Here is a 274,321-nt window from a genome sequence, read left to right on the forward strand (position 1 = left end):
TAGATGAGAGTGGAAAAGAAGCAGTAAGTGTGGAGGACATATTATATGTGTATGTAGAAGAGCAAAAAAGCTTCCACTCGTGAGCAATATTCTAAATTTGCAGTTATCTTTTAAACTGTTTTTACTGAAAAATAGTTGATTTACAATGTTGTGTTAGTTTATGTACAGCAAAGTGATTCAGTTATATATACATAAATTTGCAGATATCTAATAATATAGCCTCAAAATATATAGAGCAGAAATGGACAGATCTACAAGAAGAAAATGACAAATCTTATTATCATAGGAAGAATTATTTTTGCACCTTTGTATTGAAATATGTACAGTGCAATGAATAGATCTTAAATGTGTAGTTGGATGCCTTTTGACAAGTGCATATACTCGTAAATCATATTAAGATACAGAACATTTCAGTCATTCCAGGAAGTTCCTTTGTGCTCCTTCCCTGAATGGTCACCATTTCACATTTCCTTGACTGTTCTAGAACTTCATATAAATGGAATCATACTGCATATAGTCCTTTTTCTCTTAACTTCTTTTTATCAACATACTGGTTTTTAGGGTGTATACAACATTCGTCCATGTTGTATATAGGGGTGGTCTGTTCCTTTTTAATTGCTGAATAGTATTCTTTGCTAAGATAATAGTTTTCCAATACTAGAAGAATTTTCCTCTTTATTTTGTGCTATTCATAATGTAACAGTTACAGACAAGACATACTCTTACATTTAATCAGCACCATTGTGCTGTACTCAGTCACTTCAGTTGTGTCCAACTCTTTGCCACCCCGTGGACTGTAGCCTACCAGGCTCCTCTGTCCATGGGATTCTCCAGGCAAAAATACTGGAGTGGGTAGCCATGCCCTCCTCCTGGGGATCTTTCCCACCCAGGAACTGAACCCTTAACTCCTGCATCTCCCGCATTGCAGGCGAATTCTTTACTGCTGAGCCACAAAGGAATCCCAATCTGCACCAATAACATTGTCTGTATCACTTTCTTAAGTTTATTCACTTGCCTGTTGTTTCCATTTATTTACTATTTGTTTGCTGTCAGTTTGGATCCTTCAGGAAGATGACACGAAGGAGGAGTTAAAAGTGAAAGAGAGTTATTGGGGGAAGTTTCTGTGAAAGATAAAAGGAGAGGAATAGGAATGTTTTCAGGACAAGATATATTCTGACACCTTAGATAAGAGAGAGGGAAAGGAGAATAATTGTGTAGGAGGAGGCTGAAACTACAGTGAAGGCCTGAAAAAGTCTCAGACTGGTTAAAAAGAGAACTCCAACACAAAGATTGCACATAGAGCAGACATGGCCTAACACTACCAGTCCTGCAGTCTCATCATTGGCTAGCACTCTCTTTGAAAAGCAAGGTCTCAGATGGTATACTTGGGAAAACCCTAAAGTGCTGTGGTTGCAGCCTGTTTGTTAGCCAGTGGCATGCTGGTAAATGGTTGATGACAGTCTCTCTGGGAGAAAATGTGTGTGTGATTATGTTTGTAAATTTTAGTAATATAAGGAATTGTAGCACACAAGTTATAAATAATACATACTTCTTACTGTAAATCCCCTACAATTGATTCTTCAAGAATACTTTCACTGCTTTTTGCTGAACTCTTGTATCTATAGCCAACTTATGGTTACAACTGATTGATAAATGCTGGTTGATATTTTTGTTTGTATTAATGACTAAAATGAAAGTGAAACAACCACAATGTACATTAGAATTTCACTTGTTTCCCAATGTTGTGAGCAACTTCCTTGCTAGAATACTTTTCTAACACTAGAATAATTTTTCTTAAATTTTTGTGCTATTCACAATGTGACAGCTTTAGATACTACACACTAAGTTTTTTCGGCATTACCAACATTTTCTTTATTGCTTTAAGTTTTAAAGTCCAACTTGTAGCACAGGCTGATTTCCATGGTGTCCCCCCCACTACAAGGGCCAATTTCAAGTTACCAGTGTCACATCACTAAACATGAACTTCGGAAAAGATGCCCAATAGGACACCATTACACAGTTTTTCCACCACAAAGATAAAGAGTAACAGTCTCGAGAGCATAGGTATAAGAAAATGTAATAGAAGAAGAAGTGAAGAGTTTTGAGAAATTATCTTTGTTTTGAATGTAATTTATTTAAATATAATTTAGCAAAACAATTTTGAAGAATGGCTGTGTTTAACAACCAGTTTGAAAATATCCTGAAATTTTTACAATCAGCTCTCTCAAGGCAGTACTGACAGGGTCTTGTACACTGCAGTGTCAACTGACTGCAGTCCTCACAGCAGAGCATGTCTTTAAGGGAGATCTAAGCAACTAAGTCAGATGGCTGCCACATGTGCCACTGTGAATAAGGCAGCTATGAATACTCCTGGATATGTCTTTGATACAGTTATGTACATATGGAGGGGTGTAGATGATTTGAAGAGCACAATTACATACAGAGAACACAGGTCTATGTGAAAGTGAAAGTCACTCCACCCTGTCTGATTCTTTGCGACCCCATGAATTGCAGCACGCCAGGCCTCCCTGTCCATCACCAACTCCTGGAGTTCACTCAGACTCAACGTCCATCAACTCGGTGATACGATCCAGGCATCTCATCCTTGGTCGTCCCCTTCTCCTCCTTCCCCCAATCCCTCCCAGCATCAGAGTCTTTTCCAATAAGTCAACTCTTCGCATGAGGTGGCCAAAATACTGGAGTTTCAGCTTTAGCATCATTCCCTCCAAAGAACACCCAGGGCCGATCTCCTTCAGAATGGACTGGTTGGAACTCCTTGCAATCCAAGGGACTCTCAGGAGTCTTCTCCAACACCACACTTCAAAAGCATCAATTCTTCGGCGCTCAGCCTTCTTCACAGTCCAACTCTCACATCCATACATGACCACAGGAAAAACCAGAGCCTTGACTAGACGGACCTTTGTTGGCAAAGTAATGTCTCTACTTTTCAATATGCTATCTAGGTTGGTCATAACTTTTCTTCCAAGGAGTAAGCATCTTTTAATTCATGGCTGTAGTCACCATCTGCAGTGATTTTGGAGCCCAAAAAAATAAAGTCTGACACTGTTTCCACTGTTTCCCCATCTATTTGCCATGAAGTGATGGGACCAGATGCCATGATCTTCGTTTTCTGAATGTTGAGCTTTAAGCCAACTTTGTCGCTCTCCTCTTTCACTTTCATCAAGAGGCTTTTTAGTTCCTCTTCACTTTCTGCCATAAGGGTGGTGTCATCTGCATATCTGAGGTTATAGGTATTTCTCCTGGCAATCTTGATTCCAGCTTGTGTTTCTTCCAGTCCAGCGTTTCTCATGATGTACTCTGCATAGAAGTTAAATAAGCAGGGTGACAATATACAGCCTTGATGTACTCCTTTTCCTATATGGAACCAGTCTGTTGTTCCATGCCCAGTTCTAACTGTTGCTTCCTGACCTGCATATAGGTTTCTCAAGAGGCAGGTCAGGTGGTCTGGTATTCCCATCTCTTTCAGAATTTTCCACAGTTTATTGTGATCCACACAGTCAAAGGCTTTGGCATAGTTAGTAAAGCAGAAATATATGTTTTTCTGGAACTCTCTTGCTTTTTCCATGATCCAGTGGATGTTGGCAATTTGATCTCTGGTTCCTCTGCCTTTTCTAAAACCAGCTTGAACATCTGGAAGTTCACGGTTCACATATTGTTGAAGCCTGGCTTGGAGAATTTTGAGAATTACTTTACTAGCGTGTGAGATGAGTGCAATTGTGCAGTAGTTTGAGCATTCTTTGGCATTGCCTTTAGCCCAGGTAAATAACAGGGAGGGATCTCACATGATCCCAGAGATCAACCCTGGGATTTCTTTTGAAGGAATGATGCTAAAGCTGAAGCTCCAGTACTATAGCCACCTCATGCGAAGAGTTGACTCATTGGAAAAGACTCTGATGCTGGGAGGGATTGGGGGCAGGGAGGAGAAGGGGACGACCGAGGATGAGATGGCTGGATGGCATCACAGACTCGATGGACGTGAGTCTGAGTGAACTCCAGGAGTTGGTGATGGACAGGGAGGCCTGGCGTGCTGAGATTCATGGGGTCGCAAAGAGTTGGTCACGACTGAGTGACTGAACTGAACTGAACTGAACTGAACACATCCCCAGCCATCAACAGAAAATTGGATTAAAGATTTACTGAACATGGCTCCGCCTAGCAGAGCAGGACCCAATTTCCTCAGTCAGTCTCTCCCATCAGGAAGCTTCCATAAGCCTTTTACCCTTCCTCATCAGAGGGCAGACAGATTGAAAACCACAATCACAGGAAACTAACCAATCTGATCACATGGACCACAGCCTTGTCAGACTCAATGAAACTATGAGCCATGCCGTGCAGGGTCACCCAAGAAGTCTGGGTCACGGTGGAGAGTTCTGACAGAATGTGGTCCACTTGAAAGGGAATGGCAAACCACTTCAGTATTCTTGCCTTGAGAACCCCATGAACAGTATGAAAAGGCAAAAAGATAAGGCACTGAAAGATAAACTCCCCAGGTCAGTAGGTGCCCAATATGCTATTGGAGATCAGTGGAGAGAGAACTCCAGAAAGAATGAAGAGATGGAGCCAAAGCAGAAACAACACCCAGGTGTGGATGTGACTGGTGATGGAAGTAAAGTCTGATGTTGTAAAGAGCAGTATTGCATACGAACCTGGAATGTTAGTTCCATGAATCAAGGCAAATTGGAAGTGGTCAAATAGGAGATGGCAAGAGTAAACATCGATATTTTAGTAATCAGCAAACTAAAATGGACTGGAATGGGTGATTTTAACTCAATGATCTTTATGTCTACTACTGTGGGCAAGAATCCCTTAGAAGAAATGGAAGAGCCATCATAGTCAACAAAAGAGTCCGAAATGCAGTACTTGAATGCAATCTCAAAAACGACAGAATGATCTGTGTTTGTTTCCAAGGCAAACATTTCAATATCAAGTAATCCAAGTCTATGCCCCAACAAGTAATACTGAAGAAACTGAAGTTGAATGGTTCTATGAAGACCTACAAGACCTTCTGGAACTAACTGCCAAAAAAGATGTCCTTTTCATTATAGGGGACTGGAATGCAAAGGTAGGGAGTCAAGAAATACCTGGAGTAACAGGCAAATTTGGCCTTGGAATATGGAATGAAGCAGGGCAAAGGCTAATAAGAGTGTTGCCAAGAGGACACACTGGTCACAGCAAACACCCTCTTCCAACAACACAAGAGAAGACTCTGCACACGGACATCACCAGATGGTCAATACTGAAATCAGATTGATTATATTCTTTGCAGCCAAAGATGGAGAAGCTCTATACAGTCAGCAAAAACAAGGCTGGAAGCTGACTGTGGCTCAGTCATGAGCTCATTATTGCCAAATTCAGACTGAAATGGAAGAAAGTAGGGAAAACCACTAGACTATCCAGGTATGACTGAATCAAACCCCTTATGATTATACAGTGGAAGTGCGAAATAGATTCAAGGGACTAGAACTTATAGACAGAGTATCTGATGGTCTATGGACAGAGGTTCATGACATTGTACAGGAGACAGGGAACAAGAACATCCCCAAAGAAAAGAAATGCAAAAAAGCAAAATGGTTGTCTGAGGAGGTCTTACAAATAGCTTTGAATAGAAGAGAAGTGGAAGGCAAAGGGGAAAAGGAAAAATATACCCATTTGAATGCAGAGTTCCAAAGAATAGCATGGAGAGATAAGAAAGACTTCCTTAGCAATCAATGCAAAGAAATAGAGGGAAATAATAGAACGGGAAAGTCTAGAGATCTCTTCAAGAATATTAGAGATACCAACGGAACATGTCATGCAAAGATGGGCACAATAAAGGACAGAAATGGTATAGACCTAAAAGAAGCAGAAGATATAAAGAAGAGGTGGCAAGAATACAAAGAAGAACTATACATTAAAGATCTTCATGACCCAGATAATCAAGATGTTGTGATCACCAACCTAGAGCCAGACATCCTGGAATGTGAAGTCAAGTGGGCCTTAGGAAGCATCACTATGAACAAAGCTAGTGGAAGTGATGGAATTCCAGTTGAGCTATTTCAAATCCTAAAAGATGATGCTGTGAAAGTGTTGCACTCAATATGTCAGCAAATTGGGAACTCTCAGCAGTGGCCACAGGACTGAAAGGTGATTTTTCATTCTAATCCCAAAGAAAGGCAATGCTAAAGAATGCTCAAACTACCACACAATTGCACTCATATCACACGCTAGAAGTAATGCTCAAAGTTCTCCAAGCCAGGCTTCAACAGTACATGAACCATGAACTTTCAGGTGTTCACGCTGGATTTAGAAAAGGCAGATGAACCAGAGTTCAAATTGCCAACATCCTTTGGATCATGAAAAAGCAAGAGAGTTCCAGAAAAACATCTACTTCTGCTTTATTGACTGCGACAAAGCCTTTGACTCTGTGGACCACAATAAACTGTGGACAATTCTTAAAGAGATGGGATTACCAGACCACCTGATCTGCCTTTTGAGAAATCTGTATGCAGGTCAGGAAGGAATGGTTAGAACTGGACATGGAAAAACAGATTGGTTCCAAATCGGGAAAGGAGTACGTCAGGGCTGTATATTGTCACCCTGCTTATTTAACTTATATGCAGATACATCATGAAAAATGCTGAGCTGGATGAAACACAAGCTGGAATTGAGATTGCTGGGAGAAATATCAATATTTCAATATCAAATATCAATAACCTCAGATATGCAGATGACACCAGCCTTATGGCACAAAGTGAAGAAGAACTAAAGAGCCTCTTGATGAAAGTAAAAAATGGGAATGAAAAAGCTGGCTTAAAACTCAGCATTCAGAAAACTAAGATCATGGTATCCGGTCCCATCACTTCATGGCAAATAGATGGGGCAACATTGGAAACAGTGACAGACTATTTTGGGGGGCTCCAAAATCACTGCAGATGGTGACTGCAGTCATGAAATTAAAAGACACTTGCTCCTTGGAAGAAAAGTTATGACCAACCTAGACAGCATATTAAAAAGCAGAGTGAGTGAGTGAGTGAAGTCACTCAGTCGTGTCTGACTCTTTGCGATCCTGTGGACTGTAGCCCACCAGGCTCCTCCATCCACGGGATTCTCCAGGCAAGAATACTGAAGAGGGTTGCTATTTCCTTCTCCAGGGGATCTTTCCAACCCAGGGATCGAGCCCAGGTCTCCTGCATTGCAGGCAGACGCTTTAACCTCTGAGCCACCAGGGAAACCCAAAAAGCAGAGACATGACTTTACCAACAAAGGTCCATCTAGTCAAAGCTATGTTTTATCCAGTAGTCATGTATGGATGTGAGAGTGGACTATAAGGAAAGCTGAGTGCCGAAATATTGATGCTTTTGAACAGTGGTATTGGAGAAGACTCTTGAGAGTCCCTCAAACTGCAAGGAGATCCAACCAGTCCATCCTAAAGGAAATCAGTCCTGAATATTCTTTGGAAGGACTGATGCTGAAGCTGAAACTCCAATACTTGGCCATCTGATGTGAAGAACTAACTCATTTGAAAAGACCATGATGCTGGGAAAGATTGAAGGCAGGAGGAGAAGGGGATGACAGAGGATCAGATGGTTGGATGGCTTCACCAACTCAATGGAGATGAGTTTGAATAAACTCTGGGAGTTGGCAATGGACAGGGAGGCCTGGTGTGCTGCAGTTCATGGGTTTGCAAAGAGTCAGACACGACTGAGTGACTGAACTGAACTGAACATACACATTTAGTAATATACATATTTTAGAAAATATGTATATAAATATATTTTATATATTTTAAAGGGCTTCCCAGGTGCAGCTAGTGGTAAAGAATCTTCCTGCCAGTGCAGCCAGGAGATGTGAGTTCAATCCCCAGATTGGGAAGATCCCCTGGAGGAGGGCATGGCAACCCACTCCAATATTCTTGCCTGGAAATTGCCGTGGACAGAGGAGCCTGGGAGCTACAGTTCATGGGGCTGCAAAGATTCAGACACAACTGAATGACTGAGCACATATATTATAAAATAATAGAAATAAATTTACATAAATATGTATATAGAACCATTGGAGAGTATGTATTATTTTAGGAACACATGGAAGTTTGTAAAAAGAAACCATAGCACTAAGCCATAAAGCTAGCCACAAGACACGTCAAAGGATTAATATTGCACAGTCAACAATCTCTGATCAGTTAGTGCAATCAAGTTAGAAAATAACATTTTTAAAAAGCTAGAAAAAGCCTTTCAGTTTATTGACTCTGGGCTTCCCTGGTGGGTCAGATGGTAAAGAATTCACTTGCAATGCAGGAGACCTGGCCTCCATCCCTGAGTTAGGAAGGTCCCCCGGAGAGGGAAATGGCTACCCACTGCAGTATTCTGGCCTAGAGAATTTCATAGACAGAGGAGCATAGCAGGCTACATAGTCCATGGGGTGGCAGAATTGGACACGACTGAGAGACTTTCACTTTCACTTTGCAGACTCTATTTCTAAAAAACAACTCATGGTTACAGAAGAATTCATGACAGAATTTCATATATAACTTAAATATATATGAAATAAATATATTACAGTTACTTTGAAACCACTTAAATGTATGTTAAATAAAATCATATATTAATTGTTTATATATCAAAACATAAAGTATACTAATATATAATTATATATTAATATGATAGTGCATTAATGTATTTAATAACTTGTTTTTAAGCTGTGTGAAGTAATTTTTTTTAGCCATGCCACATGGCTTGCGGGATCACAGAATCTTAGTTCCCCAATGAAGGACTGAACCTGTGACCCCTGCAGTGGAAGTGTGGAGCACTAACTGCTGGACTGCCAGGTAATTCCTGTTGTTTTGTTTTCTGATAGCAGCCATCTGAAAGGGTTCATTTCAGTTCAGTTCAGTCGCTCAGTCGTGTCCGACTCTTTGCGACCCCATGAATTGCAGCACGCCAGGCCTCCCTGTCCATCACCAACTCCCGGAGTTCACTCAGACTCACGTCCATCGAGTCTGTGATGCCATCCAGCCATCTCCTCCTCTGTCATCCCCTTTTCCTCCTGCCCCCAATCCCTCCCAGCATCAGAGTCTTTTCCAATGAGTCAACTCTTCTCATGAGGTGGCCAGAGTACTGGAGTTTCAGCTTGAGCATCATTCCTTCCAAAGAAATCCCAGGGTTGATCTCCTTCAGAATGGACTGGTTGGATCTCATTTCAGTCCAAGGGACTCTCAAGACTCTTCTCCAACACTGCAGTTCAAAAGCATCAATTCTTCGGCGCTCAGCCTTCTTCACAGTCCAACTCTCACATCCATACATGACCACTGGAAAAACCATAGCCTTGACTAGACGGACCTTAGTCGGCAAAGTAATGTCTCTGCTTTTGAATATAATATTTAGGTTGGTCATAACTTTTCTTCCAAGGAGTAAGCGTCTTTTAATTTCATGGCTGCAGTCACCATCTGCAGTGATTTTGGAGCCCAAAAAAATGAAGTCTGACACAGTGTCCACTGTTTCCCCATTTATTTCCCACGAAGTGATGGGACCAGATCCCATGATCTTCGTTTTCTGAATGTTGAGCTTTAAGCCAACTTTTTCAGTCTCCTCTTTCACTTTCATCAAGAGGCTTTTTAGTTCCTCTTCACTTTCTGCCATAAGGGTGGTGTCATCTGCATATCTGAGGTTATCGATATTTCTCCCGGCAATCTTGATTCCAACGTGTGTTTCTTCCAGTCCAGCGTTTCTCATGATGTACTCTGCATAGAAGTTAAATAAGCAGGGTGACAATATACAGTCTTGACGTACTCCTTTTCCTATTTGGAACCAGTCTGTTGTTCCATGTCCAGTTCTAACTGTTGCTTCCTGACCTGCATACAGATTTCTCAAGAGACAGGTCAGGTAGTCTGGTATTCCCATCTTTTTCAGAATTTTCCACAGTTTATTGTGATCCGCACAGTCAAAGGCTTTGGTATAGTCAAGGGTAGGAGGTGTTATCTTGTAGTTTTGATCTGCATTTCCCTAATGATTAGTGCTGTTGAGCATCTTTTCATGTGCTTATTGGACATTTACATATCTTCTTAGGAGAAATGTCTATTCAAGTTCTTTGCACATTTTTAAATTGTGTTGCTTTGTTGAGTTTTGGTAGTTCTTTCTAGACATTCTAGGTGAAAAAATTGAAAAAGTGAAGGTGTTAGCCACTCAGTGGTGTCTGACTTATATTCTAGGTAGTAACCCCTTATCAGATATGGGATTTGTAGATATTTTCTCCCTTTCTGTGGGTTGCTTTTTACTCTGTTGATAGTGTCTTTGATGCACAGAATTTTAAACTATCATGAAGCCCAGTTTGTCTTTTTCTTTTGTTATCTGTGTCTTTTATGTCAAATTTCAGAAGTGATTGCCAAATCTAATGTTGTGAAGCTTTTGTTCCGTGTTTTCTTCTAAGAGTGTTATTGTTTTAGGTCTTAATTTAGGTCTTTGATCCATTTACAGATAATTTTTATGTGTGGTGTTAAGTAAGGGTCTCATATCATTCTTTTGCATGTAGATATCCGGTTTTCCCAGCTCTATTTGCTGAAGACTCAACTTTCCACATTGAGTGGCCTTGGCTCTCTTGTCAAAACTCATTTGATGATGTATGTGATGCTTTTGAACTGTGGTGTTGAAGACTCTTGCGAGTCACTTGGACTGCAAGGAGATCCAACCAGCCCATCCTAAAGGAGACCAGTCCTGGGTGTTCATTGGAAGGACTGATGCTGAGGCTAAAACTCCAGTACTTTGGCCACCTCATGCGAAGAGTTGACTCATTGGAAAAGACCCTGATGCTGGGAGGGATTGGGGGCAGGAGGAGAGGGGATGACAGGGATGAGATGGCTGGATGGCATCACCGACTCAATGGACATGAATTTGGGTGAACTCCGGGAGTTGGTGATAGACAGGGAGGACTGGCGTGCTGCGATTCATTGGGTTGCAGAGTTGGACACGACTGAGCGACTGAACTGATGAGGGTTTACTTCTGGGCTCTCTCTTCTATTCCATTGGTCTAAATGTGCGTCTTCATGCCAGTGCCACACTGTTTTGATTACTGTAGCTTATAATATAGCTTGGAATCAGGGTCCATAAAACCTCTAGCTTTATTCTTCTAAAGAGTGCTTTGGACATCTTTTGTAGTTCCATACAAAATGTTAGGATTATTTGTTCTAGCTCTTTGAAAAAACGTCATTGGTATTTTGGTAAGGGATTATTTGGATCACTTTGGATATATTGACACTTTAACAATATTAAGTTTTTGAATCCATAAACCTACAATCTGTTTCCATTTGTCTTCAACAGTGTTTTGTAGTTTTCACCGAGCAAATCTTTCACCTTGTCAATTTCTAAGTATTTATTTTTTGATGCTATAATGAATGGAATTCTGTAATTTTTTTCCATGTTAATGTATAAAAATGCAAATGATTTGTGTTTTGTATCGTTACTTTGCTGAATTCATTCATCACAACAGCTTGTGTGTTGAGTCTTTGGGAGTTTTTACATCTAAGACTATATCTGCAGAGGCAATTTTACTTCTTCCTTTCCAATTTGCATGCCTAATTCTTCTTGCCTAACTGCCCTGGCTAGAACTTCAAGCACTATGCTGAATAGGGGTGGAAGAGTGGGCATTCTTGGCTTTTTTAGTAAAAAAGCCTCCAGTCTTTCACTGTCACTCTGTACTCTCTATTGTGCTTTTACTTGCATGATTGATTTTTCATATTTTGATGTCCTTTAAAAAACTGAAGTGCAGTTGCTATCCAATGTTACCTGTGTACAGTACAGTGATTCACAATTTTTAAAGGTTATACTCGTTATTATAAAATATTGGCTATATTCCTCATGTTGTACAATGTATCTATTTTATGCCTGATAATTTATATCTCTTACTCACCCTATATTGCCCTCCTTCCTTCTCTCGCCACTGGTAACCATTATTCTAAATTTTTTGTGATACTCACTAGTTTGTTGTATTCCACAAATCAAGTGATATCATATAGTATTTGTCCCTTATTTCACTTAGCAAATGGTCAAGTAGTATCCCATTGTATATATAATACATCTTCTGTATCCATTCACACTACTGATTTTTTTGTTGAATGCCAGACACTGTGAATTTTATTATATCCTAAATTTTAAGCTTTGGTCAGATACAGATATGTTGCTTGGGACTGGTTTGATCCCTTTAGAGAAATCCTGTGAAGAGTCCAGAGTGGTCTTTATGGCTAATTCAGTCTTGCTATTAAGGCTGTACTCTTCTGAAGGCTCTACTCATTCCCTATTACAAGGTTTCTCCAATCTAATAAGAATTTAAACTATTTCAAGGCCACTGTTAAATACAGTCTACTACTTTTCACTGGGTTTTCTGTAAACTCTATATAGTTTTACCATACACAGAAATACTCAGCCAAAGACTCGACTACACCTCTACACATCTCTGGGAATTATTTCTGTAAAGCTTTGTTTTCTAGTACTGTTCTACAACTTCTAGCCACTCAGTGTATCTGAACCTTTGATCCCTATCTTAATTCAACAATATTGATGGAAAAACTATTAATCGGTACCTTTAAAAAGCTCAATAAACTTAAAAAGGGACAAGAAATTTTAAAGTGGGAAGTGAACAACTTATGTAACATCCATGTTTCACATTTACTTGATTTCAAGAAAAATGTGAATATACAAATGTGCATCCATCTGAATCAAACTGCCCCATGACACACAAAACTTCACACACACCTCAAAAAAACTGATATTAACCTTTATAAGCCAAACTCAACACACCCAGTGTTGCAACCTAGGTTTTATATAACCCTCCTTCTACTACTTTGCAATGACATTAGCTCCAACAGCCACTTCAATTTTCTGGTGTTTTTTAAATGGCATATGTAAAATTCTTAACCACTGTTTGTGGAACCATTTGACCAGGTTCCTTTTGTGTTGTTAATGAAGTCTTGGGGTTGTCTCTAACCACATTCCTCCTCTAAGCCCTGTGGTTTCTATTCCACAATTTTGCATATCAAGATTTTTAAGGATGCATCATATTATAGAACTGACTTCTATGGCAAAATGTCAATAGTTGGAGGGTATAGGGTGTTCGTACTGTTCTGTGAACTTAATGAAAAGCTAGGGTGGGAATTCCCTGGCTGTCAAGTGGTTAGGACTCAGCGATTTCACTGCTACGGGCCTGAGTACCCTGGTCCAGCAATTAAGATCCCACAAGCCACGGGGTGTGGCCAGAAAAATAAAGAAAATGAGAGTGAAAAAATAAATAGTACTCAAGAGGAAAAAAGTATGCAAACCCTGTCTCATTAGGATAGTCATCCTTCCTATTTAAAAGCGTACCTTAAATATTTAACAGGATAATTTTCCTTTCATTGCTTTAGAATTATTTAACTGTATCAGACCACTATTTTTGAGTTTTGTCATTTGGCCTTTCAAAGCACCACTGCTTCCCAAAACATTTTTATAAATTTTATGAACTTGTAAAACCCAATCAAACCCTAAATAGTGGCTTAATTTACATCAAACTTAATGACTAACATTTGTCTTGTTAGCATTCCTTTTATAAATTTTTAAACATATTTAGATACACACACATAAGGGTGCTGAATAACTCTTAGAAGTTCCAATATGAATAATTCTGGCTAAAGTATTTTGACTTAATACCCATTAAAAACAGAAATAATTACTGAATTATTAAATTCCAGACTATCCAAAGACTTATCTGAACTTACCACTTACCAGATTAGTCATTTTAATTAACTATTGGAGTTGTCAGATACAAAGGAACTTCATACTGATTGGCTGAAGTTCTCCGAAACCTTTAGGAGTCCCCGTCCCTCCATCCACTGCTTTCATAGTACTCTTTATATGTAACACAAAAGATGGTGAAAGTAATCACGGATTATGTAAGGCTCAATTTGTGATCCACCTTAACGGTCTGGCCTTTATCCAAAGGCAATCAAAAGCCATGAAAGCATTTATAAAGGAGTGCTTGGCAAGTTAAAAAAAGACCACTAAGCTATATATAGAATGTGTGCAAAGTTGACTAGATGGTGACTGAAACAAGGACAGAACTAGTTAAGTTTTACAGTCCTCTTGGTGCAAGATTAAGGTGTTTTAAACCACTGACAAAAGACTTACTTATACAAACAAAATTTGCTACATATATATGCATATTTTTATTTTTAGAAGGAATCCCAATTAACACAACAGTGGTTCTTAGAAAAAGAGATAAGAATGAGACTGACTTTCATTTTTCACTCTTTCTGTAAACTTTTCAAACAGCATATATATTACTGAAAGTGGGGGTTTATCAGGGTGATGAGCATATTGGGCCATTTTTCCTTCTCAGTAGTTCTATCAATAAATACAAAACTGGAGACTTCCCTGGCAGTCCAGTGTTTAAGATTCTTTGCTGCCCATGCAGGGAGTGTGGGTTTGATCCCTGGTCAGGGAAGTACGATCCCACATGCCACGCAGCCAAAAAAGAGAAAAACCACCACCACCACAACCTAACACAAAACTTAAAAGTACCCAGCATTAAGTTAACAGGCAAATGTTAACTCCTTTTTTCTCCCTTCACAGATTTCTCAAGTGAATCAGAAATAACAGAGTTTGGGAGAGAGTGGGAATAATGCAGAGTATAGAGCAATAAATTAACCTGCTTTTTGAAACCATGTATTTAATATTTTCATTGAACTGTGTCAATACAATTTGAAGCAAATGCCAACTGGAAGACCAGGCCCAGAAATTCATAAAAGAAACAATCTTCCAAACAACAAGGAATGCCAAGGTGCTCTTCCACTCCAGCTGCACCATCAGTGGCCATGCTGGTGCCAGTCAGACCCTGTTAACCAGATTACCGAGTATTTACCTGAAAAGAGAAAAATTTCAAAACATGTAAGGACACAATTTTAAGGATGGAAGATGTTTAAGGTGGTTATCCAAACTTCCCTAGTTTTATAGGTGAGAAAATACTAGAAGTACGAACTGTTTTCACCCTGATGACTAGCAAACTAACAACATTTATTGCTCCCATCCCAACTCCTCAAAAAATATGCCTTTCTGCCCTTGTAAGAAATTCACAACCTGTATATACTTACCACATCATCAATTTTCAGAATGCTCCGGACAGTTTCAGTTGCTAGAGTCAGTGCACTGACTGAAACCAACAGAGGCTGGACAACCAGTTCCTCCAATATGTTGGAAATACCACCCTGCAAACCAGTACAAGTTGCTTTTAGAGTTTATAATGATACACATTACCAACTACACTGTTACCAGAAAACCGCAAAGCCTTTCAAGCTTAGTTTTCCTATAGTCTAGTCAAGAGTCAGATACTCTCTACTAAGCATTTCCCTAAGTTATAGGCTATTTTTCAACTGAAATCTGGAAAAACTGAATTAATGCTGTACTCTCCCAATCTGAACTCCAAAACAATTCCTTGTATCTTTCATTTTAAAATTTCTGCCAAAAATTAAATAGATGATATAGTTATTAAATTTAAGATTTTTTTTTTGCTATATACCTGAAAATTTGTTGAGTTGCTCAGTCTTGTCTGACTCTTTGCAACCTCATGGACTGTAGCCTGTCAGGCTTCTCTGTCCATGGGATTCTCCAGGCAAGAATACTGGAGTGGGTGGTCATTCCCTTCATCAGGGGATCTTCCCAACCCAGGAATCGAACCGAAGTCTCCTGCATTGGCAGGCAGATTCTTTACCACTGAGCCACCAGGGAAGCCCTCAAAACTAACACTCTAAATCAACTATCTCAATTAAAGAAAAAAGGTATAAAATTTTAAATCATCTGATTCCTAATTCTGAATTTGGCCAAGTCTAGTCTACCTGGTACTTACAAAAACTCCCAACTACAGGAATTAAAAAACAAACACCCAGCCACCCTACCCATTCATCAACAACTCAAGGGACTCTTCATTCTAGCTTTTATCCAGTCTTTCCAATCTTAAAGTCCATTATATGATCAACACATCACCTCTGCTCTAGACAAAATGAATTAACTTTTTTGGTCCCTCTTACCTGTAAATCACTGCTTCCCCATCTGAAACTTTTTTATCCCCTACCAAACCAAAGTTGCAGCTTCCTAAAATTTTCCCTAACCAGTGCCCTCGAATCTACCTGCTTCTTCCATTAAAAAAAAAAAAATCACCTTGTAGTGTCCATTTTTTCCCCTTACATGTTAACTGTCTTCTCAATAAAAGGAGACGTTAATAATGCAACAGGAGAAATCAGTACTGTTCTATGTGTTTACCCTATGTAACTACACCAGGCTGGTGCTCACAACAGCAGCAATGGTTAACTATATACCAGCCATTTTTGTTAGAACTTTCTATTTGGTGGCTCAAATGGTAAAGTGTCTGCCTACAATGCGGGAGACTCAGGTTTGATCCCTGGGTTGGGAATATCCTCTGGGTAAGGAAATGGCAACCCACTCCAGTACTCTTGCCTAGAAAATCCCATGGACAGAAAAGTATGGTAGGCTACAGTCCATGGGGTTGAAAAGAGTTGGACAACACTGAGCAACTTCACTTTCACTTTCTATTTAGTAATCCATTTAATCCTCACTGGTCTATGAAGGAACTATAATAATCCCTGTTTTTACAACCAAGAAAACGGAAGCACAGATTTAAAGTTGTACAATCATAAAATGGCAGGGTTAATGAACAAAATACTATTTCTCACTTAAGGCATCATCTTCATTTTCACTCATTAGCATACACTAACTAACCTGCAGGTTTTGTATCCAAATTGAAGGTTACTCTATTTTTAATTAGAAAGCCTTTCATTCCACAGACAATTATGAAGCTATTAGTATTTTATATTAATCAACATTTTCTGCAGTAACAAAAGTTTAAATTACTACCTTTCGGACGTTAATGCCTGTAGTTTTTTCTCCCTGGGCATGCCGGTTTCTTAGTTCTGTTACAGTAGAAATGGGATTCAGGCCAGCATTTTCAGCTAATGTAGATGGAATGACTTCCATAGCATCTGCAAAAGCACGAATGCAGTAGGATTCCATACCACTCAATGTTCGTGAGTATTCAGTTAACCGTAGGGCCAACTCTATTTCTGGAGCACCACCTCCTGCAATAAGAGCTCTGAAATTCACAAGTGTATTTTTAGTTTATTTTATCCAACAGAAATAATAATTTATTTAAAAGCTTAATACTCTTTAAAGTTTTAATAATACTAAAAATCTTTAAAATCTAAAATCTTAATAATCAAAATATGGAAGTTTTAATGATCAAAACGTTACTTAGTAATATTACCTCTTCTTCACTAAACAGCGAATAACACAGAGAGCATCATGGATGGAGCGCTCAGCTTCTTCAATCACCAATTTGTTAGAACCACGAACAACAATTGTAACTGTTTTTCCAGGGCTCGCACAACCTGTAATCTTTAGTAAACAAACTCCAGAATTAGGTTATTTGAAGGATTAAAAAAAAAACAACCCCTAATCCCAAGCAAATAGAAACTTAATTTTAATAGTTACCTTGATCAGTTTGCCAGAACCATTTAAGCTGACTTCCTCAGCTAACTCAGCAGATCCCAGCATGTCAGCAGTGAACTGGTCAACATGAGCAACTGGTTTGGTTCCAATCGTCTGGGAATAACAGTCACATTCACAAACTCAGACGTCTGACTAGGGAACATTTTCACATATACAGATATTAAGAATATTTTACCTTACAAATGAATTCAATGTCTTCTCTTTCAATATCCTTTACCACCATAATCTTCATTTTGTTCAGGAAATGTAATGCAAGATCACTAAGAGCATCTCTAAAATACAGAAACAGTGATTATGTCAATCCTGGTTTAGAACAGAAATTTTGCTATTTAACTCCTTAGGGTTTTCCGTAATTTTACTACTGTTTAAATGGCCAATTATTTAATTATTTGTGAAAGGAGATGCTTTAAATAGCTTGACCAAATTTATGAGCTCAAAATTCTTAAATAAGATTTCTAAAGGATAATATTTAAAATGTACCCCAAGGACACTTGTAAAACACACAAAAGTAATGGTCATCATTCTTCTGATAGTTAATTAATACTTCATGAATTTAGAATTAAGTATCATGCTAAATTATGTTTAAGACCCCACAAATTTACATGTTTACACAAACTATCTGAATGACTCCAGCACCCCAACAACCCTGATACTGAAGGGTAGATATCAGTATACTTGTTTTACAGATAAGTAAACTGAGTTTTGAGAGCAATTTACTAGAAGTTACTAGCTATTATGTAACTTGAATTTAGAACCAGGTATTCCAACTCAAGAAGGTGTCTATATCAAAAGATCCACAATACTTATATAGAGTACATAAGAATGTGTCTACCTATTAGAAGAAAACACTGGAACATCAGTTTCTTCAAGGCATCAGTTCAAACTTTGGAGAATTCTTTCAATCCGTGGACTACCCAGGATTCCCCCCAAAAGAACTCCTAAAATTTCAAGACAAACTACTGCATGGCCCTTTAAATAAAGAACTTCCCTGGTGGCTCAGATGGTAAAGCATCTCCCTACAATGCGGGAGGACCTGGGTTCAATCTCAGGGTTGGGAAGATCTCCTGGAAAAGGAAATGGCAACCCACTCCAGTATTCTTGCCTGGAAAATCCCATGGACGGAGGAACCTGGTAGGCTATAGTCCATGGGGTCACAAAGGGTTGGACACGACTGAGCGACTTCACTTTAAATAAATACCTCTAAAATTTTAGCTATATTAGCTACCTTTTTACTTGATACTAAGGATCTTCATCAAGAAGGACATATATCCCACACTTAAATTATCATAACAAGAAAGAAACTCATTTTAGGTAATTTACCAGAATACTACAATGCTCTAAAATGCAAATCTGTTCCAGATTTCTAGTGGTTTAACACACCCCTAATGCTTCTTACAAACTGCTAGAAGGGATCCAAAATCAATTATTAAGAGGTCATCAAAATAAAATGCCCCATACCTTAGAATAGACTTCTGTATGAGAAGAACATTACATCCTGTTTTCTTAATTTGCTTCACTAAATTTAGAATATAAGCTCTCTCTTCTCTTAGCACTCGATCCATTTGAACATAGTCAGAAACCACTATTTGATTGTCCATCTGTTCAGAAAAAGAACGTATTAATAATTTGGATTTTAACAGTTCTTAAGCAAAAAATGAGAATTTTAATGAAAATATTATGTACAATATAAATCCAACGAAAATCACACCAACCTAGAGATTACATAGACACACAGAGAAAAAGTCTAGAAAAGTGAATATAAATGAAATGTAACTCAGGTTTTTTACTTTTATCTATACACCTTACTGGTATTTTTTACAATGTTTTGGAAATCATTAAAGGTAAAAATGGTTATCCTATTTCATGGATACGTCAATTCTCCTCATAAAATGTTACTGAAATAACTTCAATTGCATCCCTTTTACTCTATGGTTAAAAAATATTGATATGCTGAAAGCAATTACTAAAGACAAGTACTATTATATTTAAGACCTATAAAAGAACACTGATTTTTATATGGGTTAAAATTTGGGAGACAAATGACTCAACAGGAAACCTATATGCTAATACAATATGAAATGAGAGCAAACCTGAATCAGGTGACAAAGCTCAGCCACTCCTTTAGGGAATGGTACTTATCACTAAGAGATTTAATATGTTAAATTAAAAAATCACCTTTTTGGAATAAAAACAATAAGCTGGTTTAAGCTACTATGCAAACATAAAGGCAAAGGATCTGGAAATCCCTCTTACACTGCCACTTTCACATAGCCTAGCTTTACTGATTTATATACATCCTTATGATCATGTGTCTTCATTGGAGAAGTCAATGCTCCATTTCAATAAACAGCCAACTGAAATTAAATCCATCACATGTGGCATCCAATATTTTATACTTTTGTCTTGATTTTACTGATTATTTTTAAGTCCTTGCTTTCTATCACTAGTATTAATATCAGCATTTTCTGTTTTTATAATATTCAGCAAATATCTTTGTTATTAGAAAGTCAAACAGCTAAGGAATAATTTCATTTGGTTTTACTTACATCTGTTTTGGGAGCAGATAAGCAGAACTGAATAAGCCCAATTTTAGCCTTTTCAACTCTGGTTATGCCAGAATTTGCTACCTTTTGAGTAAGAACCAGACCTTCCACCAACTCACAGTCATCAATTGTCCCACTAAGAAAAAAGAAAATGAAGAGACAATTTAGAGGGGACAGAAATCTCCAAGTTTAACAGACTGAAAACAGATTAAAAATCATCAGTCTGATAAAATGTGCTTCAGGCTCACTCATATTTATTAATGGCCCATTTCTGAACCTCTCTGATCAAACCACTGCTCTGCCATCACCAGGGAATATAAAGTAACTCTTCAAATTTCCACATTAATATCAGCTGTCATGAAAACAAAACAACTAAACGTACATGACTTTCATCTACATTTTTCATTTAACTATTTTTGAAACAGCTTATGTTTACTTTGAAAATTAATTTTTGTTAAAGTTATAATTAGAGATGCTTACCCAAGCTTCTTAACTATTTTAATATCTCTAAGATCTACACTAGTAGCTGTGGCTGGGTCAATCACTTTCATCACTGCATCTACACTCATTGGAGAAAGGAGACTTGAATATTGAGACACAACCTAGTATTAAAAAGAAAAAAAGTTAAGTGTCATAAAATGTTGTTAAGAGAGAAAGTCCCAGTTCTTTAGCGATAAAGATATTCAAGAAGTAATCTCAATTACTTTTTTGAGTGGGGTGGAGAACATAAAGGGTCAGACACAACTGAGGTGATGATTTAGCACACACATGGAGTACATGTAAGGAAACATTACATATAAACTATCTTTTCCACTCAAGTTTGACTGTCACCAATAAAAATACACGTTTGCGTTTCTCTTATTAATAGTCAGGACTGACTAGATTACTAGTAATTCAACAGGAAATCCAAAAGAACAATTTTATGCTGAGGTTTCATATTTAAACTGAATTTATGATCAGATGTTATATATGTACAACCCTATTGCTGAGGGGCCGATAAAAATAGGTAATGGTTAGAACATACTGAGCATGAATTCTATGTCATGCAGTAGCTTTAACACTTTACATTCATATACTCAATCTTCCAATGAAAAACCTAAAACATACAGCTTAATTAAGTGGAGCTGGCACTGAACCCAAGCAGTCTAGGCTCTATGACCAATGCTTATAACCATTATGATATTCTGTCTAAATTAGTTCTGGGGACATTTTCAACACTATCACTTAATATCACTAATACGATCTAGATTTCCCCTTAACATTTAAATAACACTGATGAAAAGGAAAAAGAATGGAGTGGGCATGTGACACACAACATAACAGAGAACAGGTAACATGAGCTTCCAAGAAACTGAAAATAACATTAATGCTGTATATTTGATTTTAAAAAAATAGCAACATGGTTAAGAGATGGACCATGATGGGCAGCCCTATCTGGGGTTTAAGTCTCATCGCTGCCTCTCATTAGTGGATCTTGGCTAAGTTATTTAACTTCACTTTCTTTTCCCATCTGTAAAATCAACTTACCTAAAAGCCTTGACGTTAGTTAATTTTACTTGAATTGTTATGCAAATTAGTTTCGTTACCCACTCTTGAGAGTTAATATTTATGAACTATACAGCATCAAAAACCACAGAATAATAGTTGCAGTTCCTGATGAACTGAACTGTACTTTTACAATGATCGCATTGTGCTTGTCTCACCTTTGAGTTCAATGAAGTGGCCGCACTATTTAACAAAGTTTCTCTGTCACTCAGTTCCACAGGTCGAGACATGTCAGTCAAGATTTCAATGCCCTTTTCCAAAGCCTTCTGGAATGACTCAGAAATGATGGTGGGATGAATCCCTGTCATTTGTGAAAGGGTAGTTAATTTAATAATAACAGATAAACTTCATACTTGACATGAGTTAAAATTTCTTTGCTCATTACATCAACGCAGTCAAATTTTAAATTATTCTTAATAATGGTTCGAGTAACTTTAACTGCTAATATCTAATAATTTATTTCTATTTAATTTGAAATAAATTACATATTATATGATACTTAAGATTAAAACCATTTTTTTACTTTACAAAGTTGCTATAAATCTACATAATAGTAAGTGACTGAGGAATCACAACTACATTTAGGCAGTATGTACCAAAACAAGAATCCTTACTTTCTCCCCTAAATTACGGCTCTCACCTATAGCCTGTTTAGTAACACCACCAACCAGTCATTTTTTTAAAAGCAAAATTTTATGAAGTTCCATTCAAAACAAAAGCAGGAAAGCCAGGGGTGGGGGGAGACCCAGAAGCAAAAAAGAAAAAAATTTTTTAATACATGATAAACATAGCAAAATTAGCTGTTTCAAATTAAATTGTTAATCTTACAGTACTTTATAACTTTTGCCTTTATTCAGTAATAAAGCATGTCTTATGTCCTACCCACCTTTCTGAAGAAGCTTGGTACAGGAGTCCAAGAGAGAGCCAGCAATAATGACCACTGATGTGGTGCCATCTCCTGCTTCTATATCCTGAGCCTTGGATAGTTCCACCAGCTGGATGAACAGAACATGTCAAGTTGCTCAGTAAGAACTGGTTCATGAGAACCCAATAACGGCGTCAGTGACATTCACATCATGTTCACTTATAGATCTTGATTATCAGCACTGTAAGAGTCAATATACTTTTCTTCTGATTTTTTGTCCACCTTGGTTTGATTTAAAAATGATGACCTATACATCTGTGGCATGCAAAATTCTATTTACACACTTTATAAGAAGCTACATTATGATTTATAGTTCAGACTACAGGTTGTTTTTTCTTCCCATTACTTAAAAGAACTAGGGGCACTCTATAGATTCAGAAACTATGAAGTGCAGGATTCAGATGAGAGCAGATTATTAGTTTGAAATCCTTGGCCAAGTTTATCTGAACTGACCCTGCATGAAGCACAACCTGACCAGTTTTCAGTCACCTTTACCTATCAAAAGGGTTTTTTTAAACAGGAATTTCTAAGGAATTTGTTTTTGCTGATATTTTGACTCCTCACTTGACACTAGAATCACCATATTATAAATTATTTTAAAAAATAAATATCAGGGAAAATTTAAACACAAGGTTTATTTTGCAAACAAAAAATTCTACTTTCAGCTAACACCCACTGAACTAATAATTGGTACAAATTTTTTTTTAACTACATTTTTTTTCTCTCTTCCTTATATGTGTGGCACGTTGCTGTGGAAAAGGAGAATCATGTTCTATTATGATTTTCAACGAAGAACATAATGCTAGGCATACAACATATCCTAAAAATATGCCTGATTAGCATAAAAAAGAAAAACTTTCACCATGTTTAAACTTACCATGTGATCAAATAAAACAAATTTAACTGTTTACCGAATATCAAATAATACACTTAAAGAAACCCAAAAAACTCTCACCTAAAAATTACACTTACCATTCTGGCTGCTGGATGTAACACCTGCATTTGTTTCAGAATGGTGGCACCATCATTTGTAATGGTCACATCACCTTTTCCATCTTGAATCTGCAAAGTATAGTTTTTTAAAAGTTGTTATTTCAAAAAAATTTTTTCTTTATCCAGTATTAATGTGAAACCCTAAAAGCTCTACTAATTTTAATACTTCTTGTACAGAACTTATGTTTGCATAATGCTTAATTTCAAATTGTTTTCCCTTACCCTGGTGTAAAGATTAAGAACATGCAGTAATAGTCCCAGTTTACAAGTGAAATACCTGGGTTTTTTCCTACTTAAAAGTGAAGGAACTAAGACACTAAAAAAGGGATACAAAAGATATTATAAAGAATCATCATAAAATATAATTATAACTAGGTCCCATTCACCCCAAAGTAATCTGTCCCTTTCTTAACTCTCAAAGCCTTTCTAACACTTTACTTTTTAAACAGCACATCTCAACCCTCTATAGAGAGCTTGCAGTAGGCACAGTAGTACTAAATAAGTAATGAATGAGCCTTTTACCATTTTATCCATTCCTTTTGGTCCGAGGCTTGTTCTAATAGCATCAGCAACAGCTGTAAATAGGGAAACAAGAAAGAGAAACCAAGACTCTTTAAAGAGCAAAGCATTTCTTCTACCCACAAATAATCATTTTGTCCTTATTAGAATATGGGGCATAACAATTCACTGTGTTTGCTAAAGGAAATTCTATACCTAAAAATCTACTTCACACAGAAATATTTTACTCCTTTAACTGTATGACACTTCTCTTTTTGTTGCTAAAGTCACTATATGTAGCATTTGTACCCTGCACATATGGTAGAATAAATTTTGAAGTCACCTAATCCTATAAATATCAATATAACTTAAGTCATGTGCTCTGAATGAGAACTGCATTACCTTCCCCATTCTCTGAAACAAAACAAACAGCAATAACAGGACAAGCTAGATCTCCTAGCACATTCTACAGCCCTATTTGCTTTTGTATATTTCACAACTAAAATAATGCTTTCAGTGGGTTGTGTTAACAATACATAATCTTAAAAAGATTATAAGAAAATATTTGGTATAGCTTAAAAAATTATATTCTACTTAATTATTTCGTAATTGGGGGCTGCATTTCCTAATTATTCAACCATCATTAATCACTCTTTCAGGTGATTTTAGTGGACCCACATGGCAACGATTCTACAAGCAGACCAATTCACTTTAAGAACACCCTTACAATCATCTACAGGAAGCCTCTAGAAAGGCACACTATTCAAAAAATAAAATTTTTGCTGATCACCTCCTCAAAGTGTCTGAAGTTTAACATACTATGTAGTACACAATATTATCTGTTAAATGACTTGTGCTGAATAGTACTAGAACTACCACAACTATTTGTGTGTGTGTTGACATCGTCAACCAAAGAAAAAACTGGCTCCATGAATTACACTAAAGATGCATCTGGCAACAGCTTTTCCCCACCAGTCTGTAGGGTTCTGTCTGACTTGGACAGTCTAGTAGTCCCCCTTTGTTCCAGGAGCTCTCCTCACTTAAGATGTAAGGGTCAGGTTTACAAGTGGCCTTTTCTTCTTATATGCATTCCTCTCTTGTCCAATTTCAATTCTCTGTGCAGAGATGTTTCCAAATTTGCCGAAGTAAACATCCCATCCTGTTGCCTTGTTTGTTGAAAATCTACCATATTCTATAGCTTTCCCGGCCCCCCAACATGGCACCAGAATTTACCTAACACCTTGTTTTTAATGAAATAAATCTAAGCTTCAATTATGGTCTCTAGATAACTTTCAAACAACGTTCATTTCCGGGTAAAGACTCTCTTGAACTTTCAAACGACTCCTAAATTTACCATTTAGTCATTCTGACATCCTCAACTCATTTAAGCCTGAACCAGAACCTAGTCTCTCTTCTTCCACCATCCTTCCTTCAGTGTACCTGATTTTTCCCAGCAGTAGCAGCACCATACCCTCAGTCCCCTGGACAGATAACCTCAAATATCTGTAAGGCTGTACTCCATGTATACATATATACACACCTGGCTCCTCAGATGCTTTCTTATTTAAGCCTTACAGCAACCCTCCAAGGTAGCTATTATTTCATTATACTGAAAAAAAAATCTGTAGCTGCGGGAGTCGTGTTAAACCCTTTCCAGAACAACAACAAAGGACACCTTGTGGCCCCACTCTACCTTTCCGATCTCACTTCTCATTTCTTCAGGCACCTGATGCTCTAACCCAAATGAAATACTCCCTGCACTCATACACATAACGGGCAAGAACTCTAAGCCTCTGTTCTCACTTTTTCTTCTAGACTCTTCTAATTCAACCCGACGTCTCTCAATCCTCACAACTTTTTTTAAAGCGAACTTTTCCATCCTCAATTTTATAGGGAAGAAAACCTTGGTTAAAGGTCACAAAGCCACGAAGTAACGTAACTAAACGAAACCCAGGACTTCTTGAATTCCACCAAAAGGCAAACTCTTCTTCATTTGCTGGCTGTACGTGCGGAGAGGACACCAAAGCTCAACGCAGCCTCATAATTACTCTCAAACAAGGTGGGTCGGTCTCTTTCACACCCCCCAGTACAATGGACCCCGCCCCAATTTAAGGTGCGGAGAGTTTACCCGAATTCAATAGCTGAGCCAGAAAAGTATTTCCCTATTTTAATAAAACAAAAAGACTGAAAAGTATTATGCAAACATTCTACCAGTAGACGGCTGCATGAGGGCCCCGGCTGCTTTAAGTATGATGAAAGCAGCACGCCCCGGGACGGAAAATTACGGGCGTCTAAGACGCAGAATGGGGCCAGTCCAAAGGCTTCCATACTCGGGGTCGGAACAACGGCGAACAGGAAGGAGGAACCCTGCACTGAGCTTATTCTATGAGGCCCAAAGCGGATCATCTGAACGAACAGCCCACCCAAGGCTGGGGGTGAGAGTGCACAGTCAGGCCCGCAGGGCCGCGACTCAAGCCGGGGAGAGATACCTTTGGCTGCGGAGATGTTGCTGAAGCGGATCTGGGCCGGCTTATCGCGGTCCTGATAGGCGCTCTTCCCGCGGCCGCCGGCAGCCCCGACAGCCCCGGCGGGCGGCCCGGTCCGGGGTGCTGCGTTCTCGGGCATGGCAACCTTGGATGGGTCTGCGTGAGCTTGGGAAGGACGGATGGACACGGATTGCGGCTGACCAGGGACCAACCGTAAGCGCCCACCGCCTTCACGAACCTTCCAGAAAGCGGCGCCGCCGCCGGGAGGGGGAGGAGCCGGGGAAGGGGTCCTTCCTGGAGGCGCGGCGCTGCCGTGACGTCACAGACTGCCCGCCGCGCGCCGGGTGAGGGGGCCAGCGCCGAGGAGCTGGGGGCTGGCTGGGGCTGTTGGGCCGGGGGCGCGCTGAGCAAGCTCGGGGGAGGCAGAAAGGCTCACCTGCGATTGTAGGCTGGTGTCGGGACACCTCATCTCCCCACTAACCCCTCCTCGGGCCTGAGGACCCCTCCGTTAACTGCAGTTGGAAGTGTCACTCCCGGGTGGGTGGGGTTTTTGCCGGCGGTAGACTTGTATTTTTGGAAAAGGAAATGGCGACCCAATCGAGTATTCTTACCTGGAGAAAATCCATGGACACAGGAGCCTGGTGGGTTACAGTCCATGGGGTCGCAGAGTCGGACACGACTGAGCACAGACCTGTATTTTATTCAGTTTTATTCGTTTTGAAAGCGAATCGGAAAAGAGATTTGGCAGTTCAGTTCAGTCGCTGAGTTGTCTCCGACACTTTGGGACCCCATGGACTGCAGCACGCCAGGCTTCCCTGTCCATCACCAGTAATTCCCGGAGTTTACTCAGACTCAGTCCCATTGAGTCGTTGATGCCATCCAACCATCTCGTCTTCTGTCGTCCCCTTCTCCTTCCGTCTTCAATCTTTCCCGGCATCAGGGAGACTCGCGAGAGTCTTTGTCAACACCACAGTTCACAAGCATCAGTTCTTCGGCGCTCAGTTTTCTTTATACTCCAACTCTCACATCCATACATGACTACTGGGAAAACCATAGTTTTGAAGCAAGGGACCTTTGTTGGCAAAGTAATGTCTCTACTTTTTAATATGTTGTCTAGGTTGGCTTCCCTGGTGGCTCAGAGGGTAAAGCGACTGCCTGCAATGCAGGAGACCTGGGTTCGATCCCTGGGTCAGGAAGATCCCCAGGAAAAGGAAATGGCAACCCACTCGAGTACTCTTGACTGAAAAATCCCATAGATAGAGAAGCCTGGTAGACTACAGTCCATGGGATCGCAAAGAGTCGGACATGACTGAGGGCCTTCACTTTCTTTTCTTCCAAGAAACAAGCATCTTTTAATTTGATGAATGCAGTCACCATCTACAGTGATTTTTGGAGCCCCCCCCCCCATAAAATTTTGTCACTGTTTCCATTGTTTCCCTATCTATTTGCCATGAAGTGATAGGACCAGATGCCATGATCTTAGTTTTCTGAATGTTGAGTTTTAAGCCACCATTTTCACTCTGCTCTTTCACTTTCATCAAGAGGCTCTTTAGTTCTTTGCTTTCTGCCATAAGTGTGGTGTCATCTGTGTATCTGAGGTTTTTGATATTTCACCGGCAATCTTGATTCCAGCTTGTACTTCAGCCAGTCCAGCATTTCACATAGTGCACTCTGCACATAACGTAAAATAAGGTGATGATACACAGCCTTGACGTACTCTTTTCCAGAACCAGTCTGTTGTACCATGTCCAGTTCTAACTGTTGCTACTTGACCTGCATACACATTTCTTAAGAGGTAGGTCAGGTGGTCTGGTATTCCCATCTCTTTCAGAATTTTCCAGTTTGTTGTGATCCACAGTCAAAGGCTTTGGTGTAATCAATAAAGCAGAAGTTTTTCTGGAACTCTCTTGCTTTTTCAGTGATCCAATGGATGTTGGCAATTTGATCTCTGGTTCTTCTGCCTGTTAATCCAGTTTGAACATCTGGAAGTTCATGGTTCACGAACTGCTGAAGCCAGGCTTGGAGAATTTTGAGCATTACTTTACTAGCATGTGTTGCTGCTGCTGCTGCTGCTAAGTTGCTTCAGTTGTGTCTGACTCTGTGCAACCCCGTAGATGGCAGCCCATCAGGCTCCCCCATCCCTGGGATTCTCCAGGTAAGAATACTGGAGTGGGTTGCCATTTCCTTCTCCAGTGCATGAAAGTGAAAGTGAAGTCGCTCAGTCGTGTCCGACTCTTAGCGACCCCATGAACTGCAGCCTACCAGGCTCCTCTGTCCATGGGTTTTCCAGGCAAGAGTACTGGAGTGGGGTGCCATTGCCTTCTCCTACTAGCATGTGAGATGAGTGAAATTGTGCAGTAGTTTAAACATTCTCTGGCATTGCCCTTCTTTGGGATTGGAATGCAAACTGACCTTTTCCAGTCCGTGGCCATTGCTGAGTTTTCCAAATTTGCTGGCATATTGAGTGGAGCACTTTGACAGCATCATCTTTTAGGACTTGAAATAGCTCAACTGGAATTTCATCACCTCCACTAGCTTTGTTTGTAGTGATGCTTCCTAAGGCCCATTTGATGTCACATTCCAGAATGTCTGGCTCTAGGTGAGTGATCACAACATAGTGGTTATCTGGATCATGAAGTTTTTTTTGTGTGTGTAGTTTTTCTGTGTATTTTTGCCACCTCTTCTTTATATCTTCTGCTTCTGTTAGTTCCGTACTGTTTCTGTCCTTTATTGTGGCCATTTTTGCATGAAATGTTCTCTTGGTATCTCTAATTTTCTTGAAGAGATCTCTAGTCTTTCCCAGTCTATTGTTTTCCTCTGATTCTTTGAATTGATTGCTGAGGAAGGCTTTCTTATCTCTCCTTGCTATTCTTCAGTGTATGTATAACATAATTCGTGTAGCTTTTTAAATCCCTTAAAGATTGAAGGCAGGAGAAGAGGACAACAAAGGACAAGATGGTTGGATGACATCCCCGACTGGATGGACCTGAATTTGAGCAAGCTCTGGGAGTTGGTGATGGACAGGGAAGCCTGGCGTGCTGCAGTCCATGGGGCTTACAAAGAGTCGAACCCAACTGAGTGACTGAACAACAGCACCCCTGTCTTGCCTCTCTTCCCAGCCCCTTTCCCTCTCTGCACTGGTAACCACTAGTTTTTTTTTTTTTCCCCTCCTATATTTATGAGTCTGTTTCTGTTTTATTATATTCATTCACTGGTTTTATTTTTATAGAGTCCCTCATATAAGTGATAACATATAGTGTTTATCTTTCTCTGACTAATTTCACTTAGCATGATATTCTCAGGATCCATCCATACTGTTGCAAATGGGGGAATTTCATTCTTCCTGTGGCTGAGTAGGATTCCATTGTGTATATATGCAACCTTTTCTTAATCCATTTATCTGTTGGTGGACACTTAGGTTGCTTCCATATCTTGATTGTTGTAAATAATGCTACTATAAACATTGGGGTGCATATATCTTTTGGAGTTAGTGTTTTCCATTTTTTCAGACATATACTGAGGAATGGAATTGCTGGCTCATATGGTAGTTCTATTTTTTGAGAATCTTCCATGCTGTTTTTGACAGTGGCTATACCAGTTTACCTTCTCGCCAATATTTTTACCAATGTTTGTTATTTGTGTTCTTTTTGCTACTAGCATTCTGACAGGTATGGGGTGATAGCTCATTGTGGTTTTGGTTGGCATATCTCTGATGATTAGTGTGTCTTTCTCTGATAATTAGTCACTCAGTAGTGTCCGACTCTGTGATCTCATGGACTGTAGTCTGCCAGGCTCCTCATGGAATTCTCTAGACAAAAAGACTGGAGTGGGTTGCTGTTTCCTTCTTCAGGGGATCTTTCTGACCAAGGGATTGAACCCAGGTTTCCTGCATTGCAGGCAGATTCTTTACCATCTGAGACGCCAGGAGGCCCCTACGATATTGAACATCTTTTCTTGTGCTTGTTGATCATTTGTATGTCTTTTTTGAAAGAATGTCCAGTCAGGTCTTCTGCCCATTTTTTAGTTTTCCTTTTTTAAAAAAAATACTGAGTTGTACGAGCTATTTATATATTTTGAATATTAACCCCATATTGGTCATATAATTTCCAAATATTTTCTCCCATTCAGTAGATTGTTGATTTCCTTTGTGGTGCAAAAGCTTTTTAAAAATTAATTTAAAATTTTTTTTAATTTTAATTTTTTTTGGTTGCATGCGGTCTTTGTTGCTGTGCATGTGCTTTCAGAGAGCAGGGGATACTCTTTCTTGCGGTGTGTGGAAATCTAACTGCAGTGGCTTTTTTGTTGCGAAGCACTGGCTCTAGGCACACGGGGTTCAGGAGTTGTAACACGCAGGCTCAGTAGGTGCTTGCTGGCTCTAGGGCCTGGGCTCAGAAGTTGTGACACATGGGCTTAGTTGCTCCTTAGACTGTGGAATCTTCCAGGATCAGAGATTGAACCCATATCTCCAGCATTGGCAGGTGAATTCTTATCCACTGTACCTCCAGGCAGTCATGTACAAAAGCTTTTAAGTTTAATTAAGTGCCATTTGGTGTTTTGTGTGTTTTTTTTCACTTTTGTTGCCTTGTGACTGCTTTTCTATTTAGATGTTGGAATTGATTGTTCTATATTGATTGATACTAGGTAGCAGTTAAGAGATTTAAATACACAACTGGTTAAATACCAAAGAATCTTAAAATTTTTGGACCTGTGATTGCCTGCCAAGTCAGGACTACCTGTGCAGTTAATACAGTGCCCTTGTTTTACAGTAGCTTCTCCTGCATAACATAGTCACTGACTCTTTGGGAGCCTGAACATTTTAGTAACAATCAGTTACTAAAATAGCTCAGTTATGTTTAGCTAGTTGCAGTGCTAAACCCTGTACACATTTCATCTTATGGAATACTCTCAACAATCCTATGAAGTAAGTCTTTTATCTTTTTTTGGTAGGAGACAGGGAATGAAGCACAAAGAGACCTGAATCTCAAGGTAAATAAATGGAAGCAGTATTCCAATAGAGCAACTTCAGAGGTCATAAGCTACAATGCTGGGCTTTTTTTACTTCTGTATTTTAGATTGGAGGTTTATGCAGGTGAAGTTCTTTCACTATTTGTTCACAAATAATTTCTTAGCATCCACAAAATGATGGTTGCCTGAAATAGATTCAGTGATAATTTTTCGTGGTTCTTAATCCTCTGATCCTAGGAGCTTTTACTCTCACTCAGGACACTGGCCCTAGAAGATGAAGCTTCTTAGGTGTTCCATGATCTATAAGTCTAGGGTTGATTTCTCTTCAAAGGATCAGATTATGTCAGTGTGGCCTCAAACATTGGAGAAGGCAATGGCAACCCACTCCAGTGTTCTTGCCTGGAAAATCCCATGTACAGAGGAACCTGGTAGGCTGCAGTCTATGGGGTTGCTAAGAGTCTGACACGACTGAGTGACTTCACTTTCACTTTTCACTTTCATGCATTGGAGAAGGAAATGGCAACCCACTCCAGTGTTCTTGCCTGGAGAATCCCAAGGATGGGGGAGCCTGGTGGGCTGCTGTCTATGGGGTCGCAGAGTCAGACACAACTGAAGCGACTTAGCAACAGTGGCAGCAACCTCAAATGTGCTATGATTATTTGTTAAAACAACTAGTGTAGTATGATGCAAACAAGTATGATGAGGATGATGGAAATAGCATTAATTTGGGAGCTCAAAATTCTGGCTTGAGTTCCATTTCTGCTATATCAGTTCAGTTCAGTTGCTCAGTTGTCTGACTCTGCGACCCCATGGACTGCAGCAGACCAGGCTTCCCTTTCCATCACCAACTCCTGGAGCATGCTCAAACTCATGTCCATCCAGTCGGAGATGCCATCCAATCATCTCATCCTCTGTCATCCCCTTCTCCTCCTGCCTTCAATCTTTCCCAGCATCAGGGTCTTTTCCAATGAATCCATTCTTCGAATCAGTTGGCCAAAGTATTGGAGCTTCTGCATCAGTCCTTCCAATGAATATTCAGGACTGATTTCCTTTAGGAGTGACAGGTTTGATCTCCTTGCAGTCCAAGGGACTCTCAAGAGTATTGTTCAATACCACAGTTCAAAACCATCAATTTTTCGGCACTCAGTTTTCTTTATATTCTGACTCTCGTATCCACACATGACTACTGGAAAAACCATAGCTTTGACTAGATGGACCTTTGTTGGCAAGATTATGCTCTGCTTTTGAATATGCTATCTAGGTTGGTCATAGCTTTTCTTCCAAGGAGCAAGCATATTTTTAATTTCATGGCTACAGTCACCATCTGCAGTGATTTTGCTGCTGCTGCTGCTAAGTCGATTCAGCTGTGTTCTACTCTGTGTGACCCCATAGACAGCAGCCCACTAGGATTCTCTGTCCCTGGGATTCTCCAGGCAAGAATACTGGAGTGGGTTGCCATTTCCTTCTCCATGGCAGTGATTTTGGAGCCCCCCCCAAATAAAGTTAGCCACTGTTTCCCCGTCTATTTGCCATGAAGTGATGGGACCAGATGCCATGATCTTCGTTTTCTGAATGCTGAGTTTTAAGCCAACTTTTTCACTCTCCTCTTTCACTTTCATCAAGAAGCTCTTTAGTTCTTCTTCACTTTCTGCCATAAGGGTGGTGTCATCAGTGTATCTGAGGTTATTGATATTTCTCTCAGCAATCTTGATTCCAGCTTGTGCTTCATCCAGCCCAGCGTTTTTGGTGATGTACTCGTCATACAAGTTAAATAAGCAGGGTGACAGTATACAGCTTTGATGTACTCCCTTCCCAATTTGGAACCAGTCTATTGTTCCATGTCCAGTTCTAACTGTTCCTTCTTGACCTACGTACAGATTTCTCAGAAGGCAGGTCAGGTGGTCTGGTATTCCCCTCTCTTTCAGAATTTTCCACAGTTTTTTGTGATCCACACAGTCAAGACTTTGGCTTAGTCAATAGAGCAGAAGTAGATGTTTTTCTGGACTAGATGTGTAATCTTGCGACAGTCATTTAAGTTCTCTGGGTCTTATATTCCTCATCTATAAAGTAGGAGGTTGAATTCAATGGCTTCTAAAGCTTAGTAAACTGTACTATTTTTATCCGTGTGAGAAGTAGACCAGTTAGCCAGAAGTGACAAAGCAGAATTTGGAAGATGCTGTTGTTGGCTTTGGGGACAGTCTCCATAGGTGTGATGCTTGCCTTAATTATCTGAAAGATTTCATGTTATAATTACATATTTTTTTCTGTAACAATTGATATCAGAATTATTTTTCTTCCTAGGATTAAGCAATAATACATGCCCAAAGCCAAAGGCAGGTGCTAGCAAACTTAGAAGTTCTGTGATCTATTGTAAGTAAACAAGTAACCAGGTAGTCTATCTAGAAACAGAGATGAACTAATATTTAATTAGTATAGCACTCTCCAGAGCCATGAAAGTTGCAGATTTGTGGACAGAATAGATGACTCTTATTTTGGAGGTCTAGAAAGTATCCCATGGACGGAGGAGCCATGGGGTGGAGAAGAGTCAGACATGACTGAGCAACTTTACTTTCACTTTTCACTTTCATGCATTGGAGAAGGAAATGGCAACCCACTTCAGTGTTTTTGCCTGGAGAATCCCAGGGACAGGGAAGCCTGGTGGGCTGCTGTCTCTGGGGTCGCACAGAGTCGGACACGACTGAAGTGACTTAGCAGCAGCAGCAGCAGGAGGTGTGGTGGTGGGGCACAGCACTTTGATAGGCAGCAGACACTAGATACTTCCTGGCAGAAAATGAGACAAGCTGAATCTGAGTCTAATCAAATTCCTAGATGTAACTACAAATTTATAGATTTGTAGGACACACAAGGACAGGAAAATATATTTTTAAAAACTGATACCATGTGGATATAGTCAATAAATTCTAGATTATGAGAAACTCATTAGGACAAATGACCTACAAATAAATTACAAGAAAATAAAGCCCAATGAAGCTGGAAGGAGAACCTATAGCTAATTTCATTTGACTGGCTAATCTACTACTTAAATATTCAGACAAACTGTTAAAAAACATGAAGTTTGTAAGACAATTGGGAATTGATTGATTGATATTCTTTCATTATTAAGAAAGTGTTTTTCTTTTACTGTGTAAAATAGAATAATGTATTATTTTTTTAAGGGCCTATATCTTTTAGAGAAGCATACTGAAATATTTACAGATAAACTTATGATGTCTGGGGTTTTCCAAATGAAAGAGAAGGGTCAAGTGGATGGGAGCAGAAAGGAAACAAGATGGGCAATTTATTTGTTGAAGTTGGTGATAGGGACATGGAAGCTCATGATACAATTGTTTTTGCTTTGTATGTGTTTGAAATTTTCCACCAGAAATGTTTTTTAAAAATGTTTGGATAATCAGAAAGAAAACAAGACTAGATTTCTCCAGGTATGTCCCATCTTTCCGAAATCAATCCCATTTAAAACCTTTGAGTCTGAATTTGAATTAAAATATTTTAAAATGCAGAATGAGAGTTTTGTTTTATGGCAATTTCATTCCAAATGCTTGCTATGATAGTTATCTTGATTAGCACAGCCCACTAAAGGGTGAAATAACACACCAGATACATGGAGAGATAGCCCGCAAATAAATGAGCCCCTTTATGCTCTGAACCATCATCTACTCTGTCACCAAGTTTCTGTATTTTGGGGTAGTGTGTCCTGAATCCTGTTGTTACACTCTGGGGTTCCTAGTGTTTCTCAACACACCACTCTGTTTCATGCTTCCCTATGTAAGGGCATGCTATTTCACCTGCAGCATACCTGGCTGTTCACATTAAGCCTGTCTTTGACCTATTCCGAGTTAGTCATTTTTTTCTTTCTCTCACCACCAATTCTGATAGCTACTTCTAGGTACTAGGTAGTAACAACCCTTAGTTCATTACTTTTTTTTTTTTCTGTTGTTCATTGCATGTTAATAATTTATTGATGTAAAGGAAGAAAAAATAATTTTCCCTCCCACTCTTCTGTTCTGGCTGGGACACCTGTAACAAAAGACAGATTAATGAGAAGAACAAACAGGTTTACTAACATGTACACCTCGTATACCCGGAGAAGAAAATGGCAACCCACTCCAGTGTTCTGGCCTGGAGAATTTCATGCAGAGGAGCCTGGCAGACTATAGTCCATGGAGTCTCATAGAGTTGAACATGACTGAGCGACTGACACACACACACACACACACCCCTTATATGTGGAATTTCCCTGGTGGCTGAGCAGTAAGGAATCCACCTGCAATGCAGAAGATGCAGGAGACATGGGTTTGATCCCTGGGTCAAGAAGATCCCCTGGAGGAGGAAATGGCAACCTATTCCAGTATTCTTGCCTGTAAAATCCCATGGACAGAGGAGCTTGGAGGGCTACAATCCAGAGGGTTGCAAAGAGTCAACATGACTGAGCAACTGAGCACAGTACATGCCTCATGTATGCATGTGACATACCCAGGGAAAAATGAGTAACTCAGAGCAGTGGCTTAGAACTCCTGTTTATATACCACCTTCAGCCAAAGACACACACACACACACAGAAAAAAAGGACCATGTCCAGAAGCTCATTTATAGAGAGATGACAGGGAAAAGCATGATAAACAAGAGTGAGGTTTGAATCACAGATTTAAGTCGATTTCTTCTCCATTAATAAGGTCTAAAATTGTCTTCTGGCGTTTGTTTTTGTACTTCCTGGTAGACAGGGAAGGAGGAACACCTTTGAAAATGTTGTTTTAGTTGCTAAGTCTTTTGTGACCTGAGGGAGCTTAGCCCACCGAACTCCTCTGTTCATGGGATTTCCCAGGCAAAAATACTAGAATGGGTTGCCATTTCCTTTTCCAGGAAATCTTCCCAACCCAGGGATGGAACCCATGTCTCCTGCATTTGCAGGGGGTTTCTTTACCACTGAGCCACAGGGAAGTTCTTTGAAAATGTATGTCCTGCTTTTAAGTGAATAGGAGGAGGGCTGTGAGCTTTCCTTGTATCTGCTTCTCAGTTGCCTTCAGCTCAACATAATCCTTAAGCCAAAGTGGTATATTTTGGGGTGGCATATTCTGCTACCGCTCATTTACCTATTATTTTCTCTTTCCAGAATGTAAGATTTTAGAGGAGTGTGTCTTATTCATTCTCTGTCCCCTGGAGCCTAGCAGAAAGACTGGCACAAAACTCTGAATCAATATCTGTTAGTGGAGAGTGAATGGTGATTAAAGTACAACTGGAAAAGGCAGAGGAGAGACAGGAAGCAAGGAGAGTTTATTGCAAAACTTAGGGCCAGTGTATTTCCACATTATCTCGGTTCACATTTTAAATTTTAATATTTTTAGAGCTGGAAAACTTTATAAAAACACATATTGATGGCCTGGAACCAAAGAGCCTGTAAGCCATAAAAGGAGTAATTTAACAGGGCATGCGACTAGCTGCTTTATGAGACTTAGAATGGGCATCTATTTGGCCACAGTGAAAAGCAAACTCGACCAGAAGGGCTGCTAGTTAGATGCTTGTAGTTTCCTTTGAGACAGGGCTCAGAGTATTTTCCTTGCTGTTGTCTTATAGCAATTAGGCAGTTCTTTTAATAGGCCTGCACCCAGGCTTATCATCTGGAAATCAGGTTGTGTTTTGAGATTTAAGAAAGCTTTGTACTTTGGTCCTTTTGTTTGAAAGGTATTCTAAAAATGCAATCCTTCCCAACCTAAAATAGTTACGTTAACAATAGCAGCCCCTGGTGGCACAGAGGTGATTTTCTTTTATTGGTCACCTTTGTGTTTTGGAACCTGTAGGCTCAGACAGGCCCTGTATTAAAAAAGCAAAATTCAACTCGGCAGATTTTAAAGATCTTATTGGCTTTCTTCATTGATTGATGAATCAGGCAGCATCCAGTCAAGCAAATAGAAAGTACAATAGCCCCAGGAGCTGTACAAAATAAAAGACTTATAGACAGAAGGGAGCAGGAACATGTGTTATACAAGACAAGAAAGACTGTTTATTACAAGATCACCTTTGTTTAGGGGATGGCAAGGATCTACCAGTTTACCTAAGTGGTATTGATTAGGAGGTTTCCTGATTGGTAATTAAGTCTCGGTTTGGTGATGTGACTCCATCCTGGGCCTCCTTAACTTATTTTTAACAAGTGATATGTCCAGGTATTACATACACTGGAATGAGAGTTGAATAATGGTAACGATATACAGAATTTCTCCTGCTTCTATTTATTGTGAGGATTAATTAGACTGGGAGTACTAAGAGAGAGTTCCTAAAGCCAGTGGAAAACTGGCAAGTTTATATAGTTTTAGGGGGGCAAATTAACCCATAGATATTGTAGGCTGTATTTGATGTGTATTTGCATTTGGGGGAGAAAATATCTGAGGCTTCTATAAAATTCTGACTTTATCAAAATGTTTAAGAAACACTACGAAAGGTGTATAGCTTTTCTCAGTGATGTAGAACAAATGTTCTTTAAAGCTTTTTGTTAAAAGGATTCTGATTTTAAGGCATAGTTATCATTTTTAAAAACTGAAATAGTTGATTTACAGTATTGTGTTAGTTTCAGGTATAGAGCAAAGTAATTCAGATATACATTTTTCCAGATTATTTTCCATTATAGGTTATTCAGTTCAGTTGCTCAGTCATGTCTGACCCCATGAACTGAGCACGTCAGGCCTCCCTGTCTATCACCAACTCCCGGAGTTTACCCAAACTCATGTCCATTGAGTCAGTGATGCCATCCAACCATCTCATCCTGTGTCGTCCCCTTCTCCTCCTGCCCACAATCTTTCCCAGCATCAGGGTCTTTTCAAATGAGTCAGCTCTTCCCATCAGGTGGCCAAAGTATTGGAGTTTCAGCTTCAGCATCAGTCCTTCCAAAGAACACCCAGGACTGATCTCCTTTAGGATGGACTGGTTTGATCTCCTTGCAGTCCAAGGGACTCTCAAGAGTCTTCTCCAATACCACAGTTCAAAAGCATCAATTTTCCTGCGCTCAGCTTTCTTTATAGTTCAACTCTCACATCCATACATGACTACTGGAAAAACCATAGCCTTGACTAGATGGAACTTTGTTGACAAACTAATGTCTCTGCTTTTTAATATGCTGTCTAGGTTGGTCATAACTTTCCTTCCAAGGAGTAAGTGTCTTAATTTCATGGCTGCAATCACCATCTGCAGTGATTTTGGAGCCCCCCAAAATAAAGTCAGCCACTGTTTCCATTATTTCCCCATCTAGTAGCCATTATAGAATATTGAATATAGTTCTCTGTGCTATACAGTAAATCCTGTTGCTTATCTATTTTAGGTATAGTAGTTTGTACCTGTTAATCCCGTAATCCTAGTTTATCCCTCCCCTGCTTTCCTCTTTAGTAACCATGAGTTTGTCTTCTATGAGTCTATTTCTGTTTTGTATATAAGTTCATTTGTATCATTTCTTTTTTAGATTCCACATATAGCAATACTACGTATTTGTCTGACTTACTTCATTTAGTATGATATTCTCTAGGTCCAACCATGTTGCTCTAAATGGCAATATTTCATTTTTATGGGTGAGTAATATTTGTGTGTGTGTGTGTGTGTATGCAAAGTAAAGTGAAAGTGTTAGTTGTTCAGCCATGTCTAGCTCTTACAGTTGTGTGTGACTCTTTGTGACGCCATGGACTGTAGCCCATCAGGCTTCTCAGTACATGGAATTCTCCAGGCAAGAATACTGAAGTAGATAGCCATTCCCTTCTCCAGGGGATCTTCCTGACCCAGGGATTGAGCCTGGGTCTCCTCCATTGCAGGCAGATTCTTTACTGTCTGAGCCACCAGGGAAGCCTCTGTGTGTGTGTGTGTGTGTGTGTGTGTGTGTGTGTGTGTGTGTGGTGGTTTGTATCTGACTCTTGTGTGTGTGTGTGGTGGTTTAGTCACTAGTTTGTGTCTGACTCTTGTGACCCCATGGACTGTAGCCCGCCAGGATCCTCTGTTCATGGGATTCCCCAGGCAAGAATACTACAATGGGCTACCATTTCCTTCTCTAGGGATATTCCCAATTCAGGGATTGAACCCACATCTCCTGCATTGCAGGCGGATTCTTTACTGTCTGAGCTATCAGGGAAGCCCATGTGTGTGTGTGTGTGTTATGTATATATATACATATATATATGTAACGTATATACTATATCTTTCTAAACCGGTTATCTCTTGATGGGCCCTTTATTTATTTCTATTGACCACACAGTGCAGCTTACAAGAGCTCAGCTCCCTGAGCAGAGATTGAACCTGGGCCACAGCAGTGAAAGCCTGGAGTCTAACCACTAGGCTACTAAATAGCTCCCGATGGGCACTTCAATATATCATTTCATTAAATAACTTTTTATTACAACAGTATTACATGTACACTGTACAGTTCAGCTCAGTCGCTCAGCCATGTCCGACTCTTTGCGACCCCATTGACTGCAGCACGCCAGGCCTCCGTGTCCATCACCTCTCCGGCAGTTTACCGAACTCATGTCCATTGAGTCAGTGATGCCATCCAACCATCTCATCCTCTGTCATCCCCTTCCCCTCCTCCTTCTGTGTACTGAGAAGCCTGTCTTGTCCCCTAAAATCTTTCCCAGCATCAGGGTCTTTTCAAATGAGTCAGTTCTTCACATCAGGTGGCCAAAGTATTGAAGTTTCAGCTTCAACATCAGTCCTCCCAATGAACACTCAGGACTGATCTCCTTTAGGATGGACTGGTTGGACCTCCTTGCAGTCCAAGGGACTCTCAAGAGTCTTCTCCAACACCACAGTTCAAAAGCATCAATTCTCCTATGCTCAGCTTTAAATATAGTCCAACTATCACATCCATACATGACCTCTGGAAAAACCATAGCCTTGAGTAGACAGACCTTTGTTGATGAAGTAATGTCTCTGCTTTTTAATATGCTGTCAAGGTTGATCATAACTTTCCTTCCAAGGAGTAGCTTTTTTAAATTTCATCACTTCAATCACCAGCTGCAGTGATTTTGGAGCCCCCCAAAATAAAGTCAGCCACTGTTTCTACTGTTTCCCCATCTATTTGCCATGAAGTGATGGGACCAGATGCCATGATCTTAGTTTTCTGAATGTTGAGCTTTAAGCCAACTTTTTCACTCTCCACTTTCACTTTCATCAAGAGGCTCTTTAGTTCTTCTTCACTTTGTGCCATAAGGGTGGTGTCATCTGCATATCTGAGGTTATTGATATTTCTCCCGGCAATCTTGATTCCAGCTTGTGCTTCATTCAGCTCAGCATTTCTCATGAGGTATCTGCATATAAGTTAAATAAGCAGAGTGACAATATACAGCCTTGATGTACTCCTTTTCCTATTTGGAACCAGTCTGTTGTTCCACATTCAGTTCTAACTGTTCACACAGGTTTCTCAAGAGGCAGGTCAGGTGGTCTGGTATTCCCATCTCTTTCAGAATTTTCCAGTTTGTTGTGATCCACACAGTCAGAGGCTTTGGCATAGTCAATAATGCAGAAGTAGATGTTTTTCTGGAACTCTCTTGTTTTTGCGATGATCCAGCAGATGCTGGCAATTTGATCTCTGGTTCCTCTGCCTTTTCTAAAACCAGCTTGAACATCTGGAAGTTCACAGTTCACGTATTGCTGAAGCCTGGCTTGGAGAATTGTAAGCATTACTTTACTAGCATGTGAGATGAGTACAATTTTGTGGTAGTTTGAGCATTCTTTGGCATTGACTTTCTTAGGGATTGGAATGAAAACTGACCTTTTCCAGTCCTGTGGCCATTGCTGAGTTTTCCCAATTTGCTGGCATATTGAGTGGAGCACTTTGACAGCATCATCTTTTAGGATTTGAAATAGCTCAACTGGAATTCCAGTACCTCCACTAGCTTTGTTTATAGTGATGCTTCCTAAGGCCCACTTGACTTCACATTCCAGGATGTCTGGCTCTAGGTGAGTGATCACACCATCGTGATTATCTGGGACGTGAAGATCTTTTTTGTACAGTTCTGTGTATTCTTGCCTTCTCTTCTTAATGTCTTCTTCTTTGTACACTGCAGACATTTAGAAAAATCAGGTTAGCAGAAAGAAGCAAATAAAAGCCATTTGCTCAGAGATATACTTCATAACCATTTTGGTGACTAACCTTCTGGATTTTTCTAGCCAGGTTGATAGATTCAACTCTATAAACCCAAGGAACGTTTTGCAATATAAGTAACAAGCATTAGTATTACTAATGTATAAAGAACATTTAGAAATCACTGAAGTGACAGAAACCTCTATAGAAGATGGACAAGGAAATGGGAAGATATACAAGCAGTCAATCACTATATATAAAAAGTCCTCACATAAAGGTGGTTGTTTAAAACAAGACAGCAGGACCCAAATGGAGTCACTTATGCTAAACAAGCTCCACATCACCAAACTGAGAATTACTATTTCACCTCTCAAGAAATGGAATCTTAAACCAGTCAATCAGGAATTGCCTAATCAGCACTTGTTAGGTAATCTGCCTGATAGATCCTTGACATCCTCTAAAGGAAGATGACCTTGTTAATAACCAACCTGATTTTTGTTTTGAAGTATAACTTCTTGTTCTCACTCCCTTTTGCCTATAAAAATCTTTCATTTTTGTACAGCTCCTTTGAGCACCTTTCTAGCTAAGACTGGATGCTCCCCTATTCATGAATTATTAAATAAAGTAATCAGATCTTTAAAATTTACCAAGTTGAATTTTCTTTAACAATTCAAAAAGTACAAACTTCCATTTTTAAAATAAATAAATCCTGGACTTCCCTGGTGGTACAGTGGATAAGAATCTGCCTGCCCATGAGGGGACATGGGTTCCATTCCTGGTCCCGGAAGAGTCCAGCCTGGAGACTGTGCTCTGCAACAAGAGAAGCCACCACAATGAGAAGCCTGCACTCGCCGCAACTAGAGAAAGCCTGCACACAGCAACAAACACCCAATGCAGTCAAAAATAAATAAAGAAAATAAGTCCTGGGAATGTAATGTACAACATGTAATTATAGTTAGTGATACTGTATTATTATTATTATTATTTTTTAATTTATGGCTCAACTGTAAGGCTTGTGGGATCTTAGTTCCTTGACCAGGGATTGAACACAGGCCCTTGACCACAAAGGTGAGTCCTAAGAGTTGGATTGCTAGGGAATTCCCAAGAATTGCCAAGAGAGTTAATTTAAAAAATTCTCATCACAAGGAAAAAAAAAAAAATGCAGCTGTGTGGTGATGGATGTTAAATAGACTTACTCTACTGATCATTTACAGTACATACAAATAGAATCATTACGTTGTATGTTTGCAACAATTATATTGTCAATTATATAGATTAAAAAAAATTCACCCTCAAAATTTAAGAAATGCATATTAAAACAATAAGATAATATTTCTCTTGCATCAGATGGCAAAGATTATAAAGAATACTATTAGTGTTTTAAGGTTTCATGGAAATAAATTGCTACAGCTTTTCTGTTGGGTAATTTGGAAGTCATGTGCTTAATAGTGCTTTTTATCCACTTACCACCCTTTTATTACTTTTTCCCTTACATGGACCATTCTCTCCAACTCCTCCAGGCACACTTAACAGAATGTATAGTTTATTTCTAGATTTGCTTTTCTTTGAGTTATGAAGCATCTCTGAATTTGCTTTTACATCTTTTCTAGTACAAAGAATACCTCCTGACTTCAGGTAGATGATGGGTAGATATTAAAGTAGTCTAGACCAGTGATTCTGAACAAGATGGCACTACTTTGAAAGGGGTATTTCAATTGTCCCAATTATGGAAGAGGAAAAATGGCCCAGGCCAGACAGGCACCGGGAATACAAAATGTCTTACCATGCAAGGGACATTCATATAGGTGAAAAACTTACATCTTTGTTATTGTCTGAGCCCGAAATCTAAAAATTATACATTGAAATGCATGTATTATAACTTATTTTCCTTTTATTTTTGTCCTAAATTATGGTTAAGTCATTGATTTTAAGTTGAGATATAATTCACATACTATTGAAGTTCATATTCTTTTAAAGTTACAATTCAGTGGGTTTAGTATAGTCACGAAGTTGTACAATGATAACCACTAATTCTAGGATGCTTTCATCATCCCCAAAAGAAACCCACTGACAGTCATTCCTCATTCCCCAGTCCTCTAGTTCATCTACTTTCTGTCTCTATGTTTCTACCTGTTTTGTACATTTCATATCAACAGGATTGTACACTATCTGGCCTTTTGTGGTTTTCTTCTTTCACTTAGCATTCTTTTAAGGCTCATCTATGTTGCAGCATGTATCGGTAACTCATTCTTTTTTTTTTAAATTTACTTATGTTTAATTGAAGGATAATCGCGTTAAGTGTTGTGTTGGTTTCTGCCAAACATTGACTGAATCAGCCATGGGTATACATATGTTTGGGGCTTCCCTGGTGGCTCAGATGGTGAAGAATCTGCCTGCAATGCAGGAGATCTGGGTTTGATCCCTGGGTTGGGAAGATCCCCTGGAGGAGGGCATGGCAGCCCACTCCATTATTCTTGCCTGGAGAATTCCATAGACAGAGGAACCTGGCAGGCTACAGTCCATGGGGTCACAACGAGTTGGACACAACTGAGTGACTAAGCACAGCACAGCATGCATATGTCCCCTCCCTTTTGAACCTCCCTCCCACCTCCCTCCCCATCCCACCCCTCTAGGTTATTACAGAGCCCAGGTTTGAGTTCTGTGAGTCATACAGCAAATTCCTATTGGCTATTTATTTAACGTATGGTAATGTATGCTTCCATGTTACTCTCTATATACATCCCACCCTCTCCTTCCTCTCCCCTGACCTGGTCGATAAGTCCATTCTCTATGTCTGAGTCTCCATTGCTTCATTTATTTTTATTTATTTTGCTGTACACGATCTTCAATCTTTGCGGCATGTGGGATCTTTTGTGGTGACATATGGACTCTTAGTTGCAGCATGTGGGATCTAGTTTCCCAACCAGGGATTGAACTAAGGGTCCCTGCATTGGGAGCCCAGAGTCTTAGCCACTGGACCAGCAGGAAAGTCCTGTAACTCATTCTTTTTTATTGGTGAATAATACATTGATTTTTGGAAATTATATGGGCAGGAAGTTATATTATCTATGCACTTTATTTCAGGCTAGTAAAGAGTTTACAAAATATTTGTTATAGAAAGGAACACTAAGAAGCACTAAGAAGAAGCACTAAGAATAAGAAGCACTAAGCTAGTTGGAAACACAAGACCATGTATGTATGTAAAAAGGCAGTTAACAACCCAAGCAGACATACTATCAAGGTAGAGTCAAATTTTCGGGGACGAAAGGATTGGGATTAGGCTAGGTTAGGATTAGGCAGAGATCAGATTTGAGTGATAGATCCTATTCAGTTAAAGGACTGGCAAAGCCTAGAGGGCGAAACAGCCAACCAAAACTTAAACCGCCACCGGCATAGCATGCTACTCCATCTAAAGTAATCTTCACCGAGTAATTTCCTCTCTGAGTAGGCCCTGGGGTTGAAGAGGGAAATCAGCAGAAGCAAAACGAGGGGTCAGTGAATTGATAGCTCCGCACTGGCAACTGTACGGGTTGTGTTTTGCAGAGCTTGTTATTGTTGTTCAGTCGCTACGACCTGTCCAGCTCTCTGTGATCCCATGGACTGCAGCACGCCAGGCTCCTCTGTCCATCACTATCTCCCTGAGTTTGCTCAAACTCATGTCCATTGAGTCAGTGATGCCATCCAGCCCTCTCATACTCTGTCGCCCCCTTCTCTTGCCCTCTAGTTTTCCCAGCATTAGGGTCTTTTACAATGAGTCAGCTCTTCGCATCAGGTGCAGAGCTGGGAGCTGCTAACAGCGACCTCTGCTGGCACTCCTCCGCCACTTTCCTCTCGCGCGTTTGTCCGGCAGTTTAGGCCCATCTCGGCTGCCGTAGCGCTGTCGCGCTCAGCTGTCAGTGGCCTTTGCTAACCATGGCGGCCGAACTTGAGAGTTCCAAGTGCCTGAGTGGGCTGTTGAGCGGCCTGGCTCAGGATACTTTCTACGGGCACCCGGGCATCACGGAAGAGCTGCTGCGGAGCCAGCTGTATCCGGAGGTGTCACTTGAGGAGTTCCGCCCCTTTCTGGCGAAGATGAAGGGGATTCTTAAGGTAGCGCTTCTCTCCGCAGCCTCCGCTGCGGAGCCGAGTCTCTTCCCGCCGCCCTCCAACTGGTCCCCTCCGAAGCCGAAAGGCTTCCCTCCTCAGACCTCCACTCCAGGGGCTCCATGTAATGCTTCATCAGGTCCCCGGCGCTCGCTCTGTCGCCTCTTCTCACTTTCTTAGGGCTCCCGGCAGCAGTGCTGACCGACACCCACCGAAGACTCGGGTTTTGTCTCCAGGCACTTCTCTGTTGTGTAGGTCACGATTTCGAGTTGCCTCTGCAGATCTCTGCGCTCCATACTATTTAATATTAAGAGCGATCAAGCCAGCAGTTTTCCTGCGCCGTTGAAGTGTTCAAGAGTGTTAGTGGTCAAGTGTTTGCCGGGATAAGGGGTGGATTAGCCCGAGGGAACCCCTGTCAGGCGGTCTACTGTAAGGTTAGGAGAGCACGTTCATTAGCTTGAAGTGAAAGCGTAGCTCAGCCTTTCCCAGTAGAAATGCAGTGAGAGCCAAACATAACAACTTTACAATTTTTAGTAGCCTCATTAAAAAAAAGTAAAAAGAAAAACGTGAAACTAATTTTAATATTTAACCCAATATATCCAAAGCATTTTTTCCCACGTAATCAATATACAAAATATTATGAAATGTTTTATATTAGTTTTTTCATTAAGTCTTTGAAATCTGGTGTATATTTTGCATTTAAAGCACATGTCAAATTGGACTAGTCACTACTGCAAATTCTCAACAGTCATACGTGGCTAATGGCTACCTTATTGGATCATACTGGGTTAGACTAAGAACTAGCAATAGGATGGAATCTAGTAATGAAGTGTACACAAGAGATAATCTGTAGAAATATATTTTTGGGGGGGCTTTCTATGTGTTGGGAATTCTTTTAGACATTTTCTATTTTGTTTAATTTGTTTCTTGCAAAAACCTTATGTGGTACACCCCCATTTTAAAGATTGGGAAACAGGCTCTGGGAGTCTAAGCATTTAGCCTAATGGTTACACTGATTAAAATCAGTGTTGAAATTTTATCTGTTATCCTTTTGCACTTGCTGTGTTTCAGAACTGCTTCTGATACCTTAAAGGGCAGTTATGTTTCTTTTTTTAAAAACTGCTTTTGCTTATAGGATTTGAATCTGGAAAAAGAAAACCAAAGCAATTATTGAAAACAAAGTAAATGGATTGTCTTATTGAAATGTAAGAAGTAATATCTCATATGCGATTCTGGATATTTTAAGTAATTTTGGTTACGATGAGTCACTAGTGAATGTCTTCTGTTTCTATCAGATGTTACTCTTAAAGTGATAAGAAAAGATTTCTTAGAGAATTTGACATCTTACCTGAATTTCTGAAGTGTTTGCTAGGCCTGTAAGGGAATGAGGATAAGGGACTGAAGACCGAAAAGTAAGAACAGCACAGTGTTTTAGAATCTCTAAATATTGGGGGATATTTTGAATCTTTTGTTATGACAAAAACTGAAATATACTGAGAAAGAGTATTATGGAAACTCTCCTTTGTTTTCTTTAAAATACATTGCCATGTAATATCTAGATCTTGCTCTCACTATTCTCAGTCCTCTGCCTGAGGCTGGATTGAGTAGCAGGACTCTTTTGGTTTTGGGAGTGGAACTGAAGATTTGCCTGTGCTTCACAGCACAGCCTCTGCACAGCTGATTGGTTTGAGGTAGGAAGGGGAAAAGCCTTTGATTGGTTGGCTTAGGGCTGAAACTATGGGCTCAAGATAACATCAAGTTCCAGTCTTCATTTACCTTGTAAGCACCGCTGAGGGATAAACATCTCTAATTCTTATGAAAACGTAAAAAGTAAATATGAATTTAAACAAAAAGGCTTTGAGCAGAGATGGAATGTCCATCTGCAATAGAAGAGAACATACACAAATAAACATTATACAAGGATGCATAGTATTTGGAATTAGAGGTCTGAGTGGACTACTTGTGGACAGAAAAGAGATATTAGCTCTTTCTGGCAAATTTCCTGGAAATGCCATTTTTGTTGCTCTTGAAGAAAATATAGAGTATTTTAGATTAAAATGAAGGGCAGCCACATAGGGCATTTAGGCTAAGAAAATAGCAGAGGTGGAGCAGGAAAAGGTAGAGCACATTCGAGAAATGGTGAACAGTCTAATTTGACCAATGCATGGCCATACCCAGTTTGGAGTATTGGTTGAGGAGGCAAGAAAAAAGTGAAACTACTTTTTATTCCTTTATTCTTGCTTTTTAGCAGGTTATACTTTTTTCCCCTTCAATTAAAAAAGTTTTGGTAAAGTACACAAAACTTAACCATTTCAAAGTATACAGTTCATTGGTATTAAATACATTGATAATGTACATCCATCACAACCATCTGTATCTGTAACTTCGCCTTGTAGAACTGAAACCCTTACCCATTAAACAGTAACTCCATATAAATCACATCTCACTCCCTGACCAGCGCCCTCCATTTTACTTTCTGTCTTTATGATTTTGATTGCTCTAAGTGTCACGTATAAGTGGAATCATATAGTGTTTGACTTTTTTGGTGACTGGATTATTTCATTCCACCATGGTATCTTTCCGGTTCATCCATGTTATGGTGTATGTCAGAAATTCCTTCCTTTCAAAGACTAAATAATTGTCCATTGTATGTATCAGTATGCACCACATTTTGCTTATCCATTCATGTGTCAGTGAACACGTAGGTTGCCTCCTTGCTTTAGCTCTTTTTAATAGTGCTGCTGTGAATATGGGTGTACAAATACCTCTTTGAGACCCTGCTTTCAATTCTTCTGGGTATATACCCAGAAGTGGAATTGCTCATATGGTAATTCTATTTTTAATTTTTTGAGAAACTGCCATCCTGTTTTCAACAGCAGCTGTGTCATTTTACCTTCCTACCAGCAGTGTACAAGAATTCCAATTTCTTCACATCCTCATCAGCACTTGTTTTTTTCTGTGTGTGTCTGTGTGTATATTTTGACGGTAGCCATACTAATGACTATGAAGTGGGCAGGGTATACGTTTTTACATAATGATGACTGCAGAGGTCAAAACAGTTTTTTCTTCTGTCTATGGAGTCTCAACAATCTTGAATTCAACATGCAGGCTAGAAGAAAAGCAGTGAGGAAAAATATTAAAGAAAATGTAGGAATCTAGACAGAGGGGGAAAAAAAAAACTAAGGATAAAAATGGAGTAGTGTCATACCTTTCAGTGATCTATAGAGCCTAAAGTTCTATAAAGAGAGTGAAAATGAAGAGGGACAACAGAGGTAGGAGGAAAGGAAGGAAGGGATGTGAAACTCCCAGCAGGGAATAGGCAGTGGGTATATGTTGATAGTCTCCTTGTTGCCAGCTGCCTGCCTTCATTGATTCATAGGCTATGTTTCCAGTTCAGCTGCTTCCTGAGCTGTAGCCTTTGCCTCTAACCTTCACATTCTGTGCCCAGGTGTAGTGTACTGATTGCTCACCATTTGTACTGGTCCCTGTTTTCCACTTGAACTGGAGCTTTTCTACCCTACTTGGCTGGGACATGAACCCTCTGTAGCTTTGCCTGTTGCTAACAGAAGGGCAAACCCTTCATCAGTGTGTAGATACGTGAAGCTGACTCTTCACTAGCTTTAGTTTTATTTTTTGGTATCTCCTGAGAAGCAGTGAAATCAGTGATTTGCGTTTGGTGTATTTAGTTAGGGAAATGACATCCCCTATAAACACTCTGCCATTTTTATCTAATTTTTTTTTTTGCTTATATTTATAATTTCAACTTCTCGTAGATATGTGTTTGCTTAATCTCGGTTTCTTGCTCTGCTGTTAACCTCTCAGGGATGCTCCTCAATTCTAGCTTACTAGAATTCTGGAGAAAGATCTTAACTATGAAGCTGGATCACAGTTTGTGCACTTACGTTCTGTATTCACTACTGCCCTCTGTTGGTGATATTATTATATTTCCTCACCGAAATTTCATATTAAACAAAAATTTTTAAGGAGAATTCTGTTGAGTTTTGTTTTGTCTGTTGTTGATACAGGGCTTCCCCAGTGGTTTAGCGGTAGAGAATTTGCCTGCGGTGCCGGAGGTGCAGTTGGCGCAGGTTCAATCTCTGGGTCAGGAAGACCCCCTGGAGGAGGAAGTGGCAACCTATTCTAGTATTCTCGCCAGGAAAGTCCTACGGTCAGAGAAGCTTCTCAGGCTACAGTTGTGGGGTTGCAAAGAGTTGGACGCAACTGAGCGTGTGCGCGTGCACACACACACACACACACATTGTTGATATAATTCTTTGTTCACATTCTTGCTATCATTTTTTTTTTCTAAATTGAAGTATAGTTGATTTACAATTATTAGTTCAAGGTGTATAGCATAGTGATTCAATATTTTTATAGATTATGCTCATTTAAAGTTATTAGAAAATAATGGCTATATTTTCCTGGGCTGTACAATCTATCCTTATTGCTTATTTATTTTATACTAGCTTCTCTACGGTGGCTCAGACAGTAAAAGCAACTGCCTGCAATGCGGGAGACCTGGGTTTGATCCCTGGGTCAGGAAGATCCCCTGGAGAAGGAAATGGCACCCCGCTCCAGTACTCTTCCCTGGAAAATTCCATGGGTGGAGGAGCCTGGTGGGCTGCAGTCCATGGGTTTGCCAAGAGTCGGACACGACTGAGCAACTTCACTTTCACTTTTCACCTTCTCTATGATTTGAATTAAAAGTATGTTTAAATTCTATTTAGAAATCTGTAAATACGTGCAGCAGTTTATGGCTTGGCTCTCCCGGTCCACTTTTGTCTCCTGCAGTCTGCCTCCTCCCTCCTACAGCACAGCTGCCAGTGAACCTCGTTTTCTCCCCAACTTTACTGAGATATGACAAATAAACCAGTGACCTTTTTAAACCATACATCATTCCTACTTGACTGCCTTGCTTTCAACCATGTCATATTCATGAGCTTAAAATAAGATCCAGTCCTTTTTACCATAGCCTATAGTTTCCTGTGATCTCACCTTTACCAGTTTCTCTGATCTCATTGTCTTATTCCAGCCCCACTAACCTTGTCTTTATTTAAACCTGTTAGGTGCTTTCTGAATCTGTTCAGGACCTTTGCAGGTGGTTGTCCATATGCCTGCAGTGCTTTTCCCTCAGATATTCATTTGGGTTGTTTATTTACTTCATTCATTCTCTAGCTAAAAGTGATTTCCTGTGAGGTCTTCCCTGATCCATGCAAAGAGCCTCACCCTTCCACCCCCACTCTTTTTGCCCTGCTTTACTTATTCTCATACTTCTTACTAACTGAAATTATATATACCCTATTGGAATGTAAGCATTAAGAGGGCAGCACTTTATTATTACTTATTCCATTTTTTAAAATCACTAACACCTAAAACTGTTTTTGGCACATGGTATGCATTTAGTAAAAATCTATAGAATATGTGAATGAATGGATAGTGCTTAAATGTGGAGATTGCCATTAAAAAAGTAATCACAGAGAGAAAACCTATATTACTTCTGTATGGGAAGAGCTGGAAGGAGTCATATTGTGGAAGGTTATAATCAGGGGTCAGCAAACTATGACCCCTGGGACAAATCTGGCCTGCAGCCCATTTTTATAAATACATTTTTACTGGAACATGGCCATGTGCTCATTCATTTACATCTTGTCTGTAACAGCTTTCACCACTGTAATAATAGAGTTGAGTGGTTGTAACAGAGATCTTGTGGCCTTCAAAGCCTAAGATATTTACTACCTGAATCTTTACAGAAAAAGTTTAGTGATTCCTTTCTTAGAATTTGTTCCTAAATTCATATGTAATACTTGGAAACAATCTTGTATATAAATTATATGTTGGTTGCTGCTGCTGATTTAGTTGCTGAATTATGTCCGACTCTGCGACCCTGTGAACTGTAGCCCACCAGGCTCCTCTGTCCATGGATTTCCCAGGCAAGAATACTGGTATGGGTTACCATTTCCTTCTCTAGATCTTCCTGATGCAGGGATCAAACCTCTGTCTCCTGCTTGGCAGGTGGATTCTTATACCACTGAGCTGCCAGGAAAGCCCTATTTATTGGTTACTTGATAGAAATCTAAAATAGAAATATATGAGAAATAGGGATTATTTGGTCTTATGCACACTTGAGGAATTTCACTAATCTCTTCTTTAGGTCATGAAGCTTGTGGTAAATGAGAAATAAGCTTTAATAATTCTGTAGTACTACATGTGTTCTTGGTAAGACATAATTTGAATTTGGATTTTTTTCATAGTAAGAGGATGTAAAATTAACATAAAATGTATAAAATTAATGTTGCAAGCTTGAGTCAAGTTATACCATCAGTGTTATGAAAACTGGTTTACATTTATATGAGAAAATAACATCAGTAAATATTAAGATTTAAAGTGGTAAAAGATTAAGAAATATTTTTATCTATGAAAACCCGCTTTTGTCTACTCTTGAAGCTATGAAAATTTGTGATTTTTTGAGAACTAGATTGACCAGAAAGGAAAGACCTGTGGTAATAGTCTTTGTGTGTCTTATAACAGAAATAGGTCTTCTGAAGGATGCTGCATTTAGTTAATTTTCAGTTTTGCAAACATTTACCTACCTATATGCTTTCCCTTAATACTTTTTATTGTAAATATTATTTAACTTTACAGAAAATATAGAAATCAGATGTGCAAAAACACACAAGTATCATCTGTTGACATCAGTTCAGTTCAGTTCAGTCGCTCAGTCATATCTGACTCTTTGCGACCCTATAGACTGCAGCACACCAGACCTTGCTGTCCATCACCAACTCCCGGAGTTTTCCCAAACTCATGTCCTTTGGGTCGGTGATGCCATCCAACCATCTCATCCTCTGTCGTCCCCTTCTCCTCCTGCCCTCAATCTTTCCCAGCATCAGGGTCTTTTCAAATGAGTCAGCTCTTCACATGAGGTGGCCAAAGTATTGGAGTTTCAGCTTCAACATCAGTCCTTCCAAAGAACACCCAGGACTGATCTCCTTTAGGATGGACTGGTTGGATCTCCTTGCAGTCCGAAGGACTCTCAAAAGTCTTCTCCAATACCACAAGTTCCAAAGCATCAATTCTGTGCTTAGCTTTCTTTATAGTTCACCTATCACATTCATACATTACTACTGGAAAAACTAAAGCCTTGACTAGACAGACCTTTGTTGGCAAAGTAAGGTCTCTGCTTTTTAATATGCTGTCTAGGTTGGTCATAACTTTCTTTCCAAGAAGTAAGCATCTTAATTTTATGGCTGCAGTCACCATCTGCAGTGATTTTAGAGCCCAGAAAAATAAAGTCTGCCACTGTTTCCCCATCGATTTGCCATGAAGTGATGGGACTGGATGCCATGATTTTTAGTTTTCTGAATGTTGAGCTTTAAGCCAACTTTTTCACTCTCTTTCACGTTCATCAAGAGGCTTTTTAGTTCTTCACTTTCTGCCATTACAGTGGTGTCATCTGCATATCTGAGGTTATTAATATTTCTCCCGGCAATCTTGATTCCAGCTTGTGCCTCATCCAGCCCAGCGTTTCTCATGATGTACTCTGCATAGAAGTTAAGTAAGCAGGGTGACAATATACAGCCTTGACGTACTCCTTTTCCTATTTGGAACCAGTCTCTTGTTCCATGTCCAGTTCTAACTGTTGCTTCCTGACCCGAGTACAGGTTTCTCAAGAGGCAGGTCAGGTGGTCTGGTATTCCCATCTCTTTCAGAATTTTCCACAGTTTATTGTGATCCACACAGTCAAAAGCTTTGGCATAGCCAATAAAACAGAAATAGATGTTTTTCTGGAACTCTCTTGCTTTTTCCATGATCCAGCGGATGTTGGCAATTTGATCTCTGGTTCCTCTGCCTTTTCTAAAACTAGCTTGAACATCTGGAAGTTCATGGTTCACATATTGCTGAAGCCTGGCTTGGAGAATTTGAGCATTACTTTACTAGCGTGTGAGATGAGTGCAACTGTGCAGTAGTTTGAGCATTCTTTGGCATTGCCTTTCTTAGGGATTGGAATGAAAACTGGCCTTTTTCAGTTCTGTGGCCAGTGCTGAGTTTTCCCAATTTGCTGGCATATTGAGTGGAGCACTTTGACAGCATCATCTTTCAGGATTTGAAATAGCTCAACTGGAATTCCATCACCTCCACTAGCTTTGTTTGTAGGATTATGAAATAATTATAGTAAACCAAGGGAAATTTAGCAATGCTTGTGTGTAAGTTTTTTTTTTTTTTTGGCCTTCCTTTGTTTTTGGAGGCAAGGAATGGGGTCAGGGCAACCTTTCTGCTCTTTATTTCTTAGATTCCTTCACCTTATAATAGTCAATATGCTGGGGTGCCGTAATTTGGGGAAGCATGTCCCCATCACCACCAGCCTCTCTCTCTTTTTAAAATACAAGGCGGTGAGCATACAGTACATAATTTTCTGCATTTGACTTTTAAAAAATTTGTCTCCTTTTTTAAAATACTATTCTTGAGTATTAGGAATTCAGTGCATTTGTACTCAGCACTGAAGAGAGTTTTTTGAAGAGGCTTTTGAAAAGCATTATATAGCTGTCTTGTTTTGGGGTAAGATATAAATTGAAGAGGTTAAATTCTTATAAAGGGATACCCTGTTTAATCTTTTTAATACTCCAGTAAGTTTAATGTTTTGCATACTGTGGTGTGTTTACTTTTATTATTGGTATATGTTGCTGTTATTATTTATTTTTAAAAATTTAATCCTAGTCCTCTGTCACTTTTGCTAACTTGTGTTTGTATGGCAGCTTCTTTTATTTATTTTTTATTTTTTTTGGCCATGCCATGCAGCTTATGGAATCCTAATTCCCTCACCAGGGATTGAACCCGGACCCTTCAGCAGTGAGAGCACAGAGTCCAGCCACTGGACTTCCAGGGAATTCCTTGGTATATATTACTTTAAAAGCACAATTTGATTCTAGTTTTGTTGAAAGTATTTATAGTAAAAGCAGAGGCTTAAAAGTGAATTTGATATCAAGTTTATAAAACAACTCAAGTTCACTGCTCATTAGTGATTTTGTTGTGGAATTTATCTTATGAAAAAGCCTGTTGTGAAAATCCATCATACTTTTGAATGTTGAGCTTTGTTGTCTCTGCAGTACAGTTTTTGGATTTATTATATAATATAGAAAGATTTTACTATGTAAGATTTTAAAATCTGTTACTGGCCTCTCTTTGCAAATAAAGAAAAGTACGTAAAGCAGTATCTTTTTGATATTTAACTCACTTTAAGAATGAATTTCACCCGTATATGTTTTGAACAACAAATAAAAGGTAATAAGAAGTTAAATTAAGTATAAAAAATGGATGCAAAATAGCTGATCTTAATTGTTTAGATCAAGAGACGTGAGCAGGAGAGACTGAATACATTTGACTTATTCTGCCATATTTTCAGGATTCAATCATCTTTAACTATAAGCAGTGATTCTCTTTTTCTACGTTAGGTGGCAGTAGAATATTGGCTTGCTAATACACTGTAAAATAGGTTGGAAGCAACATAACATTTAAAATCTTCTTCTTGTTCTTAGTTCAGAAAACAAAATTGCCTACTCAATAATAAGAATTTGTTATTCAAAAGAGGTCTAAATATTTGGTTAGATATTTTGAATTTAGAAATATCATTTTCTGGAAAATGTAAAGCTCTGTAAACAGATTCCTTTTGCTATAGTTCTCTAGTGAAGTGAAGTCACTCATTCGTGTCCGACTCTTTGCGACCCCATGGACTGTAGCCTACCAGGCTCCTCCCTCCATGGGATTCTCCTGGCAAGAGTACTGGAGTGGGTTGCCATTTCCTTCTCCAGGGGATCTTCCCAACCCAGGGATCGAACCAGGGTCTCCTGCATTCCAGGCAGATACTTTAACCTTTGAGCCACCAGGGAAGCCCCATAGTTCACTAGGTTTTGTGTAAATAAATTTTGCTAACTTCATTGATGATTTTTGAGAATTTTTTAAAATTTAATTTTATTTTTATAATAGGTTTTTAATTGAGGTATAGTTGATGTACCATATTATATAAGTTATAGGTGTACAAGATAGTAATTCACAATTTTTAAAGGTTGTACTCCTTCTATAGTTATTATAAAATATTGGCTATATTCCCTGTGCTGTACAATATATCCTTGTAGCTAGTTTCTTTTATACATAATAGTTTGTACCTCTTAATCCCCTACCCCATCTTGCCCTTCCCTGACTTTGGAAATTTAGATGATAACTCATGAGATGTATTCCTACCTCTCTGAAGGACTGGCAAACAACTGTTTGATGTTATGTTTTTATGTCACTGGATATCATATGATAAAGCAGCAATTGCATATTACCAAGCAGAGTTTGCAAAATATGTGAATAGACTCAAGTGACCTGTAATGAGGTGTTCTGTAAGCTTTTTTCTTTCTTTCTTAGTTTAGCGTAAAATTCATATTAATTGAAGACCTATTTTTGGTTCTTTTCTCAGAGCAAGTTTCTAGGTCTCCTTTTCTCAAAGCAAGTTTCCAGGTCTGAAAACTTGACTTGGATGGAAGGAGTTCCCGGGTAAGAATATATACATATTTAATTTTAATTTTGGTTATGCTGGATCCTCACTGCTGCGTGCGGGCTTTTTCTAGTTGGAGCGAGCGGAGGCTGCTCTCTGGTTGGGGTGCGCAGGTTTCGCACTGTGCTGGCTTCTCTTGTTGCGGAGCACAGGCTCTAGGCGTGCAGGTTTTAGTAGTTGCAGCACACGGGCTCGGTAGTTGTGCTGTGTCGGCTTTAGTTGCTCCTTGGCCTGTGGGATCTTCCCTAACCAGGGATCAAACCTGTGTCCCCCTGTGGCTGACTCATGTTGAGTGTTGACAGAAAACAAAATTCTGTAAAGCAGTTATCCTTCACTTAAAAAATAAATAGATAAAAGGAAAAAAAAAACCACAAACCCTGTGTCCCCTGCATTGTCAGGCAGATTCTTATCCACTCCACCACCAGGGAAGTCCAGTAGGAGTATTTTTAAAGACAATTTCTATCTTGGATTTACCTGTCAAGTACAGCCAGTCTTGTTTATTCACGGCTTCTACGTCAGAGGATACAGACAGACAACTGTACTGTGCCATTTCATTTAAGAGACTTGAGCATCGGTGACCTGTGGACACCAAGGGATAGCTGTTTTTACCAAGTCTCTAATAGGTTATAGGGGCTTCCCTGGTGGCTCAGTGGTAAGGAATCTACCTGCTAATGCAAGAGACCTGGTTTCAGTCCCTGGATCAGGACGATCCTCTGGACAAGGAAATGGCAACCCACTCTAGTATTCTTGCCTGGAAAATTCCATGGACAGAGGAGGCTGCCGTCCATGGGGTCACAAAAAGAGTCAGACACCACTTAGCAACTAAACTACAAATATGCTGTATACCCTGTTCTGTTTACAGAAGTGATTATCACAGCCCATGCGTTGAAGAATCCTGTTTTACATGGTAAATGTCATGAGAAAGGCATAAATGATGTGTTCTGCTAGAATGAATCCTTATTTATAATCTTTTACTGGGGTGTCCTGCATTGCAGGCGGATTCTTTACCAACTGAGCTATGAGAGAAGCCCCTTTATAAACTACAGACATCCAATAAGTCACGGGTTTTTTGGTCATAATAAAGCACCTACGTTTTTTGGCTTTAACTTAAAATGTAGTTTTTATAAATTTTAACCTCCATTATGGTTCATCTTTAATGAAAAATTTGTTTCAACTGATTCAGTTTTTTAAAAAAAGCCATATTATAGAAATTTTGGTATGGGTTGTGTTATGTGTGCTGTATATATGATTAAATTAATATCTTTATATGCCAGTGTGAAATTATCTCTGAAAGATGCTGTTCTCTGTCATGACATCTGATCTCTTCCTCAATTTTCTATAGACCTGTTTCTAAACAAAGAAGCTACCATTTATAAAATCCTTGAATTTCTATTATGTTTTTCCTGAGCATATATTACTTAATAAATAGTCAAATCATTTACAAATTATTTATGATTGTTTGTTAATTCCAGTGAACATTTATTTATTTTTAAAGTTTATTTTTTAATTGAAGGATGATTGCTTTACAGAATTTTGTTGTTTTCTGTCAAACTTCAGCACGAATCAGCCATAGATATACATATATCCCCTCCCTCTTGAACCTCCCTCCTGTCTCCCTCCCCATCCCACCCCTCTAGGTTGATACAGAGCTCCTATTGAATTTCCTGAAACATACAGCAAATTGCTGTTGGCTATCGATTTTATATATGGTAATGTAGTTTCCATGTTACTCTCTCACACCCTCTCCTCCCCTCTCCCCATGTCTGTAAGTCTGTTCTCTATATCTGTTACTCTACTGCTGCCCTGCAAATCAATTCTTTGGTACCATCTTTCTAAATTCCATATATATGTGTTGCTGCTAAGTCACTTCAGTTGTGTCCGACTCTGTGCGACCCCATAGACGACAGCCCATCAGGCTCTCCCGTCCCTGGGATTCTCCAGGCAAGAACACTGGACTGGGTTGCCATTTCTTTCTCCAATGCATGAAAGTGAAAAGTGAAAGTGAAGTCACTCAGTTGTGTCCAACTCTTCGCGACCCCATGGACTGCAGCCTACCAGGCTCCTCCGTCCATGGGATTTTCCAGGCAAGAGTACTAGAGTGGGGTGCCATCACCTTCTCTGATATATGTGTTAGTATATGATATTTATCGTTCTCTTGCTGACTTACTTCACTCTGTATAACAGGCTCTAGGTTCATCCACTTTATTAGAATTGACTCAAATGTGCTCCTTTTTATGTCTGAGTAGTATTCCATTGTGTGTATGTACTACAACTTCTTTATCTGTTAATCTGTCAGTGGACATCGGGTTGCTTCCGTGTGTCTGAAGTGAAGTGAAGTGAAGTCGCTCAGTTGTGTCCGACTCTTTGCGACCCCGTGGACTGTAGCCTGGGGAGTGGGTTACCATTTCCTTCTCCAGGGGATCTTCCCGACCCAGGGATCGAACCCGGGTCTCCCGCATTGGAGGCAGACCTTTAACCTCTGAGCCACCAGGGAAGCCCTGTGTGTCTAGTGAACATTTATTGAGCACCTACTGTGTTCTATCTAGTCAAGGCTATGGTTTTTCCAGTGATCATGTATGGATGTGAGAGTTGGACTGTGAAGAAAGCTGAGCGCCGAAGAACTGATGGTTTTGAACTGCGGTGTTGGAGAAGACTCTTGAGAGTCCCTTGGACTGCAAGGAGATCTAACCAGTCCATTCTGAAGGAGATCAGCCCTGGGATTTCTTTGGAAGGAATGATGCTAAAGCTGAAACTCCAGTACTTTGGCCACCTCTTGCGAAGTTGACTCATTGGAAAAGACTCTGATGCTGGGAGGGATTGGGGGCAGGAGGAGAAGGGGACGACAGAGGATGAGATGGCTGGATGGCATCACGGACTCGATGGATGTGAGTCAGAGTGAACTCCGGGAGTTGGTGATGGACAGGGAGGCCTGGTGTGCTGCGATTCATGGGGTCGCAAAGAGTTGGACAGGACTGAGCGACTGAACTGAACTGAACTGTGTTCCAGATTAAAGATTTAATCTAAAGATTTACTGAGCATGGCCCCACCCATCAGAGCAACACCCATTTTACCCCACAGCCAGTCCCTCCCATCAGAAAGCTTCTATAAGCCTCTTATCCTTATCCAAGAGGGCAGACAGAATGAAAACCACAATCACAGAAAACTACCAAACTTATCACATGGATCACAACCTTGTCTAACTCAATGAAACTATGAGCCATGTGGTGTAGGTCATGGTGGAGAGTTCTGGCAAAATGTGGTCCCCTGGAGGAAGGCGTGGCAAACCACTTCAACATTCTTGCCTTGAGAACCCCATGAACAGTATGAAAAGGCAAAATGATAGCTTACTGAAATGTAAACTTCCCAGGTTGGTAGGTGCCCAAAATGCTACTTGAGAAGAGCAGAGAAGTAGCTCCAGAAGGAATGAAGAGGCTGAGCTAAAGAAGAAACAGTGCCCAGGTATGGATGTGTCTGGTGGTGAACGTCCAATGCTGTAAAGAACAATATTGCATAGGAACCTGGAATGTTAGGTCCATGGATCAAAGTAAATTAGAAGTGGTCAAACAGGAGATGGCAAGAGTGAACATTGTCATTTTAGGAATCATTGAACTAAAATGGACTAGAATGGGTGAATTTAACTCAGATGACCATTATATGCACTACTGTGGGCAAGAATCCCTTAGAAGAAATGGAGTAGCCCTCATAGTCAACAGAAGAGTCTTAAATGCAGTACTTGGATGCAGTCTCAAAAACAACAGAATGACCTCTGTTCGTTTCCAAGGCAAACCATTCAGTATCACAGTGATCCAAGTCTATGCCCCAACTACTAATGCCAAAGAAGCTGAAGTTGAACAGTTCTATGAAGACTACATGACCTTCTGAAACCAAAAAAAGATGTTCTTTTCATCATACGGGATTAGAATGCAAAAGTAGGAAGTCAAGAGATACCTGGAGTAGCAGGAAAGTTTGGCCTTGGAGTACAAAATGAAGCAGGGCAAAGGCTAACAATTTTGCCAAGAGAACACACTGGTCATAGCCAACGCTCTCTTCCAACAACACAAGAGACAACTCTACACATGGACATCACCAGATGCATAATACCGAAATCAGATTGATTATATTCTTTGCAGCCAAAGATGGAGAAGCTCTATACAGTCAGCAAAAACAAGACTGGGAGCTGACTGTGGCTCAGATCATGAACTGCTTATTGCCGAATTCAGACTTAAGTTGAAGAAAGTAGGGAAAACACTAGGCCATTCAGGTATGACCTAAATCAAATCCCCTTATGATTATACAGTGGGAGTGACAAATAGATTCAAGGAATTAGATCTGATAGACAGAGTGCCTGAGGAACTATGCGTGGAGGTTCATAACATTGTACAGGAGGCAGTGATCAAAACCATCCCCAAGAAAAAGAAATGCAAAAAGGCAAAATGGTTGTCTGAGGAGGCCTTATAAATAGCTGAGAAAAGACATGAAAGGCAAAGGAGAAAAGGAAAGATACACCCATCTGGATGCACAGTTCCAGAGAATAGCAAGGAGAGATAAGAAAGCCTTCCTCATTGACCAATGCAAAGAAATAGAGGAAAACAATAGAATGGGAAAGACTAGAGATCTCTTCAAAAAAATTAGAGATACCAAGGGAATATTTCATGCAAAGATGGACACAGTTAAAGACAGAAATGGTATGGAACTAACAGAAGCAGAAAATATTAAGAAGAGGTGGCAAGAATACACAGAAGAACTATACAAAAGAGATCATAATGACCCAGATAATGAAGATGGTGTGGTTACCTACCTAGAGCCAGACATCCTAGAATACAAAGTCAAGTGGGCCTTAGGAAGCATCACTACGAACAAAGCTAGTGGAGGTGATAGAATTCCCACTGAGTTATTTCAAATCCTAAAACAGGATGCTGTGAGAATGCTGCAATCAATATGCCAGCAAATTTGGAAAACTCAGCAATGGCCACAGGACTGGAAAAGATCAGTTTTCATTCCAGTCCCAAAGAAAGGCAATGTCCAAAAATGTTCCAACTACCACACAGTTGCACTCATTCCACACATTAGCAAAGTAATGCTCAAAATTCTCCAAACTAGGCTTCAATAGTACATGAACCAAGAACTTCCAGGTGTACAAGTCGGTTTTAGAAAAGGCAGAGGAACGAGAGATCAAATTACCAAGATATGTTGGATTGTAGAAAAAGCAAGATAATTCCAGAAAAACATCTACTTCTGCCTCATTGACTACGCGAGAGCCTTTGACTGTGTGGATCACAACAAAGTGTGGAAGATTCTTCAAGAGATGGGAATACCAGACCACCTTACCTGCCTCTTGAGAAATCTGTTTGCAGTTCAAGAAGCAACAGTTAGAACTGGACATGGAACAACAGGCTGATTCCAAATTGGGAAGGATTACGTCAAGGCTGTATTTAACTTATATGCAGAGTACATCATGTGAAATCCTGGGCTGGATGAAGCACAAGCTGGAATCAAGATTGCCAGGAGAAATATCAATAACCTCAGATATGCAGATGACACCATCCTTATGGCAGAAAGTGAAGGGGAATTAAAGAGCCTCTTGATGAGGGTGAAAGACAAGAGAGAAAAAGTTGGCTTAAAACTCAACATTCAGAAAATTAAGATCATGGCCTCTGGTCCCATCACTTCATGGCAAATGGATGGGAAAACAATGGAAATAGTGAGAGACTTCATTTTCTTGGGCTCCAAAATCACTGCAGATGGTGACTGCAGCCATGAAATTAAAAGACACTTGGTCTTTGGAAGGAAAGCTATGACAAACCTAGACAGTGTATTAAAAAGCAGAGACATTACTTTGCCAACAAAGGTCCATCTAGTCAAAGCTGTGGTTTCTGCAGTAGTCATGTGTGAATGTGAGAGTTGGACCATAAAGAAAGCTGAGCGCTGAAGAATTGATGCTTTTAAACTGTGGTGTTGGAGAAAACTCTTGAGAGTCCCTTGGACTGCAAGGAGATCCAACCAGTCTATCCTAAAGGGAATCAGTCCTGAATATTCATTGGAAGGACTGATGCTGAAGCTGAAACTCCAGTACTTTGGCCACCTGATGCCAACAACCAACTCTTTAGAAAAGACCCTGATGCTGGGAAAGATTGACGGCAGAAAGAAAAGGGGATGACGGAGGATTAGATGGTTGGTTGGCATCATTGACTCAATGGACATGAGTTTGAGCAAGCTCCAGGAGTTGGTGAAGGACTCGGAAGCCTGGTGTGCTGCAGTTCATGGAGTTGCAAAGAGTCGGACACTTTGAGTGACTGGACAGCAACAACAGCAGCTATGTTCCAGGTCCTGTGCTTGGCACTGGAAATATGAATGAACCAAACTGTCAATTGTCCTGCCTCCCAAACCTCACATTTGGTGAGGCTGGGATATCCTGGATACAGTAAGCAAGAATATGTGCATAAAAGGATGATGGCAGAAAATGTACTCATTTTTTACGTACTGGCTCCCTTTCGCCTCTAATAATCTTTTTTTGATCCCTGAAAGTCAATGACAGACACTTCCTAGGGTAATGAATCTTAAATCATTAGTATCTTTGATTTTCTTCCACTAGATTTTACTTAAAATCAAGGTGATAGATATTAACTTTATATACATTTGATGTTTAGAACAGAATCTCCTAGTATGTTATTTTTACCATCCAGATTTGGTTGGTATATAATCAATTTTTTGGTATAGAGATATAAAGTGACTTAATTTTTCTGTTAAGGATTCTATACCTGTATATGAGGTGTATATCATACATGAGATTTACTCTTGTTTAGATCTCTTTAATTATCTGTTCCTAAAGTCAGTGGACTTTGTATCTTTTCTGGCTTTTCAGCTAAGTTTCCTAGAAAGGACACTTAAATTTTATTTTTAAAAACTTGTTGAGTATTGCATACATACAGAAAGGTACATAAATCACTTGTGCAGCTTAATGAATTTTTCCAAACTGAATATACCTATATAACCAGTGCCTTGATCAAGAGATCAAATGCTGTTGTCATTATGCTTTCTCCGGGCACCCACTCTTCTAACTTCTAATGACATAGTTTAGGTTTTTTAATTTTTAAAATTTATTTATTAAAAAAAATTTTAAATATAAATTTATTTATTTTAATTAGAGGCTAATTACTTTACAATATTGTATTGGTTTTGCCATACATCAACATGAATCTGCCACAGGTGTACACGTGTTCCCCATCCTGAACCCCCCTCCCACCTCCCTTCCTATACCATCCCTCTAGGTCATCCCAGTGCACCAGCCCCAAGCATCCTGTATCATGCATTGAACCTGGACTGGTGATTCATTTCACATATGATATTATACATGTTTCAACGCCATTCTCCCGAATCATCCCACCCTCGCCCTCTCCCACAGAGTCCAAAAGACTGTTCTATACATCTGTGTCTCTTTTGCTGTCTCACATATAGGGTTATTGTTACTATCTTTCTAAATTCCATATATATGCGTTAGTATACTGTATTGGTGTTTTTCTTTCTGGCTTACTTCACTCTGTATAATAGGCTCCAGTTTCATCCACTTCATTAGAATTGATTCAAATGTATTCTTTTTAATGGCTGAGTAATACTCCATTGTGTATATGTATCACAGCTTTCTTATCCACTCGTCTGCTGATGGACATCTAGGTTGCTTTCATGTCCTGGCTATTATAAACAGTGCTGTGATGAACACTGGGGTACATGTGTCTCTTTCAATTCTGGTTTCCTTGGTGTGTATGCCCAGCAGTGGGATTGCTGGGTCATAAGGCAGTTCTATTTCCAGTTTTTTAAGGAATCGCCACACTGTTCTCCATAGTGGCTGTACTAGTTTGCATTCCTACCAACAGTGTAAGAGGGTTCCCTTTTCTCCACACCCTCTCAAGCATTTATAGCTTGTAGACTCTTGGATAGCAGCCATTCTGACTGGCATGAAATGCTACCTCACTGTGGTTTTGATTTGCATTTCTCTGATAATGAGTGATGTTGAGCATCTCTTCATGCGTTTGTTAGCCATCTGTACTAATGACATAGTTTTGTTTTGCTTTTTGTGAATCTTATAGTACGTACTCTTGTGTCAGGCTTCTTTCACTCAACATGTTTATGAGATTCAGCATTATTGCATACAGTTGTAGATCATTCATTCTTATTGCTGCAGAGCAGTGGTCAGTAAACTACACCACACAGGCTAAATCTGGCCCCCTGCCTCTTTTTGTGCAGCCAGTGGGCTGAAAATAGTTTCTATGTCTTCTAATGGTTAAAAATTTTTTTGTGACACATGAAAATTATATGAAATTCAGATTTCAGGGTCCGTAATAAAGTATATGGTTGCTTTTGCTCTACAAGGGCAGAGTTAAGTAGTTGCAATAGAGACAGGATGGTTGGCAAAGCCTAAAGTATTTATTGTCTGCTCTTTACAGGAAAAATTTATGAACTCCTGCTGAATACACCACCCACTCCAGTGTTCTTGCCTAGAGAATCCCAGAGACAGAGGAGCCTGGTGGGCTACCGTCTATGGGGTTGCACAGTCGAACGCGACTGAAGCGACTTAGCAGCAGCAGCTGAATACACCAGTGTTTGAATATGTCGCAATATGCTTATCCATTCTACTGTTGATGGGGATTTGAGAAGTTTCCAGTTTTTGCCTTATAATGGGTAGAGGATACTACTTTTCTGCCCTAAAATATAACCATTTTTTCCTCATGTTTCCTCCATTGAGCAGAGAAACCTTTCTTTTTATTTAAATTTTTAAGTATACGATATAATATCACTGACTGTAGGTACAGTGTTGTGTTTCAGGCCTCTAGAGGTTATTCAATCTTCCTTAACTCAAACTTTATGCCCATGGATTAATAACTCCCCATTACCCGCCGGCATCACCTTTCCACTCTTTGATTCTATTAATTTGACTGTTTTAGATTCCTCATTCAAGTGGAATCATGCAGTACTTGTCTTTCTTTAACTGGCTTATATCTCTTAATAATATGTCCTCAGGGTTCATCCATGTTGTTGCATATTGCCAAATTCTTTCCTTTTTAAGGCTGAATAATATTATAATAATATTGTATGAGGACCATTTTTGATCAGGTCACATACAGGTTGATTTTATAAGCTTTTGTATAATTTAATTGAGCTGTATTTTGTCCTGACAGATAGATTGGATGTAGGAACCTGTGCCCTGAGGTGTATTTCTTTTGAACTCCTTTATAATTGAGATATGTTCTGCTTTGAAGCTGTAAATAATTAAATATGTTTGTATATTCTTTTCTTCAGGTTTTGTACCTCTGTTTTCTCTCATACATTTTAAAACCTGCCCAATGGTTCTTTAATGGTCTTATGAATTAGTACAGCTAGTGCAGTGTTTATCTTTTCTCTTATTCTTATTTTTCCTTTATTATTAAGTCATTTTTATTTCTGCAGGATCAGGACTTTGTCTCCTGTTGCAAACCTATGAACTTCAGCTGGTTGTGGGGCTCTGGTTATAATGAAAGATGACCTCTAAGCAATCTGTTTCTTGAAAAGTTTTTTTTTTTTTTTTACATAAATATTAAGTCAGGAACTTGATTAGCACACTAATCATGTGCTCTTTCCTAGGAGAAGGCTTTATGGTCTGTCAAGAGAAAGGGAAGAATGAGTATTTTTTTTAACTTTGTAATTGCTTCTGGAGACATTCCCATAAACATACCTGAGCTGGCCACAAAATGTTATTTTAGAAAAGGCTAAATTCTTTTTCCATGAAGTTAAAGGCTAATGTGTTGCTTGGAGTATTTAACAGGAGGAAACTTTTACTGTTCTTCATCATGGATCTTTTTTTCCCCTTGCTGACAGAGACAGAAGTCCTATACCAAACTGGAAGAACATAGAAGATGAGTAGGTTATTGGGTAAAAGTAACTTGCCAGAATGAAAGCCAATTAGTAACCATGAGCTTCTACTAAAGAGTGTAATTTAGAAGCATCCTACACATTAGGTTGTGGCATAAATAGTCACTTAACAGATCCAAGTCACTCTTTGGTTATCCAATGAATAGAGGGAATCCTAGCCTAAAGGATTTTTACTAGAGAAAATCCTGGCTTTTACTCAGAAATATATTTTCTGTCTTTCATTATAATACTTGAGATAAGCATTTGTAATTATTTAAAACATGTTACATTCTTGAGTTTAATCATTTACAGAAGCATTAAAGTGTTATGTAAATAAATTCTGTTGGTCATTGTTTCTGAGAATTAAACCAACCCAGCCTTACTTTGGGGGAAAAGAATGATTGATGAGTTTGCTTTACCTTTCTTTACTTACCTGGTTTGTGTGTGTGTGCATTTTTTTTTTTTAATTGAATGAAAGATTCTTTAAATTCTGTAATTCTTTACAGTTTTCAAAAGTTTCACATATGATATAATATAATCCCATAATATCCCCTTTCTCCTACACAACCCTATTTTGTCCTTCATATATGTGTGTGTGTGTGTGTGTGTGTGTGTGTGTGTGTGTGTGTGTGTGTGTGTACCGCATCTTCTTTATCTATTCATCTCTTGATGAGTAGCTAGGTTGCTTCCATACCTTGCCAATTATAAATACTGCCAGGAACATTCATTTACATATTTGTTTTGCATGAATTTTCTTCATCTTAGTCTCTAAGAAGCAGTCCAAAATTGGCAGTGCTATTGCTTCCTTTATTTCTTTTATTAACTTACTATGTTTCCTTCATTATATGATCTTTGTTGTTGTTTAGTCACTAAGTTGTGTCCGATTCTTTTGCAACTTCTTGAACTGTAGCCTACTAGTCTTCTCTGTCCATTGGGTTTCTCAGGCAAGAATACTGGAGTGAGTTGCCATTTCCTTCTCCAGGGTATCTTTCTGACCAGGGTTTGAACTGGGTCTCCTGCACTGCAGGTGGATTCTTTACTACTGAGCCACCTGGGAAGCTATTATGTAGGTACAGACTGAAAAATTAGTTTTTTTGAACCTTTATTTAACTTGAATATATTTTTCTTATAATGTGTTCTGAAGAGTGTTTTGGACTTAAATTACATTTGTCAGCAGTTTAATAACAGACTGCATAAAAAGAAACATAGGAGATAGTCATTAGGCTTATAGCCAGAAAATGACCAGGTCTTGGCTTATAAGTGTTTCATATTACGACATTAGAAAACTTGGTAAATTTTGGTTCTTACCAATGACACGGGATTATTTTTTTTGGAAGAATCTGGTCCAATGCAGGAGGTATCCTAAAGATTTGCCATGAAGACAGAATCTTAAATTCTTGGTCTGTTTTTTTTAGGTTCTGTTTCCCTCCTGATTTTTTGTTTTAAATAGCTTTGTGGCTATTTTATTATCTTATAAAAGTTTGTGAGTTTTAATTTTTTCCCCTTTTGCAGTTTTATGCAACTTGAATTTGATTAAAATGTGGAGTAATTTCAGAGATACTATTAGTTATAATTACTTTAAAAAATCCCTTGTAGACACCTGCCCAGAGACTGTTTATTACCTATGTAGGAGAAGCTTAAGATAGGGGTAGACATCTGATCCGCTTGGACTGCAAGGAGATCAAACTAGTCAGTTGTAAAGAAAATCAGTTCTGAATATTCATGGGAAGGGCTGATGCTGAAGCTGAAGCTCCAATACTTTGGCCACCTGATGCAAAGAATTGACTCATTGGAAAAGACCTTGATGCTGGGAAGGATTGAGGGCAGGAGGAGAAGGGAGTGACAGAGGATGAGATGGCTGAAAGGTATCACCAGCTTGATGGACATGAGTTTGAACAAGCTCCAGGAGTTGGTTGTGGACAGGGAAGCCTGGCATGCTGCATTCCATGGGATCGCAAGGAGTTGGACATGACTGAGTGACTGAACTGAACTGAGACATCTGTTTGGAGGAAAATGATTAGAATCAAATCAATAGAATCACTATTGACTTTTCATGATTTCTGATTTATCATCTAAATTTGTTCCAGAATCACAAAACTTGTAGATCTTTTTGTTGAGTAACAGTGTAATTTAATATAATCCTAATATAATGTTATATAATTAGACTAGGTTAATATGGAAACAGCAAATTGCTTTCAAGATATCTAACCTCAAGAGATCTTTGCTGAAGCAGATACTAGGCTATTTCAGGCTTTCAGAATATGAAGATTTGAAAGCTGGCATGATTAGTAGATTTGGAAACAGAAAACAACACTCTTTCATAGAATATCTTTTAATTGAATTTTATTATTTTGTTATTCTTTCATTATTTTGTTACAATTCTTTATTAAATTATAAGCCCTTTTAACATTCCACCAGGTTAATTTTCTTCTAACTAGGTAGGTACATTGAATGATAGATAATGCAGAATTTAAGTGGTTACTCTAATCTGATGATGATGTGGGGGTAGGCATCAATCTTTTTCATTTTCATCATTAAAATTGCTTAGAAGGATCAAAATTAATCTGTTTAAATTTCACAACATTCTGTTTCTACTTATGCACCTAAACAACAAAATAGTCACATGAATACAGCGGAAGGAAGCAAAGTAACCTATATGATCCACAAGATAGGAGATGGATATGAATTATAAAGATTTTTGCACAATTTGAAATACTGAATTTGAATTCCATAGTTTACTACCATTTACTTTTATTTTCTGTTTTATAGTGAATTTGTATTCATTGAGAGTAAATTCACTTAAAAATTAATGGATATAGATCTGGAAGTCTTCGGTCTGAGTCGTGGGTTTGGATCAGGCTTTAATTGGGCAAGCCATTAGAATTGCTTTTAGTTTCACTAACTCTTAGTCTGCTTTGGCTGCCGTAACAAAATATGAACTGGGAAGATTAAACAACAGAAATGTATTTCTCACAATTCTGGAGCCTAGGTAATCTTAAGATCAAGGTGACGGTAAAGAAGGTTTCATTCCAAGTCCCCTTTTGGCTTACAGGCAACTGCCATTTCACTGTGTGCTCACATAACCTCTTTGTGCGTGCATGCAGGGAGAGAGAGGATGAACTCTCTGGTATCTGGTCTTATAAAGGCACTAATTCAATTATGAGGGCCCCACCCTCATCACCTCATCTAACTCTAATTACCTCCCAAAGGCCCCATCTCTAGATAATCACGTTGAAAGTTAGGGCTTCAACATATAAATCTGGGGGGTGGGAGTGAGGTGGAGACACAGAGTATTACTCTTGTTTGAGGAGGAAATTAATTTTTGTGCTTACTGTTTAGTTTGTGTATAAACCGCTTCTGGAGAATTTAACAGCCATCAGAATCTTTTAGCTAATGAGTTTGACATTTTCAGATTCAGCTAATGAAAACCTGTGGAATGTTCTCATTCTAAAGTCAGCCAGATCCAAGTTGTTTTTGCATGGGGAGAGCAAGCAATAAGCAGAGTAGGAACTGGATATCTGTTTAAGCTGCGATAGTGACTTGTTCTTATCTTTTGACTTTGCTAAAGAAGAAGGTAACAGTGTCTGCTCCTGGGAGACAACTCTGTGTCCTGTTCCCCTTAAAATACAAAACAACAGTATGACTTTTCTTTGGACCATGTATGTCTCCTGATATGAAAGCATGCATTTCATGTTCTTTATAGTAGCTAAGATCCTTGAAACACAGTACTGTTGCTTTTTAAAAAATGTAAATAGGCTTAATTTTTTGGAGCAGTTTTAAGTTCACAGCAGAAAGTACAGAGAGTTCTCATATGCTTCCTGCTCCCACACAGGCACAGCCTCATCTATTCTCAACATCCCCTCCAGAATGGTACATTTGTTACAATAGATGAACCTGCCTACAGAGACCACAGTTTACCTTAGGGCTCACTTGTTCATCTCTCTGTTCCCCTTCTCCTTGGCAACCACTGGTGGGTTTGTTTTTGTTTTTTGTCTCCATGGTTTTGCCTTTTTTAGAATGTCTTATAATTGGAGCCATAGAGCATATAGCCTTTTCAGATTGGCTTCTTTCACTTAGTAATATTCATTTAAGATTCCTCCATATCTTTTCATGGCTTGAAAGCTCATTTCTTTTGAATAACATTGAATTGTCTGGACCTGTCACAGTTTATCCCCTGATGCTGAAGGACATCTGGTTGCTTCTAAGTTTTGTCATTTATGAATAAAGCTGCTATAAATACCCGTGTGCAGTTTTCTGTGTGGACAGAAGTTTTCAACTCATTTGGGTGAATACCAAGGAGTGCAATTTCTGGATCATATGGTTGAGTATGTTTTCTTGTTTGTTTTTCTTTGAGTATGTTTGGTTTTGTAAGAAACTGCCGAACTCTCTTTAAAAGAAGCTGTAGTATGTTGCATTCCCACCAGCAATCACTGAAATTTTGCATTGTATCACGTCCTTGCCAGTCTTTGTGTGTCAGAGGTCTGGATTTTGTCCATTTTAATAGATACATTGCTATTACTTCTTGTTTTGGTGGTTTATTTCTGAGAATTCTGGGGGCTGCTTGATTGTGTGAAAGTATTATTAAATATCTTTCATGACAGACAATATATTTACTCAGAATAGACTCTAATTGCAGTTGCTAAAGAGTCTTAAGTGTCTGAATGTTTATGTTGCTTTAATAGATATTTTATACCCTGACTGCAACTAGGATCACAAATCATATATGCATATAAAGAAGAACTAGAAGGAAACTTTAAAAAGTGACTGTTGGACTATCTTTTCTTTTTATTAAGAATTATATTTGTAATAAAGTAAAGGGAAGCTTGACTAGTTTACCTTTAGTATGTGTTTTAAATATTTAAGATTTGAGTTGGTTTTAGTTATAATCTAGGCCTTTTGTTAACTCTTTGTGACATCTTTTTTTTAAATACATTATATGTTGAAGCATATTTTTTAAAATTTTATTTATTTTTAATTGGAGGGTAATTGTTTTATAATAGTGTGTTGGTTTCTGTCATACATCAACATGAATCAGCCATAGGTATACCTATGTCCCCTCCCTCTTGAACCTCCCTCCCACCTTCCATCCCGTCCTGTCTCTCTAGGTTGTCATAGAGCACTGGGTTTGAGCTCCCTGTATTATTTGCCTTGCAAATTCCCACTGGCTATCTATTTTACATATGGTAAAGTATATGTTTCAATGCTCTCTCTCAATTCATCTCACCCTGTTCTTCCCCAGCTGTATCCACAGGTCTGTTCCCTGTGTCTGTGTCTCCATTGCTGTCCTACAAATAGGTTCATTAGTACCATCTTTCTAGATTCCATTTATATGCATTAATATATGATGCTTATTTTTCTCTTTCTGATTTACTTCACTCTGTGTAATAGGCTCTAGGTTCATCTTCCTCACTAGAACTGACTCAAATGCGTTCCTTTTTATGGCTGAGTAATATTCCATTGTATATATGTACCACACTTTCTTGCATTGACAGGTGGATTCTTTACTACTAGTGCCACCTGGGAAGACCCTGTACCACAGCTACTTTATCCATTCATCTGTCGATGGACATCTAGGTTGCTTCCATGACCTAGCTATTGTAAATAGTGCTGCAGTGAACATTGTGGTACTTGTGTCTTTTTCAATTATGGGTTCCTCAGGGTATATGCCCAGTAGTGGGATTGCTGGGTCATAGGTAGATTTATTCCTAGTTTTTTAGGGAATCTCCATAGTGTTCTCCATAGTGGCTGTATCAATTTACATTCCCATCAGCAGGGCAAGAGAGTTCCATTTTCTGCACATCCTCTCCAGCATTTATTGTTTGTAGATTTTTTGATGATGGCCATTCTGACTGGTATGCAGTGATATTTCATTGTAGTTTTGATTTGTATTTCTCTCATAATGAGCAGTATTGAGCATCTTCTCATGTATTTATTAGCCATCTGTTTGTCTTCTTTGGAGAAATGTCTGTTTAGGTTTTCTGCCGACTTTTTGATTGGGTTGTTGTTTTTCTGGTATTGAACTACATAAGCTGCTGTTATATTTTGGAGATTAATCTTTGTGACATCTATTTTTGTTAGATATATATTTTTAAAATCTTCTCTTAAATGTTGTCATTTTTTCCTCTTTGTTTGATTATATTCCAGAAATATGGCAATTTGATAAATAGAATGTGAGCTACCACAGAGTTTAATGATTTTGTATATTTAAAATGTTAATGTTTAAAATACGTTAACACCATACCTGTGGGTCTGTAATTCAGATTATTGATGACTTTTCACCTTAAAAGTTTTAAATTCCACTCCTACCTGTATTCTTTTAGGTTCCTGTGAAATTTGACAAATGTTCTCCTTGATTATGTTTTTCTTCAAAGCAAGAATAAGACTTGAAAATACATTATATCAACAGCAATAAAACATATAACAAATTATAATTGCTTATGTGCTAAGTCATCTTACAAGAGAAAAAGATTCAGAATTTAAAATAAAGATTTTGCTTTTATAGGAATTGCATTGCAAGAAAGAAGGAGAGGCAGATAGAGGGTGAGCACTGTCATCTCATTTTCTTAGTACATCAAATTAATATTTTTCCTGTTTATAAATAGAGGCATGTTTTGTGTGGAGAGGGGGACAATGGAGTGAATTGACTTATTAGAAGGGAGGAGAGTTCTCTTGATCCTCAGAGAATACTTGAACCTCAGGTAGAGGGGCCTAGAGGGCATGAGACTTCATGGTATTCAACCTTGGAAAGGAACAGGGAGGGAGCCAGTAGCAACACATGTTAGCATACTTCAGGAAGACTATTTGTTAGCCATACTGATAACAGACTTTGAAAGTGAACATTGTGTTTGTCCAGTAAAGCATTATGGATTTATCATTTGATTCTTTTCCTCTAACCATTGAAATAAAATGTTGCCTTATTGTGAAGGACCTAATTTCTTCATGTAAATCAGGGAGTCAGCTTGTTGCACAGAGTGTCAGTTCCTCAAGTTGTTTTTTGGCGGGGGGCCGGGGGGAGGAAGCATTTAGTGATCAATTAGAATTGGAAAATGCTGCATGCTAGATGTCTTTTTTGGAAATGAGCATTAACATATTAAAGACACAAAGACATCATGCACAGAGAAACATGTCTAACTTTCTTTCACTTAGGGTTTCTCAGACTTAATCTATGGAATCTCAATCCCCACCCCAACTCCTTCCCTAGCTGTGGCATCCATAATAGTTTTCAGTGGAACAGTGGTCTGTAATAGTTAACACTTAAATAGTTCTTATTGTATGCCAAGCACTGTTTTAAGGACTTTACATATATTAATTTGTTAATCTTTGCTGCATCCTATCTTCTTTCTCCCCCCCAATGCAAGTACTAGTGCCTCACAAACTTTGATCAGTTGAACAAGAGGCAGTGTAGTACAGAAGCTGAGGGCCCAGACTTGGAGCCCTGACTGGGTTAGAATCCTAGCTAATTAAATCCCATTTACAGCTTGTGATCTTGGTAAGTCACTGATTCTGTGCTTCAAGTTTTTTTAAAAGATAGAAACAAAACTGAGTTATTATGAGAATGTTCAGTTATAAGAGAAGTAGAGATTAGTATACATTTCACCTAAATTGTGAATTGTTAATATTTTTCTATATTTTCTTTCTCTTCTTTTTTCCTGGAGTACTTTAAAATATATGCCATGATGGAAGCAACCTAGATGTTCATTGGCAGATGAATGGATAAGAAAGCTGTGGTACATATACACAATGCAGTATTACTCAGCCATTAAAAAGAATACATTTGAATCAGTTCTAATGAGGTGGATGAAACTGGAGCCTATTATACAGAGTGAAGTAAGTGAGAAAGAAAAACACCAATACAGTATACTAACGCATATATATGGAATCTAGAAAGATGGTAATGGTAACCCTATATGTGAGACAGCAAAAGAGACACAGATGTATAGAGCAGTCTTTTGGATCCTGTGGGAGAGGGCGAGGGTGGGATGATTTGGGAGAATGGCACTGAAACATGTATATTCTCATATGTGAAATGGATCGCCAGTCCAGCTTCAATGCATGAGACAGGGTGCTCGGGGCTGGTGCACTGGGATGACCCAGAGGGATGGGATGGGGAGGGAGGTGGGAGGGGGGTTCAGGATGGGGAACAACTGTACACCCGTGGCCGATCCATGTCAATATATGGCAAAACCACTAGAATATTGCGAAGTAATTAGCCTCCAATTAAAATAAATTTATATTAAAAAAATATGCCATGGTATTTCACTTTAACTTCAGTGTGTCTCTAAACTGCATAACACAATATGATTATACAACTAGTACAATTAACAATAATTCCTTAATGTACAGTGTTCCCATGATTACCCCCAGAAATGTCTTGCTGGTTTATTCAAACCAGGATCTGATCATAGACCACACTCTGCATTTGGATGTTAAGTCTGGAAGGAAAATAATTAGTAGAGATGAGGTTGAGGGAGTTGTTTTTGGATTTTAGTAATGAAGTAGGACATAGATTCCCTGCAGAGATTGAGGGATAGGAAAGAGGATTTGGAGCCTGGAGAGGCTAGAAAAAAATTGGAATAAATACAGTCAAAGGTGGAGAAATAGGTGTTAGGTAGCTTTGGTGGATGAAAATGCCCAGCAAGAGAAGCATTGAGAGTCATTAATGGATATCACCTTAATTAGATGATCAAACTCAGCATCATCAATAAACAAATTGACATCTCTGCCTCATAGATAATATTTGTGCCCCCAAACCATAAACCAACTCTAATGAGTAATAGCCATCTTGCAAAATAGCCACTGTAGACTCTTCAAGAAGTCAAGAGAGCAGGGTCATTGGATGTCATCTTGGAGACTGTAAGGAGGAACAAGTTTTCCAAGTAAAGAAAACTATTTATTGGGACATTTAATTGAAGATTCTAGTAGCTTGAATATAAGGAGTATAGAGTTCAGAAAAGATCAAGATTGGGAGTTGGGATAATAATGTTGATAAAAATGTAACTTTCCAAAAAAGTCAACTTGTTACCCTCCTACAGATTCAAAAATAAGCACACAGATTACAGAATTTACTTTACTCATATTAAGTGAGGCAACCAAGGATATCTAATCCATACAAAGGAAAAAATCAAGGGACTTCCCTGGTGGTCCAGTGGTTAAGCCTCCAGGCTTCCACTTCAGGGGCCACTGGTTCCATCCCTGGTTGGGGAACTACGATCCCACATGTTGTGTGGCAAAAAAAAGAAAAAGTCATAACAGCACAAATTTTTGTGGTATAAAGGAATGGTATAAATTGTAAATTGAGACTGGACGAAACTAGGTTTTTCCCCACTCCTGTAGGAAGGAGGGGGAGATGTCAAATTACTATTTGACAGTCCATAATTTACATATCTATCAGTAGTGTACCACTTATGGAGTGTTGTTAAGTAACTCAAAGGCATTTAACTGGACTAGAATCTGATAGCCTGGAAAAGTGTGATGTATAGGATATTTTGTTCTGAGTTCCTCATTTAATCCTCACTACAATCCAGCAACCCTGATGCTGGGAAAGATGGGTGGCAGGAAGAGAATGAGATGGTTAGATGCGTCACCAACTCAGTGAACATGAGTTTGAGCAAACTCCAGGAGACGGTGAAGGACAGGAAAGCCTGGGGTAGCAAAGAGTTGGACATGACTTGGTGAGTGAACAACAGCAGCTCTCCAGCAGAGGAGATAATCTTCTCTCCATGTAATTACAAAATTGAGGCTTAGAGTAGATAAATAACTTGCCTAAGATCTTACTTATTAAAGGGGAAAGAGTACTGAACACAGGTTATTTTGACTCCTTAATCTGTAGTTTTAATCACTCATAACAGATATAAAAATGTACTGTGTAGAGGAGGAAGCCATTAGTTTCTGGAGCTGTGTTCTAAAGGAGTTGGAGAAAAGATGGAGGTTATTGAGTGTTATTGCAACCAGATTAAACATCTTGAGCCACAGCATTCAGATGTGAAAGATGATGGGATATTTGGGAAACGGTAAGTACATCACTATTTCCCATCACTTCTTGGGAAATAGATGGGGAAACAGTGGAAACAGTGTCAGACTTTATTTTGGGGGGTTCCACAGTCACTGCAGATGGCGATTGCAGCCATGAAGTTGAGACGCTTACTCCTTGGAAGAAAAGTTATGACCAACCTAGATAGCATATTCAAAAGCAGAGACATTACTTTGCCGACTGAGGTCCGTCTAGTCAAGGCTATGGTTTTCCCTGTGTCATGTATGGATGTGAGAGTTGGACTGTGAAGAAACCTGAGCGCCGAAGAATTGATGCTTTTGAACTGTGGTGTTGGAGAAGACTCTTGAGAGTCCCTTGGACTGCAAGGAGATCCAACCAGTCCATTCTAAAGGAGATCAACCCTGGGATTTCTTTGGAAGGGATGATGCTAAAGCTGAAACTCCAGTACTTTGGCCACCTCATGCAAAGAGTTGACTCATTGGAAAAGACTTTGATGCTGGGAGGGGTTGAGGGCAGGAGGAGAAGGGGACGACTGAGGATGAGATGGCTGGATGGCATCACTGACTTGATGGACATGAGTCTGAGTGAACTCTGGGAGTTGGTGATGGACAGGGAGGCCTGGCGTGCTGCGATTCATGGGGTTGCAAAGAGTCGGACACGACAGAGCGACTGAACTGAACTGAACTGAACTGAAGTACAAAGAAATGTCAGCAACTCCCACCTTCCTACTTAGAAAAAATCATTCTGCTGGTTACTTAAAATGATGTTTGACCATTTTAGTGAGTTTGTGCGTTTTAGGAGACAGTTTATTACTGTGGAAACAAATAGGATTTAGAAGGCAGAAAGACCTTAATTACAATTCCCAGTGTTACAGTTTACTAGTTGAGTAAAGTTGGGTGAGTTATTTAATCTTTTTGAACCTCTATTTATTTATTCATATACAGAATAAGGAAAATAATTTCTAATTCAGCTAGAACTAGTAGTATAACATATGTGACACTGTATATAAAACTCCTAAATAGTGCTTGGCATATGATTTGTATTTAATAATTATTGCTCTTTTTATATTAAAATCCTCCCATGTGGTCAAGTGTTAATTCTCTTTAATCCTTCAGAAAAGTCATTTACTTCAGGAATTTGTATTTAGATCCAGTGGATACAGAGTAAATTACAAAGGTCCTTGACTGTGAAAAGAAGAGACCAGTTGTAGAGTTGGTGTTTTTTTTTAAGTAAAACATAAACATTTGCATAAGTAATATACAAGTAAAACTTTCCTCATTATAAAGTTAGATTTTAGTTATTTCTTTCTGACAGCTGTGTCCATCTGCAGTGGAACTGACTTTTAGACACAATGATGACAGTCTTCTAAGAAGCTAAGTCATATGCAGCTGGGGGTTTTTTGGTATCTTTTTTCAATATCCTAAGTGAAAGTGAAGCTGCACAGTCGTGTCCAACTCTTTGCGACCCCATGGACTGTAGCCTACCAGGCTTCTCTGTCCATGGGATTTTCCAGGCAATAGTACTGTAGTGGATTGCCATTTCCTTCTCCAGGGGATCTTCCCGACCCAGGGATCGAACCCGGGTCTCCCGCATTGTAGACAGGTGCTTTACCGTCTGAGCCACCAGGGAAGTCCTTTCAATATCCTAAAGAGCTAACTAAATTTTTCAGTTTTAGGAAAAATAACTTGTCTTATATTATCTTTTTCAGGGGTACCACCTTATCTATATAACCATGACTACGTGTTTTAAAATTCTAGGTGACTGCTTTTGGAGTTCAAGAAAAATAGGAGTTACCATAGTAGAGCAAGCCAGCCAACTCCCAAGACAGTCCTCTTTCAGCTCAGTTCAGTTGCTCAGTCGTGTCTGACTCTTTGCGACCCCATGAACTGCAGCACGCCAGGCCTCCCTGTCCATCACCAACTCGCAGAGTCCACCCAAACCCATGTCCATTGAGTCGGTGATGCCATCCAACCATCTCATCCTCTGTTGTCTCTTTCGTCTCCTGCCCTCAATCTTTCCCAGCATCAGGATCTTTTCAAATGAGTCAGCTCTTCACATCTGGCCAAAGTATTGGAGTTTCAGCTTCAACATCAGTCCTTCCAATAAATATTCAGGACTGATCTCCTTTAGGATGGACTAGTTGGATCTCCTTGCAGTCCAAGGGACTCTCAAGAGTCTTCTCCAACACCACAGTTCAAAAGCATCAATTCTTTGGCACTCAGCTTTCTTCACAGTCCAACTCTCACATCCATACATGACTACTGGAAAAACCATAGGATTGACTAGACAGATCTTTGTTGATAAAGTAATGTCTCTGCTTCTTAATATGCTGTCTAGGTTGGTCATAACTTTCCTTCCAAGGAGTAAGTGTCTATTAATTTCATGGCTGCAGTCACCATCTGCAGTGATTTTGGAGCCCAAAAAAATAAAGTCCGTTACGGTTTCCACTGTTTCCTCATCTATTTGCCATGAAGTGATGGGACCGGATGCCATGATCTTAGTTTTCTAAATGTTGAGCTTTAAGCCAGCTTGTTCACTCTCCTCTTTCACTTTCATCAAGAGGCTCTTTAGTTCTTCGCTTTCAGCCATAACGGTGGTGTCATCTGCATTTCTGAGGTTATTGATATTTCTCCCAGCAATCTTGATTCCAGCTTGTTCTTCCTCCAGCCCAGCTGGAGCCTGTTCCTCATGATGTACTCTGCATATAAGTTTAATAAGCAGGGTGACAATATACAGCCTTGACGTACTCCTTTTCCTATTTGGAACCAGTCTGTTGTTCCATGTCCAGTTCTAACTGTTGCTTCCTGACCCGAGTACAGGTTTCTCAAGAGTCAGGTCAGGTGGTCTGGTATTCCCATCTCTTTCAGAATTTTCCAGTTTATTGTGATCCACACAGTCAAAAGCTTTGGAATAGTCAATAAAACAGAAATAGATGTTTTTCTGGAACTCTCTTGCTTTTTCCATGATCCAGCGGACGTTGGCAATTTGATCTCTGGTTCCTCTGCCTTTTCTAAAACTAGCTTGAACATTAGGAAGTTCATGGTTCACATATTGCTGAAGCCTGGCTTGGAGAATTTTGAGCATTACTTTACTAGCGTGTGAGATGAGTGCAACTGTGCAGTAGTTTGAGCATTCTTTGGCATTGCCTTTCTTTGGGATTGGAAGGAAAACTGACCTTTTCCAGTCCTGCTGAGTTTTCCAAATTTGCTGGCATATTGAGTGCAGTACTTTCACAGCATTATCTTTTAGGATTTCAAACAGCTCAACTGGAATTCCATCACCTCCACTAGCTTTGTCCGTAGTGATGCTTCCTAAGGCCCACTTGACTTCACATTCCAGGATGTCTGGCTCTAGGTCAATGTGAGTGATCACACCGTTGTAATTATCTGGGTTGTGAAGATCTTTTTTGTACATTCTGTGTATTCTTGCCACCTCTTCTTAGTATCTTCTGCTTCTGTTAGGTCTGTACCATTTCTGTCCTTTATTTTGCTTATCTCTGGATGAAAATTTCCTTTGGTATCTCTAATTTTCTTGAAGAGATCTCTAGTCTTTCCCATTCTACTGTTTTCCTCTATTTCTTTGCATTGATTGCTGAGGAAGGCTTTCTTATCTCTCCTTGCAATTCTTTGGAACTCTGCATTCAGAAGCTTATATCTTTCCTTTTCTCCTTTGCTTTTCACTTCTCTTATTTTCACAGGTATTTGTAAGGCCTCCTCAGACAGTCATTTTGCTTTTTTGCATTTCTTTTTCTTGGGGATGGTCTTGATTCCTGTCTCCTGTATAATGTCGCGAACCTCTGTCAATAGTTCATCAGTCACTCTGTGTATCAGATCTAGTCCCTTAAATCTATTTCTCTCTTCCACTGTATAGTCATAAGGGATTTGATTTAGGTCATACCTGAATCGTCTAGTGGTTTTCCCCACTTTATTCTATTTAAGTCTGAATTTGGCAATAAGGAGTTCATGATCTGAGCCACAGTCAGCTCCTGGTCTTGTTTTTGCTAACTGTATAGAGTTTCTCCATCTTTGGCTGCAAAGAATGTAATCAATCTGATTTCAGTGTTGGCCATCTGGTGTTGTCCATATGTGGAGTCTTCTCTTTTGTTGCTGGAAAAGGGTGTTTGCTGTGACCGGTGTGTTCTCTTGGCAGAACTCTATTAGCCTTTGTCCTGCTTCATTCTGTACTCCAAGGCCAAATTTGCCTGTTACTCCAGTTGTTTCTTGACTTCCTACTTTTGCATTTCAGTCCCCTATATTGAAAAGGACATCTTTTTTGAGCGTTAGTTCTAGAAGGTCTTGTAGGTCTTCATAGAACTATTGAACTTCAGCTTTTTCAGCGTTACTGGTCGGGGCATGAACTTGGATTACCGTGATATTGAACGGTTTGCCTTAGAAACGAACAGAGATCATTCTGTCGTTTTTGAGATTTCATCCAAGTACAGCATTTCAGACTCTTTTGTTGACTATGATGGCTACTCCATTTCTTCTAAGGGATTCCTGCCCGTAGTAGTAGATATAATGGTCATCTGTGTTAAAGTCACCCATTCCAGTCCATCTTTGTTCACTGATTCGTAGAATGTCGATGTTCACTCTTGCCATGTCTTGTTTGACCACTTCCAATTTGCCTTGATTCATGGACCCAACATTCCAGGTTCCTGCAATATTGCTCTTTACAGCATCGGACCTTGCTTCTATCACCAGTCACATCCACAACTGAGTGTTGTTTTTGCTTTAACTCTATCCTTTCATTCTCTCTGGAGTTATTTCTCCAGTGATCTCCAGTAGTATATTGGGCACCTACCAACCTGGGGAATTCATCTTTCAGTGTCCTATCTTTTTGCCTTTTCATAGCCTTCATGGGGTTCTCAAGGCAAGAATACTGAACTGATTTGTCATTCCCTTCTCCACTGGACCACATTTTATCAGAACTTTCCACCATGACCTGTCCATCTTGGGTGGCCCCACATGGCGTGGCTTAGTTTCATTGAGTTAGATAAGGTTGTGGTCCATGTGATCAGATTGGCTAGTTATCTGTGATTGTGGTTTCAGTCTGTCTGCCCTCTGATGCCCTCTCTTAGTGACTAAATAAAATAAATCATCCTTTTAACAGAAAATACCTTTCTTTATTTATGATTTAAAAACTTCTTTTATCCATTATATTGTATGTATAGAAGCTCAAAGCAACCTTCCAGAGACTAACTTTGGAGGCCTTGTCTTGTTTTTCACATTGCCTACAAATCTTTCCTTCTTTCTCTGCTGACATGTTTAATTCTTCTCTGACAATAATGTCTACTTCTGTAAAGTTCTTTGTATAAAATGTATATGAAGGCCACAAGTGTGTTTCTATAAAACAGTACTTGCATTCCTGGCATTTCCTTGTTGTTATTTCAGTTGTCTGAGTTGCCAAGAGATTCAGATACCACCCATGTTTTATAGACCCTTCAGTAGTAAAACAGACAGCTATGTTCCGTGCAAGGAGAACAGATCAGACAGGCAAATACAAAACCTGTTGGCTTTATGTTCTGTGCTCCCTCTTTTCAGTCCTAAGTTCACCATAGACTTTGCAGAGATTGGCACAAAGTCTAAGGAGCAAAGAAAAACAAGGGAACAAGCAGCTTTCATTTAATGCTAAAATACTAAATACTAAAATACCCAAGTCCAGTGTAACCATCAGCTGCTACGTTTAAAAACAAACTGGGCTTGAGATGTGTTGAGTATGTACATGTGACATGTGGGGGAAATGGAGAATGAAAAATAAGTTTTATTGATTAGTAGGTGGGACAGTTGGGAAAGCTCCCCTGAAGGGACCATGGGGTTGCTACTTTCTTCTTTTTTTTTTTTTTTTAATTTTTATTTATTTATTAGTTTTTTATTTTTTTAATTTTAAAATCTTTAATTCTTACATGCGTTCCCAAACATGAAAGGGTTGCTACTTTCTAAAGACAGAATCAGGAGATGCCCATATCACACACCCTAAATGAGTTTTGCCTCAGGCTTGTGCCATTCTAAAGTATCAATGTGAAGGAATAAAGTCATAAATAAAATCTACTTTTCTCCCAGAAAGGCTTTGTAAGTTCATGAATTGAAATGTTCAGTTAAGCGAGAAGGCCAAAGATATGAGATTGAGAAGTAAACATAATGGAAGACAGAGGGCTAGGATGGTGCAACAGTCACTGGTTTATCAGATTTTATGAATTAGTGAAGAGCCCGCTAGAGCCAAATATTACTCTTCACGTGTTCATTATCTTCAGAGCATTGAGGTTGTTATTTTTATTAACTAGATTATCTTAAAACGAGTATCTTTTCTGTTTCATGGCTTTAAAATTTTTTTGGTTTGTTTTGTTCTTGTTTCACTGCTTGATGTTAAGAGGAAAACTTTTACAATTTGGTTCCAGTGGTTGTTGCCTACAGATTGTGGCAATAGATTAAGAGGAAAAAGACCAACTTACTTTAGGCTTGCCTGGTATATGTGAGGGAGTATTCAGTAGCTCTCTGAAGAAGGAAATGGCAACCCACCCCAGTGTTCTTGCCTGGAGAATCCCAGGGACAGGGAAGCCTGGTGGGCTGCCATCTATGGGGTCGCACAGAGCTGGACACGACTGAAGTGACTTAGCAGCAGCATTCAATAGCTAGCGACAAAAGGTTTATATACCAAACCTAACAAGGGTGGTGGTGGTTGGGTTAATCTTAGTTTTCTGAATGTTGAGTTTTAAGCCAAGTTTTTCATTCTCCTCTTTCACTTTCATCAAGAGGCTCTTTAGTTCTTCTTCACTTTCTTCCATAAGGGTGGTGTCATCTGTATATCTGAGGTTATTGATATTTCTCCCAGCAATCTGATTCCAACTTGTGCTACACCCAACCTGGCATCAGCATGATGTACTCTGCGTATAAGTAAAATAAGCAGGGTGACAGTATACAGCCTTGACAAAATCCTTTCCTGATTTGGAACCAGTCTTTTGTTCCATGTCCACTTCTAAATGTTGCGTCTTGACCTGCATACAGGTTTTCCAGGAGGCAGATCAGGTGGTATCGTATTCCCATCTCTTGAAGAATTTTCCACAGTTTTTTGTGCACACAGTCAAAGGCTTTGGCGTAGTCAATAAAGCAGAAGTAGATATTTTTCTGGAACTCTCTTGCTTTTTCCATGATCTAAAGGATGTTGACAATTTGATCTCTGGTTCCTTTGCCTTTTCTAAATCCAGCCTAAACATCTGAAAGTTCACAGTTCACATACTGTTGAATCCTGGCTTGGAGAATTTTGAGCATTACTTTGCTAGAGTGTGAGATGAGTGCACATGTGCAGTAGATTGAACATTCTTTGCCATTGCCTTTCTTTGGGATTAGAATGCAAAGTGACCTTTTCCAGTCCTGTGGCCACTGCTGAGTTTTCCAACTTTGCTGGCATATTGAGTGCAGCACTTTCACAGCATCTTTTAGGATTTGAAATAGCTCAACTGGAATTCCATCACCTCCACTAGCTTTGTTTGTAGTGATGCTTCCTAAGGGCCACTTGACTTTGTATTCCAGGGTGTCTGCTCTAGGTGGTCACACCATTGTGGTTATCTGGGTCATGAAGATCTTTTTGTATAGTTCTTCTGTGTATTCTTGCCACTTCTTAGTATCTTCTGCTTCTGTTAGGTCTATACCATTTCTTTCTTTTATTTTGCCTATCTTTGCATGAATATTTCCTTTGGTATCTCTAATTTTTTGAAGAGATCTCTAGTCTTTCCCATTCTATTGTTTTCCTCTGTTTGTTTGCATTGATAACTGAGGAAGGCTTTCTTACTGCGCCTTGCTATTTTTGGAACTCTGCATTCAAATGGGTATATCTTTTCTGTTTTCTCCTTTGCCTTTAGCTTCTCTTCTTTTCTCAGCTATTTATAAGGCCTCCTCAGACAACCATTTTCCTTCTTTGCATTTCTTTTTCTTGGGGATGGTCTTGATCACTCCCTCCTGTGCAGTGTCATGAACCTACATCCATAGTTCTTCAGGCACTCTGTCTATCAGATCTAATCGCCTGAATCTATTTGTCACTTCCACTATATAATATCAAGGGATTTGATTTAGGTCATACCTGAATGGTCTAGTGGTTTCCCCTATTTTCTTCGATTTAAGTCTGAATTTGGCAATAAAGGAGTTCATGATCTGAGCCACAGTCAGCTTCCGTCTTATTTTTGCTGACTTTATAGAGATTGTCCATCTTTGGCTGCAAAGAATATAATCAATCTGATTTTGGTATTGATCTCTGGTGTTGTCCATATGTAGAGTCTTCTCTCTTGTTTTTGGAAGAGGGTGTTTGCTATGACCAGTGCCTTCTCTTGGCAAAAGTCTGTTAACCTTTGACCTGCTTTGTTTTGTACTCCAAGGCCAAAGTTGCCTGGTTGGAGTAGACGGTGAACACATTTTCTGTGTTCAGAGGGCATCCAGTCCAGATTTTTAGATGTTGGGCTCAAAGTATCTTTAGATGGTAGAGTGAGACATCAATGTCAGGTTACTTCCCAGAGCAGAGCATGAAAGATCATGTTTTTGGTGACCTTCCCAGGTGACCCAAATTTGAAGTTATAAGTGGTTTTAAATTTAAAGCAAATAGTCCAGCTTCAGCTTGTAGTCTTTGGAGCAGGATTACCTAGAGTTTCAATAAGGATCTGGGCAGTCAGGTTTTAGTTGTCAATGATGTCAAGTCTCACACACTTGTAAAGTAATGCTCAAAATTCTCTAGGCCAGGCTTCAGTAATATGTAAACCATGAACTTCCAGATGTTCAAGCTAGATTTTGAAAAGGCAGAGGAACCAGAGATCAAATTGCCAGCATCAGCTGGATCATTGAAAAAGCAAGAGTTCCAGAAAAACATCTATTTCTGCTTTATTGACTATGCCAAAGCCTTTGACTATGTGGATCACAACAAACTGGAAAATTCTGAAAGAGATGGGAATACCAGACCACCTGACCTGACTCTTGAGAAACCTGTTTGCAGGTCAGGAAGCAACAGTTAGAGCTGGACATGGAACAACAGACTGGTTCCAAATAGGAAAAGGAGTACGTCAAGGCTGTATATCGTCACCCTGCTTATTAAACTTATATGCAGAGTACATCATGAGAAACGCTGGGCTGGATCAAGCACGAGCTGGAATCAAGATTGCTAGGAGAAATATCAATAACCTCAGATATGCAGATGACACCACCTTTATGGCAGAAAGTGAAGAAGAACTAAAGAGCCTCTTGATGAAAGTGAAAGAGGAGAGTGAACAAGCTGGCTTAAAGCTCAACATTTAGAAAACTAAGATCATGGCATCTGGTCCGATCACTTTATGGGAAATAGATGGGGAAACAGTGGAAACAGTGTCAGACTTTATTTTTTTGGGCTTCAAAATCTCTGCAGATTGTGACTGCAGCCATGAAATTAAAAGACGCTTACTCCTTGGAAGCAAAGTTATGACCAACCTAGACAGCATATTAAAAAGCAGAGACATTACTTTGCCAACAAAGGTCCATCTAATCAAGGCTATGGTTTTTCCAGAAATCATGTATGGATGTGAGAGTTAGACCATAAAGAAAGCTGTGCACTGAGAAATTGATGCTTTTGAACTGTGATGTTGGAGAAGACTCTTGAGAGTCCTTTGGATTGCAAGGAGATCCAACCAGTCCATCCTAAAGGAGATCAGTGCTGGGTGTTCATCAGAAGGACTGATGTTGTAGCTGAAACTCCAATACTTTTGCCACCTGATGCGAAGAACTGACTCATTGGAAACGACCCTGTTGGCTGGGAAAGGTTTAAGGGGGCAGGAGAAGGGGACGACAGAGGATGAGATGGTTGGTTGGCATCACCCACTCAATGGACATGAGTTTCGGTAAACTCTGGGAGTTGGTGATGGACAGGGAGGCCTGGCCTGCTGCAGTCCATGGGGTCTTAAAGGGTTGGACATTACTGAGTGACTGAACTGAACTGTACTGATGCCATGTCAAGAGAGTAAGAGAGAAAATGGAAACAATATGGTAGTATCCAATCTACTTGGAGGTAAGAAATAGCTCAAAGACAATGAAAAGAAGTAGAATCTGATAACTCACAAGAGCTGTAGTTTTCTGCTGAAAAAAATTCTCTCTGCAGTCATAAAATTTCCCTTTATATTTATCCCTATTTTAATCAATGATATCAAAGTAAGATTATCCTTGTTTATAAAATAACCCTAATCTAATTAAATTTGTCCTAATTATTTACATAAAAACAATAATTATATTGATCACTTAAACTTTTTAAATTTTCTTTGCTGATCCTTATATAAGAAATCTCAGATTGGACTTAAAACACGTTTGAGACCAGAAAGCCAATTTAAGAACTTACCACCAGACTTTACCTGCAGTAATCTATAGATCTGGATAAATTCCTTTCTTTTTGAGGTCCTCTAAATATCTCAAAGTTCCTAAACTTACGACCAATGAACTTTGACCTCAGTCACCTGTAAGGCTGGTAACCTGTAAGTTAGGTTACAGGGTAACTTCCAAGTGGACTTTGTAAGCACTGACTCTTTATTTATTTTTTTACAGCACAACAAAAATAATTATTTTAATCTTAAAAAACCACAAATGCCATTATCACTCTTAAAAGAACTAAAAACAAAATTGACAGTAATTCTTAATTTTACAAAATATAATAATTTGATTTAATGGCTTTATTTCCCTGATTATCCTAAAAAATTTGAGATCAATAGGTTTGAATCCATATTTAGATAAGATTCATGTATATTGCAATTGGCTGAGATTTCATTTTTAACCTATAGGTCCCCCTTTTAGGTTTTTGTTTTCCCTCTTATTTTCCCCCCTGAAGAAACTGGGTCCTATAAAAGAATGGTTCTCAAATTTCAGTGTGCCCCAGTGTGCTTTAAAATCATCTGGAGAACTTGTTAAAAGCACAGATTGCTGCATCTGGTCTCCAGACATCCTGATTGAGTATTTTTTAAAAATTAATTAGTTTATGTATTTTACTTTACAATATTGTATTGGTTTTGCCGTACATTGACTTGAATCTGCCATGAGTGTACATGTGTTCCCCATCCTGAACCCCCCTCCCACTTCCCTCCCCATCCCATCCTCTGGGTCTTCCCAGTGCACCAGCCCCTAGCACCCTGTAATCATGCATCAAACCTGGACTGGCGATTCATTTCACATATGATATTTTACAGGTTTCAATGCCATTCTCCCATATCATCCCGCCCTCGCCCTCTCCCAGAGTCCAAAAGACTGTTCAATACATCTGTGTCTCTTTTGCTGTCTCGAAAAAATTACCTTCTTTCTAAATTCCATATATGTGCGTTAGTATACCATATTGGAAAAAACAAGAGAGTTCCAGAAAAACATCTGTTTCTGCTTTATTGACTATGCCAAAGCCGTTGACTGTGTGGATCACAATAAACTGTGGAAAATTCTGAAAGAGATGGGAATACCAGACCACCTGACCTGCCTCTTGAGAAACCTGTGTGCAGGCCAGGAAGCAACAGTTAGAACTGGACATGGAACAACAGACTGGTTCCAAATAGGAAAAGGAGCACGTCAAGGCTGTATATTGTCACCCTGCTTATTTAACTTATATGCACAGTATGTCATGAGAAACACTGGGCTGGAGGAAGTACAAGCTGGAATCAAGATTGCTGGGAGAAATATCAGTAACCTCAGATATGCAGATGACACCACCGTTATGGCAGAAAGCGAAGAACTGAAGAGCCTCTTGATGAAAGTGAAAGAGGAGAGTGAAAAAGTTGGCTTAAAGCTCAACATTTAGAAAACGAAGATCATGGCATCCGGTCCCATGACTTCATGGCAAATAGATGGGGAAACAGTGGAAACAGTGGCCGACTTTACTTTTTAGGGCTCCAAAATCACTGCAGATTGTGACTGCAGCCATGAAATTAAAAGATGCTAAATCCTTGGAAGGAAAGTTATGACCAACCTAGACAGCATATTAAAAAGCAGAGACATTACTTTGTCAACAAGGTCCGTCTACTCAAGGCTATGGTTTTTCCAGTGGTCATGTATGGGTGTGAGAGTTGGACTATAAAGAAAGCTGAGTGCCGAAGAATTGATGCTTTTGAACTGTGGTGTTGGAGAAGACTCTTGAGAATCCCTTGGACTGCAAGGAGATCCAACCAGTCATTCTAAAGGAGATCAGTGCTGGGTGTTCATCGGAAGGACTGATGTTGTAGCTGAAACTCCAATACTTTGGCCACCTCATGTGAAGAGCTGACTCATTTGAAAAGACCCTGATGCTGGGAAAGATTGAGGGCAGGAGGAGAAGGGGACGACAGAGGAGGAGATGGTTGGTTGGCATCACTGACTCAATGGACATGAGTTTGGGTAAACTCTGGGAGTTGGTGATGGACAGGGATGCCTGGCATGCTGTGCTTATTGGTGTTGCAGAGTCGGACACAACTGAGCAACTGAACTGAACTGAACTACTGTATTCTATGTAATACTGTCTATTAAAGTACACAAAAGCACAGCCACTTTTAGAGGATGCATGCATGTGACAGTGTACTCCAGACATGTGAATTACTTTTATGATTCGACATACGAATACACATTCTCATCTTTGGGAGTTTGCAACTTGAAGGTTCATATGTAGGGGACTTACTGTAATTTATATAAGCACTTCCTTTTCCTAAGTCAATTAGGATAGAGCTTCTTTGTTAATTTAGTAATATGGAGATAGGAAATATTACATATGCGTATCATATTTTTAGACAGACGGGAATGTAGAGAGCTTTATGACTTTCATCCTAAAATTTTAGCTATGTGTCAGACATAAAAACAGTAATACAGAATCCACTTGTTTATATGTAAGCATTCTCATCTTTGTCCCACGTTGTGTTTTTATTGAATAGTGTGTCTGGTAAATGGGAGAAGTTGTTACCTGCTCAGAATAAGGGCTACAGCTTTTTACCTTTATTTTGGAAGAGTTTTAAGGTTTTCTTTTGTCCTGATGTAAAATCTTGTGGAGAATGTGGACTAGCAATTAACCTTTTTATCCAAGTGGTTGTTTTTGTGAGTGCTGAGGTCCTTAGAGGGAGTGGGCAGGGGGCTGAAGTTCCAATGACCCTAGGGAGTTGAGGGGCTCACATGCAGTGGGCAAAGCCTTGGAGAAGCCAGCTTAGGAAATCTTTAAGTTTTTCTAAAGAACCTTTGGAAGTTCTAAATTATTCTTGTGAAGGCATACCAGCAAGGAGAAAGCAGAGAGTTAGAGTTAGTGGTGTAGTGGCAGAGCATATGGTCAGCAGGAGTTTGAGAAGGACGATTTTAGTTGACTTAAAGTTCCCATGATAGGAGCAGGACCAAGTAGTGAGAACAGAGAGGCTTGAAACAGAAATCCAAGAACTCACAGCCTGAGTAAGCATAGCGCCTTCAAAGCAGCAGAGAGACCTGGAAACCAAAGTTAGAAATAACTTCCATCCTAAGGTGTACCTTACAAAAAAGAAGCCTGGGACTCTAACTCAGCTTCAGAAAGTAAGCTAATTCAAAATGTGATGCAAACCATAAGCCTTTTTATGGGTTAGGCATAGATTCAAGAGACATCCCCCCAGAAGGTACACAGAAGTGACATGTCTATTTAAATCTTCTGCCCATTTAAAAATTCAGTCATTTTGTGTTATTAGTGAGTTATAACAACTTAAAAAATATATATTCTGGATACGTTTGTTATCAGAAATATAACCTGCAAATATTTTCTTCCAGTCTGTGGCTTGTCATTTAATTTTGTTTTGAACTGCAACAAGTATTTGATTTTGATAAAGACCAGCTTATGAATTTGTTTCTTTATAGGTTGTACTTTGGTGTTGCATTTAAGAGCAGTTTTCATGTTGAAAAGTTCTCAAAGATAGTCTATTTTATTTTTTTCAAGGAGTTTTATAGTTTTAGGTTTTACAGTTTAGTATATGATCCATTTTGAGTTAATTTTTGTGTGTCAGCTTGTGTTCTCATGCATTCTTGTTGGAGAAGCTAATTGGCTCTTGAAGAATGAAAAAATCTTTCTGTATTTATGTGTAAACCAGAGGTAGAGCAGATAAACAGGGACTTCTCTGGTGGTCCAGTGGTTCAGAATCTGTCTTGAAATGCAGAGGACATGGGTTCAATCCCTGGTCTAGGAACTAAGATCCCACATGGCTTGGGGCAGCGAAGCCTGCTGTGCCACATGAAGGTCTTTATGCCCTAGCTAAGACCCAATGCAACCAAATAAATATTAAAGAAAGATAAATAGGATATTTGTCACATTAAAAATTTTTGAGGGGAGGGCAAATTAAATTTAAAATATCTCAAGGCACTTCTTAGGAATGTGTAATGAAAACTTGAGGAACGCAGTCTACATTAAACTTTATGCATGCTATGCTTAGTCACTAAGTCGTGTCAGGCTCTTTGCGACCCCATGGACTGTAGCCCGCCAGGCTCAAGGGATTCTCCAAGAGTGTTGGAGTGGATTGCCATGCCCTCCTCCAGAGGATCTTCCCAACCGAGGGATCAAACCCAGGTCTGCTGCATTGCAGGCAGGTTCTTTACCATCTGAGCCACCAGGGAAGTGGGTGCACAATTAATGCCAACTCTGTTTATTGAAAAGACTGTCCTTTCCTCATTGAATTGTCTTTTCACCTTTGTTGAAAAATCAGTTGACCATGAATATAAGGGTTTGTTTTTGAACTCAATTTTATTCCACAGATCTATGTCAGATATGACTTTAAGATCACATGTAATTGGTAGAATAACTTTTCAGGTGCTTCAAAAATTAGCACTTTAATTCCTTATAATTTTTATTTGAAGGAAGATACATAATTTTTCATTGAAGGAAGATGCATGTTTCTAATTTTTCCCAAGTAAAAATTGCATCTGAAAATTTTATTTACAGTGAAATGGGAAAAGTCTTTTGTTCAAATATACTGTATAAGGTCAGGAAAATTTGATTTGTACTTTAAGAATGAAGTTATTTAGATTTTTTCAAATGCCTGTTTAACTCAAAGCATTAAAGAACCAGCAGTGTTTCAAACAAAAAGTCATAAAATCATTCTTATCAATGCATTAAATCCTGTTATTAATTCTTATTCTGCTGTGCTGTGTCTTTTTGCTGCATAGGCTTTTTTGTCTCGTTTCAGACAGTGGGGGTGACTGTCTAGTTGCGGTGCAAGAACTTCTCATTGTGGTGCCTTCTCTTGTTGCAGAGCATAAACTCTAGGGCATGCGGGCTTAAGTAGTTGTGGCTCCTGGACTCTGGAGGACAAGCTCAATAGTTGTGGCACATGGGCTTAGTTGCTTCGTGGCATGTGGGATCTTCCAGGATCGGGGATTGAAACTGTTTCTCCTGAATTGGCAGGCAGATTGTTTACCACTGAGCCACGAGGGAAACCCTTTCTGAAGTTCTACAGTAGGAATGCGTGCTTCTTAGCTGTATACCCAGAGAAATCTGTATATCTAGACGTCATAACACTTGTTTCTTAACCATTTTCTCTTCTTTTTGTTATCTTCTTCATTGTATTTTTCATTTTTATATTTGTGAGAAAGAATTGAGAGACTGAGTAGTGTTTCTGAACCTATTATTATCTGAATTTTGTTTTTTCAGCTAGTTGAGTATTTGATATCTAAATAAATGTTCTGTGAATATTCAGAATAGCAGATATATTTACTTTGCTGTAAATGAATATAATTAAAAAGTCTAAAATTACTGTGATACAATTTTTATTAATATGAAAGCATAAACATGGATGTAAAATTTCATGTAAAATGTTCTGAAGTATTTTTAATTTTTGTAGTTTCCAGCTGACAATTTCTGATAAATTACATATCTTATTTAATGGAGAGGACTGTATGGCTTAACAGTGTGATTTATCTGCTAGGCCTAGCTACCAAGTAGGACTATTTAGAAAACCAGAAATGAAACTACTTAAGCAGAGAAAATTGTTAGATGTAATCTGTAGTCTTTCTACTAAACTGTAAATATTGCATGAGCAGGTATTTCAACATGGTGTTGAGCTTTGTGAACACTTAATAAATAGTTGGTGATCAACTGATGACTTGTGAAATCTTATACATGAGTAAGAAAGATTGAAAAACCAAGTGTAATCTCAGTTAGGGATAGATGTTTAAAAATTCACCAGAGCAGTTACTAAAATGTGAGAAACAAAAATGGCTGCTGCAAGGGGTTATCATTAAGGGCAAGGTAGATCTCTAGGACAGGAATTGGAGCTTCAGAGTTCAGTATCCTTTCTCATAAGAAGACTTCATTGCCTTTTTTTCCTCAATATTTTATTTTTTTGCCTTACAGAAAACTTGTCTGAGAATGTTCAGACATCCAAAAGGGTAAATAAGTATTTACTTTTATTGAAGTATCAAGGTTTGATTTCCTTAAGGAAAGAAGTTCTATAAAGCTGCCCTCAAGGGACTTCCCTAGTGATCCAGTGGCTAAGAATCCACTTTGCAGTGCAGGAGACTGGGTTTCACCCCTGGTGGGGGAACTAAGATCCCACATGCTGTGGATGAGCAACAACTACTGAGCTCCTGTGCTCCAGAGCCCATGCCACAACTAGAGTCTGTACTTCACAGCTAAGACCTGATGTAGTCAAATAAATTTGCCCCGAAAATTCTGGGAAGTTGGGTAGGTTTATTTACTAGCTAAGAAAATTCCATGGACGGAGGAGCCTGGTAGGCTGCAGTCTGTGGGGTCGCTAAGAGTCGGGCACGACTGAGCGACTTCACTTTCACTTTTCACTTTCACTTTTCACTTTCATGCATTGGAGAAGGAAATGGCAACCCACTCCAGCGCTCTTGCCTGGAGAATCCCAGGGACAGAGGAGCCTAGTGGGCTGCCGTCTGTGGGGTTTCACGGAGTCGGACACGACTGAAGCAACTTAGCAGCAGCAGCAGCAAGCATACCTTCTGGTACACATAATTACTGGAGCACAGTGACTAAGTGCTGTCTATCCAAGATTTCCCAGTTGTTTGAGGCTGTTTTTAAATTGTTGATGTTCAGACTTCAGTTTTCGCAAGTGTTCTGTTACCTGACATGGATGTATTTAACCAAATTCATCACTAAATCTATTACATTGTGTACTTTTATATTTTTCTCACTCCCGTCTAGCTCTCTATAACCAGATTTTGGGCTGTCTGCCCTTAATTGGATGTTAGAGCAGCCGGAAAGCTGGAAATTTCTTGGTATAGTCACTGTTACATAGTAGTTGTACTTGTTATTGTACTTTGGAATGTATACAGAGGTACTCTAGGTGAGTCTGTAATTGGCCAAATTTTTCTCTTAGTAAAATGTTTCTTTTTTAATGTGTAAATTTGTTAGAATAGAATATGGCAGTAGTACTCAACAGACACACTAGTCTGTTGTATATCATTTTTTAATTTATTTATTTTTAATTGGAGGGTGATTGCTTTACAGTATCGTGTTGATTTCTACCATACATCAACAGGAAATCAGCCATAGGTATACATATGTCTTCTCCCTCTTGAATGTTGACAGCAAATTTATAAATCACTACCAACCCCATCACAGAGCACAGGTTTGAACTCCCTGCGTCATACAGCAAATACCCACTGGCTATTTATCAGTTGTGTATTAAATCTGGTAATGGGAAGTATGAATTTGCCTTTGAAATATGATTTGATTGCATTTCTGTGTTTACCTATGCCAAATGAAACACGGTTGGATTTTGTTTACAAAGGCTCCAGTAATTTCCCAGGGGTGGAGACATCAGATAAACAGAGACTATTATTTTATCACAGATGGCAAGGAACAGGACTAGTTACACAGATGTGTGAGGAATAAAGTCTCCTACTTACTCCATATCTCTCCTTTTTGCTAAAGTTTCCTTCTATTGGTAATTTTCAATTGTTGAATTGTGTGAATTGAGAAATTCTAATGATTGCAGCTTTTCTTTTTTTTCCTGTAAGAAGAACCAGGCATAGACAACAGTGATTTATAAAATTTGCTGTCAACGTGAAATATTTTCTTTTCTCCACTTTGAAGAGTAATAGCATTTTCTCATTTCTTATTTTTAGCTTTGACTTTAATCTTTTCAACTTGTCCATAGCCAGCACCTTATTTTCTTCTTGTTATCCTTTTTTCCCTCCTTTTAAATGTAGCCAGGATTTTTATTATAGTGGAAACGGGGCTGATTAGCTATTAGTTGATGAAGTCAGATATGAGATGAGTGTTTTTAGTTTAAAATACAGCTGACCTAAACTGCAAAAATAATAGGCTCAACCCAGTGCTTCTTTTTTTTTTCAACTTTATTTTTTTTTAATTTTCAATTTTATATTGGAATCACCAGTGCTTTTTATTATTTTTTTTAATAAATTTGTATTAATTTATTGCTTTGTATGTACCTTATTTTACACAAAGTAGGTAATTTGTTATGTTTGTTTTTTTTTTTTTGCTGTTTAAAATTTTTTATTTATTTATTTTTTTAATTTTAAAATCTTTAATTCTTACATGTGTTCCCAAACATGAACCCCCCTCCCACCTCCCTCCCCATAACATCTCTGTGGGTCATCCCCATGCACCAGCCCCAAGCATGCTGTATCCTGCGTCAGACATAGACTGGCGATTCAATTCTTACATGATAGTATACATGATAGAATGCCATTCTCCCATATCATCCCACCCTCTCCCTCTCCCTCTGAGTCCAAAAGTCCATTATACACAGCTGCGTCTTTTTTCCTGTCTTGCATACAGGGTCGTCATTGCCATCTTTCTAAATTCCATATATATGTGTTAGTATACTGTATTGGTGTTTTTCTCTCTGGCTTACTTCACTCTGTATAATCGGCTCCAGTTTCATCCATCTCATCAGAACTGATTCAAATGAATTCTTTTTAACGGCTGAGTAATACTCCATTGTGTATATGTACCACAGCTTTCTTATCCATTCATCTGCTGATGGACATCTAGGTTGTTTCCATGTCCTGGCTATTATAAACAGTGCTGCGATGAACATTGGGGTACATGTGTCTCTTTCAATTCTGGTTTCCTCGGTGTGTATGCCCAGCAGTGGGATTGCTGGGTCATAAGGGAGTTCTATTTGCAATTTTTTAAGGAATCTCCACACTGTTCTCCATAGTGGCTGTACTAGTTTGCATTCCCACCAACAGTGTAGGAGGGTTCCCTTTTCTCCACACCCTCTCCAGCATTTATTGCTTGCAGATTTTTGGATCGCAGCCATTCTGACTGGTGTGAAGTGGTACCTCATTGTGGTTTTGATTTGCATTTCTCTGATAATGAGTGATGTTGAGCATCTTTTCATGTGTTTGTTAGCCATCCGTATGTCTTCTTTGGAGAAATGTCTATTTAGTTCTTTGGCCCATTTTTTGATTGGGTCGTTTATTTTTCTGGAATTGAGCTGCATAAGTTGCTTGTATATTTTTGAGATTAGTTGTTTGTCAGTTGCTTCATTTGCTATTATTTTCTCCCATTCTGAAGGCTGTCTTTTCACCTTGCTGATATTTTCCTTTGTTGTGCAGAAGCTTTTAATTTTAATTAGATCCCATTTGTTTATTTTTGCTTTTATTTCCAGAATTCTTCACCAGTGCTTTTTAAATGATGTCTGTTGAGGACCAGTTTTGTTGTGTGTGTGTTTGTGTGTGTGTGTTGTTTTTTAGAATTTTCCATTTCTGACCAAAAATACATAAAAATACAAGGTTTAATCTTTTTGTTAGAATAATTGATGTAAAAAAAAAAACCATTACATTGTCAAAAAAGTTTCTGAATGTTTATTCTCTTCCTACAGTCACCTTGTTGGGGACTTGTAATGAAGTTTGTGAACTGGCCTTGGTCTGCAGACTGTACTTTGGGTAGTACTGCTCTAGATTTCTGAGTAAATAAGGAAAGCCAAGGATGCTGCTTTGCGCTTTTGGTTACACACCAGATTGTGTGCTCTTCAAGGCATGTTTGTGTTACTCATCTCTTTTGAGAGCTTAGAACAGGACCTGTTGGGAAGGTGGTTGAAACTAGGAGATGAAGATCATACAGTGATAACAATTGGAGTCATAAAACTGAGTGGGCTAGAACAAATGCTGCAAATACTCAAACCTGAATTGGAAAGTAGTAACATAGGAGGGTTTCCGTATCAGATTATCTTCTTTTTCTTCAGGAATAAAATAGGCCTTAAAATTTTTTTTCTGATAAAGTGCATTCAATAATAATGGCAATTAGAGACAGCTTTCATCATTTTGCTCTACTTTAAGAATACAAAAAAACCGTACATAAAGTAGACAACACAGACTTAGTATAGCACAGGGAACTATATTCAGAACTATATAATGGGAGAAGTGAAAAATATATATAGGTACATACATACATAGTGTAACTGAATTGCTTTGCTATACACCTGAAAATAACACAATATTATAAATCAACTATACTAAAAAAAATATACAAAAGCTGCATGAAGCCAAAGATAGTTTATAGGAAGGAATAAAACTTAGGAGATTTAACAAGATTGAACCACTTCAAATTACCATTTTTGTAAGTCAAAAACGGTTGAATGCTAGTAATTTTATGTAGCTGTCTATAGATGTAGTAACATGGAATGTTAATGCTGGGGGCAGAGTACATAGAGATCATTTCGGAGATCCCCTTCATTTAATTTTAGGGAAACTAAAGCTCAGAGAAATGTTTCAAATAGCAAAACCACTTTCTAACTGCAAGTGCAGTAAATCAGATTTTACTAATTTGCATGATAAGTCGCTCAGATATGTTCGCCTCTTTTCTACTCTGGACTGTAGCCCTCCAGGCTCCTCTGTCCTGGGGTACTCCAGACAAAAATACTGGAGTACGTTGCCATGCCCTCCTCCAGGGAATCTTCCTGACCCAGGGATTGAACCTGCATCTCTTGTGTCTCCTGCATTGGCACGTGGGTTCTTTACCACTGGGAAGCCCTTTTTACTGAAAGTAAAAGACAAAACTCTTTTTCTTTTGGACTATTTCTGCTTATGTTTTGGACAATGTTCTACTTTAAATAATAGCATAAACAATTTCAAAGGAAATATTTAATTTTTTAAAAACAAGAAAGCTTTTGAAAACACTAGTTTACCTAAACCATTTTTTGGGCCGTTTCACTTGCTTTAGCTCATTATGTGAGTTTTTATTCCAAGAGGCTATAGAAATGCAACTAAGATCTTTTGACCTAGTCTTTAATCTTTAATTGTGTAACTATATATTTCTTTTCTTCTTCTTCTTCTTATTATAAAATCCTTTTTGACTGCGCTGGATCTTTGTTGCAGCACACAAGCTTCTCTAGTTGTGGCACTTGGGCTCACTAGTTGCAGCACATGGGCTTTGTTGTCCCAAGACATGTGGGATCTTAGTTCCCCTACCAGGGATTGAACCTGGGTGTCCCATGCATTGGAAGGTAGACTCTTAACCACTGGACTGCCAGGGAAGTCCCTAAATATATTTTTGGCAGAAAATATTCTTATGAAATAAATCAGGAGAAAAAACATTCTCTTTATGACCCTTTACTAACAAGCTAATGTTAATAGTCACTAAAACAGTACCCAGCTGTGGATGTGACTGGTGATAGAAACAAAGTCCAATGCTGTAAAGAGCAATATTGCATAGGAACCTGGAATGTCAGGTCCATGAATCAAGGCAAATTGGAAGTGGTCAAACAGGAGATGGCAAGAGTGAACGTCGACATTCTAGGAATCAGTGAACTAAAATGGATTGGAATGGGTGAATTTAACTCAGATGACCATTATATCTACTACTATGGGCAGGAATCCCTCAGAAGAAATGGAGTAGCCATCATGGTCAGCAAAAGAGTCCGAAATGCAGTACTTGGATGCAATCTCAAAAACGACAGAATGATCTCTGTTCGTCTCCAAGGCAAACCATTCAATATCACTGTAATCCAAGTCTATGCCCCAACCAGTAATGCTGAAGAAGCTGAAGTTGAATGGTTCTATGAAGACCTACGGGACCTTGTAGAACTAATACCCAAAAAAGATGTCCTTTTCATTATATGGGACTGGAATGCAAAAGTAGGAAGTCAAGAAACACCTGGAGTAACAGGCAAATTTGGCCTTGGAATGAGGAATGAAGCAATAGAGTTTTGCCAAGAGAATGCACTGGTCATAGCAAACACCCTCTTCCAACAACACAAGAAAAGACTCTACACATGGACATCACCAGATGGTCAACACCAAAATCAGATTGATTATATCCTTTGCAGCCAAAGATGGAGAAGCTCTATACAGTCAACAAAAACAAGACTGGGAGCTGACTGTGGCTCAGATCATGAACTGCTTATGCCAAATTCAGACTTAAATTGAAGAAAGTAGGGAAAACCACTAGATCATTCAGGTATGACCTAAATCAAATCCCTTATGATTATACAGTGGAAGTGAGAAATAGATTTAAGGGCCTAGATCTGATAGATAGAGTGCCTGATGAACTATGGAATGAGGTTCGTGACATTGTACAGGAAACAGGGATCAAGACCATCCCCATGGAAAAGAAAGGCAAAAAAGCAAAATGACTGTCTGGGGAGGCCTTACAAATAGCTATGAAAAGAAGAGAAGTGAAAAGCCAAGGAGAAAAGGAAAGATATAAGCATCAGAATGCAGAGTTCCAAAGAATAGCAAGAAGAGATAAGAAAGCCTTCTTCAGCGATCAGTGCAAATAAATAGAGGAAAAGAACAGAATGGGAAAGACTAGACATCTCTTCAAGAAAATTAGAGATACCAAGGGAACATTTCATGCAAAGGTGGGCTCGATAAAGGACAGAAATGGTCTGGACCTAACAGAAGCAGAAGATATTAAGAAGAGGTGGCAAGAATATACAGAAGAACTGTACAAAAAAGATCTTCATGACCTGGATAATCACGATGGTGTGATCACTCATTTAGAGCCAGACATCCTGGAATGTGAAGTCAAGTGGGCCTTAGAAAGCATCACTATGAACAAAGCTAGTGGAGGGGAAGGAATTCCAGTTGAGCTATTTCAAATCCTGAAAGATGATGCTGTGAAAGTGCTGCACTCAATATGCCAGCAAATTTGGAAAACTCAGCAATGGCCCCAGGACTGGAAAAGGTCAGTTTTCCTTCCAATCGCAAAGAAAGGCAACGCCAAAGAATGCTCAAACTACCGCACAATTGCACTCATCTCACACGCTAGTAAAGTAATGCTCAAAATTCTCCAAGCCAGGCTTCAGCAATACGTGAACCGTGAACTTCCTGATGTTCAAGCTGGTTTTAGAAAAGGCAGAGGAACCAGAGATCAAATTGCCAACATCCGCTGGATCATGGAAAAAGCAAGAGAGTTCCAGAAAAACATCTATTTCTGCTTTATTGACTATGCCAAAGCCTTTGACTGTGTGGATCACAATAAACTGTGGAAAATTTTGAGGGAGATGGGAATACCAGACCACCTGAACTGCCTCCTGAGAAATCTGTATGCAGGTCAGGAAGCAACAGTAAGAAGTGGACATGGAACAACAGACTGGTTCCAAATAGGAAAAGGATTGCATCAAGGCTGTAAATTGTCACCCTGCTTATTTAACTTATATTCAGAGTACATCATGAGAAATGCTGGACTGGAAGAAACACAAGCTGGAATCAAGATTGCCGGGAGAAATATCAATAACCTCAGATATGCAGATGACACCACCCTTATGGCAGAAAGTGAAGAGGAACTAAAAAGCCTCTTGATGAAAGTGAAAGAGGAGAGTGAAAAAGCTGGCTTAAAGCTCAACATTCAGAAAACGAAGATCTTGGCATCTGGTCCCATCACTTCATGGGAAATAGATGGGGAAACAGTGGAAACAGTGTCAGACTTTATTTTGTGGGGCTCCAAAATCACTGGAGATGGTGACTGCAGCCATGAAGTTAAAAGACATTTACTCCTTGGAAGAAAAGTTATGACCAACCTAGATAGCATATTCAAAAGCAGAGACATTACTTTGCCGACTGATGTCCGTCTAGTCAAGGCTATGGTTTTTCCAGTGGTCATGTATGGATGTGAGAGTTGGACTGTGAAGAACGCTGAGCGCGGAAGATTTGATGCTTTTGAACTGTGGTGTTGGAGAAGACTCTTGAGAGTCCCTTGGACTGCAAGGAGGTCCAACCAGTCCATTCTGAAGGAGATCAACCCTGGGATTTTTTTGGAAGGAATGATGCTAAAGCTGAAGCTCCAGTACTTTGGCCACCTCATGCGAAGAGTTGACTATTGGAAAAGACTCTGATGCTGGAAGGGATTGGAGGCAGGAGGAGAAGGGCACCACCGAGGATGAGATGGCTGGATGGCATCATGGACTCAATGGACGTGAGTCTGAGCGAACTCCGGGAGTTGGTGATGGACAGGGAGGCCTGGCGTGCTGCAATTCATGGGGTCACAAAGAGTCGGACACGACTGAGCGACTGAACTGAGAGGCAAATTGCTTTTGCTTTCCTGAGATCTTAAGTAGCATTCTGTAGTTTATAGGCTTAACTAAACAAATGTCTGCACGTTTTGCATAGCAAAATTTTTGGAACCTTGACAGAAATGTTGACAAGTAAAGGTTTGTTTTTGGTTACCATGGGTAATTTCTATGGGGGTTGAACTATTATTAGTTCTTGGTTAGCTTTCTGTGCCTTTATGTCTCTTTTCCTTAGAAATGATGATGAATTTCAATCCCCTTGATGTGTTCCAGTTCACTTACTTCATGGAAATTAGGGGAGTGCATAACTTTCCGAAGTTCTTAATTACTGTTCCCATTAAGTGGTTGGAGAAGCAAATATTTATATCTCGTGCATTATCTTGCTTAATTCCTAATCATTCTTTCTTCTTGGATATAACATAGTCACTAAAGAAGTAGCTATTTATTCAAACAATTGCCTTGGCACATTGCAGCAATATTTTTTTCCTTACCATGTTAAAAAAAACCCCACACAATATAACTAGAAAAAGATAGTTATTTCCAAGTAGAATGAGATTGATGGTAAGTGTATTATTTGTGGGTGAGAATTTTCTGCTTGTTTTTAAAAAATTATATATATAAGTTGCTAGCAGTACTGACCATGATAAGGAATATTTCTTCAATTAAACTTTGTTTCTTTCTTGGAAAAATAGAATTACCTATAATTCAAGGTCATTTATATTTAAGTGAATAAGATACTTATCCTAAAAGTTTATTATTTATCTTTGACATTATTTTATCTAGTTCATTACAAAGAGCTACAAGCTATTACCCTGCATTGATTCATCACTTATATTTGATACACTTAAGAAATAGTACTTTTGGGTTATTGAATTTATGTCCCTAATATTCTTCTTCTTGGTAGTAAGAAGCAAGATTTTCCACATTAATTTGTATTTATTATATTAGACTAGCAGGTTTGCTTTCTTCTTTTCATCCAGAGTAAAATTAGAGATATTAATGATTCTTATATGGTAATTCTAGTTTTGATTTTTTGAGAAGTCTCCATACTGTTTTCCAGAGCAGCTGGACCCATTTATATTCCCAACAGTGCATGATGGTTCCCTTTGCTCCACGTCCTTGCCAGCGTTTATTTGTTGTCTTTTGACGATAGCCATTCTGACAGTTCTGAGTTGATGTCTTGCTGTGATTTTGATTTGCATTTACTTGATGATTAGTGATGCCCAATGTCTTGTGTCTGTTCGTCATCCATATGTCTTCTTTGGGGAAATGTCTATTCAAATCTTCTGCCCATTTAAACTTTTTTTTTTTTTGCACGATTGAGTTGTATGAATTCTTTAGATATTAACTGTTTATCAGATATATTGTTTGAAAACATCTTCTCCCATTCATTAGGTCGCCTTTTAGAACAAATTTTGGAATTATTTGTTCTGGTTCTGTGAATAATGCTGTTGGTATGTTGATAGTGATTACATTGTATCTGTAAATGCCTTGGGTAATATGGTCATATTAACAAAATTAATTGTTCCAATTTGTAAACACAGTATTTTCTTTTTGTCTGTGTTATCTTTGGTTTCTTTCATTAGGGTCTTAAAGTTTTTCATGTATAGGTCTTTTACCTCCTTTGTTAGGTTTGTTTCTAGTATCTTATTATTTTATAAATGGTATTTACAATGCACTCCAGTATTCTTGGAAAAGGAAATGGCAACCCACTCCAGTATTCTTGCCTGGAGAATTCCATGGACAGAGCACCTGGAAGGTTACAGTCCATGGGGTCGCAAGAGTTAGACACTACTTAGTGACTAAACCACTGCCAGTATTCTGGCGTGGAAAGTTCCATGGACAGAGGAGCCTAGCTGCTGGGTACAGTCCACGGGGTTGCAAAGAGTTGGACACAACTGAGCGACTGAGCACACACACACATTTTAAAATTTCTCTTCTGATAATTCTGTTAGTGTATAGAAATGCAACAGATTTCTGTATGCTAATTTTGTATCCTGCAACTTTATTGGGTTCATCTATGAGTTCTAATAGTTTTTTGGTGGTATCTTTAGGATTTTCTATATATAGTATTGTTATCTGTGAAGTGACAGTTTTATTTCTCTTTCAATTTGGATTCCTTTTATTATTTATTTTTTCTTGTTCAACTTCTGTGGCTGGAACTTCCAATTCTGTGTTGAATAACAGTGGTGAGAGTGGGCATCCTTATTTTGTCCCTGATCTTAGAGGAAAGGTTTTCTACTTTTCACCATTGAGTATGATGTTGGCTGTAGGTTTGTCCCATATGACCTTTATTATGTTGAGGTACGTTCCTCTGTACCCACTTTGTTGAGAGTTGTTATCCTAAATGGATGTTTAATTTTGTCAAAAGCTTTTTCTGCATCTCTTGAGATGATCATAGGATTTTATTCAATTTGTTAATGTGGTATGTCTCATGGATTTTTGGATTTGAACTATCCTTGCATCCCTGGCTGTGTGGATCGCAATAAACTGTGGGAAATTCTGAAAGAGATGGGAATACCAGACCACCTGACCTGCCTCTTGAGAAACCTGTGTGCAGGTCAGGAAGCAATAGTTAGAACTGGACATGGAACAACAGACTGGTTCCAAATAGGAAAAGGAGCACCTCAAGGCTGTATATTGTTACCCTGCTTATTTAACTTATATGCAGAGTACATCATGAGAAACGCTGGGCTGGATCAAGCGCAAGCTGGAATCAAGATTGCTGGGAGAAATATCAATAACCTCAGATATGCAGATGACACCACCCTTATGGCAGAAAGTGAAGAGGGACTAAAAAGCCTCTTGATGAAAGTGAAAGAGGAGAGTGAAAAAGTTGGCTTAAAGCTCAACATTGAGAAAACTAAGATCATGGCATCTGGTCCCATCACTTCATGGCAAATAAATGGGGAAACAGTGGAAACAGTGTCAGACTTTATTTTTTAGGGCTCCAAAATCACTGCAGATGGTGACTGCAGCCATGAAATTAAAAGACGTTTACTCCTTGGAAGGAAAGTTATGACCAACCTAGACAGCATATTCAAAAGCAGAGACATTACTTTGTCGACAAAGGTCCGTCTAATCAAAGCCATGGTTTTTCCAGTGGTCATGTATGGATGTCAGAGTTGGACTAAAGAGGGCTGAGTACAGAAGAATTGATGCCTTGAACAGTGGTGTTGGAGAAGACTCTTGAGAGTCCTTTGAACTGCAAGGAAATCCAACCAGTCCATCCTAAAGGAGATCAGTCCTGGGTGTTCATTTGAAGGACTGATGTTGAAGCTGAAACTCCAATACTTTGGCCACCTGATGGGAAGAGCTGACTCATTTGAAAAGACCCTGATGCTGGGAAAGATTGAGGGCAGGAGGAGAAAGGGACGACAGAGGATGAGATGGTTGGATGGCATCACCAACTCAATAGACATGGGTTTTGGTGGACTCCGGGAGTTGGTGATGGACAGGGAAGCCTGGTGTGCTGCAGTTCATGGGGTCGCAACGAGTCGGACATGATTGAGCGACTGAACTGAACTGCATCCCCGGAATAAATCCCACTTTATCATGGTGTATGATCCTTTTAATGCATTGTTGAATTTGGTTTACTAATATTTGTTGAGAATTTTTGCATGTACATTTATCAGTGATACAGGCCTGAAGTTTCCTTTTTTTTTTGTAGTGCCTTTGTCTGGTTTTGTGTCAGATGATGCTGGCCTCAAAGAATGAGTTTAAAAGCATTTCTTTCCCTTCAATTTTTGTTGGAATAGTTTGAGGAAAGGCATTAACTCTTCTTTAAATGTTTAGTAGAGTTCACCTGTGAAGCCTTCTGGTCCTAGACTTGTTTATTGGGTTTTTTGTTTGTTTGTTTGTTTGTTTTTTCAGTTACTAATTCAGCTTCACTACTGGCAATTAGCCTGTACATATATATATATATATATATATATATATTTTTTTTTTTTTTCGGTTCAGTCTTGGGAGATTGTACATTTCTAGGAATTTATCCATTCTTCTCAGTTGTCCATTTAATTGGCACATACTTATTTGTAGTAATCTTTTATGACCCTTTATATTTCTGTGCTGTCAGTTGTAAATTCTCCTTTTTCCTTTCTCATTTTATTTATTGAGGTCTGTGTTTTTCTCCTGATGAGTCTGGCTAAGGTTTATCAATTTGGTGTATCTTTTCAAAGAATCAACTCTTAGTTTCATTGATCTTTTTGTTTTTGTTTTGTTTTAGTCTCTCTTTCATTTATTTCTGCTCTGGTCTTTATTATTTCTTTTTTGTCTATTTTAAAACATTATTGACCTGCACAGAAGAATTTCAAATAATTTATATAGATACTTTGCCTCCAAGAAGCTGGAGCAGAACTTCCTGTTCCTAAAGTGTGGGCTGCTTATGGTGACTTCCTACCAAACAGTAGATTATAAGCCCTGTTGCTAACATGTATTCTTGATGTGATATGATGAGAATGACAAGTTACCTCTAGTTTTTCTCCCGGATCCTATAACCCAGGCTAACCATGAGAAAAGCATGAGGCAAATCCTCACTGAGGAATATTCTACACAGTACCTGACTAGTACTCCTCAAAATTGTCAAGATTACCAAATACCAAGAAAGTCTGAAAAACTATCATAGCTAAGGGAAACTTAAGGAGAAATGATGACTAAATGTAATGCAGCTTGGATGGGATCCTGGAACATAAAAAGCACACCAGGTAAAAACTAAGGAAATATGAATAAAGTATAGACTGTGGTTAATAATAATGTATCAGTATTGATTCAGTAATTGTCACAAGTAAGGTGTAAGGTGTACATAGCCAAGGAAATTGAGTATGTGATACTAACTCTGTACTATTTTCACAGCTTTTCTGTATATCTGTGTTAAACTTTTATTAAAAACATTAAAAAAATTGTAGATGCTACTAGAGCTTTCTATGTGCCTCTCAGATTGCATTCTCCTTATCCTCTGAAGTATTCTCTGACCTGCATTAGGTCTTGATTATCAACCTCATGTATAATATTACATTTTTACTATATATATGTTTTAAATTTATACTATTTTTCATCTGATAAAATTTTATATAAATAGTATCATACCTTTATATATTTGTGTGCAGTTGACTTTTTTGTTGTTCAGCATTGTGTGTGCTTTATTTGTATTGATAAATATAATTCTAATTCATTTACTGTGTGTTAGTCCATTGTTTGATTGTCACTGACCATTTTTGTTGTTGTAGTCCTGGACATTTGGTTGATTCTAATTTATTACTATTACTAATATTGTTGAAACAACTGTTCTTATATGGGACTCCCAGTGCACAGACATAAGACTTACTTGAAGGTTTTTCCATTGCAGAAGACTTGTTGAGTTCTAGAATATGTACATCTTAAATTTTGATAAATAATACAAAATACAGTGGCCACAGGACTGGAAAAGGATAGTTTTCATTCCAATCTCAAAGAAAGGCAATGCCAAAGAGTGTTCAAACTACCGCACAAGTGCACTCATCTCACACGCTAGGAAAGTAATGCTCAAAATTATCCAGGCTAGGCTTCAGCAGTACCTGAACCATGAACTTCCAGATGTTCAAGCTGGATTTAGAAACAGTAGAGGAACCAGAGATCAATTTACCAGCATCTGCTGGATCATCAAAAAAGCAAGAGAATTCCACAAAAACATCTACTTTTGCTTTATTGACTACGCCAAAGCCTTTGACTGTGTGGATCACAACAAACTGTGGAAAATTCTTAAAGAGGTGGGCATATGAGACCACCTGACCTGCATCCTGAGAAATCTGTATGCAGGTCAGGAAGCAACAGTTAGAACTGGACATGGAACAACAGACTGGTTCCAAATAGGAAAAGGAGTACGTCAAGGCTGTATATTGTCACCCTGCTTATTTAGCTTATATGCAGTGTACATCATGTGAAGTGCTGGGATGGATGAAGAACAAGCTGGAATCAAGATTGCTGGAAGAAATATCAATAACCTCAGATAAACAGGTGATACCACCCTTATGACAGAAAGTGAAGAAGACATAAAGTCTCTTGATGAAAGTGAAAGAGGAGAGTGAAAAAATTGGCTTAAAACTCAACATTCAGAAAACTAAGATCATGGCATCAGGTCCCATCACTTCATGGCAAATAGATGGGGAAGCAATGGAAACAGTGACAGACTTTATTTTGGGGGGCTCCAAAATCACTGCAGATGGTGACTGCAGCCATGAAATTAAAAGACACTTGCTTCTTGGAAGAACAGCTATGACCAACCTAGACAGCATATGAAAAAGCAGAGACATGACATGACAAACAAAGGTCCGTCTAGTCAAAGCTATGGTTTTTCCAGTATTCAAGTATGGATGTGAGAGTTGGACTATAAAGAAAGCTGAGCACCAAAGTATTAATGCTTTTGAAATGTGGTGTTGGAGAAGACTCTTGAGAATCCCTTGGACTGCAAGGAAATCCAACTAGTCAATCCTAAAGGAAATCAGTCCTGAATATTCTTTGGAAGGACTGATGTTGAAGCTGAAACTCCAATACTTTGGCCACTTGATGCAAAGAACCGACTCATTGGAAAAGACCTTGATGCTGGGAAAGATTGAAGGTGGGAGGAGAAGGGGACAACAGAGGATGAGATGGTTGGATGGCATCACCGACTTGATGGACATGAGTTTGAGCAAGTTTCAGGAGCTGGTGATGGACAGGGAGGCCTGGCGTGCTGCAGTCCATGGGGTTGCAAAGAGTGGGACAGGACTGAGCAACTGAACTGAACTGAATACAAAATTGCTCTTTGAAAATGTTCTATTCCCACAACAGTATATGAGAGTTGTCAATAAAGTGAAGAAACAACATTTAGTGTGTGGAGTAGTTTACTTTTTGACAGTTTAGTGGATGGGAAGTGCTATTAGTCTCAGTTCAGTTCACTTCAGTCAACTCAGTTGTGTCTGACTGTTTGTGACCCCATGGACTGCAGCATGCCAGGCCTCCCTGTCCATCACCAGCTCCTGAAACTTGCTCAAACTCATGTCCATCGAGTCGGTGATGCCATCCAACTATTTCATCCTCTGTCATCCCCTTCTCCTCCTGCCTTCAGTCCTTCCCAGCATCAGGGTCTTTTCTAATGAGTCAGTTCTTCGCATCAGGTGGCCAAAGTATTGGAGCTTCAGCTTCAACATCAGTCCTTCCAGTGAATATTTAGGATTGATTTCCTTTCAGATTGACTGGTTTGATCTCCTTGCAGTCCAAGGGACTCTCAAGAGTCTTCTCCAACACATTTCAAAAGCATTAATTCTTTGATGCTCAGCTTTCTTTATGGTCCAACTCTCACATCCATACATTAGTTTACATTTTCTTTATTACTAGTTTAGGTTGCTTTTTTTAGCCAACTTTTCTACTCTCCTCTTTCACCTTCATCAAGAGGCTCTTTAGTTCCTCTTCACTTTTTGCCATTAGGATGGTGTCATCTGCTTATCTGAGGTTATTGTTATTTCTCCCGGCAATCTTGATTTCAGCTTGAGCTTCATCCAGCCCAGCATTTCTAATTATGTGCTCTGCATATGAATTAAATAAGCAGGGTGACATTATACAGCCTTCATGTACTCCTTTCCCTATTTTGAACCAGTCCGTTGTTCCATATCTGGTTCTAACTCTTGCTTCTTGGTTTAATGGATGAGGGAGCTTACACATCTGAAATAAGGTCCTGGAGCAACACCCCACCATGTGCAGCAGACGGTAGGGCGGACATGGTGGCAGGTTTCACTCCTTGGTGGAAGGGATAGTTTAGTCACTTATTCATGTCCATATGGAAGAGAAGATTGCCAATTGTAGGGGGAATTACGTCAGATTGGCTCAGTAGTTACCAGGGAAATCAGAGGCCCACACCCCTCATCAACCTTTTGATGAAAAGAGCCACTTGCTGGAGCCTAGGACAAGTTTGTAAGGTCAGCCTTGTGAGTAAAGCAGGTGCTGTTAGGCAGGGGATATACAGAGAACAAGAGAACAGCCATCTTGAGTGACCTGACTGTAGAGTTCTTTTTAACCTTAAATGAAATACATATGTAATTATAATTCACATATAATAAAGTTAATATGCATAATTTCTAATCAGTATGGTGTCATGAGTATAATGTAAAGTTATGAGGAAAATGAAAAAGTGAAGTAATTTAAAATGTATATTTAAAAATGTGAATGTTGAGGAACTTTTGCTTCCACTAAGACTTTGCTTCCATTGCACAGTTTCAATCCTTGGTCAGGAACTAAGGTCCTGCATGCCATGTGGTGCAGTAAAAAAAAAAAAAGTAAATGTTGAAGCATTACTGAATTAGAACATATAATGAATTAAATACTTGTAGGTATATGTAGCATCGTTGTGAATGTGCAGCAATAAGTGCAGACAGATAATATGGTTTGGTAGTTTAGCTATAAAAATACGAATGGTATTGCCTCTGGTAATGAGATTTTGTAAAATGCTCAATAGCCTGTTTATAAAGTTCTGACCAAACCAAAGTACAAGCTATGTTAGTTGCGTCCCTGGAAAATTCAGAACTTACTAAAACTGTGCAAAAAATACTTTTTTGTAATGCAAAAAGTAAAAGAGTAGTTTCTAGGTCTAAGTAATTATAAACAGGTTTTCTTTCCACATGATCTTAGATGGGACACTGCCAAGTCATGTGCGACATGTGTCAGTTTTTTTTGTAGCATGTTCTTGAGCAGGGGTAGGCAAACTACATTCTGCAGGACACACTGTTTGGGCAAAAAAAAAAAAAAGAAAACTATGTTATAGAGATGGTAACGCATTTTTTTAGGTGAATCGATTCCAGTTCAAGGTATTATTGATTGGAATCCAATCAAAATAACTTCGTCACAAGTGAAGTTAAATCAGAGTAGATTTCTTGATATGCTTTGAGGAAAAGAATGATACACATCACCTGTGTTGTGCTGTGATATTGTGATGCAAAGTGCCAGTGGAAATAATTTATTTAATTATAGTATATTATACAAGTTAATGTTTCTGTTGAGTCACATAGGCAGAAATTTTGGATCCTTACACCTGGTAAATAGGCAGATATTCAGTAAATGTATGTTGAATTGTTGTGAGAAATGCCTTTAATGTATGTTCTAACATTTATTGTACAATTTTTATATTAATAGAAGAATGAAAGACAACATGTTTGTCTTTCAGCCTCTGTTCCACCCATTCTGCCTATATTCTATGTGTACACTACCTACCTTTACATTCCTCTGTTCTAATGCTTAAGTTTAGGTAGAACTTTTGCTTCCAAATGATAGCTATACATCTTAAACTATTTTGAATAGTAAATGGGATTTTTTTGGTGTCTACAGGTGGAAAAGATGCTGAGATAACATGGAGTTGAAGAGAGGTCTGTAGGGACCAGGGCCTTGGGGATTACAGAACAGGAATATCACGCCATTAGAATCCATTTTCATCTTTTTTTGCAGTCAGATATTTTGCTAGAAAATCAAAGATGACTGTTTGCAACCATCTAGCCTCATATTCTTCTGGTACCATCACACCCAAGCGGCAAGACCACTTCTCCACCTACTCTAAATTGGGAGATTAATTTGGGTCAGTCATTGTGCCCAGAGAAAGGAGGTATTGTATTTTGGTTTGGAACTCTTGGTCAGGCAGGGGAAAGCTTGTTCTGAGATGAAGTATTAAACATCACTGTCCTATCCAAGGCTCCATTGCCTGAGCCCTTTGATGATTTCCCACTTCAGTTTAGCTGCTTATTCTTCTCAGAACAGCAGTGGCAGTTAAGGTTTGAAAATTTATGGAAAAGCATAATGTAGTATACTTTAGAGTAGTATTATTGAATGTGAACTATTTGGTTGAAGATAGGCTACAAATCTAAAATGATACATTAACAAAATTTACTTAGTACTTCTTATGGAAAAGGCATCACACATTTATAGTATATCAAACCAAGCCTGGCTATAAGGCACTGTGAAATTCTGTAAGATTTCATCAGAGCACTAATTCATTTTACTCTCATTTTATTATTTTATTTTTATATTTTTATTATTTTCTCATCATAGAACTGGATATTTACAGATTATAGTTATTAATAGAGAATTTGAGTGACATGGATTTTTTTTTTTCTTTTGGCCACGGCTTATGGCTTCTGAGATCTTTGTTCCCCAACCAGGGATTGAACCTGGATCCTCAGCAGTGAGAGCATGGAGTCCTGTCTACTGGACCACCAGGGAATTCCCAATGTGAAATTTTTAACAGTAGCTTTTCTGATATTCAGTATTTTCAAAGGGAATATTTTTGTACTTATGAAGAGCTTATTCTCATTACTGTCTTTTGATGACCTTTATTTATTTATTTTTTTTTTAATTTTAAAATCTTTAATTCTTACATGTGTTCCCAAACATGAACCCCCCTCCCACCTCCCTCCCCATAACATCTCTGTGGGTCTTTTGATGACCTTTAAAAAAGATTTATTTATTTGGCTGTGCTAGGTCTTCATTGCTGTGCATGGGCTTTGTCTAGTTGCATCCAGCATGGACTGCTCTCTAGTTGGAGTGCATGGCCTTCTCATCGTGATGGCTTCTCTTGTTGTGGAGCACGGGCCCTAGGGCCTGTGGGCTTCAGTAGTTGTGGGGCATGGTTCCAGTAGTTATAGCTCACAGACTCTGGAGTGCTGGCTCAGTTATTGTGCTGCAGCAGGCTTAGTTGCTCCATAGCATGTGGGATCCTTCCGAACCAGGGATTGAATCTGTGTCCCCTGACTCTCAACCACTGGACTGCCAGGGAAGGCCTTGATGACCCTCTTTGAAAGCTTTTTCAGTGATTAAGAATCATTTAAAAGTGGGATCTGTAGTTAAGAAACTATCTTTTCCTAGTTACCTACCAAATTCAAATTTATTCCTTTTTCTGTCTTTAGTCTATTGCATCTGCAGACATGGATTTCAACCAGCTAGAGGCATTTTTGACTGCTCAAACCAAAAAGCAAGGAGGGATCACATCTGAGCAAGCTGCTGTCATTTCCAAGTTCTGGAAGAGCCACAAGACAAAAATCCGAGAGAGTCTTATGAACCAGAGCTGCTGGGACAGAGGGCTTCGGGGCTTGAGCTGGAGAGTTGATGGCAAATCGCAGTCAAGACACTCAGCTCAAATACATACTCCTGTTGCCATCATGGAGCTGGAAATAGGGAGAAGTGGACAGGTGAGTTCAAACTTCGATCAATTTCCCTTTGTACACTATATTTTCTATTATATATTAGCCATACATTCAGAACAATTTATTTTACACTCTTTGTTTGCAGAGATAATAATAGGAAAAGATTCTTCTTTTTAGAATCCTTTTTCAGAGATAGAAATCATCTGAAAATGTGGATATTCTCAATTGTGGATTGAGTGTTAAAGCCACCAGCCTCTGGTATAGCTATCTCAAAGGAGAGAAGTTGGCCACTGCTCCCTTTTGGTTAGGTGTCCGTATTCAGAAAATCCAAGGCAATGATAAAGATGATAAAGACCAGAAATTAAGAGTAAACAACACAGAACAAAACTAACTCACAAAACTCATCTTTATAGGCATTCAGGTAGAAGAGGCCATGTATTTTAATTACAGTATTGTCCTAAAGACCCTGAGTATGTGCTATTTCTGTCCCTGAGCCTACAAATAATTTTAAATTGATACTGATTATTTACAAAACAGTACTGCTTTCCTTGTGATGGAGAAGGAAATGGCAACCCACTCCAGTACTCTTGCCTGGAGAATTCCATGGACAAAGGAGCCTGGTGGGCTCCAGTCCATGGGATCACAAAGAGTCGGACATGACTGAGCGACTCTCACTCACTCACTCACTGCTTTCCTTTCATTTTCCAGTGGCATTATGGCAGACATCCACATGGCTTTTCTTGAAGTCAGTTTGAACTGGCAGTCAGGTGACTGCCAGATCAGACTTTTAATGACCTGGTATATGTCTTTTGTGGGGAAAAAAGCAGCAACTTGTAATTAAGAAGAGAAAACCCAGATCACCGAATTAGCTAATTAGATTTATTTCCATGTAAATAATCAAATAAGTGGTTCTGTTACATGCTATAATAGAAATGTATTTCTTTTCTTCTAATAAGGAGAACATTTTTTTAGCTGGCAGATTTCCTCACATATTCCCTTCTTGAGTTTCTTAGGATTGTTCAGTATTTGTAGTTCCCTAATGACTTTTTAATTGTAATTTAAAAGATAATCCCTTTTTAAAAATTGTACTTTTGCAAAATTTATTTTGAGGTCCTTTTATTCCTTTATTTTCAAGCCTTTGTGACTTTGGTTTCTCTGATCCTAAAGTCCGTTTTCTTAACCACTCCAATTATTCCTAGACCAAAAATCAGACATTTAAAAAGGTGCAGAAAGTATTCTTGGATATTTCAGTTTCACTAGCCATTTGTATAGGCTATTCATTTTTTATTCTGGCAGTAGTGATTATTTCATTTTGTCTTCTAGTATTTGTTATTTGGGCAAGAAGATGCAAACATATGTATTTGCTTTGACTTTCCTAGAAAACCATGTGCTGTGCTAATAAGTCACTTCAGTTGTGTCCGATTCTTTGCCACCCTGGTAGCCCACCAGGCTTCTCTGCCCATGGGATTCTCCAGGCAAGAATACTGGAGTGGGTAGCCATGCCCTCCTCTAGGGGATCTTCGCAACCCAGGGATCAAACCTGCGTCTCTTAACCTCTTCTGATTAGCAGGCGGGTTCTTTACCACTAAGTGCCACCTGGGAAGAAAACTATTATAGTGTTCCTTTAACTTGATATTTTCCTAGTATTTTTTAAGCTAGGGTTTATAATGTGCCTTTTGATTTTATATGCCATCTGAACTTACTAGATACTGACACAGGGATTTTAAAAATCTATTTTTGAGTTCCTATGATTTTCCTTTCATTTTGTTAGCTAAAGTAATTAAAAAAAACTTCTTAAAAAATAGTGAAATGGTTTTTTGTCAATCAGTAATTCTAAACATCACTACAGATGTTTTTTAGCTAGCTTCAGGAACATTTCATGATTACTTAGAATAAGTTGGTAAGCTTTTTTTTTTAAGAGGACAGATATTTTAGGCTTGACAGCTATATAGTTTCTGTCACAAGTACTCATCTTTCTTGCTGCAGCTCAGAAGCAGCCACAGGCAGTATGTAAATAAATGAGCATTGCTGTTTTTCTAGAAGGTTCACCTATTTCAATAGAATCAATAGGTCCTAGAAGTCAGAGAGTCTTTAAGCACTCGTCTAAGGTAAATTACATAGATGAAGTGACATATATGCCCATTTTCTAGAGAAGGTATACGAGACAGATAAGTGACTTGCTTCAGACACAGCTGCTAAATGGTAAAGTGAGAATTAAAATGGGGATCACCAGACCTAGTTTTTCCAAAAATCATTGACACCTACATTGAGGAGCTTTTTAGCTTCTCACAATAGTCTGTGCCAAGAAAATATGTTAGGTATACAATGTGGTAATCAAGAGCATTGATAGGAATATCACTGAGCAGTAAGAGGGAAAGAACTTTTGATATGCACAACAAAATGGTTGAATCTCAAAATCATTTGCTGAGTGAAATAAGTCGAATGAAAAGTTTTTTTTTTAAGCATAATGTATGATTCTACTCATATAAAATCCTAGAAAATGCAAAGTAACCTATAGTGACAGGAAGCAGCTGCCTAGGCCTAAGAATAGAGAGAGGGATGAAGTTAGATTACAGAAAAGTGAAGTCGCTCAGTCATGTCCGACTCTTGGTGACCCCATAGACTGTAGCCTACCAGGCTCCTCCATCCATGGGATTTTCCAGGTAAGAGTACTAGAGTGGGTTGCCATTTCCTTCTCTAGAGTATCTTCCCGACCCAGGGATCAAACCCCGATCTCCCGCATTGTGGGCAGACGCTTTACTGTCTGAGCTACCAGGGAAGGCCTAGATTACAGAGGGGTGCATGAAAATTTTTAAGTGTGGTAGAAATGTTTATGTTCATTGTGACAGCAGTTTTATGGACATATATGTATATCAAACTTATGAAATTGCATACTTTAGATATGCAGTTTATTGTACATTATTTATACTTCAAAGTTGTAAAGAAAATGATCACTATGCAAATGATTGAATATGTACTTAAACCCACAAAAATTCTTTGATTGCAAATATATTCTTAAACCAAGAAAAGGTGTAAAGAAAAAAGTAAACTGTAATAGAAACTAGACTGGTGGTAAAATATACAACCCAGATCCTACCGGAAATGTTTTTGTGAGACCTGGATCCTTGGTTAGTACTTCTGTCAGCTTCTAGGTGAATGTTATTTATGACATACTCTACTAAGTCAAGTTACCAATTTTTAGAACATACATAGGCAACAAAGGCAAATTTATTTTCACAGTACTGTCACTGGATGAGTTTGTTAGAGAATTAATGATGCTAGGGTATTAAGAGGTTGCTTCTAAGAAGAATGATCAACTTTTCTGAACTCTGGTGTGTATGTCTGTTCATATATCTCAATCAACTAAATCACTGTGTTCATTTTGTGCCATTTTAAATCAGTGGTTCTTGTTCAATGCTGCGTATAAGAATGAGTTTTGGATCTTTAACAGTTTTCATGCCCTGGACATATTTCACACTAATTAAATAAGAATCTGTGGAAGGCTTCCCCGGTGGCTCAGTAATAAAGAATCTGCCTGCCAATGCAGAAGGCACAGGTTTGATCCCTGATCTAGGAAGATCGCACATGCCGTGGAACACCTAAGCCTGTGGGCCACAATTACTGAGCCTGTTCTCTAGAGCCGAGGGGCCTCAACTGCCGAGCCCACATGCCACAGTTGCTGAAGCCTGCATGCCTAGAACCTGTGCTCCACATCAACAGAAGCCACTACATCGAGAACGCCGTATATTGCAACCAGAGAGTAGCCTCGCTAGTCTCAACTAGAGAAAAGTCCGCGCAGCAACAAAGACCCAGCACAGCCAAAAATGTAATAAATTTAAAAATAAAAATAAAAAAGAGAAGAATCTGTGGGAATGGGACCTGGGCATCAGTGTTCTTTAAAATTGGTGATTTCAAAAAAAGAGTGGTGACTTTCCAGGCCATCCAGTGGTTAAGACTCCACTGCAGGGGTTACAGGTTTGATCCTTCGTCAGGAAACTAAAATCCTGCATGCCCTTTAGTGTGGCCAAAATACAAACAAACAAAAAAAAAGCCAACTAAAACTGGTGATTTCAGTATTCATCTAGGATTGAGAACCACTGTGTTAAAGGTAGCAAAATACTCTGATTTAAAATGTTAACAGAGCTTGGCATTAAATTTTTACAGTGAGAATGATGTTGGCCTGTTAGTTCTACTTGCCATAATTTGTGAAGTGTTTGAGGACTATTTAGAAAAGGCAGAGGAACCAGAGATCAAACATCTATTGGATCATAGAACAAGCAAGAGAGTTTCAGAAAAACATCTTCTGCTTTATTGACTACACTAAAGCCTTCGACTGTGTGGATCACAACAAACTGTGGAAAATTCTTCAAGAGATGGGAATATCAGACTACCTGACCTGGCTCCTGAGAAATCTGTATGGAGGTCAAGAAGCAACAGTTAGAACAGGACATGGGACAACAAACTGGTTCCAAATTGGGAAAGGAGTATGTCAAGGCTGTATATTGTCACTGTGCTTATTTAACTTATATACAGAGTACATCATGCTAAATGCTGGGTACATCATGCTAAATGGATGGAGCACAAGCTGGAATCAAGATTGCCAGGAGAAATATCAATAACCTCAGATATGCAGATGGCAGAAAGTGAAGAGGAGCTAAAGAGCCTCTTGATGAAAGTGAGAGGAGACTGAAAAACCTGGCTTAAAACTCAACATTCAGAAAACAAAGATCATGGCATCTGGTCCCATCACTTCATGGCAAATAGATGGGGAAACAATGGAAACAGTGACAGACTTTATTGCAGATGGTGACTGCAGCCATGAAATTAAAAGACGCTTGCTTCATGGAAGAAAAGCTATGACAAACCTGGATAGCATATTAAAAAGCAGAGACATTACTTTACCAACAAAAGTCTGTCTAGTCAAAGCTATGATTTTTCCAGTAGTCACATGTGGATGTGAGAGTTGGACCATAGAGAAAGCTGAGCGCCAAAAAACCTGATTCTTCCAAACTGTGGTGTTGGAGAAGACTCCTGAGAGTCCCTTGGACAGCAAGGAGATCCAACCAGTCTATCCTAAAGGAAGTCAGTCCTGAGTATTCATTGGAAGGACTGATGCTGAAGCTGAAACTCCAATACTTTGGCCACCTGATGCGAAGAACTGACTCATTGGAAAAGACCCTGATGCTGGGAAAGACTGAAGGCAGGAGAAGAAGGGGACGACAGAGGATGAAATAGTTGGATGGCATTACTGACTTGATGGACATAGAGTTTGAGCAAGCTGTGGGAGTTGGTGATGGACAAGGAATCCTGGTGTGCTCCGGCTGCAAAGAGCTGGACATGACTGAGCAACTGAACTGACTGAGGACTATTTATTCAGGTACTAGATGTGGTGGTGGTAGGTTTTTGGGTCCCCCCCCCCACAACTCCCTGCTTAAGTTTCTCTGTCCTACCCAGTTTGTCTGCATTACTTCTTTCTTTGGTCCAAGAAGTACATTTGACAGTTGGCAGCCAAGTGCATGTATTACCTCTTTTTTTTTTTTTGTTAACGGCAATATATAATACCTTTTAAGTATGAGGAAGCCAAAGTAACAGAGAAGTTACTAAGGAAGTAAATATTTATGGAAGTATGCAAAACCAGAGAAAATGACTATGCACTAGTAACCTAATTACTTTTCTTACAGTAAATGCTTTTCTTCAACAGAAATAAAATTTTTGCAGGACTAAAACATGAATTGAGTCATAAAAAAGTACGCAGAAAACTTTGAGGTGAACATTTCATGTCCAAAGGGAAGAACATCAGTGCTTTACTTGTATAATTGATATCCTTTCTTATTTTATCATAAATCATAGAGAGACCTAAGCCTTGAGGACTGGCATGTATATTTAGGAAAGTTTCATTGTTTTGCTTACTTCGTCAGAACCACTGTTGTGTTTGTCTTTCCTGGAACTGAAATAGAATTTCTCATAGAATGTTTTTCTTTTTTTAAACAGTAATGTTCTTTGGCGGGGGCGGTGGGGGGGGATCGTTTATATGCTTAGTAGAGTCTCGTATATAGTTATTTCTCTCTTTTGAGCCTCAATTTTGACTTTTTATAAAGACATGTTAGTTTTTCTTTTGTAACTTCCTCTTTTTCAAGACCAGTAAGACATTTTGTGAGGAAATATTTTGCCACGACTTCCATGCTAAACCATCCAGTAGTAAGTTATTTCTTCTTTCCTCTGCTAAATTGTTTTTTCTCAAGTATTTAGAAATTCCCCACCTGTAGAGATCCTGAAGTATAAAGCTCTGTTTCTTTCTTGTTATTTAAAAAAAATGGCTACTGTTGTTTCCTTTTCTAGACAGAGTTTTAGTGTATCAAGCACTCTAGTTTTGGGCTAGATTTTTAGCCAACATAGGGAAGAAGTAGAGTCTACCTTTACTGGTTTTTTTTTTTCTGCCGGTCTCATCAGATGTGCAGTCCTGTCATTTTCAAGCAGTTAGAGAAGTTAGATAACATATGCGATATCAAGAGATTATATACAATGGTGAGTGAGTATCAGTGAAAGTTGCTCAGTCATGTCAGACCCCAGGGACTGTAGCCCCCGGCTCCTCTGTTCATGGAATTCTCCAGACAAGAATACCGGATTGGGGAGCCAGTCCCTTCTCCAAGAGATCTTCCCAACTCAGGAATCAAACTTGGGTCTCCTGCATTGCACACGGATTCTTTACCGTCTGAGCCACCAGGAAGCCCAAACAATAATAACCATGCTCTTATTTCTTGGATCAAGACAGATTTGGCTCTGGATTAAAAGGCCAGTATTTTGTCTGAAACATAGGTAAATATCTAATCTCAAAGAAAGTAATCACTTATTTTTAATTTGCACAATTCCTTCTAAAACAATGTACACTGATCTCCTTGTTTAATTCTGTCTGGTAAGGAGCAAGAACCTGCTAAAACCTGAGTAATAATCAGTTTTATGTCAAGCGCTCTTACATATTATTGTAGACTCTTAAGCCTGAGCATAGCCACCACAACTCCCTGCTTTGTGTCACAGGAGAAGCAAAGTTTAAAACACATTCTTCCTCATGCCTTTCTCTTTTACATACATATATATACACTTATCTGTATATGTATCATTATGTGGGGAAATTTGTAAGGATGGGATATAGAGAATTAACACTTGGTCACCATTTTGAGATCACGTTGCAATAGCTTGGATAATCTTATTTAGTTATACAAGTTGTAATGCTTGGCCTATTTCTGATAATTCTTGTTTTTAAAGTTGGATTTTCACTTTTAACAATGTAATAAAGGAAAGCCTCCAGAGAAATTAGTCAAACTAATCTAACAAACCACTCTTTGTCAGTGTGGATTGATGAAATTTAACAGCTTGAGGATGCTTTAAATCAATTTAGAATACTTTTCTTTAATAGAGGAATTTTCCATTTTATATTTTTTATAAAGTTTCAAATATTGGGTTTATTTAAACTTTAGTTCTAAATAGGTCAACCCTTTTTGTAGCTCTAAGATATATTTCATATTAGTTTGTTTTCTAAAGTTGTAGTCCTAAACTTACAGTTCCAAGATATAATTTGTAGAAGGACAGTGCCCAAGGTCTGTAACAACACAGAAAATAAATAGAGTAAAAAATTTGGTCCTCATTGAAAGCCGTTGTGATTTTTATTGTGTTCATTTTTGTTAAACAAACATGGAGACCCAAAACTTAATATTCAAATTCTGGCTAACTCTGAATTAGCTATTTGCAAAAATACCTTGTACAGAAGGAAATGTTTTACAAAAGAAAAAAGATGCTAGAAAACTTTTGTTAGCATTTCTAATTAGAATGAAGAGAAAATAGGTAATAGCCAATGGGGGGAAAAATTTAAGTGATCATCTAGTTTTGAAACAATTAAAACCAGAACTTTTTAGTAGTCGATAATTTACTAGTTAAAAAGTTGGCATTTTGGGGTATTTTAATGTAAGAATTATGTAGTAATAAGTAGCATTTAATATTTTAATGTGTTAAAGATTAGACTGGTCTACTGTTAATACACTTGATTTTCTTAATGAAGACTTTGTTCAAAAATTTATATAATATTTTTGCATTTATTTTGGTCTTGAGTGACAACCTTTGAAACTTATGAACAACATTTGACATACTTGAATTCTCTATTCTTTGAAACACTTGTCTTCTGAAACACCATAGTTGCCTAATTTTCCTTCTAATTTCTAGTCTTTTTTTTCTCCTTTTCATATTTTTCTTGCTGGTTCTTTCTTATTTCCCCAGCTTCTCAGTGTTGAAGTGTCCCTGAGCTTAAGTTTCCTTCCCGATCTGCAACCTACTTCTTGCTGCTGCTGCTGCTGCTAAGTTGCTTCAGTCGTGTCCGACTCTGTGTGACCCCAGAGATGGTAGCCCACCAGGCTCCCCCGTCCCTGGGATTCTCCAGGCAAGAATAGTGGAGTGGGTTGCCATTTCCTTCTCCAATGCATGAAAGTGAAAAGTGAAAGTGAAGTCGCTCAGTCATGTCCGACTGTTCGCGACCCCATGGATTACAGCCCACCCGGCTCCTCTGTCCATGGGATTTTCCAGGCAAGAGTACTGGAGTGGGGTGCCATTGCCTTCTCCTAATACACTTCCTAGGTGGTCTTATTTGTTTAATGGATTTAAATATCATCTATACCTTAACAACTCACAAATTTGTATTTCCAAACTGAATTTCTCCTTAAATTCCATGTATATACTTATGACATACTTGAGAACTCTAAATGTGGAAAGACTATCAAAAAATTGAATATGCCTCAGACTAAGTTCCTCTGTTGCCTCCCTTATTTGTTCCTCCTTCATTTTTTATCATCTCAGTCAGTGTTACCTCTATTCCTCTAGTTCCTATCCTTTTCCTCTCATGCCCACATCTAGTCCATCATCAGATCATGCTGGGTTTAATTTGATTACTCTTCACTGTTCCCCTCCACTCTGTTCAGATCACCATAACTTCTTTTCTAGATTGTAGGAACATCCTCCTAACTGAACTCTCTGCATCTGCCTTTGGCAATTCTCTACACACGGCAGTGTGTCAACAGTAACTCTGTTAAAGCCCAAGTCAGTTAATGTGTTCATCTCTCTTTAGGGCCTTCATATCACAGTCAGATTAATAGCTCTCTCCCTTGCCCAGTCTACTGTAGCAAGACCCAGTGGCCTTCTTGCTGATTGATGGATGATGCTAAGCATGCTCCCTCTTTAGAGTCTACACATTTGCTGATCTCTCTCTCTTGACTGGTCTTGATTTAAGTATCCTAGAGTTAGTCTTTTCATTTTCCTGAGGTCTTTTTAATTTTATTTCATTTACTTATTTTTCTAAGGTCATTTAAAAAAATTTACCTTCTCAATAGTACCTCTCTAAAGTTTAGTCTTCACTTTCTGTTTTAATTTTTGAAAACTTTATTGAGCTATAATTTCCATACAGTACAGTGTATCTATTGGAAGTATCCCACTTGATTAATTTTGGCTGGTGTATATGTATACTTGTGAAACCACCATGGCAGTCAAGTGACAGAACAGGTTATTCATCCCTTGAAAGTCTCCTTCTTCCCCTGTACAATCCATCTCTCTCTCTCCAGCACAGTTCCTAGACAACCACTGATCTACATTTGATCATCATCGAGTAGTCTTTTCTGCTTTATTTTTTCTTCTTGGCACTTATTGCTGCCTACCATGCTATATATTTTATTGTACCTATTATACTTGTCTGCACTCCATATTAGCATGCAAAGGGATGAGGATTATTGCTGTTTTGTTCATTGCTAATTTTCAAAGTCTAGGATGCTACTTGACACGTGATGTTCAGGAAATAGTTGTTGAATGAATAAACGAATCATATAACTCACTATTTTACTAAGCATCTACTATCAGGCACTCTGTAGGTGTTGAGGATATATCTGTGAACAATATGGACAACTCTTCTCTTAAGGAGCTGACAGAAAACAAAAAATAGTAGTAAATAAGTAGTGTAAGAAACAGAGAAGGCAACGGCACCCCACTCCAGTACTCTTGCCTAAAAACTCGCATGGATGGAGGAGCCTGGTAGGCTGCAGTCCATGGGGTCGCTGAGTCAGACATGACTGAGTGACTTCACTTTCACTTTTCACTTTTATGCATTGGAGAAGGAAATGGCAACCCACTCCAGTGTTCTTGCCTGGAGGATCCCAGGGACCGGGGAGCCTGATGGGCTGCTGTCTATGGGGTCGCACAGAGTCGGACACGACTGAAGTGACTTAGCAGTAGCAGTAGTGTAAGAAAGTGTATCAGGGACTGCAGAGCCTTATCAAAGCTCAGAAGAGGAAGTGGCTCTCTTTACCCAGGAAGTTGAGAAAGGTAGTTCTAAGGAGGTAATATTTGCTTTTGATTTCGCTGACTTCATCTCTGATTCAGAGTGTCGTGAACTAAGAAAAATGAAAAAGTTAGTACAGATAGTATGACTTCTCTAGAGTTTATGAGCATAATCCTTTTGTTTAGCACATAGGTGTGACCTTTGGCACGGGTTTAGTACAGGTTGCCCTTTCTTTCCTTCTTCCTTTCTTCCTTCCTTCCTTTCTCTCCTCCACCTCCTTCCTTCCCACCACTTTTTTTTTCTTTCCTTTTTTTTTAGGAAAAAAAGACAACAAAACTTTTCCTACATGTTGGTTTTCCAGTTTCTCAAACCATAGGTAGTAACAAGTACCAGGAAGTTAATTGGCAGAAAAATTGTCTCAAGCAAAAGCAAGACTCATTTACTACAGTAATTTTCAGCATCGCTGTGTATCAGACTCACTTAAGGAGCTTTAAAAAATTATGGACCCCCCAGACCTCACCTCAAAGTAAAGGACTTTTGCTTTTGTTTGAGAGAGGGAAGGCTTCTCTAAGAAGGCAGGGTGGTTGGAGAGCACACAGTACATGCTGGAGGAACAGCAAAGGCAGGAAGTTGGCCTTGGTAGGAAATTTGAAGTTTTATTCAAAGTGTAGTAGGAAACCATTGAAGGACTTCAAAACAAGGGGCTGATGTAATGTGATTTATGTCCTCACAGAATTCCTGAATTCATGTGAGAAAGATGGATTGTAATAGAGTCAAGAGTGAAGCCATGATTCTGAGAGGTTAGGGAAAATAGTCACCAAGGTTGGAACTGTTTTTTTGCACATTAAAAGCTATTCTCTTCTGCTTCCAAATATCTGTGTGATATTAGTAGGTAAAATGGGATTTCAAGGTAAAAACAAAAATTCTGAAAACTTCTTCTTTTATTTTATTAGCAAGGTTAGGTATCTAGAATAAACAGAGCCAAAATTAGTACTCTGTTTCAAAATGGGTTTTCGTGGGTTTACCTGGACTTCTGACAGTCTTCATCCCACATTTCTACCTCTTTCCCATAATTAGAACGATCTCCTTCCTTTTCAGATTTTGTTGTAACATGTTTCAAAACTTGGCAAAGCCTAGGGATAACTAATAAAAATCATTACAGTGCCAAAAGAGAAAGCATAGTCAGAACACTTAGCAGGTGCTATAGTGGTGGTCCAGGTAAGAATGTTAGCCAGGAAGATGGAGATAATTTTAGCAATCAAGGTGAAGAGAAGTGAGCAGATAGAAGAAATGTTTTAATGTAGATAAGCTGCTTTGGGATGTGTTGGAAGCGATGGAGGAAATGAAAGAAAGTGAGGAATTGGGAATAACTTGTTTTTTGTATGAATATGTTAGTAAAAATTAGTAACCTTAGTCTTTGTTTAACAGTGTTACTTCTAAGTTTGATGGGGTGGTTTAGTCACTAAGTCATGTCCAACTCTTGTGTCCCCATGGACTGTAGCCTACCAGGCTCCTCTGTCCATGGGATTCTCCAGGCAAGAATACTGGAGTGGGTTGCCATTTCCTTCTCCAGGGCATCTTCCAGACCCAGGAATTGAACCCAGGTCTCCTGTGTTGTAGGCAGATTCTTTACCAACTGAGCTACAAGGGAAGCCCCTACTACTAAGTTGGCCATCTAATATACAACTTGAGTTTTTTGGTAGCTGTTATCACTAGCCCTTCCACTTGAGAAAAAAGTAAATCAAAAGAAATTATTTAACATTTGGCAATTAAGAAAATGCTTTTGTGCTGAAGTAATTTTATTATTTTTTTAAAAAGCCCCAACTTATGAAGAGATGCATTTGAGATTTTTGAACTTAAATTCTTCTTAATGAGCTTTAAAAAATATCATTATTTCTTATGATGTGCCCTTTTCTTTCTGTATATTATGTTTCAATGTAAAGATTTAAAGAGAGAGAGAGTGATCGGTGTTTGTCTTTGCAAACTTGTTGACTGTGTTTGAGAACAGGGCTTTAGCACTGGTAAAGTCCTCAGCTTCTAATAGCCTGCCAACAGGCAGCTCGTAGACTTCTTTCAGATTGTTGCCATTCAGGCTCTCTGGTTCTATTCTTGTGGACAGATGGGGTATTTGAGAGGAAGCCAGAAAACCAAGCTTTAAGAGAACTTGGAAACAGTTTTTGTGCTAAACTCAGGGTGACTGGGTATCCTGCCCAGCAATGTTGAAGCTGCTTGTATTTGTCTAGTATTTATGTACTGGCTCAGGGCCTGTGGGCTTCATTCCATGTATGCTGCTGCTTTACAGCCAAGATAAATGTAGAAGGCCTCTGACCCAAGCCCACTCTTAGCACTTTTTTAAAAAGTATGTAAAATATACAAGATGTAAAATTTACCATTTAGCTATTTTTAAGTGGTATTAAGTACATTACCACTCTCTATTTCTAGAACTTCTTTATTATCCCAAACAAGAACTCTGTACTCATTAAACAATAACTCTCCATTCTCACCTCTCTGGCCCCTGATAATCTCTGTCTACTTTCTGTGTCTTTGAATTTGCTTATTATACAAGGTACCTCATGAAAGTAGAGTCATAAAATGCTTACCCTCTTGTGTCTTGCTTACTTTGCTTTGCATAATGTGTTAAGATTTATCCATGTTGTAGCACTGTGTCAGAATTTCATTACTTTCTGAGGCTCAATAGTATTTCACTGTATGCCTCCACTGTGTGTGTATATATGTACACACACACACACACACATTTTATTTATCCATGAATCTGTTCATGGTCAGTGGAGTTGTTTTCACTTTTGGTTTTTTGTGAGTAATATCATTATGGATGTGATGTACAAAAATCTGTTTGAGTCCCTGCTTAGGGTGTACACCTGGGAGTAGAATTGTGAGAACATATGATAATTCTGTGTTTAAATTTTTGGAGAACTGCCAAACTGTTCTCCACAGTGGCTACAACCACTTTTTAACCTTTCCAGCAGTGTGCAGGGGTTCTAATTTCTGCACATCCTCATCAACAGCTTTTCTTTTCTTCTTTCTTTTTTTTTTTTTTTAATTGCCATCCTAGTGGATTTGAAGTGGTATTTCATTGTGGTTTTGAGTCACATTCCATAATAATTAGTGATGTTGAGCATCTTTTCATGTACTTATTGGTAATTTGTATATCTTCTTTGGAGAAATGTTTACTTAAATCCTTTGCCCACTTTTTTCTTTTTTAATTATTATTATTATTTTTTAATTTTAAAATCTTTAATTCTTACATGTGTTCCCAAACATGAACCCCCCTTCCACCTCCCTCCCCATAACATCTCTGTGGGTCATCCCCATGCACCAGCCCCAAGCATGCTGTATCCTGCGTCAGACATAGACTGGCGATTCAATTCTTACATGATAGTATACATGATAGAATGCCATTCTCCCATATCATCCCACCCTCTCCCTCTCCCTCTGAGTCCAAAAGTCCATTATACACAGCTGCGTCTTTTTTCCTGTCTTGCATACAGGGTCGTCATTGCCATCTTTCTAAATTCCATATATATGTGTTAGTATACTGTATTGGTGTTTTTCTCTCTGGCTTACTTCACTCTGTATAATCGGCTCCAGTTTCATCCATCTCATCAGAACTGATTCAAATGAATTCTTTTTAACGGCTGAGTAATACTCCATTGTGTATATGTACCACAGCTTTCTTATCCATTCATCTGCTGATGGACATCTAGGTTGTTTCCATGTCCTGGCTATTATAAACAGTGCTGCGATGAACATTGGGGTACATGTGTCTCTTTCAATTCTGGTTTCCTCGGTGTGTATGCCCAGCAGTGGGATTGCTGGGTCATAAGGGAGTTCTATTTGCAATTTTTTAAGGAATCTCCACACTGTTCTCCATAGTGGCTGTACTAGTTTGCATTCCCACCAACAGTGTAGGAGGGTTCCCTTTTCTCCACACCCTCTCCAGCATTTATTGCTTGCAGATTTTTGGATCGCAGCCATTCTGACTGGTGTGAAGTGGTACCTCATTGTGGTTTTGATTTGCATTTCTCTAATAATGAGTGATGTTGAGCATCTTTTCATGTGTTTGTTAGCCATCCGTATGTCTTCTTTGGAGAAATGTCTATTTAGTTCTTTGGCCCATTTTTTGATTGGGTCTTTTATTTTTCTGGAATTGAGCTGCATAAGTTGCTTGTATATTTTTGAGATTAGTTGTTTGTCAGTTGCTTCATTTGCTATTATTTTCTCCCATTCAGAAGGCTGTCTTTTCACCTTGCTTAGAGTTTCCTTTGTTGTGCAGAAGCTTTTAATTTTAATTAGATCCCATTTGTTTATTTTTGCTTTTATTTCCAGAATTCTGGGAGGTGGATCATAGAGGATCCTGCTGTGATTTATGTCTGAGAGTGTTTTGCCTATGTTCTCCTCTAGGAGTTTTATAGTTTCTGGTCTTACGTTTAGATATTTAATCCATTTTGAGTTTATTTTTGTGTGCGGTGTTAGAAAGTGATCTAGTTTCATTCTTTTACAAGTGGTTGACCAGTTTTCCCAGCACCACTTGTTAAAGAGATTGTCTTTACTCCATTGTATATTCTTGCCTCCTTTGTCAAAGATAAGGTGTCCATAGGTGTGTGGATTTATCTCTGGGCTTTCTATTTTGTTCCATTGAACTATATTTCTGTCTTTGTGCCAGTACCATACTGTTTTGATGACTGTGGCTTTGTAGTAGAGCCTGAAGTCAGGCAAGTTGATTCCTCCAGTTCCATTCTTCTTTCTCAAGATTGCTTTGGCTATTCGAGGTTTTTTGTATTTCCATACAAATCTTGAAATTATTTGTTCTAGTTCTGTGAAAAATATGGCTGGTAGCTTGATAGGGATTGCATTGAATTTGTAAATTGCTTTGGGTAGTATACTCATTTTCACTATATTGATTCTTCCGATCCATGAACATGGTATATTTCTCCATCTATTAGTGTCCTCTTTGATTTCTTTCATCAGTGTTTTATAGTTTTCTATATATAGGTCTTTAGTTTCTTTGGGTAGATATATTCCTAAGTATTTTATTCTTTTCATTGCAATGGTGAATGGAATTGTTTCCTTAATTTCTCTTTGCCCACTTTTAATCTGGTTGTTTGTTGTTACTGTTGGGTTATATGAGTTCTTTGTATGTTATGGATATCAATCACTTATGGATACATGATTTACAAATATTCTTTGGCATTCTGTTGTTTGTCTTTTCACTCTCTAGATAATATCCTTGTATGTACAAAACAATTTTAATTCTGGTGTAGTCCAGTTTATCTATTTTTTCTTTTGTTTCCTATGCTTTTAATATCATGTCCAAGAAATAATTACCAAATCCAGTGTTATGAAACTTCTCCCATTTTCTTCCAAAAGTTTTATAGTTTAAGCTCTATGTTTAAGTCTTTGATCCATTTTGATTTAATTTCTATTTATGGTGTAAGGAGCCTGGCTGGCTACTGTCTGTGGGGTTGCAAAGAATTGGACATGACTGAGCGACTAACACTTTAACTTCCACAAGGTCATTCGTAACATTTTTGGATAGATTTTTAAAAATTTAATTCTCAATTGAGGAAAAATAAAGTGGGACTTTTGAACTTACAAGCTAAGTTTCAGTTTTATCATGTTTCTCATCTTTCTGTAATTAATTAAAGAGAGCTCAGTAGTATCACCCAAGATACAGGTGGCACTTAATAATAAGTTGTAGTCACTAAAAGTGAGCTCAGATTAACTGCCAAATGAGTTCAGCAGCTTTCATTGCCAGGGTTATTAACTTAAGTAGATTAGAGGAAGTCAGTAATAGTGGAAGTATGTCTGTATCTGAATTTTAATGTTATTTGTCTGTGGTTACAGTACAGAAGCAGGAACTGAATTACGATGATAAAACTGATGAGTGCATAGTTCACTGAGCGGTGACATCCAAACAAGACTGATTACAAAGTGTGTTTGACCAGTTATCCTGTGATAAATACCTCCCTCACACATGCCCTTAGTCTAGGAAAAACAGCTTAGCCCTCTAGGAATATAATTTAAGGTTTCCATGCTGTATCACCTGTTTTCCATGCTCTATCACCTATTGTGCAGTCTAACCATGTGGGACTATATTTTCCATACATGCATATCCTTTTCTGTTGCTACTTGGAATGTTCTTATCCATGCCCATTTTCACTTGGTTAGATCCTCTCTCTTCTTTAGCATTCGTATTGCTGATTATCTCTGCCATGAATTCCTGTCTAGTTATCTCAACTAGATCCGATAATCTGAATTCTCAGGATATTTGAACCTTTCTTTAAAATTTCTTACAACTTAGACTTTTTAAAAATTGAATTTATTTATTTTTAATTGAAGGATAATTGCTTTACAGTATTGTGTTGGTTTCTGCCAAACGTCAAATGAATCAGCCATGAGTTCAATTCAGTTCAGTCGCTCAATTATATCTGACTCTGCAACCCATGGACTGCAGCACGCCAGGCTTGCCTGTCCATCACCAACTCCTGGAGCTTGCTCAAACTCATGTCCATCGAGTCAGTGATGCCATCCAACCATATCAGCATCTGTTGTCCTTGTCTCATCCTTCTTTCAGTCTTTCCCAGCATCAGGGTCTTTTCAAATGAGTCATTTCTTTGCATCAGGTGGCCAAAGTATTGGCCAAAGTATTGGAATTTCAGCTTCAGCATCAGTCCTACCAATGCATATTCAGGACTGATTTCCTTCAGGCTGGACTGGTTAGATCTCCTTGCAGTCCAAGGGACTCTATAAAGAGTCTTCTCCAACACCACAGTTCAAAAACGTCAATTCTTCAGCGCTCAGCTTTCTTTATAGTCCAAATCTCACATCCATACATGACTACTGGAAAAACCAGAGCTTTTACTAGATGGACTTTTGTTGGCAAAGTAATTGTCTCTGCTTTTTAATATGCTGTCTAGGTTGGTCATAGCTTTTCTTCCAAGGAGCAAGCATCTTTAAATTTTGTGGCTGCAGTCACCATCTGCCCCCCAAAATAAAGTCTATCACAATTTCCATTGTTTCCCCATCTATTTGCCATGAAGTGATAGGACCGGATGCCGTGATCTTCGTTTTTTGAATGTTGAGTTTTAAGCCAGGTTTTTCAGTCTCCTCTTTCATTTTCATCAAGAGGTTCTTTAGTTCTTCTTCACTTTCTGCCATAAGGGTGGTGTCATCTGCATATCTGAGGTTATTGAAATCAGCCATAGGTATATCTATGTCCCCTCCCTCTTGAACCTTCCTCCCACCTCCCTCACTACCCCACCCCTCTAGGTTGTTACAGAGCCCCGACTTGAGTTCCCTGAGTCAAATTCCCATTGGCTATCTAACAACTTAGATTTAAAATAAAAAACAGAGCATTTACTATTAGTGTCTAACTTCAGTTCAGTTGAATTCAGTTCAGTCTCTCAGTCGTGTCTGACTCTGCAACCCCAGGAATTGCAACACGCCAGGCCTCCCTGTCCATCACCAACTCCTGGAGTTCACTCAAACTCACGTCCACCGAGTCAGTGATGCCATCCAGCCATCTCATCCTCTGTCGTCCCCTTCTCCTCCTACCCTCAATCCCTCCCAGCATCAGGGACTTTTTTCAGTGAGTCAACTCTTTGCATGAGGTGGCCAAAGTATTGGAGTTTCAGCTTCAGCATCAGTCCTTCCAATGACCACCCAGGACTGATCTCCTTCAGGATGGACTGGTTGGATCTCCTTGCAGTCCAAGGGACTCTCAAGAATCTTCTCCAACACCACAGTTCAAAAGCATCAATTCTTCAGTGCTCAGCTTTCTTCATAGTCCAACTCTCACATCCATACATGACCACTGGAAAAACCATAGCCTTGACTAGATGGACTTTGTTGGCAAGCTAATGTCTCTGCTTTTTAATATACTATCTAGGTTAGTCATAACTTTCCTTCTAAGGAGTAAGCATCTTTTAATTTCATGGCTGCAATCACCATCTGCAGTGATTTCGGACACGACTGAAGCGACTTAGCAGTAGCAGCAAAATAAAGTCTAACACTGTTTCCACTGTTTCCCCATCTATTTCCCATGAAGTGATCGGACCGGATGCCATGATCTTAGTTTTCTGAATGCTGAGCTTTAAGTCAACTTTTTCACTCTCCTCTTTCACTTTCATCAAGAGACTCTTTAGTTCTTCTTCACTTTCTGTCATAAGGGTGGTGTCATCTGCATATCTGAGGTTATTGATATTTCTCCTGGCAATCTTGATTCCAGCTGTGCTTCATCCAGCCCAGCATTTCACATGATGTACTCTGCATATAAGTTAAATAAGCAGGGTGACAATATACAGCCTTGACGTACTCCTTTTCCTATTTGGAACCAGTCTGTTGTTCCATGTCCAGTTCTAACTGTTGCTTCTTGACCTGCATACAGATTTCCCAGGAGGCAGGTTAGGTGGTCTGGTATTCCAGTCTCTTTCAGAATTTTCCACAGTTTGTTGTGACCCACACAGTCAAAGGTTTTGGCCTAGTCAATAAGGCAGAAATAAATGTTTTCCTGGAATTCTCTTCCTTTCTCGATGATCCATCAGGTGTTGGCAATTTGATCTCTGGTTCCTCTGCCTTCTCTAAATCCAGGTTGGATCTGGAGTTCATGGTTCACGTGCTTTTGAAGGCTGGCTTGGAGAATTTTGAGCATTACTTTGCTAGCATGTGAGATGAGTGCAATTGTGCAGTAGTTTAAACATTCTTTAGCATTGCCTTTCTTTGGGATAAGAATGCAGTCCTTTTCCAGTCCTGTGAACACTGCTGAGTTTTCCAAATTTGTTGCCATATAGAGTGCAGCACTTTGACAGCATCATTTTTCAGGATTTGAAACTACTCAACTGGAATTCCATCACCTCCACTAGCTTTTTTCATAGTCATGCTTCCTGAGGCCCACTTGACTTCATATTCCATGATGTCTGGCTCTAGGTGAGTGATCACACCATCGTGATTATCTGGGTTGTAAGATCTTTTTTGTATAGTTCTTCTGTGTATTCTTGCCACCTCTTCTTAATGTCTTCTGCTTCTGTTAGTTCCATACTGTTTCTGTCCTTTAATGTGCCCATATTTGAATGAAATGTTCCCTTGGTATCTCTAATTTTCTTGAAGAGATCTCTGTTCTCTCCCGTTCTATTGTCTTCCTCTGTTTCTTTGCACTGATTGCTGAGGAAGGTTTTCTCATCTTTCCTTGCTGTTTTTTGGAACTCTGCATTCAAATGGGTATATCTTTTCTTTTCTCCTTTGCCTTTAGCTTCTCTTCTTTCCTCAACTATTTTAATGGCACTCTTATAAATTTGGCCCCGCACAACAGAACAAGACCCAGTTTCATCCTCAAGCAGTCTTTCCCATCAGGAAGCTTTCTCAAGCCTCTTATCCTTCTTCATCAGAGAGCTGACAGACTGAAAACCACAATCACAGAAAAATAACCAATCTGATCACATGGACCACAGCCTTGTCTAACTTAGGGAAACTGTGAGCTATGCCGTGTAGGGCCACCCAAGGTGGACAGGTCATGGTGGAAAGTTCTGACAAAATGTGGTCCACTGGAGAAGGGGATGACAAACCACTTCATTATTCTTGCCTTGAGAACCCCATGAACAGTATGAAAAGGCAAAAAGATAGGACACTGAAAGATGAGCTCCCCAGGTCAGTAGATGCCCAGTATACTGCTGGAGATCAGTGGAGAAATAACTCTAGAAAGAAGAGATGGAGCAAAAGCAAAAACAGCACCCAGTTGGGGATGTCACTGGTGATAGAAGCAAAGTCTGGTGCGTTAAAGAGCAATATTGTATAGGAACCTGGAATGTTAGGTCCATGAATCATGGCACATTGGAAGTGGTCAAACAGAAGATTTACATCAACATTTTTGGAATCAGCTAACTAAAATGGACTGGAATGGGTGACTTTAACTCAGATGACCATTATATCTGCTACAGAGGGCAAGAATCCCTTAGAAGAAATGGAGTAGCCATCATAGTTAACCAAAGAGTCTGAAATGCAGTACTTGGATGTGATCTCAAAAACGACAGAATGATCTCTGTTCATTTCCAAGGCAAACCATTCAGTATCAATGGTAATTCAAGTCTATACCCCGACCAGTAACGCTGAAGAAGCTGAAGTTGGACGGTTTTATGGAGACCTCCAAGACCTTTTAGAACTAACACCCAAAAAAGATGTCCTTTTCATTATAGGGCACTGAAATGCAAAAGTAGGAAGTCAAGAAACAGCTGGAGTAACAGGCAAATTTGGCCTTGGAGTACAGAATGAAGCAGGGCAAAGACTAATAGAGTTTTGCTAAGAGAACACACTAGTCATAGCAAACACCCTCTTCCAACAAGACAAGAAAAGATTCTACACATGAACATCACCAGATGGTCAATACTGTAATCAGATTGATTATATTCTTTTCAGCCAAAGATGGAGAAGCTCTATACAGTCAGCAAAAACAAGACTGGGAGCTGACTGTGGCTCAGATCATGAACTCCTTATTGCCAAATTCAGGCTTAAATTGAAGAAAGTAGGGAAAACCACTAGACCATTAAGGTATGACCTAAATCAAATCCCTTGAGATTATTCAGTGGAAGTGAGAAATAGATTCAAGGGACTATATCTGATAGAGTGCCTGATGAACTATGAACGGAGGTTCATGACATTTTACAGGAGACAGGGAGCAAGACCATCCCCAAGAAAAAGAAATGCAAAGAAGGAAAATGATTGTCTGAGGAGGCCTTACAAATAGCTGTGAAAAGAAGAGAAGCAAAACGCAAAGGAGAAAAGGAAAGATATACCCATTTGAATTCAGAGTTTCAAAGAATAGCAAGGAGAGATAAGAAAGCCTTCCTCAGTGATCAGTGCAAAGTAATAGAGGAAAAGAACACAATGGGAAAGACTAGAGATCTCTTCAAGAAAATTAGAGATACCAAGGGAACATTTCATGCAAAAATGGGCACGATAAAGGACAGAAATGGTCTGGACCTAACAGAAGGGAAAAATATTAAGAAGAGGTGGGAAGAATACACAGAACTATACATAAAAGTTCTTCATGACCCAGATAATCACAATGGTATGATCACTCACCTAGAGCCAGACATCCTGGAATGTGACGTCAAGTGGACTTTAGGAAGCATGACTATGAACAAAGCTACTGGAGTTGACGGAATTCCTGCTGAACTATTTCAAATCCTTAAAGATGATGGTGTGATAGTGCTGCACTCAGTATGCCAACAAATTTGGAAAACTCAGTAGTGGCCACAGGACTGGAAATGGTAGTGTTCATTTCAATCCCAAAGAAAAGGAATGCCAAAGAATGCTCAAACTATCACACAGTTGTATTCATCTCACACGCTAGTAAAGTAATGCTCAAAATTCTCCAAGCCAGGCTTCAGTAGTATGTGAACCATGAGCTTCCAGATGTCCAAGCTGGTTTTAGAAAAGGCCGAGGAACCAGAGATCAATTTGCCAACATCTGTTGGCTCACTGAGAAAGCAAGAGAGTTCCAGAAAAACGTCTCTTTCTGCTTTATTGACTGTGTCAATGCCTTTGACTGTGTGGATCACCACAAAGGGTGGAAAATTCTTCAAGATATGGAAATACCCTACCACCTGACCTGCGTCTCGAGAGATCTGTTTGCAGGTCAAGAAGCAGCAGTTAGAACTGGACATGGAACAACGGACTGGTTCCAAATCGGGAAAGGAGTACGTCAAGGTTGTATATTGTCACCCTACTTTTTTTTTTTTTGAAGGAAGGAATACAACTTTATTTGGTAAGCTAGGCATCCTAGAATATGGCAGGCTATTGCCCCAGCATATCATCTTATCTGGGTCTGAATGCCAGTTTCTTTTATAGACAGAGAAGAGTAGGAGGTGAGGAAAGTGAAAGTGATGTCGCTCAGTCGTGGCCCATTCTTTGCGACTACATGCACTGTAGCCTACCAGGCTCCTCTGTCCATGGAATTTTCCAGGCAAGAGTACTAAAGTCAGCTGCCATTTCCTTCTCCATCACCATGTTTATTTAACTTCTATGCAGAGATAAACGCTGGGCTGGATGAAGCTCAAGCTGGAATCAAGATTGCCGGGAGAAATATCAATAACCTCAGATATGCAGATAACACCACCCTTATAGAATAAAGTGAAGAACTAAACAGCCTCTTGATGAACGTGAGAGGAGAGTGAAAAAGTTGACTTAAAGCTCAACATTCAGAAAACTACGATCATGGCATCCCATCCCATCATTTCATGACAAATAGATGGGGAAACCGTGGACACTGACAGACTTTATTTTTGGGGGCTCCAGAATCACTGCAGATGGTGACTGCAGCCATGAAATTAAAAGACACTTTCTCCTTGGAAGAAAAGTTATGACCAACCTAGACAGCATATTAAAAAGCAGAGACATTACTTTGCCAGCAAAGGTCCATCTAGTCAAGGCTGTGGTTTTTCCAGTAGTCATGTATAGATGTGAGAGTTGGACTCTAAAGAAAGCTGAGTGCCAAAGTATTAATGCTTTTGGACTGTGCTGTTGGATATGACCCTTCAGAGTTCCTTATACTGCAAAGAGATCCAACCAGTCCATCCTAAAGGAAATCAGTCCTGAATATTCATGGGAAGGTCTGATGTTGTTGCTGAAACTCCAGTAGTTCCGCCACCTGATGTGAAAAGCTGAAAGGACCCTGATGCTGGGAAAGACTGAAGGCAGGAGGAGAAGGGGAACAACAGAGGATGAAATGGTTGCGTGGCATCACTGACTCAATGGACATGAGTTTGAGCAAGCTCTGGGAGTTGGTGATTGACAGGGAGGCCTGGCGAGCTGCAGTCCATGGGGTCAAAAAGAGTCAGACATGACTAAGCCACTGACCTGATAAATCTTATTTAAGGTCACTCCCTTAGGTGAAAGCCACTCCTAAAGATCTCTATATGATATAAGCCATTTTCTGTTTTTGGTTTCTACTAAGTGATGATGGCTTGTAGCATGTTAGAAACTGTTCAGTTCAGTTCAGTTCAGTCGCTCAGTCGTGTCCGACTCTTTGCGACCCCATGAATCGCAGCACGCCAGGCCTCCCTGTCCATCACCAACTCCCGGAGTTCACTCAGATTCACGTTCATAGAGTCAGTGATGCCATCCAGCCATCTCATCCTCTGTCGTCCCCTTCTCCTCCTGCCCCCAATCCCTCCCAGCATCAGAGCCTTTTCCAATGAGTCAACTCTTCGCATGAGGTGGCCAAAGTACTGGAGTTTCAGCTTTAGCATCATTCCCTCCAAAGAAATCCCAGGGCTGATCTCCTTCAGAATGGACTGGTTGGATCTCCTTGCAGTCCAAGGGACTCTCAAGAGTCTTCTCCAACACCACAGTTCAAAAGCATCAATTCTTCGGCACTCAGGTTTCTTCACAGTCCAACTCTTACATCCATACATGACCACTGGAAAAACCATAGCCTTGACTAGACGGACATTAGTCGGCAAAGTAATGTCTCTGTTTTGAATATGCTATCTAGGTTGGTCATAACTTTTCTTCCAAGGAGTAAGCGTCTTTTAGTTTCATGTCTGCAGTCACCATCTCCAGTGATTTTCGAGCCCCCCAAAATAAAGTCTGACACTGTTTCCACTGTTTCCCCATCTATTTCCCATGAAGTGATGGGACCGGATGCCATGATCTTCATTTTCTGAATGTTGAGCTTTAAACCAACTTTTTCAGTCTCCTCTCTCACTTTCATCAAGAGGCTTTTTAGTTCCTCTTCACTTTCTGCTATAAGGGTGGTGTCATCTGCATATCTGAGATTATTGATATTTCTCCCGGCAATCTTGATTCCAGCTTGTGTTTCTTCCAGTCCAGTGTTTCTCATGATGTACTCTGCATATAAGTTAAATAAGCAGGATAACAATATACAGCCTTGACGTACTCCTTTTCCTATTTGGAACCAGTGTGTTGTTCCATGTCCAGTTCTAACTATTGCTTCCTGACCTGCATACAGATTTCTCAGGAGGCAGTTCAGGTGGTCTGGTATTCCCATCTCTCTCAGAATTTTCCACATTTATTGTGATCCACACAGTCAAAGGCTTTGGCATAGTCAATAAAACAGAAATAGATGTTTTTCTGGAACTCTCTTGCTTTTTCCATGATCCAGCAGATGTTGGCAGTTTGATCTCTGGTTCCTCTGCCTTTTCTAATACCAGCTTGAACATTAAGAAGTTCATAGTTCACATACTGCTGAAGCCTGGCTTGGAGAATTTTGAGCATTACTTTGCTAGCATGTGAGATGAGTGCAATTGTGCGGTAGTTTGAGCATTCTTTGGCATTGCCTTTCTTTGGGATTGGAATGAAAACTGACCTTTTCCAGTCCTGGGGCCACTGCTGAGTTTTCCAAATGTGCTGGCATATTGAGTGCAGCACTTTCACAGCAGCATCTTTCAGGATTTGAAACAGCTCAACTGGAATTCCATCACCTCCACTAGCTTTGTTTGTAGTGATGCTTTCTAAGGCCCACTTGACTTCACATTCCAGGATGTCTGGCTCTAAATGAGTGATCACACCATCGTGATTATCTGGGTCATGAAGATCTTTTTTGTACAGTTCTTCCATGTATTCTTGCCACCTCTTCTTAATATCTTCTGCTTCTGTTAGGTCCAGACCATTTCTGTCCTTTATCGAGCCCATCTTTGCATGAAATGTCCCCTTGGTATCTCTAATTTTCTTGAAGAGATCTCTAGTCTTTCCCATTGTGTTCTTTTCCTCTATTTCTTTGCACTGATCGCTGAAGAAGGCTTTCTTATCTCTTCTTGCTATTCTTTGGAACTCTGCATTCAGATGCTTATATCTTTCCTTTTCTCCTTGGCTTTTCACTTCTCTTCTTTTCATAGCTATTTGTAAGGCCTCCCCAGACAGCCATTTTGCTTTTTTGCATTTCTTTTCCATGGGGATGGTCTTGATCCCTGTCTCCTGTACAATGTCACGAACCTCATTCCATAGTTCATCAGGCACTCTATCTATCAGATCTAGGCCCTTAAATCTATTTCTCACTTCCACTGTATAATCATAAGGGATTTGATTTAGGTCAGAATTTGTGGAAAAATCTGAGAGAGATGGGAATACCAGACCACCTGACCTGCCTCTTGAGAAATCTGTATGCAGGTCAGGAAGCAATAGTTAGAACTGGACATGGAACAACAGACTGGTTCCAAATAGGAGAAGGAGTACGTCAAGGCTGTATATTGTTATCCTGCTTATTTAACTGAATGGTCTAGCGGTTTTCCCTACTTTCTTCAATTTGAGTCTGAATTTGGTAGTAAGGAAACTGTAGTAGTTGATTGAAATAATCTGTGAGTCATACTTTTAAAATCTTGAGAAATCATTTTGTCTAACTAATAGTACTCAGAATCATCATCTTAGAGCTTTCAGAAGCTATAGGAAAGAATTTTGTAGCTCTGCTTTTAACCTCATCTTTTAGACCAGGATTTCTTGGCAGTGTCTTAAAATTTTCTTGGAAGTCATGTGTTACTTTAATATTGTTTGCATCTGGAGAGACTCAGAATCTTCAAAACCAGCAAGTTCTGGGTCCTTTTCGTTGAGCTGTTTTTGAGATGTTTATTAGGAATTTTGAAATTTGGGTTGGGGTTTTAGTGATGTAGCCTTGGCAAAAAGAAAGATCTGGAAGTCTTGAGGATTCATTCAGCAGCCCTTGAATTTGAAAAATTATTGAGGAGCAGAAGGAAGGCGAAGAGTGGAACTTTGAGAATTGTGGACCTTTAGTGAGCAAGTGATTAAAGACTCTGTGAGGGAGGCAGTGTTGGACGGGGTCAGTGATAGACTGGAGAAATGAAACATACAAGATTGGAGAAGTATTGATGATGGTACTTTCTCACTTACTTTACATGCTGAGTTTAGTGGGAAGTTTTCCAGTTTTCTCTTGAGATAAATTCTTTGAGTCAAGGAGACCAGTACCTTTTTATAATTAAAGTTATGATTTTAGCTTTTCTATTAAGCTGAAGGATAAAAACACAGCCTTGGAAGCAAAGTTGAAGAACTTATCTAAACAGCTCGTCCTCTGTGTCCATAAAGTGTGAGTGCAAAAGTAACTCCTATAAGAAAAGAATGCTATATGCTTAAATTCATTAATACGTTAAAAAACTGTAGGTTGTCTTTTTGGCTGAGTTTTAAGAGTTCTTTATGTATTCCTGATGTTAAACTCTATCAGATATATGATTGACAAATGTTTTCTCCTGTTCTCTATGATGTCTTTTAATTTACTTGGTAATGTCCTTTGATATACAGAAACTTAAAATTTTTATAAAGTCCAGGTAATCTGTTTTTTTCTTTTGTTGCTCATGCTTTTAATGTGAAATCTAAGAATCCATTGCCAAATCTGAGTCGTGAAGATTTATCTTTATTCAGCTTAAGAGAAATCGGTCATTGTTATATATTTAGTCGTGGGTCCATTTTGAGTTAATTTTTAGGGGTTGAATGAACTTTTCTTTTTGACATTGTATTTTAGAGTGAAAGAACCTCAACATGTGAATGTGTCAGTTTGCTCTTGAGGACAGTCAATATCTCATTCAGGTTATAGTTTATTTGATTAATTTTCCTATAGTGTAGTTTTTAATTCTATGAGATCCTAAGCAAGTTGCTAACTCAAAGTTTTTGAAATTATTTTTTCCTTTATTTTTAACCTTTTGAATTTTGATAACGAAGGAGGATAGTTGTAGAAACTGTAAATTAGATATTGTGAGATCAGTCTTCTAATGTCATTTGCCAGTGCTTTCTTTTCCTTTACATGAGGTGGGGACCAGTGTAAATTGAGATGCTTGGTGAACAAATCATGACAGTAAAGTATTTTTAGCAGTCGGTTTAAATGTTTTTTTGGAATGTGTTTTAATTCTAGTTTCACATTTTTATTTACCTTGGGCTTCCCAGGTGGTGCTGGTGATAAAGAACCTGCCTGCCTGTGTACATCAGTAGATGTAAGAAATGCAGGTTTGATCCTGGAGTTGGGAAGATTCCCTAGAGAAGGGAATAGCAACACACTTTATGCCTGGAAAATCCCATGAACAGAGGAGCATGGTGGGCTATAGCTCATAAAGTTGCAGAGTCAGACATGACTGAAGCAACTTAGCACGCACAGCAGTCTAGTATGGGGGTACTTCTAAATAACATAGTTATTATAAATTTGTATTTTGCACCCTCGTTAGTGGAAATGATAATGTTAATAAAAAATAGAAACTCAAAATGCTTATTAGCCACATTAAGAAAAGGTAACTTGTCTTTCAACCTGAAGTAGAATCAAAGAGCAAAGTGATGAGTGGGGGGTTAAAACTGTGGGTCTTCAGTCTCCATGGTAAGTGTTGGTAGCTGACTTTGATTCCTGTGTAGTCAAAGGAAGTAAATGCATTTCACATGTATGCCATTTACAAATTAAAAGAATATATATCCAGATCACTTAAAAAGTATGCGTGAAGTGGTAAATACTAAGTACCTCTGAGAAAAGGACAGAGGAAATTGAGATAAGGGAAGAAAACAGTGGCACCGTGTAAATTTTTATTACTTAAAAAATATCCAAAAACAAAAAGAAAAATTGGGTGTGTGTGTTGTGGAAAAGAAGGAGTACTCATAGAAATTTAGTCTAAGGAAACAACCTGAGATTCTACAAATATTTATTTATTTATTTATGTTGTTGTTGTTTTTCAGTCGTTAAGTCATGTCTAACTCTTTGCAACCCCATGAACTGCAGCATGCCAGGCTTCCCTGTCCTTCACTGTCTCCCGGAGTTTGCTCAAACGCATATCCATTGAGTCAGTGATGCCATCCAACCACCTCATCCTCTGTCGCCCCCTTTTCCTCTTGCCCTCAATCTTTCCCAGCATCAGCGTCTTTTCCAATGAGTCAGCTCGTCCCATCAGGTGGCTGAAGTGTTGGAGCTTCAACTTCAGCACCAGTCCTTCCAATAAATATTCAGTGTTGATTTCTTTTAGGATTGACTGGTTTGATCTCCTTGCTGTCTGAGGGACTCTCCAAGAGTCTTCTCCAGCGCTACAGTTAAAAAGCATCAATTCTTCGGCTCTCAGCTTTCTTTATGATCCAACTCTCACATCCATACGTGACTACTGGAAAAACTATAGCTCTGACTATGAGGACATGTCAGGAAAGTGATGTCTCTGTTTTTTAATATGATGTCTAGGTTTGTCATAGCTTTTCTTCCAAGGAGCAAATATCTTTTAATTTTGCAGCTGCAGTCACCATCACCATCCGCATTGATTTTGGAGCCCAGGAAAACGAAATCTGACACTGTTGCCATGTTTTCCCTATCTGTTTACCCTGAAGTGATAGGACCAGATGCCATGATCTTCGTATTTTGAATGTTGGTTTTAAAGTCATCTTTTTACTCTCCCCTTTCACCTTCATCAAGAGACTCTTTAGTTCCTCTTCACTTTCTGCCATTAAAGTGGTATCATCTGCATATGTGATGTTGATATTTCTCCCGGCAGTCTTGATTCCAGCTTATGCTTCATTCAGCTCAGCATTTCACATGATGTACTCTGCGTATAAGTTAAATAAGCAGGGTGACAATATATGGCCCTAACATACTCCTTTCCCAATTTTGAATATTCAAAAAATTCTGAATATTTTCATAAAATTTATTTATGTAAATATTTATTATTGTGTTTAGGTGATGGAAAATTAGAAACAGCTGCATGTCCAATAATAGGTGAAGGAATGGGGAGCAGAGAGGGAGAATGAGTGAATAACCATAAAAATGGTTAGATACACTCTATGAAATATGCTACAATCATTTTTTTTAGATCAAAATTTTTAAAGATTATTTAATGATATTAGAAAATGAGATAGTGTTTCCTGTGGGGGAAAAAAGCAAAATACAGAGCTGTATATATAGTATGTGTAGTATAATCCATATTTTAAAATAGTTTATTCTTATAAAGTACATGTAACATAAAGTCTACTTTCATTGACATTTAGTACATTCACAGTGTGCAACCATCATAACTCCAGATTTTAGAAATGCATATTTATTTGTATAGAAAAAAATGCCCTCCAAAATACATAACAAATATTCTCAGAGAATTATTTTTATGTGATGGAGATTATCTGCATTTCTTGTTCTTTATCTGTTTTAGTATTTTCCACATTCTCACAGCCTGTTTTCTTTTTCCTAAAGAGTCATTCTAAGCTTGAAACTAGTAATGTTTATTTCTTTTGTTTTAAAACATTTAAATAAAATGTTTATTTTCTCTTTATTTTGAAATGTCATGCAAAAGGCTGAAGGGCTTGCGTAATTTGGAAAATGCTATACTGCATCAGGTTAATAATAAGGAAAAAGGTTAATTAAGAAATTGAATGAGGTTTAGAGTTAAACTCTTTGATAATGGTTTAGATTCTCTCTTGTTATTGGATAACATTCTAAAAAGTTATTTCATTGAAAATTTAAAATTAATTAATAAATACCATTGTTTATATTTTCTGGTAGTAAAATGCTCTTCAAATATATTTTAAACCATAATTAGCAGTATTTGGGTGATAATGTTATAGAAGAAATCTTTGCACTATATTTGGATTTAAATCTGCTGTAGACAATATTTTATTTTACCTGCAATTTGCACAAGGAAAAGTTAGATCTAGGATCTTTCTCAACTAAAGGAAATGTATACAAGATTTTTAAAGTGTTGATTATAAACCTGGTGAATTTCTTTATAGTGTTTGTGGTTGTACTCTATAGATAAGTAAATTATACATATATCTTTTCTGTTGATGATTACATTCCAGGGAAGTTAAATCAGAATTTTGTGTTGAAGGTGCTGGGAAGAACTTTAAAGTTATCTATGAATGTTTCAGAGAACGTTGCTTCTTCAGGACCTGTATAAATCCAGATTTAAAGAAGACCTTTCCCTGCCTGTCTAGTCTCTTAAGAAATGGTCTTCATTTATAGGCTCCTGTAAATATGTAATGTGATGTTACCTTATCTAACAAATACGAGTTACCTTATCAGCATGGTATATGCAAAATTCAGAATATTTACTCTAATACTATTTTCTGCCCTAACTTACCTGATACCATTCTGACTTATAATTTCCTCTGAACCAAATGTCAGACGAAACACACACACACACACACGAGAGCTGTGGGTTTAGTTTTATTTGGGGACTTACTGAGGACTGTAACCCAGGAAACAGCTTCTCACATAGCTTTGAGGAACTGCTCTGAAGAGGTAGGGAGGGGAGCTCAGTGTATATATGATTTTGGTGAAGGGGGTAGGGGCAATCAAGCACATATATCAGTAGAAGGTTGCTGCTAGTTACGAGAAGGTTGCTGCTAGTCTCAAGAAGCTGATGTCTCTGTTAATGATTTTAGTGCTTTCTAGGTTTGAGAATGGAGAAGGCAATGGCACCCCACTCCAGTACTCTTGCCTGGAAAATCCCATGGACGGAGGAGCCTGGTGGGCTGCAGTCCATGGGGTCGCTAAGAGTCGGACACGACTGAGCGACGTCACTTTCACTTTTCATTTTCTTGCATTGGAGAAGGAAATAGCAACCCACTCCACTATTCTTGCCTGGAGAATCCCAGGGACAGGGGAGCTTGGTGGGCTGCCATCTATGGGGTCGCACAGAGTTGGACATGACTGAAGCAACTTAGCAGCAGTAGCAGCAGCAGGTTTGAGAAGATGTAAACAATTGAATTCATAAAATTTTCTCCTGAAAATATCTAACTCTCTGAAGGCCTGTTCTGCCAGTTTTTCCCATAGCACAGAGTGCCTCATTCCTTGTCTCCACCTTCAGCTCCTTTCAGGGTGTGTTAAAGGTCAGTGACTGCAGTGGCTAGTGACTTAATTCTTGAAGAACCAGATGGCTAGTAACTTTTTTCATAATAGCAGGAAAGGGTGCTAAGCCCATAATTATAAAAAAGATGTCATTTGGCTTCTGACAGGTTAACAAAAGCTCAGTGTGAATGTACTGTTCTTATTCCTACTTTACATATAGGAAAACATGGTCATGGAGAGTTGATGTAACTTGCCCAGGGTCACACAGTAAAAGATAGAACCAGACACAGGCCAGTTTGAGTTCAATCAGACCTTATGTCATAACTTAGCAACCCATCTAGGTATCTTTTGCTGTGTGATCAGTGCTATCCCTCACTTTTACCCACTTAGAGTTACTCTCTTTTGATGCTAAAGCTTATGTGTTTCCTAGGAAGGTGATGTTGTCATCAAAGGTATAGGGGAAAGATGGTAGATTCTGGATCCTACCATTCCTGGACTTAAATTCTATCTGTCTCTAATACTTATTGACAAGTCACTTAACCATTATGATCCTCAGTGTTCTCATTCATAAAATGGGCACAGTACCATATGCTTAATAAAGGTTATTTTGAAGGTTAAAGATAATGTATATTATGGTTAGTACTGAAATCAGATTGATTATATTCTTTGCAGCCAAAGATGGAGAAGCTCTATACAGTCAGCAAAAACAAGACTGAGAGCTGACAGTGGCTCAGATCATAAATACCTTGTTGCCAAATTCAGATTTTAATTGAAAAAAGTAAGGAAACCACTAGGCCATTTAGGTATTACCTAAATCAAATCCATACAGTGGAAGTGACAAATAGCTTCAAGGGATTAGATTTGATAGAGTACCTGAAGAACTATGGATGGAGGTTTGTAATGTTTTACAGGAGGCAGTGACCAAAACCATCCCAAAGAAAAAGAAATGCTAAAAGGCAAAATGGTTGTCTGAGGAGGCCTTACACATAGCTGAGAAAAGAGGAGAGGCGAAAGGCAAAGGAGAAAAGGAAAGTTATACCTATCTGAATGCAGAGTTCCAAAGAATAACAAGAAGAGATAAGAAAGCCTTCCTAAGTGAACAATGCAAAGAAATAGAGGAAAACAATAGAATGGGGAAGACTAGAGATCTCTTCAAGAAAATTACAGATACCAAGGGGACATTACATGGAAAGATGGTCACAATAAAGGACAGAAACAGTATGGAACTAACAGAAGCAGAAGATATTAAGAAGAGGTGGCAAGAATACACAGAAGAACTATACAAAAAAGATCTTCATGACCCAGATAATCACGATGGTGTGATCACTGACCTAGAGCCAGACATCCTGGAATGTGAAGTCAAGTGGGCCTTAGAAAGCATCACTACGAACAAAGCTAGTGGAGGTGATGGAATTCCAGCTGAGCTATTTCAAATCCTGAAAGATGATGCTGTGAAAGTGGTGCACTCAGTATGCCAGCAAATTTGGAAAACTCAGCAATGACCACAGGACTGGAAAAGGTCAGTTTGCATTCCAATTCCAAGGAAAGGCAGTGCCAAAGAATGTTCAAACTAATGCACAATTGCACTCATTTCACACGCTAGCAAGGCCATGCTCAAAATTCTCCAAGCTAGGCTTTAACAGTATGTGAACTGAGAACTTCCAGTTGTACAAGCTGGATTTAGAAAAGGCAGAGGAACCAGAGATCAAATTGTCAACATCCGTTGGATCATCGAAAAAGCAAGAGAGTTCCAGAAAAACATGTACTACTTCATTGACTACACTGAAGCCTTTGACTGTGTGAGTCACAATAAAGTATGGAAAATTTATTCAAGAGATGTAAATACCAGACTACCTTACCTGTCTGCTCAGAAACCTGTCTGCAGGTCAAGAAGCAACAGTTAGAACCAGACATGGAACCATGGACTAGTTGCAAATTGAGAAAGGAGTACGTCAAAGTTGTATATTGTCACCCGGCTTATTTAACTTATATTCAGAGTGCATCATGCAGAATGCTGGGCTTGGTGAAGCGCAAGCTGGAATCAAGATTGCCGGGAGAAATATCAATAACCTCAGATACACAGATAACACAACCCTTATACATAACTATTGTAGTTTAATGGCCAATCACCACACATATGTTTAATGGGTTACTGGTAAGTTTTCTCAATGTACCTAACATCTGAAGTGTCTTTGACCTTTGAGAAATGGTTTAAAAAAAAAAAAGCCTGATCCTGTGTGTTTGAATGCTAGACTGTTGGAGCTTCAGTTTAATTACATGTTAAACAAGAAAACCAAGTGATACTTTACAGCACATGAGGCCCAAATCACATGCTTTATCATCAGCATCTTTGATGATGAAATAACCGGAAACTATCACTGGGTGCCTCTTCTGTTAACGCAATATTTCACATGTTTAATTCTTTCAGTTCTTCCAGCAAACAGGAAGCTTAAAGCAAAATTTCAGTATTTGATTTAGATAAAAATTGTTAAAGTCATGTAGGTCCAGGCCTCCACAGAACAAACTTATGTCACAAAGGGCCTTGGACAGAATGGAGTAGGGGTTCACCATATATTTATGTGAATCATATCATTTTTGTATACTGATGTATTTTCTTTCAAAGAGAGACTTCTTCTTTAGTACTTTCTTTAAATGTTTACACAAAATATCTCCCCACTCATATGAGACATAATTTTTATGTTAAAACTCAAAGCTCAACTGAAAATTTGCTCCTTGAGATAAGTTTTTATTGACTATGACAGCTATTTGGTAAAGATTCTCAATTCTGTATCTGTAATGTTGAGAGTGAACCAGAGTCTGTCTGTAATCTGTGATTATCAAGGTAAGATGGTTTCCCACTATATAGGTATAGGGATTTTTCTTCTTGAGTCAATACTGGTAAATTAATATAGATTATTTTCAAGTATAGTTAACAAAGATATATTAAGCTTTCTATTTACTTTAGCTGATAAGATAGGTATATTTTGTAATATACAAGTTACATGGTATTTAATATTTTAAATCATGCCTTGATGTATATTATTTTATCAAATAATTACAGCACTATTGTGGGTAGGTAGTATAGCTGTTAAAATTCCTTTTTAACAAATGAAAAAGCTGAGAGAAAAATTATTTGCTTTAGCTCGTATATGTGGTCTGTAGCACAGGCAAGAAGGAAACAAAGTCACATTCCAGTTTGCTGTCCTCTTCAAAAGACTACATAGTCTTTAAATGATCATGTGTTACAATTTCACTATATATTTTTAGGTACAATAGCTAGTTCATTGGATATAATGTTTTTAGTGGTAAGAAAGGAGCAGATGGGAGGGGGGTTCAGGATTGGGAACTCATGTACACCCGTGGCGGATTCATGTCAATGTATGGCAAAACCAATACAGTATTGTAAAGTAAAATAAAGTAAAAATAAAAATTTTTTTAAAAAAGGAGCAGAGCTGATAATGGCTTCTCTGGAGCTGATACAAAGGTTAATTTTCTTTTCTTACTTTGTGTAATTTTAACTTTGAGATCAGCTCTGACTTTCTCCATGCTTTTTGTAGATGCAGTCACTCACTGGTTTTATATGTACAATATCAATCATCTTCATCCTGTTTTTTACCCAAATTTAAGGTTTATTTTCAAAGGTAAGTTAAGTTTGAGATTTGCTCTCAGTTGGCCCTTGCTATTAATAAACTTGACCTGCTGGTTGGCAGTTGTTCAAGCCCAGGAAGGTTTATGCTGGTATTTTGAAAAAATAATATTTCTTTGATTTATGAGCCTTGTGTGTGCTTCTGACAGTAATCCTTTTGCAGAAACGTGTACAGTGTTAGCATAGTATGTGATGGTTACTCAGGTGGGTGTGGAAAAGAAGTTTATGCTGTAGTTTGCACTCAAATACGTTTATTTATGCCTAAAAATCAACTGGGGCCTCTGCTTCTGCTTCAGGTGTCGGTCCATCAGCAAATTCAGAACAGCATGCTGTTCACCATTCTCGGTTCAGAAGCTGCTTAGAAATCTTGAAATAATCCTTTCCTTTGGCCTGCTGTTCCTCCATTTTGGTGTTCCAAAAGCCTTCAGCAGCTTTGGAGAGGTTGACTGCCTCTTCTTGACAGTGCCCCACCCCAGTCCACCTCATTTAACTAGAACAGCTTATAAGATAACTTCCATTTAAGATTTTATTTAAATTGTATTTGAAGGAAGATATCTATATTTAACTTTGGAAACAAAAGACTTAGCTAGTGTGCCTGTGTCAGCGTTAAAGAATGAAGTACTCCTCCTTCCTTCCTGTTACATCACACAGTACCATGGGCGTAGTTCAGCAGTTAGTAAGCTCTGCCTGTCCACTATCTTTGGAACAGTACACATCAGATGTAATTTTTACTTTTACTGCTATCAATATATATCTCTGAAAATATGGTAACTATGAAAAGTGTTATTTTACTAGTCTTGTTCATATTTAGATTAGATTAACTTTATGGATTTCCCAAAGAGAATGAGTCACCATCTGATGATGGTGTTTTATAGTAACCATATTTTTTCTGAGTCATCCTGATCTCCAGAAACTCCTCAGAGTCTCACAGAGGAGAAGTGGAATATAGGTATACTGAGCTCTGGCCCCAATATCTACTTCAGGCAGAGCAGGTGCAGTTTTACCTGTTGAATTAGTGAAGTTTCACAAAATATTTAGCTTGAAAGAGAATTCCGGAGCTAAACTTTGAGACCACCAGATTATTAGAAAGACCTAGGAGTTAGGAAATCTAGGTACCAGTTCTGGCTATCCCATTAACTAGTTTGGTAGTGTCAGGAAAGTCACTTAACATGTCTTTCTCAGTTTTTTTGATTAAAAAATTAAAATTGCGTTAATCCTGTCTAAAGTTGTTTTCGAATAGTGGTTTTTAAGACTGGTGAATCAGAAAGTGTGATAAAGATACTATTATTAATGGGTACAATTTCCACCAACTGAAAAGCCTAAAATGGTTTTTAATTTTATTGTAGAATTTATCATGATAATAACAAAAATTTCCCCTAATTTTCTGTGATCCAGGGCATTGTCATTTCTTCTTCTTCTATATATATATATATATTTTTTTTTAAAGATTTGTTGGCAGCCTTCCTTAAAACTTGATCTTTTTCTTTCTTTCCAGCTGTGCTGGGTCTTTGTTGCTGTGTGTGTGCTTTTTTTGCGCAAGTGGGAGCTACTTTTCTTGCGCAAGTGGGAGCTACTTTTCTTGCAGTGTACAGGCTTCTCATTGCAGTGGCTTCTCTTGTGAAGCACAGGCTCTAGAGCGCACAGTCTCAGTAGTTGTGGTATACGGGCTTAGTTGCTCCACGGCCTGTGGGATCTTCCCGGACCAGGGATTGAACCCGTATTCCATGCATTGGCAGGCAGATTCTTAATCACTAGACTACCAGAGAAGTCCCTAAAATGGTTTTTGATGGGAGACAATGATTTTATAAACACAAACACACACACAAATGTGTGTATATGTGTGTATACTTTTAAAAATTTGTATTAATTTTACTTCACTGTTTCTAAGAACATAAGTAGATAAATAAAGCTTCGCTTGGAGAAAATTTTAACTGTTCCTGCATTCCCAAGAAAAATCAAGTCCAGGATGCTTGCATTAATTTTCAGTCTTTGAAGGGTCAGAAAATTGGGCCTAAATTGGGTTAACACATTTATGACACTGATGCTGTTACCCTGCTTAGTTGAGTTGGGTGTCATTTCTTTTCTTCTGTCCTTGAAGCAGAGAGTACACGCTTGTTTTCTTTAGGGAATCATCCCAAACCTGTAAATGCCCCTGAAATCACAGGGGCATGCATGAAGAAAAAATCTTATTCAGAAAAGCTTATCAATTGTATTCCAGCCCTAAAGAGAACAAGCCTGTCCTCTTCTCTTTTACCTGATGGAGTATCAGAATGGCCTCTCAGTAAGGAGTTGAGTAGCTAACTTGATTCATAGAGAAATGAGAATAACATTGTGATGTAAGATGGTGCTGGCTGATTTTTAGCTCTTGAACAGCGTATGCATTTTAAATATTGGTGGAATTAACCTGTTCCTTGTATCATACCACCAGAGTGGGATTGCCCAGGTTATAATTTTGAGCACAGCTGGCCAGTTTCTATCAGCTGATATGGATGCAGAGGAAAGCAGAGTTCTGTCTGACAAAGGAATATATCTGTCTGTGGGGTATTAAATGTGAGATATGCCAGAAGTGTAATATATCCTATCTTCTGAAAGTTAACAAAATAAAATATCTGAAAAGATATATTCTTTTTCCTTTTTTATATCTTTCTACTGAACAAAAAAAGTCCTTGGAACCAGGAATTCCATAGGAATTAAAGCATTTTTAAATGGTCAGATATTTCCTTGCACATGGAGTTTTATTGTTCTTGTAACATGCAGTTTTATTGCTCAAAAATATTCCTGAGAAACATTTAGCAATTCCATAATAATTATAACAAGAGCCACTTGTTGAGTGCCTCTTCTGTGCCAATTCTTAAAGTAATATTTTAAGGGTTATAAATGAGGAAAAAGGTTTAGTTGAACGATATACACAAGGTCATACAACTCAAGTAGGAGGGTTAGAGGACTGAGCACAATTCTCTCTTGCTGTAAAACTCTCTCCCTATCCATGCTGTCTCTCAGTGAAGAATTATTCATGAAATCTCTCTCTTAGTTACAGAGTATAGTTTCCCTTTACAATAATTTTTGTCAAGTGAATCCTACTTTACTTTTACTTTTCATGGTGAAATTAGATATACCTAAAAATGAAAATCCCAGACTAAATTAAAATATTTCAGGAAGAAAGTTAAGGTTGGAATCCTTGGGATTATGTATCACCCACATTGATTTGCCTTGCTGAGGCTTGTCACTTGTCACCTCTTTTTGTTGTTTGTGTTATGTTCTTTAGTATAGAATTTTCCCCTGACCACTGATCACCCTTTTCCTCTTCACACTGCTGTACTCCCCACTCCTAAGAGATTGTGGGGATCTTTAAGGTCCACACCACCAGACACATTGCTCTTCCTCCAGATACTCATGACTAATATGGGGATGCAATATTTTAAATATTCTAAGTATTCCATTTAAATATTTTAAATATTCCATTTAGTCATAGATGCCATCATCCAACATGATATGCTTCAGCCTGAAACTTCTTCAACTCATGACTTTAGGTTATTTTAAGTAACTCCATTTCTATTTTCTGGATCAAAAACTTTGGATCTCTTTTTTGTTCATAATGAAAAATACTTCTAGTTTTTCTTGATAGATTACATTTGTAAAGTTGATTTGTATTTTCTGCTATCTGTTTTCTTAATAAAAAGAAATTGAGTAATAATTGAGCTATTTTTATATGTTTTATGTGCTGGCACTAAGGTAATGGTACCACTGGTAAAAATAATCCTCTGATGAAGATATCAGGCCAGTTAATGCTTTTACCTTCCAAAGGTATTTATAAGAAATTAAAATACCTCATTATATTTTTAAGGCCAAAGAATACTTCAAACCTATTTTTCTGTGCAGATTTAGGCACTTGAGAAGATTGTCAGATATCCTCTAACTTTGGATTAAGGAACACTGAGTTTACCATCTTTCACCCAATAAATACACATTGTTTTATTCAAATAGGCTAAGCCCTATTGTCATCTTGAGATTTGTCAATGAGTCAGAGCCTTTGGAAGTAGCCTTTGGAGCTGAGCCAGTGATTCTGGGTATAGCTTTAGGGAAACAGAATAGCTTATACCTTGGCCCTTTGCTAGTTAGAGATTAAACAAGAATAGCAGTCATGTTCACTAAGGATGTCTACTTAATAATGGCTGTGGTGGTTTAGTCGCTAAGTCGTGTCTGACTCTTGCGATCCCATGGACTGTAGCCCACCAGGCTCCTCTGTCCATGGGATTTTCCAGGCAAGAGTACTGGAGTGGATTGCCATTTCCTTCTCCAGAGGATCTTCCCAACCCAGGAATTAAACCCAGGTCTCCTGCATTGCAGGCAGATTCTCTACCGACTGAGCTGTGAGGGCTAGGTGACCTAAAGTGTCTTTTTAAATTCTCAGATTTGAGTTAACTGCTTTATTTCAGTTAACTGTTCTTTGTTAGATGGCTTCTTTTCCGTTTTTTTTTTTTTTCTCTCTCTCACTACAATGGTGTGTCTGTCTATCCATCTATATATGGAACCAAATCAGTTTTCAATACCATAAGGAAAGGTTTTAAATTTTTCTTGGTTGTCATTTAGTGGTATCCCGTATGCAGAAAGTATGTCTCTATTTGCTCTGTCCTTAGCTGTAAATTTGAGTTAACTTGAACTTTACTTTTGGAAGTTATGTCCAACTAAGTCCACCTACCAAATGATTGGAAATAGTAGCAGAATAGGTTTTTCTATAGGTTCTACTTCCTGCTCATATACAAACTATTCAGGATGAAACTGAAACAAAGATGGCAAACTGGTATAAGAGGGAAGGGGAAGGAATACTATTCTTCATATGAATAGCAAGGAAAAGGCTTAGATGCCTACCCTGAGAAACTTGACCTAACCATTAAAAAAAAATTATTTATTTTAGTTGGAGGCTAATTACTTTACAATATTGTAGTGGTTTTTGCAATACATTGACATGAATCAGCCATGGGTGTACATGTGTCCTCCATCCTGAACCCCCTTCCCACCTCCCTCCCCAGCTCATCCCTCAGGGTCATTCCAGTGCACTGGCCCTGAGCACCCTGTCTCATGCATTGAACCTGGAGCGGCGATCTATTTCACATGTGATAATATACATGTTTCAGTGCTATTCTCTCAAATCATCCCATCCTCGCCTTCTCCCACAGAGTCCAAAAGACTGTTCTATACATCTGTGTCTCTTTTGCTGTCTCGCATACAGGGTCATCGTTACCATCTTTCTAAATTCCATATATATGCGTTAGTATGCTGTATTGGTGTTTTTCTTTCTGACATACTTCACTCTGTATAATAGACTCCAGTTTCATCCACTTTATTAGAACTGATTCAAATGTATTCTTTTTAATAGCTGAGTAATGTTCCATTGTGTGTATGTACCACAGCTTTCTTATCCATTTGTCTGCTGATAGATAATCTAGGTTGCTTCCATGTCCTAGCTATTGTGAACAGTGCTGCGATAAACATTGGGGTACATGTGTCTCTTTCAATTTTGGTTTCCTCAGTGTGTATGCCCAGCAGTGGGATTGCTAGGTTGTATGGGAGTTCTGTTTCCAGTTTTTTAAGGAATCTCCACACTGTTCTCCATAGTGGCTGTACGAGTTTGCATTCCCACCAACAGTGTAAGAGCGTTACCTTTTCTCCACACCCTCTCCAGCATTTATTGTTTGTAAACTTTTAGATAGCAGCCATCTGACCAGCGTGAGATGGTACCTCATTGTGGTTTTGATTTGCATTTCTCTGATAATGAGTGATGTTGAACATCTTTTCATGTGTTTTTAACCTAACCATTTCCTTTTCATCCTTCTTGTCTTGGATATTACTTGATTATGCAGATTTTTCCTTGACTTCCCTGTCTGGGTTACTACCCTCTATTACATACCGTCCATAGCTCTTCCTTTTCCCTTGTTATAATACCTTATCCTAGTTGTAGTTGCTTGGTTAACTGTCTCACCAGACTTTAAGGGCCATGAAAGTAGGAGTTAGCCTGTTCTTACTGCTTGTTGAATCACAGGTACTTATGATAGTACCAGGCATCAGTTCAGCGCAGTTCAGTTCAGTCACTCAGTCGTGTCTGACTCTTTGCGACCCCATGAATTGCAGCACGCCAGGCCTCCCTGTCCATCACCAACTCCTGGAGTTCACTCAGACTCACGTCCATCAAGTCAGTGATGCCATCCAGCTATCTCATCCTGTGTCGTCCCCTTCGCCTCCTGCCCCCAATCCCTCCCAGCATCAGAGTCTTTTCCAATGAGTCAACTCTTCGCATGAGGTGGCCAAAGTACTGGAGTTTCAGCTTCAGCATCATTCCCTCCAAAGAAATCCCAGGGCTGATCTCCTTCAGAATGGACTGGTTGGATCTCCTTGTAGTCCAAGGGAGTCTCAAGAGTCTTCTCCAACACCACAGTTCAAAAGCATCAATTCTTCGGCACTCAGTTTTCTTCACAGTCCAACTCTTACATCCATACATGACCACTGGAAAAACCATAGCCTTGACAAGATGGACCTTTGTTGGCAAAGTAATGTCTCTGTTTTGAATATGCTATCTAGGTTGGTCATAACTTTTCTTCCAAGGAGTAAACGTCTTTTAATTTCATGGCTGCAATCATCATCTGCTGTGATTTTGGAGCCCCCAAAAATAAAGTCTGACACTGTTTCCACTGTTTCCCCATCTGTTTCCCATGAAGTGATGGGACTGGATGCCATGATCTTCATTTTCTGAATGTTGAGCTTTAAGCCAACTTTTTCGCTCTCCTCTTTCACTTTCATCAAGAGGCTTCTGAGTTCCTCTTCACTTTCTGCCATAAGGGTGGTGTCATCTGCATATCTGAGGTTATTGATATTTCTCCCAGCAATCGTGATTCCAGCTTGTGCTTCTTCCAGCCCAGCGTTTCTCATGATGTACTCTGCATATAAGTTAAATAAGCAGGGAATAGTGATGCCAAGTGTAAACTTAATGCATTAATGAGGAAATGAATAGTCGAATGTTATGAGAGGCTGGGTGAGGAGTTGCCCAACTCATTCCCAGTGTTTTAGTTTTCTAAACTAGGAACTCTCCTCTGAAATCTTTGCACTACCTTATCTAAGTAGAGACTGACAGAACATTAAGGGTGAATGTGAAGTAAATTAACTGTTTTAACGGAGGTCTTATATAATTTTACAGGCGGGTGGTAACTTTTTTTAAATAACTACAAGTATACTTAGCCATTTGTTTCTAAATTTATTGTGCTGAGCTTTTGAGATATGTGTTTTTTATTCTTCTACTGCTTTCTGATTGGGCTGTATATAAATTTTTTCGTGGATATTCATGTCAGCTTAGTATTTTTGTCTGAGCATTCATTGGTTTGATTTATAAAAAAGGATTATAGATTTATAGGTTTTTATCATAGAAACTACTTGAGTGTACATTGTGTGTGGGTAAAGCCTGAAGGACGGGAAATAACCCTTTAAACTGTGCTTTAAATAATGTGTTATTGTTTATGATAGCTTTGTATCACTCGTGGCCTTTAGGAATATTTGTTATGTCATTTGTAAAGTGTTTTTGTTTCTCTAGGGGCCATGGGAGCATCAGAACATTTTCCACAGGAAACCCATGATCCTTAAGGAGTAAAGACTTTTTCTTTGCTGTTTTATGGCCTTCCTACTGCTAACCTCCAGCAGCAACTGCTAACCTCCAGGTGTTCTTTTCGCTTTCTGGCTTCCCTCTAATTTGGGAATAATTATATTATTATTTTTTATAATTTATAATATAATTCCAATTATATTATTCAGTTCAGTTCAGTTGCTCAGTCATGTCCAACTCTTTGCAGCCCCTTGGACTGCAGCACACCAGGCTTCCCCGTCCATCACCAACTCCTAGAGCTTACTCAAACTCATGTCCTTCGAGTTGGTGATGCCATCCAACCATCTCATCCTCTGTTGTCCCCTTCTCCTCCCGCCTTCCATCTTTCCTAGCATCAGGGTCTTTTCCAATGAGTCATTTCTTCATATCATGTTGCCAAAGTATTGGATTATATTAATATATAATTGGATTTTATTATTATTATTATATGATTATATTCCAATAATTATACTCCAAAATTTTTATAAATTTTGGCAGCAGATTTGTAATCCATTTGTTTGTTCTTTTCCTTCATTGTGATTAACGAGACTAGATTTTAATTTGCAGGTTTTCTTGAATTTGTGAATTATGTAACAAACTTGTAGTATGTCCAGTTAGTTTTTGTAACATTTGGTTGAAGAGGGATGTCATTTTGAAGGTAGAGACATTTATCTTATTTCTGATGGCCTTCTAATCTACTTTCTGGTTCATCTCTTGCTTTTGTTTTTTACTAATCTCATCCTACTTTGATGCTTTTAAGTGATTTCTATGTTGGCCTCATTTTTTAAAACGTATCAATTTAAATTGTTAATTAGGCATGCTGCTGCTGCTGCTAAGTCGCTTCAGTCGTGTCCGACTCTGCGCGACCCCAGAGACGGCAACCACCAGGCTCCCCCATCCCTGGGATTCTCTAGGCAAGAATACTGGAGTAGGTTGCCATTTCCTCCTCCAATGCATGAAAGTGAAAAGTGAAAGTAAAGTCACTCAGTCGTGTCCGACTCTTAGCAACCCCATGAATCGCAGCACGCCAGGCTCCTCCATCCATGGGATTTTCCAGGCAAGAGTACTGGAGTGGGGTGCCATATAGAATTTATAAATGTTAAAGTAGCTGTTTGCTATAGTTTATTTGTATAGTGCCTTTCCTGGTTCTATATAAGTGTCTTATTCATCTTCTTGGCATCTTTACAAAGTAGATTTAATAGGACTACTAAACAGAATTATTTAATAGAATTATTCTTTTTTTATATTCTTTTTCTCAAAGGGTGAACCAGGCATTGTAGACTAGTAGTCAGTTTCAAAGAAAAGCAGAAAGAAGTAACAGAACAGGACTTTAGGAATCAGGGTTCTGCTCCTTCTCCTATCAAAGAAAGTCTGGTGAGAATTGTCTTCTGCTCATTTGAGTATAGGATCTCCAAGGAATGGGCTTCTGACCATGTGAAGAATGACCTATTTTCTTCCTGTATGAACTATTAGAAGTCTTCTGTCACGACATTCACGTTAATTGGATCGATGATACAGTCATTTGGGGATCTGGAAGTATTAGTATTGTTTTTATGGAAGAAGAAAATGAGTCCTGGATAAGTCATATAACTTTGTTTTATTTCAGCGCTCCTTTAGAAGGTACTAAATGTGTAGCTAAATCTGTGCTACATAGATATGCTATACAGAATTTGATCTAGGTAAGGAGATAAGACAGGCGCTTATGTATGCAGTTCTGACCAGTAAAATATATGATAATATGATCTGAAAGACTGTGGACAAAAATGCTAGACAACTCAAAGTCAAAGGAAAAGAGTTCATGAAAAGGTAACTTTTGAGTTGGACTCCAAAAAAAAAAGATAGGATTTATCCAGAGCCCTTTGGATTTTAACAGAGCTGGAATTTGTTGTCCATATGGTATTCATTATATGCTATAATTTTTTGCCAGAAAAATAAAATTAGTATAGAACTCACCATGGAACAATACTTTGGCCACCTCATGCGAAGAGTTGACTCATTGGAAAAGACTCTGATGCTGGGAGGGATTGGGGGCAGGAGGAGAAGGGGACGACCAAGGGTGAGATCGCTGGATGGCATCACTGACTTGATGGACAGGGAGCCTGGCGTGCTGCGATTCATGGGGTCGCAAAGAGTCGGACACGACTGAGCGACTGAACTGAACTGAAGCAAAGAGAAGAGCTTAGACTTATTGGCTTAATCTCCAAACAGTTCATTTTCTTTGCACTGAGTCTTGACAACTTGATTCGAAGAATGTAGCAGATGCCAGTTTTGAGGAAAGAAACTTGATGGATTTCTTTTTTTTCCTCTCTCTCCAATTCATGATTTACAAAGTCTTTATTTTTTCCAATGTTTACTTCTCTGTGTAGCCATAGTACTGGAATAGGTAAGTAGGTGAACTAATACATGACTTACAAAGATAGGACTAGTCAAGTGATAATCTTGTGACGCTAATAAAGTGTTTGGTCTTGCTGTATTATCTCTGAGTGCAGATTAGAGGTGGTTACTCCCACCACCTCCCTGAACTCTGGAAATAAGCCAGAGTTTCTTGCTTGAGACAGATGTTAAGAAATGTTCATTCAGTCTTCAGTTCAGTTCAGTTCAGTTTAGTCCCTCAGTCATGTCCAGCTCTTTGTGACCCCATGAACCGCAGCACGCCAGGCCTCCTTGTCCATCACCAACTCCCAGAGTCCACCCAAACCCATGTCCATTGAGTCGGTGATGCCATCCAAGCATCTCATCCTCTGTCATCCCCTTCTCCTCCTGGTCTCAATCTTTCCCAGCATCAGTGTCTTTTCAAATCAGTCAGCTCTTCGCATCAGGTGGCCAAAGAATTGTAGTTTCAGCTTCAACATCAGTCCTTCCAGTGAACACCTAGGACTGATCTCTTTTAGGATGGACCGGTTGGATCTCCTTGCAGTCTAAGGGACTCTCAAGAGTCTTCTCCAACACCACAGTTCAAAAGCATCAATTCTTCGGCGCTCAGCTTTCTTCACAGTTCAACTCTCACATCCATACATGACCACTGGAAAAACCATAGCCTTGACTAGACGGACATTTATTGACAAAGTAATGTCTCTGCTTTTTAATATGCTGTCTTAGTTGGTCATAGCTTTCCTTCCAAGGAGTAAGCGTCTTTTAATTTCATGGCTGCAGTCACCATCTGCAGTGATTTTGGAGCCCTAAAAAATAAAGTCAGCCACTCTTTCCACTGTTTCCCCATCTATTTGCCATGAAGTAATGGGACCAGATGCCATAATCTTGGTTTTCTGAATGTTGAGCTTTAAGCCAACTTTTTCAGTCTCCTCCTTCACTTTCATCAAGAGGCTCTTTAGTTCTTTACTTTCTGCAATAAGGGTGGTATCATCTGTATATCTGAGGTTATTGATGTTTCTCCTGGCAATCTTGATTCCAGCTTGTGCTTTTTCCAGCCCAACATTTCTCGTGATGTACTCTGCATGTAAGTTAAATAAGCAGGATGACAATATACAGCCTTGATGTACTCCTTTTCCTATTTGGAACCAATCTGTTGTTCCATGTCCAGTTCTAACTGTTGCTTCCTGACCTGCACATAGGTTTCTCAAGAGGCAGGTCAGGTGGTCTGGTATTCCCATCTCTTTCAGAATTTTCCGCAGTTAATTGTGATCCACACGGTCAAAGGTTTTGGCATAGTCAATAAAGGAAAAATAGATGTTTTTCTGGAACGCTCTTATTTTTCGATGATCCAGCGGATGTTGGCAGTTTGATCTCTGGTTCTTTTTCTAAAACCAGCTTGAACATCTGGAAGTTCATGGTTCATGTATTGCTGAAGCCTGACTTGAAGAATTTTAGGCATTACTTTATTAGCGTGTGAGATGAGTGCAATTGTGTAATAGTTTGAGCATTCTTTGGCATTGCGTTTCTTTGGGACTGGAATGCAAACTGACCTTTTCCAGTCCTGTGGCCTCTGCTGAGTTTTCCAAATTTGCTGGCATGTTGAGTGCAGCACTTTCACAGCATCGTCTTTCAGGATTTGAAATAGCTCAACTGGAATTCCATCACCTCCACTAGCTTTGTTTGTAGTGATGCTTTCTAAGGCCCACTTGACTTCACATTCCAGGATATCTGGCTCTAGGTGAGGCTTACTGGACACCAAAAAGTCTTCAGGAGAGTTAAAATATATAGTCACTACTCTCAAGTTCTTTATAATCTGGTTGGGGAGACAAAAATGAAGAACATAAGCTAAGGCTGTGTGTTGTTAGTACTTTTTAGTTCATAAGCACTTTTCCCACAGATTCTGTTTTAGATTATCAGAATCACTGTACCAGCTGTCCTACTGACAGACTAGAAGCTACATCATTTAAGTTGACTTAGATGAGAGGCTGTTTCACCACTTACTTAAATTGCCAAATTACTAAATACTAATAGTCTGTGGGAGAAGGAAATGGCAACCCACTCCAGTATTCTTGCCTGGAGAATCCTGTGGACAGAGGAGCCTAATGGGCTGCTGTCCATAGGGTCACAGAGAGTCGAACATGACTGAAGCGACTTAGTATGCATGCATGCATTGGAGAAGGAAGTCCAACCCACGCCAGTATTCTTGCCTGGAGAATCCCGGGGACAGAGGAGCCTGGTGGGCTGCTGTCTATGGCGTCGCACAGAGTTGGACATGACTGAAGTGACTTAGCAGCAGCAGCAATAATCTTGTAGGAATGAGAGAAACCATTGTCATCAGTAGATTTTAGGCAATTTACAAACACCCTCACATTATATAGTAAAGTTGGTTATGTGAGTGTATTTTTCTAGGAAGAGGGTCTAGTTTTTATCAGATTCCTCGCTGTTTCAATTGATTGATAATTATCATTTCATCAGATTTTGAAAGCGAGTCTGTGGCTCCAAAAAAAAAAAGTTTAAAAACTACTTGCCTATGTTATTTGGAGAATACTTAGAGAATGAGTCCTTAGCTGAATTCTGAACAATAAGCCAAGTGAAGAAACAGCAATCTGGACAGAAAAGTGACAGCACCTAAATTTCTTCCATCATCTCTAGTAGGAGTGCCCTGAACTGCTAGATCTTCAGCACAGATTCCTGGTGAAGTTTACTTACTTTCTTATGCTAATTTTCCTACTTCCTTTTGCTGTCACCCGTGTTCTATAATGTACAGGTAATTGGTTCAGATATCATGGTTACATCAAAGGTCTTAATAATTAATTTTTAGATCTGATTTAACTAGTAGATTTTTTTAGTTAAAATGGATAGGAGAAATACATTTAAGAAATAATAGTACACATAGAAGTCATGATAGTTTATCCTGAAAATTGAATGATAACTGACTTCCCAATACTATGGGTAGAGTATCTATATCATTTAGCTCATTTAACAGACATTGTCACACATGATCATGGGCCAGAAACTGCTGTAAATACAGTACCCAGAAAAAAAAAAAGACCTTGACCTTGCTCTTATAGAGCTTTCAAAACAAATTTCACAAATGTGCTTATAATTATGAACCCAGCTATACTCTTGAATGTCTTTTTATGAAAATCCCAGTTAAGATCACTGACCTACATTGACAGGACCGTTACTGATGATTGCTCTCTTCCTCAACCAGTGCTTCTCACTGGGGGCTTGTGAGGAAAGGTTGCCCACAGAATACATCTGGCAGTGTCAGAAAACAGTTTTGCTTGTTCCAGCTGGGAAGATAATACTGATATTTAGTACATAGAGGTCAGGGATGCTGTTAAATATCCTCCAATGCACAGAGCAGTCTCCACAACAAAGAGTTACTCAGCCCAAACTGTCAACAGTGTCAAGACTGAGAAACCGTGCCCTAGATGGACATTTCAAAGTGACTGAACAAAGTTGCTGTAATAAGAGTCAGGACAGGCATTTCAGTATTGCAGCATCGTATCACCCGAAGGTTCTAGTGTTTCCTCAGATTTTATTTAAAGACTCTTTGATGTACTCGTATCTGCTTTTGGTTCATTTCAGTGGATATGGTTAAAGTGATAGGGAATGATGGCTTGGGTTTGAAGTTGGAAACTATGCTTTCTTTTAAAAGATTACCCAGACTGTAGGGGTATGATTAATATATTCCTTTTATTATCTCTTACTATCAAAATTTATTGAATTCCATGACTGTATCTAATAGGTAAATCCCAAAAAATGATCATTATAGATTAACAGATAGGAAGGGCTTAGAAAGGAATGAACATAGGTGTTTATTTCTAGATGAATAGTCTAGAACTAGCTTAATGTGCAGCTAGAAATCTTACTAAGATGTAGGCTCATTATATCTGCATTTCTGTCAAACTTCTGGGTGGGAAGGCTAGGTGAAGCATTAGATCATAGCACAAAATAAGAATGCCTGAAGTATCACCATTCTTCAGCCAAATAGAAGAAGATTAAAAGGCTTTTTATGCTGTTAACAATTTTAGTTTTACTTTCTGGTTATAATAGTGATGAAACTAATGTTGGAGAACATTTGAAAAACATTTAAAAAGTGGGAAATCTCTAGTACTAATCTCTACCATTCCAATAAGGTTACTAGTATTTTGTGTATTTTCTTTCCATTATTTTATCTTTGCTGCTGCTGCTGCTGCTGCTAAGTCGCTTCAGTTGTGTCCGACTCTGTGCGACCCCATAGACGGCAGCCCACCAGGCTCCCCCGTCCCTGGGATTCTCCAGGCAAGAACACTGGAGTGGGTTGCCATTTCCTTCTCCAATGCATGAAGGTGAAAAGAGAAAGTGAAGTCGCTCAGTTGTGTCTGACTCTTAGCGACCCCATGGACTGCAGCCTACCAGTCTCCTCAGCCCATGGGATTTTCCAGGCAAGAGTACTGGAGTGGGGTGCCATTGCCTTCTAGGGGTTTAATATATGTATGTGTAACTATAATGTATGCATTATAAAATTCTATATCTGCTTTTGCTGAAAAAAGAAGAAAAAAAGTCCCCTCCCCCTTTTTTTCTCATTTTCTTTGTCCTCTCTACTACTGCATTTTATTGTTCAGCTTTGGATAATTTAGTTTAGGAAATAATTTATCAGTTAGGAAGAGATCTGCTGAGAGGGATAAAGAGTCACATGCCTTACTGTAAAGACTTCATTTCGTAAGCTGATGTATGTCATGTGGCAGTTAAAAATATATTTCTCATCATTGGGAAGAACAAAGCTGAGAAAAGTTTGTCCCTTTAAATTTGATTTTCTTTTTCCTTGGATAATGCATAATCAATATTCTGAAACTACGTAGAAAAGGAACATGCCATTACTATTTGAAATTGAACAGTTTTTTTCTTAAGGAACTAACATTTCTTCCTTATAATTGGAAGCTCAGTGATAAATGTAAGATTAAAACACAGGTGTACATTGATATGCAGGTACTGAAAATCTGAGTGAGTTGAATATATGTGATGGTGAATCTTACTTTCCACTTACAGATCTTTGATGGGGTTGTGGCCCGATGACTTTTATAGCCCATTGTAAGTTGAAAATATCATAAGTCAAAAATCATTTAATGCACCTAACTTACCTATCATCATAGCTTAGACTAGCCTGTATTAGAAGTGCTCAAAACAGCCATGTTAGTCTATAGGTGGGCAAAATCATCTAACACAAAACCTATTTTATAATAAAATGTGGACTGTCAGTAATTTATTGACTGCTATTCTGAAGGTGAAAAACAATAGTTTTCTGGGTACAGAATGATTGTGTATGTATAGATTGTCTACCCTTGTGATTGTGTGGCTGACTGGAAACTGTGGGTCTCTGCCTCGTCCAAGGAAAAATCAAAATTCAAAGGACAGTTTCTGTTGAATGAGGATCTCTTTCACACCATTGTAAGGTTGAAAAATCATGAATTGAAACGTAATTAACTCTGGAACCGTCTTATATTATTCACTGCTAATGAAGGTTGTAAAGAAATTTTACAGGTTGTTAGAGAAAATTACCCTTTGCTCTATGCTTTTGATGCAGCTTGTATTATCTGCTTGCCTTAGTTAGGCTCGATTTGTCTCATGAAGGCTTCTATTCTAGATTGACAAGTAATTAACTTATACACTGGACTTTTTGGTTATCGTAAAAGTCTATTTTTTTAAGCCGTCTTAGGTCTCTGAAGTTTCAGTGAACTATTTATTTCTTTAACTCAACTCATAATTTGTTCAGTTGCTAAGTCGTGTCTGACTCTTTGTGACCCATGGACTTCAGCACATAATTTGTAGTGTAACCAATTAAAAAAAAATATATAGTCATTTTATAGAGCTGAAAGAACTTTTATTGCTGTGCTAAAAAGTTTACCATATTTTCATATTGTATAACTGTCAATCTAAGTGATTTATAACAAACTATTTTTGCTCATCTTTGATCTTTCAACTCTCTTCATAATTTTTGTGCTTTTGCCTGCATGGCACATAGGATCTTAGTTCTCAAACCAGGGATTGAGCCCAGGCCCATGGCAGTGAAAGCAATGTGTCCCAGTCATCTGGGTCATCAGGGAATTCCTGTCTTTTTAAAGTTGGCAGATTTATGAGAGTGATTATGTGGTGTAAACCAAAAGAGTCCAAAATGCAGTACTTGGATGCAGTCTCAAAAACAACAGAATGATCTCTGTTTCCAAGGCAAACCATTCAATATCATGGTAATTCAAGTCTATGCCCCGCCCAGTTACTCTGAAAAGGTGAAATTGAATGGTTCTATGAAGACCTACAAGACCTTTTAGAACTAACACCCCCAAAAGATATCCTTTTCATTATAGGGGACTGGAATGCAAAAGTAGGAAGTCAAGAAACACCTGGAGTAACAGACAAATTTGGCCTTGGAGTACAGAATGAAGCAGGGCAAAGGCTCATAGAGTTTTGCCGAGAATGCACTGGTCATAGCAAACACCCTCTTCCAACAACACAAGACAAGACTCTACACATGGATATCACCAGATGGCCAACACCAAAATCAGATTGATTATATTCTTTGCAGCCCAAGATGGAGAAGCTCTATATAGTCAGCAAAATCAAGACTGGGAGCTAGCTGACTGTGGCTCAGATCATGAACTCCTTATTGCCAAATTCAGACTGAAATTGAAGAAAGTAGGGAAAACCACTAGAACATTGAGGTATGACCTAAATCACCTTATGATTATATAGTGGAAGTGAGAAGTAGATTTAAGGGACTGACAGACATCTGATAGATCTAAATGTGATAGACAGAGTGCCTGATGAACTGTGGATGAAGGTTCATGACGTTGTACAAGAGATAGGGAGCAAGATCATCCCCAAGAAAAAGAAATGCAAAATGGCTGGCTGAGGAGGCCTTACAAATAGCTGTGAAAAGAAGAGAAGTGAAAAGCAAAGAGAAAAGGAAAGATACAATCATCTGAATGCAGAGTTCCAAAGAATAGCAAGGAGAATAAGAAAGCCTTCCTCAGTGATCAGTGCAAAGAATTAGAGGAAAATAATAGAATGGGAAAAACTAGAGATCTCTTCAAGAAAATTAAAGATACCAAGGGAACTTTCATGCAAAGATGGGCTCGATAAAGGACAGAAATGGTATGGACCTAAAAGAAGCAGAAGATATTAAGAAGAGGTGGGAAGAATACACAGAACTGTACAAAAAAAATCTTCACGACCCAGAAAATCATGATGGTGTGATCACTCATCTAGAGCCAGACATCCTGGAATGTGAAGTCAAGTGGGCCTTAGAAAGCATCACTACGAACAAAGCTAGTGGAGATGATGGAATTCCAGTTGACCTATTTCCACTCCTAAAAGATGATGCTGTGAAAGTGGTACACTCAATATGCCAGCAAATTTGGAAAACTCAGCAATGGCCACAGGACTGGAACAGGTCAGTTTGCATTCCTGGTCCAAACAAAGGCAATGCCAGAGAATGCTCAAACTAGTACACAGTTGTCCTCATCTCACACGCTAGCAAGAGAAGGCAATGGCAACCCACTCCAGTACTCTTGCCTGGAAAACCCCATGGACGGAGGAGCCTGGTAAGCTGCAGTCCATGGGGTCACTGAGAGTCAGACACGACTGAGCGACTTCACTTTCACTTTTCACCTTCATGCATTGGAGAAGGAAATGGCAACCCACTCCAGTGTTCTTGCCTGGAGATCCCAGGGACGGGGGAGCCTGGTGGGTGCCGTCTATGGGGTCGCACAGAGTCGGACACAACTGAAGCGACTTAGCAGCAGCAGCAGCAGCACACGCTAGCAAAATAATGCTCAAAATTCTCCAAGCCAGGCTTCAGCAACACGTGAACCATGAACTTCCAGATGTTCAAGCTGGTTTTAGAAAAGGCAGAGGAACCAGAGATCAAATTGCCAACATCCACTGGATCATCTAAAAAACAAGAGATTTCCAGAAAAGCATCTATTTCTGCTTTATTGACTTAGCCAAAGCCTTTGACTGTGTGGATCACAATAAACTGTGGAAAATTCTGAAAGAGATGGGAATACCAGACCACCTGACCTGCCTCTTGAGAAACCTGTGTGCAGGTCAGGAAGCAATAGTTAGAACTGGACATGGAACAACAAACTGGTTCCAAATAGGAAAAGGAGTACGTCAAGGCTGTAAATTGTCACCCTGCTTATTTAACTTATACACAGAGTACATGGTGAGAAATGTTGGGCTGGAAAAAGCACAAGCTGGAATCAAGATTGCCGGGAGAAATATCAATAACCTCAGATATGCAGATGACACCACCCTTATGGCAGAAAGTGAAGAAGAACTAAAGTACCTCTTGATGAAAGTGAAAGAGGAGAGTGAAAAAGTTGGCTTAAAGCTCAACATTCAGAAAACTAAGATCATGGCATCTGGTCCCATCACTTCATAGCAAATAGATAGGAAAACAGTGGAAGCAGTTGCTGACTTTCTTTTTTTGGGCTCCAAAATCACTGCAGCCATGAAATTAAAAGATGTTTACTCCTTGGAAGGAAAGTTATGACCACCCTAGACAGCCTACTAAAAAGCAGAGACATTACTTTGTCAATAAATGTCTGTCTAGTCAAGGCTGTGGTTTTTCCAGTGATCATGTATGGATGTGAGAGTTGGGTGGTAAAGAAAGCTGAGTGCTGAAGAATTGATGCTTTTGAACTGTGGTGTTGGAGAAGATTCTTGAGAGTCCCTTGGACTGCAAGGAGATCCAACCAGTCATTCTAAAGGAGATCACTCCTGGGTGTTCATTGGAAGGACTGATGTTAAAGCTGAAACTCCAATACTTTGGCCACCTGATATGAAGAGCTGACTCATTTGAAAAGACCCTGACACTGGGAAAGATCGAGGGCAGGAGAAGGGGATGACAGAGGATGAGATGGTTGGATGGCATCACTGACTCAGTGGATGTGAGTTTGGGTAAACTCTGGGAATTGGTGATGGACAGGGAGGCCTGGTGTGCTGCAGTCCATGGGGTCACAAAGAGTTGGACATGACTGAGCGACTGAACTGAACTGAAACCATTGGTTATTTAATCCTGTTATGCTGTTGATTCTTTTACTGATTTTCTCAGATGTGAGTCTTTTTGGAATGGATTTTTAAGTCTTCTATAGTTATATCACAACTGGTTGTTTTTGGACCTCCCAGAATTGGTTGAAAGCAATGCTGTAGATAGTTCAAAGGTTTTTAAAGCCATATGTTCACTGAAGCATGTAAATGGTTCAGTAAGCTCATGTACTCTGTCATCAGCATGATTAGGCTTCAGAGCAAGTATCAGCATTCTGTGAATATGCCAACGACTTAGCTGATCCACTCAACTGAGTTCACTCTTTAGAAGACTCTCATTTATGCTACACAAATAACCCTTCGGACCTGCTTCATTATATTGTGCATGCTAAATCACTTTAGTCCTGTCTGATTCTTTGAGACCCTGTGGACTGTAGCCCACCAGGTTCCTCTGTCCATGGGAATTCTCCAGGCAAGAATACTGGAGTGGGTTGCTGTGCCCTCCTCTAGGAGATCTTCCTGACCCAGGGATCAAACCTGTTTCCTGCATCTCCTGCATTGGCAGATGGGTTCTTTACCACTAGTGCCACCTGGAAAGCCCTTGCCTCATTGTATCGGAGGAATAGTAATTAAAAGTTCCTCATCTCCTTTCTCAAAGAACATGTGTATCATCCTCGTTCAGTCTGCTTTAATGGGATGACTCTTAAACTGAATGATAAGGAATCTCTTCACCATCCTATTTTGATTTACTTATTGTATTAGGATTAAGTTCAGCTGTCAGTTACAGAGATCCAAATTAACAAAGACTTTAAAAAGATAGAAATTTATTTATCTTTTATGTGAAAATCCAAAGTTAGGTTTTGTTCCATTTAGCCTTCATAGTTCGAGACTTTTCAACAGATCACCCTGCTGTTCCTTGGGTGTAATCCTTGTTCCTCTGTCCCAAGAAGCTATTATATCTACATCTCAGGCAGCAGGATGCAGGAAAGGGTCAAAGAAAGGAACACAGGTTACATATTGCCTTTCTATTAAGGAAGATTCCTTGAAGCTGCCAGCAGCAATTCTTACTTTTATATACCATTGATTGGAGCTGAGTCACATGGTCATACTTAGCTGCAAGGAAGGGAAAGACATATTTTTATTCTAGGTAACTACGTGTCTCATTTATTACTGTGGAAGAAGGGATAGATAGAAGAAGGGATAGATACTGAGAAACAAATGGCACTATCACACTCAACATGATTTGTTTCCTGCTCTGTCACTGAGTAAAATAAATTTCAACATAATTTCATCCCAATTTTAGCATAGTATCTTTAAGTTATTATTAATAAGAACTTAGTAGACTAAGATGAGGGGGGAAAATAGAACTAACATGAACTATGTGTTAGTATATTCACACAGCTCTTCTGTTTTTAAATTTTCATATATTGTTACAGTTTATGTTCTCACTAACCACTACAGTTTCTTTACCATTTGGTCCAAAGGGACAGGATTTGTCTTCAAAGAGTCCGGAGCTTGAAACCTAGATTGAGTAAAAAGTGTCATTGTCAATATCTTATAATTCTGACACCTTTATCACCTTCTTATGAAGGTGAGCTCCTGACTGCATCAGAGAATTAAAATGTGAGTCACAAAATAATGAGAGAAAGATGAGTGTGGGAGCCATTACATTTTGTGTCAGAAATAACATGAATGGTGTTCATAGAAAAGTTTTCCTTGTAATGCAGGGCATTTAAATCAGGATACTGTCCATAGTAACAGAACATGGAACCATGAGAAGTTGGGATCTCTGGAAAAGAAATCAGGACCAAAATCAGCTAACGGGAAATAATTTTTTTTTAATTTTATTTTTTTACTTTACAATACTGTATTGGTTTTGCCATACATTGACATGAATCCACCACAGGTATACATGAGTTCCCAACCCTGAACCCCCCTCCCATCACCCTCCCCATATCGTCTCTCTGGGTCATCCCAGTGCACCAACCCCAAGCATCCTGTATCCTGTATCGAACCTAGACTAGCAATTCGTTTCTTACATGATCGTATACATGTTTCAATACCTTTCCCCCAAATCATCCCACCCTCTCCCTCTCCCACAGAGTCCAAAAGTCTGTTCTTTACATCTGTGTCTCTTTTGCTGTCTCGCATATAGGGTTATCATTACCATCTTTCTAAATTCCATATATATGTGTTAGTATGCTGTATTGGTGTGAAATAATTTATCTCTATATTTGGGGAGGTACTTGGTTTGCTTTTTAGGTGTCAAATTTTATTGATAGGGTTTTGTATAGTGGAAGGAAATGGGAGATACTTCCACCTTGCTTTTCCAGTGAATGAGAGAAATAGTATTCTAAACTTTTAAAGATTCAAATGCATTTTTGAGACTGATGAACAGAGTCTAATATTGGGTCTCTGAGAAAAACGGTAAACAGGTCCTGTTCTTTCTTTTCAGTTGTCTGAAATGAGCCCGCCCAGTGAATTCCTTTGGGTTTGACTGACCTCAGCAATTAGGTTTCAGGGATGACTGCAATGGTTAGCTTGGTTATAATGTAGTCCAGCAGGACATCTGGAAACACATTTGCCCAGATTCTGAGGAACAGCGAGCATGTCCATCGCAATGATGCCACACCTTTGCCTCATGGAAAAGAGCTTTTTGTGAATGAGGTGTTAGAGTTGTCATATTTTTTGTTATATTTGTCCATCTAGAATTTTCGTGTCCTTGACTAAATTGCAAATGTTCAAGAAATAATTCTAACACAAGCCAAAAGTTACATTCCCTACTCATGGAGCACTTTTTAGATATTTCAAAGTACTTAAAAAATCATTTTTGAATGCAGAAGCTTAAAAGAACTTAAGTAGCTTTCCCAAGACAATATAGTATTACTATACTTAATAAAAAATGAAAAACACATTATAAATTTAAAATAGATGTGTGGAACTAGTTAACCAAATTCTATGAAATGTAATCCTGTGTATTAATATCTTGAATTGGGTAGAAGAATGCAAACCTGTGATGATCTACATATCACAGAGTTTTCAAGTATCTGCTCTTGGCTGCCCATCTACTTTGTTTTTCTTAAAGTAATTTCTCCATGACATTTTATTACAAAAAATTTCAAGCATACCAAAAGTTGAAATAATTATACTAGCAACACTTGTACAACCCTATGCATTTTCTACAGTTGTTAATATTTTGTTATTTTTGCTTTATCACTATCTTACCATCTATCTTTCCACCTATTTTTTAAAATATACTTCAAAAGTAAGTTGCAGGCATCACACTCCTCCCTTACATTTTTCTGCATGCATTTGTTTAACTAGATTTGTTTATGATTTTTAAGGTAAAATTTGTATATCCTAAAGTGCTCAAATGTTAAGTGTATGATTTCATGAGTTTTGAAAAATGCCTACACTGGTGTAACCAAATCCCCATCAAGATACAAAACATTTCTATCATGCCCAGAATTTCCCTCTTGCCTCTTCTGAGTCAGTCCAAGGCCCTAGAAGCAATCACTCTTCTGATATTTTAAAAAATCATGGCTTAGTTTGCCTGCTATAAAACTTCATTTAAATGGAATCATAGTGTATATTCCTTTGTGAAAGGCTTCTTTCACTCAGCATGGTTTTGAGATTTATCCATGTTATTGCATTAATCAGTATTTCATTCCTTTTTATTGCTGGTTAGTATTCCACTGTATGAGTATACTATACCTTATTCATTCATTCTTCTGTTGATGACCACCTAGACTGTTGCAGTTTGGGACTAAGAGATAGATGATAGCCAACAACTATAATATAATATACAAATATATGTGATACAAATAACCACTTCATGGCAGTAGAATGGAAAAAGTGGAAACAGTAACAGACTTTATTTTCTTGGGCTCCAAAATCACTGTGGATGGTGACAGCAGCCATGAAATTAAGACGCTTGCTCCATGGAAAAAAGCTATGACAAACCTAGATAGCATATTTAAAAGCAGAGATATCACATTGCTGACAAAATTTCATATATTCAAAGCTATGGTTTTTCCAGTAGTCATGTGTGGATGTGAGAGTTGGACCATAAAGAAGGCTGAGTGCCAAAGAATTGATGCTTTCGAACTGTGGTGCTGGAGAAGACACTTGTTCCTTGGACAGAAAGAAGATCAAACCAGTCAATCCTAAAGGAAATCAACCCTGAATATTCATTGGAAGGACTGATGCTGAAGCTGAAGCTCTAATACGTTGGCCACCTGATGCCAAGAGCCGACTACACATTGGAAAAGACCCTGATGCTGGTAACGATTGAGAGCTAAAGATCCTGCAGTGAAGAATGAAGATCCCAAGTACCACGACTAAGACCCAGCGAAGCCAAATGAATAAATATTTTTAAAGGAAAGGAATTAAGAGAGAATAAAACATGGTCTTATATACCTAGACATATTTATACTACTTCCACTGCTTTTTGGTTCATTTTAAAATTATTTTTATCATTTTTAAGTTCCACTGATTTATTTTCTTTTATCTGTACCAGTAATACAATGTATAGATTTTTTATGTTTATTTATTTAACTGAACTGTTTTTTCTTTTTGAAGATCTGTTTCTCCATTTGGTTTTTTCATTAGTTTGAGGAATCTTCTATAGCATTTCTTATTGTACAGGTATATTGGCAATGAGTTTGCTTTGTTTTCAGTTATCTGTTTTTTTCATCTTTTGATGGATATTTTTGCTGAATTTGGAATTCTGTAATTTTCTTTCAGGACTTTACATATATTGTTTCACTGTTTCCATTGTTTCCAATCTAACATTCAGTTCAGTTTAGTTCAGTTCAGGCACTCTGTTGTATCTGACTCTTTGTGACCCCATGGACTGTAGCATGTCAGGCTTCCCTGTCCATCACCAACTCCTGGAGTTTGCTCAAACTCATGTCTGTTGAGTTGGTGATGCCATTCAATCATGTCATCCTCTTTGATCCCTTTCGCTTCCTGCCTTCAGTCTTTCTCAGCATCAGGGTCTTTTCCAATGAGTCAGCTCTTCGCATCAGGTGGCCAAAGTATTGGAGCTTCAGCTTTAGCATCAGTCCTTCCAATGAATATTCAGGACTGAGTTCCTTCAGAATTGACTGGTTTGATCTTGCAGTCTAGTCACATATGTTATTCTGGATGTAATGTGCCGATTTTAATTGGCTGTTTTCAAAATTTTCTGTTTATTGAAGTTTGCCTTTCGGTAGTTGAGTATGCCATGCCTAGGTATGAATTTCTTTGTAAGTATCCTCCTTGGTATTTATTGTTATTCTCAAATTTGTACATTTATGTCTTCTATCAAATTTGGGAAACTTTTGGTTGTCATAAGTCCTCTTTTACTGCCTTACTCCCTTTCATACCCCACTTTTTCTTATGGATATCCAATTACACATGTCTTGAATCTTTTAATATTGTCCCGCCTGTTCCTCAGTCTCTGTTCCCACCATCCCCTTTGGTCTTTTTTCCCACCTTTGTTCTTCAGACTGCATAATTTCTGTATCTTCAAGTTCAGTGACTCTTCTGTCATCTCCAGTCTTGCTTTTGGAGTGACTCAGAAACAATCTAATGTTGTTTTTCCTATTTATTGAATTTTTTACTTCTGGTATTATATTTTTTAGTGTTAGAGTTTTCGTTTGGTTATTTTATAGTTTCTATTTCTTTGCTGAGATTTCCTATCTGTGCATTTATTTCAAACATCTTTTAATATAGGTATCATAGCTATTGGAAAAGGAAATGGCATCCCACTCCAGTATTCTTGCCTGGGAATTCCCAAGGACAGAGGAGCCTGGTGGACTACAGTCCATGGGGTCAGAGTCAGACATGACTTAAAAACTGAGCAACAACAATTATAGCTATATCTACCAATTCCTACAATTGGGTCATTTCAAATTTAGTCTCTATCCATCTGAGTATGTGTCACATTTTCCTGTTTCTTCATATGTTTAATAATTTCTTGTTGTGTAGTGTGTGTGTGTGTGCTCAGTTGCTCAGTCGTGTCTAGACTGTCACCTGCCAGGTTCCTCTGTGTCCATGGAATTTTTCAGGCAAGAATACTGGTGTGGTTTACCATTTCCAACTCCAGGGGATCTTTCTGACCCAGGGATTAAACTTGCATCACTTGTGTCTCCTGCATTGGCAGGTGGATTCCTTACCACTGCACCACCCATAATACAATAGCGCATTGCAGATACTGTTGGTTCTGTTATGATTCTCTGAGGAATGTTGATGTTTTGTTTGTTTGGTTCGTTTTCAGGCAGTTAACTTGACTGAATCCAACACTGAACTGCAGTGGGTAGCAGCTGAAACATTTGTTCACATCTTTTAGTTTTATTGGGCTGCGTAGAATCTGTCCCTTGTGTACAGAATTTACTTATCAGCCAGACATTTCAGTAAACTCATATGAAGAATGTGGAGTTTCTTTTCTGTGGCATACTCTCTCTATCTCAAGAATTTTTCCTTAATTTCTTGATGCCTCAAACTCTGTTTTCTTGGTTCCTCAACCCAGAAAGACTGCAGATTTTGATATTTTAGTTGTCGACCCAGTACACAGTGGGGTGTGTCCTCACCAAAAAGCTGTTTAAATTTAAAAGAGGGCATGGGGCAACAAACTCTCTCAGCTGGTACTATTCCTAGATGTTGCTGCTGCTGCTGCTAAGTCGCTTCAGTCGTGTCCGACTCTGTGCGACCCCATAGACGGCAGGCCACAAGGCTCCTCTGTCCATGGGATTTTCCAGGCAAGAGTACTGGAGTGGGGTGCCATTGCTTTCTCCTCCTAGATGTTGACTCCCCAGCAATTTCTGTCTGCTATTGTGTTTTCTTTGCCTTTAGATTTTGTTTTGTCCAGTTTTTGTGATTCTCCGCCACTAGTGGAAGTAGAACATTTTTCTTTGGTTTCAAGAAGAAGAAAAAAAAAGGCTGCCTCAAGTTGTTTTTAGAAAAGAACATGGGGAAAGAGGCCTTCAAGCTGTGTTTTAAGGTTCTTCTCCTTGGTCTTTCTAGACATCAGGGACATAGTCTTATTAATATTTTATCTCCATTATTAAAAATTTGAAATAAAAAAGCAACATGATATAGGGGGAAACCTGAGAGTGAATGGGGTGTCAGGAGACCTAATCTATAGTCCAGCTCCTTCGTAGACCAGGTGGTTTTCCATTATTCCAAAATTAATTTTTTATTTACTTCAAAAAACTGAGAAACACATGTCTCTATACAATATTTTAAGTTTTATCAGTATCCTAATTTGGCTTTGCCTACATCTTCTAGTGTTATGAAATGTGTTTTTTAAATGTTTTATGTAACTAATGTTAGTATTTGGAGCATGTTTTTGAGTAAATTTCACATAAAATTTGAATTGTGAGAATAGAAAAGTAACATAGCTTAATGAAAAATAAAAAATAGTACTCTTTGAACAAGAAGAAAATTAGAATAGCATGCTAGTTGCTTACAGTCTCACCTTTCCACATTTGGACACTATTAGTATCAGTAAAATTCATCTCTGTATTACTACTCCTTAGACTTAAATTACTTGAGGCACATCAGAAGTCAGCAGCAAAAAATATTGCCGTTTATGTTTAGATTTCTCTGGCCATGTGGAGCCTACCAATTTACGAGACTTGTTAAGGTCTTCAGAGGTCATCCTTGTGAGGTGCTGCTGAGAACACATCTGCTACCTCTGCTATTCTGTCATCATCACCTAGTAGTTAAAGAGTACATTGCCTACCAGGTGTACTCAGTTTACAAGACAGCACAACTAGTAACAAAGGCACACCTGTTTAACCAGCTTTTGTTGAGTAAAGATGAAACGATTAAACACATCACACCTGAACCATCCCTGGACAATAAACTATTCTAATTGAGATCTGCGTTTGAGTTGTCATTCCAGTAGCAAGCACACACTTGTATAAATTTGCTCTACATTCTCTTGTTTCTGGTGGCATGTGTTTATGAGGGAAAGTCTCTAGCTTCTAAAATGTTTTAGAACTTGTCCGTTTTCACATATATTTGATTGTTTACACTTTGCTTTTCATTGTGGTATTTTTTCCTATTCTTAACAACTCAAATCCTTTGGAATAAAAAGATTGTTTCAAACACTAACATTCGTTGCATCTAACATTACAATTTTTTTTCCCCCTTCAAAAGGGTAAAGGAAAGCCAGGAATGAGGAGTTTAAATCTTGAATATTTTCTATTTGTAATGAAATAATGAAAGTGGGGTTGGCCCTGCTGAAGAGCTCTGATAGGCCTGTAATACTGAGTTGGAAGTCCACTGAAGACCATTTTGGAGCAGAAGTATATACATATCTGAATAAATTGGTTGTTCTGATAACAACATTGGGTTGTTTTAGAGTTAGTGAACTCTAAACAGCGTGTCTCCATTGACTCAGAGTGTTGTGCAGACTAAAGAATAAAGATGAATTGCTATGGTTCTTGTCTCTCAAGAACTGTGAAGAATCTGAGGTTTTACCCTACTTACAAGCTAACAAATTAATCTGCCACAGTTTTATGAACGCTGGCAGATTCCTGGGTCAGAGACAAAGGACTTTATTAGTCCTGGTGGTCGTGGCAGTAGTAGAAATAGTAGTAGCCAGAGTACCAGCAATTGTACTATTTGCCCACTTCATATCACTCTATTTACTCTATTTACCAGAGTGATACAAAGTGGGTCAAGTGAACCCTGCTCGGAAGGAGAGATTATCGTAGTGGACAATAAACACACCTACCCTCTACTCCAGAGGGTGACTTCATCGTCCGTAGCTGCTTGTACCAACCATTTTTAAAATATTTATTTATTTACTTTGACTGCCTGGGGTCTTAGTTGTGGCATGCGCAGTCTTTGATTGTGGCGTGAAGTCTTCTCTCCAGTTGCGGCGCATAGGCTCCAGAGCGCATGAGCTTTATAGTTGCGACTCTCAGGCTCTCTAGTTGTAGCCTGTGGACTCAGTAGTTCTAGTATGCAGGTTTATTTGCCCCATAGCATATGGGTTCTTAGTTCACTTGGACCAGGAATTGAACCCACATCCCCCCCTGCATTGGAAGGTGAATTCTTAACCACTGGATCACCAGGGAAGTCCCTGTTCTAACACTTTGAAAAGATAGTCTGGAACAAATATCGTCAGTGCTTCAGCTCACAAAATATCCAGAAATGTGAGAGGCCTGTGGAAAATTGTTGCTTAATGGTGACCTTTAGTATGTTCTTTTAAAGCATAATATTATGTGGATGAACCGAATAAAACAAAACACGTGAATCAAGTTTTTCTCTTCCTTTTAAAATATTGTTACCATTTGATCTAGAAAAATGGTACAGACAATTATTTGCACAAGAGAAACAGAGTCACAGATGAAAAAAACAAACTTATGGTTATCAAGAGGGTGAAAGGGAGGGTGAAGTGAATTAGGAGATTAGGATTTTACATATACACACTACTATATGTTCAGTTCAGTTCAGTCGCTCAGTTGTGTCCGACTCTTTGCAGCCCCATGAACTGCAGCACGCCAGGCCTCCCTGTCCATCACCAGCTCCCTGAGTTTACCCAAACCCACGTTCATCGAGTCGGTGATGCCATCCAGCCATCTCATCCTCTGTCGTCCCCTTTTTCTCCTGCCCCCAATCCCTCCCAGCATCAGGGTCTTTTCCAATGAGTCAGCTCTTCACACGAGGTGGCCAAAGTCCTGGAATTTCAGCTTTAGCAGCAGTCCTTCCAAAGCACACCCAGGACTGATCTCCTAGAATCGATAACTAATGAGAACCTGCAGTATAGCACAGGGTGCTCTACTCAGTGCTCTGCGGTGACCTAGATGGGAAAGGAATATAAAAAAGAGTGAAATATATGTATAACTGATTCACTTTCCTGTACAGCAGAAACTAACACTACATTGAAAAGCAACTATAATGTCAATTAATTTAAAAAATTAAATGGAAAAAATTGTTTAAGAGAAACATGTACCCCAATGTTCAAAGCAGTGTTATTTATAACACTCAAGCTATGGAAGCAATCTGAGTATCCATCAACAGTTGAATGGATAGAGAAGATGTGGTCTATATATACAACAGAAGCCTACTCAGACATAAAATAACAAAATTTTGCCATTTGCTGTAACATGGATGGACTTGGAGGGCATTATGCTAAGAGAAATAAGTCAGAGAAAGACAAATACTATATCTCTCTTATATGTGGAATCTAAACAATACAACAGACTAGTGAATATTACAAAAAAGAAGCAGACGCACAGGTACAGAGAATAAACTGGTGATTACCAGTAGGGAGATGGTAGGAAAGGACAGGAATGGGAGGCACAAACTACTGAGTGTAAGATAGTAAGTAAGGAAGTGTTAGTCACTCAGTCGTGCCCGACTGCAGCCCACCAGGCTCCTCTGTCCATGAGATTTTCCAGGCAAGGATACTGGAGTGGGTTGCCATTTCCTTCTCCAGGGCACCTTCCCAACCCAAGGATCGAACTCTGGTCTCCCGCACTGCAGGCATTCTTTACCGAGTGAGCTACACCTGAGTGTAAGATTGTATTAAGGATTTGTGTACAACACAAGGAATATAGCCAACATTTTTTAATAACTGTAAATGGGAAGTAACCTTTAAGTTTGTATAAAAATTAAAAAAAAATTTTAGTGTATGAATCAAAACTAATTATGTAACATCAGGCTACCATAACCCAGAAACTTACAATAGTAACATTTTATATGCACTTACCTTAAGGGGAGCCTGGAATTTAACTGTTATTTTTATTTCAAATACTCTTTTAAGAATAATATTTTTCAGGTATTGCTGCTGCTGCTGCTACTGAGGACATGTTTATTATAATTGTTAAACTAATATTTAATAGAAGTCTTCTGAGTAAAACTTGTGATAGACTATAGCTCAAGGGAAAAATTAACCTGGATGTTTCTTTATAATTCAGAAGAGGAGAAACTGTTTAACTGGAAAATTCTTTGTGATGATTTAAATTCTGTCATGCAGTTTGATTATTTAATTAGAGTTAGAAAGTCTGTGAAAGGAAATAAGAGAAATAAGAATGAGAAGAGGCTAGTCACCAGGGAGGAAGTATATGACCAACCCAGTGGTGTTTGGGTCTTTGTGTGGTGGTCGGGTCTCCCAATTACCGCTCTAGTAGAAGTGCAGCAGAATTAACAGTGGTCTTTCCCACTCAGTTTTGCTGGCTTTAGGAAGTGAAACTGACATTCAGATTTAATTTGAATTTACTAAGGCTCTTGTTCCCTTTTTTTAAAATATAAATTTATTTATTTTAATTGGAAGCTAATTACTTTACAATATTGTATTGGTTTTGCCATACATCAACATGAATCCGCCACGGGTGTACACGTGTTCCCCATCCTGAACCCCCCTCCCACCTCCCTCCCCATACCATCCCTCTAGGTCATCCCAGTGCACCAGCCCCGAGCATCCTGTATCATGCATCAAACCTGGACTGGCGATTCATTTCACATATGATATTATACATGTTTCAAGGCCATTCTCCCAAATCATCCCACCCTTTCCCTCTCTCACAGAGTCCAAAAGACTGTTCTATACATCTGTGTCTCTTTTGCTGTCTCGCATATAGGGTTATCGTTACCATCTTTCTAAATTCCACATATATGCATTAGTATACTGTATTGGTGTTTTTCTTTCTGGCTTACTTCACTCTGACTTTTTTTTTTTTTTTGAAGATAAAGTTGGAGGGAGGACAGCTGGATTCTTGAATTATCATTTCTTTCTTTTTTTTTTTGAATTATCATTTCTAATCTCATAATTGTTTCCTGAAAATTACAAATAGAAAAGAACTCCCCAACCTCTCTTTTTTTCTTAACTGTTGTGCTCTCTTAAGACTATCTTTGTTTAGCATTTTAGTACTTATACTATAGTTTAAGGGAGAAGAGGGCGAAATATGTGTATGAAAATGCCTAAATTCTCATTTACAATGAGGGGACAATGAGGGGAAATTTTGATTACAACTGCTTCACTCCTGGAATGACTGATCAGGGATGCAAATCAGAACTAAGTGTATATAGTTTTAATAGGCTATTTGTTACTGCTAAAGTCCTAGGTTCAAGTTTCAATATTTGAATGTGGAGAAAAGGATGGAATTTCATGAGTACTTAAAATTAGACTCCTAAATGAAAAATTAGAGAAAATATTTTAATTGTGTGGCCCATTCAAGACATTTTCCCATATGTTTTCTCTCTTGACTGTCAACAATCCCATGTGGTAGGTGTTATCTCTGGACACATGGAGTCTTCGTTGATGATAGGACTTGTATTAGAATTAATTTCTACTGATTCTTAGTCCCACATTCTACTTACAGGATGCTGACTGCTATCTCAAAATCCCAGTTATTGAAGAAGCACACTGGTCATACTGTAAATAGACATCCAAGTAATTTGTTCCTGGTCATAGAATAGAGTCCAACTATAGAGTACCATATACATGGTCAGTTGATTTCAGCAAAAATGCAAAGATGATTTAATGGAGAAAGGATGGTCTTTTTAAGAAATAGGAACAAAGGAACATTTGGAATTAAAAGTGACTCCCAGAATTTAATGCAAATATAGTGGTTACCTCCAACAGGACTACTAGAGAACGCAGTTGGGAAGAGGGGGGATACTGTGGCTTCAAAGGTATTGACATTGTGTTAATTCTTCAGGTGTTTCATTGGGCATCATGTGTTTTTATTATTCTTAAAGCCCTACATATATGTTGTATAAATTCTTGACTACATGACTAAATCCTTAAGAAATAAAATTTAGTTAACTTTGAAAAGATACTGAAGACCTTTTTGGAAAACAGGAAAACCATTGTCAAAATCAGTCAGTCCTACTTTATTAAATAGTTTTTGTCTAGAGCTGTATTAGTTGTTATTTAGGGGAAAAATGACTTTCCATAACATAGGACAGATATTTATATTCTGGTTTTATTTTTACTTTTTTTGGTGCTGCTGCTAAGTCGCTTCAGTCGTGTCCGACTCTGTGCGAACCCATAGACGGCAGCCCACCAGGCTCTGCCGTCCCTGGGATTCTCCAGGCAAGAGCACTGGAGTGGGTTGCCATTGCCTTCTCCAATGTGTGAAAGAGAGAAAAGAAAGTGAAGTCGCTCAGTCATGTCCAACTCTTAGTGACCCCATGGACTGCAGCCTACCAGGCTCCTCCGTAGCATGATATTAATTCTGTGTTTTTGGACTTTGCAGAACAAGAACAGAGGCAGATATGGGAAATTGGAAGGTTTTCAGCAAGGCCAAAATAATTTAGCAACCTGATAGTAAATGATCTATGATAGAACATCAGCCTTCATTTATTAAGGCCAAGATGTTTATTTGAGAAAAATAATTAGAGCTCAGGTAGTCTTTGTTAGAAGTAGCAACTCAAGTGGGAAGCTTACCAATGAAGGGGAAAGGGGCTGGTAGGAGTAGTGGGGAGGGCAAAGATTTAGGTTAAATAAAAATAAATAATAATACGTATTGCTGGGGCCTGAAAGACAAACTCTCACTGGCTGTATTTCTTTCTGGCAGACTTGTGAGATGTTTTCAAGGGGGAATAAATATTAGTTTTCTATTTTAAGAGAGATAATTTTTGATTTGACTTTGTCTTCTTAGTGTAACATTTAGTGCTTGCTTTGCTAACGTTATTACTTGTGGCTGAAATACAAGCTCTTGAGTATAGGCTATAATTGAGTTTAGGCTCCTGATTACTCCTGAGATTAGAATTCTCTCTGGCACCAACAATTTAGATCTATCAAAATGTGTTAATTGTGTTTAATCTTACAATTAAAGTACATGCTCTTGTAATACTGCAGTGTTCAATTCTGATGTTAACCATCCAAAATTAGTGCAGATCTCCCTATTAAAGACATGGTCCTCCAACAGACTGCCCTCACTTCTGACTCTGGTTGCAAGTTTGGGGGGGTCTCAGAACACCTACACTTCTGACCAACTGGATACAAATATAGGAGGTTCCTGCAACAGCCCGCCTCAGATTTGGTAATTAGCTAGAACAACTCACAGAACTCAGGAAAGCACTGTACTTACGATTTCAGCTTAATTATGAAGGATACGAATCAGGACCAGCCAAATGAAGAGACACACAGGGTAAAGTCTAAAAGGGTTCCAAACACAGAACTTTCATACCCTCTCCCCTTGGCATCTGAATTCATCTCCCTCCTAGCACATTGATATGTTCATCAACCAGGAATCTCAACTGAGCTTCTATGTTCAGAGTTTTTGTTGGGGGTCACATTTCCAAACCATTGACTGATTGTACCATTGGCCACATAATTGAACTCAGTCTCCAGCCCTCTTGCCCTAATGGGAGTTGGACTGATATTAAGTGGCTCAAAGTCAACCCTCTGATCACATGGTTAGTCTTTCCTACTTGGTTTGACCCCATTCTGAGTCACCTTTTTAGCATAAGCTATCTAGGGGCCTACAATGAATCACCTCTAAAGTGTAAACTATAAGAGCCCACCATGAATAACAAGACATTCCTATCAAGGGGGAAATCCCAAGGATTTTGTTGCTCTCCCAGGAACCAGGCACAAAGACCAGTCATATCTGCATTGTACATCACTCTGGATCCAGAGAGTTAAAAGGTATTCAGGGCCTTTGCTCTCTATTTCTGGTATTGTCTTTCAACAGTAGTATCAATTTATCTTCTCTATTTTGTCTCATCATTTTCTCACTACAGGAAAAACTAGGAATCAAGTGATGAAACCAAAGCCATTACCTCTCCCTCTCACCAAGTCTTTGAAGCTTCTAGCAAGGGAACTCTGTTGGCAGCCTCTCCCTTCCCTCTGTGCCATTAAGGCATAGACTGCAAATTGGTTGCATAGGTTTTAGCAGGGGCTTCCCAGGTGGCACTAGTGTTAAAAGAACTCACCTGCCAATGCAGGAGACATAAGAAACAGGAGTTCAGTCCCTGAGTTGGAAAGATCCCTTGGAGGAGGGCATGGCAGCCCATTCCTGTATTCTTGCCTGGAGAATCCCCAAGGACAGAGGAGTCTGGAGGGCTGCAGTCCGTAGGGTTGCAAAGAATCAGGGAAAACCGAAGTGACTGAGCGTGCACACACAGGTTTTACCAGGTGTTATATCGGTGCACCCTTTGAAAAAACGTTTTTAAATTACATGCCACTGTTTGTTTTTTTTTTAAAGAAAAAAACGTGGAGAATTCACATTAATGTGAACTTTCAAACTTGTCTTAAAGTTTAAAAATATATGTATCACTGGCCTGTGTTCCTACATAGCAATATTTGGCTGCAGTTTAGCAATCTATGAGGTTGCTCACAATCCTTACCTCCCTCATCCTCCTACTTCCATTGAGCAACTTGATTAAAAAAAAAAACAAAAAAACTTTATTTCTTGTCAGAGTGTAGCCAGTTAACAATGTCGTGATAGCTTCAGGTGAACAGTGAAGGGGCTCAGCCATACGTATATATGTGTCCATTCTCCCCCTTACTCCTCTGCCATCCAGGCTGGCACATTGAGCAGAGGTTCCATGTGCTATACAGTAGGTCCTTGTTGGTTATCCATTTTGAATATAGCAGTGTGTACATGTCCATCCCAAACTCCCTAAGTGGCCCTTCCCCCTGACAATCATAAGTTCGTTTTCTAAGTCTGTGAGTCTTTCTGTTTTGTAAGTTCATTTGTATCATTTCTTTTTCAATTCCACATTTAAGGGATATCATTTAAGGGAGTCCACATTTAAGGGATACCTTCTCTGTCTGACTTATTTCACTCAGTATAACAATCTGTAGGTCTACCCATGTTGCTGCAAATGGCATTATTTCATTCTTTTTAATGCCTGGGTAATATTTCATTGAGTGTATATAACACATCTTCTTTATCCATTCCTCTGTCAGTGGACATTTAGGTTTCTTCCATGTCTTGGCTGTTGTAAACAGTGCTGCAGTGAACACTGAGGTGCATATATCCTTCAGATCATGTTTTTCTCTGGATATATGCCCCAGAGTGGATTGCAGGGTCGTATGGTAGCTCTATTTTTAGTTTTTTAAGGAACCTGCATAATCTTCTTCATAGTAGCTGTGCCAATTTACATTCCCCCTCAAAGATGTAGAAGGGTTCCCTTCTGTCCACACCATCTCAAGCATTTATCATTAGTGGATATTTTGATAATAGCCATTCTGGCTCGTGTGAGGTGATATCTCATTGTAGTTTTGATTTGCAGTTCTCTAATAATTAGCAATGTTGAACATCTTTTCATGTGCCTTTTGGCCATCTGTGTGTCTTTTTTGGAGAAATATCTATTTAAGGTCTTCTGCCTATTTGTTGATTGGGTTGTTTGTTTGATGCTGTTAAGCATCATGAGCTGTTTGTAAATTTTGGAGATTTGAAAGTCACATCATTTGCAAATATTTTCTCCCAGTCTGTGTGTTGTCTTTTCATATTGTTTATTGTTTCCTTTGCTGTGAAAAAGCTTTTGAGCTAAAGTAGGTCCCATTTGTTTATTTTTGTTTTTACTTCCATCATTCTGGGAGGCAGATCAAAAAAATATTACTGTAATTTATGCTAGAGAGTGCCCTGCCTGTGTTTTCCTCTAGGAATTCACCTTTAGGTCTTTAATCCATTTTGAGCTTTGTTTTTGTATATGGTATTAAAGAATGATCTGGTTTCATTTTTTTCTTATAGGTAGCTATCCAGTTTTCCCAGCACCATCTGTTGAAGAGATGGTCTTTCCAACATTGTGTAGTCTTGCCTCTTTGTCATAGATTAATTGACTGTGGGTGCATGAGTCTGTTTTGGGGTTTTCTGTCCTATTCCATTGATCTGTATGTCTATTTTTGTGCTAGTACCATCCTGTTTTGATGACTGTAGCTTTGTAGTATAGCCTGAAGTCAGGGAAACTAATTCTTCCAGCTCCATTTTTCTTTCTCAGGATCGCTTTGGCTGTTTGGGGTCTTTGATATATTCATACAAATTTTAAGATTTTTTTGGTTCTAATTCTGTGAAAAATGACATTGATAATTTGCTAGGGATTGCACTGAATCTGTAGATTGCCTTGGGTAGTATAGTCATTTTGACAGTATTGATTCTTCCAATCCACAAACATGGTATATATCTTTTTATCTGTTTGTGTCTTCTTCGATTTCCTTCACCAGTGTCTTACAGTTTGCAGAGTACAGGTCTTTCGTCTCCTTAGGTAGTTTATTCTTAGGTTTTTTTGTTTGTTTGTTTGTTTGTGATGGCAAATGGAACTGTTTCCTGAATTTCTCTTTCTGATCTTTTGTTGTTGGTATATAGAAATGCAACAGGTTTCTGTGTATTAATTTTGTAACCTGCAACTTTACCAAATGAATTCTAGTAGTTTTCTGGTAGTATCTTTAGAATCTTTTATGTAGAGTATCATGTCATCTGCAAACAGTGACAGTTTAACTTCTTTTCCAATTTGGATTCCCTTTACTTCTTTTTCTTCTCTAATTGCTATAGCTAGAACTCCCAAAACTATGTTGAATAAAAGTGGTCAGAGTGGAGATCCTTGTCTTGTTCTTGATTTTAGAGTAAACGCTTTCAGCTTTTCACCACTGAGTTAGAGTTAGCTCTAGATTTGTCATATATGGCCTTTATTATGTTGAGGTATGTTCCCTCTATGCCCACTTTCTGGAGCATTTTTATCATAAATGTGTATGTGAGAGTTGAACTATAAAGAAAGCTGAGTGCCAAAGAATTGATGCTTTTGAACTGTGGTGTTGGAGAAGACGCTTGAGAGTCCCTTGGACAGCAAGGAGATCCAACCAGTCCATCCTAAAGGAGATCAGTCCTGGGTGATCATTGGAAGGACTGATGTTGAAGCTGAAACTCCAGTACTTTGGCCACCTGATGCAAAGAGCTGACTCATTTGAAAAGACCCTGATGCTGGGAAAGATTGAGGGCGGGAGGAGAAGGGGATGGCAGAGAATGAGATGATTGGGTGGCATCACCGACTCAATGAACATGGGTTTGGGTAGACTTCTGGAGTTGGTGATGGACAGGGAGGCCTGGCATGCTGCAGTTCATGGGGTCGCAAAAAGTCAGACACGACTGAGCGACTGAACTGAACTGTACTGTATTTTGTCAAAAGCTTTTTCTGCATCTATTGAGATGACCACGTGGTTTTTATTCTTCAGTTTATTGATATGATGTATCACATTGATTGATTTGTGGATATTGAAAAATCCTTGCATCCCTGGGATGAATCCCACCTAATTTTGGTGTATGATCTTTTAGTATACTGTTGTATTTGGATTGGTAGTATTTTGTTGAGGATTTTTACTGTGTTCATCAGTGATATTGGCCTGTAAGTTTCTTTTTTGTGGTATCTTTGTCTGGTTTTGGTATTCAGGTAATGGTGGCCTCATAGAATGGGTTTGGAAGTTTTCCTTCCTCTGTAATTCTTTGGAACAGTTTCAGAAGGATAGGTGTTAACTGTTCTCTAAATGTTTCATAGAATTCACCTGTGAAGCCATCAAGTCCTGGACTTTTGTTTGCTGGCAGCTTTTAAATCACAGTTCCAATTCCATTGCTGATGATCAGTTTGTTCACATTGTCTGCTTCTTCCTGGTTCAGTCTTGGGAGACTGTACCTTTCTAAGAATTTGTTCGTTTCTTCCAGATTGCCCATTTTATTGGCATACAGTGAGCAAGTTGATCTTTAAGGAATCTCTGAGTTTAAAAGGGAAAAAAAGCCCACAGTCCTCTGTTTATGCCATCTCAGTTCATTCTGGTTATAGTTGGGCCAGGTGAGCATTGTAACTCCCATTTTGTAGTTGAACAAAATGAAACTGGGATGTGGTCAGGGAAAAGTTGCAGATACAGATTTGACAGCAGTATTAATAGGGGTTGTATGCTATTGACGTCCAGCAGAGGATCGCTTTACAGTCCCAACTCTGTTTTATTTGTTTGACTGTGCCAGGTCTTCCATCTTCATTGCAGCATGCAGAATCTTCAGTTGCAGCATGCAGAATGTTTATTTGTAGCATGTGGGGTCTAGTTCTCTGATCAGACATTAAACCTGGGCCCCCTGCACTTGGAGATAGTGTCTTAGCCATTGGACCCCTGGGGGAGGCCCTCACCTCTGTTTAAACAGTGACTAAATTGAATAAGGAGCTTCCTTCTCCAGTAAGTTTTATTTATCAAGCACCATTTCAAAAGTTACCAAAAAATTCACAAAATTTATAAAAAAATACAGAAATATATAAAACTTTACATATCCCTCAATTCTGCCAATAGTAGTATTCTTTCACTTTGTCTTCCTTGTTAAATATAATCATACTTACAAGGTTTTGAGCAGTAGTTGGATGTTTTTACCAAAATTGGATTATACTGTATGATACAAATTATTCTGCTAACTTGCTTTATTGCTAAATAGGTCATGGACAATTTTCAAGGTCAGTAGATAAAACCATAAATCACTCTTTTTTTTTTTTTTTTTGGTCTACTGCCGTGTGGCATGCAGAATCTTTAGTTCCCCTACCAGAGACTGCACCCGTGCCTCCTGCAGTGGAAGTGCACCTTCTTAGCCACTGGGCCCCCAGGGAAGTCCCAAATCACTCTTTTTTTAATAGCTTACTATTAAAAAATGAGCATAGTACTTACTCCACAGTCTAGTCAAATATTAGTGATATTCAAGATATTTCTACTTTGTTGTTTTTAATTGCTGTTTCTACAATCTACAATCTACTACATACAATCTAGCAGAACAATATCCTTATGTATGCTTGTATGTCCTTACATACTGGTGCTTTTGTTTCTGTAAGAGAATACTAAAAGTAGAGTGTTTGTTACAAGAGGCATGTGTACCTAAACTTTTAATAGTTATTGCTAGATCACTTTTTTAAAGGTGATAATAATTCACAGTTCTGCAGCAACACATAATATTTCTTTTTTGCCTTCATCTTTACCATCCTTAAATGTTATCATTCTTTAATTTTTCATATCCTAGATTTTTAAAAAGTGATATCCCATTGTTGCTTTACTCTGTATTTCCATGAGCACTAGCAAGGTTGAGTCTGTTGTCATGTGTCATATGTCATAGAGATGTCTGGAATCTCTCATTAACTGCTTGTATACATCCTATGTCTGTTTTTTTTTTAATTGGATGGCTTATGATTTGTCAACTTAGAAGTTCTTTGTGTTATAAGAATTTTAAATCTATCGTGTATAAGAGACACTTATCATTAGACCTCAAAATTAACCTTGTATCCATTTATTTAATACAATTTATCACTGAGTTTGATCCCTGTGTCGGGAAGATCCCCTGGAGAAGGAAATGGCAATCTACTCCAATACTATTGCCTGGAAAATCCCATGGACAGAGAAGTCTGGTAGGCTGAAGTCCATGGGGTTTCGAACAGTCGGACACGACTGAGTGACTTCACTTTCACTTTTCACTTTTATGCATTGGAAAAGGAAATGGCAACCCACTCCAGTGTTCTTGCCTGGAGAATCTCAGGGACGGGGGAGCCTGGTGGGCTGCCGTCTATGGGTCACGCAGAGTCGGACACGACTGAAGTGACTTAGCAGCAGCAGCAGCAGAAGGTTAAGAATTGGATATAAGAATCCTCACCCTACAAAAATGACCAAAGTCTGTTGTTTGTATGTGATCTGTGATTCTGAATTTCTTTATTTCTCTGTTTTGCTGAAGAATAGAACAAAGGCCTTTGCCCCCAGTTTTGAATGTGTATGGCCTTTGTCACTACTCTGTTTCCTGTAAAATGATAATTAAAATCTCAAGATTTGATTAGATTTAGATTAGACATTTTTGTCAAGATCATAGGTGAGTTTTAAAAAAATTTTGCGGAGAGAGGAAGGAGAGATGCTTTTTAGGGCATAGGATGTTATGGAATGATCTAGCGTCTTGAGAAAGTATGGCCAGAAAGGGAGGAGTGACAGAATAGCTCTAGGTACTGGAGACAAAGAAGTGCTTAGTTTTCATGAAGCCGTACCTATCTGTTGATCATTCATTAGTGGACACATTGCGCTCAAAGTATTCCCTTAGATTGGCTACTTAAATTCCGACTTTTGAAATTTAATTGAGTTTCTCTTCTCTCCTAAATAAGCACAAACTTTAGGTAAACCTGAGGTAGGAAAAATGATACCAGAATAACCCCACTGATCATTGATAATGAAAGCCTTTGATCTGAGCAGTTCAGAGAGCTATGGGAACATTATCTCATAATTCTGAAATGTTCTCTGAAGTAGGAGGGCAAATACTATTACCCTGACTTACAGATGTATTGATAGTGTATGATCTTTGAAAGGTTAGCGAGGTGCTCCACGTGGAGCTAAAGGCAAAAGTAGGGATGAATTTTAAAAACTGTTTTTTTAATATTTTGAGAGCACTCTAAGCCCACAATTGTTCTTTTCAGAACTATAAAGATTATTATAATGTTCCAGTTCAGTTGCTCAGTCGTGTCTGACTCTTTGTGACCTCATGAACCGCAGCACGACAGGCCTCCCTGCCCATCACCAACTCCCAGAGTTCACCCAAACCCATGTCCATCGAGTCAATGATGCCATCCAACCATCTCATCCTCTGTCGTCCCCTTCTCCTTCTGCCCTCAATCTTTCCCAGCATCAGGGTCTTTTCAAATAAGTCAGCTCTTTGCATCAGGTGGCCAAAGTATTGGAGTTTCAGCTTCAACATCAGTCCTTCCAGTGAACACCCAGGACTGATCTCTTTTAGGATGGATCTTGTTGGATCTTGTTGGATTTCCTTGCTCCTTGCAGTCCAAGGGACTCTCAAGAGTCTTCTCCAACACCACAGTTCAAAAGCATCAATTCTTCGGCACTCAGCTTTCTTTATAGTCCAACTCTCACATCCATATGTGACCACTGGAAAAACCATAGCCTTGACTAGACAGACCTTTGTTGGCAAAGTAATGTCTCTGCTTTTGAATATGCTGTCTAGGTTGGTCATAATTTACCTTACAAGGAGTAAGTGTCTTTTAATTTCATGGCTGCAGTCACCATCTACAGTGACTTTGGAGCCCAGAAAAGTAAAGTCAGCCATTGTTTCCACTGTTTCACCATCTATTTGCCATGAAGTGATGGGACCGGATGCCATGATCTTAGTTTTCTGAATGTTGAGCTTTAAGCCAACTTTTCCACTCTCCTCTTTCACTTTCATCAAAAGGCTCTTTAGTTCTTCTTCACTTTCTGCCATAGGGGTGGTATTATCTGCATATCTGAGGTTATTGATATTTCTCCTGGCAATCTTGATTGCAGCTTGTGCTTCTTGCAGCCCAGCGTTTCTCATGATGTCCTCTGTGTATAAGTTAAATAAGCAGGGTGACAATTTACAGCCTTGACGTACTCCTTTTCCTATTTGTAACCAGTCTGTTGTTCCATGTCCAGTTCTAACTGTTGCTTCCTGACCTGCATATAGGTTTCTCAAAGAGGCAGGTCAGGTGGTCTGGTATTCCCATCTCTCTCAGAATTTTCCACAGTTTCTTGTGATCCACACAGTCAAAGGCTTTGGCATAGTCAATAAAGCAGAAATAGATGTTTTTCTGGAACTCTCTTGCTTTTTCCATGATCCAGTGGATGTTGGCAATTTGATCTCTGGTTCCTCTGCCTTTTCTAAAACCAGCTTGAACATCTGTAACCTCACTGTTCATGTATTGCTGAAGCCTGGCTTGGAGAATTTTAAGCATTACTTTACTAGCTTGTGAGATGAGTACAGTTGTGCGGTCATTTGAGCATTCTTTGGCATTGCCTTTCTTGGAATTGGAAGGAAAACTGACCTTTTCCAGTCCTGAGGCCACTGCTGGGTTTTTCAAATTTGCTCACATATTGAGTGCAGCACTTTCACAGCATCATCTTTTAGGATTTGAAATAGGTCAACTGGAATTCTATCACCTCCACTAGCTTTGTTTGTAGTGATGCTTCCTAAGGCCCACTTGACTTCACATTCCAGAATGTCTGGCTCTAGGTGAGTGTGAGTGTTCACACCATCGTGATTATCTGGGTCGTGAAGATCTTTTTTGTACAGTTCTTCTGTGTATTCTTGCCACCTCTTCTTAATATCTTCTGCTTCTGTTTGGTCCATAACATTTCTGTCCTTTATTGTAATATAGTTTGAAATTTTTTCTAGTCAAAAGATAAAAACCTGATATGAAAATTTTTGTCTCTTCTGGTTAGTGCATTTCAAACTCAACTTAAATATTCCTATTGCATGCTTAATAAGTAGTTAAAGATGGTCCCTCTTATCCAAAACATTTAAGACATTACAAAGAACAGTGGACATCCTGTCATTTCATATTTATCACTTAAATGTCCTCAGTGTAACATTTTGTTCTTAAATGTTCTCTAGGCTGTATAGTGTATCTAGTATCTAAAATCCATTTGGGGTGTGGATTATTACTATTGTTAACTTTTGAATAGAGAAATTTCTATACATGAATGTGTGTTATTCTTACTTGAAACATATTTCTCATTTCCCATTTCAATTAATGGCATCACCATCACACAAATCACACTGGAAATATTACTGATTGTCATTTCTTTTCTCTCCCTTGCCTCCAATCCATTTGGTTACCTAGTCCTTTATGTCTGCAGGTTTTTTATGTACCCATCTATCCATTTATTCCCATGGGCATTGTCTTAACTCAGGCTTTTTACTCATCTCTAATCTCTTGCGTCTTAGTCTTTCACACTGCTTCTTAAAATATACGTTTGACCATTTAACTCCTCTTGAATGGCTTTCATTCCTGATGGAGTTAGGCATTAAGTCCATATGCCTTACTATGAAATCTCATGGCTGTATCCCTTCCTGATTCTTGTTCCATCAGACTAGACTTTAAAACTTTATGTGAAAACTCCCCCCTATTTTTGTACTTTTGCTGTTCCCTTTTCTTCAGAATGGGCTTACCCCATGTCTCAGTGGTAAAGAATTCACCTGCAATGTAGGAGACCCAGGAGATGCGGGTTTGATCCCTGGGTCAGGAAGATCCCCTGAAGGAGGGCGTGGCAACCCACTCCAGTATTCTTGCCTGAAGAATCCCATGGACAGAGGAGCCTGGCAGGCTACAGAGTTGGACACAACTGAAGTGGCTGAGCATGCATGCATACAAGCACACATGCTACTTCAAAATATAACTGTTTCTTCCTATAGAAATCTAAATACCCAAGTCAGTTCCTTCATGAATCTCCTTAATTCTTTCAGTGAGACGTAATACCCTCCTGTATATATTGAGTTGGCCAAAAGGTTCTTTCAGATTTTTCTGTAAGATTCTTATGGGAAACCCAAAAGAACTTTTTGGCCAGCCCAATACATTTGTAATACCTGGGCTAAGGAAGGAATGATGCTAAAGTTGAAACTCCAGTACTTTGGCCACCTCATGGGAAGAGTTGACTCATTGGAAAAGACTCTGATGCTGGGAGGGGCTGGGGGCAGGAGAAGAAGGGGATGACTGAGGATGAGATGGCTGGATGGCATCACTGACTCGATGGACGCGAGTCTGAGTGAACTCCGGGAGTTGGTGATGGACAGGGAGGCCTGGCATGCTGCGATTCATGGGGTCGCAAAGAGTCGGACACGACTCAGCGACTGAACTGAACTGAACTGAACTGTTGAGTAGATAATTTCACGCACTGATTCATCTTCCTACTACTCCTAAAAATTTGCTAGAAAGAATAATTTTTTTCACAGGTGTTAAAAATCCAGAAAAAAATTGCCATCTTTGGACATGTTTCTTGAAATCACCAATATATTGGATTGGCCAAAAAGTTCATACAGGTTTTTCTGAAAGATGTTGTGGAGCCAGCCTAATAGCTAGAAATGGATTCTTCTTTTGTCCATAGTAAACTATCCTAAACACTTAAAATTTTAAAGCATGTGTTCCACCTGTATTCATTTCTATGAAATTGCTGTAGGACATTAATACAGGCTGACAGAATTCACAATTTACCCTCACTTGGTCCATTCCTCTGTTCTTCTCACCAGCTGCCCTTCATAGTTTAGAAGTAGGTGCCTGCTCTGTGCCAGGGACAGTTCTAGTTGCTAGAAATACAACTGTAAAACCAAACATAGTCTCTTTTCTGGCTTCAGGAAGTATTCATGTTGTGTTGTTCAGTCGCTCAGTCACGTCTGACTCTTTGCCCCCCACCATGGACTGCAGCACGCCAGGCTTCTCTGTCTTTCACTATCTCCTGGAGCTTGCTTAAACTCATGTCCATTGAGTCAGTGATGCCATCCAACCATTTCATCCTCTGTCACATAAAGTCATATAAAGAAAGCAAATATATACACTACAGCAGATTAAGAATTGTACGAAATGCTAAGAAATACAGAAAATCTATCTCTATTTGACTGGGCTAAATTGCTTGCTTTGAATCTAAATTTATATGTACATCTTTGCTCATCTGTCACTTTCCTTGCCCATGCTAATTTTGTTTAGGTTTGTATTTTGGGTTCCAGATTACATACTAATATGTAGAATTTATTAAACTTAGATATAATTTTAGAAATAAATGTTTTTCATGATAAATCATATAAGTTCTTAGGAAATCATAAACATCAAATTTTAATAATTTTTCAGCATTAGGGGATTATATTTAAATGCTAATTTTAAAAACTTTAGAAAATGAACAATCATTTTTCACTTGTGTGAAAGTGTTTTTTTATGTGAATGGTAGTATGCTTGAATCGTGGTGCACACATACACAGGCATCATATTTAGTCATATGAACAATTTGTTTCCATTGGGTACCAGTTAATCTTACATGTTTGCTAATCTTAAATGTCCATCACATCCACTTGGCTTTAAAAGTTGTCTGTGCTTTCCCTAGGGTAGCTTATTGTCCACTCTTCCTAAGCTATAGCAAAATGCGTCTATCATTGTCTGTGCTACCCTGCCAGCTAACCTAAGAGAAACTACTTTTCCTGTAGTCAGTGCTGTGTGAGTAGTAAACCATGCCAGCTTTTCATCCCTACCCACTGACCCTCAGTTAATTAGATCAGAGGGAACCCTAAACAGATATCTGTGACATGGTTTGGTGTAACAGGCTGTTCCTGAGCCATGGTTTTGGGTTGAGATAGGCTCTTTTCAGAATTTTCAACCTATTGGTGTAGGGAAGCTACCAGATGGTGATAAGCATTGTAGCTGAGAGGTCACCTAGAACTTGTGTTAGGATATTAATTATTAGTCATATGTATACTGCAGGATTATTTTTTGGAAAGAGGAGAATAGAACTAAGATGTGTGTGTGTTTGGGAGGGGTGGTGATGTGCGCATGGGTCTGTGTGTGAGTTTGCGTGTATGTGAGAGAATAATAACTGTTCCTGATGGTCTCATAAATGTTGAGAGGCCCAATCTGGTTTCCTCACTGTCCTACAGACCTACCATGCTCATTCCCAACTCTGTGTATTTGCATACGTTAGTCTACCTATTTTTGGTCTTTCTCCCCACTTCAGGTCACCTTGAATAGTACCACCAGGTTCAATTCAGTTCAGTTCAGTCACTCAGTCGTGTCTGACTCTTTGCGACCCCATGAACCGCAGCAAGCCAGGCCTCTCTGTCCATCACCAGCTCCCAGAGTCCACCCAAACCCATATCCATTGAGTGGTGATACCATCCAACCATCTCGTCCTCTGTCGTCCCCTTCTCCTCCTGCCCTCAATCCCTCCCAGCATCAGAGTCTTTTCCAATAAGTCAACTGTTTGCATCAGGTGGCCAAAGTATTGGAGTTTCAGCTTCAACATCAGTTCCTCCAATGAACACCCAGGACTGATCTCCTTTAGGATGGACTAGTTGGATCTCCTTGCATCCAAGGGACTCTCAAGAGTCTTCTCCAACACCACAGTTCAAAAGCATCAATTCTTTGGTGCTCAGCTTTCTTTATAGTCCAACTCTCACATCCATACATGACCACTGGAAAAACCATAGCCTTGACTAGACAGACCTTTGTTGACAAAGTAAAATACTCTGGTTTCTCTTCAGATCAGACCACCAGGTTAGTGTTCCTTAAAATTTTCTAATAATGATATTTATTTGACCAAAAATCATTAATGGTTCCCATGTTACCTTTGTGATAAAGTTTAATTTCCTTAATTATATGTATATGATCTTTTTCAACTGTTTTCTAGGATGTTTTGTCCAAAAGAACAAAGCCTATTAGTTTGGTATTTTAGTATCTGGGATCGTGGTACAAGTCCATAGTTCTATTCTTTTGGCCATTTGTCTCCAGGAACTTTATTGATAATATCAGTTAGACTGGGAGCCCCATAATCATTTGTTGCAGAAGAAAAGGCAAATGGGTCTGAGGCTGAAACATGAGCTGCCAAAGACGTCTCTCTATATGTTGAATGTAAATGAATAGTGGTGCGTTCAGGGTCTAAGGCTCCTGGTGGGAAACTGTGAGCCCAGGCTCCCCTATCCAGCTTCTTGCCAGATGACAGGCAAGTCTAATGAGAGCTTTGTCTGATCATTAACCTGACAATGTTGCCAAAGTGTCCAGTAACCCTTATTTTCCATTTTAAATTCTAAATGTTTTTATTGATCAGAAAGAAATAACCCTTCAGAGATCATTTAATTTTTGCTTTGAAAGCTTTGACCAACAATTCAGCGCCAACAGAATTGATTTATAGTGTGGTTGGTTAAATTGGCATTCATTTGGGAATTTTTCAGGACTCCCAAGTTGTATGGGTCAGCGTTCAGCCTTATCCTCTATTTTGTAAAAGTTAGTAAGGATAGAAACGTATAACTCTTAGCAAGATACGAAGTACAATGATTTCCCCTCCTTGTCATGGCCTTTATCTTTTAAAGGTTATCTATTAAAATCTTAACTTTTTATTCCAGAATTCAAGATTTTCTCAGTCTTCTCCCATCTGCATCTTGTTCGTTCAGTAAAGGAATTCTGTTTTTTAGCTGAGCAAGTCTGTCCATTCTCTTTCCTCCCCACAACATGCCAGGCATATTTCTCCCTCAGTGTTTCTGCATATAATGTTTGCCTGGCTTGAAATGTCCTCTCTCCTATCGCTAACTGGCAAGGCCCAGCTTAATATATACTTCCTCAAATCAAAATAATGTAAATTATATATCAGCATCAATAAATACTTTTAAAATAATTGACTCATCCTTTTACTGGCAGAAGGCATATACACTATGAATTTATAGTTACCCCAGCTGACTGAGCAGTTTGCAAGTAAAAATCTCAGGAGCATCACACAAAAATGTAATTTCTTAAATTTTTTGAAATAACAAAGATTGGTCTACAGTGGGCCCACTTTTCTACAAATAATAGGTTAAAGCTGAGAAATTATTATCCTTTTAAATGATACTTGTATTTACCAGTTTGATCCTACCACTCCTCATTCTCTCCCCATATTGCCCTAGGCTCCTTTGGCTCTCTACTTGGCCCTCTGCCCCATAGGCAATTGAATTTAAGATAGTGGTTATGGAGATACCCAAGTATAGTATTCCAAAAAGAAAAGAGAGATTATCAAGGTCTTTGATAGTCTTTGTCTTAACAGCTAAGAGAGGTGACTTCATATTTATTTCTTACCTCCTAATTGATAATAATTAGTGAAAATAACTCATAAAGTAAGGATGTTTAATCAAGGGGTAAATTATGAAGAAATGAAATACCCTTCAGAAAGTAATGTTCTGATCTTAGCTTAGAGTAAGGAATAATCACTAAGAAGGCTGTCTTGAGACTTCACATTGCTTTTTAGGATCTATTACCTCCAAAAAGTGAGCCCTTTGGGACAACAGTGGAAGCAAAGATTTCAGAACAGCTAATATACAGGAGTAGGGATTCATTTCGGAGAAGGCAATGGCACCCCACTCCAGTACTCTTGCCTGGAAAATCCCATGGGCTGAGGAGACTGGTACGCTGCTGTCCATGGGGTTGCTAAGAGTCGGATTCAACTGAGCGACTTCACTTTCACTTTTCACTTTCATGCCTTGGAGAAGGAAGTGGCAACCCACTCCAGTGTTCTTGCCTGGAGAATCCCAGGGACGAGGGAGCCTGGTGGGCTGCCGTCTATGGGGTCACACAGAGTCGGACACGACTGAAGCGACTTAGCAGCAGCAACAGCAGCGGGGATTCATTTGGTCTTGAATATAGTTACTGTTCCTTTTCTCATCGCCTTCCTGTAAACATTTTGATTACACAATAATAAATTATATTTGCCCAATGTTTTAAATAAGTCCTTTTATCATATTACCTCATTTAAATTTCCTGAAACCCTTACACAGTGGGATACAGTAAATGAAGAACGTCAAGCTCTGGAAGTTTGAGTGAATTACCTAAGTTCATATGAATGTTAAGTGATAGACTTGGAACTAGATCCTTGATCTTGAGATTTCTGGTCTTGTTCTCCATAATTTTATATTGCCTGGGCCTTCATTATCTTGCTATGAATGATCTCATCCTGCTTCTATATGTGTTACCAGAGGACAAGGGCAATGATGCCAAGTCCATAGCAAGGAGACAGTAATGTGAGAATTGCATTTTAGAACTGGGTCAGTGTCTTATGGGCTTCCCAGGTGGCACAGTGGTAAAGAATCTGCCTGCCAATTGAGGAGACGCAGGAGACGCTGGTTTGATCTCTGGGTCAGGAATATCCCCTGGAGAAGGAAATGGCCACCCATTTCATTATTCTTGCCTGGAAAATTCCATGTACAGAGGAGCCTGGCAAGCTGCAGAACATGGGGTTGCGAGGAGTCAGACACGACTGAGCACAGTGCGGCAGAGCATCAGCGTCTTACAATTTATTCAGTCTTCTTTCTTCCTTGAGTAGACTCCCTGGAAAGTGGCTAGCAGTTTGCTCAGAACGCCAAGAGTTTTTCTTTTCCCCCTACACCGCACGGCTTCAGTTCAGTTCATTCGCTCAGTCGTGTCTGACTCTGCGACCCCATGAATCGCAGCATGCCAGGCCTCCCTGTCCATCACCAACTCCCGGAGTTAACTCAGACTTGCGTCCATCGAGTCAGTGATGCCACTCAGCCGTCTCATCCTCTATCGTCCCCTTCTCCTCCTGCCCCCAATCCCTCCCAGCATCAGAGTCTTTCCCAATGAGTCAACTGTTCGCATGAGGTGGCCAAAGTACTGGAGTTTCAGCTTTAGCATCATTCCTTCCAAAGAAATCCCAGGGTTGATCTCCTTCAGAATGGACTGGTTGGATCTCCTTGCAGTCCAGGGGACTCTCAAGAGTCTTCTCCATCACCACACTTCAAAAGCATCAATTCTTCGGCGCTCAGCTTTCTTCACAGTCCAACTCTCACATCCGTACATGACTACTGGAAAATCCATAGCCTTGACTAGATGGACCTTAGTCGGCAAAGTAATATCTCAGCTTTTGAATATACTATCTAGGTTGGTCATAACTTTTCTTCCAAGGAGTAAGTGTCTTTTGATTTCATGGCTGCAGTCACCATCTGCAGTGATTTTGGAGTCCCAAAAAATAAAGTCTGACACTGTTTCCACTGTTTCCCCACCTATTTCCCATGAAGTGATGGGACCAGATGCCATGATCTTCGTTTTCTGAATATTGAGCTTTATGCCAACTTTTTCACTCTCTTTTACTTTCATCAGGAGGCTTTTTAGTTCCTCTTCACTTTGTGCCATAAGGGTGGTGTCATCTGCATATCTGAGGTTATTGATATTTCTCCCAGCAATCTTGATTCCAGCTTGTGTTTCTTCCAGTCCAGCGCTTCTCATGATGTACTCTGCATATAAGTTAAATAAGCAGGGTGACAATATACAGCCTTGACGTACTCCTTTTCCTATTTGGAACCAGTCTGTTGTTCCAAGGCTTTGGCATAGTCAATAAAGCAGAAATAGATGTTTTTCTGGAACTCTCTTGCTTTTTCCATGATCCAGCGGATGTTGGCAATTTGATCTCTGGTTCCTCTGTGTTTTCTAAAACAAGCTTGAACATCAGGAACTTCACGGTTCACGTATTACTGAAGCCTGGCTTGGAGAACTTTGAGCATTACTTTACTAGCATGTGAGATGAGTGCAATTGTGCAGTAGTTTGAGCATTCTTTGGCATTGCCTTTCTTTGGGATTGGAAGGAAAACTGACCTTTTCCAGTCCTGTGGCCACTGCTGAGTTTTCCAAATTTGCTGGCATATTGAGTGCAGCACTTTCACAGGATCATCTTTCAGGATTTGAAATAGCTAAACTGGAATTCCATCACCTCCACTAGCTTTGTTCATAGTGATGCTTTCTAAGGCCCACTTGACTTCACATTCTAGGATGTCTGGCTCTAGGTCAGTGATCACACCATCGTGATTATCCGGGTCGTGAAGGTCTTTTTTGTACAGTTCTTCTGTGTATTCTTGCCATCTCTTCTTAATATCTTCTGCTTCTGTTAGGTCCAGACCATTTCTGTCCTTTATCAAGCCCATCTTTGCATGAAATGTCCCCTTGGTATCTCTAATTTTCTTAAAGAGATCTCTAGTCTTTCCCATTCTGTTGTTTTCCTCTATTTCTTTGCACTGATCGCTGAGGAAGGCTTTCTTATCTCCTCTTGCTATTCTTTGGAACTCTGCATTCAGAGGCTTATATCTTTCCTTTCCTCCTTGGCTTTTCGCTTCTCTTCTTTTCACAGCTATTTGTAAGGCTTCCCCGGACAGCATTTTGCTTTTTTGCATTTCTTTTCCATGGGGATGGTCTTGATCCCTGTCTCCTGTACAGTGTCACAAACCTCATTCCATAATTCATCAGGCACTCTATCTATCAGATCTAGGCCCTTAAATCTATTTCTCACTTCCAGTGTATAATCATAAGGGATTTGATTTAGGTCATACCTGAATGGTCTAGTGGTTTTCCCTGCTTTCTTCAATTTCAGTCTGAATTTGGTAATAATGAGTTCATGATCTGAGTGACAGTCAGCTTCTGGTCTTGTTTTTGCTGACTGTATAGAGCTTCTCCATCTTTTGCTGCAAAGGATATAATCAATCTGATATTGGTGTTGACCATCTGGTGATGTCCATGTGTAGAGTCTTCTCTTGTGTTGTTGGAAGAGGGTGTTTGCTATGACCAGTGCATTTTCTAGGCAGAACTCTATTAGTCTTTGCCCTGCTTCATTCCGCCTTCCAAGGCTAAATTTGCCTGTTACTCCAGGTGTTTCTTGACTTCCTACCTTTGCATTCCAGTCCCCTATAATGAAAAGGACATCTTTTTTGAGTGTTAGTTCTAAAAGGTCTTGTATGTCTTCATAGAACCATTCAACTTCAGCTTCTTCAGCATTACTGGTTGGGACATAGACTTGGATTACTGTGATATTGAATGGTTTGCCTTAAACGATCAGAGATCATTCTGTTGTTTTTGAGATTGCATCCAGGTACTGCATTTCGGACTCTTTTGTTGACCATGATGGCTACTCCATTTCTTCTAAGGGATTCCTGCCCACAGTAGTAGATATAATGGTCATCTGAGTTAAATTCACCCATTCCAGTCCATTTTAGTTCGCTGATTCCTAGAATGTGGACGTTCACTCTTGCCATCTCCTGTTTGACCACTTCCAATTTGCCTTGATTCATGGACCTGACATTCCAGATTCCTATGCAATATTGCTCTTTACAGCATCGGACCTTGCTTCTACCACCAGTCACATCCACAGCTGGGTATTGTTTTTGCTTTGGCTCCATCCGTTCATTCTTTCTGGAGTTATTTCTCCACTGATCTCCAGTAGCATATTGGGCACCTAGTGACCTGGGGAGTACCTCTTTCAGTATCCTACCATTTTGCCTTTTCATACTGTTCATGGGGTTCTCAAGGCAAGAATACTGAAGTGGTTTGCCATACCCTTCGCGAGTGGACCACATTCTGTCAACTCTGTCCACCATGACCTGCCCATCTTGGGTTGCCCCGCGGGCATGGCTTAGTTTCATTGAGTTAGACAAGGCTGTGGTCATAGTGTGATTAGAATGACTAGTTTTCTGTGAGTATGGTTTTAGTGTGTCTGCCCTCTGATGCCCTCTTGCAGCACCTCCCATCTTACTTGGGTTTCTCTTACCTTGGGCGTAGGGTATCTCTTCTCGGCTGCTTCAGCAAAGCACAGCCGCTGCTCCTTACCTTGCATGAGGGATATCTCCTCCCACTGCCCTTCCTGACCTTCAACATGGGATGGCTCCTCTAGGCCCTCCTGCGCCCACACACCTCATGGCTTGGGGGATCTTAATTTCCCAACCCGGGATTGAACTGGGACCCTCTGAAGTGAAAGCATGGAGTCCTAACCACTGGACCTCCGGGGAATTCTGAATGTCAGAAGTCTTGATCTATGTGTCTGTTGTACATCAAAAACATTGATCTATATGATCTGGTGAAATTGCTTTTTAAATTGTTTTAATTTATTGCCTTTTTTCCTGTTAGAATGTTAGCTCTTCAAGGGCAGAGGTTCCATCTGGCTTACCATTGACTCCTCTATTTAGAACTATACCTAGCAGATATGAGACAGTTAATAAGTATCTGATGTCTGATTCACTTACTTAGTGTTTTATGATCTTTACATTCAGAACCTGCTGCTCCACATCAAATGTTAGTTGTTTTTCTGACATTTACTTTATCTTTTAGGTCTAACATGGGTGGTCAGCCTTATGAAGGATTGTGGACATTGACCTAGAGCAGCTTGGAGTTAAAAGGAAGAATTTTATGTGATAAAAGTCTGTGTGTGTGTGTGTGTGTGTGTGTGCGCGCGCGCACGCGCGCGCTCATGCACTCAGTTGCTCAATCATGTCTGACTCTTGGCAGCCCCATGGACTGCAGCCCACCAGGCTCCTCTGTCCATGGCATTTTCCAGGCAAGAATACTGGAGTGGTTTGCCATTTCCTCCTCCAGGGGAAAGAGTCAAGTGGCAAACAGGTTTATATTTGTATACCTTTTTTCTCAGTGCTGCTTGTATTTGGCCCTTTGGGGCCATCAATACTTTCAGGTCCCTTTAGTTCAGAAGTGTCCTGTGTTAAGGTCTGTCTCTTGCTATGAAGAAGGAGAGGCTGGGAAGTGTTGCTTTATTGGATTACAAGCAGATTTTAAGGTTCTGAACTTTAGCAGGAAGTCTTCTACATGGTAAGAGTTTTGTGATAATGCAGGCGAGGGAAATACACAGATATGTTTGAACCAGTGCATCAGCAAGTCTGCTATTTCCCAAAACAGAAAGCATAAAAGTTGAGATTCTGAAAAGTTAAGAAGGGCTTACTGTTTAGTCCTGAGGCTTTGCCAGTTTCTTCATGGTTGAGCTTGGCTTTTGCTAATTCCTAATATTTGAATCCATTGGGTGGTCATGTTGAATAAAGACCTCTATTAAGAAGGCAAAAGAGGACAAATCATGTGCCTGATCCTTGCAGGGAGCAAAGACTGTTGAAAGAGCACAAGGCTCTCAGGATGTTAAGTAACACTGTAAAAACATGCAGAAGTTGATTTACTGTTTGGGGCTTGACATAGCCTGAAGCCGTTGGTGCTGTTTCCCACTGTGAGAACTTTTTTGTTTCTCCAGGACAGTGTTAGGTCCTAGCAGTCTTTCACACGACCGTTTGTCACTATTGAGAGAGAAGTGTCTGTTCTGAGGAAAACAGGGCTGTAGCTAAAGTGTTCAGCAGAACTCCTTTGAAAAAGTGTCAGAGGGCAGGATGTGTGTAACACAATAGAAAGAAACACTAACATTTTTTTGTTTGTTTACGGTTTTAAAGTTTTAAATTTATTTAAATTTATTTTTGGCTTCTCTGGATCTTTGTTGCTGTGTGCAGGCTTTTCTCTAGTTGCAGCAAGCAGGGTCTACTCTCTAGATGCCGTGCTGGGGCTTTTCATTGTGATGGCTTCTCTTGTTGCAAAGCAAGAGCTCCAGGCGCATAGTCTTCAGTAGCCATGGCGCACGGACTCGGTTGCCCCTTGACATGTGGAATCCTCTTGGATTGAATCTGTATCCCTGCATTGGCAGGCAGATTCTTAACTGCTGAACTACCAGAGAAGTCCGAGACTAACATTTACTGAGGGCCTGTTTCACACTAGATGGTGCTGGGTGCCTGCATATGTGCTATCTAATTTAGTCTTTCAAAGAGTCCTTATAAGATAGCTATTATTTTTCCATTTTCTAGATTTGGAAACCTAAGCTTTAGAAAATTAGATGACTTTCCCAGGGTCACCCAGCTGTTAATAGTGGAGTCATGTCTAAATGCAAGTTGTCTAACTCTCAAACCAGTGATTTTTTCCCTTCATAATATTGCTTTGGGCTTCATGTGTAATCATGGAGAGGTCTCATTTCTTGATCTTCCTATAGGGGGTGACAGAAGCAGAGTATGAAATAGCAGAGTTTACATGTATTTACATACTCCTTTCTGATCCTAACCGTCAAAATGTCTTAAATATACTGAACTTTTAAACATAACACTGAGTAGGATCTTAATTGGAGAAGGCAATGGCAGCCCGCTCCGGTACTCTTGCCTGGAAAATCCCATGAATGGAGGAGCCTGGTAGGCTGCAGTCCATGGGGTCGCCAAGAGTAGGACACGACTGAGTGACTTCACTTTCACTTTTCACTTTCATGCCTTGGAGAAGGAAGTGGCAACCCACTCTAGTGTTCTTGCCTGGAGAATGCCGGGGACGGGGAGCCTGGTGGGCTGCCGTCTGTGGCGTCGCACAGAATCGGACACGACTGAAGCGACTTAGCAGCAGCAGCAGCAGGATCTTAATGGGGGATGCAGCAGAGTGGCTGACAAGTGCTTTTCTCTCTAAAGATGTTTACAAAAGTGTTTATCACTTTCTGGAAATGTCCAACTATGAGCCATTATGTCCTAAAGAACAGAGGTTAATAGTGACCTTAAGGGTGTATAGCATCATCATTGTCTTATATTTAGACTTAACCTCCAGTTGAGAATTCCCATTTCTAAAACAGTTCACTTTAATCTGAGTATTTCTTGAAGGCAGACTCAGACTTAAGGTCTCTGTCCAAATTTCTTGAAGGCAGACTCAGACTTGAGGTCTCTGTCCAATAAATGACAGAATTATTGGAAGTTCTGTGTTCATACTATAGTATTTTTACTCTTCACTGATGAAGATAAAGGCTTCACATAAAAATTTTCTCTTGTCATTTCAGACTACAGATATAAGCTCTCATTTCAGCATGGTGACGAGATCATAAAATTTTCCTTTTGCTTTGCAGGAGGCCCCTTCTCACAGTTTGAAATGTAGGACACAGGAATTTTCTTGTTTGCTTCATTTTATTTTTTCCCCTAGGGATCATTTAACTTGCATCTGAAGTTCTAATTGAGAGGAAAACATAAAAATGGAGATATATTTGAGATAATAACCTAGAAAAATAACATTTAAATTCGATTCCAAATCTCAAAAGTGGATTTGTATACCTGTACCTTCAATAATTTGAAGAATTGGTTCAGCTACTATACTCCTTTTTGTTTGTTTGTTTGGTCTGGTTTTAATCTCTGACATAGAGGAGTGATTTAACATAAATAGAATAATTTTTTTGTCTTCTAAGAGAAAGTGGGGAGGATGAGGTCATCATGCTGAACCAATAGATTGGAAATACTCTGTACTCAAGCTCCCTTACCATCTCGCTCTGGGCAAGGGAATTATGGAAATGAAGTAAGAATGGCATTAACTGTGGACTTCCTGATTTTCAGTGTTATTGTTGAATATTAAAATTATCTCTCAATTTGACTATAAGAAAATTACTTGATTTGGGTATTCTATTTTTTCTTAGAATTGACAGAGACAAATTGACAGGAAGGGATAGACTTGAACCTGAGCTCCTGACACTGCTTTTAGTCACAGTATTCATTGCTGCTGCTGCTGCTGCTGCTGCTAAGTCCCTTCAGTCGTGTCCGACTCTGCGCGACCCGATAGACGGCAGCCCACCAGGCTCCGCTGTCCCTGGGCTTCTCCAGGCAAGAACACTGGAGTGGGTTGCCATTGCCTTCTCCGGCAGTATTCACTAGCAGTCCCCTAAACAAATTCACATTTTTGGCAGCTGTAACCTGGAGTTGATAGAGATGCTGCTTAATCAACCAATATTATTTTAATGTTCCTGGGGTATGAGATACTGTGGTAAAATCAGAGAAGTGTAATATTCAGTTTCTCCCACTCCAAACTGTGTTACTTTGCTTTGGATATGTTATCTCATTCAACCTTCACAGCAACCTGGTCCATTAAATCTGTTAAGAATCATCATTTTACAGTTTAGGAATTTAAAACTTAGCCAGCCACACAGTTAGAAAGTAGTGAAGCTTTAATTTAGGTTTGAATTTAGGTTTCTATAACTTCAGAACCCATGTTCACTAATCACTGGAGAAAACTGGGAAATAGATAGGTATTTGCACATACACAGAATCTCATCATGAAGAAAGATGAAGAAATCGGACAAACACAAATTGACATTCCATGAAATAACTAGCTTATATCCTTCAAAAATATTGAGATCAAGAAACACAGGAAAGGTTGACTGAAAAACTAATCTAGGTTAAAGGAGACTAAAAACGCATGACATCTAAATGCAATCAGTGTGTGACTGTGGGTTTAATTTGGGAACAGGGGAAAAAAAACTTCATAGAGGACATTATGAGGTATTTGATAAAATTTGAATACAGAATGGGTTAAATAGTGTTTCTCAGTATTATATGACCATGACTATGTATGAAAATGTCTTTTCTTTAGGAAATATATACTAAAAATTTTAGGGATAAAAGGCCCTGACCATTCCCTACTTACTCTCAAGTGGTTTGTGAGAGAGAGAAAATGACAAAGCAAATGTGGCAAAGTGTAAATAATTGAATAAATGGTAAATCTGGGGAAAGAGTGTAGGAGAGTCGTATTTTTATCATGTTTTTTATATACTTGAAATTATGTAATGAAAAATTTTAAATGCCTTATGTTCTATAAATGTGGCTAAAATTCTTTAGGAACCTGCAAAACAGAACTTAGGCCAGGAGACGAGGACCATTCATGCTTCCTCTGCTGGCAAAGAACTTGCCAAAGCAAGTTAAGGAGATAAACATAGACTGTTATTTTAAAGAGGAAACATAAGTCAAGATGTTTTTCTTATACCTCCTTTGGGGACATCTCTCTTTTCTTCACAATAGTTAGTTGTTTTCATTAATACTTTTGTCTCATTTCTTTGGCCCCTCTTAGATAGTTCATATTTCTAACTTGCTAACATAATCTTGGACGGAGTGGTAAATGTGTTCTTTTTAACGAAATAAACTACAAAGTAGAATAAAAATTGCTTTTACTACTGTTTGTTAATTTTCTTAGACTCTGATGCTGGGAGGGATTGGGTGCAGGAGGAGAAGGGGACGATAGAGGATGAGATGGCTGGATGGCATCACTGACTCTATGGACGAGAGTCTGAGTGAACTCCGGGAGTTGGTGATGGACAGGGAGGCCTGGCGTGCTGCGATTCATGGGGTCGCAAAGAGTCAGACACAACTGAGCGACTGAACTGAACTGAACTGAACTGAATGCCACATATACTGTCTCTGTTTTAGGTGGTTGTCAGTCAAACCTTGATTATGTATGAGTGAATTATGCTATTTTGTGCATTATCAAGGTTACTGTTTTTCTTCACTCCAGCAGTCCTGTTTACCCTTGCCTTGGCCAGAGAATGAGTGAAGTCGCTCAGTCGTGTCTGACTCTTGGCAGCCCCATGGACTGTAGCCCACCAGGCTCCTCCATCCATGGGATTCTCCAGGCAAGAATACTGGAGTGGGTTGCCATTTCCTTCTCCAGAGGATCGTCCCAACCCAGGGATCGAACCCAGGTCTCCCGCATTGCAGACAGACACTTTAACCTCTGACCCACCAGGGAACAGATGTGGGACAGCTGTGAAGGTAGCCAAAGTATGGGGGCTTCCCTGATAGCTCAGTTGGTAGAGAATCTGCCGACAGTGCAGGAGACCCTGGTTTAGTTCCTGGGTTGGGAAGATCCCCTGGAGAAGGGAAAAGCTATCCACTCTGGTATTCTGGTCTGGAGAATTCCATGGACTGTTGAGTCCATGGGGTCAGAAAGAGTCAGACATGACTGAGCAACTTTCACTTTCAAAGTATTAGAGCTTCAGCTTTAGCATCAGTCCTTCCAGTGAATATTCAGAGTTGATTTCCTTTAGGATTGATTGGTTTGATCTCCTTGCTGTCCAAGGGACTCCCAGGGGTTGACTCACCGAAGGGGACCCTGATGCTAAGAAAGATTGAGAGGAGGAAGAGATGGGAGTGGCAGAGGATGAGATGGTTGGATGGCATCACTGACTCAATGGACATGAGTTTAAGCAAACTCCGAGAAATAATGAAGGACAGGGGAAGCCTGCTGTGCTGCGGTTCATGGAGTTGCAAAGAGTCAGACACAACTTAGCAACTGACCAAAAACAAAATATGAAGGATGTTAAAGGTTTAACTTCATGATTTAACACATTTTTCTTTTTTTCCAATACTTTTTCGTTCTCTTTCCTTTTTTAAAAAAAATGAGATTATAACTGCCATATAACACTATATCAGTTTCAGATGTACAACATAATGATTTGACATTTTTATGTATTGCAAAATGATCATATTTATCTTTGTGTATTCTAAAAGTGCCTGTAAATGCTGATGTGATTTTTTTCAAGATGAATGATTTGGTATTCATGGATTAGATAACAAGCCAGAATTGGGAATTCCTTCTAATTATAGATGGAAAGAACCCCAGATTTAAGAAAGTATTTTGGTTCAACTGATTGTGATCTAGGAGGAGTCTCAGGGAGCTCCATATATAAGTCAGTAGAATAGCAAAAATAAATGTTGCCTCCAACAACTGGTGATGGGGACAAATAGCTATATATATAACTCAGTCCTCTCTGCCTCCCCTCACAGCCACACATACACAGATAGAGAAAGGGAATAAAAGGCCATCTTGCCCCAGAATAAGAACTTAGTCTCTATAATGCATCTCTGCATATTAACCTTGGGTTATCATACTGTCAACGCCCAGCTTCCTTTTGAATCTTGGCTACTTAGTTTTTATGTTATTATATATGAATGTGAGTCAGGATCGTGAAATGGTTAAGTGCTTGGACTCTGAAGCCAGACTTGGGTTTTTTAAAAACTAGTTCTACCACTTATTACCTGTGTGGTCTTAAACAAATTGTTCATCTTTCCTTATCTGTAAAATGGGGTAAAATTTTCACCAATGTGAAATAATACATGTAAAGCACTTAGTGTCATACCTGGCATTTTGCATGTCTTTGACAAATGTTAGCTATTGTTAGTTATCACTGCTATTAATATCATCATTAGTGTCATTTCTAATGACATTTCTTGCATTTGCTTATGTCTTCAGATTTGTCATACTTTTCCCACAATCTCTCCTACTTCTGCCTTCCAGGCTGACTTCTTTTTAATTGAGGCATTTCATTTCTTTAGGCATTTCATTTTCCCCCAGGGTTCAGAGATCATCCTTGAACCTCCCTCAAGGTTTTCTATTCCTTCCATTACTTCTAAAACCTGCTGAATGAATGGTGACAAAGAAAGAAATTCTTTTTCTTCACCAGTTAGGACCTGACTGCCTGTTCTGTCTTTCGCAAAGGATTGAATTTATAATCCTAGTTTCTAAAACTGTGGGCAGTAATAAGTAAATGAGGCCTTACTTTCTTTTCCTCCATAAATTGGATCAGAAGTATATCAAAACCCATAAAATCCATTGCATTATCTGATGAAATCTTCCAAATATAGCTGAAAAGATCTGATTTGGGATTAGATGGACAAGGTCTGTCCTAGTTCAAAGTACCTTTCCTCTGGCTTGGCTTCTTCCTAGTAACAGGGCATTTCTAAGGGTCAAATGAGGTAGGTCATGTGTGGGAAACAGCTTTCTAAACTGTAAACACAATGGTAATGGGAGGGGTGATTATTACCTACGGACAAAGGCCCCAGCAACCTAAGTGATGCCAGGATTCAACCTCGACAATAAAGATGCAATCTCCTGTCTTTCTGCTAGCTCCAGAAGTTCACAGTAAACTCTTTGAGCTAGAGAGTAGTGACTAACTTCATTCAGTGACTGCAAGGCCTGTCTTCTTCCTTCATCCTAATATTCTCTGACAGAATGTTGTGTCAGATTCGAAGTCAGTCTTCAGGGCTGGACTTTGGGACGCAGAATGGCAGTGAAGTACTAAATGGGGACTGGGAGTGAGGATTAGGAAAGGTTTCTTTGGTGCCATTTTCCAGCCCTTATCCTGGCAGCCCTTATTGATTAAATGACATTTCAAACTCAAGTCCAGTAAGGATGAGGCCAGATATGGCTTCTGCCGCACTGGGCTGGCAGACCTGAGCAGTCAGAAGATAGCTTTTGTGTGTTTGCGTGTGTCTTTCTTGTTTCTAGACTATTAGAAATTCTTTTCTGTAAAGTGTGAATAGCAAGCCTAGACTCATATGAGCTTATCATCATCATCATAACTGCAAACACTTAGGTGATGCCTGATAACACAGTGCACTCCAAGCATTGGGGATTACTATGCAGTGAATTGTGTCCCCCACAAATTCAAATGTTAGAATGACAGTTCCAGCCTACAGTGCCTCAGAATGTTACTGTATTTGGAGTTGGTTGGAAGCCCAACAAAATTAGTCCCCACACTCCACAGCCTTGCCAGGAAAAAAAAAAAAAAAACGCATCCCAAACTCTTTCTCCCCAAATCAGTGTTTTCTGAATTCAAAAGTCCCCTTATTCTTCATCATTTCATCCTTTGCCCTCCTTGCATAGCTTCACTTGCTTCCTCTAAATGGAAGGGAAATGCTGCTTTCAACTATGCCTATTTCTGCTTAATCATGCTGTCATACATGACTTAAAAGAAACCACACTGAGGAAGCTGGGAATAGATAGGTGGTGCTATTGGCAGCGCAATGGAGCTGGGCTCTAATTGGACATCCTCTAGTTGTCTTCCTCCTGCCAAGGAGTTTGTCATTCATTGCTTCACTCTTGTCTTTTTATTGGTTGTATTAAGGTGTTTCTCCCGTCATAATCTCTAAGTTATCAAGAGCCCCTTAGAAAGCAAGTGCCATTGCATACTTTGTTCCTGCCTAATTAATGGTATCGCCTAAACAAACTACTCTTAATGAGGTGTTTTTTTAAATCTTCTCTATTCCTTTCATGTAAATATATTTTAGTTTGTTTGTCAAAGCTGTTTGCAAATGAGTTTGCTCTGGAAGGTACCTCATCAGGAATGATGAGACACCCCAAGTTGAACTTCAAAGTAAAATTAACAACACTGTTTCTCATGTGCTAAAGAGTTTTGTCATTTGGTTTATCTAAGATTTAAGTGAAATTTCTCCTTCCCTCAGTGTGATTTGCCTTTTCAGCTGTTTCACAGTTGATCCTTTGGTCCTTTGTCCATTGTCACATGAGAACTAGTTCTCCTTAGCCAAAACTGTATTATTTCCTGAAGATCAAACAAGAGCACCTTGTAATAGTTTTTTACCAATATATATTTCAGCCACAGTATTTCAAAATACAGAAAATCTTAACAGCCAAGTATTAAATCCTGCTGAAAATGAAGTTATAAAATGAAGTAGAGCACAGTGCTTTGTAGAAATCATCCAATAATCTCATTGTGTTGAGCTTTTATTGTTTATATAACTTGGTTCCATTGATTTTTTAATATTTATTTATGATTGGTTTATAATATTCATTTGATTTCTGTCATATATCAGCCTGAATCAACCATAGGTGTACATATGTCCCCTCCCTCTTGAATTTCCCTCCTGCATCCCACCGATCCCCACCCCTCTAGGTTATTACAGAGCCCTCTTTTGAGTTCCCTGAGTCATACAGCAAATTGATTTTCTTTTGTTGGGTGTTTCTAAAATACTAAGTGTTGTTTAGTATTTATGTAGATCAGTACAAAATTGGGTCTGCCTAATTAGTTCCCAGTCTAATCTGTAAATGTACATTAATCACGTTTGAAAGAGTCCAAATTAAGGGTCAAATGTAGGTGTCAGTTGGCAGTGGGTTGAATCAAAGAGCTGGGAATTTCAGCCTTCATGTAAGTGAGGCTAGTCTTTGGATTTCTTTTGTTTTTAGTGGTAAAATGAAGATTGATGTACCTTTACCTTTCACTGTACACTGATGGAGGCGTCCCAAGGTGGCTCAGTGGTAAAGAATCCGCCTGCCAATGCAGGAGGTGCAGGCTCAATCCCTGGGTCGGGGAGATCCCTTGGAGGAGGAAATGGAAACGCACTCTAGTATTCTAGCCTGGAAGAATCCCATGGACAGAGGAGCCTGGCAGGCTGTGGTCCATAGAGTCATGAAGGAGTTGGATGTGGCTGAGCACAAGCACATACACTGATGGTGAGCAGATAAGTGTCAGATTGCTCAGAAATCTTGGGGGAAGATGAATAATGATAGTCTTGGTTTAGCAGTACAGAATTTGGCCAATGAAAGAACCTCTCATTCTTATAAGGTCAAAACTATTTTCTCCCTTTCAGAAACAAGTCAGGTTTCCTGGGTCAAAATACATGCTCCATTTGACCACACATTGGCAGGACAGTCCAGTTTTCTTCTAGGTCATAACTCTAGATTTTTTTCCAGCTAAGAAATCTATAACCAAAAGAATTTTAGGGTCCTCTTCTTGGTATACTCCTTCTTTCTCTCTTCTTAGAAATTCAAACAGCTTTGAGTGGACAGTGTTCCTGGAATCTCATTGCCTTCTTGGGTCACAGGCCCTGAGCTTGCAGATGAAAATGAAAGCACCCCACGTGTGTGTGTGTGTGTGTGTGTGTGTAAATTCAGCCTTTGGTTTTCATTGTGATTATCTTGCTGCTGCTGCTGCTAAGTCACTTCATCCAACTCTGTGTGACCCCAGGCTCCTACCAGGCTCCTCTGTCCCTGGGATTCTCCAGGCAAGAACACTGCCCCCTATAAAAATTCACTAGGTTTTCCTGGTGATCAGGTGATTAGAAAGGCATGGAGAGGATGTATCTAGGGTAAGACTAGCTTAAGATCCTTCATCTGTGGATCTGTGCATCTGATATGAGAAGGATTTGCTTCTGGTATTTTCCTGATTTTATGTTTCATGCCCTACGTCCCACTTTCCCCAGTTCCTCTTAATGGTAGGTACCATGTGTTTTAAGGCAGGCTACTTGGGTTCATTCTTCCTGGAGGAAAATAAATCTCCCAATTTAAGTGATAGAAAGGTGTAAGTGACTTTTTTGTATTACCTCTCCTGGGAGTATTTCTGTATTAAAGACATTAAGCTGAGAACAGTAGTCCTGGTTACTAAAGGAAGGGAAATATTTGGGATAAGAAGATCTTTCTGGCTTAAATTACAACCTTATGAGTATAATTTTCCAAAGTACTTATGTGAAGTCACAGAGTTCCTTCTAATAGCTCTAATATCCATTTCTAAAAAACCGTCTGCAGAGCTGCTATGATTTGGTCATATTAACCAGTTCAAGTTTCACTTCCTTTTCCCATTTTGTAGAAATACTTAAAAGATGGCCCCCAAAAGGAGGAGGAAGTCAAGCAGCAGAGACCCAGATAATCAGTTTCTGAATAATGAAGATCTGATGTTATTTTATTTAAAAATTGTGCCACTTTATGTAAAACCCATATGCACTACTTGAAAAGCTGAAATTAGGTGCCTTAGATTTGTTTAGCAGTAGCTTACATCGGTGGTAGATCTGAAACTCCCTGGATACCCAGTGTCTCTTCTCTCTTGAGTTTCTAGTTAACTGATTAAAAATTCATGTTTTCTCATAAAATTTATCTTTTAATGTAGTAGAATTTGTGAGAGTGCAGACTTTTAAATTTTTAACCACTTTAAACTCCTGTTGTCAAGTTGTCCTCACAGAAGTCCTTTGAAATGCCTGAATAATATCATCAGAAAACTCAGTAATTGTTATCCAGTGATGGTTAATGCTTCTATACTACACCAAGAATACTCTCTCCTCTTGAGGGAGTGTGGATAAATGCTTCCTGTAGGAGCTGCTCTGGTTCTGAAACTACCATTATCTTAGTCCCATAGTTGATCTTAGCACATGGGGACATCTATTGAGTTTTGGGGTAAATCATTTCAGTTTAGTTGTTCTGTCATAAAGTTTCAGTCTTAGCTTCCAAAAGACTCTGACTTTAGTCTTTTCTGATCTTCAATAGAATAATTTGCTTTGTACTTTATAGTATAATGTTTTTCCCTTTTGGAAAATTGCTAAAGCTTGCTTTTTACACAGTAAAGGTAGGACTTGTCAGCTATTATATTTGAAATTAGGATTTCCTCAGGATTAAAAATGGCCTGAGTAAGGACCATTGGTTATATTAATAAGATGTATTGCTAAAAATCTGTGTTGAAAGATTCAAAAACATTATAAATCACAAATGTTCTTTTGGAAAGTATTGTTTTAAGCTACCGCCTAAGCTATCCATTGCTTTAGATTTAGGGTATAAGGACAGGTTGTAAAGATGAGGGCATTAGTCTGGTATCAAGACCTTTGATGCAGATTCTTAATGAAATGTCACCTTGCGCAGTTGTTACTACTATTGTTGTTTTTCTTCTTTTTTAATATCAAAGTGCTATTATATAAAATTTAATATCAAATTACAAGAGAAAAAAATTAAATACTGATGCTGGTTCATACTGTCATTTATCACTTGGAGGGCAGCCTTTCTACCAACTTAGGCAGGATAAAAATTCTTGCCCTGCTCGTCTTTGGAGTTTGTATTTGGTGGTTATGTACTTTCACAGTCTGAAGAAAATCTTCTTAATGTCTATACTGAAGTAGTGATTAAGGCCAGAAAGTAAAGTGGGAGATAAAGAAACAATACCCACACATAGAAAATACTGGAAATAGCAGAGGAGAAGGAGTTGGGAGTAGGGGAATAAATATCCTGACCTCTTTCTTCTCTTGTCAAAACCCCACTATAAACCAGAGAACAAGAGAGTGACACAATCTTAGAGAACTTGGAACAAGGCAGAGAAAGATGGGGAATGGTATGAAAGTGATATAGGCGAGGCAGTAGCAAGCCGTGGAGTGACGCGAGATCTTAATTCCCTGCCCAGGAATTGAACCTGGGTAGCCTGGATGAGTGGAGAAGGCAGTGGCACCCCACTCCAGTACTCTTGCCTGGAAAATCCCATGGACAGAGGAGCCTGGTGGGCTGCCGTCCATGGGGTCACACAGAGTCAGACACTACTGAAGTGACTTAGCAGCAGCAGCAGCCTGGATGAGAACCAGGAATGCTAGCCACCAGACCAGCAAGGGCTAGAGGCTAGGAGTTATTTTCCCCTGGATCTTTGCCCCCAGTGAAGAATGCATTTATCACGGAAGCAGAAACTGTGAATGTAGGTACAAAGTTGATTATTAGAGACATAGCACGAGTGGGAGAGCATATAGAGAAATAGTTCTTTAGTTAAGACAGAAAAAGGCAGAGATGCACACCCAGAGAGAAAGGGTGTGGGTGTTCCCCTTAGTGAGGAGGAGCTCAGTAAAGAGGTGATGAAGCTACCTACGTAGGTCAGTTCTTCCCGTTCTTTGTCTTCCTTCGAGCCCATTATCTGGTTTCTTTTTCCACACCTGACCTACCCTGGGATCCTTCCCTGGGTTGTGTATGCACCCGTCAGCCAAGATGGATCTCAAAGTGAAGGCTTCTGGGAGGAGCAAGACCAGTTATGGCCTGGCTTTATCTCTTGACTTTTGACTCACAGGAGCCTTTCTGTTCATGTGTAGTGTCTCCCTTGTCCCAAAAGAAGGGGAAGTAGAGATCCCTTAATCCTTTACTCAAACAGGGTTTTGCCTCTCTTTGTCTTTGCCATGACTATGACCTTAAGATGTTTACAAGAAACAAACCCTGGCTATTTACCTGGCTGTTTACATTTCGGAGAGCAATCAGAAGGCTGATTGTAAATGACTTACTTAACTGGAGCCCACCTATTTCTTGTCTCAAGAAATGGTAACAGTTGTTAAGTATCCAGCCAGAAGCCCACTTCTTTGTGTCCAGTGAAATATAAACAGGAGGCCAGTTGTAAATGTCTAACCTGGAGCCCATCTATCTCCTACATCAAAAGGACAAGTGGAGAATAATCAGCACAGTTTTCAGAGAACTATAAAATTTAATTTTGGATAAGTGGTTCCTTATGAAGTAACTTGGAGGATTCTTTGCTACAGAGAAGCTATTTCCAGGTCTCCTGAAGGAGTTGGGAGCAGTATTGGTATAATTCTGAGAAAGCCGCAGAAAGTATGGGAATGAGTGGTGAACACAGATTTACCTATGAAGCTGTTTTAAACTTCTCTGGTGGGCAGTATTCAAAGCCCTGGCTACCTTGTTTATTATCTAATTCCTCTTCAAGAAACCATTGCCAGTGTTGACCTTTGCCAAATGTTCTTTCTCTTTCCAGAAGACTCAGAGTGGCAGAGCTGCAGCTCAGAGGATTAATTTCAGTTTAGGAAAGGACAGCCTAAACAGAGGGATAGGTTTCATGGCTAAAACTTTTTGCTCAGTTAAGCGTCTCTTTGTGTCAGTAAATGCAGCCAAAAGAAAAATTGGGGAATAGCCTTATGAAAACTGGTCACCAAATGTGGCCTTCTGAATTAGTATTGGTTAGCGGGATCTTAAGGCACCCTTTCCTCCTCCATTGTCCAAATTTGGAACATGTTAGAATTTGCCAAAGTTGTATTATAATGTTAAATATGACCAATAAATTGGGATAGATCTTTGTGGAAACTTTGCACAGGAAATAATATAGAAGATATAGGCTATAAGATTTCTGTTTTATGTTGAATTTATTCTAAATGGTTCCACTTAGATTTTTAATAGGGCATGGCAGTCCAATCCAGTATTCTTGCCTGGAAAATCCCATGGACAGAGGAGCCTGGTGGGCTACAGTCCATAGGGTCACAAGGAGTCAGACGTGGCTGAAGCAAATGAGCACACAGGTTTTTAATAAGTCACTTTTTGTCACTATAGTATTGTTTTGCCAAAGAATTCATCAGGGTATGCTGCTGGACCTAGATAAAAAGGTCTTTTAAATGATAGTACAAACAAAAAGGTTATTTAGTATGTAGACTGAGAAACCAAACACTTGCTTAATAACAGCCTTTAATTATTATATAAACAAATAATCAGTTATATTCTCTGACCTTGCTGGGAAATGAGTTTAAGCTAAAAAAGTAAAGATTTAGGCTTGACACATAAGACTTTCCTGAAAAAAGAATAGTTATCCGGGAAAGGAGTTCCTTAGGAACATGTAAGGTGTCCTTTTCTATATGTCATTAAAAGCTAGCTTGTTTTTTTTGTTGTTGTTAGTTTGGAGAGAGTAGCCCCTCAAGGATCTCTTGTTAGGATTTTATGACTTTTTAGCTTTTGTACTTGGAAAGAATATTTGAATAGGTTACCTTTGCTTTCTTGTCTAATTTGGAATAGAACCCTTGTGTTTAATACATTGCTGTACTCGTGATCAGAGTACATATTCTTAATGATGCATCTGCTCATTCACCTGCTAACCATTAACTCTTGGACTGCAAGGAGATCAAACCAGTCAATCCTAGAAATCAGTCCTGAATATTCATTGGAAGGACTGATGCTGAAGCGGAAACTCCAATACTTTGGCCACCTATTGCAAAGAGCTAACTCATTGGAAAAGACCCTGATGATGGGAAAGATGGAAGGCAGGAGGAGAAGGGGACGACAGAGGATGAGATGGTTGGATGGCATCACTGACTCGATGGACATGAGTTTGAGTAAACTCTGGGAGTTGGTGATGGACAGGGAAGCCTGGCGTGCTGCAAAGAGTCGGATACGACTAAGTGACTGAACTGAGCTGAACCATTTTCTGACTCTATCTGATAATGTATCTACACTCTACTAAGAAGCAGGTTCTACATTTGATTCAGATACTTAAATACAGGAATTTAGTCTTATCATCTTTCATTATTATGACTAGTTAGGCCCAGATCAAGATGGATGACTGAGGAAAAATCAAGTGTTTCCAACTGCTGTTTTACTTCTTGCATCTGGTGAAAAGCATCATTTGCATTTCTAAAGATATTTTTCAAGTGCTTTAGATGTATTTTCTGCAAGGCACCCCAGCCAAATGCAAAATTTGGACAAAGCTCCATTTGATAAGCCCCAGTTTAAAGGCTCCTGATTTCCTGATAAAATGTTTTGGTAGCATAACTAGATGAAGCCAGGCCTTGATAATGCAGTTTCAAGTAAGCTGTTTCTTTAAAAGTCATGTATGGTTATAGGTGTCTTTTTAAGACTGTAAGTCTCTGTTGTTTCCAGGGGAGAGAGGTGAAGTTTGAGAGTGCATGGGAAATATTTGTTTAACTTTGGACTCTGTTTAACCTGCTTCTTCTCTCTGATATTTGATTTCCCTCAGAAGTGAACTGAGCTTCATGAATACTTAGAGGTCCAATCAAAGATCATTTGAATACTGAAAATTACAACAAATAAATGATCTTTGGTCAGAAAACATCCTGGCTATTTATTAAACTTTGTTCAGGTTTTCCTATCTCTAGGAACATTGTCCTTGATAAGCTCTTCCCATATAAATGGAAAACCAGGTGATTTATTATTGTAGCAGGCTTTATCTCACTGAGGTGAAACATGGGTTACATCATCTCTTCTGCCAGTTCCTAAATATATATATTGGACTCTGGTAATTATTAGTTCCTAGACAATTGTTTCAAAGACCAAATATTTTTAAATGTTTTAAAGTCAGGCTAAAGACCTGACATGGACAATGGACTGGTTCAAAATTGGGAAAGGAGTATGTCAAGGCTGTATATTGCCACCATGCTTATTTAACTTCTATGCAGAATACATCATGGGAAATGCTGGGCTGGATGAATGACAAGCTGAAATCAAGATTACCAGGAGAAATATCAACAACCTCAGATATGCAGATGATAACCCTCTAATGGCAGAAAGTGAAGAGGAACTAAAGAGCCTCTTGATGAGAATGAAAGAGGAAAGTGAAAAGGCTGGCTTGAAACTCAACATTCAAAAAACTAAGATCATGGCATCTGGTCCCATGACTTCATGGCAAATAGAAGAGGAAAAAGTGGAAACAGTGACAGGTTTTCTTTTCTTGGGCTCTAAAATCTCTGTGGATGGTGACTATGGCCATGAAATTAAAAGACACTTGCTCCTTGGAAGGAAAGCTATGGCAAAACCTAGACAGCATATTAAAAAGCAGAGACATCTCTTTGCTGACAAAAGTCTGTATAGTCAAAGCTATAACCATTAGTCATGTTCAGATGTGAAAGTTGAACCATAAAGAAAACTGAGCACCCAAAAGTTGATGCTCTACAATTGTGATTTTGGAGAAGACTCTTGAGAGTCCTTTGGACAGTAACAAGATCAAACCAGTCAATCCTAAAGGAAATCAACCTTGAACATCCATTGGAAGGACTGATTGTGTAGCTGAAGCTCCAATACTTTGGCCACCTGATGGGTAGAGCAACTCATTGGAAAAGACCCTGTTGCTGGGAAAAATTGAAGACAGGAAGAGAAGGGAGCGGCAAAGGATGAGATGGTTAGATAGCATCACCAACTCAATGGACATGAGTTTGAGCAAACTCTGGGAGACAGTGGAGGACAGAGGAGCCTGGTGTGCTGCAATCCGTGGGGTTACAAAGAGTCAGACATGACTTAGTGGCTGAACAAAAACAATAAAGTTCTCATAAAAGTGAATGAAGAATAAGAGGCTTTCAAATCTGAGACCTGTCCTTAATTTAGCCAGGTACCTAATTTGCCATACATCTGCTTTTATTTCCACAAGGAGATAACCCTGCCTGTAGCTCAAACACAGGGAGCATCTTTCATGTTCTTTAAATTCAACTAAATGAAAACCTAGCAATTTCTAAGCTCACATATGAGACTATACCCCTTTCCTATTTAAATACATGTTTGAGGAAAAGTTCCTTTTGGTCAAGGAAAGCTGCCTTTCCTCCCTTTGAAAAACTCTCATCCTTCCTTCCCTCTGTACTTGTTTCTCCTAGGGGATGTTCAGTGCCATTAATATGGACACAGCACAGCTGCTCACCAACAGCAAAGGCACTTTTACAAAATCAAATCCTGAGGGTTCTTCCAGCCGATGACAGAGTGAATCCCTCTCTTTGAAGGGAGGGATCCCTGCCACTTTGGACAGGGTTGGGAAATGCCATTTATTGAGAAAGGAAAATATAAAGAAAAGAACATTGACCCAGTGGCTATGCCATCAACAAACAGAAGGGTAATAGGTATGTCATTTAACATGCCTGAAGCCTCAATTGTTTACCTAAAAAGGTAGCTGGTCTCTAAAAATTCATACTGCCGTAAAATTACATGGTTATTGATCTTGAGGACCTTGAATATGGTCACTCGGAACCATACTTCTCCCTTGTCTCTGAAGTCAAAGTGGACCTAGAACTTGTCCAGTGTACGTGAGACTTCAGTCACACACTTCAAAGTGTCACCACGCTTTTCTCTAATATCTACCTAATTCAGGGTAGATTGATCCTGACAGTGATTAAAAGGAACGTGTGCGAGGGAATCTTAGGAGAATTGGCTTGCAGCAAGTGGAAAGGCCTCAGAAATGTTTAAGGCTGTTTTCAATATCTGGTTATCTTTCAGTTATCTGGTTGATGTTTCCCAAGCAACTTGTTCATAGCTTGTCATAATTTCTAATATAACCGCTAAATCGAAGAGCGTAATTCCCAGGCAAACAAGAGAGTCAAGCCAAATCCTGTCTCCATTGTTTTTATTACAGGGTGCTATGGAGACCGCATGGACTTTGGAGTCAGCCAGAGCAGGGAGTTCACAATCTGACTCTGCCTTTTTCTGGTTTTGTGAACATGTTAACCTTCCCGTGTCCCAGAGTCTTCATCTATAAAACAGCAATACTTAAGTCGTTTGGTTGCTCAGTCATGTCCAGCTCTGCAACCCCATGGACTATAGCCCACCAGGCTCCTCGGTCCATCGAATTTCCCAGGCAAAAATGGAGTCGGTTGCCATCTTCTACTCCAGGGGATCTTCCCGACCCAGGGATCGAACCCACATATCCTGCATTGACAGGCAGGTTCTTTACCACTGAGCCACCAGGGAAACCCAATACTTAAGTACTTACTTTAAAAATTATTTTGTATCTCTCTTTAGCATTTATGAAATATCTCATAGAGGTAGTTTCATTTAGGGGATTGTGTGGGTGAAATATCATTTAGGTTTTGAGACCTAAGTCAGGCTTGCTGGGTAGAGGCCCTGGCCTTTGGAGCTAGGTCATACCAGAAGCAGAGCTTTGGATAGTTTTGGGGATCTTGTCTAAAATATCCTTTTATGTTTTCCAGGAATCTGAATTTCTGTGTTTGGAATTTGATGAGGTCAAGGTCAATCAAGTCCTGAAGAAGCTCTCAGAGGTAGAAGAAAGTATCAGCACACTGATGCAACCAGCCTAGCTGAAGATGGAGATGTTGAAGCAGAGGTGTTCGTGATCCCACCCCAGAGGCCTGCTTTTTTAAACAAAGAAAAATCGTATTCCCCTAATAGTATTAAATCCTCAAGTTCAAATCTTGCCTGCCTCTCCTTGCTGTGATTTCTCTGTCTCCCTTTCAGTTACTCTTACAGTTGATCTCCTGCAGAAGTCCTTATCTTTCAGCACACAGAGGCACTCATAAGAGCATTTTTAAAAAAGGACTTAAGGACCCTATCCTCAGAGATTTGAATCCCCCCTCAGACTAGGGTGGGATCAACTTTAGAAACCTTTGCTATGGTGGGTTATTCCTGGGTAGGATTATAGGAATTTATACATGATCAATCATGTAAAAATTTTTAAAAAGGGAGAAAACATTTTACTCATGCAAATACAGGCTGACCAAATGTGGCCTGAACTGAGGCCTGAGGAGCCTGCCTTCCCTAGAAGAGGTTTACTGACCTTAGTAAGACATGAGATGCTTCTGGAACTGATTCAGGCACTTGTATTAGTTCTGCCTAAATAAAAGGGCTGGGGGTGGGTGGCGGGGCGGGGGTGGGGGGGGGGCAGGGTGGTGGTCTGGTTTGATCTGAGCTACTGGGAAACTTGGACTTTTCTGGAACCTAGAACTAAATTTCCTCATCATTCAGGGACTCCCCTCACTTAGTTCAAGTCAGGATTGTGGGAAGGGAAAACGTCTACTGGAGTGATGGGACGTCTTTTACCTTAGAAATTTTGAGTTATCACGTGAAACCTCCAGAAGAAAATTTCTTTGAGAAAACTAGGTCCTGTTAGAGAGGTTATACCAAACACCAAGAACATTCTAAGAGGATAAATTGTTAACCAGATCGTTAAGGCTGTGGTCCTTGTTGAACAGCTTTTATCATCTGATAATGATAGCATTCAGAAACTTCAGTTGTCTTTGGGATGTAATGTGTCCCCAAAATGTAGTACTCTTGGTCTGTGGTTACAACATATGTCAGTTCTAATGAATTTATTCCAGGGCAGTAATAATTCTTCTGTTAAGCATTTTCTCCTAAATCAATTTAAAGACATTTTAGGAGCTTTTCCAAAACCGAAGCAGAAAATTTGGTTTCTTCTCTGATTAAGACCATCCCAGCAGTTAGCAAACAATGACCAGAAGGTTTTGAATGTAGCCTCTGTGGACCCTTCAGAAAACGTCTTCAAACAGTATGGTAAACAGAATCAGAGAAGTCGTGTGGTTTGGTGAAAGAGCTATTAAAACTTGCTTTCTGTTCTCAGGGCTACTGTCAATTGATCCAGGAGAATTTAGATAATGTCTCCTGTTGTAAAATGAAGGAAAAGAATATCTCATCAGATAATGGAATTCCAGATATCACTGGAAGGGAGAACTGTACCTACCATGTTAGTCTTGGATCACATTTCCAGCCTGAAGGAACAGCCCATGGGTCCACAGGGAGAAGACATCATTGTCGTGGTTTGAAGCTCTATTTAGGTCATTCTGTGAAAGTAACAGCCACAGAAGTGGACATAGGCTTGGTCATTATATCATCAAACCCTGAGTCTTTGGAAAAACTACTAATGTATACTGAATTTTTCAGAATAATAATAAAAGAAACTGGTTGCTGAAGGTGGGTCCCACATTTAACACTAAACACTTTTGAGTGCAAGTGGCTTTAGACAGGCTGTGTTTATGTGTGTTTTGTGTTTACTGCTGATACTTTACTTTCTGATTGCCAAAGGTGTATATGTTTGTTATAGTCTTGTGAAAATATAAAACACAGTAAGAAGAGTTAAATGATCCATCAACCTAATAAACACAGATAACAAAAAGAAGGGTAGGACTAGAAAGAGAGTTGATTTTTCCCTGAATAAATTCCTGAAAGTGGAGCACATAGGTTTTTTCCCAAGTTTTGTTTTGTTTTCACTGAGGTATGATTGATGTACAGAGTGCAGTTTTTATGACTTTACTAAACATTACAAATTCCTTTTCAGTTAATGTCAGGTTAAAAATCAGTTTGTGTTACCTCTAAGAATATATGAGACTTAATCATTCCCTTTCTTGACTATTGGATATTATCTGGATTTTGTATTTTCTGGTGAGTGAGGGAGTGAAAATCGCTCAGTTGTGTCCAACACTGTAACACCATGGACTGTAGCCCACCAGGCTCCTCTGTCATGGAGTTTTCCAGGCAAGAATACTGGAGTGGTTTGCCATTTCCTTCTCCAGGGGGTCTTCCCAAACCAGAGATCAAACCCAGGTCTCCTGCGTTGCAGGCAGATTCTTTACCATCTGAGCCACCAGAGAAATTTCTGTGTTTTCTGGTACTAACCTATTTTTGTAAATTTTTGTAAGGGGAACTTTCTTATACTAGGACATCTTCCTGGGGATAGTGCTAGCATGGAGAAAGGACCAGAGAAGGAGAAAACTGTCAGAAAGGTCCTAGCAGACCCCACTAGGTTGCCTACTTCTTTAATCCTAGATTAAAATCACCTTAGAGTTCAGGAAGTGTGGGGCAAAGTAAAAACAACCCTCAGCCTGAAATGGGCCTTGCAGAAATTGTCCATTGGTAAATCATAAGCACTGTACCTTCCAGTCTGTTTAGAAACAGTATAGAAAGGCCAAACACTGCACACAAAAGAAGCTTCAGATTCAGTAGTTTCATGTTGCTAAGGAGCAAAAGCCTTGGCCTTGTTCTCAGGACTGCCTTATCTTGGAAGATCTGGTTGCTAGTGGCTTAATCATTGGAGGCCTAAATTCAACCATTATAGTCTCTTTCTTTTATAGAACCTGTCTTCCAAGGTGTTATTCTAATGATGATTCAGAATAAATCACAGCATTTTAAAGTTTAGCAATTCTTTACCAGCTGAGCCACAAGGGAAGCCCATGAATACTGGAGCGGGTACCTTCTCCAGCAGATCGTCCCAACCCAGGAATCAAAGCAGGGTCTCCTGCAATGCACGCGGATTATTTACCAACTGAGCTATCAGGGAAGCCCCTACTTTAACTTCAGTTCAGTCGCTCAGTCGTGTCTGACTCTGTGACCCATGAATTGCAGCACGCCAGGCCTCCCTGTCCATCACCAACTCCCGGAGTTCACCCAAACTCATGTCCATTGAGTCGGTGATGCCATCCAGCCATCTCATCCTCGGTCGTCCCCTTCTCCTCCAGCCCCCAACCCCTCCCAGCATCAGAGTCTTTTCCAATGAGTCATCTCTTCTCATGCGGTGGCCAAAGTACTGGAGTTTGACCTTTGGCATCATTCCTTCCAAAGAACACCCAGGACTGATCTCCTTTAGAATGGACTGTTTGGATCTCCTTGCAGTCCAAGGGACTCTCAAGAGTCTTCTCCAACACCACACTTCAAAAGCATCAGTTCTTCGGCACTCAGCTTTCTTGACAGTCCAACTCTCACATCCATACATGACTACGGAAAAAACCATAGCCTGAACTAGACGGAACTTTGTTGGCAAAGTAATGTCTCTGCTTTTGAATATGCTATCTAGGTTGGTTATAACTTTCCTTCCAAGGAGTAAGCATCTTTTAATTTCATGGCTGCAATCACCATCTGCAGTGATTTTGGAGCCCAAAAAAATAAAGTCTGACACTGTTTCCCCATCTATTTGTCATGAAGTGATGGGACCAGATGCCATGATCTTAGTTTTCTCAATGTTGAGCTTTACGCCAACTTTTTCACTCTCCTCTTTCACTTTCATCAAGAGGCTCTTTAGTTCCTCTTCACTTTCTGCCATAAGGGTGGTGTCATCTGCATATCTGAGGTTATTGATATTTCTCCCAGCAATCTTGATTCTAGCTTGTGCTTCTTCTAGCCCAGTGTTTCTCATGATGTCCTCTGCATAGAAGTTGAATAAACAGGGTGACAATATACACCCTTGACGTACTCCCTATACTATTTGGAACCAATCTGTTGTTCCATGTCCAGTTCTAACTTGCTTCCTGACCTGCATACAGGTTTCTCAAGAGGCAGGTCAGGTGGTCTGGTATTCCCATCTCTTTCAGAATTTCCAACAGTTTATTGTGATCCACACAGTCAAAGGCTTTGGCATAGTCAATAAAGCAGAAATAGATGTTTTTCGGGAACTCTCTTGCTTTTTCGATGATCCAGCAGATGTTGGCAATTTGATCTCTGGTTCCTCTGCCTTTTCTAAAACCAGCTTGAACATCTGGAAGGTCACGGTTCACATACTGCTGAAGCCTGGCTTGGAGAATTTTGAGCATTGCTTTACTGGCATGTGAGATGAGTGCAATTGTGTGGTTGTTTGAGCATTCTTTGGCATTGCCTTTCTTTGGGGTTGGAAGGAAAACTGACCTTTTCCAGTCCTGTGGCCACTGCTGAGTTTTCCAAATTTGCTGGCATATTGAGTGCAGCACTTTCACAGCATCATCTTTCAGGATTTGAAATAGCTCAACTGGAATTCCATCACCTCCACTAGCTTTGTTCATAGTGGTGCTTTCTAAGGCCCACTTGATTTCACATTCCAGGATGTCTGGCTCTAGGTGAGTGATCACACCATTGTGATTGTCAGGGTCGTGAAGATCTTTTTTGTACAGTTTTTCTGTGTATTCTTGCCATCTCTTCTTAATATCTTCTGCTTCTGTTAGGTCCATACCATTTCTGTCCTTTATCGAGCCCATCTTTGCATGAAATGTTCCCTTGATATCTCTAATTTTCTTAAAGAGATCTCTAGTCTTTCCCATTCTGTTGTTTTCCTCTATTTCTTTGCACTGATCGCTGAGGAAGGCTTTCTTATCTCTCCTTGCTACTCTTTGGAACTCTGCATTCAGAGGCTTATATCTTTCCTTTTCTCCTTGGCTTTTCGCTTCTCTTCTTTTCACAGCTATTTGTAAGGCCTCCCCAGACAGCCATTTTGCTTTTTTGCATTTCTTTTCCGTGGGGATGGTCTTCATCCCTGTCTCCTGTACAATGTCACGAACCTCCGACAATAGTTCATCAGGCACTCTATCTATCAGATCTAGTCCCTTAAATCTATTTCTCACTTCCACTGTATAATCATAAGGGATTTGATTTAGGTCATACTTGAATGGTCTAGTGGTTTTCCCCACTTTCTTCAATTTAAGTCTGAATTTGGCAATAAGGACTTCATGATCTGAGCCACAGTTAGCTCCTGGTCTTGTTTTTGCTGACTGTATAGAGCTTCTTCATCTTTGGCTGCAAAGAATATAATCAATCTGATTTTGGCGTTGACCATCTGGTGATGTCCATGTGTAGAGTCTTCTCTTGTGTTGTTGGAAGAGGGTATTTGCTATGATCAGTATGTTCTCTTGGCAAAACTCTATTAGTCTTTGCCCTGCTTCATTCCGCATTTCAAGGCCAAATTTGCCTGTTACTCCAGGTGTTTCTTGACTTCCTACTTTTGCATTCCAGTCCCCTATAATGAAAAGGACATCTTTTTTGGGTGTTAGTTCTAAAAGGTCTTGTAGTCTTCATAAAACCATTCAACTTCAGCTTCTTCAGCGTTACTGGTTGGGCATAGACTTAGATTACTGTGATACTGAATGGTTTGCCTTGAATGTTTGTTAACAGAGATCATTCTGTCGTTTTTGAGATTGCATCCAAGTACTGCATTTCGGACTCTTTTGTTGACCATGATGGCTACTCCATTTCTTCTAAGAGATTCTTATCCAGAGTAGTAGATATAATGGTCATCTGAGTTAAATTCACCCATTCCAGTCCATTTTAGTTCGCTGATTCCTAGAATGTGGACGTTCACTCTTGCCATCTCCTGTTTGACCACTTCCAATTGGCCTTGATTCATGGACCTGACATTCCAGGTTCCTATGCAATATTGCTCTTTACAGCATTGGACCTTGCTTCTATCACCAGTCACATCCACAACTGGGTATTGTTTTTGCTTTGGCTCCATCCCTTCATTTTTTCTGGAGGTATTTCTCCACTGATCTCCAGTAGCATATTGGGCACCTAGTGACCTGGGGAGTACCTCTTTCAGTATCCTACCATTTTGCCTTTTCATACTGTTCATGGGGTTCTCAAGGCAAGAATACTGAAGTGGTTTGCCATTCCCTTCTCCAGTGGACCATATTCTGTCAGACCTCTCCACCATGACCCACCCATCTTGGGTGGCCCCACATGGCATGCCTTCGTTTCATTGAGTTAGACAAGGCTGTGGTCCGTGATATTAGATTGACTAGTTTTCTGTGAGTATGGTTTCAGTGTGTCTGTTCTCTGATGCCCTCTCACAACACCTACCATCTTACTTGGGTTCCTCTTACCTTGGACGTGGGGTATCTCTTCATGGCTGCTCCAGCAAAGGGCAGCCGCTGCTCCTTACCTTGGATGAGGGGTATGCAAGCAGGTAGTGAGAAATCAAGGATGACATTAAGGATATGAAATCTTGAGTAGCTGACATTGTGTCAAGCTAGTAGTTCTTGTAATTCTTTTTTTAGACCTGAGTGAAAATTTAGAAAACAGAATATAATAGCTATTCAAGGAAATTTAGGTATGACCTAATCAAATTCCTTATGATTATACAGTGGAAGTAAGAAATAGATTTAAGGGACTAGATCTGATAGAGTGCCTGATGAACTATTGTCGGAGGTTCGTGACATTGTACAGGAGACAGGGATGAAGACCATCCCCACGGAAAAGAAATGCAAAAAAGCAAAATGGCTGTCTGGGGAGGCCTTACAAATAGCTGTGAAAAGAAGAGAAGCGAAAAGCCAAGGAGAAAAGGAAAGATATAAGCCTCTGAATGCAGAGTTCCAAAGAGTAGCAAGGAGAGATAAGAAAGCCTTCCTCAGCGATCAGTGCAAAGAAATAGAGGAAAACAACAGAATGGGAAAGACTAGAGATCTCTTTAAGAAAATTAGAGATACCAAGGGAACATTTCATGCAAAGATGGGCTCGATAAAGGACAGAAATGGTATGGACCTAACAGAAGCAGAAGATACTAAGAAGAGATGGCAAGAATACACAGAAGAACTGTACAAAAAAGGTCTTCACAACCCAGATAATCATGATGATGTGATCACTCACCTAGAGCCAGACATCCTGGAATGTGAAATCAAGTGGGCCTTAGAAAGCATCACTAAGACCAAAGCTAGTGGAGGTGATGGAATTCCAGTTGAGCTATTTCAAATCCTGAAAGATGATGCTGTGAAAGTGCTGCACTCAATATGCCAGCAAATTTGGAAAACTCAGCAGTGGCCACAGGACTGGAAAAGGTCAGTTTTCCTTCCAACCCCAAAGAAAGGCAATGCCAAAGAATGCTCAAACAACCACACAATTGCACTCATCTCACATGCCAGTAAAGCAATGCTCAAAATTCTCCAAGCCAGGCTTCAGCAGTACGTGAACCGTGACCTTCCAGATGTTCAAGCTGGTTTTAGAAAAGGCAGAGGAACCAGAGATCAAATTGCCAACATCTGCTGGATCATCGAAAAAGCAAGAGAGTTCCCGAAAAACATCTATTTCTGCTTTATTGACTATGCCAAAGCCTTTGACTGTGTGGATCACAATAAACTGTTGGAAATTCTGAAAGAGATGGGAATACCAGACCACCTGACCTGCCTCTTGAGAAACCTGTATGCAGGTCAGGAAGCAAGTTAGAACTGGACATGGAACAACAGACTGGTTCCGAATAGTATAGGGAGTACGTCAAGGGTGTATATTGTCACCCTGTTTATTCAACTTCTATGCAGAGGACATCATGAGAAACACTGGGCTAGAAGAAGCACAAGCTAGAATCAAGATTGCTGGGAGAAATATCAATAACCTCAGATATGCAGATGACACCACCCTTATGGCAGAAAGTGAAGAGGAACTAAAGAGCCTCTTGATGAAAGTGAAAGAGGAGAGTGAAAAAGTTGGTGTAAGGCTCAACATTCAGAAAATGAAGATCGTAGCATCTGGTCCCATCACTTCATGGCAACTATATGGGGAAACAGTGGAAACAGTGTCAGACTTTATTTTTTTGGGCTCCAAAATCACTGCAGATGGTGATTGCAGCCATGAAATTAAAGGACGCTTACTCCTTGTAAATAAGGTTATGACCAACCTAGACAGCATATTCCAAAGCAGAGACATTACTTTGCCATCAAAGATCCGTCTAGTCAAGGCTATGATTTATCCCGTGGTCATGTATGGATGTGAGAGTTGGACTGTGAAGAAAGCTGAGTGCCAAAGAATTGATGTTTTTGAACTCTGGTGTTGGAGAAGACTCGAGAGTCCCTTGGATTGCAAGGAGATCTAACCAGTCCATTCTAAAGGAGATCGGTCCTGGGTGTTCTTTGGAAGGACTGATGCTAAAGCTGAAACTCCAGTACTTTGGCCACCTCATGTGAAGAGTTGACTCATTGGAAAAGACTCTGATGCTGGGAGGGGTTGGGGGCAGGAGGAGAAGGGGACGACCGAGGATGAGATGGCTGGATGGCATCACCAACTCGATGGACATGAGTTTGGATGATGGACAGCAAGGCTTGGCACGTGCAATTCATGGGGTCACAAAGAGTCGGAGACAACTGAGCAACTGAACTGAACTGAAAGGAAAATAAACATTAAACAAATGTTAGAAAATATTGTTTCTGAAATACACAATAAATATCTAAACCACTGAAGCGACCTTGTAAAGAAGGAAGGCTTCCAGAGTCAGCTCAGAAATGATTGGATATTTTCCTGAAAGAACAAGATGCTAGTTGCCACTTCATAATTCTTAACTGTCTAACTTCCCAGTCAAGGTTTTCAAAATCTTAGATGGTGATGTAGCTAGCAGAAGGGAAAACTAGATGCAAAGTGTTTAGATTTTTATATCAAAATTTGAGAAATATCAATTTATATGTAAGTGGAGTCAGTTCTCCCTTATCTTGGACAGCTATAATCATCTCTCACCACATCACAACTGCATACCGCACTCACTAGCCTTTGTTGCAAAAGAATCTGCCTCATCCTGCTTCCTGTTAGATAAATGGTGTAATAACTTGCAAGTTTAGTACAAGTATTATCAGAATAAAATACTAAATCTATGCAGGAGAAGATAGTAAAATATGAGTATTTATATGTTTTACTCACCAAGGAAAATAAGTAGACTTTTTCTGACTTCTCTGCTCTTGGCTTGTTTTCTGTTTCCTGCTGGTGTTAGTGTTTCAAGTTCTGTTGATTGACAGTATGCAGGCGGGGGAGAAATGGAAAGGGAGAAAATGCAGATTGAATTGTACGAGTGGAATAAGAGATTAAACTACTAGTTTAAAAGGTATTTAGGGTTAATCATGAAAATAGGTAAAATCTTTAATGCTCCTATTATACTGCAAAAAAAGTAGCACATGCTCTTTAAAAACTATTAAAGATTATTTAATTTTTAAATCAGCATAGAGTTATATAGAACCAAAATTCAATCTTCCTTGTCTTTTGCTTAAAAAAAAAAAAACTCTCCTCTGAAGTAGTTACTGTTAATAGTCTAGAATGTGTGTTGCCTTCCAGACACTTTCTATGCATGTCGGAGTAAGGGGTATAAACATACATACACACATATACTGTCTCTATATATGTTTATATAGTTATATGTTCAGATTCCTTCAAAGCATCATTTTAGATGCATTTTAGGTTCTTAATGTTTGGATAACGCATGGTGTCTTAAAGAACAATGAGAGCTATGGTTTCTCTCTCCCGGAAAAAGACATGCATACATATGTTCACTGAATTTTTCTTTCAGTCTCAGCTTTATGAATTCCCAGAAGGCAATCTGCTGCCACCTCTGAGTAAGTGAAAGTCGCTCAGTGTTCGACTCTGCAACTCCATGGACTGTAGCCTGCCAGGCTCCTCTGTCCATGGAATTCTCCAGGCAAGAATACTGGAGTGGGTTGCCATTCTCTTCTCCAGAAGATCTTCTGACTCAGGGATTGAACCCGGCTCTCTTGCATTGCAAGCAGATTCTTTACTGTCTGAGCCACTAGGGAAGGGGCTCCTCTACCAACTCCCTGAGGCTTATGGAGTCAGGGACAACCAAGAGAACAGCAGCAAATTATAGTGGATTTGGGAAGGATTTTTATTTATAGCAGAAGTCTCATGAATCAGTATGCTCAGGATACCCTTAGTTGAATTTTCTGGTCAACAGAGTTTATCACAAAATCTTTTACCATCACAAAACTTTCAGTCAAAAACTATATAACAAGTCTGAGTTCACTCACCTGTGTGATAGCCAGGGGTCCCTCACTATTCCACCCTCATCACTTCGTGCCTGCGGAACTCTCACACCTGCTGTCACAGCACCTGTGGTATTTTAATGCACCTCCTTGTCTGCACCTGTATCTCCCCCACCTCCACCCCAGAGGCTGTGAATTCCTTAAGGGAGGGACCTTACCCATCATCTTTGTATCCTTCCCCCTCCCCTGCCTGCAAAAGTCTCCACAATTGTGCTTGAGAGGAAAGCTGATCAGAGGTGTGATGATCGAGCTGAGTATTAATCGAATCCATGGCTTCCATGTAGTAGGGGAAAAGAAAGTATTAGTCAGAGAGATCTAGGTTTGAATCACAGCTCAACACAGGCCTGACTGTGACCTCAGGCAAGTTCAGTTTTCTCATCTGAAAATAGGGAGAACTTTTTTTTTAATATATAAAGTGGATGATAAATCACATTCACAGGGTTATATACTATTGGGTAAATAGAACTTAGGAGATAATCTAAAAAATGTCTTTTAGAGACCCAAGGGCTCATTGATCTGGGTCAGATCCTGGCTCTTTTATTTACAAGTTGTGCAAGCTAGAGCAACTTATTTACCATCTCTGTGTTCCAGTTTCTTCATTTGTAAAAATGGAATAATAATACAATAATACCTATCTCATTTGGCATATTGGGAGAATAAAATGAGTTAGGTAGAAAATCAGGTGGTACCAGAGGTAAAGAATCTGCCTGCTAATGCAGGAGACCTGCAGAGATGCAGGTTCAATCCCTGGGTCAGAAAGATCCCCAAGAGTAAGAAATGGCACCCCACTCCAATATTCTTGCCTGGAAACTTCCATGGGCAGAGGAGCCTTGAGGGCTACAGTCCATAGGGTCACAAGAGTGTGACGTGACTGAGCACAATATGTAGAAAACCCCTGGAATAATATCTGCATAGAGTTGGCACATATATTGCTGCTGCTATTATTATTATCATTATTATTACTGTTAGGAACTCCTCAGGAAGCTGAAAACCAATAACCATGAAGCAGTTTACAAGCAGCTCAGGTCAGTAGCCAATTAAGTGCTAAATTGAATGGTGCTAACACAATTGCTATGAAAGTTTCAGCAAGGAGAAAGGTCGGAGGGGGCTGGAGTCCGCAGGAAAGGTTTAAGCCAAAACTTTTTAAAATCAGGTGAAATTGTGAAGACTAAAGAGGTACGTCTTTTGATCTGGAGGTGTAAAGGGAACACAAGTCCAGGAATGGGTAGACTCACTCCTCTTCATGGAAGGGTCCTGCCTTTCCTCTTGGTGTGGATGTTTACAAATCTGAATCATATCTGGCTGTACATCTGGGACTCAGGATCTAGGTGATGAGTTGTTGCAAACGAAGAGCTGAGAAAAGGGAGACTCAATCAGTGGTGTTCCCATGGAAGACAAACAAAGCTAAACATAGCTGGAGTCAGAAAACCTGTGACTGCCAACAGACATGGGACTGTGCAACCTAACAAAGCCCAGGGCTCCCTCCCTCCCTGAGGAGATGAGGCCACAAGCAGTTTCTGCAGCTGAACTGTGTGCCCATTCTGGCTCGACTGGGAAGGAAGGTGAGGTCTGATGTTCTCTCAAGGGTGATCTACCTCCTGAAGAGAACCCCCAGGGCCTAGATTCTGGAAAGGGAAGGGAAAGCAAGGAAAACATAAAAAGAGACTTTGTCTTGTTTGTCCATGATATTCATATTCATGTTCCCCAAGCAGTTTGCAGGAAGGAATGAGTGTTCTTTTAAAAAAAAAAAAATACTACCTGCTCTTTCGCTCAAAGCAGTGTTACATTGTGGTGACTTAAAGGGGGTGAAGGTTGTTACTTTGCAAAACTGAACTTTGCCCAGAGGGTTTGTATTTGCTATCAACCAACATCAGCCAAAGAGTGGCACCCAGGAAAGTGGATGCGACAGGTAACATTCACTCTTCCCTGAAACCCCAGCCTAACCTGGAGTGACGAGCCCAGGTAGGGGCTAGAGATGAGGTGCTAGATCCTCTGGGGAGTGAAGGTCCGCCTGGCTTTGGACCTCAGATCAAGGAGGTACCTTTCTCCAGATCCCCTCTGAGGTGGAAGAAAGCAAATCACTTTGTGAGTTACTTATTGTGTGATCCAACAAAGTGTAGATGTAACCTTTTGCTAGATAGTGTACCACCACCTCTAATATGGTCCATAGGCAATTTAGAGAAAAGCCTCCCTTCCAATCATGAAGTAAGTAAAATAAATCGTAAATAAGGAAGTAATAACTATCCAGATAATTCAAGCTGAGGAGTATCCAATGGGCAAGTTATCAGACCCACCCAATTCCCTTACTGAGACAGGTGGGAAAAGCTGATCCTTCTCTTCATTTGTGCTTATGTGTATGATTTTAATAAAGGGGGAAAGGTAAGGCAAAGGTTTAATAAACAGTTCCTTTCCTCTCCCTGTACATACAGGGAGCAGTTGAGCAAAAAGCTAAGGGAATTTGATTCAGAAGTTCCCTGAAGAGCTGGAGAAACCTCACTGGGGACCTGACCCTGGGAGAATCAACTTGCAGCTCCTGTGTGCAAGAAACCTGGGAATCACTGCTCGAGGGGCAAGACCCAGCTGGTTCCCTGTTGCCCTGTGTGAGTCCCCTGGGGAGCAGTGGTTGCTGCATAACAGCTGGGCCATTCTTTGTTGGTGGAACACCACACCTAGTTTTGTACCTGGAAGCTTAGCAATTAACAAACAACTGTGAACTTCCAGATGTCCAAGCTGGTTTTAGAAAACGCAGAGGAACCAGAGATCAAATTGCCAACATCTGCTGGATCATGGAAAAAGCAAGAGAGTTCCAGAAAAACATCTATTTCTGCTTTATTGACTATGCCAAAGCCTTTGACTGTGGGATCACAATAAACTGTGGAAAATTCTGAAAGAGATGGGAATACCAGACCACCTGACCTGCCTCTTGAGAAACCTGTATGCAGGTCAGGAAGCAACAGTTAGGACTGGACATGAAACAACAGACTGGTTCCAAATAGGAAAAGGAGTACGTCAAGGCTGTATATTGTCACCCTGCTTATTTAACTTCTATGCAGAGGACATCATGAGAAACACTGGGTTGGAAGAAGCACAAGCTGGAATCAAGATTTCCAGGAGAAATATCAATAACCTCAGATATGCAGATGACACTTCATGGCAGAAAATGAAGAAGAACTAAAGAGCCTTTTGATGAAAGTGAAAGAGGAGATGAAAAAGTTGGCTTAAAGCTCAACATTCAGAAAACGAAGACCATGGCATCTGGTCCCAACACTTCATGGCAAATAGATGGAGAAACAGTGGAAACAGTGGCTGACTCTATTTTTCTGGGCTCCAAAATCACTGCAGATGGTGATTGCAGCCATGAAATTAAAAGACGGTTAATCCTTGGAAGAAAGTTATGACTAACCTAGACAGCATATTAAAAAGCAGAGACATTAGTTTGTCAACAAAGGTCCATCTAGTCAAGGCTATGGTTTTTCCAGTAGTCATGTATGGATGTGAGAGTTGGACTGCGAAGAAGGCTGAGTGCTGAAGAATTGATGCTTTTGAACTGTGGTGTTGGAGAAGATTCTTGAGAGCCCCTTGGACTGCAAGGAGATCCAGCCAGTCCACCCTAGAGGAGATCAGTCCTGAGTATTCACTGAAAGGACTGATGTTGAAGCTGAAACTTCAGTACTTTGGCCACCTGATGGGAAGAGCTGACTCATTTGAAAAGACCCTGATGCTGGGAAAGGTTGACAGCAGAAGGAGAAGCGGATGACAGAGGATGTGATGGTTGGATGGCATCACCAACTCAATGGACATGAGTTTGGGTAAACTCTGGGAGTTGGTGATGGACAGGGAAGCCTGGCGTGCTGTGGCTCATGGAGTCACAATGAGTCACACATGACTGAGTGACTGAACTGAACTAACTGTGGTTTGTTAAGGATCTGGTATGAGGAGGGATTAAAGTCTCATCCTTTTCTTCCATTTTGTTATTTTATCCTTATCCTAGAGAAAGACTGAAGATTGCTAGAGACTTATTCCATTTCTCACTCTTATTTGATTCCAATCCCAAAGAAGGGCAATGCCAAAGAATGTTCAAACCACCAAAATTGCACACATTTCACATGCTAGCAAGGTTATGCTCAAAATCGTTCAAACTAGTCTTTGCAGTACATGAACCAAGTAATTCCAGATACACAAACTGGGTTTAGAAAAGGCAGAGGAACCAGAGTTCAAATTGCCAACATTAGTTGGATCATAGAGAAAGCAAGAAAATTCCAGAAAAACATCTACTTCATTGACTATGCTAAAGCCTTTGCCTGTGTGGATCACAGCAAACTGGAAAATTCTTAAAGAGATAGGAACACCAGACCCACTTAACCTGTCTCCTGAGAAAACTGTATCCAGATCAAGAAGCAACAGTTAGAACCCAACATGGAACAACAGACTGGTTCAAAATTGAAAAAGGAGTATGATGAGGCTGTATATTGTCACTCTGCTTATTAAACTTATATGTAGAGTACATCATGAGAAATACTGGGCTGGATGAATCTCAAGATGGAATCAAGATTGCTGGGAGACATTTCACCAACCTCAGATATGCAGATAATGCCACTCTAGTAGCAGAAAGAGAAGAGGAACTAAAGAGCCTCTTGATGAGGGTAAAAGAGAAGAGGGAATAGGCTGGCTTGAAATGCAACAGTAAAAAAACTAAGATCATGGCATCCAGTCCCATCACTATGACAAACAGAAGGGGAATAAGTGGAAGTAGTGGCAGATTTTATCTTCTTGGGCTTCAAAATCTTTGTGGATAATGACTGTAGCCAAGAAATTCAAAGAAATTCCTTCCTTGGAAGGAAAACTATGACAAACCTAGACAGTGTATTAAAAAGTAGAGACATCACTTTGCTAACAAAGGTCCATATGGTCAAAGCTGTGGTTTTTCTAATAGTCATGAACGGATTAGAAGGTAGTGGCACCCCACTCCAGTACTCTTGACTGGAAAATCCCATGGATGAAGGAGCCTGGTAGGCTGCAATCCATGGGGTTGCGAAGAGTCGGACACGACTGAGCGACATCACTTTCACTTTTCAGTTTCATGCGTTGGAGAAGGAAATGGCAACCCACTCCATTGTTCTTGCCTGGAGAATCCCAGGGACGGGGGAGCCTGGTGAGCTGCCATCTATGGGGTCACACAGAGTCGGGGAAACGACTGAAGCAACTTAGCAGCAGCAGCATGAACGGATGTGAGAGTTGAACCGTAAAGAAGGCTGGGTGTTGAAGAATTGATGCTTTCCAATTGTAGTGCTCAAGAAGACTCTTGAGAGTACCTTGAACTGCAAGATTAAATCAGTCAATCCTAAGAAAAATCAACCCTGAATGGTCATTGGGAGGACTGATGCTGAAGCTGAAGCTCCAGTATTTTGGCCACCTGATGCGAATGTGCTATCTAGGTTGGTCATAACTCTCCTTCCAAGGAATAAGCGTCTTTTAATTTCATGGCTGCAATCACTATCTGCAGTGATTTTGGAGCCCAAAAAACTATAGTCTGACACTGTTTCCACTGTTTCCCCATCTATTTGCCATGAAGTGATGGGACCTGATGCCATGATCTTAGTTTTCTGAATGTTGAGCTTTACGCCAACTTTTTCACTCTCCTCTTTCACTTTCATCAAGAGGCTCTTTAGTTCCTCTTCACTTTCTGCCATAAGGGTGGTGTCATCTGCATATCTGAGGTTATTGATATTTCTCCCAGCAATCATGATTCCAGCTTGTGCTTCTTCCAGCCCAGCGTTTCTCAAGATGTCCTCTGCATAGAAGTTAAATAAGCAGGGTGACAATATACAGCCTTGACGTCCTCCTTTTCTTATTTGGAACCAATCTGTTGTTCCATGTCCAGTTCTAACTGTTGCTTCCTGACCTGCCTATATTAAAAAATGCTTACTCCTTGGAAGAAAAGTTATGACCAACCTAGATAGCATATTAAAAAGTAGAGACATTACTTTGCCAACAAATATCCGTCTAATCAAGGCTATGGTTTTTCCAGTAGTCATGTATGGAGAGTTGGACTGTGAAGAAAGCTGAGCACCGAAGAATTGATGCTTTTGAACTGTGGTGTTGGAGAAGACTCTTGAGAGTCCCTTGGACTGCAAGGAGATCCAACCAGTCCATTGTAAAGGAGATCAGTCCTGGGTGTTCATTGGAAGGACTGATGCTAAAGCTGAAACTCCAGTACTTTGGCCACCTCATGTGAAGAGTTGATTCATTGGAAAAGACTGATGCTGGGAGGGACTGGGGGCAGGAGGAGAAGGGGACGACAGAGGATGAGATGGCTGGATGGCATCAGTAACTCGATGGACATGAGTTTGAGTAAACTCTGGGAGTCGGTGATGGACAGGGAGGCCTGGCGTGCTGCAGTTCACGGGGTCGCAAAGAGTCAGACATGACTGAGTGACTGAACTGAACTGAACTGATGTGAAGAGCCAGTTCATTGGAAAGACCCTGGTGCTAGGAAATATTAAGGGCAGGAGGAGAAGGGGAGACAGAGGATGAGATGTTCATATAGTGTCACTAACTCAATGGACATGATTTTGAGTAAACTTCTTAAGATAGTGAAGGACAAGGAAGTCTGGCACACTGTAGTCCATGGGGTCACAAAGAGTCAGGCATGACTGAGAGACTGAACAACAATAAATCCTTCAGACAGAATTAAGTGCATGCTTCCAGCTAAGTCAAAAGTTTTTTGAGAGATTTAATTTTTTTCAACTATCAGAAGTACCACCATAATCATAGCAAAAATCAAGTCTTTGTAGGATTTCTTTGCTTTCATAGGTTTTTTATTTTTAATTGTAAAGGCAAAGAAGGGAGGAGACTTTTTTTCAGGGTCTGTTAAGAGTCTTAATCATGCCTGATATACCACAAAGTTCCAGAGTGCCCTGTGGGATCAGTGTAGGGCTGCCCAAGAGGCCCAGGCCACTGGAAGAGAGATTGATTGTATTCAAGAATAAGAGGGTATTTCCCATTCCAGGAGCTCAGAACTCGGACCTTGGCCACTGGGTGAAAGTCTATGAACATTTCTGTCTTCAAGGAGCTCTTTTGTTTTGATTTTAACTTTACACAAATAATACGTGGACAGATTGTCCTTGAGAAACACTTAAACCCTACAATTAAGGCTAAAGTCTCCTATGACCAATGCCAACCATCCATCCTGATTTCTCCTCCTCTTTCCCAGCAATTACCTCTGTGGTCATTTTGAGTGTAACTCATTCCATTTTTTTAAAAGTGATTTTTACCTATCTTCATGGATATGATGTGAGAGTTGAACTATAAAGAAAGCTGAGCACTAAAGAATTGATGCTCTGAGGCATGTGAGATCTTCCCAGATCAGGGATTGAGCCCATGTCTCCTGCACTAGCCAGCAGAATCTTTACCACTGAGCCACCAGGGAGGCCCCTCATTATAGTTTTGATTTGTATTTAGATTTCTACCCATTGGTGATGGATGGAAAACCTGGCATGCTGCAGTCCATGGGGTCTCAAAGAGTTGGACATGACTGAGCAACTGAACTGAACTGAATTGAACCCACTTTTTGATTGGGTTGTTTGTCTGTTTGTTTTGATGTTGAACTATATGACCTGTTTGTATTTTGGGAAATTAATCCCTACTAGTGACATTCTGTGACAAGATTGGTACAGACATTCAGAAAAAGTGTTAGAAACATTTACAGCAATGTCTGTTGAATGTAATAAGAAGGTTGAGCATATACAGGCATATTGCTAGTTTGGTTCCAGACCACTACAATAAAGCAAATATGGGTTGACCAAAAACTTCGTTCGGGTTTTCTGAACAATGTTATAGAAACACTTGAATGAAATTTTTGCTCAATCCAATACCACAATAAAGCAAATACCACAGTAAAGTGAATCACATGAATTTTTTTGTTTGCCAGTGCATACAAGGGTTACGTTTACACGATACTTTGGTCTAAGTGTGCAATAGCATTATGTCTAAAAAAACATATATACCTTAATTAAAAAATACTTTACTGATAAAAGCTGACTACTGTCTGACAACACAGGATTTCCATAAACCTTCAATTTATGAAAAATTGCAGTATCTGTGAAGTGCAATAAAACAAGGTATGCCTGTATTGTGTATATCTTTAACATTTCATTTTGTGTATTACAAAATTATGTTATCTTACAAAATTATCAGAATGTGATAGCTTGGAAATTTCAAAACTTCTCTGGTTTGGCAGTTTTGTGATCTTATACGAGTAACTAAAACTCAGTGTGCCCCTTCTGGTAGGTCTGGTAGGTCATTGAGATGATTAGAGGTAATGAATGTATCTGAAGCACCTGGTACCATGCCTGACATGAACAGAAATTAATGGGATCCCATCATGAAACAGTTCCTAACAAAACTATCTTCCAGTTGGCTGTTGAAGAACACGCAAAATTGTGGAGTGTGGTGAGTGAACCTTTTTATTCAGGATCATGAATCATATTCTAACTGATGTAGAGTACATTGTGGCCCCAACCTCTCCTTCCTGTCTCGTCTCATGTTCCCCTTCCCCAGAGTCCTTTTCTCTAATTCTTCCTCCAAAGATCCCAACTGATTTTTATTTCTTAAAAGCACAGTCATTTTCTGTTCCTGAAGCAGAGTGGGGGATGGAAATTTCTGGCCACTGTGGTCTGGCCTCCTGTTCAAGCATCTAAAAATAACCAGACCATTCATACTGGGCCAGTTTACCTCCTGCTGGCGTTTCTGCTGTGTCCTTATTGTGCTAAAAGAGTATCTGTTCCTTCTTTCCAGTATTACAGAAAGCGCCTTTCTCTCACCTTCACCGTGGTAGGTATCAGTACCTTTATTACTGGGGGCACTGTTGTATGATGGTTAAGTACAGGTACTTTATAGCCAGAAACTTTGGATTGAATTCTGACTCTGCTACTTGTTAGTTGTGTGGCTTAGGGAAAACATAATTTTTAAAAATTATCAGAATTGATATTAGAAGCAATAATATCAGGGCTATGTATTCTAGGGGAAAAAGAGTTTGAGCCATTGCCTAACCTGACTATTCAAGAAAGTGAAATGGAATAAAAGGCTTTACCAGGCCATCTTTTCTTCCAGGATTCCACAGTTGTTTTGTTTGACAGTAGAAGATCACTGGTTTAGTCTGACTCTAATTCTGAACTTTGCTGGTTAGGGTGTTTTAATTTAAGGCAATGTGATTTAAAACTCCTCTGTGATTGGGACTTCCCTGGCTCCCAGTGGCTGAGACTTTGAGCTTCCGCTGCAGGGGATGCCAGGTTAGTTCCCTGGTCTGGAAACTAAGCTTCCACAAACCACATTCCACGTGGCTAAAAAAAAAAAATTTTAAGTAAAAAAATAAATTGTAAAAGGTAAAATTAATTTTTAAGAAGTCCCTCTGTGATTTAAAATTTACTTCCTATAAACCAGAAATTAAGTCTAGAATCTTCAGTAGCTGAGATTAAAATTTTGTCTAGAATATGAACATTCTTTTGAACCTAAATTCCTACAGAGATTTCATTCTAACAACTAACTAGGTAACTGTTTGTTTCCCCAGCTTTCTTCTGTTTATCTCCACTGACTGGTCACCCTGAGCTCAGGCGTCACTGTCTTAGGGATGCTGCCACCAATCCCCCAAGTCTGCTGCATGGGCCCCATTCATAGCTTCACTGAAGGGGACTGTAATTGGCTGCGAGTGTACCTAGATGTCCTGCCAATCAATGAACTTCTTATAGCCCACTACCCTATCTTCCCAGTCCCCCCTGACTTTCACCTCCTTGACACCTGCCCATCCTTCAGTCCTCAGATCAAATGGTATACCTGCTATGGAAGATTTCCCCATTATAGAGAGCTATAATTTCCTGTGTTTTTTCTCTCATGGCATTTATCACTAGTCATTTTTTTTTTATTTTCATGAATTTCTGTCTCACTTATTAGACTACAAACTCCTTAGAAGCAGGACCATGTTTGCATATAGCTTACTACTGTGTCCTCAGCACCTAGCATGGTACCTGGCTCCTTGTAGCAGTTACTAAGTATTTACTTGCTGATAAAGGATGCTGTTTCATTCATTCATCCCCCTTAGGACAAATTGTCTTGATATTTGTGGTCTTTACAGACCACGGGCATACAAGCCCTTTATGGTATGAGAGAGAAAGGCAGAAAAATAGGTCTGCAAGGAGGCAAAGAAGATAGGAAACTATCATCTTTTTAAAAAAATTTATTTCTGGCTGCACTGTCTTCATTGCTGCAGGCAGGCTTTCTCTAGTTGGGGCAAGTAGGGGCTACTCTTCCTTGTGATCGGGCTTCTCATTGCAGTGGCTTCTCTTGTTGCAGATCATGGGCTTTAGGGCATGCAGGCTTTAGTAATTGCAGCACCCAGGCTCAGTAGTTGCAGCTCATGGGTTTAGTTGCTCTGCAGCATGTGGGGTCTTCTTGGACCAGGGATAGAATCCATGTGCCCTGCATTTGAAGGTGTACCACCAAGGAAGTCTGGTGAACTATTCCTATCAAAAGTTAAACCTGAACCTAATCAAGACTTTAGACCTAGCTTCTATTTTACAAGAAATAAAGAGATAGAAGAATATTTGATAACAACAGTATTGATTGCAAGGAAGCAATCAAGCAAATCCAGAAAATTTAAAACATTCTGCAAGACAACTGTTCTACACAAAGATTGTGACAAGAAAAAGTGGGAAGATTATTCTAAATTAAAAGTTTAAACAGGCATAATATCCAAATGCATTATGTGAACCTCGATTTGGTTCCTGGTTGTAAAAAGGCAATTACAAAAGACATCTTAACTACAATTTGAGAAGTTGAAATACGGACTCTATATTAGATGACACTTTGAAATTGTTATGTTTCTTATATATCTTATACACAAAAAATGACCTTATTCTTAGAAGATGTATGATAAAATATTTAGGGTGGAGTGTCATGATGTCTACAACATAGATGATTCAACAACAATAAAATACATGTATAGATTAAGCAAATACGGGCAAATATTAACAATCATTGAATTGAATTTGGGTGAAAAGTATACAGAGGATTACTGTGGAAGGTTTTTTCATTTGTTTATGGTTTTTGGATTGAGGGAGTCAGGTTTAATTTACATAGAGTAAAATTCAAAAATTTTAAATTTACATAGTGTAAAGTTTTATTTTGACAAGCACATGCAATAGTGTAGCTACCATCATGGTCAAGATCTAGAATATATCTATTGCTTTCAAAGCTCTCCTTGCCTCTTTATAGTCATTCCCTCATCCTGTACCCCCAACCTTTGGCAACACTGATCTATTCTCCAACTCGATAATTTTGTCTTTTCCAGAATGTGATATAAATGCATTTTAAGTCTGGCTTTTTAGACTTAGTATACTAGTTTTCTAGGGCTGCTCTAACAAAGTACCACAAACCAAGTGGCTTAAAGCAACAGAAATTTATTGTCTCAGTTCTGGATGCTAGAAGTCCAAAATCAATTTGTCAGGAGGTTCATGCTCTCTGGATGGCCCTTGAGGAGAATCCGTTCATGCCTTTCTCTTCGTTTCTGGTGTCACCAGCAATCCTTGGTGTTCTGTATCTCACAGTGGCATAACTGCAATCTCTGCCTTGACATTGCATGGTATTCTCCCTGTGTGTTGCCTGTCATTGCATTAGTTACCAGTGATATTGAAGTAAGGGCTCACCCTATTCAAATATATGACCTCATCTTAGCTAATTTTATCTGCAATGATCCTATTTCTAAGTAAGGTCACATTTTGTGATGTTGGGGTTTAGGATTTCATATTTTTTGGAGGGGAGATACCATTGAACCTATGAGACTTAGCATGATACATTTGAGATTCACGTATGTTTTCACATGTTTCAGGAGTTATCAATGTGTAGTATCCTATTGTGTGGATATATCATGCTTGTTTTTATTGCAGTACAGTTGATTTACAATATTATATTCGTTTCAAGTGTTACAGCATAGTGATTCAGTATTTTTATTGAGTATACACCGTTTAAAGTTATTATACAATAATTGCTATATTTTTTTGTTCCTTATCTATTTTATACCTAGTATTTTGTATCTCTTAATCCCCTACCCTTCTCTTGCCCTTCCCCCCTTCTCTTTCTCCACCGGTAATCCTAGTTAGTTTTCTATATCTGTGCGTTTGTTCTGTTTTGAATATACATTCATTTGTTGTATTTTTAGATTCCACATATAAATGATAACATACCGTATTTGTTGTCCTTTGATTTATTTCACTAAACATAATACTCCCTTGGTCCATTATATTGTTGCAAATGGCAGAATTTCATTGTTTTTTATGACTCTAATAGCCCATTATATATATATAATTTTCCATTCATCTGTTGATAGATACTTGGGTTGCTTCTGTATCTTGGCTACTGTAAATAATGCTGCTGTGAACATTGGGGTGCATGTATCTTTCTGAATTAATGTAGCTTTTTTGAGGAAAATTCATAGTTTACCACAGTGGCTGCACCAATTTAATGCCACCAAAAGTGTACAAGGGTTTCCCTTTCTCTACATCCTCACCAACAGTAGTTATGGCTCATGGTCTCTAGAGCATGGGCTAAGTAGCTGTGGCACACCAGCTTGGTTGCTCTGTGGCATATGGAATTTTCCTGGACCAGGGATCAAACCCCTGCATCAGCAGGTGGATTCTTATCCATTGTACCAAAAGGGAAGTCTGGAAGAATTAATATTGTTAAAACATCTACATACCCAAAATAATATGCAGATTTAATGTAATCCCTATCAAAATACCATGACATTTTTCACAGCACTAGAAGTAATCTTAAAATTTATGTGAAACCATAAAAGACCCCAAATTGCCGAGCAAACTTGAGAAAAAAGAACCAAGTAGAGATATCATGCTCCTTGACTTCAGACTATATTACAAAGCTACAGTAATAAAAATAGCATGATACTAGCTTCCAAACGGACACTTTGATCAATAGAACAGAACAGAGAGTCCAGAAATAAACTCATGTACCTATGGCCAATTAATCTATGACAAAGGAGGCAAGACTATAAAATGGAGAAAACGACAATCTCTTCAATAAGTGGTACAAGGAAAATTGGACAGCTGCATGTAACAGAATGAGATTAAAACAGTTCCTCACCATATGCAAAAATAAATTCAAATGGATTAAAGACCTAAAAGTAAGACCTGAAATCATAAAACTCCTAGAAGAGAGCAGAGGCAGAACATTCTTTGACATAAATCATAGCAAAATTATTTTAGATTGGTCTCCCAGGGCAAAGGAAATAAAAACAAAAACAAATGGAACCTAATTAAACTTAAAAGCTTTTGCACAGCAAGGCAAACCATTGAAAAGACAAAAAAACAACATTCTGAATGGGAGGAAATATTTGATATAGTCAAGTGATATGACTGATGGGGTTAATATCTAAAATATATAAACAGCTCATACAACTGAATATCAGAAAAACAAATAACCTGAGTGAAAAAAGGATATACCACATTTTGTTTGTCCATTTATCAGCTGAAAGACATTTGGATTGTTTACAGTGTTAGCCAATTATGAATAAACACTATAAATATAATTTATACTTATATAACACTGAATTATGACCACAGTATTAAATGTAGCATTATAATTATTAATAAATACTGCTACTGTAGGCATTTGCATATAGATTTTTGTGTGAACAGAAATTTCCACTTATCTTGGGTAAATATCAAGGAATGGGATGATTATCTCTAGAGAAACTTCTAGACTTTTCCAAAGTGGTGGTACTATTTTCCATTCCCATCAACAGTATAGTCCTTCTACATTTTCATTAACACTTGACATTCTAAGTTTTTCTGATTTCAGCCATTTCAATGCATATTTAGTGGTATTTCACTTTGGTTTCAGTGTGCATTCCCCTAATGACTTATGAGGGCTTCCCAAATGACTCAGTAGTAAAGAATCCACCTGCCAAGCAGGAGACATGGGTTTGATCCCTGGGTCAAGAAGGTCCCCTGGAGAGGGAAACAGCAATCCACTCCAGTATTCTTACCTGGGAAATCCCATGGACAGAGGAGCCTGGCAGGCTTCAGTTCATGGTGTTGCAAAGAGTTGGACATGACTTAGTGACTAAATAACAACAACAACAACAACTTAGAATATTAGGCATCTTTTCACATGCTTATCTGCCATTTGTGTACCTTCTTTGGTAAAATATCTGGTCAAATATTTTGCCTATTTTTATTAGGTTATTTGTTGTGTGAATTCTCTCTATATTCTATACACAAGTCCTTTAGTAGATATGTGTTTTTGAAATACTCTCTCCCAATCTGTGGCTTACCTTGTCTTTTTCTTAATAGTGTCCTTCAAGAGCAGAAACTTAATTTTGATAAAGTCCATTTTATTTTTATGGGCTGATCTTTGGATATCATTGTACATGTTTTTCAGTTTTTCTGTGAGTTTGAAGTTTTTCTTTTTTGGGGGGTGGCTGCTGAAGAAATGAAAAAAGTCAGTGAAGTTTGCTCAGTCGTGTCTGACTCTTTGCGACTCCATGGACTGAATGGTCCATGGAATTCTCCAATCTAGAATACTGGAGTGGGTAGCCTTTCCCTTTTCCAACCCAGGAGATCCATCTTCTGGATCTTCCCAACCCAGAAATCAAACCCAGGTCTTCCACATTGCAGGCGGATTCTTTACCGTCTGAGCCATAAGGGAAGTCCAAAAATACTGGAGTGGGTAGCCTATTCCTTTTCCCGTGGATCTTCCCAACCCAGGAATCGAACTGGGGTCTCCTGCATTGCAGGCAGATTCTTTACCAACTGAGCTATAAGGGAAGAAATGAAACTTTAACAATAAAAAGTTGGGGAAGAAAAGAAGGCAGAGACAGCTATTTTTTTTAAAAAAGAAGCAAACAGTTATTAAGAGGCAAGCAATACAAGATAAAGTCCTTTTTTAAAAAACTCTCCAATCTGGCTTTTTTTCTCCCTTTAGTCCTCCACAGATTTAGTCCCTTTCAACCCTACTGTTTCTTCCTCAATTCCTTGTTTAATCAATCTCAAGAGAATAAGAAAGAGTAGGAGGGAGAGACAGAGAGGAAAATGTGATTTTGTAACATTTCAGCATTCATGATGGGGAATTTTGAACCTATTCTTAGAAGTTCCCCTGAGTCTGGAGTGGTAGTGACCCAGACTCCTCAGCTTCAGGAACTGGAGTTGATTTTGGCTGGGAAATGAACACCCATGAGTGTGTGCTAAGTTACTTCAGTTGTGTCCAACTCTTTTTGAACCTATGGACTGTAGCCCTCCAGGCTCCTCTGTCCATGGGATCTTCCAGGCAAGAATACTGGAGTGGATTGCCATGCCCTCCTTCAGGGGATCTTCCCGACCCAGGGATTGAACCCATGTCTCCTGCATCTGGCAGGAGGATTCTTTGCAACTGAGGCACCAGGGAAGCCCCTGAGACTGCAGAGAGATAGTTCAGATCTCTGGAGTCTGACTTGTGCTCCCTCAGTCATTGACGAATAGCAGGCCATTGCCAGGCCTGGTGAGAGGTTTGCTGAAGCTACATAATCTGTGGCCTGAGAGGTAGTCCTCAGATGGTAGGAAACTGGTCATCTTGTTGCCTGTAGAAGTTCTCCAAAACCAGAAGATGAGCAAAAGGAATTCCAGTCAGTGAACTGGCTTCCTGTCTACCTTCTATCAGCTGTTTTCCTGCTGTACACATCTGTCTCATCTCTCCTGGGCGGGGCTTTGTCCATCACATCCTATTCAGATACTAGTGGTGTCCCCCTCATTCCACCCTCTGTATGATACTTTGAAGCAGGTTTGAAGGGACAATAAGAACCTAGGTTAAACTCCCTGTAGATTGTTTTCAAGGTGGTAACCCAGACAGAGGAAGACCTAAGACATTTTTTGGACTCTTTGTGATGACCCTTTGATTTATCTTGCTTTCTCTGCTGTTACACTCATTCTGCCAAAAAGGAACAAGTTGCATACACATGGAAGCTTAATTCAACTGGGGTCCTAATTTTCTGATTCCTGGCCTGAGCCTGTGTCATATGTCCTGAGTTATCAGCCTTGTCCTAAGTTATAGTCTGGATGGTCTTTGGAACAGGTCCTTATCAATGGTCTTTGGAATACTCTAGTCTGCCCAAGTCTGTTTTGGATTAAACCCAGCATTGTCACTTGTCCAAAAGTAGGTTTCCTTCCAGGGAAGGTGCCTCTATCAGAGTCACAGCTAACTTTGAACCCTGTTGACTGCCTTCAGTACATGGGTAATATGGTGGGTTTTGTGTGTCATTAACTTCCCAAAGTTCAGACTTTGCAAACCAGTCAGACTCATTTCATGCCTAATTCAGCCATATTGGCGTTCCACAGGGGACACTGTGGCCCATGTTCTCTCTCCCTCAATCAGCCTCAGATGCTTCCCCAGTATCACCAGCTGCTGATCCCAGAGCTCCTGCTGAGTATAGCCAACCTCTGCCACAGTTAGTACTTGGCTGCTGCTCCCATTAGAACAACCGCTGATGTTGGTATAGTACTTTTCTATTTAGAAAGCATGGTTGAACACAGTCTTACTTAATGCTCATCCTAACCTTGTGAGTAACCTTATGAGTAATTGTACCTACTCCCAGTTTTCAGGTGAGGAATCTGAGGCTCAAAAGGTCAAGTCACATATCCATGTTTACATAGCTGATGTTTTGAGAAGGGCAAAACTGGATTCAAACCCAGGTCTTCTGAGAAAAATAGAATGTTTAAGCTGCTTTTATAGAATATTCCTGGAAAGATATATAAGAAACTAATCTCACGGATGGCCTGTTGGGATAAAAGAACTGGGTGGCAGAGAGACAGCAGTGGCAGGAATGTTTCCCACAATATACCATTCTACAAACCACGTTACTATATTAACCATTAAAAAAAGAGCTTGTCCCTGCCTTCTTTCTTTGGGCTGATCTGCTGATTCCTCTATCAGTGATCAGCTTAAAAACCACTCACCTACCACTCAGCGGAGCGCATCAAGGCATCACGCTTCTAAAACTGGCAGCATTTTGGTGTCAAATTTGTGTACTAGCTTCAGTCTTCCAGCATGAATCCATTTATATTACACTAACATAATGTGTGGAGACACACCCCATGTCCTTCAGGGAAAAAAAAAACGCTGTGTTTTCCTTGTCAAGGCAGCCCAGCCCTGTTCTCCCTGCAGGGCATCTCAGCCAGCCTCATAGGTATCTGAGGTTGCAGGGAGGCGACAGCACCCTCAGTCTCATCAGCCAGGGGAGGATTGGGGATGATCCACTGTTCCGAGAATGCAGAATTTGGGGGCAGGATGGGTTTTTTTTCCCCTGTCAGATTCTTAGAAACCAAGTTTGATTAGAACCAATTTGATTCTTAGAAATCAAATTCTTATTTCCCTATCATATCAAGAAACAAGCTAGAGGGGTGGGGACTTCCAGAATGGCAGAGTAAGGAGCTCAGCAGACATCTCTGACAAACAACAGCTTGGTGAAATATTAGTCTCTGAGAACTGTCCTAAGAGCATACCGCAAGTGAAGAAACATTCAAGAAAATCTACTAATTTCAGTAAGAACAGGGTGGGGCTAAGGCATTTGAGGGGTTTCCCTGGTGGCTCAGTGGTAAGAATCACCCTGCCAGTGCAGGAGACAGGGGTTCAATCCCTGGGTCGGGAAGATCCCCAGGGGAAGGAAATGGCAGTCTGCTCCAGTATTCTTTTCAGGGTAATCCTATGGACACAGGAGCCTGGCAGGCTGTAGTCCATGGGGTCGCAACAGAGTTAGACAGGACTTGGGAACTAAACAAACAACATGGCATTTGAGACAGGGACAAGCTCCTTTACTCCTGTCCTCTGTTCTTCACCCCACGCATTCTGCTCCATACAGGTACAGCCAAGAAGACATGGGCTCCCTCCCAGAATCTCCCAGTCTGGGATTACAGTTTAACCCCCGGAGGGACAGGCTCCCCTGGGGTTAAACTCTCCCCTTTCATACCTCTTATTGCAAAAGCTCTATTGCAGGCAAGCACAGCAAAGTGGACCAGGTCTCCCTTCCCCAACCCAGTCTTCACTCATAGAAACTGGATCACTCATACATTGCCGGGAGGAATGTCAAATGGTACAGCCACTCTGGAAATCAGTTTGGCAGTTTCTTAAAAACCTAAATATACAACTACCATACAACCCAGCAATTGCAATCCTGGGCATTTATCCCAGAGAAATGAAGCCATATGTTCAAACCAAAATCTATACACATATGTTTATAGCAGCTTTATTTATAATAGCTCAAAATTGGAAACAACCCAAACATCCTTCAACAGGTGAATGGTTAAACAAATTGATACATCCATAAGATGGAATACTCCTCAGCCATAAAAAGAAACTATTAATCATGAAATAACCTGAATGAATCTCTAGACAATTATGCTGAGTGGGAAAAAAAAATCCCAAAAGGCTATATACCATATTATCTATTTATATAACATTTTATAAATAGAAAAATTATAGAAATGAGGTAGAGATTATAGTTGCCAGGGATAAGGAGGAGTTGGGGCAGGAGGGAACTGTGTGTGGCTATAAAAGGATAACATAGGGACTTCCCTGGCTATCCAGTTGTTAAAACACCAGATTTGCACTGGAATCCCTGGTTGGGGAGCTAAGATCCCACATGCCATGGGGTGTAGCCAAAAAAGAAAAATATATATCAAATAACATAAGAGATCTTAGTGATGATAGAAATGTTCTGTATCTTGACTCTATCAGTGTCAGTATCCTGATTGTGATATTGTACTGTAGTTTCACAAGATGTTACATGGGAAAAATTGTAAAGGATTTTTTGATCTCTATATTATTTCTTACAGGTATGTATAAATCTGCAATTACATCAAAATAAAAAGCTTAATTTTTTTAAAAAATGGAAAGGATTTGAATAGACATAGACATTTGTCAAAAGATGTACCAATGGCTAATAAGTACATGAAAAGATGCTCAACATTAGAGAAATGCAAGTCAAAACCACAGTAAAATAGTATAGCTAAAACTAAAAGCAAGACAATAACAATTGGTTAGGAGGATGCAGAGAAATTAAAACCCTAATACATTGCTGGTGGAATGTAAAATGATGCAGTCAATTTTGAAAACAGTTCTTCAAAATCATAAACATAGTTACCATTGACCAAGTAATTCTAATCTTAAGTAAACATCCAAAAGAAATGAAAATATATATTTATCAAAAACTGTTTTTCAACGATAAAAAGGAATTACTGATACATGCTACAAGATGGATGATCCTTGAAAACATTTTAAGTCAAAGAAGTCAATTGCAAAAGACCACATGTTACATTTACAATTATATTATATCAAATGTCCAGAATAGGTAAATCTATAGAGACAAAGTAGATTTGTGGTTGCCTGGGGGCAACCTGGGTGACTGCTAATGAGTATAGCATTTCTTTGGAGGAAAATGAAAATGTCTAAAATTAGATTGTGGTGATGTTTGCTCAAACCTGTAAACTTACTAAATAACATTGACTTTTACCCTTTAAAAAGGCAAATAGTATGGTATGCGAATTATATGTCAATAAAGCTAAAAAAAGAAAAAAGCTTGAATTCAAGCTATCTCTTTCATACTCTTTTTAAAACTTTTTATTCAGAAAAATTTTTTAAGTCACAAAAAGTTGTAAGAGTCACCCACAACTGACATTTTGCCTGTTTTTAAGGTCAAATTCCCTTGGCTTTGGGCTGATGTAGTTTTTTTTTTGTAGGCCTGGGTTTCAGATTGTATTGCTTACTCTACTCCAGAGTTTACAGTAGAGCCACCTGGCACTGTTTGGAGACGTCTTGGAGGCAGCTGCTACTGGCATTCAGTGAACAGAGGCCAGGGAGGCTGGGAAACATCCGACAGCACAGGGCAGCCCTCCCAACCAAACTTATCTGGACCAAAACACTAGTAGTGCCAAGACTGAGAAACCAGTTGTACTCAGTCTGTTTATCAAAAACAAGAAATATTATGGTCTTGTTAAACAGAGTGGGGATTTTATTCTCAGAAAGGAGCTTTCAGGCTTCCCTAGTGCCTCAGTGGTAAAGAATCTGCCAGCGATGCGGGAGACGTGGGTTCAATCACTGGATCAGTAAGATCCACTAGAGAAAGAAATGACAACCCACTCTAGTAGTATTGCTTGGGAAATCCCATGGACAGAGGAACCTGGTGGGCTACAGGCCACGGGGTCTCAAAGGGTCAGACACGACTGAGTGACTACAGGACAACAAGAGCTTTGGAGTGTGGAGTGTGCATATGATTTATTATTTGGTCTTTCAGTTGGTTCCCTACCCTAAACATTTACCTTTTCCCTATGAGGGCAGGAGCCAGACAGAAAATGCTGCAGCATCTGAGCAACACCGCAAATGAATGGGCACTTACGAATTTGAAAAGACGATAGGGCAGTAACTGGGGAGTCAAGAGGCAGCATTAACAAGGCCCAGGGACAGTAAAGCCGGTGAATTGGGAAATCTGGTCCCAGTTTGAGGCTGCTTTATCATGGCACTGGGATAAACCACAGCCATAGGGCTTAAAGGATCCAAGAGGTCCTTTCATACATGACTTCTTGCTACTTTGGTTCCCTCATGAAATGCTGTCACTGTGGCCATTCCAAGAGGTTGGGGTTGTCAGGGTGACTGCATGCTAGGGTATCTTGGCATCCAACTTTTCAGTGGATATGCCCTCCCAGTGCCACATGAGGGGCCTGTGCAGGATTTCCATGGTCTCTAGAGAAGATAGGAACCACAAAGGGAATCTTGGGTCCTCTGAAAGGCCTTTGCTCAGGAAGTTGAAGCTTTCATCCACCATTACATATATATATATATATATATACACACACATATATACATATATATATACACACATATGTACATATATATGTATGTATCAGTTCAGTTCAGTTCAGTCACTCAGTCGTGTCTGACTCTTTGCAACCCCATGAACCGCACTCCAGGCCTCCCTGTCCATCACCAACTCCCGGAGTTTACCCAAACTCATGTCCATTGAGTCAGTGATGCCATCCAACCATCTCATCCTCTGTCATCCCCTTCTTCTCCTGCCTTCAATCTTCCCTAGCATCAGGGTCTTTTCAAATGAGTCAGCTCTTCGCATCAGGTGGCCAAAATACTGGAGTTTCAGCTTCAACATCAGTCCTTCCAATGAACACCCAGGACTGATTTCCCTTAGGATGGACTGGTTAGATCTCCTTGCAGTCCAAGGGACTCTCAAGAGTCTTCAACACCACAGTTCAAAAGCATCAATTCTTCTGTGCTCAGCCGTCTTTATAGTCCAAGTCTCACATCCATACATGACCACTGGAAAAATCATAGCCTTGACTAGATGAACCTTTGTTGACGAAGTAATGTCTCTGCTTTTTAATATGCTGTCTAGGTTGGTCATAACTTTCCTTCCAAGGAGTAAGTGTCTTTAATTTCATGGCTGCAATCACCATCTGCAGTGATTTTGGAGCCCCCCAAAATAAAGTCAGCCACTCTTTCCACTGTTTCCCTATCTATTTGCCATGAAGTGATGGGACCGAATACCATGATCTTGTTTTCTAAATGTTGAGCTTTAAGTCAACTTTTTCACTCTCCTCTTTCACTTTCCTCAAGAGGCTCTTTAGTTCTTCTTCACTTTCTATATACCATGATGGGCCTAGGGTGGGTACATGGGAGGGTGCTGGTCATGAACCCCTGAATCCTTTATTTCTGCATTTTTCCAAAATGTTTGAAAAGTGTATCCTGCTCTGAGAGGGCACGCAACAGTTTTCAGTAAATATTTGAATCTGAAATGCCTCAGGCACTGCATGAAGGCACACTAGTGGACAAGAGAGACTAGACCTCTAATCTCAGACATCATATATTAACAATGATGTTTATTCAACAGCTGATTTTTCTCTGTTGAGAAATTGGCTTTATCACATCTTTGCTTGTTATCATCAGAAAGTTTTCAAGTTGAATAATACTAGTCAATGAGAGCAACAGAGGGGTTGTCTGTTGAGTTTTCTATTAATAGAAGGGTTATTAACCATCAGCTGGAGTCAGAGGCTATGGAGAAAATCCTTCTTAAAGTGTTTATTTAAGTGGATAAGCCACTAAAAGCTCAGTCATTGAAGAGCAAAATAGTGAAATGGAAAATACGGGTGAATAAAGTGAACCTAAAACTTTTGAAGACAAATGGGAAAAGCTGAATGATGGCTGTCTAAAAGAATGTTACTGCATTTGGGTCTTAGAGGCTAAAAGCATTCTTTAAAGCAAGATATAGTCATTGCGGATGATAAATACTAATTTGGCCACATCTATTTTTCCTTTTAACTAATTTTAGTTGTGTTTTCCTTTTTGTTATTCTGTTTTACATAAAATATGTTAAATTTAAAATTTCTTCAAAGTCTATTCGGCATAGGGTGGGGTATAAATAAATACTTTTTTGAAAAATCAGAACAAAGTGTGGACAATAGATGTCCCCTGGGATGAAAGTCAGGAAGGGCAGGGTGGAGACAGGTATGCCAGCAAGGACAGAAAGTCCCCTGATAGCATTATGCCTCTATGAGGTCCTGAGCACAGTGTTCTAGGTCAGTCCAGACAAAACTGACCTTTGTTTAGTTTTTAAAACCAAACATTTTTGGTACATCAAGGCCCTCTACTCTTTAGATAACTGAGATCCAGTAACTGTAACAGTAACTATGTTACTGTGTAATTTTATCCATGTTCCCAACCTCCATGCAATGGACAGAAGTCAAGGAAAATGAGAGACTTGAACTGGGACGATAATACAGGAATCTTCCTTAACAGAATCTACTAGAAGAGGATAAGGTGCTCTCTCAGGTTGAAAATCAGGTAGGAATTTTTGTTAACTTTGTCTTATTTCTTTGCAAAGCACAGGCAGAATCTGAAGCCCTTTATGGAGATCCAGAGAATAAATGCCATTTCTTTCACCTGGAGTTTCAAGCAGCCAACTTTGAGCCTCTGCTGGATCCAGACAGTGACTTCCTCTAACCCTTCCACAGAGTTATGGAGTTTTTTTCCCCTCTGAGCACAAAACAGGCATTTCCCTGACACGGGTTTCTGTGTTCACACATAATTGCTGGTGAGCCTGTTACTGGTGGCTCATAGGATTGACTTTGGAGGAACTGGCTTCCTCATGCTCTCATCTTGCTTCCGCAGTTTCTCGTTTGTGGGAGCTGAGTCTCCTCCGCATTCAGAGAGACTAACTTGGAGCCAGACATATAGACGAAACTAGTTAGTGTCGGCTCGATTGTTTTAAGGTGTTTATTAGCTTTCTTAAAGAGGGTATGTACACTTCTATTAGAATGGCTAAAGCAAAATTAGAAATAATACCAAATGCTAGCAAGGATGCAGAAAAACTGGATCACTCATACACTGCTGATAAGAATGTAAGATGGTACAGCCACTCTGGAAAACAGTTTGACAGTTTTTTACAAACCTAACATGTACTTACCAAATGACCCAGCAGTTTCATTCCTTGGATATTTATCCTAGAGTAATAAAATCCTATGCTCACACAGAAACCTATTCACGAATGTTTATTAGTTAGTTTTATTCATAATACCCAAAAAGCAGAAATAACCAAGATGTTCTTCAACAGTAGGTGAATAGCTAAATTTTGGTACTTCTGTTTATTTACTTATTTGTTGGCCACGCTGTGTGGCATGCACGATCTTAGTTCCTCTGCCCAGGATTGAACTTGTGTGCCCTGCAGTGGAAGCCCAGAGTCCCAACCACTGGACCACCAGGAAATTCCCCAAACTTTGGTACTTCTTTACCATAGAATACTATACAGCAATTAAAAGGAATAAGCTATTGATTTTTTTTTAAGCCCATTCAAGAAGACACATCGTATGATTCCATTTATAGAACATTCATAAAATAGCAAGATTTTAGAAATGGAGAACAGATCAGTGGTTGTCTGGGATTAGGATTATAAGGAGAAGGAGCAGGACGATGGATGCAGTTCTGAAATGTAACTAGAGAGATCCCGTGGTTATGTAATTGTTCTGTATTTTGATTGGGATAGTGGATATACAAACCTAATCGTGATTAAATTGTGTAAACACATACATGAGTACAAGTTAAACTAAAATATAAATAGAATAGGTGGATTATACTAATGCCAAAATTTTAGTTTTATTAGTGGCTTTTGTGTGTGTGTGTGTTTTTTTTAACTTATTTATTTTTGGCCGTGCTGGGTCTTTGTTGCTGCTCAGGCTTTTCTCTAGTTTTCTAGAGAAAACTAGTTGCAGTTTTCTCTAGTTGCAGTGAGCCTCTTCATTGCGTTGCACAGGCTTCTTATTTCAGTGGCTTCTTTTGTTGTGGAGCACAGGCTCAAGGGCTCTGAGCTTCAGTAGTTGCGGCTCATGGGCTCAGTAGCTGTGGCTCCCAGGCTCTAGAGCACAAGCTCAACAGTTGTGGCCAGCAGGCTGAGTTGCTCCGTGGCATGCGGGGTCCTCCTGGGTCAGGGATCGAACTCGAGTCTCCTGCATTGGTGGGCAAATTCTTTACCCCTGAGCCACCAGGGAAGCCCTGTTTTAGTGTTTTGAGAACTGTTAGCATAAGGGGAAGCCTGGTGGGCTGCCGTCTATGGGGTCGCATAGAGTCGGACACGACTGAAGCGACTTAGCAGCAGCAGCAGCAGCAGCAGCATAAGGGGGCATTGGGAGAGGAGGCTTCCCAGGTGGCCCAGTGGTAAAGAATCCATCTGCCAGGGCCAGAGATGCAAAAGACATGGGTTTGATCCTTGAGTTGGGAAGATCTCCTGGAGTAGGAAATGGCAACCCACTCCAGTATTTCTTGCCTGGAAAATTCCACGGACAGAGGAGCGTGGCAGGCTACAGTCCGTGGGGTCACAAAGAGTCAGACACAACTGAGCAAGCACGCAGCATTCGGGGAAATAGGGTGAATAGTATATAGATCTCTCTATATTCTTTCTTACAACTGCATGTGAATACACACTTAATAAAATTTCAGCAGCCATGCAAATTAAAACAAAACAAAACAAAACTCAGCAAACTGGGAATAGAGGGAGACGTCCTCAGAATGATAAAGAGCACCCTTGTCCTCCCCAGCAGTTGGTATTTAGGGTTTCTTTTGTGTGTGTGTGTCATTCTCACAGGTATGTAGTGGTATCACATTGTTGTAATTTGCAGTTCCCTAAGACAAATGATACAGTGCACCTTTTCATGTGCTTAATAACCATTTGCAGATCTTCTTTGGTGAAGTATGGGTTCAGATCTTTTGTGCATTTTTAAATTGGGTAGTTTATTATCTTATTGTTCAGTTCTGAGACTTTGTATATTATATACAAGTACTGTGTCAGGTATGTGTTCTGCAAATGTTTTCTCCAAATAAAGACTTGACTTGTCTTTTCATATTTTAATGATGTTTTTAAAAAAGAAATTTAATTTTAATAAGATCAAGCTTGTTAATGTTTCTTTCCTGCATCATGCTGTTGATTTTATATTGAAAAACTCATTATCAGACCCAAGGTCATGCAGATTTTCTCCTATTTTTTCTTCAAGAAGTTTTGTAGTTTTGCATTTTACATTTAGGTCTATGGTCCATTTTGGGTTACTTTTTATATAAGGTGTAAGGTCTGTGTCTAGGTTCATTTTTTTGCATATGAACATCCATCACTCTCACAAAAACAAAAATCAAAAAAACCCACAGTGATGGTCATATGTCAAAGGAATATTGGAGCCAATGGAATAGAGTTCTTAATGGCCAAAGCTGGAACAATTTGAGCAACAAAATTAATAAAGTATTGTAGTATTATATTATAGCCATAGCATAAAATAAATATTCATGATTCCATCTGGTATCAATAAATGATGGAATAAATAAATAAACTGGGGAGACTAGATATATCTCCCATGCAAATAACTGATGTAGGTTTTCTGCCCTTAAGAGGATAGAACATAATTTTCTACTCCTTAAATATAGTTTGTACATGGTGACTTTCTTCCAAAGAGTATAGTATGGAAATAGAGAAAAAAAGAGTAGCTTTACAGTAGAGAGTGAAAGTGTTATTCATGTCTGACTTTTTGCGTCCCCATGGACTGTAACCCCCCAGGCTCCTCTGTCCATGGGATTTTCCAGGCAAGAATTCTGGAGTGTATTGCCATTTCCTTCTCCAGGGGATATTCCCAACCTGGGGACTGAACCCAGGTCTCCTGCATTGCTGACGAATTCTTTACCATCTGAGCCACTAGGGAGGGAAGCCCCTAGTTTTATAGAAGAAAAAACCTGACAAACACTGTCTCAACCAGGTGAGCAAAGGTAACATCAGCAGTGATAAATCATATTGTTAGTTATGTTCCAGTCCATACTAGATGTGATGAGGGCAGCACTTTACCACTGTGGTCTTCCTCTCCAAAACACATTACACCAGTCTCACTGTGGGGAAAACATGGGACAAACCGCAACTAACAGATATCCTGCAAAATATTACACCAGGAAGTCCTAAATATTAGACCAGGACCCCTTAAAACTCTTATGGGTCATCAGAAAACAAGAATGATAACAACAGCAAAAAAAGAAAAGTCCAAGAAACAGTCACAGCCAAGAGAAATCTAAGGAGATATGCTATGAATACAGAGTAAAAGTGTTAGCCACTCAGTTGTGTCCAACTCTTTGTAACCCCATGGACTGTAACCCGCCAGGCTCCTTTGTCCGTGGAATTATCCAGGCAAGAATACTAGAGTGGGGTGCCATTCCATTCCCTTCTGCAGGGGATCTTCCTGACCCAGGGGTAGAATCTGGGTCTCCTGCATTGCAGGCAGATTCTTTTACCTTCTGAGCCACAGGGTATCCCAGGTGCGATCTTGATACACAAAAGGGACATTAGGGTAAAATGAGGAAATCCCAAGTATGAGCTTTAGTTAATAAGAAAGTATCAAGATTGGCCCTTGATTGTGAAATGCTGATAGGGGAAATAGGACATGGAGTATATGAGAACTCTCTGTATATTTTCATAATAATTCTGTACATTTAAAACTGTTCTAAAAATAAAAACTTATTTTGAAATAACAGGAACTGGTGTGGTTCTTGTGCCACCCTGGAGAAGGTCCCAGTGCACCTATGCCCAGGCTGGGTGCAACATCACTTCTTGGTCTCTGCTTCAGTTTTTTCACTTTCCCCCTTTCCCTCTGCGCTGCTTGTACAGAGGATTCAGTTCTGAGACTGCCTAAAGCCACTGGGAAAATGGTGGGAAATTCACCATCATCGTTGCCAGAAAAAGCAATTTATGGCTTTATTCTTAAGTTCCCAATTTGGCTTCACACTCTTATCTCCTGTGGGCTTTTATTTCTGAATCTTGGCTAAACTCCTCAGGCTTAAGCTTTTGGCCTCAAAAACATTGGACAGTTACATTATCTGTCCACTTCCTATTTCTATAGTAAGGAGCTACAGTAACCAGCTAACTCTTATCTGGAGCTCATACAATTACAGATAACTATTTCCTGGTGGCTCAGATGGTAAAGAGTCTTCCTGCAATGTGGGAGACCCGGGTTTGATCCCTAGGTCGGGAAGATCCCCGGAGAAGGAAATGGCAACCCACTACAGTACTCTTGCCTGGAAAATACCATGGACTGAGGAGCCTGGTAGGCTACAGTCCATGGGGTTGCAAAGAGTTGGACATGACTGAGCAACTTCACTTTCACTTTCACATGCTAAAAATCACAGCAGAACAAATACCAAGAGAAGTCATCCCAATATTACGAGATATCCCTCTTGTAGTTCTTTCTTGCAGCCAAAAACCTTTATACTTCAAACTTAGTTATATGTAGGCATACTAACACCAGGCATTTATGTTTTTGAGATAGTCATTTTGACCACAATTATTTTCACTCTGTCTTCTATTAATACCCAGTATTGATATGTAAAAAAAAGTGAGCTGAACTTCTCAGATTAAGTTCTATCAATATTGTAAATGTTCTTATATATTAATTATTTTGAACATAAATAAACAAAATTAAAGATAAAAGGAATGAACTATTGATACACCCAACAACTTGGATGGATCTCATTATGTTGAGTGGAAAAAGTTAAACTCAAAATATTACATTTACATAGCATTTTGTATGACATATAGCAATTTATATTAAAAATTTTTGATAACAAAATTATAGAGATGGAGCATAAATTGATATTTGCTAGGTACTCTTGTCTGGAAAATCCCATGGACTGAGGAGCCTGGTGGGCTGCAGTCCATGGGGTTGCTAAGAGTCGGACACGACTAAGCGACTTCACTTTCACTTTTCACTTTCATGCATTGGAGAAGGAAATGGCAACCCACTCCAGTGTTCTTGCCTGGAGAATCCCAGGGACGGGGGAGCCTGGTAGGTCTATGGGGTCGCACAGAGTCGGACACGACTGAAGCGACTTAGCAGCAGCAGCAGCAGGGTTTCTAGAGATGTAGAGAGAGGAAGAGCATGAGCGCCAACAGGGAGCTGGAATGGTCCTTGTGATCATGAAACAATTCTGTATCTTGACTGCGGTAGTAGTTACATGAACATACATATGATAAAATTGCATAGAATTAATAATACATCCATGTGTGTGCACGCACATATGCACAAGTGCATGTTAACCCAATGAAACTGGAATAAGCTTTGTGGGTTGTTGTAAAGTCATCTTCCTGGTTGTGATATGGTACTAAAGTCATGCAAGATGTTACCACTGGGGTATATGGGTCAAGAGTAAATGAGTAAAGGGGAAATAGAATCTCTCATTACATTTTCAGAACTGCATTTATTTTTATTTATTAATTTGTGGCTGCATCCAGTCTTAGTTGCAGCATGCAGGCTCTTTGTTGCGGAGCACAGGCTCTGGAGCACGTGGATTCTGTAGTTTGCCGCGTGCAGGCTTAGTTGCTCTGCAGCATGTGGGATCTTGTTCCTAGATCAGAGATCAAACCTGCATTCCCTGCATTGGAATGTGGATTCTCAACCATTTGACTACCAGGGAAATCCCTCTCATTACATTTTTTTTTTTCATTACATTTTATAAAGGCAATAACTACTGTTTTTACTTATCCTTTTAAAAAAATTGACATAATTTTTATACTAGAAAACTCACCGTTTAAAGCTTACAATTCAATGGTTCTTAGTGTTTGTAACTATCACCGCCAATTCCAGAGCACTTTCATTTCTCTGAAAGAAACCCCAAATCCATTAGTAGTTGCTCCCCATTCTCCACCCCCATCCTCTAAAAACTATTCATCTATATTCTGTATTGGTAGATTTGCTTATTTTTGATATTTCATATATGTGGAATTATACAATATGTGTTCTTTTGTGTCTATCTCCTTTTGTCTAGCATGTTTTCCAGAATCATCCATCTTGGAGCATATATCAGTACTTTATTCCTTTCTGTGGTTGAATAATATTCCATTATATAGATATGCCAAATTTTGTTTATTTATTCATTCACTGATAAACATATAGATTTTTCTACTTTTTGACTATTATGAATAATGCTGCTATGAATACTTATGTATAATCTTTTTTTAAAAAACATACATTTTTCATTTTCTTGAAGACATACCTACAAGTGGAATTTTGGGATCATGTGGTAACTCTCTGTTTAACTTTTTGAAGGACTGAAACAGTTTCCAAGAGGCTGTGCCATTTTGCTTTCCCACCACCATCAGTGTATGAAAGTTTCAATTTTTCCGCATCCTCACTAACACATGTTATTGTCTGTTTCTTTGATGATAGCCATTCAAGTGGGTGTAAACTGATATCTTATTGTGGTTTTGATTTTCTGTTTCTTATTGACTCAGTTTCAGTAGGCTTTGTCTTCGTAGGAATTTGTCTATTTCATCTATGTTATCTAATTTGTTGGCATACAATCATTCATAATTTCCCCTTATAGTCCTTTCTCTTTTTGCAAGGTTAATAATAATGTTTACTCTTTCATTGCTGATTTTAGTCATTTTGAGTCTTCTTTTATCTTTTTCAGTCTAGCTAAATGTTTGTCAGTTTTATTGATCTTGACAATGAACCAACTTTTGGTTTTGTTTATTTTCTCCATTGTTTTTCTAGTTTGTTTTGTTTATTTCCTTTCTAATCTTTTTTTCTCCCTTCCTTCACTTGCTTTGAATCTAGTTTGCTCTTCTTTTTCTAGTTAATTTGGGTGAAAAGTTAGGTTATTGATTTAAGATTTTTCTTTTTAAAGAGACGCATTTATAACTTCTTTGTATATTCTTTTGCAGTTTCCTGTGAACCCATAATTATTTCAAGTTTTTATTTTAAATAAAAACATAAGGAAAAAAGTATGCTCTGCCAGAAGAGTTGTGTGTGAGAATGACTCAGTCATTGCACATAGCCTCAAGGAGATTAGTGGAGAAAGATACACATAGAGTGATTTAAAAGATGAGACAGCTGCAGAGATGAAAAACACTGACGGATGTCCAGGGAAACCACGCAGGCACAACTGAGGGCTTATATGAACTGGAGAGTGATGCTCTTATCACGGGAGTTTCATACTCAGAGAGACCAGTTCCTAAGGAGACTGGCACTTATTTCTTGTCAATCTAGGGACCACAGCTGAAGCCATTTGGGGCAGGGATGGAACCACACTCTGATTAAGGCTAATGTTCCCACCTGAGGTCTTTTTCTCTGCGGCTCAGAATGCTCAAAGATATCCCCATCTCTCCTACCAAATCACTCAAAGTGTTCAGCATGGGCAGACTGACTGCCTTTAAAAAACAGGAAGGAAAAACTAGAAAATTTGTTGGGGTTGTTGATATTTTTAAAAATTTCTTTTAATTTTTAAGCAATTCCAGATTCACCAAAAATAGTTGCAAAAACAGTTAACAGAACTCCAGATACCCTTCACCCAATTTTCCCAACTGTCCCAAAGGTTAACAACTTACATTGGATTCCTAACTCCTTTTAATGTTTACTAAAAAAAAAAATTTTAGACTAAGTAATACATTCTTTTAGTTTATAAAGTAAAACAATATGAAGAGGTACATAGGTGAAAAATCTTGTTTTTGCCCCTGCCCTTCTACTGCATCAGTCTTGCCCCTCACAAACACTCATAATCATCTGTATTTTTTTCTTTTTTTTTGGTTGCGCTGCACAGCTTGTGGGATCTTAGTTCCCTGACCAGGTACTGAACCCGGGCCCTGGACAGTGAAAGTATGACGTGCTAGCCACTGGACTGCCAGAGAATTCCCATCTGTATTCTTTGAGCAAAAGTAATAAAAATATTTTCATATCTCCTCTTCTTCTCTTTCCCATCCTAAAACAGTATTCTATGCATACTGTTCTGGATCTCACATTTATCATTTAACAATATAGCTTAGAAATATTTTCAAATTAGAACATAGTAATGCTATTTTTTTTAATTGAAAAGGACTTCAGTATTTCTCTCATCTTTGCCCCACTGTCTTCCAGCATCGCTTTAGACCTACTTCTTGCTTCCTCGCTCACTTTCCTGTCTAACCTCTATTGTTTAAATCCCCAGTTCCCCAAGCATAGTTCATTCTCTGTGCTGACAAGCTCAGGGCTTTTACAGACCCCAGCCAGTGTGACTGGAGCGAAGCCACCAACCCCGTGGGCCATCAGGACCACAGGGACACATTCAGAAGGGACAGCAACAGGATGATGATTGCCTTAGCATGAGCGATGCCCCAAAGAGAGCACTCTGGGCCAAGAAGAAGAAATGATCTGGAACAAGGCCTTGTTGCTAAGCAACCCCAGAGAGGATGAAATTAACGCAGTCTGTTTTTCATGTAACTGCATCTCAAATGAAAGCTGAGGCCAGAGTTGATCCCATGCAAAATTAATAATTACCGCATGATTCTTTCTTTTAAATGGCTGCTGCCAAAAGACTGAGAACTGAAGAAACCAATATATCCTTCTTTTAAAAGAGGTGAGGAGGAGGAGGGCGGGGGAAACAGAACAAGTATATTCAGAGGCTGTGTTTTTCCATTTGCATCTTAGGTAGGAAATTGGGCATCTTAAACTGCTGTTGAATCTGCCTGGTAGGAAACCTGCTTTAATAGTAGATCCCAAGTAGATGAGATAATATACATCAGAGAACCATGGAAAGGTAGTTTTTATTTAGAGGTGAGACAAAGCTTCAGATCACATAAGACCCTGTTAATCTCCTTCTCAGAAAATTTTAAATGTACTTTTCTCTCTTGGTATGTTCAGAGAGGGCACATTATCATAAAACTAAAATATCCCCATTGCCTCCACCCACTCTCCCTAACTCCACTCTAAAGGCTGAAAGAGGGGCACAGCTTGATATGCTTAGTAACCCTTGCTTTTTGAGAACTTATCAATATTAAAAAGGCATAAATGACACAGAAAAGATGATTCCACCCCCATTCTGCTTCCACTGCATTGCTGCTGCTGCTGCTGCTGCTAAGTCGCTTCAGTCGTGTCCAACTCTGTGCGACCCCGTAGACAGCCCACCAGGCTCCCCATCCCTGGGATTCTCCAGGCAAGAACACTGGAGTGGGTTGCCATTTCCTTCTCCAATGCATGAAAGTGAAAAGTGAAAGTGAAGTCGCTCAGTCGTGTCCGACTCTTAGCGACCCCAAGGACTGCAGCCCACCAGGCTCCTCCGTCCATGAGATTTTCCAGGCAAGAGTACTAGTGGGGTGCCATTGCCTTCTCCGTCCACTGCATTAATTTGGGTTAATTAACTATGTGGTTAGAGCTGAGCAATATCCTTCTCCTTAAAAGAACATTTTGGATTATTATTATATGGTTGTACAATAAAATATATCTCAAAACAAAACATTTTTAGCCAAAGAAACTAATGTTATTAGAGAAGGAAAACTTTCTTGCCGAATGGAAGGTCTGACTCTAACTTCCTGCTGCAAAGATAGGTGTCTTCCTCCCTAACTGTTTATGCAGTGTATTTACTAGCCTTGAGCCAGGACCCTCTCTTGCTTTCCCTCTTCCACCCACCCCCTCAGCTCATACTGGGTCACTCTGAGCAAACACCCTCCCAACCAGCTTGCCTCTGTAAAGCAAGGAATGTTTGCTGATTGAGTTGAGCAGAATGTACTAGAACGTGGAGAAAACAAGATAGCAAAAAGGGTGCACTTGATCTTTGGAGCCTCTATCACTTGCAGTCTCAGCAGGTAATAGATGCTACATTCAAACCGGGTGCTTTGAGGAGTGTTTAACAAAGGCATTATTTACAAGGGTTGGTGGGGGAACCATAAAGGATTGGTGTTACCTGGGGATGGTAGCATTGGGTTGGGAGTCATTACAGGTCTAAGGCCTGAAGAAGAGAGAGAATTGGGAAGCAGAGCAATGGTAGGGAGGGGGCCTCCTTATAAGAATGTAGCCCTCGTGGGGGTATGTATTCCCTGGTATCGCTTGCCTCCTTGTCTCTGATCTCTGGCTAGGGTTCTCCATTTGGCTGAACCCCACTGGAAGTCAGGGGATAAGGAAGTGTTTGAATATAGTCAGTATTGATCAGCCTCCCAGGTATGGAGCATGGGGAGAGAGACTGTGACATGAAAGACAACCAAAGTTAAGCCTTCATTAATCCCTCTGGTTCCCAGTCTTTTCAATCATTCCTTCAGCCAGCATTACTGATCTCCAGCTTTGTACAGGCACAGAGCTAGGAGATACAGCAGCAAACACGGCAGCCCTTCTGGAGCTTATGATCCCTGTGGCTGTGTCAGGCCTGGGCAAGCTTCAAACTACATCATCTCCATCACTAAAGGTCTGAGGTCACACAAGGCCTCCAACTCCTACCATGGTGACTGCATGACTTCTCTTTCTTCTCTTCCCTCTTGGTCAGGAATAGAAATTCTCTTGTTACTATAAGTAGTGGTGGTAATGAGAGTATGTATGTGTAGGTGTGTGTGCTAAGGTATGGATATTGAAAGGTACATATACAGAGGAGCCCAGAAAAAGGAAAATAGTTGGGCATCGGGAAAGGGAGGAATAGTGGTAGAGCTGAGTCAAAGGAGCTTCACTCCAGGACGTGGTCTTTAAGGACCGAGCTTCTATCTACAAATGTGTACTCTGCTTCCTCCACATACACCGGCTTCTTTAGATTCTGCAGTCTTTCCATGCCAGTTCACTCCAGGCCACTGCCTTGCTATCTGCGTGGCCCTTGGGCTAGGCCATGGTCCTGGGCAATTAGTGACCATTATTGGACATAGAACAGTTGGTGCTATTTTTCTGAGCAGGGGGCTCTGGCTAGGGGAGGCTCTCCCTCTATAGGAGATATTGAGTGTGGTAGAACGCACAGCAGATAAGCCTCATATGAAAAGCTCCTGGAAGTCAGAGGTCAGGGACCTGGGTCTTACACTGGTTTTCCAGTAGCCCATGGCATCGTTTCTTTTAAGTCAGCTTCTTAGTCAATATTTACTGAATCAGACTGGGCAAAAAAATAACCCTTGACTTACAATCGGATACCTCAACCACATCTGTTCTTGGAGATCTTTTAACACACAAAGACATTTGATATTTGTTGAGAAGGACTTTGTTGATCCGCAGGCAGAGAAGGTGACCTGTGTTGGGCTCATGAAAAGACATGCTGGCAAAGCATGTATCCTGTTGGGGACAATAGCTCCCTTTTTCCCGAAATGCCTGCCAGCTGTGTGTGGCCAAGCCAGGGCTAGGCTCAGTTTCTTGCACTGTTTCTCACAGCAGCAGGAGAGGAAGTGAGGCACTGCTTCCTGCTATGGTAATCCTCTTATTTCATTTCAGTGATACAAGTTGACCTTGTGCAGAGAGACAGACACTATCAGTTCTTCCCAGAGCAAAGATGGCCTTTCTGATGGTGAGCATGGGCCTTATCGACTTAAAAAATAGTCACAACCTAAAAGTTGATAGGGCTTCCCCGGTGGCTTGGTGATAAAGAATCTGCCTGCCAGTGCAGGAGACAGAGGAGACAGGGGTTCAACCCCTGAGTGAGGAAGATCCCCTAGAATTGGAAATGGCAACCCACTCCAGTATTCTTGCCTGGAAAATTCCATTGACAGAGGTGCCTGGCAGGCTGCAGTCCATGGGGTTACAAAGAGTTGGACACAACTGAGCAACTGAGCACAAAAGTTGAGAGTTACATTTTATTCAGTGGAAATTTTTAGGACTTAAGCCCGGGAGGCAGAATCTCAAATAGCCCTGAGAGAATTGCTCCATGGAGGCAAGGGGAGGAACCAGGTTCTATAGAAATTTTGCAACAAAGGGCAGGTAGTCTGAACGTCAAATGATTATTGCTAATTAAAGAAAACCAGGTTTTCCGGGATTCCCCAGTGATCCAGTGGTTAGGACTCCATGCTCCCAATGCAGGGGCCCTGGGTTCAATCCCTGGTCAGGGAACTAGATCCCACATGCTTCAACTAAGACCTAGCATAGCCAAATAAATAAATTTTAAGAAAAGAAAGAAAACTAGATATTCCAAGTTAAGGAATTTAGTATTTTTCTATGTATGGGGAGCTGCAAGAGTTTGGGCTAACTTAAATCATTCCTTTCATATGCATCTCAACTATGGGGCTAGTATCCTGTGTTTTTTCACATCCTGAGCTTCCTTGGGGCTCACTGTAGGGAGTGACTGTAGCCGTCAGATGGCTGCTGCTGCTGCTGCTAAGTCACTTCAGTTGTGTCCGACTCTGTGATAGCAAGTATTCTTCTCCTTCCTGAGTGCCCTTAGGACTCACCAGCTCACATTGGAGGGCTGCAGTTCCTGATGACTGTGACATCATTGTTTACTGACATGGTAGGGAATATTCCATTTCTCAGCCTCAGTGTTGTGTATCATGAGGATATTTTCTTCCTGGGTGGATACGAGGGATAGATTTCTTTTGGCTGAAAAATGGGATATGAACCATACCAGAAACTGCTAGCAGAAATGTCTCTGGGCTCTCCTTACATTTCTGGCTGAGAACATCTGAGGCAGAAAACAACAGTTTTCCTTGCAGAAACAGCTGGCCCTTTCTACAGGACACAGCTTTCCAGACAAAATACTGAAGTCCTCAGGAGACTTGCTCATCCGGAAACTAAGCTGGACAACAACTTAAAGGTTATCCATGAACAACAGAATTTGACCCTTAGGGCAGAGGAAGGTTTTAATTAACTTCATCTGAGAAGTTTCCAAGGCCTTTCCAGCTGTTTTGGAATGTTGTGTTCCAGGCTTTAGAGATTAAAACTTCCCTTTTTCTGGCATCCGAAAGTGACTTTTAGAAGCAAAATAGGAACAGCTTTCGGACCCCAATATCACAGCACATCAGCCAGGCCTGGATCTTGCCACTAAAAGGGGAAAAACTGTCTCTGGGGTCTCCTTGGGGCCAGAATGTCATGAGGACTTGGCAGCCTTGGAGCAGACTCTGCTAGGGTCTGGGTCTTCTCCCAATATCTGCAACTCTAAGGGGCAGCTGGCAAAAAATGAATAGCCAGCCAGGCAGTGTTGAAATCCAAGAAAGGGGGAACGGTTGGCCCTTAAGTATCCTAAGGCCTGGTTTTCCTGACATCTTGAAGCAGAGGGTACCTGTTTGGACTAGTGGATCCAAAAAAATAAAGAAATGGAATTTTTTTCTCCACCTAAAGGATGCGCTACGTCTTTTCACAAGTGGATATCTGATTCCCTCATTCGTGGGAGGTTGATTGAGCCCCCTTTGTCCATCAGGACCATCAGTACTGGTGGTTGAAGGAAAGAGCAGCACAGTCACACATTTTAAGGGCAAGGACCATGTTTCATCCTCCTTGGGCTTGCTTGTAACAGACGTTCACGTACTATTTCGCTGAAATGGTCCCCCCAAAGTCACAGCTTTTTCCATTATCCGGTGTCTGTTTTCTTCCCCTTTCCCTCCTATAACTTATCTCCTGTCTCACCAAGTCAAGAAAACACATTCATGGTCTTCCCTATGCAAGTTGCTGACTTGCACCATAGTTCACCTGCCAATCAAACCAAAAGAGAATAAGAGGGAAGAGAAATGAAATTTGTTTCCCTTGAGCCCTGCCTTGCTGTCTTCTGGCACAACTTGGTTCTAAGAGGTTGCTGGTCACACTGGCAAAAAGCTTTTTTCACCCTAATGCTTTCTCCCCAACTGTCCACTCTCACTGAAAAAAGTTGTCTTTTTTTTTTTTTTTTTAAGGAATGTGTTCTGATTATGAAAGTAATAAATACCATTTAGAAAAGAGAATAAACTGTTCCCCACCCAATACATCTGTTGTGTTCCTAGCCTTTTATTCCAAATGAGACCTCACAAAAGCAGGCTTGCCCCTCTAATCAATGGCTTTAATTGACATATTCAGTTAATTAAGACATCTTTAACATACACCTACAATGAACGTAGCAGAGTTTGGCACTCTTAAAAACACAAAATAGGTTTAAGATAGCCTCAGCCTCAGCCTTCCAGGAGACAAGAGCTTTGAGGCCACAAAGCCCGTTGCTGTATTCTGGTCTTCTGCTGACTTCCACGCAGCCAATCCTGATGGCCACCTGTCATGCTGAAGCCTTCTCTTCCCTGGGCTGGTGCATCTCTACATCCTGTTTTCTGCCTTCTGTTTCTAAACTCAAGTTCAACTGCTAACTCCCAAAAGCCAGTACTCAAGAGACAAGTATTGGTTGGCAAAGGACAGATTATTTATCTGAGAAACTAGCAACCTAAGGAGAAGGTGGACTCATGTCCCAGAACCAATTCCAAACATTCTGCTCGGCCATGTGAGTTTTTCAAGGGCAAAAAAGGAAGCTGCTGCTGCTGCTAAGTCGCTTCAGTCATGTCCGACTCTGTGCGACCCCATAGACGGCAGCCCACCAGGCTCCCCCTTCCCTGGGATTCTCCAGGCAAGAACACTGGAGTGGGTTGCCATTTCCTTCTCCAGTGGATGAAAGTGAAAAGTGAAAGTGAAGTCGCTTAGTTGAGTCCGACTCTTAGCTAGATTCAGTTAATCGTTTGACGAGGGGGTCATTGTCTTCATCATCTTTCACTATGTGCAGACTTGTTGATTCTTCGTGACCTTTCTTTAGACTCTACCTTGTTCACAGAGTTTGCTCATGGGATTACTGCAGGGGGAGCTGGGGGAAAGATCTAGTTATCTGTTAATTACTTATTCTTCATTTCTACATCTTTAAGAAGAGAATCTACATTTAGGCAAGACATTGTGTGATCAGGGATTACAAAACTATCTGATTAGTGAGGCATGGAGTACATGCTATAGGGGTTAGGTTAAATATTGCCTAGTAATCTCACATCCGTACTGAGTTTTTACAGTTTGAGGGAAAAAGAAATAGGCAAATAGAATGGGGGCAAAGGAGTTGCTTACACATTCTCTCTCACTTCTTCTGGCTTCCTGATCCTCCTTCGGGCCCATTCACTAAATTTGGTCCTCAGCCTTCTTCACTTCTCTGTTTCTTTTCATTCCCTGGACTGTTTCAACCATTCCCATGACTTCAGATACCATCTGTATGCTGATAATTCCCTGAAATATGTGTCTTCATTCCGATATATTAATATGCCTGGGGCAGTACCTGTGATCAAACACATTAACATACTTGTGGTGAAATATGGGGAAAAATGAAAACTGTAACTACCCCTGCCTATAAATTCCAGTCAGGTTTTGCTGCCAAACTAACCAAGTTAGTTGTAACACCACTATGAAAAAAATTTTTTTCATTTTCCAAAGCTTTATGGATTTCGGAATTGCAAAGAAGATTATGGGCCTGTATGAAAAGGAGTGAGTGGCCTTTGTTAGTCCAGAGGGGGAAAAAGAATAAAGAAAACTATTCTGCATTTTCCTTTCTGTAGAACAATGAGTATCCATAAGACTTGAGGTCTTTCCTGCTGGAATGAAAGTGACCAAAAACTTGTAAACAGTTTTTCTTGTTAAAGTAGTAAGATAATAAAGTTCTATCATATCTGGCCCTCTACTGTAATAGTAGCATTATCGGATGCAAGTCCTTCGCTCCACCTAGAGTTTCTCACTTAGCTGAAATGCTTGGGGTTTCTGTAATACACAGTCTCTGTACTTCCTGCACATACACACAATCATACCTGTGATTGACTTTAATTCTTGGGCATTTAACTAGATACATAATAATTAACGCAGTAAATTCTCCAGCTCCTTTCAATTCAATGACAGCTGTTTTCACACCCTAGTTTAAAACTTTTCTGTGGGTTGGCTCTAAAGCCAGATCAGTAACAGACCCAGAGAATGTTCAAGGGGCTAGGGATGGGGGTAGGGGCACAGGGCAGCATGGAAAGGCAGGATAAAATGTTATTTTAGTATTTTCATTGAGACAGAGGAAAAATTCATGCAAATATCTCTGCTCTCACCACACCTCCCTCTTTGTTTTATAAAGCCTTTCTTTGTCCAAATCTCAATTTTTGGATTAGACCCCTGTTGACTATGTCTGCTTAAGTCCTAGATAAAAGCTTGTTTGTCTGACCTGTCGTATCCGTAATTGGCCTAACTGTTCGTTTTGATTTTCCCATTGTGTAGATGGTGCTACGAAGCTTGGCAGGAAGCACACTATGGAAATGTGGAGCTGAGCAGCTTAATGTGTGTAATTTGGGAAGTGCAGCGGATGCCAGGGCTTAGCAGGCTCCCAGCTTATTCAAGGCTGTTCCTGTGGATTTTCATTCTTGTGGGCATCAAGCTCCTCAAGTCTGAGGGCTTGGGTCCCACCCAGACTCAGTGCCCATAGCCATGTCCCTGCTGCCCTCCTCTTAAAACCAGGATGGTAGCTGACAGTTGGAGGCTCCTCTGTCACCTCTGCCTAAGGAAGTGGAAGGGTAATGAGGTAATTGGGTTCCAGAGGTGATTCAGGTAAAGGCTGACATATAAGGCTTTCTCTAGACATGAGTGTGGACTCCTCGTTGGTTTCTAGGAGGCCTGAGGTATTGCAACATCCATCATTCCTGCAGAGCCACCCAGATCCCCACTCCAAGACTGAAGCACTCATTTCCCCATCTCTTGGGAGGGATGACAGCAGCCATTAGCTGAGAGTCTGAAAAGAGTCACCCTGTCCATGGTAGTGTCCCTTCCCAGAGGCAGCCCACATCTAATGTCTGATCTGTGCAGGAGTAAAAAGATCCAGCTCCCTTACCTCAGTTGAGACAACTCTGAGCCATCCCAGCCCCAGAGCTGTCTAAAAGATCAGCTAAGGTTTGTTTTTATTTTTTCCAAATGATTTACTTTTTTTTAGTAAATTAATCTCTCCCTTTATTTTTGGAAACATTTTAACTTTTAGTTTTATATTGGAGTATAGCTCATTAATAATCTTGTAATAGTTTCAGGTGTACAGTAAGGGGACTCAGCCATATATATACGTGTATCCATTCTCTCCCAAACTCCCCTCCCATCCAGGCTGCCACATAATATTGAGCAGAGTTCCCTCTGCTATACAGTAGGCCTTATTGATTGTCCATTTTAAATATAGCAGTGTGGACATGTCGAACCCAAACTAACTATCCCTTCCCCTAAAGGATTAGCTAAGGTTTTTCTTGTGATTTCATTGTAGCTCAACTTCTCCCTTTGTGCATTCCTGCTAACTTCACTTCTCCCTGTTGTTGAAGCTGAGAGTACTCTCCAATAAACTTCCTACATACAGGGCCAGGGAAACCCTACCTGTAACATCTGCTTTGTCCTGGTTGGTAGCAGTGACTGTTCTTCTTCATGTGAAGATTCAGCAGTAAACCATAATTAATTTAAACTAGTCAAGGTGGTTCCATTTACTTAGCCAGTGATTGGTGTAGAACTCCATCCCAGCAAACGAGTTGGAAAGGGGAATCTCCTGGGAAAGTATTCCTGAATCATAACAGAGAAAAGGAGAAGAAGAGACCGTTTTCTATCTGAATGAGATGCTTGTAGAAAAGAACAGAGTTGGGAAGAAGGTGGAGCCAAGAAAATACCAGAGAAATCAAACTGAAGAAGAGGCCACCCTGCTTAGGATCTTTTGGTCATCTGTGATAAATCCCCATTGACAGAACAGGAGGGATTTGTCACACAAGAGCTTAATGATGGAGTTGGCTCTACAATCTGTGATTTTTGTTCCAGTTGTCCGATTCCATTTTCCCACCCTTTGAGGATTTTGCTTTTTTAAATATTTGTCAGGATTCTTTCTCTTGGAAGTTTGTCGATAACCTAAACTCTCTTTTTTCCTGACTTCTGGTGAGCAGTAATTTGACTTTGGTTGATTAATTAAATTCTGCCTCTTTTTTCTATGGCATTATGGGCTTGGGGTTTATAGAGTTAATGTTATAATGTTATGCATTAATGTGTATGTGCAGCTAGGGGTGGAGAGAGGGTGACCTCTAAAAGAAGCTGAGTCTAGAAAACTATGTCCTGGGAGGACTTTTGATGAGAAAAGTAGGAAATAGTGATGGAAAGGTTTTCAAATTGTAGAGGAGCAAGGGCTTGAACCTAATGGCTTGAACTTTTGGCTCAGAATAGGGTATTCATTTTTAGAAAAGTGTGTCCTCTCTGATCTGTCATTTATTTTGACAAGTCAGTTCATAGCTGCCCTAGAGTTTGATGCTGGAGAAATTGCCCAGCACAGTAGTGGGACTGATGGTGGGGAGCCTCTTTCTTTCTCCTACTTGCCTGTACTCCCCTCTGCCTAAACTCTGAAACAATGTTAGTTACTCAGTCCTAACTCTTTATGACCCCATGAACTATAGTTCTTCAGGTTCCTCTGTCTATGGGATTTCCCAGGCAAGAATACCAGAGTGGGTTGCTATCCGCTTCTCCAGGGGATATTCTCCACCCAGGGATTGAACCTGAGTCTCCCGCATTGCAGGCAGGTTCTTTACCAACTGAGCCACCAAGAAAGCCTCTGCTTAAAATCTGCTTCCCTTTTTTTTTTTGCTGGTTGAGGTTTAATCTATAACCAATGAAGCACACAAATGCAAAGTATACAGTGTGATGAGTTTTGACAATGGTATGTAATCATCATTCCAATCAACAGATGAAATATTTTTCTCATCTCAGAAAGTCCCCTCAAGTCTCTTTCCAGTTATTTGTCTCCTTATCCCCAAGGCAATAAGCATTTTGATTTCTGTCCCTATAGGTTAGTCTTCGCGTCTTCTTGTACTTCATGTCTATTCTGTGGTGTACAACTTCTTTCATTCAACATGAAAGATGTGGTTTTGAGATTCACCCACATTGTTGCATGTATCCTGCTTCCCTTTTACAGACTATCCGTGGGGTCCACTGGGGCTTCCCTCATGGCTCAGATGGTAAAGAATCTGCCTGCAATGTGGGACACCCAGGTTCCGGAAGATCCGCTGGAGAAGGGCATGGCAACCCACTCCAGTATTCTTGCCTGGAGAATCCCATGGACAGAGGAGCCTGGTGGGCTACAGTCCATGGGGTTGCAAAGAATTGGACACGAATGAGTGACTAATGCTTTCACTTTTTACATGGCGTCCACTGCTCTTGGATTTCTCTGTCATGTTTAAGGAGGAGATCCTACCCGTCCTGGTGGTGGTTTTATTGTGAGACAGTTTGCCAAGTGAGTTTCGTAAGTCGCTGGTTCCTGAAGAGCAAGCAGGTGGTTTCTTCCAGGGACAGTCAAATAATCTTTCCATGCTACATGGAGATAATGACAGCTGATGTCTGAATTCTTTGAAGTGAGGACAGACAGCAACTCCTTCTGTGGGCTCCCAGGACAAAGGTTGATAATTCCCAGGATTCTATGCCAAGATACTACCTGAATTTCGACCTGGTGAGTCGTGACCTTAGTACCACTGCCAAGGGCACGGGAAAAATGAACGTTTATTAAGTACCATGTGCCTAAAGGCACTTGGTCATAAGTGATCTTAACTTCCCATCCTGGGAACTCTTTGAGATAGGTCTTACTATACTCACGAGGATGCACAGGGCTAAATCTGAATGTAGGTCTTGAACCTGGGTTTGCAGGACTCCGTATCGTGATTCTTCACCAGCAGCAGCCAAAATGTAAGTTTCTGTGTCCATTTGAGGTGGCACATGCATGTCACCAGGGACAGTTTTGCCCATGGCTGGTTTGCTGCAGGGCTGGGGAGGACTCAGGGCTGGATGTACTTCCTTTCTCAGTAATGCCCAGTAGAATGTGCAGGTGAGTCTTCCTTTTTGAAAGTGTTCTCAGCTCTTCTTAGCCAGGCAGCTCTGACCTTTGGTAAAGGCCAGCATATCTTTGTAATGTCCCTTGGAAATAACTGTTGTGTAACAGCTGTGTTTCCAATTGAGATGGTTTCCAGACCCGGGGAAGCTTTAGAAAGGATGATGCCAACAAAGAGGCATTAAGTCCTCTAATAAGCTTATGCCCTGATAATCGTATTAATGGCACTGTCTCATGCTTGATGCTGCAATTATGGGCCTCTCCTCTTGAGTGTAATTTTGGAGTTTGATAATAATTGAGAATATGATTTTGCATTTCTCTGTAACAAGAGTTCTATTCCCTAAAGCAACATGGTGACCCTAACAGAGATGATTGTTCATGCCCTTTCAAACTGCTGACCTTATACCTCACCACAATGTCATGAACAAACTAGACTTACCTCGGAATTCGGAGTTCTTCCAGCATCAGGGCTCTTGTGGGCTATGGAACAAACCCCCTGGGAATCATGACATTGGTTTCTAGCATCTGCATCTGATAAAGAGGCTTTATGTTTTTCTGCTGTTGCAAAGTCAAAGTAACCTTGGGAGAGAGGGTCTGCTTTAGGAGTCAGGTGATTTTTAACATGTGACTTAATTGTCAACATTCAAGATATTATCTCTAGTATCAGGTGTTTGGCCTCTAGAAAACTACTTCTGGGACCTTCATGTTCTCAGTTGTAAGTTCCAAGCAGTTTGGACTAGAATTCTAAGAACTTCACACTTGCCATCAGGAATTCATATATTTAGCTATTGACAGGAGGTGGCTATTGTTTTCATGGCCCCAGCTGGAACTGATTAACAGGCTAGCAACTCACTGCTGTCTTTCTGGAGAAACCTTTGTCCAGAGGATATATGAGATCTGGGGATTTCTGCTTCTGATGCTACACATGTGTGCTTGGCTCTGTGACATGAAGGGATCTTTTCCAGGCCTGCAGTGAAGGGAGGAGGGAGGCCCAGGACAGAGGCACCAACCAGGCCATGGGGGCTAGCCACCAAGCAAGAAGGCCCTCATTATGAACAGTGTCCACAGAGCTGCAGGAGTTGGCTTCCATATAACCAAGTGGGTGGAAGCCAGCCCTGGGGCTGCAGGTTTTGGCTTCTTGGGCAGTTTCATGGGGGCTCTATCTGAATAGCAGGTGTCTGAGTGCTTCTGGGGCATGATAGGTAAGGGCAGGAAAGAGTAAAGGAGGCAGGTGTGGGAATGGGCTCAAGGCTTTTTTAATGCACATGCAGGTGTCCTAGGCAGATGGCAGAAGGAGGGGCACCCAGGACTCTATGGTCAAAAGCCTACAGTCTGGCTAGGCAAAAATACCGTGTGTGTGTGCTGGCACCAAAGGGCACAGGAAACTTGCTGAAGATCAACCACTGTTTCTCCACCAGGAAATGGGTGACATGAGAGACCCAAACACGAGAGGCCCAGGGCAAAGCATAGGATCCACTGTGTAGTCCCCAGGCTACCCAGCCAGCTCGAGGGAGCCCGGGACTTATGAATGACAGGGGTGATAACAGAAGCAGGGGCGCCAAGAGAGAACTCTAGACCTGGACACTTTCTGTAGACCCATGCCAGACTGACAACTTTGCAGCCACAAAGGAATGGACATATTTGCAACTATTCTCCTCAGGATAAATGAACAGTCTGAGCCCCTTCCACCCCACCTTCTCCAGGAAGGCTCCCAGACTTCCCCCAACTCTGGTTAATTGTTCCCTTGTCTGAGCTCTTCTTGTCTGCACCCTACAGTTTAGCACTTAATCAGACACAGCTGTGCATTCCTCTCTAATTGTTTTGGGTGTGTTTGTCCTGTCTCCGGGGCAAGATTACAGCTTCCTCTGGGGCAGGGACTCACAATCTTTGGGAAAGAGCTCCTGGGAGAGGTGTGGGTGCATATAAGGGGCTTCTGAAGGAGTGAAATCACTCACATTCCTATAGCGCTTTGCCGTTTAGAAAGTTATTTAGTTAAGTTGTCTCCTCTATTCCTTACAATTGCCCTGAAGAAGAGAGAACATAAGTAGCAGAGGTGAGGCAAGCCTGGGATTCCTGATTTACAGCCAGTGCCTCATAGGGGTTCTTTCGCTGGACAAAAAAGCCCCCAATGGAGAAGAAGGGGAGGAAGAAGGGAGGCCTCCACAGGCCTTTCTCCCTGGTAGGAATCTCGGGGAGGAGAAAGAAAGGGGGGGATGTGGCCCTGGCTTTCAGGGCTCCTGTGAGGCTTCATAGAGACAATTCGGGCAGCCCCAACTGGACCCATTGTGTTTGCTTTCATGCCCTCACCTTCCCCCACCTTCCCCTCTACCACTTTCCCACCGCCACGCCACCCCACCCTACCCCCAGCTCCTCTAGGCTGCCATCAACCCACAGTGCCCTCCCCTTTCTGGGAAAGTTTCCTATCTTCTGAACTGGTCACTCCTTCTTCCTCACTCTCTTAAGACTTCAGCTCCTGGCTCCGTGGTCTTTCACACCACGACCCTGACCCCAGTTCTTGCCCACTGCTTCCTGGATGGCTTCACTATCCGCCCAGAGGACGCACCCAATACCCTGCCTCTCAATCTCTTGACCTTATATTCTCCAGTGACTTTCTCCTCTACTCTTCCCCATCACATCCTGGCTTTGTCATCATGCTAAACTTCTCCACCTTCTGAACCACAAACCTAAGCATCCGAAACTCTGACTCCATCCCCTCTCCTTCTAGCATGCCTGAGCCTTGGCTGCTTTGGTCCTTCCAGCGCATTCACTTCTGTCCTTTCTCTCTGGTCACACATCAGGTCAGCCCTACTGTTGCCAAGGTTCTCAATTCCTTGGCAAAAAGAATTTGCTCCTCTGCGCTAGCAGTTCCTTCACATGAGCCTGCACCAGAGCAGACAGCTGAGCTCCACTGGAGGAAATCACAGAGGAGGGCCAAACGGTGCCTTACAAGTTCAAACCACCAATCTTAGGAGGGTTGCCATGCTCCCTTGCCATCCAGCGGTATCTCTGGTCACTTCAGCCCTCCCACCTTCTGCACTGACAGTGTCAAATGTTTTCTACTCTCTTCAGATCCCTCCTTGCCCTGCTCCCAACCTCCTCCCAAACTGAGAGAAAGGTATGTGGTGGAAAGACGCATCGTCATATACCGAACCTGCTGGTCCAGTTGATCTCCAGCCTCCCTGCTCCTGTTATAATAGAGGAGGCAGCCTCCTGCATGAGGTCAGCCTTCCCACTCAGACTGTTTCACCCTGGCCCATGGTCACAGGGACCACCTTCATTCATTGTCCTTTCTCTGCTGTACCTTCATCTTCTTTTTCTCTATAAGGTCTTTCCCATCAGCATTTAAGCACATTCAATTGATTCTACCCT

The 274,321-nt window shown here is 39.6% G+C and overlaps 2 protein-coding genes across 2 annotated transcripts; one reads left to right on the forward strand and one right to left on the reverse strand.

The window, feature by feature from the left end:
- Positions 1-14,668: 14,668 nt before the first annotated feature.
- On the reverse strand, positions 14,669-26,791 carry CCT4 (chaperonin containing TCP1 subunit 4). The gene is made up of 14 exons (XM_052647799.1): positions 26,531-26,791; positions 24,066-24,118; positions 23,523-23,612; positions 22,512-22,620; positions 21,784-21,926; positions 20,561-20,682; positions 20,084-20,216; positions 18,996-19,135; positions 17,713-17,809; positions 17,520-17,630; positions 17,293-17,423; positions 16,887-17,121; positions 15,110-15,223; positions 14,669-14,880 (listed from the first exon to the last, which is right to left on the reverse strand). The coding sequence occupies exons 1-14, from the start codon at positions 26,664-26,666 to the stop codon at positions 14,866-14,868; spliced, it is 1,629 nt and encodes a 542-aa protein (XP_052503759.1). The 5' UTR covers positions 26,667-26,791; the 3' UTR covers positions 14,669-14,865.
- An 18,672-nt stretch (positions 26,792-45,463) lies between these two features.
- COMMD1 (copper metabolism domain containing 1) lies at positions 45,464-217,788 on the forward strand. The gene is made up of 3 exons (XM_052649247.1): positions 45,464-45,650; positions 111,335-111,616; positions 217,565-217,788. Exons 1-3 carry the CDS (start codon positions 45,474-45,476, stop codon positions 217,670-217,672), a joined length of 567 nt encoding a protein of 188 aa, XP_052505207.1. The 5' UTR covers positions 45,464-45,473; the 3' UTR covers positions 217,673-217,788.
- The last annotated feature ends 56,533 nt before the right edge of the window (positions 217,789-274,321 follow it).

Source organism: Budorcas taxicolor, chromosome 11, assembly GCF_023091745.1.
Source record: "Budorcas taxicolor isolate Tak-1 chromosome 11, Takin1.1, whole genome shotgun sequence".
Taxonomy (NCBI): domain Eukaryota; kingdom Metazoa; phylum Chordata; class Mammalia; order Artiodactyla; family Bovidae; genus Budorcas; species Budorcas taxicolor.

Coding starts and splice junctions, on each gene's coding strand:
- CCT4 (XM_052647799.1), bottom strand. CDS start 26,666: ATGCCCGAGAACGCAGCACCCCGGACCGGGCCGCCCGCCGGGGCTGTC. Junction 17,424..17,519: donor GTTCTGGCAAACTGATCAAG/GTAACTATTAAA, acceptor TGTTTACTAAAG/ATTACAGGTTGTGCGAGCCC. Junction 17,122..17,292: donor CGCTGTTTAGTGAAGAAGAG/GTAATATTACTA, acceptor TGTGAATTTCAG/AGCTCTTATTGCAGGAGGTG.
- COMMD1 (XM_052649247.1), top strand. CDS start 45,474: ATGGCGGCCGAACTTGAGAGTTCCAAGTGCCTGAGTGGGCTGTTGAGC. Junction 45,651..111,334: donor AGATGAAGGGGATTCTTAAG/GTAGCGCTTCTC, acceptor TTCTGTCTTTAG/TCTATTGCATCTGCAGACAT. Junction 111,617..217,564: donor AAATAGGGAGAAGTGGACAG/GTGAGTTCAAAC, acceptor TATGTTTTCCAG/GAATCTGAATTTCTGTGTTT.